Below are 288,358 nucleotides of genomic sequence, written 5' to 3'. Positions count from 1 at the left end.
AAACGCATGTGTAACAGTATATTGGATCCATGCATTAGGTCTTAAAGCGGCTGCAGCCTAATAAACATGCTGCAGTCTGTCATTAACGATAAGTTTGAGGTTGCTTTCACATTCACGTGAATCTTGCCAAAGTTTTAGTGCAACCAAACTGAGACTACCTCCTCCTTTCACATTATCAGTTTTCATGTGAACTGCGCCCTGTTTCACACTAAACATTTTAATCGAACCAAACCTGCCAAGTGTGAACACACCCTTAAGGCCGCGATATACTTCGAAAAACGAACTGATGTGATGTAATTTTGAACAAAATCAGGCCAAAACGAAGTTCGTTTTGTGTTCTTTTTGGAAGTTCGAAATGGCTTGCCTAAGCAAACTTTCAGGAAAAGTTTGCTCCAGCTGCAAAACACCTTCGTACTACCATTGGTCCTTGACAATAACGTAATAGGAGGTGTGTGCCGAGGCTCCGCCTTCATTCACGTGGAACCCTTCTCTCTGACTCATTTCATTACTCAAGTTCGTTGAGGTAAGATCTCCACGGGTGAAAACACGAACACACTGGATAGCCGCTTTATAGTACAAAATGAAATTGTGCTCTGATGAAATGAGGCACGGACACTGTTTTTCATGTTTGATACTGTAAAGCTGCATGTTTTTATGCAAACTATTGAATAAAGTGCTATATTAATAAATGTGACGTGACTGGAGTGCTAATTTGCAGAGCTTGTGCTAACATACTAATGTTGTTATGATCAGATGTTTTTCTTATGCTTTCTATAAAAAATGCTTGCAGTTTTCTCATTTTTGTTGTGCTTATTTTATTACCGAGAAGAAAGTGTACGGCACCTATTTACATATTCCGTCGCTCTCAGCAGTGTGGGCGGCCTCAGATGTTCGATTACAGTATATCACTGGTCACGCATTTCGAACTTCGTTTTACTCCTAAATGAAGAACGAAAAAGAACTTCCTTTGAAGTATATCGGGGCCTTAAGTGAGCGTAAATGCAGCAGCCTAATATTCCTGCTGCTGTCTGTATCATTATTGTTAATCACACAACTAAAAAAAAAGAGAAAATATCTCTCACTGCTCTTGACTGAATAACTTCAGTAGCTTTAATAAGAATCAGTGTATATTTAATTCAGTGAAGACTACACAGGCAGGGTTTTACTTTACATTAGCTCTTTTAATTTCTGTAGTTAGTCTATTTCTAACTTGAATATTACTGTTAGACCTACTATAACTGAAAAACTTAAAGAGCTTTTTTATTTTATTTGTATATTTGTTCTATTGTTATTGTCCTAGTGTTTGTAATTTGCTTCTTTATAAATACATAAATCAAATAACTATATTGTGATATATATTATTGTGAAATAAAATTAATAAAGATTATAGTCATATTGTCAACCCCTATTAACAGGTATCAGTCCACTGCCATACTGGCCAACAAAGCACAAAGCAAAAAAATACTGAGTACACCTTTAAAGATTAGCAGAATAAAGTTTGCTGTTTGATTATGTAATATTATCATGTAAATCAGAATAAACTAGCCAGGTAAGGAACATAAATACATACTTTGTCTTTGAAGTCAACGTCATTGAGCAAAATGGCTTTTTGGTACGTTGCAGTCCTGAGGTAATCCTGAAGCATGTTCTGCTGCTGGGACAGACAGCCATAAAACTGAGAGAAAACTGAAAATGTCTCACATTTCTTAGAGAAGTAAATCATGTATACTGATCACATACAAGGGAACTGAATAAAGGTCCAGGTTTGCATGGGGAAATTCTCCACTTTACCTGGAAGTACTGTACTGCAGATGAATCATCTGTTCTCTGCTGAAACACAGACTGATCTGTCCTGAGGTCAATCCATGAGCTCAGCATTCTGTGGAAGCCCTGAAACTCTGTGCAGAAGTCACTGTTTTTCACTATCATGTATGACAGTTAAACAATTCAAAACAGTAACGGACTACTGTAATTATTAACCCGATAAATTGGTCATCATATTTACTGGACCAATTTCGAAGACCTCTACATGATCAACACAATCACAACTTTGCTGAAAAGCCTGTTGCGCACAATCTACTACATGCCTTCTGTCAGATTGATTGTTTATACTCTTTCAGCAAGTAAAAGATTGTGGTCAGCTTGTGGTTCACGTGTCTTTTTGCCGTGAAATCTTAACTGAATTTTATAAAGTATACATCAGAATAACTTTTATATTGTTTGTGATATTTAAAGATGAACACATACTGGACTGAAGCAACTTTTACTTGATTGAACATTCATGAGGATCAAATATGATAATCAGGCTTTTGCAGAACGTTTATTTGTTCATCTGTCAATCATTACTGTATTGCATTGCATTATGTTTTAAAACTACAAAGCTTTGATAATCAGACTAAGCATTGAAATATCATCTTAATAAGAGACATATTTTTGGGAGATATAGAGTGACAACTGATATTTATATGCATTTTATGTGAGTAGTCTGTTATACTGTAATAAACACTGAGGTGTTTGGCTTTACAGGGTTAATCAAGGTTAATTTTAATTTATAAATATACTATTGTTCACTGTTAATTAATAATTTTTTTCATAATACATTCATGTTAATTTTGTTAGTTTAACTTGAAATGTTAAAAATATGTACTTATATCTAGAAACCAACATTAATCTAGATAGAATTATCATTCATAGTAAATATACCATATTACAGTATTTAAAGGTTTAAAGAGACTAAACTTTTAAACATTTGTTATGAAGTCTATATGTCATTATACAAATCTTTTTTGATTTTTGACTTTTGTGATTATTTTCTGTTTAACGCATTAAAAATATTTAAGGCAATTAACGCAGTTAATTTTTCCTGGCATCCTTACATTATATGATCAATCTGTCATTCATTCAAATGCTTTTAAACCATTCAAGCGCGATAAGACACAAAAGAGAACTCAATTCTGTACTGGCGCGTGTCTGTGAAGTGGCTCTCTGTGAACAAACACAGGAAAAGCACAGAAAGCCGCTTCTCAGATAGCATGCCAGTAGCAATTGGAGTTCTCTTTCGCACTTGAACAGATACAAACACACACAAAATTATGTCAAAATGCCCGTTATTGGTGAGTATCCACGTGAGCACATTCCTAAATGTGTTAAAAAGTCTTCAATGAATGTAAAAAGTAAGGAGAACTCGGATGTGTCAGATCTGCGTCATGCTCTTAAAGTGACAGCAGCCTAATAAACCTGCTAAACCTCATTAATGTTAATCAAAGAACAAAAGAAAAAGAAAAATCACTGCTCTATTAATCTATATTTAATATATAGTCTACTTTAAAGACTGTGCAGTGATATTTTACATTTGAGTACTTTATTGAGTTTTTCTACTTGAATATTACAGTTAGACCTACCTAAAAACAAATCTTAAAGGTGCACTAGAACTTTTTTTTAAAAGATGTAATATAAGTCTAAGGTGTCCCCTGAATGTGTCTGTGAAGTTTCAGCTCAAAATACCCCATAGATTTTTTAAATTAATTTTTTTAACTGCCTATTTTGGGGCATAATTACAAGCGAGCCGATTTCAGGTTGCGGTCCCTTTAAATCGCGCGCTCTCCGCCCCCTCCCGAGCTCTCGACTCTATCACTGCATAAACAAAGTTCACACAGCTAATATAACCCTCAAAATGGATCTTTACAAAATGTTCATCATGCATACTGAATGTATGCGTCGGATTGTGTGAGTATTGTATTTATTTGGGTGTTTACATTTGATATTGAATGAGTTTGAGGCTATGCTCTGTGGCTAACGGGCTAACATTACACACTGTTGGAGAGATTTATAAAGAATGAAGTTGTGTTTATGCATTATACAGACTGCAAGTGTTTAAAAATGAAAATAACGACGGCTCTTGTCTCCGTGAACTCAGTAAGAAACGATGGTGACTTTAACCACATTTAACAGTACATTAGCAACATGCTAACGAAACATTTAGAAAGACAGTTTACAAATATCACTAAAAATATCATGTTATCATGGATCATGTCAGTTATTATTGCTCCATCTGCCATTTTTCGCTGTTTTCCTTGCTTGCTTACCTAGTCAGATTATTCAGCAGTGCACATCCAGACGTTCTGCCCTTGTGTAATACTAACTGCCCTTGAGTTATGCCTCAATCATGGGCTGGCATATGCAAATATTGGGGGCGTACACCCCGACTGTTACGTAACAGTCGGTGTTATGTTGAGATTCGCCTGTTTTCCGGAGGTCTTTTAAACAAATGAGATTTATATAAGAAGGAGGAAACAATGGAGTTTGAGACTCACTGTATGTCTTTTCCTTGTACTGAACTCTTGTTATTTAACTACGCCAATATAAATTCAATTTTTAATTCTAGGGCACCTTTAAAGAACTGTGGGCCAATGAAAATTTTGGCAGGGCAAGTAAAAATTAAATAAAAAAATAAAAAAATTAGGCCTTGCTATACTAAAGGCACAGCTAACATTAATTATAGTGGGTTTATGTGAAGATTGTTGAACTTAAAATGATGACTTCCAATTATGCTGTAATGTTAAATGGTTAATTATCATTTCATTCCCAGAATATATTCCACAAATATATTCACAATCATACACATCCCCTTTATAAGTCTGTATATAAAGAGTGTGATGTTGAGAGTGTCTCCACAGGGTTTGCAATTTAGTGATATTTCTATCATGTTTGATTCAGTTACCAATGGATTTATCCAAAATCTCCATGAGCCGTTAAACACAGATGTACAACAGATGTGTTGGAAACCTTAATGCTTCTCAGAGGAAAAAGACCGAAAGATTCCATACTTTGATCTTGGATTAGTAATACTAGAAAAATATTGAAGAAATAAGACTGAAAAGCAATAAAGAATTATTAATGCAAATTTAATGACCTAAAACGTTTTTTTTTTCAGGTAACATTTGGCTTCTAAAGGGCGTTATTGTCGCATGAGATCAATACATTTCTGTCACTTTTGTCAGACCAACCAGGCAATATGTCAGTTTTGAGGTAAAGAGTGATGAAACGAATAGATAACTAACCTGATTGAGAGGTGAAGCGCATGAGGATACTGAAACAGCCCAGTGTGATGAGGAATGAGCGGCTGGCCACCCGACAACACTCCGTCTCCCTTGTGATCGAGAACTTAAAAACACAAACTCCAGCATCTAAAAGCATAACAATAAGCAGGGTATATGAATGCTGATTAAAAAACAACAACAATGAAAGTATTAGGATATCCAAAGTTAAATTATGTCATAATTTACGCCCATATGACTTCCGTGGAATACAAACGGAGATGTTGTAAAATGTTCATGCAGCTCTTTTATGTAAAATTAAAGTGGATGGTGATTTATATTGTGCATAAATCAGTTCCGTTCGGCATTATTCATGTCAAACCTGGTGTTGCAGCAAGAATTTCAATGAATAAAGACTAAAAATTTTTTCAAGCTTAAAGGTGATAGAGAGGATTTTTTCGTCGACTGAGAATCCAAAGACTGTTACTGAGTTTTTGAAATGAGCGCATGCGTAAGAACAGCCCCCCTCCTTCACAGGTCGTTTCAAAGGAACGCCTCCCAAAACTCGTGCACGAGTGTGGAATACGAGTGTTTACCACCGGCATTCGCTGTGTCGTGTATTTTGGATTCATTATGTCGGACTCACTGCAGGTAACTCATAATCTGCAGATGTTACTCCTGTCTCCTGACAAAAACATTGCATGCAGCGCCTGTGGAGTGTGGAAAGTTACTGGAGCGTGCAGCCGCGCTCATCTCTCACAAGGAATGTCACGGCAGTGATTGACAAGCTAGAGGGCCAATCGTTTACGCGATGATCGCCTGAGCCTGAGCCTGAGCCTGTGGTCACCAAATGCTTTCGATAAAGAAAAGAGCAGCATGAACATTTTGCTAAACATCTCCATTTGTGCTCTACAGAAGAAAGTAAGGCATATGGGTTCCAGGGCAGTGGTTCAGCTAGAAGCTGCCATCAGAAATGGCTGTATCCTGCTACGCGAGGTACATGGGATGCAGAGAAAAACAGCAGAATGGTGCTATCTGATTTTGTGCACCAGGAGGCAGAAAGTGCAGGCGGCCAGATCCAGTGTACCATGTCAAAGAAAACAGAGTCCAGTGCAGGCAATGTTCGAGCTGCTCATGCTGTGTGAACAGCGCTGCAGTAAATCCTAGCGATCTGTCAGTGCGGCAGGACCACACAATGAGACCCGGGGAAATGTGTGGCACACCTGAATAAAGAGTCTTCATTTGTCCTTCAGCCAATAAATAAGACACTTAAGAGCCAGTGGAGAGATTGTTTGGTATGACGTTATTTACAGTGTAAATGTGGTTCTTCACTTCCTTTACTCATCATATTTTTCAGACAGGAGCAGATACTGAAAAAGTGGCATAACTTGAACTTGATACTTGAACAAAATAAACAAAAATTGGGAAAAATACTAAAAAAAAAATTAAATGAAAAAAAAGCTTGGTGATGCATGAAAAATTACGAATGAGATCTCAAACTAGACTTTGAAAAATTCTCGTTCTTAAAGTGTAATTAAACAAATAATCACTGATTAACATTAATTACTTAGCCTACTAGGTTTATAGTAAGGCTGTTATTACTATAGGAAATACATGTAACGTGTAACAACGTCACAACGGCGTAATCTTATATGTCTCCTCAGCGTTTCAGATGCATCTGTTTAGATCACACTGATTACTAAGAAACCGAAATCTGCTATTAAAGTCCAAAGTATTTCTCATAAAATTCTTCCCAAACCATGTCCTGAACCATCCACATTAATATCTCTATACAAAAATGTAGGCTAAAGTAGTTGTTGCTTTTGTTTACCATTATTAATGGTGAGAGAGACGTCATCCAGCTGTCGGTGCACGTGAAGCGTGAGTTCCTGATGTTGATCCGGCAGATCTTGCTTCATGTCGGTCTCATTGAGAAAGATCACAGTTACAGAGAAACTGGTCTGTAACTGATTATCGTCCATGATTGAATCCAGGAATCATTGCAGGGCGGTGAAGCTCTCGTATCCTTCTCGCATACGCATTGTGACAGAGGTTGTGAACAAGTTCAGATGAGAGGAGGGTCTAATGGCCTTGACGTGAGAGGGCGGAGTTAAACTTAAAGATGAAAAATGACAGGCAGTGGAATGTAGGTTTCTGCCGACAAAAAAAAAAAGTCAAGTCATTTTTATTTCTACATTTTTTTCTAAAACACAAGCAACTCCACAAGCAACAGACACGTGAGTAAAATAAAACTATGTTCATGAGTAGCCTAATTCTGTTACAGAAGCGCAACTCTGATTTTCAGTTTCATTTTTATAAATCTGATTATTAATGTTGACATGAATATGGTGCATGGGAGTGAAAGAATAAATAAGAGTACGTTTTTTATTAGTATTATTTTACACCATTTCTAACATGTGTGTTCAATGCGTGTGTGTTGACTGAAATGATTTATTATACTTGTTTGTGCGTGTTTTGAATGACGTGTTCACGCATGTTTTGAATGCAGTTCGAGCTTCACCGCCACTCCTATTATTGCCACTAATGCTAGTGTCTTATATTGAAATAGAAATAAAGAAAAAGAACAGAAATAAGAGAGGGCTACAAATCGTATCGCACACATAACCAGCCCGGCTGGTGATCGCGATGAGTTTTGGAGAATGGTAATGATGGTAGATATCCGACTAGTGGTTGAGATTATTATTTAGCATTCAGCATAAAGAATGTGGTCTTATCCAGGATATTGGGGGCAAAAGGAGGCATTGCCCCCTCAGATCTGATTTGTGGATCCTCAGTTTCAATTTGTGCCCCCTCCACCCCCGAAACGCGATTGATTTTAACCCTTTGACAAGTACGATCTTTTTTACAGTCTATGATACGATCACACCCATATATAAGCACGCATAGCATACATATCTATGATTAGACCGGTGTGATTAGAAAGTTCAGTGCGTCAAATTCAAACTTGCTTTGGCTGGCGCTGAGCCAGAGACGGACGCGCTTAGTGCTGCTTCCTTAGTGTTTTCAACCACATCATGTTTATTTTAGGTTTCAGACATTTAAATAGACATTTAAATGAAGTACTATATAAAAAAGACATTTATAGCCGAGTTTGTTAGATACAAATTCCTATAATTCTTTCAATTAGCCTATAATTTGATGTTATTCATATATTATTGTGTAGGAAACTATAAAGTTTACCTATTCTTCTCCCAGTTCACCGGCCACTTACTTTTATATATTTCAGGAGAAATGGATGATATAAATCCGACAGATGCGATTCTCTATCTATCTGAGCCCACAGCGTGAGTTTTTATTTTATTTAATATATTATTATTATTATTATTATTATTATTATTATTATTTTAAAACGTATTAATTCTATGCCGACGTGTCATGCAGCAGTGACAGATGTTTTTTATTCAAAATATTCACAATTTTTTAATTATATCATGAACTATGATAGGCTATATTCCGATTGTAAAATATGTGGAAGTGAATGTGTTTTGCTGTTTAAACACCTTTATAATGATCATGTTATAATGATCATGAAACTTAGGCTGGGGCTCATTTTGATATATAGAGCCCTAGAACAGTGAATCTCAACCTTTTTTGAGTAATGGACCCCCGTCATATTTGGAACATCCTCAAGACCCAGAATAAAGTTGGCTCATTGGTATCATTAATGTCTTTGTGAGGAGTCATGCAATCAAGTATAATTTACTACTACATTAGTTGACTTGTCCTATATTTAGTCATATAGTCAGTTATATTATACAGATATTATCTTCTTCTTTTATGGGAACATGTCAAATGTCAAAATATACAAAAATTCTTATTCAGATATTTTATAAGGCCCTCCTGGCATTCTGTCAAAGACCACTAGGGGTCCATGGACCCCTGGTTGAGAAACACTGCCCTAGAATATATATAATACTGAGCTCCCTTCTTTTAAGTCTGCAACACAACACTCCCACCTAGTGGCCATTGTCTTAATGACATAACTAAACTCAGAGATGTGATGTTCAAGTATGTACATTAGACCCAAAAACTATTTAGACACGTAAACCACAATTAAAAGTGTTTGAGTGTCATTGCCAAGGGATCTAACGAAACCCTCATCCAGCCCTGTGTCACAGTGAAGCATCAAACACAAACACAAATACACACACACAGGGTTGTTTTGCCATAGGCGTTATGGTTTTATAGGCGTTATGGTTTTTATACCTTACAAATTGTACATTCCACACAACTGTAGCTTTGGACATGATTTGTAAGGAAAAAAACATAAAATATGCCCCAATGTACCATGTTAAAGGGGGACTCAGTAGTATTTCAAAAACACTGTTTGGAAGTTAGTCGGGCTGATACCAACAACTAATGTCTAACCAATCAGCATTAGAGGGCGTATGACAGTTGAGGAGAGAGAACGAGCAAGAGGGAGATTTGAAAATAAGAAAAAAAAACCTGCAGAATGAAAGATGGGACACAATACAAAAGAGCTCAAAAGAATATCACTGGAAAGAAAAGGTTTATGCCTGGGCAAAAAGCTTTAGGACCTGCGTTTATATATTAGAAAAGCTTTCAAGCGCTGGAGAGAGCTAAGAGGGAAGGCCTGAAAACAGATGTGGAGGCTGCTTTGATCCCGCTTCTCATGTGAGTAACACTGGGTTTGATTGTCTGGAGCTGCTTTGCTGTTTGCGACTAACAACGAACACTTTGTATTTACTCTTGTGCACTGTACGTTCTTTTTTGTGCTTTCTTGTCGTTCGTTCATCAACTGCGCTTTATTTTTCGTGAAGCATTTTGTTCCGCGTCAGCTGTGATAAACAGACATCCACTCTCCCATTGCGTGTGTAAGAGTAGCCAGATTGTGTGAGTTGAGCAGGTAAACCACTGCACACTGACGATTGCAAGGTGTTTAGCATTATTGATGGTGCACTCGCCTCACATGCCAGCAGCGATCGGGGGTTCGAGACCGACTCTGAGCAGGGTGGTTAGGATTGGAAAGTGAGTTTTGGATGATCAATGAAGAGAGGGGTGGGTTTGTTTGGGTTGATTTCAAATATCAACAATGTCCACAGCGTAGTTCAAATACTACTTACAGCACCTTTAATAAGAAGGAATTTCCCATATTAATTTCCACGGGTCTATTTTTAATTACGCATTGCATTGTGTTGTTTTAGGGTTAAATGAAATGTCTGAAAACTTCAGGGAAAAGCTACTGGTAATTTTTTGCCAGGACATTATCCCCTTTTCAACACATTTTTAATTACAGCGTAGATAGTGGAACTATCAGATTTTGTCTATCAGGAAATGATTGGATGGTTGTGATTTGCTATTGGTGGATCTCATGTGAGTGACAGGTCGCCCCACCCTCGCGCCAGTCACCAGAGAAAAGAAGAGATGTTGCTGCAAGAAGGAGGGGAAGTTATTTTGATTAAAGATTATACAAGAAACATGAATTAAAAACAATAATGATGTGCATGGATAAAGTTCATATAAAATAAAATCCATAAAAAATAAGAATTGTCCATTTTAATTTCATAGTGATTTTAAAAGCCCCTTGTGGGTCACCTTTAAAACAGTGCCATTTTTATGTTTTTATTCAACAAGTTTTAACTATTGTTTTTTCTTTTAAACCCATACCACCTATTTCATTGCAGATTGCACGTAACTTTAGTAACTTTAATATCTATTCTATTCTATTCTATTCTATTCTATTGTTCCTACAAATGCTTTGCGAATCGGTTCGTATGAATCATTCAAAAGAACCGGTTCAAACGAACGACTCTTTTGCGAATCGGACATGACTACTCGTTACATCTATGGCGCGCAATGTCTGTCTGAGAAATATCAGACCGAGTCCGTCGGGCCCAATACATGCTGTAAGGACTTAACACCGCATTTCGGTTCGGCAAAACCGCTTTTGGCAGAGCCAAACCCCTTCGCTAGCTCTCACATAGCCTACAACCGAATGCAAACGATGTCTGTCTTTGAGTCCTAATGAAATGAAGAGGACACGGGTTTTGTACGCGACAGAAGAGTGTGCTGTCTACAAGGTATGGTTTTTATATTCTCTGTTCACAATAAAGTCATTATTATATGACGTGCTATCTTCCATTTAATGGCGAATGGCTTTTTGACAGCCGCACAAGACAAATGTCGCGTGTTATTGTCGCCCAATGATCAGCACTGTGTTGTTTCAGACAATTGAGACTGTGTATTTCTGTTCGAAGTTAACATAGTCAACATGGTTTTGTCCTCCAAACCAATGTATCATTTTATTATTTTGAGTCGCAAGAAATAATGTTTTAACATAACAGTTTTCAAAAGATCTATTTTGTATGAGAAAGTCACTAAAATTTCTTACTATCCTGCAGCTTTATTTGTGAATGTGAAAGGGAAATGAACGGAGTCAGTCCTATTTCAGCACCAAGGCGCTGTCCACCGCACGAGCACTAAAACATCAATGACTGAACATTTACTGATAAATGAACCTACTGTGGCATTAACAATATGGTTTATAAAAGCGTTCAAATTTCAGCAACACTGGGCTATGCAAGTGAAATGACTGCATTTTTGTTTTGTCTCTATAGACTGAAACCTGTCGACACATCAGGCATTCTCGAAGAAATCTTGAGGCTGGTCAGTTGTTTGATTCCTGTCTTATTCACAATAAAGTGCAACCATAGGATTCTGGCAGTAAAAATCCCATCCCCTCACCATGACCTCTCTGTAGCATTTCATTTTTACAAATCTGGGTAATAATGTATTAGCTGAATTACCAGTGAACCTGCAAAAGAGCTCAGCAGTGACACTTAATTGCATATTAATTGCTGTAAATCGCAGCTCTCCCTGCTCTTATTCGTGCTAGGCTGCATGGATGGGCAGGGAGTTCTTGCCCAGAACAGAACCATACTGCCAATCCAAACTATATGCTAACTGTCAATCATCTTTAATGATAATGGTTCTGACAGAAATGCAATTAGTTGAACTTTAGAGTGTTTTTGACTGACTTAAGTGGAAATTAAGTACATGTATGCAATTTGAAATATGGTTCTGCTGAATGTACTGACAACCATTTATGGTAAACAAAAATATACTTTAATGTAATTTCTATTTAAATTCATATGTTATATTTAAATATATTTAAATATATTTGTAATAATTACACATTTGTAATGATGAAGTTGCAATTTAGTAAATTTAAAGTATATTTTAATGTATTAAAGTATAAGTATAATTAAAGTATAAGTTTAAATGTAATATCAAATACAGGTAAAATTATAACTAAGTACTTTACATGTGCTTTAGTATGTTAGTCAACACATCAAAATAAGTGCACTTTACAGCACCACAAAATCTTAAAATATAATGATTTAAAATGTTCTTTATTGTAAAGCTTTTAATTTGACATTATTACAAAGTGCACTTTTTAAAAGTCTACTCAAGTGTGTTAAGAAGCAGACTTGAAAGTGTACACTCTTTAAGTGCATTTAAGTGGAATTTTAATTCATTAATTTTTTTAAAACATTTTTTTTTTTTAGATCAAGTGCACATTCTGTGCAATTAAGTGCACTTTTCAAATAGCTATTAGTTTGCTTTGGAACTTTTTTTCAAGAATTTGCAGTTACAACTGTTTTAAAGGAGCCCTCGCATGAAAAATTTAATTTATCTTGGCATAGTTAAATAACAAGAGTTCAGTACATGGAAAAGACATACAGTGAGTCTCAAACTCCATTGTTTCCTCCTTCTTATATAAATCTCATTTGTTTAAAAGACCTCCGAAGAACAGGCGAATCTCAACATAACACCGACTGTTACGTAACAGTTGGGGTGTACGCCCCCAATATTTGCATATGCCAGCCCACGTTCCCAACATTATAAAAGGCATTAGACAAGGGCAGCCAGTATTAACGTCTGGATGTGCACAACCAAATCATCAGACTAGGTAAGCAAGCAAGATGGAGCAATAATAACTGACATGATCCATGATAACATGATATTTTTATTGATATTTGTAAACTGTCTTTCTAAATGTTTCATTAGCACGTTGTTAATGTACAGTTAAATGTGGTTAAAGTTACCATCGGTTATTACTGTATTCACGGAGACAAGAGAGCCGTCGCTATTTTCATTTTTAAACACTTGCAGTCTGTATAATTCATAAACACAACTTCATTCTTTATAAATCTCTCCAACAGTGTAGCATTACCCATTAGCCACGGAGCACTATCAAACTCATTCAAAATCAGAAGTAAACAATATAACAGTATACAATACTCACATAATCCGCCGCATGCATGACGAACACTTTGTAAAGATCCATTTTGAGGGTTATATTAGCTGTGTAAACTTTGTTAAGGCACTGTTTAAGGCAAGCGCGAGCTCTGTGGGCGGAGAGCATGGGATTTAAAGGGGCCGCAGCATAAAATCGGCGCGTTTATAATGATGCCCCAAAATAGGCAGTTAAAAAAATTAATACAAAAAAATCTATGGGGTATTTTGAGCTGAAACTTCACAGACACATTCAGGGGACACCTTAGACTTATATTACATCTTTTAAAAACATAATCTAGGGCACCTTTAAGGTGAAACACACTCAAAAAAATAACATAAAAAAATCATGGAAAGGATTTCCACATGATTAAGTTGCTTTATTTCAGCATTATGCAATTCTGTTATTCCAATTTAATGTACTTACGTTGGGTCAACTTAATTTATTAAGGTTGATTCAACTTATTTACTATGGTTGGGCACAGCTTAATTTAATAGTGTCAGCCCAACTAATTTGCAATGTTTTGGAAAATAAATAAAAAGCAATAAATAAATAAATAATAAATTGTTTTCATATACATTGATTTTTACAATTAATTCTTCTTGTTTAATTTTGTGATTTATATAACTTTTGTGACGTTCGGTGTTAGAAATCTAGATGTTATACTGGATTCATTCTAAATTGCCTTAACCAAAAACATTGTAAAGCCTAAATTGATCATAAGTCCACTGGTGGCAATGGTTTTACAATCAACATAGGCTTACAATGCTTTTGGGAAATGCAACCCAGAGCACTACCACAGTGATTACTTTCTTATTAAAGTAATTTGAAAGTTTGTTAGCAGGTCCTCAACCCAAGCACAAGTGCAACAATTCACCACAATGGTAACCCTAAAACTATTAATTAACAGAAACTTTTAAATACCAACATAATAGAACAGTAAACATTAAAAAGTCTTTCCATTTTCTCATCTTCCTAAATACTGCTTAAAATAACACTTTATTTCAACATTTACACTCCTAGTTCAGCCCCTTTGCAAAGCATGATGGGAAGTGAAAATCCTGTTTGATTGAGTCCTGGTTGGGTTTACTTGATTTAAACATGTTATTCCAATATGAAAACATCAAGTTAAGTCAAAGAGTAATCTTTTCAAGTCAAGTCAATTTAACATGAATCAATCACATTTAAACCAGAAACCTGATACAATGGTGTTGAATCAAAATAAATCATTTTTTTGAATGCAGTTACTCTCTACTTATATAAAAACTACATGTACTGACTATAGAGTTATGATTAGGGTTTGGTTTAGGGATATTTACTTGTAATTATGCATAATTTACTGTTATTACTATAGTAAGTACATGTAGTAGCATGTAACTGTGTCAGCTTAAAATAAAGTGTTACCAACTTTTCAAATCGCTGTGGAGAAAACTATGTCCAGATCGAATAAAGTCTGCTAAATAAATGGGGTGGTCACTTTTGCACTCTAGAATGTGATGAATTAGTTACCATATAAATGTAGGATATATTTAGAATGTGTTGTTTGTTTTACAGCAGGGTTGTTTTATTGACGTTCATAAGGAGACATGAGGAAGTGCAGTCCATGGATGTTTCTGCCCGTAATGTTTTCTCTCTTCACAGCTGCTGGCCTCTGGGTTGTGTGAGTAACCAAAACCTGCTTTGCCCTTATCCACTTATTTAAGCTGCTGTTAAGATAAAAATCATATTTCCTTCATGAACAGGTATTTCATTGCTGTGGAGGATGAGAAAATCACCCCACTCAGTTCAGAGTACAAGTAAGGGAAACTGACCTCTATTGGATGGCAAACATTTAATATGAATAATCATAATATTAATGCCTCCTTCAAACTGATCTTCTGTTCACAGGAGGTCAGAATCAAAATCTCCTCCATATATCAGGTAAATCTTTATGAATTTTATTATCAATATTTTGTATATATGTATTTTTTTGTTTAGAGGCCTGATAAAAGTTCTTATACCATTTAGCATTGCAGGCAATGCACCACCTGCCAGCTGCGTGTTTAGTCAAGTCATGAACATGGCGGCCTTTGTAGGTATGAATGGTGCTCAGATTCTATCAAAGGAGTTGCTTTGAAGTTGAAGATCAGTTGAAGATCTAACAACTAACATAATCATTATTTATTATGCACTGAAATTGCAGCCTAGTGCAACTGTTGCAGTGTCCAGCAGCATTATATTACAAAATGTGAACATCAGTTTAGGGGCTGTTTACATGACTCTGTTTTCAACTAAAAACGGAAAACTTTGAAATCTCAAAAAGTTTTGGCCATTCATTTACACGACAACGGCGTTTTGGGGGCCTGAAAATGCACATTTTTGAAAATGGGTTTTAAAGTGCGCATTTTTGAAAATTATAACTTTATCATTGTAAACTACAAAAATGTGAAGTTATGAAAACGGACACTTTACACGCATACCTGTTACATGTTCATAGGCGTGTAGTGTTTCTTTACAAAGTGACATCGACAACTACTGGCCTGGCATGAAAAATATAGCATTTTCAGAGTGAACGAGGATCATTTCGACAACATTGTCATCTGTATTCGCAAAGGAACAACTTTTCCGTTTTTAGTACATCGTTGTCATGTAAAAGTGCATGTGTGTGTGTGATACACAGCTGACGGTATTGTAGAATTGTCCCAAATGAATTCTGTCTCTTGGGCTCCAGGCTTCATTCTTGGAGTGCTGAGATACCTGCAGTTGAAACCGAGGGTGCATAAACCCTGGCTCAACATCGGCAGTCTGGTGGCTTTGTCTCTCGCCTGCTTCGGTATGACTTTAGTTGGGAATTTCCAGGTATGAATCATACTTTTTTTGCAAATATATCATCAAACCACTTCGACTGATTAACGAAAAATATTCTTTCATGTCAAAGTGAAACATTTCAATAAATTGATTAAAGAGTTAGTTCACCCAAAAATGAAAATGTCATTTATTACTCACCCTCATTTCGCTCTACACCTGTAAGGCCTTCATTCATCTTCGAAACACAAATTAAGATATTTTTGATTAAATTCGATGGCTCAGTGAGGCCTGCATTCACGGCAATGACATTTCCTCTCTCAGGATCCATAAAGGTACTAAAAACATATTTAAAACTGTTCATGCGAGTTCAGTAGTTCTACCTTAATATTATAAAGCAACAAGAATATTTTTGTGCACCAAAAAAACAAAATAACGACTTTTTAACAATATAATGATGGGCAGATTTCAAAACACTGCTTTGGAGCTTTACGAATCAAATCAGTGACTCTGAGTGCCAAAGTTACTTGATTTCAGCAGTTTAGCCATTTGATAGGAGATCCGATTCGATTCGTAAAGCTCCGAAGCAGTGTTTTGAAATTGGTCCATCACTATATTGTTGAAAAGTCGTTATTTAGGTTTTTTTGGTGCACAAAAAGTATTCTCGTCGCTTTATAATATTAAGGTAGAACTACTGAACTCGCATGAACTGTTTTAAATATGTTTTTAGTACCTTGATGGATCTTGAGAGAGGAAGTGTCATTGCTTTGAATGCAAGCCTCACTGAGCCATCGGATTTGATCAAAAATATCTTCATTTTTTGTTGCGAAGATGAATGAAGGACTTACAGGTGTAGAACGACATGAGTGTGAGTAAAAATTGACATTATTTTCATTTTTGAGTGAACAAACCCTTTAAAATGTATTAGTGTCATGTCACTTGTTTCTTGTTTGGACTTTTATGTATAGTTTGATTTAGTTTTCTGTTTCTGTTTTTTAGTCTTTCACAGTTCCTCTGATTAGTCCCTCATTATTCTCACCTGTGTCTTGTTAATCTGTCTCCCTGCCTGTGTTCGAAATGGCATACTATCATACTACTCTTACTATTTCTGCAGTGTCCAGTATGTATACTGTACATAGTATGCACATTTTCTGTATGCGTGGAATACCTGCATTACCTACTATATTTGCCAGCATCTGCTAAATACAACTCAGGAACATTGAAATTAGAATGGAAGCTGTGTTTGGAATGGCATACCACCATACGAGTCTTACTATATTGCAGTATGCAATGGGTATACTGTGAATAATATGTGAATGTTCTGTATGCATGGAGTTCCCGGAGTACCTATTTGCCGAAATCTAATGTATGCACCTGAGAACACAAAATGGGATACTGTTTCCCACAACACAACATGCTCCACGTGTGAACTGAGTGAACTGGAGGCGGAGAATAATTATAAATGTAGCCTAACACTTTTATAAGTAGCCTTCCCTACACATGTTACTGTAAAGTAAGTATCTATGTTTCCGCTATCGTTATGTTATCATAATTTGCGCTTTAATCTCTACAGCACATTTCTGATCAAGTCACCTTTATTTCTATAGCACTTTATGCAATACAGATTTCAAAGCAGCTTTACTGTGATAAACAGGAAAATAATGATTCAGTGATGCAAACAGAGTTCAGTGCTCAAATCTTTCTCCTTTTTGTGTTCTCATCCTGAGTTAACCAGAGACAAAAGTCTCCCAAAATAAACAATAGTAGTAGTTTATGATCTATGCACCAAATCCATAGTTCATTTGCAGCGTGTTGCGCTCATGGCCATATGTTTTAAGGAGCACAGATATTGACTTGGAATAGAGCGTCATAATGATACATTCCTGCAACGATTTCAAGTCTCATAATGATGACCAATCTGTTTCGGGAAAACATGCGCTCATAATAACATATATCTGCTTTATCTAAAACGTCAAATTATAATTTCGTTGCTGGCTGGGTTGATTCAGTCATATGAAATATTATCTTGACTATTAAAACCATATATTAGCATATCAATAACTTTTTATGCTGACAAAATATAGCCTATTTACCTTATATTTAGTGCATAATCTACCATAAATCTTAAGAGAATTATTTGTGATGTTTTGGAAAACCCAGCTCTAATGATTTTTTTTTACCCATGCATAATTGAAATATTCTACGCAGTAATAAGTGGAAAGTGTTCCTGTATGGAGCTATATTGTTACCTGAACCCTTAAAATGAGCTAACCTAATGTAGTCAATTGGATTCAAACATGATAATTATATTTTTTTAACTTGAATCAAATTAGTTAATTTACATGATAACACATTAAGCACATATTTAAGTTAACATTTTTTCAGTGTACATTTTTTTCGAGTAAAGTAAATTCTAATCAACTGATTTGATGTGAAAAACATGATTTAATTTCACCGAATCAACTTGACTTTACACTAATTTTTATGGGTTAGATCAAGACTGTTGGTGAAGGCTGTTGAAACTTAGGACTTTTTCTCTCAGGTTTGCACATAAAAAAGAATGGTTAGCACATGGTTTATTTGTGTTTGTCATGTGACAACAATGTAGCATACTACTCTGAAACATTATTTGTTACATATGGTATACTATTTCATATTCTTAAAAAAAATAGTAGGCAGTATGCAGTACGTTAGTGCCATTCCGAACACGGCCCCTGTGTATATAACGGTGCGTTCAAGTCACATTGAATAGATCGTATTTACGAGTTGAACAAACATGAACGGCACCACAAATCTTAATTATTAGTTGGAAACTCTGAATTTTCTCCAAGCCCTGAGCTTCTAATTGGGGGCATCAGTGAGAAAATATGGTGGATGCAATAGATGCAGCACCTGTATTTATAGTAAATGTGTTGAAATTAATAAAATAAAAAAGCTAGCAAAGTTGCATTTAAAAATGTGATAGTACTGTTACAGTTAGTACTGTTTACAGTATCTTCATAAATTGAAAAGAAAAAAAAAAACACTGCTTGTGTATTCTGTATTCTTCTTATTCTTCTTTTTTTGTAGAATTAGAGTTAAAAAAATCTTTTAATTTTATGTAGAAAAGGTACATTGCCATCTTGCTCCGACCAAAGTGACTTGAACGCTGATCTGATGTCTTAATTAGACTTAACAGTAAGTCCCAGTGTTTGCAGTGTTGGGTTGTCCAAAAAACAAAAAAAACAAAAAAAAAACAAGTGACATATTTTAGTTACTGTTTCCACTGTCCATAAGTATTTCTTTATAAGTATTCCAAGTATGATTTTACATCACTATTTTCACCTAAACACCTTTTATTACACTTTTCGATCTAGCTGTCCAATGATGAGGAACTACATAATATTGGCACCTCCATGACCTTTGGCCTAGGAACTCTTTTCTGCTGGGTCCAGTCTTTCATGACCCTAAAGGTCAACTTGCGGAATGAAGGCAAGCGAGCAGGAATCCCCCGCTTCCTGTTGTCTGGAGCTGTAACTTCCTGCATGCTGCTTTGTATCCTTTTTCCTTCCACTATAACCTTACTTCACTAAACAATATACTGCAGACTTTGCAGGATGAGCTGTAGTATGTTCAGCTTCATGTAAATGATACTTTATAGGGCTGGGTGATAATGCCAGAATATCTCCATTACTGATGATATTCAATATAATTGAAATCTTGAATATCTTGCTCTGAAATATCTTAAAATGACATTTCAAACAAGCAGCCACTGTTGTCAAATAGATTCAAAATGATGTGAGAAATTATAACATTAAAAATGTTGATACCAATTGAACAAGGGACAAATATACACAACCCTTGTGTAAAAGAAGTGCGCTTCATTGTATTGATTGAACACTTGTAGTGTACTTCAAATCTGAAAAGTATTGTACTTGCAGATAATGTAATATTAAATCAAATAAGACACAAAGAGTACAATTTCAGGACTTAGTACACTTTTAAAAAGTGCATTTTGTAATGTCAAATTAAGTTTTACTTTTTAAATCATTGTTTTAATAATCTGCCATCCAAGTTGCAATAAAAATGACATATTTTAGTTCATTCAGCAGAACACTTAAACATTTAACATGTATATTTCAAAGACAACAGAAGTAATTATTAAATGACATATAAAGATGCATTTAAGTCCTACTTAGGAGTCAAATAAAGCTAAAGATCCACTAAATGCATATAATATAAATTAAAACTAATATTTTATTGAATTGCAACTAACATGCACTCATAAAAAAAGAAGTGTACTTTTTCACAAGATCACTATACTGCAACAATATACAGTAATAAATCACAATATTTACCTTTATTTTAATGACAAATTTAATGTACATAAAAAGTCATGCAGGGACATCATTTAACATTTTTGAATGATGAAGCAAAAGAACGGCTGAATCAGACTTATCAAATCACTGAAAAAAAAAAAACAGCTTAAAGGCCTTTTAGTGTGCGACACTGTTTATTCTAAGCACAGGCTGCAATTTTATCTTCCGCCACTTTAAATGCTTGAGCTCTTTAAAGCAGAATGGATTCTGATTGGCTGTCAATCAGTTGGGGGAAAAAAAAGTTCTGATTCCAACAATATAGTTTCTCTGTGTCGTTATTGTTATAGTTGTGCTGTGAACTGAATTACAACGATTATTAAAACTTAGTTATGGTTATCATTATAGTTAGTTACCAAACTAGATATGAACAGGCCTTTAAACTTGTTTAGTTGGTCTCCTAGTCTAGCCATCCTGGTGTTTAGCTGGTATAGGTAATCAGCCATCTAGTCTAAAACCCCTCTAAAACTAAACAAACCAGCTAACCTCATAAGACCATTTTAAGTTATTGCAGTAGTCAACTTATATCGCCAGAAAAATGACTACGGCTATACATTGGATGAATTCCAAGCAGTGTTTTTGCACCCTTAAAAGGCACTTCAGGAAGTGGACGCCTTTTTATAGAGGCGTTCTAAATGAAAGTGAGCACCTGAATTCCTTCATGAAGGCTCTTTCCACAAGTTGTATGTACAGTGCACTTTACTAAGAAGGTACTGGGTAATATAAGGTAACTACTTGGGTTAAGGTTAGGTTTAGGGATAGGTTCAGTGTTAGTGTCTAGGTGTTACCCAATTATTGAAATTACTATAACAAGTACATAGTATGCATATGGGGAACAGGACTGTAAAATAAAGTTCTACCGCAATTCGGACATACTACATCCGATATGTTGTTACTGTAATGTGATTTACCAGCGTCAGTTGCATCGCTTCACTGCCATTCATAAATACCCTCCTGTGGCCTCAATTGATAGTAAAGTGTCCATCAAATGCACACTTGAGAATCTTGCCAGAAGTAGTAGGTCATCTGGGGAATTTTCGTCTATTTTTTGAATACTACGCATTCAGACATACTACTCTGTTGGTGTACTGTTTTTCACATACTTATATAGTAGGGATGTATTCGATTTTGGATACAGCGACAGTCCGAGAATGTGAACAGCTCCAAACAGAACGTCATGTGTTGTCAACTCGAGACTACGGTAACTACAACACGGGGTGAATGCAGCATAATTTTATTGTTTATGGTCATGTGACCTAGGGTGGCGAATCCTTGCGATTCATTTTAAAGCTAGATGGTGGGATAATTCGAGTTAACTTATAAATGGAATAATTCAAGTTGTTTTGTTTGTTATATTTTACACACATTTATTCCATATGAAATTTAAATAGGTTTCATAGGCAAGAAATGAGTTTAATAGTACATCCGTTAGGTAGTGTTGACTTGCAGTGTCCAAACAAGAGATGGCAAGTTTTAAAATTTATATATAAAGCATATTTTAAAAACTTCCTTATAAAATGTATATTTAATTATATTGACCGCAATAATAAGAAATTCCTGTTGTATGAACAGCTAATGGACGCCGTGCTGGATTAGAAGATAAAGAGGAAATCACATTGTCGTTCATCGTTCCCTTCAAGTGCGTTCAAAACGGCTACATTATGACACGAAAGTGTCCTGCTCCCTTCAAAGTCCTGTCCTTCAAAAGAGAGTACGGCATAGAGATGCTCACTTCTGATTGGAATTCACCCAGTATTTGATACATAACCCAGCCCTTCTTGCTTGTCCTCCTTCATAGATTTAATTGGTTTTCTATATATCAGCCTTGACCACAGATAACAGATTTTGCCCTGATGGCTCAGCGGCTACACATGCATGCCGCCCGGGCTCAGTGGGCGCTGGTTATGTTCTTCCTGATGTACCTGGGCACATTCGCCATCGAGTTTCGCCACTACCATTTTGAGATTGTTTGTAGCGACGACCAGGACCCTCCACTCAGCCTGTCTGAAAGCTTCTCTGAGGTCTCAGAGTACCAGTCTGACCAGCTATAGTCTCACTTCCACAGTATCCTTCCACCCTCATACTTCCAGTGCTCGGCAGTTATCAGTCATGCATGTAAACTGAATGTAATCTCTCTAGAAAGACCTTTGAATGAATGTTTTCTGAATAGTAGATAGGCTTTTCCAGAAGCAACAAGTTCATTAAATGCACAACGATTTAATGTGATGTGTTCCATGTTTATGCATCAGATGAGTGAAGTAACAAGGACACTTTCAAGGAAAAGATCTGAATACAGGAACAGTTTTTTGGCAAGATAATCCTTCAAAAACATCAATTAATAAGACTTTCTTGATACAGGTTATTCTGAAGACACTATGAAGTGAAAATTCTGTTATTATTTACTAACCCTTTTGTCGCTTCAAATCCGTATGCTGTTATTTATTCTGCGGAAGACAAAAGAACTTCTGAAGAATCTTCACACAGCATACGGGTTTGGAAAAAAATGAGTACATTTTTAGTTTAACATGAAGTAATTCCAAGTCAAATGGAATCATACATGTTTTGTATACATGTAACCGCATTTCATTTTGAGCCTGTCTTGCTAATTCTTATGCAGCATTTTATACCTAGTGTTAAATAATGTAAAACATCTCTGGCAATGGTCATAATTCTGTATTTTGTTACTAAAACAGACATCTGTTTTTGGGTGCTGGTGTATCTAAATGTTGCAAATGTGATTTGTTAGTTCTGTCCATTTAGAATAAAATTTTACAACATTAATATTGAGGTTTATATGACTGAGCTTGACAGGAGGTACAATCACACTAAACCTGTGTCCAGTTGGCAGGTTATAATATATTTTATCACTGCACGTGTGGGGATAAAGACATGAATATGTCATATGCTACACATTAACACTGCATATAAAACATTCAAAGAGAATGTAAGTGTATTATAATTCAAAGATGGGTTTCAGTGTAAAAAACAAGCACCTGGATTCTTGGAGTTTCAGTCCAGAAGAATCACAACACATAACCACTGGTTTTTCCACATGATCCGATGTCATAACCCCAGTTCTGCACTGTCAAATATTTCCACTGAGTTCTAACTGGTTGAAAGATGTGACGATTTTATAATGGTTCCTTTCCTCTTCGGTTAACTCCATGTTACCAGGTCTTACTACGACAGCCACGTTCACCCCAGCATCCTCTGCGGCCTTCGCCTCTGTAAAGGAGAAGTTAATGAAGCTGTATTAAATGTAGGATTCAGACTGGGCACAGTCAGCATCCCTGAAGCAATTATGGCAAGAATGAAAGGTTTTCTGAGCAAACTGTGAGCGCCCACCTCGCGTGACATCGGTTAAGAACATGATTTCCTCTGGTTGACATCCAATTCTCTCAGCGATGTTCTCATAGCTTTTACTTTCTACTTTGGCACCAATGTTGGTGTCAAAGTGACCATCAAACAGCTGAAAAAAAAAAAAAAAATCTAAAAGATCAAAACTTGCAAATCCACATCAACCCATATAAACTTGTAAGTCATTTTGTGTCCCACAGATATACTTTGTGTTTTTCCAGCACAACCTCTGTAAAAATTACAGATCAAATGATTGACATGTATCTTAGCAGTCATTTTTCTTTTTGGAATTTTCTGTGTGAACGCACTACTCGCACTATTTGTACTTAAAAAACATCATAGAATAGTGCATAAGTACATTAATTGGGACGCACCTAATATGAATTTAGACTTTTTTTTTTTTAAATAAAATAGACATTTTAGAAAAAACAAAACAAAACAAAAAACAAAAACTTAGAAATTAGAAATGTTGCCTTGGCAACTAACTGACTTAGTTTATGAATAGAACAGAAAAATAGAACATTTAAATAGCTTGAATGTAACTCTACACCCTTGCCTCATTTAGTATACGCAGATCAATGAATATGCAAATTATCCCCGCCTCCACTCTCTCACGCAGGTCAGAGATCCACTCTGTCAACTTACTAAGGTAAACGCAGCACAATGGCATCACTCTTTACAACATTGGACTCATAACAGAAAATGAATATACCTGGCTTCTCTCAAGACTCCCCTGCTAGTTCGCTGTTAATAATATACTAAAGCCTGCCGGCCGTTGACGTGATTGGTTAGAAGGCAGTTTGTGACGTCACAGACACCAGCAATTTCAAACTTTCAAACTGGGGGTTTGAGACTGTCTTTTTTTCACTGCAGTTTTAAGGAGAAAATACTCAGCAATGGTGTTGACATATGAATTTGCACAGACAAATAAACAACATTAAAAACTTGATTTTTTCACCACAGGGGGTCTTTAATTAAAAACAAACTAAAACTAACAAAAATTGTTTTCATTAATTGAAATAAAACTGAAAATAAATAAATAAATAAAATATATACATTTTAGATTAACTTTAAACTTTAAAATGCTTTAACTGAAATAAATAAGTTGAAGTACTAAAAATACATTAAGGCAAAATAAAATATTTTTAAAAAACAAATCATCGGGGATTCCTAACAAATAGGCCTTGCCGGAGACAATGGCGCTCTCTTTCTCTCTCTGTTCCCCCTGGCAGGATCGCTGGCTGCCTCACTCTGCTTCGCTGGAGTGATCCAGTTTTTCATTATAGTTTTATTTGTTTTTTTTTTTGTGGGGTGGTTTCATTGGTATTTTGAGTAGCCTATAATATTCTTAAATAGTCCTTTGATATTCTTTGTTGTTGTTTTTTTTGTCAGTAATGGGTAGTGGATTTGTTTTCAGTTCACTTTTTTTGGTATTTAGTCAGCACAGTGTGGGAAGCAGAGGCCTGGAGTTAGGTAAGATCTGCTCATGAGAACAGGTGTAGTCAGGTGTTTTCTCTTTCCTTTGCTGCCCTACCTGTTTACTGTTATTTATCTTTGTCTTTATTCGTTAATATATTTTTGTATACATCTTTCTGTGAATTTTGTATTGTTTGCTGGTTGTTTAAGTTGTTTTCAGTTGGTTTAAAGGGAATGTGTTTGATGTCTTAAATCACATTAAGTGTCTGTACTGATTTATATGTTCGACCCATATCCATTATTAAATTTTTATAAAATCAAACAAGCTATATAATTCGGGTATGGGCTGTAACAATCACATAAAAAGTCCAATGGGTTTTGTGATTCACATGACCCTCCTTAAAGGGATAGTTCACCCAAAAATGAAACTTATCCCATGATTTACTCACCCTCAAGCCATCCTAGGCGTGTATGACTTTCTTCTTTCAGACGAACACAATTGGAGATATATTTTAAACAAATCCTGGCTCTACTAAGCTTTACAATGGTAGTGAACGGGGGGCCTGTTTTGAAGCCCATTAAAAAAATCCATCCATCCATCATAAATATAATCCATACGGCTCCATGGGGTTAATAAAATCCTTCTGAAGTGAAGCAATGGGTTTTTGTAAGAAAAATATCCATATTTAAAACTTTATTAGAGCTGCAGTCCGCAACTTTTTTTGGTTAAAAATTATCCAAAATCAATTTTTGAGCAAGTACATAACCAGCCAGTGTTCAAAACTATCTCATTATCTTAGCTCGATTCACAACGGTAAGCTTGTAATGTTTTATATTAAGAGCAACATGGTGGTTTTCCGCGGGAAATTCGATGGAAGAGTGACCTCTGACTCGACGCATGACGCAATGACGAACGCAGAAGCTCAGAGGATAGCGCAAAACAAAACACCGGTCATGAATTGGAAGTCTAAATTAAAACGATAAATTTTAAAAGAGAAATGTCGGAGGATTTCGATAGAAGAGAAGTGGAGCTTCAGTTTGTTGCCCAGCCCTATTTGTTATTTTAGTTAATAAAGTTTGGATATTTTTCTGACAAAAACAAATTGCTTCGCTTCAGAGGGTGAGTAAATCATGGGATACTTTTCATTTTTGGGTGAACTATCCCTTTAACAGCCCACATCCAGACTGTAGAGACTATGAGCTAAGTTATGACATTCTGTGTTGATTCAAACATTCTTTAGTAAACTAAACCCACCTAAATAGTGCTTATCATTACATCTAACAGCTCAAGCTTACATCTAATAGATTGCCTTGGACAGAATAGCCAAAGAGCAGCTTCTGTGCCTCCACACTTCCTGAGGAGTAGATGTAGACCTTCAGTCCATGATGCCTCCACCTTCTGACAGCCGGAACCACGTCCTGATAAACCCTGCGACAAAACCACAACCAAACAAACAGCATAACTAGCTTATACTGTTGCTCGGGAGAACAGCAACTGTAATGAGATTACAACATGTAATAGGGATATAAACAACATAAACCACCAGGTCAGTAAGATTTTCTAATGTTTTGAAAGAAGTCTCTCCTGCTCACCAAGGCTGTGTTCATTTGATCAAAAATGCAGTAATATTGTGAAATATTAATAGCTATAATATAAATAGCTGTTTTCTATGGGAATATATTGTAAAAATGTAATTCATTCCTGTGATCAAAGCTGAATTTTCAGCATCATTTCTCCAGTCTTCAGTGTCACATGATCCTTCAGAAATCATTCTAATATGATAAAATATTTTTGATTATTATCAATGTTGAAAACAGTTGTGCTGCTGCTTTTTTTTTGTGGAAACCGTGATACTTTTTGTTTAGGATCATTTGATGAATAGAAAGTTCAAAAGAACAGCATTTATCTGAAATGGAAACCCTTTTTATAAATATCTTTACTGTTAAATTTGATCCATTTAATGTGATATTGCGGAATAAAAGGATTTGTAATTAAAAAAAAATCTTTCTGAAAGCAAACTTTCGAAAAGTTTTGACTTTACTGCATGTTGTCTGGAGGATAACATGGAGCATGCTGTGAAATAACATGTTTTTCAATTAAAAACAGAAAAAAAAAAGAGTTTTTAATCAATTTATCAGTTAAAGGTGGACTCAGGCTGACACCGACAACAAACGTCTAACTAGGGCTGCAACGATTAATCGCGATTAATCGTTTGCAAAATAAAAGTCTGTGTTTACGTAATATATGTGTGTGTTCTGTGTATAATAATTATTATGTATATATAAATACACACATTCATGTATATATTTAAGAAAAATGTTATATTTATATATAAAAAAAATTATGTTTATATGTAATATAAAATATATATAAATATATATATTTATAATAAATGCATATATTTCTAAACTTTATACCTGTATGTGTGTGTATTTATATATACATAATTATTATACACAGAACACACACACACATATATATATATATATATATATATATATATATATATATATATATATATATATATATATATATATATATATATATATATATATTACGTAAACACAGACTTTTATTTTGCAAAAGATTAATCGCGATTAATCGTTGCAGCCCTACATCTAACCAATCAGCATTAGAGGGCGTATGACGGTCGAGGAGAGAGAACGAGCAAGAGGGAGATTTGAAAATAATATGAAAAAAAACACTGCAGAACGAGAGATGGGACACAATACAAAAGAGCTCAAAAGAATATCACTGGAATGAAGGTTTAGGACTGGGCAAAACGCTTTAGGACCCAAGTTTATATTAGAAAAGCTTTCCAGCGCTGGAGAGAGCTAAGAGGGAAGGCCTGAAAACAGATGTGGAGGCTGCTTTGATCCCGCTTCACACGTGAGTAACACTGGGTTTGATTGTCTGGAGCTGCTGTGCTGTTTGCTATTAACAACGAACACTTTGTATTTACTCTTGTGTAGTGTACGTTCATTTTTGTGCTTTCTTGTCGTTCGTTCATCAACTGCGCTTTATTTTTCGTCAAGCATTTTGTTGCACATCAGCTGTGATAAACAGACATCCACTCTCGCATCGCGCGTGTAACAGTGGCCAGATAGTGAGAGTTGAGCAGTTAAACTACTGCATACTGACAAACGCTAGAGAATGAGGTGTTTAGCGTCACTTGCCTCACATGCCAGCAGCGATCGGGGGTTCGAGACTGACTCGGAGCAGGGTAGTTAGGATTAGAGTGTGAGTTTTGGAGGCGGAGCAATGAAGAGAGGGGTGGGTTTGTTTGGGTTGATTTCGAATATGAACAATGTCCAACAGTATTTTTCAAAATCTACTTACCACATCTTTAACCAAAGAAATAATCAACAGATTAATCTACTATTAAAACAAGTATTAGTCACAGCTGTTATGAACGGCTCCAGAAGGGAAAAAAAAGATTTACAGACTCTGCTTATTTCATTAGTCATATGAGAACCTGAGAAATAATACTTGGTTATAAAATCACCATGTATAACAAATGAGATGAATGAGTGAGTGTGTGTAAAATGTTAAAAATGTATGCAGTGTTGTTATTGTGTATATGTATATCCAAGGCTGCAGCCACAACCTTATCTGACAGCCTATATTTAAAGCTTATTTATTAATAATAATAATAATAATAATAAATAAAAAAACATTTGATAATTTCTTATCAACCTCAGACACAAAGATGAGGTTACTTACTCGCCTTTGATTTTCCCAGTCATATAAGCAGCTCTCCACATGTGGCCCTGCAGCTGTTTGAGCGCAGTGCTTTTTCTGTCTGCATCCATCTGCCAGAGGACGTTTTCCACCACTTCACGGATGGCCTTCTCTTCATCTGTGTGGACGGTTTGGTCCACTGCATGCACTGGACCTGCTTTATTCTGCCTCAAGTCCTCTTCAGCCTGAAAACACAGATGTTTCAGTCAGGACAACTGCATCCAAGTAGAGCAGGTGTTTCAGTCTTTTGGATGCCACGGACCCCATATGTATGATCGTTCTCATGCCACAGAACCAAAATGCTCAAATTTAAAAGGCAGCTGTAAATTCATTTTATATGTAAAGACCAGGGCCCATATTCTTAAAGCTTCTAAGAATCCTCTCAGAAAGCTCCTAATTTAGCTTAAAAACTTCTACGCAGGAGTCTTAGCTTAAGAATGATTCAGGAACGTTTTATCTCACAATTCTGACATTTTCCCCTCACAACTGCAATATATAAACTCATAATTGTGGGAAAAAAGTCAGAATTGTGAGATAAAAAGTCGCAATTACCTTTTTAATTTTTTATTCAATAGTAGAAACAAGCATTCATGGTTAACTAAAAGTATTAAAACATTTCTGTCAATTGAAATAAAATAAAATATAAATATTAATGAAAATTAGAAATGTCGCCTTGGCAATAAACTGAAATAAGTTTAAGTTGAAGCACTAAAATTTTATTAACTGGAAATAAATTAAATAAAAATAAATTAAACCTAAATAGAAAACAAAAAACAAAAACGACAACAAATAAAATGACAAAAGCACATAATAATAACATGTCAAAATAAAAATATAAAATGAAAGCTAATTCTAAATATTAATAAATCTATATTTAAACTAAAATACCAAATTTGTTCCTTAAAAATTTATATTGTGTATTATATTAAAACGTTTTTTCTACTCACTTTAGTACTGTACTACAGTGTATTATTTATTTGTTTATTTAATCAAAATTAATTTATCTATTTGTTTATTTTAATCATTTTTATTATTTATTTTATTCATTTTTTTATTTAAATGTGTATGTTAATCCTTTTTTATTTATTTTAATCTTATTATTATTATTATTATTATTATTATTATACACTGTTTTTCTCTAAAGATTTCCAAGACTTCGCCATATTTTTGGACATGGACACTTAACATGAATCTTTCCAGAGAATACAATCTTGTACTACAATGTTACATGTCCAAAATCCATTGTATTACTATGGCAGCACAACCAAACATGAAAATAGCCTGGTGCTTTTGTGTAAGTGTCTGTTTTACAAGAGTTTCACTTTTAATATATCTTGAGAGTGACTAAAAAGGTAGATAAAGTAGATTAAAAAACAATTAAGAACAAAACATTGTTGCACACATTTTGTTTACTTCAAGGTTTATATTTAAATACAAATGAAAACGTATTCAAAATCGTTGACATAACCACCATTTGAGATAAAGCCCATAACGGGTGTTTTGAAAGGTGTTGACCTGTTTCTTGAGCAGATGCACATCTTGTTTGCACTCGTCCTCTTCCCAGTGTGCAGATAGATATTCCTCCAGATTCTCTCTGATGTAGGGAAATAAGATGTCCTACAGGCAAGAGATCACAGAATAAACCATCTCTCCTTGCACATAATGAACGTGATTTATATCTCAGACTCTGGGCTCTTACCTTGACAAACGTGATGGGCGTCGTGGTTCCTTCAATGTCCAGAAGAAAGACTCTAGTATTTTCTGGTATTGCAATCGCTGCCATTTTTATCAATGGCAAACGATATATATGTCTGTTAAAGTCCTGTGTTTTATTTGATTATATCAGATAAGAGGCTCGGATTTTGACAAATGAATCAATAATAGCATGCAGGCTAGCGGTGAGTAGCTAACACATGGAGCGGTTACAGGGTTGCCAAGTCCTCACAGAGAATCCTTCCCTCTATCATCACATAATTCATGCTACATTAGTACAGTTCATTTGCTATACATTTGCTTTTAAACATGCATACAAAGTTTGAACGATATATCATCATATGCAACAGCTCTACATTTATATTTAATATAGTGGAAATAGACAAGTCAATAGTAGGCTAATATTGAAAATAACAACAACAACAACAACAACAATATATTTAGAAACACATATTTCTTCTACACATCTGTTGTAGTGGTGGCTCAATAAAGGAAATATTTTATCCAGGAAAGTATTTATTTTGTAATTTAATAAGTAGCCTAAATAGCGTTTTGGCGTTTTATTTTTATTCCATCTGGCAACACTGCAGGCTGGGAAGGGCTGTTGAGTGAGGAAGTAGCCTAAATGTAAGGCTATAAATAATAAAATAATTTAACCTACTGCATAACATTCTTTAACTCATGTTCTTTATAGTCAAACACCGCTTTTGGATACATTTGTGTAAACTGTTTACAAAACACTGTAGCTTGGATAATAGTAGCCTAATGTTAAAGGCAGACACTGAAACAGTTTTAGCTTACAGCTGGTTATAATAGGAGAGACTAGATTGTTCATATAAACAATTAAATGAGATTAATCTCTTTTAGACAAAAAGACATAAAATATTTTATTCATTTTTAGATTTACAATTGTTATATTTACTCTTTTTTTTTCTAAAAGAGTGGTCAGAGTAATAAATAATTAAGGGATAATGTAGGCTACAGTCAGCCTACTGTCATTTTAAAGTCATTTTTAAAAGAACTGAAATGTTAAAATATATATTTTAAAATATAGTTTTACATGCAGCAACATTTTAGGCTTTTAATCATTTTAATTTAATGAAAGACATAATTATTTATTGATTGATTGATTGAATGATTTATAACAGACAGTAATAACGGATATTGATTTTTGCTGAATTTTGAGCGCTTGAAATTCATTATTTGTATTAATATAAATTTACATCTTATTGTGCTTCACCACAAAACACATGCTGAAATAAAACTTTAAACGTTAATAAAACAACGCCCTACATGTACATTTAAAATGAATTAAAAAAGCAAATTAATAAACATTTGCTGAATTAATTATTATTTATTTATTTTTTGGCGAACTAATTAAATGGAAGGCATCGCGCGCAGCAGGTGACAAACGATCACGGGGAACGCCTCCTTTTCAAAGCTGCATATGTGACCCGCAACAAATCTATCCAATGACACATTCATTGGAATTATTTAATAGAATGCAAATATTAATAAGGTACCTAGGCCATTATTATAAAAAGAACATTGTGGTTAGATCTCTTATTTATACATATCTGTAGAAATAAATAAAAATTATTTCAAAGTGCACTAAATATGTAATTATGTATTACAATATCTACTATTATATCTATAATATCTACTAAGTATGTTGTTTTATAAGGTTGTTTTCATAGATATTCCCCATAAATAAGGATTTGCAACTATTAACATAAGCCCCGCCCACTGCCCCCGCTTCCTCGAGCAGACGGATGGATTTCGTCACTGATCTCAGTCCGCCATTTTAATCAACGCGGCACTTTATTCGTGTTGGAGTCTTTGACCTTTTAAAACCGCTGTAATATATACTATTATATAGTTAGCGTCGGATCAAACTACACATACTCCAAAATGCAGGCCGAAGAACAAGGTGACTTCAGCACTGACGAGTTTCCAGAAGGCTCCAAAATAAACGCGAGTAAGAACCAGGAGGATGACGGGTGAGTCTCGGAGCGCGCGGCCTTCACCACACAACGAAGCGCCTCGCTGACTTTAAATAGTAATTCTCATGAAAATCACATGTTGCCATCCTTTATTTACATCTATGTCGTTTCAAACGCTTATATTGTTCATATGCATAATGTTTTTAGCTTAACATGCTCGAAACCTAGTTATTGTTATTAACCCGTCTCCATAGTATTAGCATATTGGCGTCTAACGGCTTTGTGATTAATTGGGTATTATTACAGTTATTCCGGGTTTAATGTTTTTTTGTTTTTTTTTTTCCATTTGACTGTGTTGCATTCCTGACATGCATCACCATCAAATGTACATAAAATATCAGCAGTTACATGTTAGTGCATCGTTTATTCGGTTGCTTGAAATGAATGTTGTTTGTTTTTGAGTAGGAAAATGTTCATCGGTGGGCTCAGTTGGGACACCAGCAAGAAAGACCTTACTGACTACCTGTCCAAGTTTGGAGAAGTCCTGGACTGCACCATCAAAACAGACCCCATGACCGGCCGCTCCAGGGGCTTTGGTTTCGTCCTCTTCAGAGATGCTGAGAGTGTTGATAAGGTAAATGTTCCCTGCCAGTCGTTAAATTTAGTGATAGCATTACTTTGACATCATGTTCATAGCCAGTTCTTCATGTGTTCAGGTGTTAGAGCTGAAGGAGCACAAGCTGGATGGCAAATTGATTGATCCCAAGAGAGCCAAAGCAATTAAAGGCAAGGAACCCCCCAAGAAGGTTTTTGTCGGAGGTCTAAGTCCAGACACAACTGAGGAACAGATCCGGGAATACTTTGGAGCTTATGGGGATGTGAGTAACTAAACTAAGATCTGAATTAACATCTAACTATGAACATGCATGTAATGGAATAAACATTTTTGGTCTTTTGACCGCCACACTGGTACATATAAACTAATCTGTTATTTTTCTGTCTAAAGATTGAAAGCATTGAGCTTCCCATGGACACTAAAACAAACGAGAGGCGGGGATTCTGCTTTGTGACATATGTTTTAGAGGATCCAGTTCAGAAACTGCTGGAGAACAGATACCATCAAATTGGATCAGGGAAGGTATGTATGAAATATCTTGCAGATGAACACCAGTACCTCATTCTGTATAAATAAAACAGGTCATAGTAAGCATGCAATCCACCTCAGTATTGTTTTTATACCTATTTATTTTATATTTGCACTACCATTCAAATGTTTGGGGTTAATATTTTTGAAAGTTTTATTCATCAAGGATACATTAAACTGATCAAAAGTGACAGTAAATAAGAGATTTCTAATGTTACAAAAGATTTCATATAAATGCTTTTCTTTTGAACTTTTCTCTTCATCAAAGAATTGTGAAAAAATGTGGCAGTTTCCACAAAGATATGAAGCAGCGCAACTGTTTTTAACATTGATGATCAGAAATGTTTCTTGAGCATCAAATCAGCATATTAGAATTATTTCTGAAGGATCATGTGACTGAAGAATGGAGTAATGATTCTGAAAATTCAGCTTTGATCACAGGAATAAATTTTGACAAAAATTATTATAAACTGCTGTAAATTTTCTCTGAAATGGTTATAAAGGATGTTTTAGCAGACTAAACATCTATTGTGTATTTATTTTTATATATATATATATATATATATATATATATATATATTTTATATATATATTATATATATATATATATATATATATATATATATATATTTTTTTTTTTTTTGTGTATAATATTTAATTTAATAGCAAAAACACAGTAAAAATATAGTTAAGAACAAGTTTTCCATTACTTCCAACGCAAACAATATTTAATCTTTCTTTTTTTGCAGTACATAGTAATAAATGGCTGTATATTTACCTTCATATTGCTAAACATTTTAATGTACCTTAGTGAATGTTATATGTATAATTGTTGAATCAGTGTTGTGAATTGGTTCTTTTAAATTATTAGTTCTAATTAATGAGAAATTATGAGAATTAAATTGACCAACTTTAATGTTGTTTTGCTGTCAGGGATGCTAATAAAATGCACATTTATAAAAAGCTGATTAATTTTATACTGTCAACTTGTATTTCTGTGAATAAATCAATACATCACCCAATTCAACATGGTAGTAATGCTCTTTACATTTGTTGTCAGTGTGAAGTCAAAGTTGCCCAGCCTAAAGAAGTGTACAGACAGCAGCAGAACAGGGCGGACCGGGGCTTTGGAGGAGGACGAGGAGGAGGACGAGGAGGCCGTGGAAGAGGTATGCCAATCTAGAGATGGCCGTCTCTTTGGCCAGCTGCTGCTTCTAGCGCTTCTTGACCTAAAGGGTTCTCTAACTCTTTCTGAACAGGACAGGGCCAAGGCTATAATCAAGGATACAACAGCTACTATGGCCAGAACTATGGAGGCTACGGCAACGGATACAACCAGGGCTATAATGGCTATTCTGGCTATGACTATTCAGGATACAACTATCCAAATTATGGCTATGGACAAGGCTATGATGATTACAATGGTAATTTTGCACACATTTAACCCTCAAGAGACCCACACATTGATATTTATGATGTACTTTTATTTATTTATTTATTTTTTCTCTCCCTTTAACCTGTCTTTAGGAAGCAATTAATTATAAAACCATTTAGTTTAGGCAATAGTTGGGTATAGTTTAACTCTGGGCTTTTAGGGCTGCAAAAGTGAAAGTTCTGAATACACAACACAATTCAGCGCACAAATGTATAAAATTTACAATTTGACCTTTTAAAAACCGTAAATATTATCAAAGCATGTTTTAAATATAATTAATTTTAATACCACTTAAGGCAAGACACACCCCAGATGAATAGGGATTTTTCTAAATTTAGATAACCATTATATCTATTATAAGTAATAGACATCACCATACCCAGGTTGATTGATTGGATTAAGAATTGCAAACTTTTTTTTGTATTACAAGTTTTCTGAAAAGTTATATTTAAACATGCAAATGAGGCATTATCCAATTAAATATGCACTAATTTGCATACATTTCCAGAACAGAAATCTGAAAGCTGGATTAAGCCAGGTCCAAAGTTTTTCATTTTGTTGACATATTAGAATTAAAGGTTTTTGCGGAGGGGATTTTGGATTTCTCTTTTTATCACTCCATAAATCTGAATACTGTCAACAGCCATAAAATAAGTTTTACCTTTTTTTTTTTTTTAGGAATAAAATATTGTAGAAAATTAGGTAAATAAAATAAAACAAACCCCTCAGTAAAAACCTTCAGAATATAGATAGGATAAAAACTGTAACATTTTGGTATGTAAGAACTGCTGAAGTTTTCTGGTTCAGTGCAGGAGGGAAAAAAATAATTTTGAGAGAACAGCCTTTAAAAGTATGTATTATAATTGTAACCTACATACACAAATAGATAAAGTGCAATAAAAGCAACACTTAAAAGTGTATTTTGGATGTTTTCTTTCCACTAGTTTGAAACACTTAATGAAAAGCCAAATAGCCCAAAATTTCAAATTGACAGATGCATGAAAAAAACTGTTTTTGCCTGTAGTGTCTCGCCTTAATTTTTTTTTTTTTTTACCTTTTTTACCTTTTTTTTTTTTTTTTTTTGTCAATAAAAAATATGAAACAGCTAATTTGGAATAGTTTTTGTACCATTCATTGAATAGACTCCCATGTGTAAGAACATTTGAAAATGGTGATCTCAAATATATGTACGTTCTGAATTCCAGGGCATGTAAGACTTTTCCCATCATTAGATAAATAGAACTTTAGGCCATGTTCAGAGTGCCAGCAAAAATCTTTTTTTTTTTTTTTTTTTTTTGTATATCCAGATTTTATTCAGATGGGTTTTTAAAAGTCTGGACAGCAAAAAATCAGATTAAAGCCACATATGGAGGTGGATTAAAATGCGATTCCAGTCAGATTTTTACAGATGCGTTTCAGTCTGGATGCTCTGGCTGCTCAAATCTTTTTTGCGTCACTCTTAATGCGACACACAATGATAACGTCAACTGGTGAGGAAGTATTCATACAGTGTTCAAATGGTATGTCCAAAGATTTCAGCATTTTCCCGTTCAACGGAGGAGTTCTGTACTGTGACTCAACAGGGCGCTAATTTAGAGAGCAAGATGATGCACGTCCATTTGTCCTGTATTTGTCCCCTACGTCATTACCAAAGCAACCCATGCAAATAGGTTGGTTATGTCTGGACACGCATCTTATTTGATTACTTGCAATTAATAGTGCGGACAGTCTGCCTGAAAACATTAATTTAAAAAAAAAAAAAAAAATCCAATTTGCCTGCAATCTGAACATAGCTTTAGATGTTCTTGGCATGTAATGGATTGTCAAATGGCCAGTGCCATTTTGTCTGGCTTTGGCAGTTTATGCACATTTTTGTCCCAACAAAACAGTTTTTGTGATTAATTTTGTGCGTCACCTGTTACGTGTAGCTTTTATGCCCATTAAGTGACAATTAGGTATTTAATTGCTTTCTTACAAATGTGTCTCTTGTCACTGTGTATATGTATTGAATTTTTGTAGGTCAACAGAGCAGTTATGGCAAGGCCTCACGAGAGAGCGGAAACCATCAGAACAGCTACCAGCCGTATTGATGAAGTGGCTAAACACATTCAGATAAATGGTAAGGTCACATCTTCGCCACGCTCTGGACCCGACCTCAATGTTAAAGATCAATAGACAATAACTAAGCCTAAGGCCTATGCATATCAATGCAATTGAGTTGAATACATGTCTATAGATCTTTAATTGCTAATGTTTGTGTAGCCATTTTGCCTTTTTAGCGTGCCAGAAAAACGTAAGTGTTTTTCTGTAGGTTTTCCTTTTCCTCCTCCTGCTTTTAACAGGTGATCATAAAGGAATAACATAGAGACTTGATAGCAATGCTAACAGGTAAAGAACAGCTAAGGGGTACAGAGTAAGGGCGCCTCTCCTTATTTTTCCTTTCTTTCCCTAATTCTGATTATTGTACCTTGTTTGTACCTGCCAGCGGGGACTTCATTGCAGGCCGTGTGTCACCTGACCACGACATTCTCTGGGCGTCGCACATAGCGGGCAGAGAGCACGGCATGCACAAGAAAGCGCTGTCCTGTGGTATGGTCTCTTCAAACTTCCTGTACCAGCGTAAAACAAACAAAAAGACAAAGGAGATTCCCCCATTTTCCTTAAGTTGTTGGTTTTCGTTAACAGTTAAAGTGTGTTTTTTCCAGGACTTTACTAATGTAACCTAAAAGTGATTCATAACTGCTTTGTTGTATTCTCTTTTTCAATTGTAGTGCTCTTGTATTTCAGTTGTGGAGCTTCAGTGATTTTTATTTATTTGTTTTCTTTGGTTTCTTCCTTAAAACGGTCACCTCCCTTGTAAATAATTGCATAAACTCTCTCATAATGCTTGCTTTTTCTTTAGAGGCCATAGAGAACTTCAAATGGGTACACCTCAAGGCTTTTTCTTAAACGTAGCTTTTAAAGATCATATGTAAAGTGGGTTTACGAAGCCATTAAAAGCTGACAAATCTGTATTAGACAGATGAAACCAACTCATGTATTGGCTAAATGCAAATGACATTGCGATTTTCAGGTTAAGACGTTTGGGCTCGCTCCTCGAATGGTCAACCAACCACTTGGAGCTGAAGCTTTTGCTGGCTTATGAGCTGTTTTGTCAAATATAAGACGTCGAACATATGATCTTTAATCTTTAATGATGATTTTCCTAGTTTAAAATCGACAGCTCAAGAAGTTAAACACTGAAACATGGACGTGCTGTTTTTGACACGTCCAAATCGGAGTCATTCATCTTGTGTATCTTCTCTTGTAGGTCGGCAGGCTGACTTCGACATTGCTCCTCGGAGGCAGCTTGTGGAATCCTGTCCTTAAACAACTATTAAAAATGTTATTCGGTCCTCTGGGGACAAATTCAGTGTCTGACCTTGTAAATAGCGAGACGTTTTGTTTCCAAGTTTGTCTTATTCTGTGCTTTGTTCAGACCGAACCTGTAGGTTTTGTGCTGTGTTCTTAAGTCTTGATTAGGAAAAGTGTCCTTTATTTTGTATTTTAGTTCTTTTCCTTAAGTTTTTTGGATAAAGGGATTAAAAAATGGGAAAAAATTTTGTTGTGCTGTTTTCATTTTCTGAGTTATACACTACCTCTGCATGCAGACTTTAACTGGAGTTGTAATACATATTTGCGTTATATTAAAAAAATATATGAACTTGTTTTCACGTTGTTGGGGATGTACAGACTAATTAAATGATATACATACATACAAGAGGTTTATAATATACGGGATCTATGATTTCTTAAAAAAAAAAAAAAAACCAAAAAAACCAATGTGCACAAGAGTGACGTCGCGGTTTTGAGGTGACGTCATTACGTTCAACTTCCGTTTCTCCGCCATTTTGTGAATGGACGCCGTTGCCATCGACATCCAGCAAAGAGGCTAAAATAAATGCGATTCTGAGACTATTCAACACGATTTACAGTCATTTCGGTTCGGTTATAACCTGAGACGTTTTCCTCAAGAAAACACGACGTAATAGCGCACATTTTTGCCAAGAATTGAACAAAGATGTCGGAGGAGCAGAATCTGGGCGAAGACTCGATGATGATGATGATGAAGATGGAGGATGATGATGGAGAGGGTTTAGGTGAAGAGCAGATGCCGGGCGCTGATGATGAGGGCGGACAGGGAGAGGCGGAGGGCTCCAAGATAGATGCCAGTAAAAACGAGGAGGATGAAGGGTGAGTCTCGGCTCCTGTAACACCATGGAGACGGCAATAAATAAACTCGAATTTAGACATCATTTCCTTATTCTAATAGATTAGTTCAGGAATTTTTGTGACTCTTTAGAGTCTATTCGACTTATTCTAACGGGTTTCTTTCAAACAAGTACAAATTAAGCTAATTTTCTGTGAATCAATACCTTAATTTTGCTTTATAGGCCAAAATTTAAGGTGCAAACTGTGTACCTGACGTGAATATTCATTTGTCAGAGTATAATTGTGAATATTCATTAGTCGTGTGCGCATATTCATGAGGATGCAGCTGTTTGTTATTTTTCCAAACACATTTGCCTTTCAAATTCAAGATTGTCAAATGTCAAAAGCGTCTTTTCAAACGAGAAACTCTAAATAAATGGAATTGGTGCTATGCGTTTAGTGTGTTGTGTAGTTTTATCATGTTACATTGTATATTATTATTCATAAATATACATGACTAGCTTCTTGGCAAAGTAAGACTTGAAACATAACGAAGTAGTAATTGTTTTTAACTAATATATGATTTCTGTAAATCACCTTAATATCCTCAGCCACTGCCTGTTCTCACGTCAGTTGCTTTGTTTTTAGGAAAATGTTCGTTGGAGGGTTGAGTTGGGACACAACTAAGAAAGACTTGAAGGACTACTTCACCAAATTTGGAGAGGTGGTCGACTGCACCTTGAAACTGGATCCTTTGACAGGCCGGTCTAGAGGATTTGGCTTTGTTCTGTTTAAAGAAGCTGAGAGTGTAGAAAAGGTATCTTTACAGATAGCATTTGTGTGTGTATTTATGTACTTTTTAGACTGATTAAATCATAATTTGATATCTGATCCTTGCCAAAGGTGATCACGCAAAAGGAGCACAAACTGAATGGAAAAGTGATTGACCCTAAGAAAGCAAAGGCCATGAAGTCCAAAGAGCCTGTGAAGAAGATATTTGTGGGAGGTCTTTCCCCAGATACTCCAGAAGAGAAGATCCGAGAGTACTTTGATGCCTATGGAGAGGTATGGAGAAAGTGTACATTTGATGGATGTTCATAATAAATATATATATTAGGATTTGCATTTCATCTTTATATTTTCCCTAGGTGGACTCCATTGAGCTGCCAATGGAGAATAAAACAAATAAAAGACGAGGGTTTTGTTTCATAACATTTAAAGAGGAGGAACCAGTAAAGAAAATTATGGAGAAGAAGTACCACAACATTGGTTTAAGTAAGGTAAAGTCTTAACAATCCTAATGCACATGATCTGGCCATTTGAAATTACGGTGTCTTAAATTATAAATGTTATATAGCTTCATTATTTCTAAGCAAAATGTCATTCAAATGTGTTTCCCTATAGTTTTTGTATTATAGAGCCCCACACATGATAGGAGGGGAAAACAGATATTGTGGCCATGAATTAAGAATTTGTTCCCACAACCAAGTTAATTTGTGGCCATGTTTTTTTTTTAAATTATTATTGTTCCCCCCCCCCCATTTTAATTAAAGGGGTCATCATATGGTGCTATTTTAAAAGTGCATTTTTTATTTATTTTACTAGAATAGGTTAACATGCTTTAATGTTCAAAAAACATTATTTTTCACATACTGTACATTATTGCAGCACCTCTGTTCCCAGTCTCTTTGAAACATGATGATTTCTACAAAGCCCTGTCTTCTAAAAAAAAAAAAAAACCCTGATTGCTCTGATTGGCCAGCTGACCCAGTACGTTGTGATTGGCAAAACACCTCAGGCGTGTGTTGGAAACGTAAAGGCCCATACCTTAATCGTGAGCTTTAGCTTCCAAGGCTTCTAAAGCAATTATAAACACAGTTTATAATGTCGTCGGTTTTACCATATCAGTTATAGCCGGCATTGTACTCTCTTTTCTTTTGCATTTGGGGTGAAATGCTTTTGACAACCTTTGTGAGACTTATTGTGAATATAATGGCTTTCTGTTAGTTATGTGGAATCTGTGAATGTGTGTGCAGTGTGAGGTCAAGGTGGCCATGTCAAAGGAGCAGTACCAGCAGCAGCAGCAGTGGGGCGGAAGAGGAGGATACTCCTCCAGGTCCAGAGGGAGAGGAGGTGCGGCATGATACTTACATTCTCTCTCAGTATCTAGCAGTCTATGTTGATCTCAAAAATAACCAAATAAGTAACATGCCACATATAACCCCTTGTTAAAGTTCAGAATGTAGAAGTTGGTTGGAATGGAATCGGAAATTGAATGGAAATTGGATGGATGTTAAATTTTTATGATAGGAAAAGGAATTTCCTGAATTTAAACTCAAAATGCCTTGAGAAACAACAAAATCTAATTAATTTGGACTAGCGATATGTTGGATTTCTCAAGTGATTACACTAAACTTAGTACAATAGAGTGCAACAGTCCTGTTCTGGAAGTAAAAACTCCATTCATTTTCTCCACAGGGAAATTGATTTTGAACAATAACTTATAAATCTTTAAAGATGGATCTGTTGTTAGCCACGAGGTTGCTTTTGCGGAAGCCATCCACATTATTAGTTTTAAAATAATTCTTTAACTGTGGATTTTGTGGTGGAAAAACTACATTACCCATGATGCTGTGCAGAAAATTCCACCAATCAGAGTCGAAACAAGCAAAACGCCCCAAACAATCTCATTAGCTCCTCCCACTCTCGCTCTCTCTCTCTCTCTATATATATATATTCTCCATCGTTTTTAATTTGATTATGCTGTTTGCAATGCTTCATGGGATTGTAGTTCTTTCCCTCAGTAAAGCCGTTAAGTACACAGTTTTGTACTGTAGTCTTTTGGTCCGATTTTCAAATACATTTTTGCTTCAAATTAAATTTGTAATGTTGTGATTCTCCTCATAGCTGATTGGATTGGTTCATGGCTTATAATACTTTAACAAAGACTTTTTTTAAATCCTTATGGGAGAAATGATAGTTCCAGCGCTGATGAAAAAGTGGGCGGGCACTAATGCACTCTATAACAAGATCACAGAATGTACACCTCTTTCAGATAAGCCTATAAAAATAACATCAAATCTTTTTTATAACATGAAGTGTTCTTTCAGTATGATCCATAAATAATTCATTAACTACAACGAAGAAAAGAGAAATGTGGCAACCTTATCAGTATTTCTGGAAATCAGTTTGTAACCATTTTGACCAAATTTCTTTCTATTTTAATTTTGCGTTCTTGTAAATCAAAATGTGAATTTTGTGTTCTGTATTATGTTTGATACCCTAAATCCCATCTATCCATATTATTATACAGTTGCAGTCGTCTGAGCCTTTATTAATTGTGACATACATTTGGTGTCCGCTACAGGTCCCAATCAGAATTGGAACCAGGGATACGGAAACTACTGGAATCAAGGTTATGGAAATTACGGGAACTATGGCTACAACAATCAAGGCTATGGTGGATACGGGGGCTATGATTACTCGGGTTACAACAACTACTACGGATATGGTGACTACAGCAGTATGTAATACTGTTTGTGAACGCACAGATGAAAAAACTAAGGATATATTGTATCGTGGATTGTCGGTACTCTACCCGGACTATGACAATTGTGCACTAAATTATCTGAGCAGAATGCACATGCTTGTATGATATATGCCTTACGCTTTGAGAGAAAACTCTAGAACATTGCTGCAGTTGCTTTTTGTCTTACAGGGAAGGCTTGCTTGCACAAAGCTATATTGTACATATGTATTATAATAACTATGGTGCTAAATATAGAAAGGGATGTCTTAGCTTCAAAACACATTTGTCAAAGTGCCTTTGAATCCATTGGATAGTAACTGAACATGTAAATCTGTAGGCCATGCAAAAAACGACCACTGGACAGTGGTCGTTTTTAGAAGAAAATAAACAGTTTTCAAACATTCACCCATTTACTCCACAAATTTTTGTCTCTCACCATATTTTCAGAATACAGTATTTTCAGTACAATTAACGTAAGTATCTCGCAAGTATCACAGAATTGGCTCTAAAACCAAAATGGCAATGTTTTTCTATGATGTGCCTTTCTCAGAGATCTTCTGGAGCGACCGTACACCACCAACACGTTTAACCGTAGACATTTGCGTTGTTTCTGTTTTGTGCTCCCAACTCTAGATCAGCAGAGTGGCTACGGCAAATCCCCGAGGCGAGGCGGCCATCAAAACAGTTACAAGCCGTATTAACGGTTAAACTCCACCAGAAACGTGCAGGTATGTTGTTGCGTTGCTCACGGTGATGCATCTTTAGTTTTCTAAATCATCACGATTTGATCTTTTTGTAATGTACATTGCTTAATTTTTGTTTTTCTTTAAAGTTTCACAGCACCCTGAAGTGCTTTACAGTAGTGGTAACATAGAGACTTTTGGCAGTAATGTAACAGCTGGCTTTTGGCTGTTTCTTGCCATTTTGTAACTGTAAAAATTAACAGGTACAGTACTGCTAAATGGGTACCAGAAAATATGGAATTACAAGGAAAGAAAACCGAAGAATGTTGTCTCCTAACTCTGACATATACCTTGTTTGTACCTGCCAGCGGGGACTTCCTTGCAGGCCATGAGCTGACTTCCCGATTGTCTCAGGCCCGCTCAATGCGGACAGGGTACGAGAGGCGTACGCTCTCGAATGCTCCCATTTGGTATGGTCTTCCAACATCCTGTATACGAATTGTAAAAAAAAAAAAAAAAACAAAAAAAGCAACAGCAACTACAGCAACAAAAAAAAAAAAAAAAAAAAAAAAAAAAAACATAAAAAGGACACGTCAAGCTTTTATCTTGTCTTTTTGTTTTTGCTTTCCTCTTAAAACTTCTTGGGATTGGTTTTATGTAATGATATATTATAATTTAATGCCATTTTTTACAGGCACCATCAAGTAATGGTAAAATATGACGAGAGCCGGAATAAAATTAACTGTTCACTTTTTGAAGGAAACGGCTTTCTCTGGACTTTCCAGTGTTAATATGCACTTCTAATCTTACCTGTAATGCTTGCTTTTCTTTATTTGTAGCTCGTGTAGCTGTAATTTCCTGTAGTCCATGAGCTAAAAGCCGGTTTGTACTCGGACGCCGCTGCGCTGGAGAAGTGCTTTTTTATATTTGTATTGTGTGATTTTTCTACTGACAGCGGTGGAAAAAGCTTCACCTGTAAACAGTGTTAATTTCATCTAACAAATTCTCTTTTTTTAACCTTTTGAAATCGTGGAAAAGTCATATTGTTCATGAGAACTTATGCTTGTAATGCTTTCCTTTTGTGTTTTAATTGCCATCAATTCAAGGTTTTGCATTAAATGTTATGAGCTCTATTGCACAAGTTGTTAATTTCACAACTATTATTCTATTTCAAAGTCACGTCTTGTCTCCTTATTGAAATTATTAAAGAATTGGGATTCCTTTACATTTTATGAGTTTGTGTCTTTCTGAAGCATAATTAAGATTTTCTTCTTTGTTTTTCAGATGGAAGGGCGAATTGAACGTTCCCCAAGAGGAGAAAACGAGAGGGCGAGACATGTTAAATATGGAGTCGATCAACACGTTACTACACTTTGGTCGCCAGATCAAATCTGAAATTGCTTTCATGGACACGCATAAAAGTTTCAAGTGTTATTTCATCCTGAATTTTTGTTTTTGCGTTTTAATTTGTTCTAGAGCTTGTGAAGTTTTATTATCGTATTCCCTGCTGTGTAGCTCTTATACATTTCTGTTTTGAGTACAAGGAACCATAAAGAGCCCAAATCATTTAGAAACTATTTGTATACAGGTCTATTAATTTATTGCTTACAAGTGCATACAGAGTGTAGGCCATTTAATATTCATTTCATATTGCAGTATTTTGCTACAGAGTCATGTAAACCATTGAAAAATACTATGAAATAAATTGTATGAAACTTAAGCCTGTTATTTCTTCAGAGATTAAAGTTATAGTTCACCCAAAAATGAAGATTGTCGTCATTTACTTGCCTTCGTGTCATTTCACACCCATATGGCTTTGTGTTTTTTCCTTCAGTGGAACACAAAAGGTGAATCCTTGCTGCTGTTTTCAATGTAATAAAAGTGAAAGGGGCTGGAGTCCAGCTCTGAAACAACAAAGAAGCGTCATAAAAGTAGTCCGTATGACTTGTGTGTTATTCCAAGACCTCTGAAGCGATATTAAAAATGACTTCAGGCACATGAGTAATGTAGACTATACTTTTATGGTGACCATTTTGTTGTTTAACAGCCCCCGTTCTCTTTCAGTATATTGAAAATGTAAATTTCTTTCATCATAATGTTTCCAGGAACCAAGTAATTTAACTTTTGCATCAAATATTTGTTATTATTAATATATATATATATATATTACAATAGAAGTACATGCCAATCAGTATTTCCTTTATAGAACACATTAGTTGTGTCCCAAATGACGCATTATGTACTTATGCACTATGTACTCAACCATATATTTTCTCATCTGAGTCTGATAGCCCCTCCCCCCTCCACAACATAATTAAAGCTGTGACAGTTGAGTGTATGAAGTGTCCAACACTTACTCTTCGGTTAGTTAAATGCATCATCTGGGTATTTAAAGTGCACTTATTCTATTTGGAATTTTCAGTGTGAACAACTAGCCTGGGTGCCAGCCCGAACCCCGCCCACAACATTTTTTGTTCATTCTGCCTAGAATATGAGTATGACGAAGTCAGGCTAGTGAACAACACACTAATCAGGCTATTTATACTACAAAACTGCATAGAATAGTGCATAAGTATGCGAATTGGGATGCACCTAATATGTATAGGGTCATATATCCTTTTGACAAAGACATTGACAGATACATTGTAGGAGTTTGAATTTAAACTTAAAGATGTCAAAAAACTAAACCCAGTCCAGAACATGTACTTTGTCTAGGTATATAATCAGTGTCATGAGTGTACAAAGTGGTTTCACAGTAGTTAAAGCATGCAGAGACATTCCAGGAATCATATGAGTCATTGTCATATAACATATTACAACATTTAAGCTATTCTGAAGACTTGAAGGTCTACTGGAGGTATGCAGTTTATTAAATCTTTTATTATTATTATTTTAATTAAATGTAATTGAAAAGTTTTTGATGTCTTTGGGATGAACATATCAAGCACAGAGGTTACTCTCAAAGTAAATAAATCCTAAAACATTTACAGTTACAATGGCTTATCCTGTATTTAGTCCCATAATATTATTATAATACCTTAAAAAAACAATGCATATCTATAGAATCCCAGACACATTCGTCCCAGATTTATATAAAATATCATATGAAATGTCATTATAACAAAAACAGCAATTTATCTATACATAAATCCAAGCAGTTACATAGTTACTTATCCAGGTTATAGTATTAATAAAAAAAAAGTAATTAATGTGTGTGCCTGTAGGAATACAAATTATTGAAATGCATCATTTTTTTTTTTTTTTTTTTTTTGCTATGAAACTGTTTGTATTTATGTGGGAATCACATTCGTAGCTAACAAAATGATCAACACGATGATGGCAAGCACTACCACACCAATTATAATCATCATCTTGGTGTTTCTCCACCACATCTTTCTGGCAACACGCGTGGACGTCTTTTGAAATGAGTCAGCCTAGGCAAGGACAGATGATTACAGAAACAATTATAATTTACAAAAGAAAGATATTTTGTGACTGGTTTGATCAACTGGCATCATGTTTAATTCACTTATGTTCTTTTGAGGTCTTATAAAAGATCACCATTACCAAGAAATGTTATATATTGTTATAAGTTTAGCCTTGATGGGTCTCAAAGGCTTTACCGTAGCTTGTAGATCATCTGTTTTGCCGATCAGGTCGTCTAACCTCTCTCCTCTCTCCAGAACTTTGTTGATGTTGTCTTTGAGAATCACTTTAACATCATTGACTTGATCCTGAACTTCACTGAGTTTGCTAGGTGCTGATGGTTCGGTGTTGTAGTCAGCCTACATTATTAAGAGAAAACATGAGAGTTAACAGCTGGGCCCAGCATAACAATACTCTCAAGTGTACGACAGGTTCAGAAATGAACCCAGGCTTGGGCCAAAACTGCCCCAGGTGTTCCACTCTTAAGCATAAAGGGTTCCGTCAGGCGCTTCATATGTAGAACCTTTCAGGGGTTCCCATGATTTTATTAATTGTGTTTTAATTTTTACTAAATTTTATGAATTAAACAGCTTGTAAACATACTTTATCACTAGAAAAAATTGAAATAATCGGTTAAACATGAAAGTATTATGCAGTCATTTAAGACATTTCTCCTTATATAGAATTTTTTTGGTGTTACAGTTTTTCTCAATCGCTTTGGCTCACTTCTCAAATTAGACTTTTTTTCTCTCAAAACAATAAGTTCAGATCTCTGAACAATTAGTTTCTTGTTCACATCAGATTTTAATTTCTAATTGATTTACAGTTTTTTTGTTTGTTTGTTTGTTTGTTCAATTGCTAACAAGCATTGTTCAATACTGAAGCCACATTTTCAAAACTCTTTACACAGTCAACACTACCAACATGAATCTTGGCCAAACAGTTAATCTCGCCTCCAAAACTCACTCAGTCCAACAAAACACTTCATATATGTCTCAAAATAAGTTTGTTCCACCGTAACACTGGCAATTATTCTCATTCACAAAGTTACATTGTAATCCCATATGTGTAATAGGCTATTGAAGTCACAGCTGAGCCTTTCTGTGTGGAGTTTGTATGTTCTCTCTGTGTTGGCATTGATTTTCTTTGGGTGCTCCAGTTTATCCCACAATCTAGAGACATACAGGACAAGTAAACTGGAGACTGTAAGTGGTGTGAATATGAATATGAATGTGTGTGTGTGTCGTCTCTGTGATGGACTGGCTATCTGTCCAGGGTGTTTTCCTGCCTACGAAAGGCTCCACAGCCCAACATAGGACAGGCGCTTTGGAAAATTTATAAAATAGATGGATGTACAGTACTGGGCTCTAGTCCTCCCTCTCTCTGCCACTCTTCTTTCCCCACTGATGTATCTTTCCTTGATCCATGTTTCCGAACAAAATCATTCAGAAGCCATTTTACTAAAAGATGACTGAAAAAATGACTACTGCAATAGAGACTAAAAATAGGACATTTTAAGCTGAAATTGCAATTAGTTATGTTTGGAATAAATATTATTTACAGTTTTTTTACAATCACTGGGACACATTTCTCAATACTTAGGCCACTTTTTCAAAACTCTTCACACAGTTCTCCTAACCAACTTTCATCTTGGCACAGGAGTTAATTTCACATTCAAAATGCACCAAAACACTTCATTCATGTCTCAAATCAACTCATACTTTCACTAGCAAAGGTTTCACCTGACAAACACACTTTGTCAGTCATAAAACACTGACCTAAAAAACACTAGCATCAGGTAGCATTATACAATGTTTTCTTTTGTAAAATTTCTTAACAAAACAAGAATAACACTCTCTATTGTTTATAATTCACTGCAGTTTATGTTACATGATGTTTACATAACAGTACAAACTTATTATTAAAGTTTTCCCCTTTGAATGGATGATAATGAAATTGAAAGACTTGGGCTTGTGTATGTTCATCTAACTGCTTTGATAGTAATTGATATCATTTACTGTAGAAATGTAGCATATTTCTGTCTTACTCAGTTTTGTATTATGTTATTGTTTTGAACTTAAGTTTAAGTTTTGAAAACAGTATGTAAGCATGTGCAAACTGGCCTGTAGGTAGACCGAGTTTTGCCGTTTGTTGTGTCTAAGTGAGAAAAGAATTAATGTAATTTGAAAGATGAAGTCATTGAATGTATTTTGTGCCAAAGCAATGATAAATGAGCCACAGTTTAGCCCACATAGATTTCTGTTGTGCTCACTGTGTGAAGAGTTTTGAAAAAGTGACTAGAGTATTGAGAAATGGGTCCTAGCGATTGTAAAAACACTGTAATTTCATTGTAAATATTCTGCTAAGATTTTATATTTCAATATAATTAGGGCCCGAGCACCGATGGTGTGATTGCTCAGTCAATTCTTCTTCTTCTCTGAAACGATTCACATTTTTGAGGGCCTAAACATGCTCAAAAACTCATGAAACTCAGCTTATGCGTTAGAAGTGGTGAAAATTTACGTCTGATATGGGTTTCAGAATTAGGTGTGGCAAAATGGCTCGAAAGCGCCACCTATAAAATTTCAAATAAGCCGCCTTCGCGTTATGTTTCTGTAACGAAGCGGGACTCATGGTAAGATCCATCTGCAAGCTTTTATTAGCAAAACTCATGGTCAAACAGGTATGGCAGAGAGCAGGCAGAATCGTAGTCGAGGAACAGGCAATGGGTCAGGGCTGGCAGATAACAATCGTAAATCCAAAAACAGAGCAAAAGGTCCAAAGGGTAGGCAGCGTAGTATCATATACAGGGAACAGACAGGATCAAAAACAGGCAGGCAAACAAGAATGAACGCTCAGAAATGTAACATAAGTTAACAAGACCTCGCAATGAAGTGTGGTGAATAAGAGTCTTATATAGTCCGGTTAATGTGCTGCAGCTGGGTGTGGTGATTAGTGTGAAGTGTGTGCAGGTGACTGGGAGGGAGGATTATGGGAATTGGAGTCCGGAATTGGGCTGGGAAAGTTACAGTTTCACATACAAGTATGAAATTCGGTACACACATGTAACAGCCCAATACCTACAAAATCTGGTGCAAAATCTGTAAACCCAACAGGAAGTGAGATATTTTGAATTTTCTCTGCAAAATTTTTGCAGTTTTTGCCATTTCCAGACGTTGTATTTTAACAAACTCCTAGAGATTTAATCAGATCAATGTCATATTTGGTCAGTCTAATCTAAAGGCTTTTGCGACGTTAAATTGCGAAGATCTAGAGTTTTCACTGAAGGGTGTGTTGTTGTAACTCGGGCATGCAGCGTCTGATCTGCTCCAAACTTCACGTTTTATTAGAGTCCTGGCCTGAAGACATCTACATTACAATATTTTGTTACAGTCATAGCGCCACCTGAGGGCAACAGGAAATGACATGTTTTACACTATGATTAACTCCTTGTATAGATTTAACCAGATCAACATCATATTTGGTCAGTCTAATCTTAAGGCCTTAGCCATGTTAACTTGCGAAGATCTAGAGTTTTCACTGAAGGGCGTGTCTGTGGCGGCCTGACAAAGTCTGATGTTTCACCATGAAAGAGGAAACTGTTGTAACTCAGGCATACAGTGTCAAATCTGCCCCAAACTTCACATGTTTGAGAAGAGTCCTGGCCTAAAGACATCTAATGCCAATATTCAGTTAGTCATAGCGCCACCTGATGGCGACAGGAAACGGCATGCTTGCACTGTAATTCACTCCCAGAAACACATTTGTATATGCCATGAAGTACCAAACATACTAGAAACACGTTAAATCATGCAACACTTGGCTAAGTGCTAATGTATGCGATTAACGCCATGAAACAGGAAGTTGTTGTAACTCAGGCATACAATGTTCGATCTGCTCCAAACCTCACATGTTTGATAATAGTCCTAGTCAGAAGACATCTACATGGCAATATTCAGTTACAGTCAAAGCGCCACCTGCTGGCAACAGGAACATGCATCAAAATGCCATATTTCTCCTCTGTTTATCCGCTTAAATGATTATTGCCCACTGTTCACAGTTTTCCTAAGGCCACCAGGTGGCGGTGAGCCCGGGTGTGAGGGCCCTTTCATCGCTGCTTGCAGCTTTACTAAAGAATTGCACAGAGTTTACCATCATTCCAATTTGAATGTGAATGTATGAATGACAAAAAAGTAAAAAAAAAAAAAATAAATAAATAAAAACCACGAAATTTGTATAAAAAATATTTCATGGTGAAAAAACATCTAAACATTTTGTCAAGTGTGGCTCACACGATGATAAAAACACTTTTTATTTTGGTGCCATTGGCCAATTTACTGACACACTAACTAGGTTTTGAAGCATGAATTAAATGTTTTGGGTGAGTTACTATGTTTTGCAGATATGTAATAGAATTCTGATGTTCCAGCAAACGGTTGTGACAACTGAGCTTACAGTTTAGAGAATGTTAAGAGACTGTTTCGACTGTGCCAAAGTGATTGAGGAAAACTGAGTCAAGGACCCTAGGGATCTATTTCGCCAAATAAGACGTATTCCTGGATCAACATCTTTTGTTGATCCTGAAACGAGATTCCTATCCAAAAACATTGTTCCTATCACTACACCTAACCCTAACCCTAACGTATCCCTAAATGATAAGTGAATAACACTGATGTAGAAACACCTAACCCTGGTTGTAAGCCTAAACTTGAGATAAACTGTAAACTTGTCCCTCAAATCTGATTGGTTGATTGGTTTGTTGTTCCAGGATCAGTAAGGTTGTTGGTCCAGGAACATGTTGTACTTGGTAAAATCAACTTGCAGTTGCAGAATTATTGGTTAAAATAATTAATTTATCATGAAATATGTAAAAACATCACTGTAAAAACAAAACAAACAAAGCAAACAACAACAACAATACTACAGTATTGTATAATTTAAAAATGTTGAAATATTACATCCAGGGATAATGTCACCCAATTGGTTCATGTTCCATGGTAATTTGAGTAAGTGGATCTTGTTATCCTGAAAATTATATGATCTAATCAGAACATTGTTTGCCCGTTTCCAGAAAACTGTACATTGAGAGCAAAGCAACAGTGAATCTGAGCAGTTGCATATTGATAGTGAGAGCATTGTAATGAACAGATAGTTATCTCAGATGTAATGTGTGAAATGTGAATTGCATTTTGAAATAGTAATACAGTAATGTAATGCTGTGTTATTCTGAACAGGTGATTTTAGTTCAGTGAACAAATTAACTTAGGCTCATGCAATTGGGAAAAATGTGCATTTTGATTGTCGGATGTGAGTTTTGTGTCTGGAGTTTTGAAAAATGTCAAGGTTGTATGTATATATTACGTTTTCATTAATATCGAAACCTTGCCATTTTTCAAAACTTTTCTGGTTAATATATATTAACCAGAAAAGCAAAGCAATTTGAATGTTGGTTTGACAAAGCCTTGTTTGAAAGAGAGACATATGATAGATAGATAGATAGATAGATAGATAGATAGATAGATAGATAGATAGATAGATAGATAGATAGATAGATAGATAGATAGATAGATAGATAGATAGATAGATAGATAGAGCTAGTAGTATAACAGTGCAAATCATTTAAAACAAAATGATTATTTTGATAAACATTAGTTAACATGGTACTGAAAGTAGTAATATTAATAAAAGTAATAGAAAGTAATATAATAATTTGAATTAGACAGAATATCATGATTGACTTTTCTGTTCCATCTAGGATTTCCTTCATGGACGCCACTGACTTCCTTACTGACAATTATATTCAGTCCAAAGATCGTCATATAATGATAATGTCGTCATATTCTGTCCACTATAAACACTTAAATATTCAATTTCATGGGTTAATCTTCTTTGAAGTCATACTTGTTTATATGTACTTAATATCCCGTGGAACACACACATCATCTCAACAGGTTGGTCAAACCCTTGAACAAATAACCATTTAAATAAACATTTAACTAACAAACAGCCAAGGCTTTTTAGTGTACTTACCATTCTGGTACTTTTGTGATACTTCCTCAAATGTCAACTGTAACTGCCGAGGGTTTTCAAAAGTTCAGACTAAGACTGCAAGCATAGCTTAAAGGGTATGACTTCTAGAGGAAACTTCTCATTCCCGTGAGCTACAACACAAGTACAAAAGAACAGGATGAAACATTACAGAACTCATTTGCAAACAGAGCTTCCCCTCCCAGACAGATTGCACATTAACCAGCAGCCCAAGCACGACACTTCCTCCTGACTCCTCCTCACACTGGCCCAGCCCACTATCTGCTGTGAGCCTCTGCTTATATACACTAGACTGCGCAAAGAGCAGCTCTTTCTGATCAGGTTTGTTTACAAAAGTAGTGCAGAGTTTGGTATGGCTGGTTTTGCTAAGCATGTGTTTTGGAAAGTAGGTATCAGACCTGCTGTTTGTTAGTTCTTTATAGATCTATCTGAGAATCTCATCTTTTTAAAACTTGATTATAAATTCAGAATTGCATCATTTTATGACTTTTCTGGAGAACATAATGAGCTGCATGAAAATATCGGTAGCACTTTAGTATAGGGGACATGTATTCACTATTAACTGCATCTTTTCCCTCAATAAACTCCTAATTTACTGCTTATTAATAGTTAGTTAGGTAGTAGTTAAGTTTAGGTATTGGGTAGGATTTAGAATGTAGAATATATGGTCATGGAGAATAAGGCATTAATATGTGCTTACTAATTACTAATAAACAGCCAATATTCTAGTTATATGCATGCTAATAAGCAACTAGTTAAAAGACCCTAAAATGAAGTGTTACCAAAATATCTTATGGTATACCTGTAGGTCATCATTATGTTTCTTAACCCTCTGGTGCTCTCAGTCACTTTTCACTGAAAAAAAAAAAGTTATGTTCAAGTTTTATTTATTTATTTATTTATTTATTTACAATATCTCATTACGAAGAAAATGAAACAGGACCCAAAATTGAGCCCTGTGGAACCCCATAAAAAATGCATGAAAGTGCATGAGACGATGAATAGCGGCCAGTCCCTACAGAAAAGGTTCAATCCTTTAAATATGAAGCAAATCAATTTAAAGCACAACCCTGGATCTTAATAAGCTCTAAAGGCTTTAAAAGAATGCCATGATCAAGAGTGTTGAACGCCACGCTAGATCGAGCAAAATTAGAACAGCACAATTACAAGAGTCGAAAGAAAGCAATAGATCATATAATACTTTGAGCAACGCAGACTCTGTGCAATGCCGTGATCTAAAGTCAGACTGATATTGATCAAAAATACCACTGTCCTGTAAAAATGAAGAAAGCTGGTTAAACACAACCTTCTCCAAAACATTTGATAAAAATGATAATTTAGAGATGGCATAATTATATTTAGGAGTGCTGGATTAAGATTTGGCTACACACACACACACACACACACACACACACACACACACACACACACACACACACAAAGGTGACATGATTGAAAAAGGTTAAATGGCCCTAAAAATTATTCACACTTGTACGTCTCATCAACGTCTTTTTCTATTTATTTCCCATCATAAAAATGAATGGGAAATAAATAGAAAAAAATCTGAAAATATTGAGAATGTTTTGAGGTACAATCTACAAATCAGCCATGAAGCAGAAAAAAGCATGCAGCAATGAAGGGATTAATTCAAAATAATTTTAATATATATATATATATATATATATATATATATATATATATATATATATATATATATATATTATTGAACAAAAATATATTACATTGATTTGACTGAAAAAGAAGAAGTTACATTTGAAGTGTTCGGCCAATTTGACTGGTAGGAACACCAGAGGGATTTATGTATTCCCTTAAATCCAATTATGCCTTAGAAAGTTTTTTATTTATGATTTGTTTTTGGTTACCATCACTGTGAGTACTTTTGGTTTTAACCCTCTGGTGCTGCTAAAAAAAGTCAGAATTTTTCATTTTATTTCAATGAAATGAGTGCACTATATTTTAGTTTAACAATGTTTTTTATTTAATATTTTTAGGGGGATTTTATGGTACTAAATTATATTTATGGAATAGTTATGATCCATTTAATTACCTGTTAATCACTTTTTGAGCATAGACCTAAAAATGAAATTTCCAACTTAAATTGTCATAAATCTTGAATGCTTTGGAGCACATACTTAAGTTTGGTTTCTTTTTTTAAAGAAAAGACACTTGGCAAATTATTGCTGAAGTTAAAAATAAATAAATAAATATATATATATATATATATATATATATATATATATATATATATATATATATATATATATATATATATATAATAATAAAAATAAATAAATAAAAACCACTAATATAAAAAAATTATTAAAAAAATAAAAACACTATTTTTAAATTTTATATGAAATATATATTTTTCAAAACATGTTTTATTCTAAAACTGTGAGAAAATCAAAAAACTAAAAGTTGTGTTCCAAATTTGAGCCTTATGTCTCAAAAAATGAGCTTTCAGTAAGATTTTGTTTGGGAAATTTGCTACCCATTCATTTCCAATGTGGTAATTTTTGACCACAAACAGTACAAGTGTGACAATTTTTTTCAGGACCATTCGAATCATGTCTATTTTTTTTTTCATGCCCACATAGCAAGTGTCAAAATGATGAAGTAAATATTTCTAAAAACAAACAAACAAACAAACAAACCCCCATAAAATTTGCAAAACTGACCAGACAGCACCAGAAGGTTAATGTATCATAAGCAGCTTCAGTTGTTTATAGATTTATAATCATTCCTTGGGACTTTAACCTTAGCAGATGACTTGACTTCACTGTTAAATATTAAACAAGTAATAATTTTGGTCAGCTGTGTTTTCTATCAAGAAGACCTTATGGATAACAGAAAGGAAAGACACTGTACAAATAAGTTGTCATAATAACAATATACACTAGGCCTACTGTTCAAAAGTTTGGGTCAGTGAGATTTTTAAATGTTTTTGAAAGGAATTTTAAGGCTGCATTCATTTATTTATTTGATTAAAATACAGTAAAAAACAATAATAATGTGAAATATTATTATAATTTAAAATAACTGTTTTCTATTGCAATATATTGTAAAATGTAATTTATTCCTGTGATCAATGCTGAATTTTCAGCATCATTACTCCAGTCTTCAGTGTCACATGATCCTTCAGAAATCATTCTAATATAATGAAACATTTCTGATTATTATCAATGTTGAAAATAGTTGTGCTGTTCATATTTGTGTGGAAACCATAATTTCTTATACACACTTATATATATATAGTAATGTGATTAAATAGGATGGCCTATATCTGATTGCTTTCATCTACATTTGCATTGTAGCATTACAGTAGCATTGTTTTGTTTTACAATTAGTGGCCAAACTTTAGGATTAGTTGGACAAATATTATAATTAATATTATATTAGTTGCAAATGCTGTTTTCAAACTTTCACGCACCGTGTTTTTTCAGGTGCCACGTAGACGCCTTTTTATGCGCGTATGGCTTATAGCAGTGGTTATACATTAAAGCGGCATATACTTGTGATATTTTTCCCTTCTACGAGAGTAAATCTCTCCCACTACCTCCACGGCGCGCGCTGAGGCTCACAAAGCCGAATCCTCCATTAAGATGCATTCTAATTTCAGGACGTTTTCGGTCTTATTTGAGACATTTATTGACTAAAAACTGAAATTACATCTTAAATCTCTTGATTCCAATGATTGGTACATAACATACAAATAGAAATATGCTTTAGAAATCTTTATAAAGTGATAAAATAACTCCATATTCTGTTAATCACAATCGACTGTGTTTGGTCTAATCTGGTCAGCGCTGAGAAAAGTAACAGGAAAAATGTGACAACAATGTTTCCTTGAAAAAAAAAAAAAACCACAGAATCGAAAACACACTATAAAGAGTTAAAACAGCACAGTTATTGATTTACAAACATTAACCCTCAATTAGAGATAATGTCAGGGCAGCTAACACCCATCCCATTTTCTGACTGCACTAACCGCTTGCGAGGTCTACAAGTGAATTTCAGGAGAGAGTCACTATTTGCCGCTTTAAGAACATCAGGCATCAAGTCAGCACGAAGTTCCCGCTGATAACTCGTCAAACCGTTTTTAATTCACTATCATTTAGGACGCTTTTTATAACTAGGACAACGGTTTATGGTCGTCTATATTTATATCCTTGGATGACAGGAGTCGCTTGTGATTGGTTGAAGTAAAAACTAACTCTAAAGCCACGCCCATTAAAGTTCTTCATACTTTAGACTGGCAGTAAAATTACACTAGACAGTTTTGTTGTAGTTGCAGTTATAAAGCTGTAGTTTTGTCCAGTCTGCATTCATCATGAATCCTTTTGGTAGTAAGAAATCAGGAAAAACTTTCCTTTTCACATCTGAGTCTGTAGGAGAAGGACATTCTGGTAAATATGAAACGTTTTCCTTCATGCACTTCATGTTGACATGTGCAGATATTACTGTTAGTGAACATTAAATTTATTATACTGTTGCATTACTTACATTATTGTGTTATATTAATGCAATGCAATGGTTTTAATGCGCTGTTTACATTTACTTTTGTGATAAACATCCTGAGTTTCGCTATACGCTACATGTCTGTACATGCCCCGTTAGTCATAAATAGATAGTCGTAATTTTGAAAATTATAATGATCATATGAATAAATAATTCGCACCGTCAAACAAAATCTTAATAATAATGTATCTGTTGCTGATAGATAAAATGTGTGACCAGATTAGTGATGCTGTTCTGGACGCTTACCTGACACAGGACCCGGACTCCAAAGTGGCCTGTGGTACGATTATCACATTCATGACATTTCAAATCATCATAAACTACATTATGTTGACTGGTTTTACAAACATGAATCTAAGAAATTTTAATGTTGTTGTTTTTTTGTTTTTTTTTACACACATATAGACATCCCCATTCCTTTTCATGGCATCTTTACATAAAAATCTTTTCCAATTTCTGGAACAGAGTGTGTGTCCAAGACTGGTATGATCCTCCTGTGTGGTGAAGTGACTTCAAAGGCTGTTGTGGATCTTCAGAAAGTGGTTAGAGACACTGTCAAGAATATCGGATATGACGACTCATCTAAGGGTATCTACACGTATATACATATTACAATTTCAAAACTCAGCATCCATGACTCCAATCTTTAAAATCGACATGAAGCAGAAGTTGCAATTTTTTCCTCTTATTGTGACATGTATATGAGTGAAATGGCTTTTGGAACAAGAAGGGCGGGGCTTGATTTTGTCCATGGGGAATTGATTGGATGGTTGCGGTTTGCTATTGGTGGATCTCATGTGAGTGACAGGTTGCCCCGCCCTCACGCCAGTAAACACATCATCAGAGAAGAGATGTCGCTGTCGCTTTATTTTGATTAAAGATTACAGGAGTATATGCATTTAAAAATAATATTTCTGTGGAAACTGTGATACATAATTTTTCTTAGGTTTCTTTAGGTTGTGCTCTTGCTCAATAAAAGTATCAATTTCTTTAAAATAAAATCTTGCTGACCTCAAAGTTTAGAATATACTTTATGTATATTCCATTATATCATCATATTTATTTAAGCGTTATTAGGATTGATTAATACGCAGAGCCCCTAAAGGGACATGGTGATGGAAAAAAGAATATGAGATGGGATGTTAAAATGTTTGTGTTCGCTCGCAAAGTACTCAAAAGTTTTCCAAAGTTCCTCGGGGGAATGAGTTTAGGCAAAAGCATTTGTCCTCTCATCTCATATTTTCCTCTCATCCCATCACCATCTCCCTTTAGGGGCTCCGTAGATTGAGTATTATGACAAATAATATGATTATCATGCTATCTCTCCAGGTTTTGACTATAAGACGTGCAATGTGCTGGTGTCACTGCAGCCTCAGTGTGCTGAAATCAGTGACTGTGTGTTTGAAGGCCGAGACATGGAGGACATCGGCGCTGGTGATCAGGTCAGCATATTCTGTTCAAAAATAGTATTTTGCTTTCATTTTACAAACATGTTTTGTAAATGTATAAACATGATAAAAGTATTGTGTGACTCTTGGCAGGGAAATAAATAGCATAATTAATGTTGTATGATTTCTCACCAGGGTTTAATGTTTGGCTATGCCACTGATGAAACAGAGGAGTGTATGCCACTCACCATCCTACTAGCTCACAAACTCAACTCCAAAATGAAGGAACTTTCAAAGACCGGAGTTTGTCCATGGATTCTTCCAGATTCAAAAACACAGGTGAAAGGTCTCTTTGAAATGATAGGGGTTTAAGGAAGTAAACCACTAATCACCCGCACATTGTTATCTCTGTAAACTAATAGTTGAAACGCAGCAGAAAATGTTGATGTTTTTAATTATTAACAAGTGCAGGTGACCGTGGAGTATCGTGACAATATGGGTGCCATGGAGCCTGTTCGTGTTCATACCTTGGTCATCTCAGTTCAGCACAGTCCTGACATCACGCTGGAAGATATTCGTCACAATCTGATGGAGAAAGTTGTAAAGACGGTCATCCCTGCTAAATATCTGGATGACAAGACAATTTATCACCTGCTGCCTAGTGGGAAGTTCCTTTTAGGTGGTCCACAAGTAAGCAAACACAGAAACTGTTTTTTAGTGATGTTTGCTAATGCAAGCATCAGTAATAAGGCCCGTGCACATCAAGGATGATAACTATAACAATAATTAAGTTTCAATAATCGTTCTAATTCTATGAGAACAGCAACGAAAACAAAATAGAGAAATGATATCGCTAGAATAACCGTAAAGGGTTAGTTCACCCAAAAATGTAATTTCTGTCATTAATTACTCACCCTCATGTCATTCCACACCCGTAAGACCTTCATTTATGTTCAGAACACAAATTAAGATATTTACAGGTGCCCTAGAACCAGTTTTTACAAGATGTAATATAAGTCTAAGGTGTCCCCTAAATGTGTCTGTGAAGTTTCAGCTCAAAATACCCCATAGATTTTTTTTATTCATTTTTTTAGCTGCCTATTTTGGGGCATCATTAACTATGCACCGATTCAGGCTGCGGCCCCTTTAAATTGCGCGCTCCCTGCCCCCCGAGTTCTCTATTATAATACAGTGCATTTACAAAGTTCACACAGCTAATATAACCTTCAAATGGATCTTTACAAGATGTTTATCATGCATACTGCATGCATACATCGGATCATGTGAGTATAGTATTTATTTGGATGTTTACATTTGATTCTGAATGAGTTTGAGGCTATATGCTCCGTGGCTTAAGCTAACATTACACACTGTTGGAGAGATTTATAAAGAATGAAGTTGTGTTTATGAATTATACGTTTATGCATTATATGTTTAAAAATGAAAATAGCGACGACTCTCTTGTCTCCGTGAATACAGTAATAAACGATAGTAACTTTAACCACATTTAACAGTACGTTAGCAACATGCTAACAAAACATTTAGAAAGACAATTTACAAATATCACTGAAAATAACATGATATCATGGATCATGTCAGTTATTATTGCTCCATCTGCCATTTTTCGCTATTGTTCTTGCTTGCTTACCTAGTCTGATGATTCAGCTGTGCACAGATCCAGACATTAATACTGGCTGCCCTTGTCTAATGCCTTGAACATGGGCTGGCATATGCAAATATTGGGGGCATACATATTAATGATCCCGACTGTTGTGTAACAGTCGGTGTTATGTTGAGATTCGCCTGTTCTTCTGAGGTCTTTTAAACAAATGAGATTTATATAAGAAGGAGGAAACAATGGAGTTTGAAACTCACTGTATGTCATTTCCATGTACTGAACTCTTGTTATTCAACTATGCCAAGGTAAATTAAATTTTTGATTCTAGGGCACCTTTAAGAAATGTCATTTCACATTTTGACGTCCAGAAAGGTAGTTAAAAACATGGTTAAAATAGTCAACGTGACTGCAGAGGTTCAACCTTAATGTTATGAAGCGACGAGATCACTTTTTGTGCGCAAAAACAAAACAAAAATAACGACTTTATTCAACAATTTGAACCGTTGTCATACGTAGTGAACTCAGTGCAGGGGTAGATTGTAACAAAGGCACACAATGTATTTGACATCAACTCATAAGGGCTGTAATATTCTTACAGAGGTTTGAATTTGTGCCTTTTGTAGTAAACAAATGTGGATACTCTGTATACAAGTTTGAGCACTCTAGGTCAAAAATAGCATTCAGTCAAAAGAGCATTCTAAAGTTCAGATTTTTAGTGCATTTAATATAAATTTAAACACATTTTTATTTATTTGCAATTAACAAGCATTAAGTGTCTGAAAACATTGCATTCAGTTTGCACTTAAAGGGTTAGTTCACCCAAAAATGAAAATTCTGTCATTAATTACTCACCCTCATGTCGTTCCACACCTGCAAGACCTTTGTTAATCTTCGAAACACTAATTAAGATATTTTTGATGAAATCGATGGCTCAGTGAGGCCTCTATTACCAGCGATTTAATTTACACTTTCAGTGCCCAGAAAGGTACTAAAAACATATTTAAAACAGTTCATGTGACTACAGTAGTTCAACATTAATATTATAAAGCGACAAGAATACATTTGTGCACCAAAATAACGACTTTTCAACAATATCAAGTGATGGGCGATTTCAAAACACTGCTTCGAAGCTTTACAAATCTTTTGTTTTGAATCAATGGTTCGGAGAACCAAAGTCACATGATTTCAGAAGTTTGGCAGTTTGACACACGATCCGAACCACTGATTCGAAACAATAGAGGCTGGCTATTGCTGGCAATAGAGGCCTCACTGAGCCATTGGATTTCATTAAAAATATCTTAATTTGTGTTCCGAAGATGAACGAAGGTATAAATTACATTATTTTCATTTTTGGGTGAACTAACCCTTTAAGTATCTTATCTTTGTAGTAAGTACTATTTTAAATGTATGCTAAAGTGTACTTCTTTTTCACAAGGGGTATCAGTGGTGTGAATGCTGCTGTTTTTTTAGGGAGATGCTGGTCTCACTGGCAGAAAGATCATTGTGGACACCTATGGTGGATGGGGTGGCCATGGCGGTGGAGCCTTCTCTGGTAAAGATTACTCCAAAGTAGATCGATCGGGTGCTTATGCTGCCCGGTGGGTGGCCAAGTCACTCGTCAAAGCCAAACTGTGTCGGAGAGTTCTGGTTCAGGTAAGACCTCTATCTGGTATCAGGTGTCAGTTTAGTAGGATTATGGATGTGTATATGTTATAAGTATTATATAAATTTAATAAATGTACAAAATTTGTGTCAAACCATAAAAAGACATCAAGCTGCAGTAACATTTTAAAAGTAGTCTTAGTTAGCGCAGTAAAAGGGTGGTTACATTAGCAAAAAAAGTGGCCTCACTGTATGAAGCACAACTCACATAGAAGTCACTAACAAACCAACCAGCATTTTGTTGGTCAGTGCAGTGAATTCACATGAAAAAACGTGATACATATGCAAAATTTGCATAGCTAAATGTACTGCCCTTATGAAAAATTATGGATTTTTTGACTGAAATGAAATTTTGCAAAGCAACAGTAAATGTGACCGCACCATAATACAGTGGGACCAGTGGCTCTATGCAAGACTGTATTAGTTAATATTGTATTTTTGTTATAGATCTCGTATGCTATTGGCATTAGTCACCCTTTGTCGGTGTCTGTCTTTCATTACGGCACATCAACGAGAGATGAGGACGAGCTTTTAGAGATCGTTAAGAAAAACTTTGACCTGAGGCCAGGGGTCATTGTCAAGTAAGTATACACATATAGTGTAGTATATAGTAGAGCAGAACATTGTATTGACTGAAAAATATCTTTTTATATTATACCTATGGTTGTAAATGTAGGTGGAAATGCAGGCTACATCTACATTAATCCTTATACATGTACATTTGAAAACTGTTTTTGTTTCAAAACACTCTCTGTCCACACTAGCATTTTCAGTAATTTTCCAAAAGTTTCCTGTCCACAATGAAACACCTGAAAACATTTAAATCATCATACTACACATGTATAAAGTATAATAAAAGCTCACTGAGATGAAACTGAGAGACCAGACATAATAAAGCTCTCAGACTATTCTTCTGGCACGATCATTTTATTAGCAAAATCTCTGTAATCCCGTTCATACTCAAAATCGCTATTCCATGTATGGTCTAAAACACATTTGCCCTTATGTTTTGCTGCAGTTTTCTGTCATCTTTGCAGGAATTTAATATGAAGATTGTACAAAGTAACATTTATTTTTAACCACACTATGAAAATGAATTGCAAGCAAACCATGCCAGTATAACCATATATACAATAAATGGACAAAAATTCAGGAACACGCCTCTTAATTATTGAATTGAGGTGTTTCAATCAGACCCATTGCCACAGGTGTATAAAATCAAGCACGTAACCATGCAGTCTGCATTCACAAACATTTGTGAAAAAAATGGGTCATTCTGAAAAGCTCAGTGAATTCAAGCATGGTATTATTTTATCCCTGCTAGATATTCCATGGTCAACCGTAAGTGGTAATATTGGAAAGTGGAAGCGTTTGTTGTTTAGGAACAGCAACAACTCAGCCATGAAGCGGAAGACCATGTTAAGTCACAGAACGGGGTCACTGAGTGCTGAGGTGCATGGTGCGTAAAAGTTGCCAACGCTCTGCTGATTCCATAGCTGAAGAGAAAACTTCCACTGGCATTAATTTCAGCACAAACACTGTGCAGCAGGAACTTTATGGAATAGGTTTCCATGGCCGAGCAGCTGCATGCATGCACGCCGGATGGAGTAGTGTAAAGCGTGCCACTACTGGACTCTGGAGCAGTGGAAACGTGTTCTGTGGAATGACAAATCACGCTTCACTGTTTGGCAGTCTGATGGGTGAGTCTATGTTTGGGCTCATAACCTGCCTGACTGCTTTGTGCCAGCTGTAAAGTTTGGTGAAGAATGACTATTTTTCAGAGGTTGGGCTAGGCCCCTTACTTCCAGTGAAGGAAAATCTTAGTACCAAGACAATGCTATGGTTCCAACTTTGTGGGAACAGTTTGGGGAAGGCTCTTTTCTATTCCACCATGACTGTACCCCAGTGCACAAAGCAAGGTCCATAAAGACATGGTTGGTTGAGATTGGTGTGAAAGAACTTGACTGGCCTGACCGCAATCCTATTGAACTCCTTTGGGATGAACTAGAGATTGTGAGCCAGGTCTTCTTGTCCAATCATCAGTGCCTGGCCTCACAAATGCTCTACTGGATGAATGGGGAAAAATTCCCACAGGAACACTCCAAAATCTTGCCAGAAGAGTGGAAGCTGTTAAAGGTGCCCTAGAATTAAAAATTGAATTTATCTTGGCATAGTTGAATAACAAGAGTTCAGTACATGGAAAAGACATACAGTGAGTCTCAAACTCCATTGTTTCCTCCTTCTTATGTAAATCTCATTTGTTTAAAAGACCTCCGAAGAACAGGCGGATCTCAACATAACACAGACTGTTACGTAACAGTCGGGATCATTAATATGTACGCTCCCAATATTTGCATATGCCAGCCCATGATTGAGGCATTAGACAAGGGCAGCCAGTATTAATGTCTGGGTCTGTGCACAGCAGAATCATCAGACCAGGTAAGCAAGCAAGAACAATAGCGAAAAATGGCAGATGGAGCGATAATAACTGACATGATCCATGATAACATGATATTTTTAGTGATATTTGTAAATTGTTTTTCTAAATGTTTTGTTAGCATGTTGCTAATGTACTGTTAAATGTGGTTAAAGTTACCATTGTTTATTACTGTATTCACGGAGACAAGAGAGTCATCGCTATTTTCATTTTTAAACACTTGCAGTCTGTATAATTCATAAACACAACTTCATTCTTTATAAATCTCTCCAATAGTGTGTAATGTTAGCTTTAGCCACGGAGCAAAACCTCAAACTCATTCAGAATCAAATGTAAACATCCAAATAAATACAATACTCACATAATCCGACGCATGCATGCAGTATGCATGACGAACACTTTGTAAAGATCCATTTTGAGGGTTATATTAGCTGTGTGAACTTTGTTTATGCTGTTTAAGCCAAGCGCGAGCTCCAGGGGCGGAGAGCGCGAGCATTTAAAGGGGCCGCAGCATGAATCTGCGCATTTCTAATTATGCCCCAAAATTGGCAGTTAAAAAAATTAATAAAAAAAAATCTATGGGGTATTTTGAGCTGAAACTTCACAGACACATTCAGGGGACACCTTAGACTTATATTACATCTTGTAAAAAAACGTTCGATGGCACCTTTAAAGCTTCAACTTCATATTAATTAATATGTATTCAGAATGTCATTACAGTCAGTGTTAGTTTAATGGTGAGGTATGCCAATACTTTTGTCCATATATTGTGGATCTATGGGTACAGTATGCATCACATGACTAAACATGAATCATTGTTTTCAAGTACCTCAGTTTTCACAGTCCACACTATAATGCAAAAACAGCATTTCCAAATGTATCCACTTTGGATAATGTCTTCAAAAAGCAGTTTTCACCGGTCAAAGACACTGTCTCAGTGTGAACACTAGGCCAAAATGTAGAGAAAAACATGTTTTCAAATGTATCCGGATTAGTGTAGACGTAGCCTCAGATTTATGGGAAAATGTGAATTCAGCAATAATTTCATTTTACAGGGAGCTTGATCTGAAGAAACCGATCTACCAGAAAACAGCCTGCTATGGACACTTTGGACGAGAGGAATTTCCTTGGGAAAAGCCGAAGAAACTCATCTTCTGATATTCTATGACACGAATTACAATTATTTCTACATTCCTTTCAGTTTTCAACGATTACGATAGTATTTGTGCTAATGCACCTTTCATATGCTTTACTGTGATCAATACTTTATAAATGGTTTAATTTATAGACATGTTTTCATATTCTAGTAAATTAGAATTGAGCATGTTTCATATGAATTAATAGAATTCAGTTAGTTAATGAATTATGTGGAAAATGTGATTTTTTTTTTTATATTACATCTTGTGGATCATATAATAACCATGATGACTGTGAAGGGGTAAAACCCCTTTTAATGGTACCTTATTAGAGTTATTACATAATTGTCCTTTTTTCATGTATATCAAGTCAATTGTCAATTAATAACACTTCCTTCATGTTTACCAGCACCAGTGTCTACTCATTTTAAAGAGCATTCAAAATATATTACCACTTATTTATTAGGTTTTACTTAAAATGTATTGTATATCTGTCCTGTACCCAAAAAAGAATTGCAATTATGTTGAAATAGACTTTTTTTTTTTTACAATTTATTCAACACTTAGCCAAACAAATACTATTTACAATATTGCAATTCATTGCATTTAATTCAGCACAATCACATCAGCTTTGAACCAACATATAAGTTATTATAGTTATGTTATTATGGTATATTATGGTTATTGTGGAAATGAAGAATGAATGATTGTTTCCTTGTCCAATATTAGAGACGTGCCTTGGTCTGTCGCATATGAAAATCACTGAAGAAAAGTGATTGGTTTCAGCAGGAGTAAATCAGGATCATGTCTTTTCCCTGGGTGAATCACAGTATGGCACATTTTCCAGCAGGAGACTTTTGCGGGGCCGCAACACTACAAAATATAAGCAACGATTTTTAGCCCAAGGAAATAATGATTTGAATGTCAAAATTAGGATGCATCTTACAAAACTCAAGATGTTTAGTCATATTTCAACCTCAAACTAAAATGTCATTCTTATTACTCCAATGTAAAAAAAGAGATTTATAATATAACATAAAATCAACTTGTTATGCATTTCTAAAATACATATACAATTTAAATGATAAAGTATACACGGGTAGTATTTGTTGTACTGTCTGAATTTATGTGGATTTAAAATCACTTCTTTAATACGGTAATGACTCAATAATCAGAAAAACTATTTTGGGAGGATTATTATGCTTAAATTTCATGGAAATACCATCATGCAAAAAATACTAATTGGATAAAAACATACAAAACTTTGTCTATATGTTTGTGTAAAATGTGACTTGAACATGTTTTTGAGATTCACCCATTATGTCACACAAATCACTTACAGATTTTATTTTCCTCCACATGCTCAACCTGTATCACACTTTCACGAAGGATGGTCTCAACTGATCGGGCCATTTTAAGCATCTGGAAAGAAAAAGCATATTAAATATAAAGCTTTGTGATTCTTGCCTCGATCTCTAAGCCTCAGGGTCAGAAGTGACAGTTTCATATCTTTAATATCTATCAATGAAATAAATTTAGTTTAGTTGTACTATATAAAATAATGTTTATTACTAAAAAAAAAGTTTAGTTCTAAAATATCTAATACAAACTATATAGACATGTTTAAAAAAAAAAAAAAAACCTAATAAAAATTACACAAAAAAAACCCTAAAACTTTAAAATGAAAATAGAAAAATAAGTAACAATAAGGTTTGTTAACATAAGTTCACGTTAATCTCAGCATTTACTATTACGTTTTTAAGATCAAATGTTGCATCTGTTAATATTAGTTAATGCTGTGTAAAATATTTTACTCACTGTTACCAAAACAACATTTAATTTAAAATGTTAACAAAAACAATAATAGTACATCAATGGTAGTACAATAACACTGGCTTTCAAGTGACTTGCCTCTTTAATATTTTCTTCTGAGGTTTCATTCTTGTTCTTTTTGAATTCTTCATTGATTTTTAACCTGGCAGCTTCATGTCCAGAGGGAAAAAAACGTGTATCAGACATTAACCAATTTTAATAATATACACTAAAAAGACAATTTCTAAATTATTATATATTTTTTTCAGAACGTAACGATTAAAAACAGTCAATTACAATTAAACAAAAAGCACCAAATTAAAATGCATATACATGAATATAAAACGTCAGTGGAGTACAATGCACAGTAGTATGTAGAGAATGTTTTTGGTAGCATATATCAGTTGTTAATATTGGTAAATGTGTTCAGTAAGCACTGAGTGAGACCTGTCAGAGCTCTGCCATCATCTTTAAAAACATCTCTTCTTGTCTTGTGCAGATCTTTGAACACCCGCAGCACCTTTAGAATAAGCATATAAAGAAATTGCAAAGATACAAAATTTATTAAATATAAAAATATGCCTATATAATAAATAAAGCCATCTATTTAATCGGTTTAATAACAGCAACTGCATTTGCTGAGTTTGTTAATAAACACAGCAGATACACAGTGTGTTAAATAAAAACAACTATAATAATCTAAGAAAATATCCATATTGTAAATTGTAAACATGTTGTTTCTCACCTTCAAGCGTGTCCCCATCATGCAAGAGTCTTGTTCTTCTGAAAATGTTTTTTCTATTACGGCGCACATCGCCGCCTGCTGTACTGGAGGACGCCTGCTGTACTCGCTGACTCTGCGAACACTGCACTTAGAATAGTTTACGCCCTGACTTATATTAATTTTTAGTAATAAAGATCAGAATTAAACTGAAAGAGTCTGTTAGATGGTTTGTGTTTTCAATTAACGTATATATATTTTTATATAAATTAAAGAAAATGCTTATTTGATCACTTTTCTCACAATATTGCTAAAAGGGTTGAGGTTATGTAAGCACCATGTGGTCATCTCCAGATATTTGCATTTAATTTATTTATTGGTAATATTGAACATTTAACTGTTTCTGCCTATTTTAATATTTTATATTTAATAAAACAAAATATTTTTGCTTTTTAACTATTCTATAACATTCTTTTTCTAAGGACTTCCATAGTAGGCTACTTATATCTATCAATTCAATTTTTGTACATTTTAATATAGATTTCTAAACAAATACTTTTACAATATTCTTACAACCCATTTTATAGTGTCTTAAAGTCGTAAAGATTTGCAACATAAAGAAGAACATAAACTTCAGCATCAGTCAAAATTAATATTTATTATAAGTTTTAAAACAAGCTGACATGTCCAGGTTTTCCATGAGTATAAGCAGTTCAACCACAGAAAAAAAATGTTTATTAAGAAATGTATTGAATTCCACAGGACAGAACAACAAAATAGTGCAAGACAGTCAAACACTAACGAACAAGAACTATCAAATAAGCACACAAACAAACAATACAAATATTGAGACGAATCTTCCACACGTGTCTTGATCTGAAATGTAAGAACAAAGAAGGAAATGTTACAGCAACAGGAAAACTTTCCTCAGAATCATGAACATGCTTTAGCTCGACCCTCATATGAGAGTAAATAATCTTTCCCCTGTGTTCAGGGTCAGATGGGTAGTGTTGTTTAATCATTGGGTCCGTTCAAATATAAAGGTTAATCTAAACAAAACTCAGTGGGCTAAACGTAATATTGAAATGTTCTCTACCTTTTACTCGTTGGTCTCACTGCCTGTCCAGCTCTCATCGTTCACAGCACATGGACTGAGAGGATCTTCTTCTGTATTAGTTTCAGCCAGAGCCTCAGTAGCGCATTACTGCCGCCCTCGGTGACACTGGGTTATTTTGTGAGGGAGGGTGCTTTCGAAGTCAGCAAACGGGGCGTTACTTCAAATCGTTTCAGTTTATTTGTTTGCTTGTTTGTTTGATATTTTATACCTAATTGTACCCTTATTCTGAATTTTATAATATTACCTAGGGTTGCAATTTTCAAAGCTGGAAACTTTCCATGGGAATCAACGGGAATATATGGGAATTAACGGGAATTCATGGGAATAAACAGGGAATTTGCAAAATTGCAGGTTAGCCTATAACAGGGTACTTAAATGTAGATGAAAAAAAAAAAACATCTTGCAGCATAATTTTGGTTAAAACAACCATATTTAACCATATTTTATTTCTTTGATGCAAATCTGTATTTTCAGCATCATTATTTCAGTCTTCAGTGTCACATGATCCTTCAGAAATCATTGTAATATGCTGATTTGATACTCAATTATCATTGTTGGAAACAGTTGTGCTGCCTAATATTTTTTCAGTATTCTTTGATGAATAAAAAGTTAAAGAACAGCATTTATTTAAAATAGAAATCCTTTGTAACAATATACGTTCAAACTTTTGGGGTCAATAATTATTTTTCTTTCTTTTTTTGAAAGAAATGAATACTTTTATTCAGCAAGGATGTGTGAAATTGATAAAAAGTGATATTAAAGTGATATTGTTAGAAAATATTTCTATTTTGAATAAATTCTGTTTATTTTAACTTTTTATTAATCAGTGAATCCTGAAAATAGTATTACAGGTTCCAAAAAAATATTAAGCAGCACAACTGTTTCCAACAATGATAATAACTGAGTATCAACTCAGCATATTATGATTTCTGAAGGATCATGTGACACTGAAATAAATAACACATAACACATATTTAACTGCTGCTATGAAAATATATTTATTTTACATATTTACTACATTAGAATTATTTAAATGCAAAAAATAAATAACTGTTATTTCAACAAAATGTTTATATTTGTTTTTATATGACACATTTTATATAAATATTATAAATTTATATAAATTTCCCAAAATTTCCAATTAATTCCCATAAATTCTCATAAATTGCCGTAACTTCCCATAAATTCCTGTTAAGTTTCCAAATTGGAATATTTCCAAAATTTCCCAGGTTAAGTTCCTGTGGAAAGTTTCCGGAAATTTACCGCAAACTTTCCGCCCCTTTGCAACCCTAATATTACCCCAGTACTTATTTATAAATACCCCCAGTATTTATTTTTAGTTGTTTTTCTCTTTCTCTTGTTATTGTTTTTGCATGTATAATTGTATTTTGTTCAAAATTTCCATTATAATGTTATAATAATAAAAAAAGAAACATTCCAAAATGATGATTTGGTTAACCAATGAGTTAACTGATCGTGGGTCAGTTTTATAATGGAGGCGAGGTACATTTTTAATAAATTTAATGAATTTGTGTGTAAATTCAAAAGAAGAATGATACTTTGCTTATTGGCATAGTTTGCCATGTTCTGCCTAATAACACACACAGCAAGCACTACACATTAAAATAAAACAACAAAAATTTGACAGAAACTTTGTATTTATTGGTATTTATTTATTTGTATATTACGTTTAATAGTTTACACTCTTCACGTAAAAAAAAAACTTGCAATTTGTTTGGTACATGTAAATTATGCATATCTGGGCTGAGTTTTTGTTGCATTTGTCGTTTTGACCAACAGGTGCCGCAGCCTGTCGTGTTTCGAGCGATTAGAAACAGTGAATTGTTTCGCTAAGCAATTGGTTCATTTACGTTAAATTAAAAGTCGTTTCTCCTGGAATACACAAACAATCCCATAAAACCTTGGATTCAAACGAATGAAAAAAAGAGAAATGTGTGCGTATCAAGAATTAATTTTTGAAGACTTTTAAGAGAAGAAACGATAACTTTTATTTTGAAAAGGGGTGACGCTTTCCGGAAGTGCACGTCTCTGTTGCGAGTCAGCTGACAAGTGTAGTTCCGCTTCTGCGCGTTGGCTGTCAGCTGACAGATGTTTGCTGCCTCGGTAAAATAAAAACACCTGCGCGATCAGAGATCAGCAGCAGCGCGATGAGTGCTGGTACCCCCCGATCACTGGCCTCGTCCGGGCAGAAGTCAATTCAGGATATCTGCCACCCTCTGTCCGCCGAGGAGTCCGCGCTTAGCCGCAGCCCAGATGTGCTCAACCCCAGCGGTGCTGGAGAGAAGGTGAGATCAGCGCTGTGTCGAAATACATCAGCTGTCTTGGGGCAACATTGGTACGTGCAGCATTTTGGGCAACATGAGCCTAGAACTGCTGTCTAACGTTAGGTAGGCAGCATTAGGTTTTGAGAGACGCTGCTCCATAATACATCAACACTAACGATGTCCATTTAAACTGTCATTTAAGCGTGTCATAATGTGTCTGAAAAAAATCAAGTAGTTTATCCAGCCACAAAGAGTAAACGGTGATATTTCAGCAATTTGCATCATGGAAATACCACGTTTTTCTTTAGTGGTTCCATGGTAATATCATACTTTCAGTGTAAAAAATGATTCTTAGAGTTGTAAATAAAACGATTATTACTGGAGTACTTTTTACCAGAAAATACTATTTCAGTTTATGTATTTCACGTTTAATTCAGTGTCTTACTTGCCATTTCTTTGTAATTGTTTTTGAAATTTACTAACTATTTCTGAGTGAAGATTATTTCAAAGTAAAAAAAAAAAAAATCAGTGTTTTTGAACATGCATTATGCTATTAATGTGTTTTGTATTATAGTGCTACTGTGGTATTTGAACATGCAACCATAACATGATTTTTGTTGTTGTTGTTGTTGTTGTTGTTGTTTTTGTGTTTATCATATTAATACCATGGTTTATTGGTTTTGTACCATGGTGGATATGTACTATGTATCTTGTAAATGCCATGACAAATGAATATGTTGATTATTCAGTATGGTACTGTGGATTGGTAATGATATACCATAATTAATATATACCATCACAATGTATACAAATCATAATAAAAAAAACAACAACAATAATCTGCTTGCTGTGAGAAACAGAAGCATATATTTTTCTGCTTTAAGGTGTTTTGTTTAAGAAGCCGAGAAGTTTGATTAATAAGTATAATGAAATTAAATTAAACTGATCTCCCAGTTTACAGTTGTTGTTTATAATGATGTGTGTTGCATGAAAATATAATATGCAGCAGAGGTTTCAGAATATGAAACATTTATTTTTGACCTGAAAACTGAGATCACTAAATTTCGAGTTACAGTGAAAGAAGGAATAAAGAATTTGTATATGAATATACATAACATTGCTATTAATAAATTATAATAGTAGTATTATAATGTGTGCAGTGGAAACTATAATCAGTCCGAGCTCTAGATGTGTATCATGTCTGTGTTCCTGTACAATAGAGCTGTGTAGAGCGAGGCACAGCCCACTGAGATGCTCTCTGACTCCATTGTTTATTGTGTTTTACACATGACACATGAAGAGCTCTTTTTGAGCTGATACATTTACTGTTGTCACATTTGCACTGTGGCTTCCCTGTTTTTAATTTGGTGCAAATGCTGGGAATTCTTGTTTAATTCATATTAATAACATTGTATATAATTTTAGCTTTTTATTTTTATCTGTACTTCATTATTATCATAGGTGGATGGAATAAGATTGGAAGCTTACATAAGCCATATTCAAATTCAGCACTAAAATATATTTTTTAAAAATCCCCAAATTTGGGGTGTCTTTGCAGATTACTGTTAATAAGCAGAAACTCACTTTTGTGTTTCTGACACTGTAAACATTTTGGGAAAACTCAATTTAGAAAAAAAAAAAAAAGACAAACAGTCAAAGTAACAAAACAAAGTAAACAAAATAACGTAACTTAATAAAGGTTATGACAAAATGTTAATAGCTGCGGTCTGTTAAAAAAAATGTTTAAATAATTAAAATTTCTGGATGAATTAGTAATGTTGAACGAATATCTTGAGTGAATGATTCAATGACTCACTCATAAAAACTTCATTTGTTTCATTACTGGATGAATCAGAATTTTTGAATGCATCTTTTGAATGAATGATTCAATGACACATTTTTTAAGTCACTTGTCGCCACCTACTGGTGTAATGGTGTAATTGATAATCTTTATTTGAAGCATTAATTTACTTTAGTAATTTACAGTAGGTGATTTACTCTATTTTGATTGCTTCCGTAGACATCAGTGTTTATATCCGAACTATAAACTTTCATCCCCAGTACTTTTGTGATAATTTGAATTATTGTATGACAAAAATAATGATCCTGTGATGTTGAAAAGACTGTTTGTGAAGCTGTTTCATTCCTATACATGACAACTGCTCTCTCTGGGTCAGAACGCAGAGCTGAATGTTTGCTGTGATCGTACTTGTCAAAGGTTTAATAGACACAGCCGAATCATTGTCATTTAGGAATAAGATTGCTTGGGTGTTTGAATTGGGTTTGCGATCTTTAAACGATTAATTGTGCAGCTCTAATGTAGATGGAATCTTAGGATACACAGTGCCAGGTAACATGTTGGGTAATGCATATTTTCCTGGTAAAAACATGTAAATAATTAACTCTCACTGTTTTGTGGTGATTGCCTTATCTTTTCCAGTTTCCTTGGAAACTTTTTGACATATTTTCAGTTTTATTCTGAAATAGCAATAATTGGGGGGGTGGGGGAATTCAAGTTTACAGAGTTTTAATGTCAGTTTTACATTGAATATCTATATATAATGTTGAACATATTGTATAATAATGCAATGGGGGAATATTTGTGGGTCCTTATAATGCCAAATGTCGTTGTGTTACCAGTAGGGCTGTCAAACGATTAATCACGATTAATCGCATACAAAATAAAAGTTTTAGTTTGCCTAATATATGTGGGTGTACTGTGTGTAATTATTATGTGTATATAGAAATACAAACACATCCATGTATATATTTGAGAAATATTTACAAGTATATGTATTTGTTTATATTTTTTATAATTATATATATATATATATATATATATATATATATATATAAAGTTTTTGTACATAAATAACATATTTCTCTTAAATATATACATTAATTTGTGTGTATTTATATATACATAATAATTATACACAGTACTCGCACATATATTATGCAAACTCAAACTTTTATTTTGTATGCGATTAATCGCGATTAATCGTTTGACAGCCCTAGTTACCAGTAAAAAGTGGCCTACATTATTTTAAATATATCTAGGCTATGACAGAGTGCAAACCTATTCATATTTCATGAATATTTTTATTCTGGTGTCAAAATTGTCCTGTACATTGGGTTACCAGCACCACATCCAAGCCTATTCATTTCCACCCCCAATGTAATCCTAAATTTACCATTTTAATCAACAGTTAACTTTTTATCCTTTTACCATATGTCTTGAAGTATCACAATAATATCGTATCATGAGTTCAGTGTCTTGATATGTATCGAATCGCGACATGAGGATATCTTTACATCCCCGTTAAACAATGATGTGCATGGATAAATAATATATAATAAATACTGCAATATTCCATTTAAAAAACAGGAATTGTCAATTTTGTTTTCATGGTGATTTTAAAGTAAATGCTGCTTGCTTTGATCCTTTTAAGTGTGGCTTAAGTGTCTGGACAGTTTTGGGGCCACTGTATGGCTCTGTGGTTTGCAGTCAGTGGTCATTCATCTAGTCAAGAATGAAATTGCCTGTTTGCACACTGTGTGACTCCAGACAAAGTTCATGAACTTTGTCAAATATACTAAGCCAGGAGTAGGCCTCAGTTCAGTTAAGACATTTAAGTAGCTTTTACAAATGTGACTTAGGAAAAAAAAAAAAAAAAAAAAAGAAAACACTACTCTGGTCTGCATCTTGAATATGTGCATCAAAACAAATGGCATTGACATATTTTAAGATGTCACTGTAAGTTGTTTTCAGTTAAAATGGCTCAATAATGCATTTTAGTCTGGGAAGACTAGTCTTAAGCTTTGTTTGTGAAACCGGGGGTAGGTTGTTAATTTCTGTAGATGGTTTAAAAGAACAAAGCAGAAGTACACTTTTAGTCTTGAGTGATGAATAGTTTTCTGGCATTAGGTCTAATATGACCACAGCTACCGGCCTTACTGTTCATTATGCATTTTGTAACACTTTCTCCAAATCTTTTTGAGTTTTGACAATTGCTGCTTTGTAGAATGTTTACTCATTCTAAAAGAAAACCGTTTTGGAATGTAGGGTTGTGTCAGAAAGATTCTGAGATCAAAAACAATGAATATGAATGGGTGTAAAGATGAGAGGGGTGTTGCAATTTTATTAATCTTGTATGTCATATGGGCTGTTAATTCATGGGAATATTTGTACTGAAGAGGCAGATTTGGGCTGTGCACTACCCCTCATTGTCAGTACAGCAAAAAGAAGGTCAGAGAACTTGTTTTAGAACTCAACAGTGGGCATGTGATCAGGAAAAAGCTGTCACAGTTTCCTAAATGCTGAATCTGAAAATAGGTTCGCTATATGTAATTCCAGCGTTTTGCTGCAGGTTTCCTGTTCCTTGTGTGAATTGTGTTTTTTTTTTTTTTTTTTTGCATTTAAACAAAAAGTCAAAGGAGAAATGCATACACTCTACAGTTCAAAGGTTTGGAGGTGGTAAGATTTACAAAAAAAAAGTTTAGGGATCAACTCTGTCTCTTACGCTTACCAAGACTGCACTTGTTTGATCAGAAATGCAGCAAAAACAGTAATAATGTGAAATATCATTACAATTTTAAAATAACTTTTTTTATAGAAATTATATCTATGTTTTGTGTGCTATGGTTGTGAGTGATTTATCATAATGTGACATGCAAAAGAGGCCAGACTTCATAAGACAGTACACAGGATGATATTCAATGTCAGAAGCTGCATTTCATTTCAAAGGCTGCATCCTTCTCGAGGTCGCATTTGTCCTCTGCTTACATCATTGAGGTGGTCTCATTTAAGAACAGTAACCGTTAGATTGCAAAGTAAGAAAGAAATTACAGTATTTTACACTTCACAAGGAATAAGTCAATTTTATTATGGTTACTTTTCCTTAATAAGACATCCTAGATGACGTATGCAGCCTACAAATGCAATCTCCGGAGGACGCAGCTACAAGCTTAAGCTGTACTTAAGCTGTCTGTATCATGTGACTGGAGAGTTGAATTACTGAAGGCTCCAGTGACATGTGTTTGAAATTGAATAATAGCTTACATGCTGAATACTATTGATTTTAAATATTTTTAACCATTATTCCAAGATGAACATATCTGACTGTACTGTAGTATTTGATAGTTTTGTTCAGGCAGTCTACTAGAACATGTTTTCAGTTTTAACAGGTTGATTTAATCAGTACTCAACATTTAAGCCTTACTATGTGCTTGTCCTTCGGACAGGTAAATCGGTCATTCACTTGTAGGGTTGGGTATCGTTTGAATTTTAGCGATTACGATTCTACCTATTGATTCTGATAATTATCAATTCCCAATTTCGATGTCAGTAAGGTAAAAACATTTAATCAAACAAATTTATTCTATGTCTTTTGGCAAAATGTTTTGTTGCAGCTGATTTCTGTGAACAAATACCAGGAGCCTAAAAAAAATCAGCAGTCTTTAAATATTTTCTTATGGTTTTAACAAAAATACCACAGCAAAAACAACTGAACTAACTAATATAAATTTCAAAATTAAAGACAAGTAAACAGTAATAAAATAGGAACAAATCAACAAATTAGCAATAGCACAAATAAATACAGCTGAACAAAGTTCAGGTACAGAAATTATAATCAAATGGAAAATAACACTGCATAGTTTCCTTTTTATAAATAAAATATAGATTAATACTTATTAAAGTTACAAAGGTTTTTCAGTCAAGATCAGTGAGTGATTTTTCTTTTTCTTTCGTTCTTGATTAACATTATTGACATAGACGACAGCAGGATTATTAGGCTACTGTCACTTTAAGACTGAATGCATGATCCTGTATACTGTTACACATGCGTTTTCTTTCTCAACTGTTTACGTTCAGAGAACTCAATTTAGTATTCGTGCACTATATGAGAGGCGGCTCTCTGCACTTTTGTGCGCAAAGAAAACTGTGTGGCGCAAGTGCAGAATTGAGTTCTCTTTTGTGTCTTCTTGCGCTTGAAAATGGTTTGAAATCACATTAAAATGTGTACACAGGAATCAATAAGCAGAATCAAAATTTTTATTCTATTACAAGTATACGATTCCGGAATTATAATCGATTTTCGATTCACTTGTACGAGTAAATAAATTACTTGTCTGGAAATAAGAAAGATGTGTCTGTTTGTGGTGTAAATGTAATTTATACTGAAGCAATATTTTCAGCACAGCTCTTGCTTGCATAAATCAGTGTATTTGTGATATCTGCCTCCTTAAATCATTTTCCAGGGCATTTCATCTTTCATGTTAAACTTTTACATTTTATCGAATGAAATCAGTAACAACAAAATACACTGCAGAGCAAATACAGAAACTGCATCTGAAGAGACATTTAGATCTGTTTGCCCATACTGTTTGATGCAGCTCACAAGTGGCATGAATGCATTTACATTTTTTTCTCGACATAGTAATAAACTCTTCCTGGCCTTATAACTACCTTTGTTTGAGGGCGAGCCAGCAGGTGGCATTATGTAAATGTGTTATTCATGTTTGATGTCACAAATGTGTGATGTAGCTTCAGTATGTTACAGAAATAATGGAAGGACTACAAACTAGGCGTTTGAGGCAGGTGTTTTCTGTTGGAGAGATTTACTCCCTCTGGTGTGGACTTTGTGCTTTGGAACTGTTCAGATTGTTTACATGCACAAACGGCTAAATTACACACTAATAGAAAGGTACAATGAAAAAGGTCCACTCCCCGTAATTTTAGCTTTAATTTTTTTTAAATCAAATTTTGACACTGGGTAAGAGGCTTTTTTTTTGTGTGTGTGTGTTAAATTAATATCCCTAAAAATGTGTTAAATAATTAAAAAATTTAAATGATTTAAATGTTAAATGATTTAAAATTTAAATTAGCCCAAATTTACTCACCCTCAAGCCATTCTAGGTGTATATGACTTTCTTATTTCTGATGAACACCATCAGAGTTATATTAATAAATATCCTGACGCATCTGAGCTTTATAATGGCAGTGAACAGGTCCAACGAGTATAAAGCTCAAGAAAGTGAATCCATCCAAAGCAAAACGTACTCCATGTGCGTAACTGTAGCTGCGATTGTGTTCATCTTAAAGAAGAAATTCAGATACACCTAGGATGGCTTGAGGGCGAGTAAAGCTTGGGGTCATTTTTATTTTAAAGTGAACTAATCCTTTAACTTTTGGTAGTACAATTAAATTATGAGTGAAATGTCAATGACATTAAAATTTAATCTGGGTATTCCATATATACAGAAACTTTGCATACTGTGCGCTCACACTGTATAAATACGATGTACTACAGAGAAATATTACATACTACACTAGTATGAGTAGTATCTTTGTATGATTTGCCTTAAAACTGTATTTACACAAAGTTTTAGGCTTAATGTGACTGTTACAGCACTGAATTATGCCAATCTAATTTTAGAGCTTCATGCACATGTCATGCTGCTTGTATTACTGTGATCTTAAATTACCCAAAAGCAACTAAAAATGCATTGTTTCTGCAATGCTACATACATATCATGGATAAAGTGACCATTCTGTTTCTGTTGTTTCGGAATATGAAATTATGAATAATAGTTAATGTGGTTCATGTTAAAAGAATATGGTATTTATATAACTGCAGATGTGGCCCTGAAGTGGTTAAGTTATCTACCATTTAATGGATTTACCAACAAAATCTGTTTGAATGAACATTGCTTTGTTTTAATTTGGAGTTTGTTTGTTTTTTTTTTTTTTTTTGTGTGTACATTCCTTCATGTTTAGATTTTTTTTTTTCCCATTAAGTCACTCTGTTTCTATCCCCACCCACAGGACCTGAGTCTGCCCAATGGGACTCCAGTAGATACATCAAGCCCCGCCTCCTCTTCATCTCTGCTGAACCGACTACAGCTCGATGATGATTTGGATGGAGAAACACGTGACCTGTTTGTGACTGTAGACGACCCCAAGAAACACGTGTCTACTATGGAGACATACATCACCTACAGAGTCTGCACAAAGGTCAGAAGGCAAAGTGCTTAGATAATCCGTTTCTTGACTTTATTAACAATGCACTTCTGTTATAATTTGTGCAATTATTTTAAGGTGTTATCCAAGACTTACAAATGCATGAAAGATAAGAAGCCTATTTAGACAGATTTCATTGGGTGATGTGGCTAAGTGGTTAATCTGAATTGTTGATCCCTAAACTTTCAGTTTGCTGCAGTTTGACTGTATCTGTAGATCACTGTGCATTAAAGTGGCTGCTGAAGTGACTAAATTGTTATTGGTATTTAGAGTAGTTCATTGTCACAAGCTCATCTTTCCTCTTTGCTTAGAAATTCTGTTGTTTAAAGGTGCCGTAGAACGTCTTTTTAAAAGATGTAATATAAGTCTAAGGTGTCCCCTGAATGTGTCTGTGAAGTTTCAGCTCAATATACCCCATAGATTTTTTTTTAATTAATTTTTTTTAACTGCCTATTTTGGGGCATCATTAAGTATGAGCCGATTTAGGCTGCGGCCCCTTTAAATGCTCACGCTCCCCGCCCATGGAGCTCGTGTTTGCCTTAAACAGCATAAACAAAGTTCACACAGCTAATATAACCCTCAAAATGGATCTTTACAAAGTGTTCGTCATGCAACATGTCTAATCGCGTAAGTATGGTATTTATTTGGATGTTTACATTTGATTCTGAATGAGTTTGATAGTGCTCCGTGGCTAAAGCTAACATTACATACTGTTGGAGAGATTTAAAAAGAATGAAAGTTGTTTATGAATTATACAGACTGCAAGTGTTTAAAAATGAAAATAACGACAGTTTTGTCTCCGTGAATACAGTAAGAAACGATGGTAACTTTAACCACATTTAACAGTACATTAGCAACATGTTAACAAAACATTTAGAAAAACAATTGACAAATATCACTAAAAATATCATGATATCATGGATCATGTCAGTTATTATTGCTCCATCTGCCATTTTTCACTATTGTTCTTGCTTTCTTACCTAGTCTGATGATTCAGCTGTGCACAGATCCAGACGTTAATACTGGCTGCCCTTGTCTAATGCCTTGAACATGGGCTGGCATATGCAAATATTGGGGGCGTACACACATGTTGAGATTCGCCTGTTCTTTGAAGGTCTTTTAAACAAATGAGATTTATATAAGAAGGAGGAAACAATGGAGTTTGAGACTCACTGTATGTCATTTCCATGTACTGAACTCTTGTTATTCAACTATGCCGAGGTAAATTCAAGTTTCAATTCGATGGCACCTTTAACTCTTGTGGCAGTTGTTTGCAGACTTGTTCTGCTTACACTGTGATCTGAAACATGCTCACTCTGGCAGTTTCTGGAGCTCATATAGACATATAGAGGTGCTAATGAAAAACCAGAGAGGCAAAACGCAATGACTTGCATCTCAGAGTCACTCCCTGTCAGCCCTTTGTAAAGTCATTGCTGGGTTTTTGTGGATTGTGACTGCTGTAACACCTCAGAGTAGAATGTCACATGTTGTCATCTCGAAATTACGGTTATTACGACATGTTGTGATTGTGAATGCAGCATTATTTATGTCAGTTAGTTGCCAAAGCAAGTTTTTTTTTAAGTTTAAGTTGTTCATCTAATATTTATATTTGTTATTTCAGCTTTATTTTAACAAAACCATTTTTAGTGGTTTTAGTTTTAATTAACAATAACAGCAGTGTCACTGACTGATAACCCTGTATAAGGCACAACATATTTGATCAAAAATACAGTAAAAACAGTAATATTATGACATTTTCTATGTGAATATAATTTTATGTGAATATATCCTTTTGTTATTCACCGGTTTTTGCTTCTGCGTGACCTACAGACCACCAGGACAGAGTTTGACCTGCCTGAGTACTCGGTAAGGCGACGCTATCAGGACTTTGACTGGCTGAGGAACAAATTAGAGGAAAGCCAACCCACCCACCTTATTCCAGTAGGTAGAGGAAGACCCTCCATGGCTCTGTTCACAAATCCAATTGTTTAATGCATTTGTGCATTAGTATAAGTAGTTATTTAATGAGGCATTTAATGTTTTCAGGGATTGTTTTTGACTAAAATCTGTTATTTCAGACCATGCGATTGACTACGTTTGTTGCTGTTTCTCCTTTCTGCTATCGTATAGCCCTTGCCTGAGAAATTTGTTATGAAGGGAGTGGTGGACCGTTTTTCAGAGGAGTTTGTGGAGACCAGAAGAAAGGCACTAGACAAGTTCCTCAAACGTGTTGCAGATCATCCGGTGCTCTCTTTCAATGAACATTTCAATGCATTTCTCTCAGCCAAGGTGAGTGCGTTAAAGTCGGCATGAAAAGAAAATTCACTCTATCAATTTTCTAAATGCGTGCTATTAATCGTATTGTGAACAATTTACCCTCGCATTCACTTTTTACTTTTCACGCCCACATCTCAACATCCAATGAGCAACTGATTCATAGAACTGAGCCCCGCCCAACATTTGTTTCTTTTCTTATAATCAGTTTCACTCAGATGCATATCATAATACAAAAGAATATATCTGTCGCTTCTTCAGTTAAATCGTGACTTTAATGTTTTTAAAAGTATTTAGTATACCTTCAAAACAAAAGTCCAAACTGACCTTATAAATTGAAGGAATAATTTGTAAATAAAATTTAGAAACATAACGCCTAAGTGTACAGGAATTGTAAATGTGTTGTGCTTCAGGTTTATATAATTTCCCACAGTGTCCTGTGCTGGTGGTGTGTTGGATTACTAATCCTGGAAATCTTTATTAGCTGTTTATGACCAGATCCAGATGTGTTGTTGAGAGCGGCCCAACAGCTTTTGCAATATGCTAATAGTATATTCCAAGATTGTAAGCTTGTTCCAGAAAGTCAGTGGGATTTAATTGGGCTTGGCAACATTTTTTTGGCCATGAGACTTGATGTACTGTGCTTAACTTTTCAGGACTTGAATAAGCGGCAAGGCCTGACTCTGCTGACTAAAATGGGGGAATCTGTGAAGTATGTGACGGGTGGTTATAAACTGAGAGGACGGCCGATAGAGTTTGCCGCCATGGGTGACTATCTGGATGTGTTCACACAGAAACTGGGCACCATTGACAGGATAGCACAGAGAATCATCAAAGAGCAATCAGGTAAAGATTGTCCCGCTCGGCCTTTTAAAAGAAATTCCATCCATCCTAAGGTAGCATCGCATATATTTATGTGCTTTAAACTCAATCAAATACGTTACTGTTCAAAAGTTTGGGGTCAGTCTTTTTTTCTTGAAAGAAATTAAAGGATTAGTCCACTTTTAAAAAAAAAAAATTCCTGATAATTTACTCACCCCCATGTCATTCAAGATGTTCTTGTCTTTCTTTCATCAGTCGAAAAGAAATTAAGTTTTTGATGAAAACATTCCAGGATTATTCTCCTTATAGTGGACTTCAATGGCCTCCAAACGGTTGAAGGTCAAAATTACAGTTTCAGCGGTAAGCGGAAGCACGTGCAAGGCGATATTTTGTGTTTATAAAGCATATAGAGTTGTATTTTTTTCGAAAATGACCGATCGTTTTGCTAGATAAGACCCTCATTCCTCGTCTGGTATCGTTTAAAGCCCTTTGAAGCTGTACTAAAACTATAATTTTGACCTTCAACCGTTTGGAGGCAATTGAAGTCCACTATAAGGAGAATAATCCTGGAATGTTTTCATCAAAAATCTTAATTTCTTTTCGACTGATGAAAGAAAGACATGAACATCTTGGATGACATGGGGGTGAGTAAATTATCAGGAAAATGTTATTTAAAAGTGGACCAATCCTTTAATGCTTTTATTCAGCAAGGATGCATGAAGTTCATAGAAATGACAGTTAATACACATAATGTTACAAAAGATGTATATTTCAAATTAATGCTGTTCTGAGCTTTCTATACAGAATCCTGGAAAATCTTATGAGTGACTCATAAGACTAAAATGAGATTTAAAAGTATTAAGCAGCACAACTGTTTTCAACATTGATAGTAGTAAGAAGGTATTAAACATAACTTTAATAATAAAATAAACATAAAGAACAAAACAAAAGTAAACTAAAGTAAAGCACAACATAAAGTCCAGGCCTGGTCCTCTCTTGTCCTTCACTGTTGCCACTCCTCCTTTTATCCTTCTGGAGCTCCTTTATAGGACTCGAGACCAGTGTGGTTCTCCTTAACACTCGTGCCACCAGCCTCGCTCCATTCCCATGGCTTTCGGCCCCTCCTTGCTTGCCACATACCTACGGATCTGTGCTCTACTCTGACTCCTCCACCCCCTGGTGGATAGTGATGGCTCCTCCAGCTTGGGGGACCTGGCAGCGAGTCCCCCGTTCCCTGTGAGTCCCCGTCATGGCAGACAGCAGCAGGCTTCGGCCTCAGGCAAATGGCGGCGACTCATCCGTCCCCTCGCAGATGGCAGCCACCCCTCCACAACCCAGGCAGACGGCAGCGAGTTTGTCCGTCTCCCTGGCAATTCACTCCAGCCCACTGCCTCGAGCGTCCATGGTGGCAGACTCTGCTCAGCCCTGCTCAACCCTTCTTCCTAGGATTTGGCATATCATATTATAAACACTCTGAATTACAAACAAAAATATTAGTGCCACTCGCGCTTCACAGCAACAGTCACTTTCTTCCGCCTTCAGCTTCACAGACAAGCTTCTTATGCGCTTGAATCCACCAGTGTCTCTCTCTGCTTTGGCCTGTCACCTGTCGGTTTTTATTCCCTCCACGCCAGTCATTGCAATAAGACAGGTGTTAGTCGTGCTGTACTTGACCTACTTATGAACCGCTCGTCTCCTGCCTCGCTCTCGTGTTGCCGGCTCCGCTGAACCACGCCCCCTCTCCACAGTGCTGTTTTTAATGCATATTGTGAATATTTTATTTGTGTATTGTTTTGCAACATGTTAGCTTCAAACTCTGTCTTTTGTAAATTACTATCAATGTAGGAGGTTTCAAATTAAACTTTTTCAAAGTTTCAGTTAGGATGCTACCTTAGAAGACAGTTGTCTTTGTGGGAAATAGACAGCAAGGAAGGTTTTGAAGCAGAGCCCATAAGTAGACTTTGGTAGTAAAAATAAATGTAGGTTAGGGTAAAAACGAGACCTTTACGATGAGCTTTTTCATTGTTTGTGCTCAGAATTCTTGATGGAGTTAAGGGAATATGGGCCTGTCTACTCGTCCTGGTCGTCGTTTGAGGAAGAGCTCCATGATCCTCTGGAGGGGGTGGCGGGGTGCGTGTCAAACTGCTCCAGTGCTCTGGATGAACTCACAGAGGACATGAGTGAAGACTTTCTCCCTGTGCTCAGAGAATACGTCCTATACATCGAATCCATGAAGGTGAGTGGCTCTCAGCTGGGCTTTTTAGTCATTTCTTCCCCCTTGTATGTGAATTATTTGATTTTACATTAAGGAGTGGCCAGTAGAGAAAATAATTAATGTCGTTTGCAGAATGCTTCACTTTCTTTCTAGTCTATGACTGTTTTTGCAAAGTTAATGTAATAGTTTGGAATTATTTCTGACAATATTTTCTTCCCCAAAAACTAAGACAAGGTTCAGTTATTATGTGTTAAACTTGGGGCCGGTTTCACAGACAGGGCTTAGGCTAAGCCAGGATTAGGCTTTATTTCAATTAGGGTATTTAAGTAGTTTTTATAAACATACAAAAAAACATTACTGGTGTGCATCTTGAGACAAAACAATGGCAATGACATATTTTAAAGGTGCAGTATGTAAGATTTCTGGTCGCTAGAGGCCTATTCAAAACAAAGGCGTAGCTTGATGATGCCTGGTTGTTTGAGCTCGTAATCTTGGGACGTGGTCTCCACCTCAACAGACAGTGCAAAAGAATAGTGATAGGGCTCGGGAAGAAATCATGTTCATGGATGCGATTATTAACGTTACTATAGTATGAAGCAGAGCAGGACCGAGTGTTGTGGGAGCTGAACGAGGCCGCTGGAGCGACTGAGCAACACACGCCTCACGAGCAGCGGAACTTTTATTATGCCATAGTCGCCGGCGCCGCTTCCGCTTTTCTGGTCATGACATGAGTATGAGGTAACGCAGCTCTGTTTATCATATAAGATACATTTGAGTGTGTTGAAAATGATGTTATAACGTTACTCTGTGCGTTCGCTCGGCGGCTTCTGTGAGACACTTGTTTGAGACACACTTCAGTAAGCTGATCGATTTTAGAAGATCATATTAAATGCTGGATGGCTTGTGTTGATAAATGGCATGAAATTAATTTTAAAACGTATTGTATGATGGAGAAAATTCTGTATTACTGTTACTAAAAATAAAGCTGCATCATTATGCTATGTTAGCTACTTCACAAAATAGTGTTTTTCTCTGAGGCATGGTAAAGCATGAATCAAAAATCAAGAAAATTAGATTTAAACAATAAGACTAAACGTGTTGAGATATATATAACAATAATTAGTTTTCTGTCTATAAATATATCAAAACAGTTGTTCCCTTGTCTATTAAAACGTGTATTATATTAAAGCGTCTTTGGTGTTTCCATGGTTTCTAAAAAATAAAACCGGAAACCGAGGCAGACCGAGGGTAACGCGGTTATGACACAGGCGACTCCTCACATGTCCCAGAGCCTTGGTTAAAATTGCAGTTTTCTCACGATTTACAAATAGTTGGAAACATTTGAGATATTGTAAGTACTCAAGTGAACAAAATGTATAACACTGGCCTAGTGGGTTTTGGTTTTAGATATTTTACTGCAAAAATATTACATATTGCACCTTTTAAGATATGTCAGTGCAAGTTGCTTTCTGTTAAAACGGCTCAAACCTGCATTTTAGTCTTGGACTAGCTTAAGCCTTGTCTGGGAAAACAGGGGTAGGAGTTTTAAATTGTTACAATACAAATTCAGATGATATATTACAAGTTTCTCATGATAATGTCATTTGGAAGTATAGACTGGTGTTAATTATATTAGAAATGGCTGTTTTGAGCTGAAACGCTGTACTGCTGTTTGCAGCATAGTTTCTTTCAACAACTGTTTTTTCTTCACTCTTTTCCCCAATTCTTTTTCCATTTCCTTTTCCCCCCTCAGAATATAACCAACCCACTGGCAAATAGCCTTTTCTTGTTTTAAACATAAAGCTATCAAATTTAGTCCGGTTTATCTTAAAGCAAGACAAACCGGTTGCCAATAAGGTAAGAAAAATAAGCCAGATATATTTTTAATAAATTGTTCAGTTTTAATTTGAGTATATGTACACTACGTTCAAAAGTTTGAGGTCAGTAAGAATTAAGAAATTAATACTTTTATTCAAGGATGCATTAAATTGATCAAAAGTGACAGTAAAGAATATAATGTTACAAAAGATTTCTATTTCAAATAAATGCTATTCTTTTGAACTTTCTATTCATCAGTGAATCCTAAAAAAATGTATCACAGTTTCCACGAAAATATGAAGCAGCACAACTGATTTTATCATTGATAATAATCAGAATTGTTTCTTGAGCATCAAATCAGCATATTAGAATAATTTCTGAAGGATCATGTGACACTGAAGACTGGAGAAATTATGCTGAAAATTCAGCTTTGATCACAGGAATAAATTACATTTTACAATATATTGCAAGAGAAAACAGTTATTTTAAATTATAATAATATTTCACAATATTACTGATTTTTTTCTGTATTTTTGATAAAATAAATGCAGCCTTGGTGAGCAGAAGAGACTTTTCAAAACCATTAAAAATCTAATTGACCTCAAACTTTTGAATGGTAGTGTATGTATATTGTTTTAATTAATGCTTAGATATTTTTACTAAAAAATAAAGCAAAAACATTTTTTTGCAGTTTTCTGCATCATTTTCAGGAAATATTATGAAACTCAACAGATAAAGACACTTCCTCTCCGTCTTAACTTGACACATCTACACAGTCAGCAAATGTAGCGAGACGAGTGATCACTATGCTGAGATAGGGCTTTATATTTCCTTCTTGAAAACTGCTCTACAATTATTGAGACTAGTTGCATAAATGCTGAAATAAAACACGATTAAGAATGCATATAAACCAAATATATTTCCAAGACTAAATAAGTTATATATTAAGGAATGATAATAATTTTATCCATAATTTCCTGCTTTCCTGCAGAATAGATGTTTTTTAGCATTTCCGTTCAACATGATCATATTTCTTCTCTCGCAAGTGTCACTGCTGGGACTTTTACAGAAAGGAATCCAGGAATTCTGGGAAGCAACAAGAAGCGTTTTAATGGCTTCCATATTTCTGTCATGGCTCTAGTGTACACTATATAGTGAGCACATTTAATAATCTAGTTTGAGGCAGTAAGCATCATGAATTAGTGCAGTTATAACCGGTCATATGCAGAAAAAGGGTAAACTGTAATTGCTGCCAAATGTTGGTAATTCACAAACCTCTTATCGTTTGTCAGAATGTGCTTAAGAAGAGAGACCAAGTCCAGGCTGAATACGAAACAAAGTTGGAGGCAGTCGTGTTCAGGGAGGACAAAAAGACACCGGTGAGTTGCTCAAGTGATTTGCAGGGCTTTCAGAGGCCGTGACACACCAAGTTGACGGTCAATGTTGGGCCAATTAGGTGGGAGTTCGCCTAATTTAAGCATATTGAATTGGTGTCGGGTCTGTTGATGAGAGAGATTGCTCTGATTGGATGTTCAGTTTAGCAAACAGGAATAAAAGTGAAAGTGAGCAAAGAAGTCAAGATACACAGACAATTTTTGAATAAAGTCTTTATTTTTGTTTTGTTTTTATGCTCAAAAAGTATTCTTGTCATTTCATAAAATTAAGGTTGAACCACTGTAGTCACGTCGACTGTTTTAACAATGTCTTTAGTACCTTTCTGGACCTTGAAAGTGGTGATTATATTGCTGTCTATGGACAAGACAGATACCTCTCGGATTTCTTTTAAAAATATCTTTATTTGTGTTCTTAAGATGAACGAAGGTCTTACGGGTGTAGAAAGACATGAGGGTGAGTAATAATGACAGAATTTTCATTTTTGGGTGAACTAACCCTTTAAATATCAGAGATTATTTAAAGAACCTACTTTTGCTAACTAGTCCTAGTGAAATCACTGCAGTACAATTCTCTGGACTCTCTAGGTGAATATTTATCAAAAAATTTTAAAATTTACCCTTTGGATAGCTATAACAGGTCTTTTAGAAAATGGGCATGGCCAAGTGTGCCCAAAAGCTTATCATTCCTAAATAAAAACTCACGAAATTTGGTGAGCACATGTGAAATGATTCTAAACAAGCATGCAAACATTTATGGAGATTGGACCGTAGGTGGCGTTATAACTGTTAAAAAGGTTTCAAAAACACTTTCTATGGTAAATTACCTGAAATTGCAGAAAATGGTTCTCTTCCATCTCTGATTTGACTGATCTGATTTGCAAGAGGCAAGATCGTGGCGTATCTTGATGCAGCGGCCCAGCGCTCCTCAAGTTTTGGCAGCTATTCTGTGATTGTATCGTTTTTGTGTGTTTTTGTTTGTACACTAGCAGCTGTATATGTACAGTACAGTAGAGCTAACTAGGTCTTTATCCCCCCGGAGATCCGGCACTCTCCCACGAGCGAAGAGCTCACCATCCCCCCACTGAAATGCCATAGACGGCGGAGGCACAAAAAACCGAAGAGGGGTTAAGAGAGGGGGACTACACGGGAGATCACACATCATCCACTCTCACCCTGAACATTGGCACACCACAGGGATGTGTCCTCAGCCCACTTCTCTACTTCCTCTTTAAGCATGACTGCTCCCCTATTCATCCTACCAACACCATCGTTCAATTTCCTGATGATACCACCATAGTAGGGCTGTTATCGGACAACAATGAGTCAGCCTCTCTGAGACAGAGAGGAAGTTCAGAATCTGATAGAATGGTGTTTTTTCAATGGACCTGGACTTCAATATTACAAAAAAACAAGGAAATGATTGTGGACTTCTAAGCGTACCTTAAAGGGGACCTATTATGCAATATTCAATTTTACATGGTTTGAACATAAATGTGTTGGCAGTATATGTACACAGCCATCGTATAATGATAAAAATCCACCCACTCCTTTTTTTTTAATCCTCATAAATCATAAGCAGTGTCTCAGAACAAGCCGTTCGCAGATTCTGTACAAAGTGATGTCACTTTTCTTGATGGACACTGCCATATTAGCATAGACCTTGCCCTGAGCGAGTTGTACACAGTCCACCATTGTCTTGACGCCGGATCAGATGTAGCGACAAGAATGTTTTGTAAGTGATTGAGGTGTATTGTTGTTGGATGTAAGAGCGAACATAGAGTAAAAATCTTTTTTTTTTAACTCCTGAAATCTGAGCCGCTGAAGACACAGATATAGATTATAAAAAAAACAAAGCAGATGTCTTGTTAGTATTTGGCAGAGCATTTGATATATGCAGGAGCTGTGAATGAAATAAGCACTATTCTGGATAGGGGGTGGGGAGCAGCAGCTCATTTGCATTTAAAGGTGCCATAGAACGTCTTTTTAAAAGATGTAATATAAGTCTAAGGTGTCCCCTGAATGTGTCTGTGAAGTTTCAGCTCAAAATACCCCATAGATTTTTTTTTTAATTAATTTTTTTAACTGCCTATTTTGGGGCATCATTAAATATGAGCCGATTTAGGCTGCAGCCCCTTTAAATGCTCACGCTCCCCGCCCACGGAGCTCGCGCTTGCTTTTAACAGCATAAACAAAGTTCACAAAGTTCTCAAAATGGATCTTTACAAAGTGTTCGTCATGCAGCATGTCTAATCGTGTAAGTATGGTATTTATTTGGATGTTTACATTTGATTCTGAATGAGTTTGATGGAGCTCCGTGGCTAAAGCTAACATTACATACTGTTGGAGAGATTTATAAAGAATGAAGTTGTGTTTGTGAATTATACAGACTGCAAGTGTTTAAAAATGAAAATAGCGACGGCTCTCTTGTCTCCGTGAATACAGTAATAAACGATGGTAACTTTAACCACATTTAACAGTACATTAGCAACATGCTAACGAAACATTTAGAAAGACAATTTACAAATATCACTAAAAATATCATGATATCATGGATCATGTCAGTTATTATTGCTCCATCTGCCATTTTTCGCTATTGTTCTTGTTTGCTTACCTAGTCTGTTGATTCACCTGTGCACAGATCCAGACGTTAATACTGGCTGCCCTTGTCTAATGCCTTGAACATATGGGCTGGCATATGCAAATATTGGGGGCGTACATATTAATGATCCCGACTGTTACGTAACAGTCTGTGTTATGTTGAGATTCGCCTGTTCGTCGGAGGTTTTTAAAAAAAAATGAGATTTAAATAAAAAGGAGGAAACAATGGTGTTTGAGAATCACTGTATGTCATTTCCATGTACTGAACTCTTGTTATTTAACTATGCCAAGATAAATTCAATTTTTAATTCTAGGGCACCTTTAAAGTCACATGCACGAAAACGGCATGTTTTAGTTAGCACTCAACATTGGGTACTTAGAACATTGTATAATAAATGAACTGTGAGGTATTTTAAGCTGAAACATCACAGAAACATTCTGGGGGGGACCTGAGACTTAAAGTTTGAAAAAAGGGGCATAATAGCTCCCCTTTAAAATGAATGACCCCTGTTAATTGCTGCTTGCAGCTATATTTAATATTCAAAGTGGTAAGCAAGCACTGCTTTGTTTACAGTTTGTATATCTTCAGTCCTAATTTCGGTTTCCCTCTTTGATTAACTAATATAGGCTATTGATATATGCAGATATAGACCGTTATTTCCTTACACGCTGGCGCAGAACTTACATGCTAGTTGACAGTCGCTTGTAGTCATTTTGGTTTGTTCAAGCACAGCTGTTTAGCCCAAACACAGACTGCTTTATTGCTGCTGGTTCTCTGACGTTGACTTTGTGTGTCACAGTCTCTGGAGCTGCGTTTATTAAGGCTGGGAAATATGACTGTGAAAGAAATGTCTTGACTGTTGAGAGTTAATTAGGTGTCCTGGACATCTCTGGCCTACAGGTGCCCACTGACGTGGAGAAGTGCCAGGATCGTGTGGAGTGCTTCAATGCCGACCTGAAGGCCGACTGGGACCGCTGGCAAAACAACAAGCGTCAGGACTTCAGACAGCTGCTGACTGGCATGGCTGACAAAAACATCCAGTACTATGAGAAGGTGAGAAACTTGTACTGTGATAAGTGGTGTTACGACCCAGGTTAGGGATCAACATAAAAAGCCGTTAAAAAAAAACATCCTAAACAAATCACAGTGGCCAGGGCAATAAAAGATCAAATGTACTGGCAGTAAAAGAAACAAAACAAAACAAAGGAACATATAAGTATACAAAACTCAAATCAGGACTGGTGAGCTAACTAATTTAAACTGCAACTCAGAGTTTAACTTTCCTCACTCCCGAGAAATTTAACAAACACAAAAGAATCTTGGTCATCTTACTTATCTATGCTTTCCCTCTGTTCTAATATATGTATAATACACTGTAACAAGGACACTTGATGAAAAAAATATGACCAACTAAGACAAAAGTTTTTACTTTTGATTAATGTGTATTGATAATTTGCGCACAGTAAGAGCAGAAATGTGTTTTAAGAAAGTAAATGGGTTCAGTTTGATTTCATGTTGATTTAAGTATATAAACTGTGTATAGAGCACTTAGACTGAAATTGCACAGCCGTTGTTGGAAGAGCTTGAACAGGAAGTCACATTTCAGTCCTGCTGTATGCCAAACACTGACACCGCACTACAAAATTCCAAACGCCACTGTCGAGAGAGAAGATCCCGGGAAATCCTGCAGGAATCAGAGGAGCTCACTTATTTCCTTGTTTAGCCTACTTAATGAATATTTACTAGGGATGCACCAAAAAAGCACCAAAAATGCACTCAAAAGAGAAAAATGGCCAAAAATATGAGCTGAAAATATTTGGCTCCCTGCCCCTCAGTGTTCAGCGCTTTCACTCTGGCTCTAGCCAATATCACTGCATGGTGTGACGCTCCACTCAGTATTCTGCTCTATGCACGTGTGGAGCTTAGTTGCTCACAGCCCATGCGAACGCTCCACTCATGTACTGCTCATGCTCATTGGAAAAGCGAAGTTTGCTCAAATAACATGTCGACATGAAATTTCTGTGTAGTAATATGCTACGCTACCTGCTCGAGGTTCACTGATCCGCTCCCCGCTACACTCTGCTCACGTGCTCTGATAATAATAGCTTTGACTATACATTACTTGTAGAATTGGTAAAAAATATATCTGATTCTGTTGCATAGAACTGAATAAAGAATAATATATTACATATTAATATATTTTCTGTAAAATTTTAGGTACTTTCAGTAAGTGTTATTTTATTTTATTGATTTTATTTTTTAAATTCAGTATCATTAAAATGATTGCATTTCATTAAAAAGTCTCATATTAATACAATTATACAGAAAAAAAAGCTAATTTAAAATAAGTATAAAAGAATAAGCTAAAAAAAATAAAATTTTAAAAAGCATTTTCAGTTTCGGTCCAGAATTTATTCCTGTGTATTTCTATATAATAATCTATAATATTTGGATATATTTGATACATCTAGGGGTTTTTCAGTATTTATTCAGTATCTCATAAACTGTCAAGACACCCCAAAATCAAAAGGAAAGAAACAAGAAATGCTATTTTTTGTTTAGAAATTGAAACCTATTTAAAAACTATCTTTAGTTTGCATTGACAATCAGTGTTACTATTGTTAACTAAAACAAAAATATATTGGAAAATCCTTTTGTTGAATGAAATAAAATAAAATTTAAATAGAATTTCAATCAGAAGTTTTCAGAATATTTTAAATTTAATTCGAAACATTGCAGTTGAAGTGATAAAATGACTAAAATTAGAAATAAATTAAATACTAAAATTAAAAAGCAAAATTAATTATAAAAAATCTCGTAACAAAATTACTAAAACTTAAACTAAAATTAAAATGAAAACTGAAAATATAAAAATAAAAGTTAATTCAAAATATTAATAGTATATAAATAATACTAAATACCCCATTTTCCTGTGGGGTTTTATAACAGGGTTTGTTAACACTTTACAATAAGGTTCATTAGTTAACATGAACTAATAATGAACTGCACTTCTACAGCATTTATTAATCTTTATTAATGTTCATTTCAACATTTACTAATACATTATTAAAATCAGGTTTTTGTTAACATTAGTTATTGCACTGTGAAGTAACATGAACAAACAATGAACTGCTGTATTTTTATTAATGTTAACAAAGATTAACAAATACAGTAACAAATGTATTGCTTATGTTTAGTTCATGATATTTAATATGTTAATGTTAACAAATTAACCTTACTGTAAAGTGTTTTTCAATTTATGAGTAAAATAAAGTCTGTGGGAAACATATTTGATGATACTTTGACGTTTTCTACAACGTAAATTGCACCAACTCACACTGTGTAATTTATGTTGTAGAACAAAATATCATCAAGTTATATTTCCCACAGGCTTTACATTACTTTACTCATAAATTGAAAAACCCTGTTGTAAAACCCCAAAGGAAAATCTGGAGGGAACCAGCGGCGAATTAGTCTTCCAGGTTCTGATGTCATCACTGCACCCCTGTTATAGTAATAAGAATATGGCGATATGTTTTTGGATGAAATTAATGAAAACAACTTTTTCATTCACGATTTTAGCAGTAAAGTGTGCTTAATTGTGATGAAAATAATGCAAAATCACCATGCAGTGTCTCTTCTTTTACTGAAGTGTCACTCCTGCAGCACGTTTCCATATTAAAAAGATTGTTTAGGGAATCTAAACCAGAAAACTGTATGTGTCTAGTCAAAACAAAGACGTTTGTGAAGAAACTGGCTTTGACCTTGACGTCCTGCTGTTGTTTCTGCCCCACAGTGCCTTGCAGCATGGGAGTCCCTTATTCCGTTGTTACAAGACAAACAGGAAGCAAGAGGTGAAACGAACTGAGCATGTATTTCAGCCGTTCTGTCGGCACCCTGGTGAGGGTGAGAGGTCATGATCCTGTGAAAAGGTTTCACGGGACAGCCGGGGACGGGACACTACTGGACTGGACGAGCTACCAGAATTCCATTTTGTAAAGTGTCTCTATTTGTGAAAGCCCACCCAACCAACACCCTCTCTCTCTCTCGGTCTCGTTTCCCCCTCTCTTTTTTGGTGGAAGGAGAATTTGTAGTTTCTCTTCTCAAGCTCAGGCTAGAACCGCAGAAGCACGGCTCTGGGAAACGTTAAACGATTGCGGCTCTGACAGGAGAATGACAAATGGAAGGAAATAACAGATTTGTAGTTTTTAGTGAAATGTTTGCCAGTAATCCTTTTGTAAACGCTTGTCTTTTGATGCTGTCCGGCCAAGGGAACAGAGACGTCAGTGTTTCAGTTTTTGTGTTCACGTTCATGAAGAGTCTGCGGAAGGTTTGCCAACATTCCTCTTGCCAAAGATGTGGAATTGTAGTTTAATTATCTCTCTTTTTTTTCTTTTTTTTTTTTTCTTCTTCTTCTTTCCAGAAGAATATTTGGACTTTGGCACCACAAAACACTTGCCTGAATTGGCAGTTCCCTCGTTACACTATAAATTTGAAGGATGTTTTTCCAGCCATACTTGACTTCATTAAATATTTATGATAACATGTGTGTCATAATGATTTGTACTTGTCTTAATGGTGCAGTATATGCAGTTGGCTTAGTCTGATGTGAGGTTTGAGACATTTCTAATGTAATGTGGGACATTTCTTCTGAAAGTGGGATAATTACAGAGAGTGGTTGATCTATAATAATATACACGTTCTGAAATGCGAAGCTTTTAGTAAACGCAGTATGGCAAATGTTTTTGGCATCTGTTACATCAAATGGCTAAATGCAGAACATCAATTGAGTTCTTTTTTTAATATGGTTATGCAGTGCAGAATAGTATTACACTACTGTTCAAATGTTTGGGGTCAGTACATTTTTTTTAATGTTTATTGAAGAAGTCTGAAAAGCTGCAGTTATTTGATCAAAAATGCAGTGAAAGCACAAAGCGGTAATATTGTTAAATATTATTAAATTTATACATATATGTGTGTGTATTTAAAGTAATTAATTTCCTCCTGCAACTTTTACTGAAAAAGATTCTCTCTAATGTACTGATTATATATACATACCTCCACAAATATTGGCACCCTTAATAAATATGAGCAAAGGCAGTTATGAAAATAAATCTGCATTTTTTTTATCCTTTTGATCTTTCATTCAAAAAATTCACAAAATTCTAACCTTTCATCGAAGTAAAACAATTGAAAATGGGGGGAAAAGCTCATTATGAAATCTGTCTCTAGTTCAAGTTGGCCACAATTTTTGCAACCTCCTTTTGCCAAGATAACAGCTCTAAATCTTCACCTATAATGCCTGATGAGTTTGGAGAACACCTGACAAGAGATCAGAGATCATTCCTTCATGCAGAATCTCTCCAGATCCTTCAGATTCCAGCTCCATGTTGGTGCTTCTTCTCTTCAGTTCACTCCACTCATTTTCTTTAGAGTTCAGGTCAGGAGGCTGAGATGGTCATGGCAGAAGCTTCATTTTGTGCTCAGTGACACATTTTTGTGTTGGTTTTAATGTTTGTTTTAGATCATTGTCCTGATGGAAGATCCTACCACAGCCCATTATTGGATTTCTAGCAGAAGTGGTCAGGTTTTGATTTTTTTTTAACTGTTGGTATTTGAGCGAATCCATGATACCATGTATCTGAACAAGATGTCCAGGACCTCCAGCTTTTTATCCATGTGTGCACCAAACCCATCTGGTGGGTTTGTTGCCAAAAAGCTCTTTTTTTTTTTTTTTAGTTTCATCTGACCATATAAGCCGGTCCTGTTTGAAGTTCCAGTCTTGTCTGACAACTGAATATGCTGGAGATTGTTTTTGGATGAGCGATGAGGACTTTTGGCAATGTAGGTGCTGTTTAGTAATTTTTTTTTAGGCTTTCTGACCCCAAGACTCAACTAATCTCTGCAATTCTCCCGCTGTGATCCTTGGAGACTCTTTGTCCACTCAAACTTTCCTCCTCACCGCGCATTAGGACGATTTAGACACACGTCCTCTTCCAGGCAGATTTGTAACATCTTTAGTTGACTTCTTAATTATTGCCCTGATCGTGGAAATGGGGATTTTCAATGCTTTAGCTATTTTCTTACCGCCACTTTCTATTTTGTGAAGCTCAACAATCTTTTTCTGCACATCAAAACTATATTATTTGGTTTTTCTCATTGTGATGAATGATTAAGGGAATTTAGCCTTTGTGTTTCCTCATGTTTATATGTGGAACAGGAAGTCATGTCCGGACAATTTCATGCTCCTAGTCACCCTGGTGTGCTAAAAAATGTAAATGTGAATGGGAAAATACTTTAGAGATATTTTACTCATAAGAATTTCTAGGGGTGCCAATAATTGTGGCCAACATGTATTTTTGAAAAATATTTATTTCATATTGTGAGTTTCCCCCCACTTTCAACTGTTTTACTTTGAAAGATCAAAAAAATAAACAATGCCGATTTATTTTCACAGCCGCCTTTGCTCATATTTACTAAGGGTGCCAATATTTGAAGAGGGCACTGTGTGTGTGTGTGTGTGTGTGTGTGTGTGTATATAATCAGTACATTAGAGAGAATCTTTTTCAGTAAAAGTTGCGGGAGGAAATTAATCACTTTATCATGAAAATTATGGAAAAAGTTGCTGCAAATGGTCCTGAAAATAGGTTTCTTTCTTTTTCTTTTTCTTTTTTGCATTTCCTTTGTCTTTAATGACTGGACATTTTGTGAAATTCACCACTTACCATAGAATTATTCATAAAAAAAAAAAAATAATAATAAAAAAATCGGTTTACTGTGTTATATATTAAAGTTCTCCTGTCCTGCTGTTCTGTCCTGTTTGTGAGGAGGTTTTCTTTAAAGGGTTAGTTCACCCAAAAAAAGAAAATAAATGCCTAAATTCAATTGGTTTATCATATAAAGTGATCGTCTCTTCAGAAAAATTTGACTAAATCGCTTTATTCATAAGGATTTTTTTTTTTTTTTTTGATCTCTTTATGAACTTCTGAAGCATCAAAGTGTGTGGACTGTCAGTGGAGGGATGGAAATTTTTTGGATTTTATTAAAAATATGGGTTTGGAATGACATGAGGGTGAGTAATTGACAGAATTTTAATTTTTGAGTGAACTAACAAGCAAACTTAATGAACAGAAAGTCAGGACTGCCCTGAACTTTGTCATTTCCCTTCTTTTTTTTTTTTTTTACTTTGTATTTATATATAATTTATTTATTTAGACATTTTGAAGTGAGTTCTCTATCAATGTTGCAATTAGTGATGTAGCAAAGACCAGTCAGAATCAGAACTGGCCCTCTAATGCCCTCTAGATGCAGCACACAGATTGGAAACGCACCACCTGCTGGTAGATGCAGTTACTGCAGCGGCTTTTCTTTTACCAGGTATCTTCTTGTTGCCTTTTTATTGAACATCTTTCACCGTCATGCTTTCAGGAAAAAAAAGAGCCTCCAGATAGAATACAGATTTTCTGTCTGGCAGAATAGGCTCTTTTCTAAATGTCTATGTTTTTTTTTGTGGTCTAGTTCATATTATTTCAGTTAAGACACACGGCCTGAAGCTTCACCCATGATCCAGTCAAACTTATACTTTTGTCTCTATTAATTTTGATTTGATTTTCAATTGAATACATTTTGTTATAAAGGCAGCTATATGACTTTTTGTTGCTTTAATGCATGTTGTACATTTTGATGTAAAATACTGTTAATACTGGAAATGATTAAATTCAGTTTACACAGGAACAGGTTAAACATAGAGTGATTATATGATGTTCAAATCACTGTCTGCAGAATCTGCAATAATTGTGGTCCATTAATCTGTCATGTTACATGCTTCATGGGTAAAAATTTATTTTTTGTCAAATATTAATCAACTGTAGCATGAATGTGTCATATGTTTACTTACGGATCAGTCCTGTTACCCTTTACCTCAAAGGATTTTAATATTGGACCATTGTGATAAAAAAATAATTAAACGAATATACTAATAAGACATATTTTTTCCTTTAATGTGTTTTTGTGCCTTTGCAGAACTGAACTGAAGTATGTGAACTTATGGACGCCCATTAAAGAATGATGGCTGATTCATAATTTACTTAAAATATTTCCCAGATTTATGTGTGTGTGTGTGTATACACACCATACATCATACACAGAAATACATAACAATTATTTATTGCAAAACTGTTCAATAAAAATCTAAAAAAGAAGTCAAATAGGCAATGAAGTACAGAAATGTTGGTAAGAATTTACAATAGGGTCCCATTAGTTAATTCAATAACTAACAATGAATGAGTCTTTCTCTTTCTTTCTTTCTTTCTTTCTTTCTTTCTTTCTTTCTTTCTTTCTTTCTTTCTTTCTTTCTTTCTTTCTTTCTTTCTTTCTTTCTTTCTTTCTTTCTTTCTTTCTTTCTTTCTTTCTTTCTTTCTTTCTTTCTTTCTTTCTTTCAACACAACTCATTGTTGACCCAAAGTGCTGTATAATACAACGAAAATCTAAGACAATAGAAAACAATACAGAAAAAAACCCCACACAAAACAATACAAATACCTGTTTGAAAGCTATTGATAATATGTTTTTATGCCTAAAACTTTGTAAAGAGGAAGCAGTTCTTAACTGAAATGTATGTTCGCTATGTTATTCCACTAGGACAAACAACAGTATGTGTATTTGTATTTATTAATCTTTGTTAATGTTGGTTAATAGAAATAAAGCTGTTCATTGTTAGTTCGTGTTAGATCAGGTCCATTAAATATTTACAGACAGAACTTTTGATTTTAGTAATATACTAGTAAATGTTAATTAAAATGAATAAACTTTAAATGTGAGTTCATGTTAAATAATGTAGGTAACTAATGTTAACAAATGGAAACTTAAGTGTTTCCGAAATATCCAAAAATTGTCAACATATAATAATCATGTGTTCTGTTCATTATGTTGTTTTATACGTAGACTAAAAAACATGGCAAATATGATGCTACACAGATTGCATTACCAGAAAGTATAACCACAGTGCAACAGGAATTAACATTATCTATTCCAGCAGATAATATTATCTATTACATTATCTATTCAAACTGACTTCTAGTCAACTGAATGATATAAAAGCAGATATTTTCTGTTGTAACATCAGTGTAAACCTACAAATCATTTATTGTGCAAAGATACATATTTTGATAACTGGTCCATTTCTGAGAGATACTTAGTGTCTTCTTTGATGGGGCTGAATGCTGTCAGTTCCCTTGAATGCTCTCATATCCATTTTGTCTTGCAGAGCGACATCCTACAATACTTTGCATAGAAAAAACAATAAAAATGTTTACTATTCTCTGAACTGTTCTCAGAATTCAATGATGAATGAAATATTATCAGAGGGTGACAAAAAAATCACAGCTTACCTAATGGGTATCATAGAAAGAACAGTGAAGATGCTTGATAGTATGAAGACAAACCCTGGGAAGGTGTCAAGTGTGACTTGATAGATCTTAGTGTAGATGGGTGTGGTGACCAAGCTTGCAAGTTTGAAGGACAACTGGAGCATGACAAAGGTAATGCCTGTGGGAGGAAAAGTAACTCTTCATGAAAATTACAAATGACGTTTCACTAAGTTGTGGAGATCCAAACCGAAGTTTGAGAGGAGCTTGTTCAGCTTGCCAACCCATCACCACCCCAACTATGCCTTTATTTTTAATCTCTTCTACATATCAGTTTCACAGGTTCTGTGCCAACAGGGGGTTGGCTGGTGCGGTCTGTGGTTATGATATATCAGAAGAGTAGGGGGCCAAGCACTGAACCCTGAGGCTCTCCGATATAGTTAGCTGATGAGATTTGAACAGTATGATGAGAACATAGTTAATCTTTAGCAACTAACTGTATTGTATCATTGAGAGTAACATTTTTTTCCCCCAAACCAGTGGTAAAAAGTATCAAACTCACCAAGTAACATGATTAAATGAGGCTTCGTTACATCGCACCGTTTCGAACCTTGGTTGCAAAACATTTTGCATTTGGTTTGTAAAAGGTGTCATTATACATGTTTAGGAGTTTTCATTGCATTTACACCATACCTTTTACCAGCAGGTGCCGCCAGCCTGTGGTGTTTCAAGTGCTTTGAGTGAATCATCATTATCCCATCAACTTACCGCTGAAGTGCCTGAGGTTTCGGTGCTTGGCCCCCTACTCTACTGATATATCAAACTCTAGCTCAACCTGTCAAAAACAGAACTCCTTGTCACCTCAGCCAGCCTATCAATTCACCTCAAACCATCAACTGTTTTTACAACTGGGATCAATGACAATAATTTGTAGAGCAGCGAGGATTAGTTCACTTTCAAATAATAATTACCCTAAGCTTTACTCACCCTCAAGCCAGGTGTATATGACTTTCTTCTTTCTGATGAACACAATCGGAGAAATATTAATAAATATCCTGATGCATCCAAGCTTTATAATGGCAGTGAGCAGGATCAACGAGTATGAGCTGAAGAAAGTGCCTCCATCCACATCTATCCATCATAAACATACTCCACACGGATCTGGGGGGTTAATAAAGGCCTTCTAAAGTGAAATGATGCGTTTGTGTAAAAAAATATATCCATATTTAACAAATTATGAAGTAAAATATCTTTTTTTTTTTTTCACAAACGCATCACTGAGGATCAGCTCATACTTGTTGATCCTCGTTCACTACCATTATACAGCTTGGATGTGTCAGGATATTTATTAATATATCTCAGATTGTGTTTATCAGAAAGAAGAAAGTTATATACACCTAGGATGGCTTGAGGGTGAGTAAAGCTTGGGGTAATTTTCATTTGAAATTGAACTAATCTTTTAAAGGTGCCCTAGAACCAGTTTTTACAAAATGTAATATAAGTCTAAGGTGTCCCCTGAATGTGTCTGTGAAGTTTCAGCTCAAAATACCCCATAGATTTTTTTTATTAATTTTTTTAACTGCCTATTTTGGGGCATCATTAACTATGCACTGATTCAGGCTGCGGCCCCTTTAAATCACACACTCCCTGCCCCCCAAGCTCTCGACTATAATACAGTGCATAAACAAAGTTCACACATCTAATATAACCCTCAAATTGATCTTTACAAGATGTTCGTCATGCATACTGCATGTATGCGTCGGATCATGTGAGTATAGTATTTATTTGGATGTTTACATTTGATTTTGAATGAGTTTGATAGTGCTCCGTGGCTAAAGCTAACATTAAACACTGTTGGAGAGATTTATAAAGAATGAAGTTGTGTTTATGAATTATACAGAATGCAAGTGTTTAAAAATGAAAATAGCGACCGCTCTCTTGTCTCCGTGAATACAGTAAGAAACGATGATAACTTTAACCACATTTAACAGTACATTAGCAACATGCTAACGAAACATTTATAAAGACAATTTACAAATATCACTAAAAATATCATGTAATCATGGATCATGTCAGTTATTATCGCTCCATCTGCCATTTTTCGCTATTGTTCTTACTTGCTTACCTAGTCTGATGATTCAGCTGTGCACAGATCCAGACGTTAATACTGCCTTGTCTAATGCTTTGAACATGGGCTGGCATATGCAAATATTGGGGTCGTACATATTAATGATCCCAACTGTTACGTAACAGTCTGTGTTATGTTGAGATTCGCCTGTTCTTCAGAGGTCTTTTAAACAAATGAGATGTACACAAGAAGGAGGAAACAATGGTGTTTGAGACTCACTGTATGTCTTTTCCATGTACCGAACACTTGTTATTTAACTATGCCAAGGTAAATTCAATTTTTGATTCTAGGGCACCTTTAATTGTTTGTGTTGTATCTATCATTCTTTTTTATGTAGACTTATATTAGAGTTTGTAATTGTTAATTAGTTGATTATTGGATGATAATTTGGATGTCATTATTCTCACCTGTGTATGATTATCATCTGTTCTCCATTTTGTAAGAAAATCATACCTTGACAAAGGCTACTTGTTTTGCCAAAATATATAAAATGTAGTAAAATGTGCTCAAGAGAGTGTGCAGTTATATCTTCTCTTCATCAATTACAATACTAACACCAACTGGGTCGGACAGAACATGGGGGGTTGGTAAACACTGAACCTCTCAACAGCCACCAGATAACAACCAGGTCAGAAATAATAATTTTAAGCTTGCCTCTAAAGCTACTTCTTGTTACTACATGAAAGAATTATAAATATTCTTGCGGCCTCCACCTGTGAATACGGTGACACATAGTTTCACTTCTGTTTTTTTTTTTTTTTTTGCTGTTTTCACTTCATTTTCTGAACACATACACCAGATAGGCTTCATAGCACAGCTACATGAAAAAAACTTTTGAAATGTGGGTCTATTGAAGTCTGAATTTACTTTTGAGGAAAGTTTAGTTTTCCATAAAGTCTGTCTTTGACAGCACCTTATGGAGACCACCCATTTAGGGTACTGACAGAATAAAGAACTGAGACCTACCATATGAGGTTCCCTTGACCTGTTTGGAGAGCAGTGAGCGAATGGTGGGCATTGGAATCAGAGCAAACAGAGTGACAGAGCGGGCTAAAGAAGACAAAAACAAAACCTCAGATCAGAGGAGAATACCAAGTCACAGTAATAAAGTTATTTATAGAGAATTCCTGGTTTTAGCAACTTTTTACAATTATTACATTTACATTTAAATGTGCGTTTGTGGTGTACTCTGACCATGTTAATGCCAGTTTGCTTTTATAGTACTCTACTTTACCTAATTGGACCCAGTTTATATTAGATATCTCTAACTATGTATTTGATGGTCCCTTTTGAACATTCTGTATAAGTAACTTTGCAACTGCATGCCTATTAACTCTCATTAGAGTATTAGTAGACTGTCTGCTTAATATCTTCTAACTCTTTATTGTGATGCTCCTCAACAGACATTCTACTGACTATAAGTAACTTTGCAACTACATGTCAACTTATTCTAACCCTAACCCAACCAGTCTACTAATACTCTACTTACACTCAAGTGAGAGTTAGTAGACATGTAGGTGCAACTTTACTTATAGTCAACAGAATGTGTTAAAGGGACCATCAAAATAAAGTGGAACAAAAAATTGATAGATAGATACTATACTTATTGTGTACACGTTGTTACATTGCACATACATTTAAAGTATTTACATGCAATTACATATGTTGACCATAACCCAACACTAAACCTTCACCTACCTGTATATCCTAACCTTGATAGCAGCAAATGTGAATATGGCAAAACAACACGTATGTAGACAATAGCTATATTGTACCAAATGCTTCATTTTATAGTTTAAGTGTAGTATAAAGATACCTAATATAAAGTGGCACAGCAACATTTACACAATATTATTAAGTCACACTCAAAAGACCTTTAGTAAATATAGTTAGAAATGTCCTGAAACTTTGATTCATGTAAAATCATATTTAAAATATTTATTAGCCTACTGATTACATTTTATGTTTTATAATGCTTATATATTTCACGTAAAGCCTTTATACTTTATACTCAGGCCAATTACATGCTTTATGGAGACCTGAGCATGTGCACTGTTACCAGATATTTTACCTTATATGACTCTTAATGATTGCTTGTTTGCTTTTATTGATGAAACCCAACACAACCTGTTGGATAGCCTAATAGGCGTAATTGTCATTTTTAATAATAGCTATTTGACTTTGATATTTGATATAAAAAAAAAAATATATATATATATATATATATATATATATATATATATATATATATATATATATATATATATATATATATTCCTGTGAAGCTCAAGTAGGCCTAGCATCATTCTCATTGTAGCTAAATAACTTTTTTGGATAATGACTATAATTTATAACTTACCCAAAAAGTACATTGGAGTTGTGGTCACAAATGCCATGAAATAAATCCCAACTGCAAAAGACACCATCCCGACCATGATCATGCTTTCATCTTTAACAGAACATCTTGTGAACATCTTTACACCCAAAAAACTGGTGATGAAGAGAACGAATCCAGCCGCGTTTCCATAACCCACCTCAGTTGCGCCCCAGTTCAGCGGGTCTTTGAGCACATAAGCGGCCAACATCTCCATCCCTCCCGCTACTGCTATATCGTACAAAATTCCACTGACGAAGAGCAAGGCGATGTTTATTTTATCACGGGCTTCCTGGTTTATGATCCCAAAACTTTCCCGTCGCTCCTGCCTTTCTCCAAGCGCTGAGGCATGATCGAACCGCAGGATAAATGCCGCATAGAGCAGGCAGATGAAATACAGTAGCACACTCAAACTAGATAAAATGCCTCCTTGTTTGAAACCTACAGTGTAGAGGTTAAATAAATGACCAGAAGCCAAACTGCCAACGAAACCGGCAATTCCATACACCAGCTCCGTCCTCATGATGCGCACGGACCGCTCTTCCTCACCTGAGCACACCGACACCAGCGCCATTACACCTGCCCAGTATGATGCGAACCCGCCACACAGTCCATGGATCACCGGGACTGCGTACAACACCTGGAGAGGCCATTCCAGTACAATATCCAACAAGAGCAAAGCTCTGGACAGAAAGTAACCAACCAAAGGAACAACTATTGGCACTTTCCTGTAACCTTTGTCTCCAACCTTTGCCAAGAGGATCGCAGGCACGATTGGCATAAACTTAAGCAACATATTGAAGGTCATGTTGAAGTTGGTTATAGCTTTCTGCTCGCTGTCCTGGTCGGTGGCGTTTGCGCATCGTTCTTTAACGACCATTTGGAGAGCGGTGTCAAAAAACGAGCTGGCCACTTGGGCACAGAAAACTAGAGGCGCGATGTATTTACGAAAGGACATCATGAAGTTCATGAAAATAATAGAAACAAAAACTTATTTGATCAGAGTCGATACACTGTAAGAGCTCAGTCTCTCTGGGAGAAGTTCATCGCGTCATTCTGCTATGGGGAAGTTGCACACTGAATACTTTCAGTGGTTAGTCACGTTTCAACCACACGCAAACACATTTACTTCTAAATAATGAGGATATAAAGATTTGTTTAACATAAAGTTACTTAGGCCTATATTTACTTCCTAAAAAAAGGAGATGCGTTTTATTCTAATGCAAATATGTTTCTTAAAAAATAATAACTGGCTATTGCATCCCCAAATGATGCAATATCTGCTTGGTTTGTGTGAACCAGTCAAACAAGATCTCACGTAGAGGAGTACTAGTTAGTGATCTCATTTCATGTCACGAGGAATTTTGTCTTAAAGAGATAGTCTCCCTAATAATAATAACAATAATAATAATCAATTGTCATAATCTACTCGCTCTCATGTTGTTTCTTTTTTAATGGAATTTAATACTATTGCAAGGCTATTATTTTGAATGTTGGTGCTGCTTTTTTTTTTTTTCACAAAGTGAAGCTTTAAGTTGGACAAAAGGCAATAAAATCTCTATAATAGTCCATGACACTTGTGTGTTAAAGTGCATGACTTCTGAAGTCATGTAGTTTTGTGTGAGGAACAAATTGAAATGTTTTATTTTAAAAACCCACCAGTAGCTATTGCTTTTTAGGTATATAGAGCAGATTTAAATTATGAAAATATCATGTGGTGTGATTGTTCAGCCATAACTGAAAATTCTGAATCACTCCCTTTGTGAAATAATGTTATCATAATTCCATATTTATTTATTTATTTATTTATTTTTACATTTGTTGAACAAATCTCCAATGCACTTTTATTGTAACTTCCATCATAAATAAATGTCATCTGATGATGATGATGATCATTTATGAAATATCTTAAAGGGTTAGTTCACCCAAAAATGAAAATTCTGTCATTAATTACTCACCCTCATGTCGTTCCACACCCGTAAGACCTTTGTTCCTCCTTGGAACACAAATTGAGATATTTTTGATAAAACTCAATGGCTCAGTGAGGCCTGCATCACCAGCAACAACACTCCCTTTTTCACTGCCCAGACAGCTATTAAAAACATATAACAGTTCATGTGACTACAGTGGTTTAACCTTAATATTATAAAGCGACAAGAATACTTTTTGTGCACCAAAAATAACAAAATACTTCATTCAACAATATCTAGTGATGGGCGATTTCAAAACGATGCTTCATGAATCTTCAAAGCTTTAAGAATAATTTGTTTTGAATCAGTGGTTCAGAGCGCCAAAATCACATGATTTCAGTAAACGAGGCTTTGTCATCATAAGGGTTTTGAAACTTCAATAGTTCACGTGACTTTGGCAGTTTGATACGTGCTCCGAATCACTGATTCGAAACCAATGATTTTGAATCTTCATGAAGCAGTGTTTTGAAATAACTAGATATTGTTGAATAAAGTCGCTATTTTGTCATTTTTGGCACACAAAAAGTATTCTCGTCACTTTATAATATTAAAGGTGCCCTAGATTCAAAATTTGAATTTACCTTGGCATAGTTGAATAACAAGAGTTCAGTACATGGAAAAGACATACATTGAGTTTCAAACTCCATTGCTTTCTCTTTCTTATGTAAATCTCATTTGTTTAAAATACTTCCGGAAAACACGCGGATCTCAACATAACACAGACTGTTATGTAACAGTCGGGGTGTACGCCCCAATATTTGCATATGCCAGCCCATGTTCCCAACATTATGAAAGGCATTAGACAAGGGCAGCCAGTAACTTCTGGATCTGCACAGGTGAATCAACAGACTAGGTAAGCAAGAACAACAGCGAAAAATGGCAGATGGAGCAATAATAACTGACATGATCCATGATAGCATGATATTTTTAGTGATATTTGTAAATTGTCTTTCTAAATGTTTCGTTAGCATGTTGCTAATGTACTGTTAAATGAGGTTAAAATTACCATCGTTTCTTACTGAATTCACGGAGACAAGAGCCGTCGCTATTTTCATTTTTTAAACACTTGCAGTCTGTATAATGCATAAACACAACTTCATTCTTTATAAATCTCTCCAACAGTGTAGCATTAGCCGTTAGCCACAGAGCATAGCCTCAAACTCATAGAGAATCAAATATAAACATCCAAATAAATACTATACTCACATAATTCGAAGCATGCATACAGCATGCATGACGAACATATTGTAAAGATCCATTTGAGGGTTATATTAGCTGTGTGAACTTTGTAAATGTGCTGTAATATAATCGAGAGCTCGTGTGGCAGGGAGCACGTGAATTAAAGGGGCGGCGCGCTGAAAAAATCAGTGCATAGTTAATGATGCCCCAAAATAGGCAGTTAAAAAAATTAATTTTAAAAAATCTATGGGGTATTTTGAGCTGAAACTTCACAGACACATTCAGGGGACACCTTAGACTTATATTACATCTTGTGAAAAAGCATTCTTGGGCACCTTTAAGGTTAAACCACTGTAGTCACATGAACTGTTTTAAATATGTTTTTAGTAGCTTTCTGGGCATTGAAAAAGGGAGTGTTGTTGCTGGCGATGCAGGCCTCACTGAGCCATCGGGTTTTATCAAAAATATCTTAATTTGTGTTCCGAAGATGAATAAAGGTCTTATGGGTATGGAATGACATGAGGGTGAGTAATAAATGACATAATTTTCATTTTTTGGGTGAACTAACCCTTTAAGGTGTAATTAACAAGAAAAGGCCATTCTGAGATGTTAATTTTGACAAGTGTTAATTAAGTACCAAGTGACATAATAAAGAAGCATGCAAAGAACCCTTGGGAGACATGTACAAGGTTATTACCACTCTTTTAAAGGATTAGTTCACTTTCAAATGTAAATTACCCCAAGCTTTATTCACCCTCAAGCCATCCTAGGTGTATATAACTTTCTTCTTTCTGAAAACACAATCAGAGATATATTAATAAATATCCTGATGCATCCGATCTTAATAATGGCAGTGAGCGATATGAGTATGAGCTGAAGAAAGTGCTTCTATTCACATCCATCCATCATAAACATACTCCACACAGCTCCGGGGGGTTCATAAAGGCCTTCTGAAGTGAAGCGATGCATTTGTGTAAAAAAAAAAAAATTTATATTTAACAAGTTATGAAGTAAAATATCTAGCTTCCATCAGACTGCCTTCCATTCAAATTACAGAAAAAACGGAACTGGCGTTGCGTCAGTTAAGCTTTTTATGTAAGTTGAATAGGGAAGGCGTAGGACAGGGGTAGGCAAGTTCGGTCCTAGAGAGCCGCTGTCCTGCAGAGTTTAGCTCCAACCCTGAAAAAAAACCTTCAGCTGCCTATAGCCTTAGTAATCCTGAAGAACTTGATTAGCTTGTTCAGGTGTGTTTGATTGAGGTTGGAGCTAAACTCAGCAGGACAGCGGCTCTCTAGGACCGAACTTGCCTACCCATGGCATAGGACGTAGTGTAAGCTTTTTAAACTGAGAGAGTTTACGCAAGTTTCTTCGTAAGTAGAATACAGAGACGGTCCTGCGGAAGATAGATATTATACTTCATAACTTGTTAAATATGGATTTGTTTTTTACACAAACACATCGCTTCACTTCTGAAGGCCTTTATTAACCCCCTGGAGCCATGTGGAGTACATGTTTATGATGGATGGACGTGGATGGAGGCTCTTTCTTCAGCTTCATACTCTTTGGTCCTGCTCACTGCCATTATAAAGCTTGGATGCATCAGGATATTTATTAAAATATCTCCGATTGTGTTCATCAGAAAGATGAAAGTCACATATGTTACATACTCACCCCCATGTCAGATGTTCATGTCTTTCTTTCTTCAGTCGAAAAGAAATGAAGGTTTTTGATGAAAACATTCCAGGATTATTCTCCTTATAGTGGACTTCAATGGCCTTCAGACAGTTGAAGGTCAAAATTACAGTTTCAGTGCAGCTTCAAAGGGCTTTAAACAATACCAGACGAGGAATAAGGGTCTTATCTAGCGAAACGATCGTTCATTTTCGAAAAAAATACAAATGTATATGCTTTATATAAACAAATGATGACCTTCCAAGTGTTTCCGCCAAAACTGTAAGTAGAATAGGGAAGGTGTAGGACATACAGCGTAAGCATATACATTTATATTTTTTTCGAAAATGAACAATTGTTGTGCTAGATAAGACCCTTATTCCTCGTCTGGTATCATTTAAAGCCCTTTGAAGCTGCACTGAAACTGTAATTTTGACCTTCAATCGTTTGGAGGCCATTGAAGTCCACTATAAGGAGAATAATCCTGGAATGTTTTCATCAAAAACCTTCATTTCTTTTCGACTGAAGAAAGAAAGACATGAACATCTTGGATGACATGGGGGTGAGTAAGTTATCAGGAAATTTTTATTTGAAAGTGAACTAATCCTTTAACAGAATAGTTTGAATGGTTACAGCTTAAACTTTTATGCTATTACTGTCTGGATTATGTTTTGTTCATTGATTTGGTTTGGTTCTGTTCTGTTTCCCTGCCGTGTATCCTGACCTAGTTTCCTAGTGAGTTCCAGTTTGTTGCTGATTTTGTTGACCTGTTGTTTAATTAGTATCCTCATTACTCCCTGTGTATTTAAGTCCTTAGTTTCCTTAGTTTCAGGTGCTCGTTTTATAGTTTATGTTCATTTGCAGTTGTGATTCTGACACTCCTGTGTGTTCTCCTTGCTTATTAAAAGACTCTTTATTTATCTTTGATTTGTGCGTGTTCATCTACACATGACAATTGTCACAGATTTCGATACATTTAGATGGAGTCAAGGAAAGAATAGGGATGATTTACACATTTTCTTTTTAATGAGAAAATAATTATATATGTGTGTAAGAGTGAGACTTACAATTACTATAAAACAATATAAGCAGAATATTAACATACAATAAGTGGTTAACATGTCAAAAGAGGGCTTTTGAAAGCATGATTGCATTATCACACCATATCAGTATTCCCTTGGTTTCTCCCACTCTTTAAACCTTTTCAGGAAGCATTTGCAAATGGATTTGTAATAATAACTAACTATTTAAACAATAAGAGCAAACATATTTTTGGTTATTTCAAAAGTAAAATTAAAAAACACTGTTTACTTGGTTCAAACTGTGGAAAAAAAGCAATACATTTTGTGATTTCATTGAAGGCAAGTTTTTTTTTTTTTTTTGAAAAGAACAAAGTTATTTTGTGAAACTGACAATGAAACTGAAAATTTCAATAGTATTTGTCATGCACACAGCAGCGACACTGGCAAACGCTTGACTAGAAGTCTAAAGTAGGCCTATATTTGTAGTTGAAAACTTTTGCGGTCACATTAGCAACATGAAAAATGGTGAAATTTCACAAGCTAAACAGTCCCTTGTCTATTGTCAATAGAGTGGCAATGCACAAAGCACTGCTCACACAGAAGTCACTTTCTGTTGGTCAATATGGTGAATTTGCATAATTTAAGTGAAAGTGAAAAACATCTGTGTGTGGAAATGTTTCGTCCACATGTGAATCTCCCCATATAACGGAAGCTTGTTTCACCACAGAATAATAATAATAAAAAAAAGATCATTGCAGTAATAATTTTTTCTCTCACAATTCTGACTTTTTTCTCCTAATTAGAAGTTTATATCTCACAATTCAAACATTTTTTTGTTTGTAGGCTCGCAATTCGGACTTCATAAATCACCATTGCGAGTTTATACCTCACAATTTTGAGAAAAAGACTGAACTGTGAGATATAAAGTCACAATTCTGAGAAATAAAGTCGCAATTGTTTACATCTTGAAACATTTTTCTCAGAATTGCGAGTTTGTAGGCTCGCAATTCGGACTTCATAAATCACCATTACGAGTTTATACCTTACAATTCTGAGAAAAAGACTGTACTGTGAGATATAAAGTCACAATTCTGAGAAATAAAGTCGCAATTGTTTACATCTTGTAATTCTGACATTTTTCTCAGAATTGTGATATAAATTCAGAGCTCAGAAAATAAGTCAGAACTGAGATATAGTCACAATTCTGAGAAAAAAGCTCACAGTTCCGACATTTTCTCACAATATAGTGATTGTAATTCTGAGAATAAAAAGTTGATAAAAACTTGCAACTCGTGACTTTTTTAATTATTCCGCAGCTAAAAAAAGTGACTTCTGTGTTTCATACATCACTACACTATTGACAATAAACAATTTTTTGTCAAAATTTTTCTAGTGTGATCGCAATGCTTTCCCCAGAAGTCCTCAAAGGCTGATGCTTTTTCTATAACGCCTTTACACATCAACAACTGCAACATTGCACATTTTCTAATAGTTCCTTTTTTTCTGGTATTCTACATTAAAAGCAATTTTGGCCACCATCCTATGCTGTAGGAGTCCTATTATATTACAGATTTGAACATTGGCTTGTTTCTTATAACTTAACTTCATGAGGTAAAACAACCATTTTTGTCAATTTCTCATACATCATAGTACAAAAGCATGCCATCTTTAGTGAACTAAAGCTGGCTTTACATTTAATGTGAATGCTGCACATTTCATGGTGCAAAACCTGTCAGCATCACAGTCAATACTTTAACTACTCTGTGCTAGAAATGTCGCCTACAGCACCTAAACAAACTAATGCAAACCTCTGAAAATGTATATAATATGGCATACTTGGCCCTCAAATACACACAACACAGTATATATGAATAAATGTGCAGTAATAGTACTAAACACCAGTAATTTTTCCAAAACTATTTTCCATTTATAGGAACACTGTATATATCTCACTGCTCAAATAAAAATATTTTCCCCTTATAAAACTCAAATTATTTGCTCACCAACAATAATCATCTCATATCAAAGAATCCAAGTAAAAATCCAACATCCTGCCAAAAACTGATGGTCGTTACACAATCTCACGTCAAGCATCAAAACAACTGGACACTTCAGAAAGTCAGTATCCAGAGATCAACAAACATCGGATTTCATCTATTAAATAAAGTTGATGCACCTTCTACAGAAACATGTATTGTTCTGAATAGGTGTAACTTTATAACATCCACACATTTTAATAATGCATAACTGTTATAGAGTTTTTCTAGTTTGTCTTTTTTTGCCTGCAATTTGAGAAACTATGCAATATATGCCATTCTAAATCAGAGACTACAAATACTTCATGTACTCATTAAAGGACAGCAGTCCATTAAATACTTTTTTCTTTGTAATATATATATTATATGTGGAGTATACAAAAACATCAAAGCCACATTGTTGAATGACGCTTGTGGGATTGTCTTCATTTGTGGCTTGACAAATGCATCAGGCCAAAGGCAAAAAGTAGAAGTCAAAGATTAAATATAGAAGAATATTTGTCCATGTTTTTGTCCTCTTTGTTTCCTTTACGCTGCGTGTTCATCACTGATGTCAGTGTCCTGTATAGATGCTTGTTCTTGCAACTAAAATCCTTTATATTGCCAAATATTTTAAAAAGAATAGGAAAAAAAAAGAATAAACCAAAAATTAAATCATTCCAACATTTCAGACATTAATGTGTACATTTGTATCAATCTTTTTTTTTTTTAAACTGAGTTAAATAATGGTATCTTGATTACAATTTCTTCTGGTAATGGCTTTAAAAGTGCCAAAAAGAGAAAAGTTTTAAATTATAATTAATTTAAACATCAACTAAGCAATTCAGTGAATTCTTGCGCATTTAAGCTATCTTTATCAACATATCATGTTCTTTCCTTCAGTTTTTTTTGTATTAAAGTGCCCCTATTATGCTATTTCGGATATTACCTTTAGTGTGAAATATACTGTAGCTGTTTGTGAATGTAAAAGGTCTGCAAAGTTTCAAAGGTCAAAGTACAGATAAATGGAGTTATTGTGTCCTTAAAGAAAGAACCGATTCTGAAGTGCCTGAAATGAGTCGTCAGTAAGTCCATTCTTACTTCCTGCTTTGTAACAAATCTGCATAATGCCAGCATATGGCCTTCATTGGCTGCCCACAAAAAACAAAACAAAAAAACATCTACTTTGACTCTCAAACACTGATGTTGTAGCTGAGACTGGAAGAGTTTGGTTTGTGTTGTCGACATGTCGAAAAAATGCTGTTTTCTGCGCTGCGAAAGAAAATCCATTTTGATGCGCTTCCAAAGGATGGGGACTCGTGCTTAAATTGATACGGTAAGTGCTGAGGAAGATCCAGAGCTGAAATTCAGATATGCTAATAGACATTTGGTTTCTGACACGCGGTAGACCAATCACAACAGACTGGGCCACCTGACCAATCAGAGCAGAGAAGACCAATCACAACAGAAGGGGCCATCTGACCAATCAGAGCAAAGTAAGCTCTCAGAAATGAGGGGTTAAGAGAGACCGAATCCTTTTCAGACATTGAGAGAAAAGACCTGATGCTGCAATGTATATTATGAGAAGATTTTGACCTTGGATGCATAGGAGCCCTGAACAAAACAAAATTAGGAATCTTTAAAATAGCACAATAGGGGCACTTTAAAGTCACTGCTTTTGCTGTTCTGCCCTACACATAACACAGCATAAACATTCCCCAAAAAACTAGCCGCCATTGAATGTTCTGCACCCTACATCTGATGATATAACTTCAAGCTAAAAACAGGTGCCTTCAACTGTAAAACAGCAATAACATCCTAAAATTTCACATGCATTTCCTGTCTTTTGTCAATAGAGAATGCACCTGCTGCCTATAAAAAGCCATGACCACCTCTGCAAGTTATTACTGCTTCTTCCTCTTCTGCTTTGATTTATTGTTGTAGCCTCACACAGTCTTTCAAGGTTATATATTTGTGCCCTACTTTCATTTGTCCTCCTCATTAAAGTTTCTCTCTGAACAATATGGCAAAATTAGGAGAATGATTTGAGTCTTCCTATCTCTATAGGCTGCAACTGAGATCATGTGAAAATGTTATTAACAGGAAACCAAATTGCAGTAATTTGTCCTTTCGGACACTGCAAGACACATTGTGTAAAGTCGAAATGTCAATAATCTAGCATGAAATCTGATTTATTCAATCTCCTTCAGCTAAAAATGAAATATCATCTGTCTTTTTTTCATTCTTTTTCCATGTCCTCAGCTGCACGGTAACATTTTTTTGTTTGTGAAGTATAAATGCGATGTGGTCTTCACACTAATCTTATTTGCTAAGTTGCAACATTAATGCCAAAAATCCCAAAGTCTCAAAAAAAGAAAAGTGATACTTGTCTTTGCACATTCCACTTTCTTAAAACATATCAGCACAAAAGAAAAATCAATATCTTGGTAGTGTAAATGTAAAGTGTTGTAGTATCTCTTGTCTTCAATGTCGAGAGAAGTTATGTCCCGTATGTTCTTCAGAAATGGACAGAACGAATCTTCAGAGAGGTGTGAATTCCCAATAAATACTTGTGTTTGTCCCGTTGCACATTTTCCCTCTGGTTTTCTCTCTTTCTCGTTCTTTTCTTTATAGAAAGAAAGTTTAGTTTACTCTTCCTCCTCTTCCTCCTCCTCTTCCTCCTCCTCCTCCTCTTCCTCAGCCTCTTCCTGGTTGGCGTAGATTCCTGCTTCCCACCGGAGGGCCATGTTACTTTTTCTGCGAGTGACACGCGTTGCCTCCAGAACCTGAAGATAAACAAAAATGGCTGTTATTCAAAGTTGTTTCAAATGTTATAAAACTCACCACAGTGATTTAGCTATTTATAGAAAACATGTTAAGAAGAAGTTTGAAGCACATTTCCCAGTAACGCTTTATTTTGATGGTCTTCTTTAGATGTTCTACTAACTATAAGTAACTTTGCAACTACATGTCAGCTAACTCTCATTAGAGTATTAGTAGACTGTCTGCTTAATATCTGCTAACACTTTATTGTGATGCTCCTCAACAGAATGACTATAGACCCCTTTGGAGCAGACGTCACAGTTACATCACTTGCAGCTGCGCGCGCATAGTGGTTGCAGAAAAATAGCGGTAACAATTGGAGGAAAATGTGCAAAATCCACAGAATAAGAGAAAAATGTTTTGTTGTGCCTCTGGATGTTGGAATCGGAATGCAAAAAAATATAGTCTTAATTTTTAAAGAAAACCATCGTTAAAATTCATTTCACAGACTGGACTGATGACCTGCAAGGATTAGTCTACTATTAAAGCAGGAGTAAGTCGACATAATATTCACATATGCAGTTCAGAGGACATACATACATAGCAGTTACAGCATGAAATAATATTTAAACCTATTACATTTTACATAGATAACTTTTAAACATAGCCTATAACATTTTTATTTCACAATTCTGACTTTTTTCTTGCATTTGCGTGTTTATTACTCCGAGTTCGACTTTATAACTCGCAATTGAGAGTTTATTTCACAATTCTGAGGGGAAAAAAGTCAGAATTGCAGGATAAACTTGTAATTCAGAAAAGACAGAATAACGATATCTCACAATTCTGTTTTTGCATTGTAAGAAATGTGAGATATAAACTCAGATTTGTGAGAAATAAAAGTCAGAATTTGTTAGATATAAACTCGAAATTAACTTTTTTTTATTCTTTTATTTTGTGGCTTCCATAGACTGCTACTGCTCAACTGTCATTTTCTGCAACCAGGTAGGCTCCGCCCACAAAAACGTCATCGCTGTTTGCAAACACCAAATTGGTCTATACGTAACTATACAAATACATGCCAACTCTAGCCCTAAATCGAACCATAACATAACAGTCTACTAATACTCTAAGGAGAGTTAGTTCACATGTAGTTGCAAAGTTAGTAGAATTTCTAAAGTGAACAACTGAAATAAAATTACCCATTTCCCTTGCAACCATAAACTGATGTTGACTTATAATGTTGTTTTATCACTCTGTCTCTCTTTATATTGAGTGTCTCACTACTTACATAGTAACTACTATGTAATAACATTTAAATTAATAATTTGATACAATGCACTTGTGTACAAACACTACCGCTCAAAAGTTTGGGATTGGTAAGATTTTTAATGTTTTTAAAAGAAGTTTCGTCTGCTCACTAAGGGTGCATTTACTTAATACAGTAAAAACAGTAATATTGTGAAATATTATTACAATTTAAAATTACTGTTTTCTATTTGAAAATATTTTAAAATGTAATTTATTCTTGTGTTGGCAAAGCTGAATTTTCAGCATCGTTAATCCAGTCTTCAGTGATACATAATCCTTCAGAAATCATCGTATTTGCTGCTCAAGAACATTTATTGTTTACAATTGTACAAATTATTTGTGTACAATATTTTTTTTCAGGATTCTTTGATGAATAGAAAGTTCAAAAGAACAGTGTTTATTTGAAATCTAATCTTTTGTAACATTATAAATGTCTTTACTGTCACTTTTGATTGATTTAATGCATCCTTGCTGAATAAAAGTATTAATTTCTTTAATTTCTTTTCAAAAAAATAAAAATAAAAATTCTTACTGACCCCAAACTTTTGAACGGTAGTGTAAAATGTTACAAAAGCTTTGTATTTCAGATAAATGCTGTTCTTTTGAACTTTCTATTCATCAAGGAATCCTGAAAAAAAAGTACACAACTGTTTTCAACATTGATAATAATAACAAATATTTCTTGAGGAACTAATCATCATATTAGAATGATTTCTGAAGGATCATGTGACACTGAAGACTGGAGTAATGATGCTGAAAATTCAGCTTTGCCAACACGAGAATAAATTACTTTGAAAAATATATTTAAATAGAAAACAGTTATTTTAAATTGTAATAATTTTTCACAATATTACTGTTTTTACTGTATTTTTAATTAAATAAATTAAGCCTTGGTGAGCAGACAAAACTTCTTTTAAAAACAATGAAAATCTTACCGATCCCAAACTTTTGAGTGGTAGTGTACATGATTTAACATTGTACCTGCATGTAATGACATCTATAATTACACTGTTGACCCTTTCCATACAACTTAACCCACCCTTAAACCTACCCATACCACCAAACCTGCCCGAACCTTACCCGTATCCCACCTCAATAGCAGCAATACAAGTGTTTTGCAATACAACATCAATGCAACAAGTACTTATTTTTCGATGTAAGAACATAGTAGTTACATAGTAGACACCCAATATAAAATGTAACTGTTTTATCTATAACTTGAATCATGATTTTTCTTAGAAAATCTGTGATTTGAGCTCTAAAATTTAAAGTTTGTTTTAGAAGGGCTGGGAGATTTTGATATACCATACTGTGTTAGATATGCAGGCTACATTATTTTCACTGAGCACAAAAAAGGAGTAATGTCAATATCAATTATTTTCTTTAAAGACATTTAGTTAAGAGCTTTAACAAAAAATATCAATCACAAATGTGCAAACATACACCAAATGGTCCATTTTAGACCCCACCTGTTCCAAACAGTTTCATGCTGGGTTTGGGTCTGACTGTCCAAAATAGCTTTAAATATAAACTCCACATCACACAATACAGGCTTAAGTGCAAACACATCATGAAAGCAGAAATAATAAAGCAGAAAAGAGAACAGTCATGCTGTTTCAAAAGAAATATTGTTTTAAAAACTGGTGCCAAGTGTTACACTCATTGTGTCTTATTCCAACAAACCTAAATGCCCAATCCGAAGTTCTCAAATAACTTGAATACTATATAAAATATAAAAATTCAAAGAGTTGAAATATTAGGACTCTGAATGGAGGTGGTAAAATGCTCAAATGAAGACTGGACATTGTAAGTTCATAGTTCACTGACACAAGTTTCATGTGAAAGGATAGTGGCACTGCACTTTGGATACTGATCATGTAGGTGCAAATACTTTGACTTGTTCAAAATGTGGATACATATGTAATGAATGACACAATGATAACACAACATACAGTGATTTCTTGGAAAGACACTATATATGTCAAAGTATTTGGCACTGCTACAGCTTCCCCCCATTAAAAACATGCAATAACACAAATGAAGGCACAATGAAGCAAGCATTGTACAAGTACCTCAGTTGTAACTGAGCGGACATACTGACAAGAGGGAAAGAGGAAGAATTAGTCAATGTGCAAACACTTGCTATTGTGTAGAGAACAGCTTGTGAAAGTAGATCAACTTCCATATGAATACTGGTCTGTTATTTTCATGTTTATATACTTTACTTTTTGTATACTATATACAGATCAAATTGGCTCAATACTGTGACAATTGTATGGAGCATAGACTATATTTATTTAAATTTATTGACCATTGTAGGTGTTTGTTTCCTGAGTTCAGTGCAATCACCACAATAGACATTATGTCTTGCTATATTTAAATTTGTGGTTAACCAATTTATTATACTTTTTTTTCAATGGTTCATTGTGAAACGTTTTATATTTGGTCCTCCCCAACCTCAAATATTTGGTTATACACTTCCCTGAACTAAAATAAGCATGAATTTGTGTTGTGTTTAAATGTGATGCCAAATGTAATTTGCAAGGCCTTGAGGAAATATCCAATTTATGAATATTTGGCTATTTTACTTGGCAAACTTACAAGTGCAACATAAAACTGCAATTATTGTCATGGATTTATTTCACAATCAGCACTGGAAAGTGCATTTAATCATCAGTGAACCATATTGTCACCACTACTGTGTTTCCAAAGCCATTGCTTTTACTTTGTCTGCATTATAATAATGGAATGTGATACTGCCAGTGCAGTGAAGTTGCAAAAGACCGGCACTTAGATGTTTGTTCTCCAAATAATAGCTTTTAGAAGAAATGTGTTGTTGATATCTGAGAAAGCAAAAGGGGAAAGACTGTGGTTGATGTGAAACAGTGAGTCCTTAATAGGCATTTGATGGTGGTTTGTCAAGTGGCACAAATAGAATTTCAGTTTCTAAATGAGCTGGAAAGTCCCTTTTCTTACTATCTTAGCATGAGATGAAAAAGAACTATGTTTGTGATGCAAGTCATGGCAATGGCATTTTAGCAGTAGGAATCACTAATTCCAATAAAGTGAAATTTAACGTTTTGATAGTAAATGGTATGCAGATGTATGTCTGAAAGTGATTTTGTGCAAGTGTAGACAAGAAGAATCCACAGACAATTCATTATACCATAAAATATCAATCTATCACTACACACATTTGAAGCTGACCATAAGAGACTTACACTGCTGTCCTCAGCTTTCTCTCTGCGCTTGACTTTGTGTGTCTCGTAGTCCTCCATCAAAGTCTGCATAAAGTTCTTGGATCGCTGTCCTCCTCCAGAGTCATCACTGCCCAGATCAGACAGTGGCGAGGGCAGAGCTCCATCTGAAGAGCACGGTGATGCTGGAGGAACTTGACGAACCTTCTCAATTTTACCTGCAGATAGATATATTTATATATATATATAATTATTTGGCTGACATATGTTCTTGACATGTTTCACGTGATTCAATTTAAACTCTCTTTTTTGTTGGTAGTAAAATTACATTCCAAGCACTTAATATTCAGCAATAATATTGATTTGACTGCATTAACACTACTGGATGAGAACTGAACTGGGCTGGACGATGACGTAACTGTTGTCTACAGAGCTGATTATTTTTAGATTATTATAGATTATTTGAACTCTTTCCATTTCCAATTGATGAACTGCACAGTTATTGAACAGAACTGAATCAATACTGAACTGACTTCAGCTGAACAATGACACTATTGTCTTTTTAGAGCTACTTTACAGCTGAATTGAAGTCTGTTTACATCCTTGATCATTACTTTCCTGTTTATCACTGTAAAGCTGCGTTGAAACAATCTGTATTGTATAACGCGCCACAGAAATAAAGGTCACTTGACTTGACGCTAATGTGAAAATGAACTTATTCTGGCCTATGTGCACAGACTGCAAAAGTCAAAGGAACTAATGACAAATATCTTAGAAGAAAAGGATAAAATAGTTCTGGAGTAGTTTGCATTGATTTGGAATTTTAGTATGTTTCAGTGAGATACTTTTTTCATCACTCATCAGTTTAGGGGACATAAAAGGGTCCAGAGTCCCAGACACATTCTTGATTATGACCCAAGTATGGATACTAGAGGCACAGAGATCTCAGTGTAGAAACCCACAATGCAGGTCCTCATTCCATTAAATCAAGGCAATCTGAGAGAAAACCATGTATTAATTAATGATCTATATAAAATCAAGGCAGAATGAAGAATATATTATGATATGTATTTACTCTCCAGTTTGTCACATATTTGAAACGTATATTTCTGATATTCTCAGAAACTGAAAGTGCTCTTATTTTCTTCTGCTGACATTGGCAACTCGAGTCTTTTTGCAAAGCTTTAGATGAAAATCTGTACCTTTTTACAGGAATCTATGGTTAAGTCTATATTTGTCCTCTACAGAACCACTGTCTTAAATGAGAAGTCAATCACTGAGACTGATCGCACAAGATGACTTCAAATACAATGGGATTTAGCATTATAGCTAAAAGCAAGCTAAAAGAAAAGACTCATGCATTCCCTATAACACCACCAGAGGGCAGACATAAACTTCTCCAGTGCAGGACATCAGCATGAATGAGACATGGACAATTGTCAAGAGGAACAGCACAAACTGACATTAAATACTGTGCTGATGATTATTACATCTAGCACCAATGGGACAATGTAGTTGAAACACTTTTCTTAAAAAACCTAAACCAAACATACGTAAACAGAACATTTCAAAAAGTATGTCCTACTATGTCCTACTAGTCTGCTATAATTTTCAACAAATCATCACAATTTTAAACTTTTGGTGGTTGTTAGAACTGAAAGCTTTAACATATATTTATGTTACCCAAATAGCATTATCTAGTCAATTATTTAGAGTCAGTCATCAAGCTGAAAAAAATCAGGCACTGTGCTGCAGTATCCTTAAAGCCCTCTTCAAAAAGCACAGCTTGCAAAAGTGACTCAGGCTGAACAGAGGGTGCAGACCCGCGGGACACAGCGTGCAAGGAATGTAAACTAAAGTAGCTCTATGAAGAGAACCTCTAGGATTCCAGTTATATGACTGACAATCACCAGGTAATTAACATCAAATCTCAAGTTACAGAGCCAGATATGTCAGAACCTTCAGTTTTATCTGATAGTTTGCATTAGTAGTTTTCTTGAAACCGGCGTAAACACAAAGACCAACAGAGGGAGATACAATGATTAATTAATTATGTTCTGGTGCAGTCTATGAAAAACAATACAAAGAGTAGCTTAAAAATTATTATGAATACTAATTTGTATCTTGTATGGCTTATTCTAAAGGGATATTAATTGTGGGATAAGTTAAGAAGTTATCTTACATTCCGCACATACAGTATTGTCCTATAGTACGTGTTCAATTGTTGCTGCCATGATTGCACACATTGGCTGGATATAATCATACCTGGTGCTGTCTTCCCAGTAAGGACCAGCTTGTTTGGCTGGTTGCTGGCCTTCAGGTTTTTTGTACGGGGCGGGTGCAATGTTTGCGCTTGCCGTTGTCTCTTCAACTCTTCCTCACGCTCCTGGGCTGCCCGAATCTCCTCTTCGATCATGGACAGGGTTCTTTGTTTGCGTGAGCGCAGTTTGAATGGCCCTGAGGTGACTTCCGTTTCCTGAGCACGAGTGACAGCTGCTGTGCTCCTGAGCTCTGCTGCCTCGGAGTACTTACTGAAATAGCTGAATTCTGGTTTCTCACTTGGTGGTGGAGAGGGACTGGGGGGTTTGTAAGTGTTCACTGGGATAACTGGGGCGGCTTGAACTACAGTTATTTGAGGAGCAACTGTTTTCCTCTCCTCCAGAGGGGATGGCACTTTGGGAGGTGGTGTGACAGCAGATATCTCCACTAGGGGTTGGGGTTGAATACTTTCCACATATCTCTCGGTGATAGGAGATGAATGTTGTGTGGCCTGAAGAGGCTCCCATTTGTCATTCTGCTGAGCAATGGCTTGCTCGATAGCATTTTGGACAAGAATACCAGCATGGTATTCCAGCTCTTCTTCCGTCAAGCCTTCTCCATGATAAGACCCACTCTGTTCGCTTGGAGATTTGATACCACTTTCATGTTTCCCATTGATTGGTGTAGTGGCCATTGGAGTTGAGGGAAAAGAGTACTCCCCAAGAGAGTTTTCCAAATAGGCACTCATGGTCTCATTTGATGCACCACTGTCACTTATGTTGTCCATACTGAAGTCATTGGAGAGCGTCTCAAGAACAGTGGTGTCCTGAGACCGTAGGGATAGGTCATCTAACCCGGAGTCAATTTCTTCCATATGATAGGAGCTGTTCAAAGAACGTTGACACAAATCAGAATCTTCTTCCTTCACAATGGTCATCACTGCCCGGGCACAAGTGAAATCATCATCTTTCAACTCGTTCTGAGCCAAACCATCTTTGGGTGGCATGTCAGATTCTCCAGAGCAGCAGTAAATCTTTTCAGCTTTGACTGTAGTAACTTCACTTCCATCATAGAATGTGACCCCTTCTTGATTGGCAACTGTGACAGAACCGCATGGTCTCTCTACATGCGTGACATCTGGAGTCCTGAAGAAAGGTTTGGCAGAGTAAAGCTGAGGTGCCACATTCCTCTTAGGGGCTGTGGGCTGCTTGCTATGTTCCATCTGCAGAAATTGCTTGCGTGCTGCAGAAAAGTCAATCTCTTCCATGACGACATCCTCCTTATTTCCCATTTCAGGTTGGATAAAAGAGATTGTCTGTCTGGGAGCAGCTTGCGGCATACGGCTGGTTTCTGGTCTCCTCTGCTTCCTCTCCTCATATCTTCGAAGAGACTCCAGCTGCTCTGGCTCCAGCTCCTCTTCCAGTGCCTTTTCCTGAGGTGGATTCCACCATTTTGCTGCAATTCCAGGATTTTTCTTGACTGCCTGACCCCGGATGAGTTCCAGCCTTTCCCTCTCTAGCTCTGCAATTTCCTCCGAGGGTCTGACTTTCTTCACCCGAACTTCTTTCTCAGTTGGGGTGTCAAATAGTTTTGATGGCTTCTTCTCTTCGTGGAATGGTCGGAGCTCAAAACGTGCCTCTTTCTTGATTGCTGTTCTAGGTGACTCGGGTGACCTTGTACAGTCATTTCCTATCATTGCTGCATGACCATTGGGTTTAGTGTTAAAGTTATCATCAACAAAAGTGGTCTGTTTTTTCCCTTCTAAAACAACTTCATGGTTGTGTAAGGACGATGTGTCACAAATATGCACAGATGGTCCAGTTCCATGAACACTAATTGAGTTCATCTCTGGGGAACTTGTCCCATTTGAAGTCATTTCTGCCCTGGGGTCACAACAGTTGTCCTCAAGGACCTGATCCAGGTACAGGATTTCCTTGGCAACTTCACTGTCCAGTCCTTCTCCCCCATGTCTCACTCTGTTCTGCCCACTGCTCACATAACTTTGCTGGGTCTCAGTCTGAACTTCATCCATACTGCTCTCACCAGTGGATATCACACTCACTGAATCGAAAAAACTTACAGTCTTCAGGCTTCTCTCTCTTTTCAGCTCACTGTCATCCTCTGAGAGTACAGGGGACTTCTAGGGAAATAAAGACAGAGGTCACATTAGTTCAAACATGCATTCATGCAATTCTTCATCACAATATACACTGCATTAGGGATGAGCATTAATACCTGAGTACTCAGGTACATGGCAGTGACAGTAATGGTCGCTCATGACATGACTTTTTTTCTAACTAACTTTTTGTGCACAACTGGGTTTGTCTTATAACAAAGTTCAGTTAGTTTGATTTTTTAAACTTGGGTGCACACATGTAAATCGCACTTGAGTCTGCATAAGAAAGTGCTCTGAGGTGCGGTTTCTGTGAACTCTTGCAGCTGATATAAGAGAAATTGCTGAAGTGAACAGCTCTTGATGACGTATAATTTGTGTCTTTGCATGCAAAAATGCAATGTTGAAAATAATGTAAGATGTGATGCAATGGCCAAATATGTGCGTAGATGGATCCCCAAAACCAAAAGTACTTGGTGTATACATCTGCAGAGTACTGTTCATAAAATGACCAGTTGTTTATCTGTATGCATTGTGTGCAACTTATCAGAAATTCCCAAAACTAAGGGAACCCCAATTATTGTTGGTTGCTAAACCACCAACTGTGTGAACATCAGAGACCAACATCTCAGAGGAAATATTGCATGTGACCATCATGCATAATATAGGTAGACTGTGATAAGATGTGGAAGATAATGGGTTTGTTGAACTCTGACCTGTGCTATCTGATCCTGAGTATTAATTATTTAAGTTCCCTTCTCTTAGTCTGCTCAGCAATGGTATAATGGAGTTGCACAAGTCTCAAGTGAGAGGAAAACATGGGACGTTCACCTTAGTATCCCCATTAACACACCCACATCAAATTATAGGAATTTATGCTTATCTTTTTGGAAAATCCCATTGACATGCAATGGAACATTAAGCACATATATTTTCTGTTTCAATTTCTTCTGTTTGCTTGAATGATTTACATCCATGCGTTTTGGCATTCATCCACATCAACATCTGATTTTCTGGGTATCAAACCCATGACCTTTCATAAGCTACAGGAATATCATAAGATAAGCAAGGTTGTATTGATTTATGCTCAACTCATGGTAAACAGACCAAACATAGTTTATTCACAGGCTAATTTGAAGAAAACACTAAAAGAAAAACATAAAAGGAAAGGTTTTGCATGCCCTAGTTTTCTTTATGCCCTCCATCTCTATGTCTAATGGGTGTAAGTGGATAATAGATCCTAGTTATTTACTAAAGGAAAAACACTGACGTCTAGACTATGTAGACACTCTTTATTTTCCAAGGAATAATTGCAGGGGTTTTTCTATTCCATGGATCTGGTACTGATACCTATAAGTGGTCTAGTAACCCTGTGGGAGAGGGTTGAGATGCGTTTGCAGAATGAAGCACTGTAAAGTCTCCTCAGGGGAAAATACCACTTATTACACTGAGATTTGCTTTCATTGCTACTCATTCACCAGATGGGACAGTCCTTTTTAAAAGAAACTCTGACAGAGCCTTTAGATCATTAAACATGATCTTAAGGCATTTTCAAAGTTTCAGGGTTATGTTCAGTATTGAGTTTTTTGAGGAATGACAAGCTTGCTAAAATATGTTCTACGTTTTTCTTTAATGTTATTAGTGTATATGAGTTTCTATTTTATGCTTCCAACTGCATGAAATTTTCAACCTTTGCTGATATTGGTTCCAAGTTTGGACACCACAGGATGCGTCAAACCAAAGCAAGTAAACAGTACTCAAGCAAACTTTAGCGAGCCTTTAACAACATACAAAACCACTGTATCAATACAAGATAATAAAAATGTGAAAGTGTTACTGCTTGTAAGACCTGTCTAAAGTGCAGTTTTACTGAACCAAACAGTTATAGTGCTGTATTCTCTGGTAAACAGAGGCCATTGCAGGAATTCTGTTTCTTTGCTGAGCATTTATGTTTTAGAGGTGAGTGCATGCCTGAGCAATTTCAGTTGTTTGCTGTTGTTTAAAAGTTGGTGTTCCTGAAAAGGCTAGTCAGAGACCTGTAAAAAAATGGTAATATAACCTGCCATAAATGGAAAAGCATAATAAACTAGTGGGAGTGCAGCATAGAGATGTTATTTTTTTACTGGACAGCCTAGAAAAGAGGAATTTGTTTTAAAATAGCTTTATTTCCAGCTCAAAGTCATGTGCTATTTCAGGTGATGGTGTGTTCATGGCCACATAAAGTAAATCTATTCCTGCTTTACTACTGGGTGGAACAAAATCTATATTACATCATTAGAACTGTGATTTTAATACACTTTTAACCAAAGTGTCTTTATGAGCAAAAAAATAACCACTTTTTTCTTAGTGTGAAGAAAAAAAAATATTTTTCCACTATAAAGAGCTTTTTGTGCAATGAAAAGATTCCATGGATGTTAAAGGTTCTTCTTGGAACCATCGACACCAATAAAGAACCTTTATTTTTAAGAGTGTATCAAATTTAAGGGTTATTAAATTGATTGAACATTCATATTTTTAATCATATTGCTGTAACCAGCATTTTATAAAAGCAATAAGCTATTAAAGGCAGTGTTTGTGTTCATTTCTTTATGTGTCAAATGAACATAAAATATAGTGTACAAACAAATATTACCAGATTGTTCTAAAGTATGTAAGAGGGCTTACTCTAAAAAAGCAGAACATTAACTGTTTAAGTAAATCTGCAGATTTAATTCACATCAAACAGTGTTAATAACTTCCTTCTTATCTCAAATTATTCCGGGTATGAGTAGCAGGCAGTGTCACATGTGTCTTTACTGTGGCACGAGTTCAATAAGACCCCTTTCTTCAGTCACACAGACCACACTTCCCTTCAGGGTGTTCACTAGCTTTCAGCCCAAACTCTCACTAAATCATGACATTAGGAAGTCATGTGAATTTCCCTCAAGCCACAAAAAACAGGCTAGGACAGATTTACAGACAGAGTGTCAATGTTTATGACTTTGAATTGAGCACTGCAAAACACTTAATCAACTCATCAGTTCTGAAACAAAGCCATGATAAAATATTGATCTAGTCTGCATGAGGCCACTCCTTCCCTCATGCGAAAATGAGTGATCTAGTGGCTGGAAATTGTTTGACATCACCATTGGAGAACTGTCAAATCTGACTGGAATGTGTTGTTGAAAGGTTTCATGAGATGCGCCCTTAGAGCTGCCACGTGTTTAACACAGTCTCATGTGTCCTGGTCTGCAATTCCCCACAGAGCGCGAACATCAAATCAAGCATTAAGCACAACACATGGTGTTTCCCTCTCTTACTCCCAACCAATCGCAAATGTGATCTCTTTAATAGCTCTATTAGTCCTCAGCAATGAGTTCTAATAGAGATCAAACACTCCTGCTTATTCAGTTAAGCTTAAGTCTCTTAAGTCTTCTCAAAAGAGATCTCAACAGTTTCTCAAATTGTGCTCAGATTTCTCAAGACTTTACTTTTAATATGAACTCAATCATTTCTCATTCAATTCTTCCAAGATAAAGTAAAAAAAAACAACAACAACATTGACCATGCACTTTTTTATCTTCAATAAAGAGTTTGACATGAATCACAACCTTTGATTCTCAACTTAAGTTTTTTAAAGTTGAAAAAAAGACAAAGACTTAATGTCTTAAATTAGGAAGTGAACTACTCATCTCATGAAGTGAAAAAGTAAGCATGAAAGTCCACCCCTAAACATAACCATCAGTGAAGCATACGCAGAGAGTATGAAAACACACAAATGAAATTTCATACAAATTAGCAAGCAATTGCAAAACACAAAATAGTTACAAACTGTCATGTGATTTCACAAAAAATAAGTTTCAGAGGGGCACAGAGGGGCTGATTTCTTAAAACTGAAACTGAAAACTGAACTTAAAACTTTTTTATGTGTTATGGCCTGAAATGCAAAATTTTGTAAACAGGTTTCAAAGTGCACATTTTTGAAAATTATACCGTTATCGTCTCCATGTAAACTGCAAAAATGCTAATCTGTGAAAGCAAGGACATCATAGGCATGCATATTATGTGTTCAGTCTATAGGCGTGTAGTGTTTCTTTTCAAAGGGACATCGCCAACTACCGGCCTGGCATGAATAATACAACATTTTTAGTCATTTTCGCGGATCCGTGTGAACGGGGATCATTTTGACAACGTTGTTGTCTGTACACAAAAACTCAAAGGAAAAACTTTTCAGTTTTTAGTACATAGTTGTCGTGGAAAGGTACCTAGAGTTTTTCACTTTCAAAACTAGACTCTAAGCTATGATATTCTCTGAACTCTTACTGTGTGAACATTTTTGTCTTTTTACATTTTTAAATCTGTTTTTAAAACTGAGCCTCTTGAACAATGAAAAAGCAGCCCTTTTAAGCAATACAAAAATCCTCTGGGTTCTTCATTTTTTTTTCTTTTCAATAACTATAAACCATTCTCAGCTATATCTCTGCAGTGGCTGTGCATTAAATCTGTATTCCCTAGAGTCTGTGGCCCTGAGCAGTCAGAAGTGAAGAGACATCAGTGTGTCCTCTGAGGAACAGACGCTCTCTACGGATGTTCCTCTAAACCCCCTCTAACATTCCCGGCATAGTTCAGCTGTCTTCCAGGCTCCGGCAGTCTAATAGAAGTGATGAAGGATACACAGCCCTGCCTCACGTAATTAAACTGTGTGTATGTATCTGCATGGTCTTGAATGTGTATATAAACCCACAAAAGGCCAAGATGGATGGAGATAAATGCCTTGTATATTTATACAACATGTAAGGTAATGTGTTCATGGGCATAGTGCCTCGCATTTGTCATCTTACTTTGAAAATGGTCCATTGGTGCCTCTATTTATGTTGCCTTCTGCATGTTGTTGCCCTCACAGCATCTGGAAGTGTTTAGGCAGACAGACACCATTTGAGCCCTACTTTCTCTTTCAGTAGAGTGGCCCCAAAAAGTATTGTTTAGAAATGTATGAATGTTTCTTATTTATTTCATTAAAATAAGTGGCATCTGTAAACAAACAGTGCTAGAGTTTTTCTCAGAAATATTTTATGAGCCATTTTTGCATTGACTTTTTCACTCAAGGTTCATCATATCAAATATGGTCATGTTCTACCAATGTCCGACAATCAGAAAGAGTTCATTTTGTCTTTCAAAACCTAAAAAAATCCTTACATACATAATAAAAGGACATTTCCAGCATGGTTTAACTGTTCAAAATATGTTTTCGGGTCTTCGATTAGGTCAAAGAACAGAAAAATTCCTCAATTTTAATGGTTAGGCAAGACGCCTGTGTCTAATATGACTTTCAGCAGCTCATACAGAGAGACCCATCAAACCACACTGCTGATGAAAGACTCCTGAAATAGGATTATTAACTCTATCATCACAGACAGAGAACCAAGAGTTCAAAACACGAATTAATCTCAATTATTTCTCGGCTGGATTCAATGGAAAGCAAACAGAGACTTCTGCATAATGCTTGTGGTTCTTTGAGTTTAAGAAGAGATCTAAACAATATCTCATCAAACTGTACTTAGATACCAAAGTCTGCAGTCAAATATCAGAAATCTCAATATGGACAAGAAAAAAATGCCAGGTCACACTTTATATTAGGTGGCCTTAACTAGTACTAACAATAAATACACACAAGACTATGTATTTACTGCATGTTGCTCTGGATATTTCCCACATTTACTGCTAGTGAGTTTGAGGTATGGTTGGGTTTAGGAGTAAAGGTAGGTTAGGGGTTTTGGGGTAATGGTTTGGGTTACAGTTAGGGGTGAAGTTAATAGTTTAAGTACAAATGTTAATTAAATGCAAGTACTTTACAATGTACTTACGATGTATCGACATCTACATATTTAATAAGTAAACTGTATCAGATGGTTAAGTTCATAGTAATTCCAAATCCCAAAATCAAATTTTATAACTCTATACTTAAACAGTATATCAACAATCATCATTTTTAATGGATTTTAGGAGAAACATCTCACACAAAGCTGATATATAAATGAAACAAAACCAAGACTTCAAATAAATCTCCTGAGCTATGATCGCATAACGTCTTAATAATTACCTTTCTCAGACTCAAAGGAAACATTAAATTAGGCCTCCTATATTTAGGCTCAAAAGTCCAAACCGAATTCCAAAGAGTGAGTTGCTTCCTACCTTTTTCATACTTTTCCAAATTTGTTAACAGACTTCTGCCACGAAATTAGAAATCCTTTATATGAAAAAGAAAAACCAGCAGATACTAGAAGTCCTGAGTGTCCTGTTGTCAAATCTGTAATGTAAGAAACAGTCCTCCTCCAACACCTCACAGTATAAGGCTTTGAGGAGACCCAGTGAAACTCGTCCCAGGACAACACAACGCGGGGCTTTTCCTGGCCACTTCTTTCAACCCCCCACCCCTCTTCCTCATGTGTGTGTGTGTGTGTGTGTGCGCAGCGTGCTTCACTCACCCCACACCACTCGTTTCCGTCCGTTCTCCTACAATGCCTCTCTCTCTTCTGTCTGTCCCGCAGAGTCAAGATTCTTACTCTAACTATTGGCTATGATGTCATGGGCAAAGGGGGTCTGGTTTAAAAGTGAGGGGTGTGGTCTCCTCCTGTACTCACACAAAGAAGCGCTCTGTCGGAGCCGCCCTCAGCCCTTCACCGACCTGGACCGAGGGAGTCTCCAAAATTCTCTAGTACGGCCGTCAGAGACACCTTACAAGGAAAGGCATAATGTGTCTGGGTGGGGAGCACTGTTCACTGCTGACTCAAAACACGCTGTCTGGATTCTCCTACGCATATTAGATACGTTTACACATTTACACAAGTTTCAGAAGCTGATACAAGTGAAATTTCACAACAGCACAGTGAAAATATGGGTAAAACTTTATAATAAGTATACAGTGACAAAGCAAAATCATTTGCAAACTACTTTATATTCAGTTTGTAAATTGTAGTTTCCATATTGCTAATACATTAATAAGCTATAATGAGTAACCAGTATATATTTTTAAATTCATTGTTAAACAACTTGTTAAAGTCACCATGAAATCAAAATAGACAATTCTTGTTTTTCATGGAATATTGCGGTGTTCATTATAAACGATTTATCCGTGCACATCATTATTTGTTTAATTCATGTGCCTCGTAATCATTAATCAAAATGGATGAAGCATGCGGGAATCAAACTGAGTTGTTAGTCTATACCACCATTTATGATATTATTGCTAACACTAACTCGAACAATTCACAGTAACCAACCCGTTTGAATAATTACAATGTGATTCGTGTTCATCTAATCAGTCGTGTCGTACTCTTTTCAGGAATTTGCTCACAAAAGCTAGCGTGTAATATTTCTATGTCTTATCAGGTCATGTAGTACACATTGTGGAATTGGGTAGATGATTAAATAGATGTCTAGTTATTGTTTTCATTGAAACCTCAAAATAGAAGTTAGTACAGTACGTCCCTGACGAAATCCTGGTGAGATTTCTCTGTAGTAAGACTATAATGTCCTTGTGGTAACAAGTGCCTTTTAAATGGGACAACAATAGAATTACAGATAAGAGCAAAAGAGATTCAGGCAAGATTGCTGTGAGAACTGAATGTCACTGAATGTGACTTTGTGCTAATAATAACACCACATGATCAGTTCTTTACTGAGATATACAAAGACTTCAGTATAACCTTCATGTCAACCTAAACAACACTTTCACAGATATATCAATGATAGATAGGCTGACTGAAACAGCTTTGTAAAAGAGTGTCTTTACTGCCATTTTGATAGCGTCAGATGTTTCTGAAATTCATCTCCTTCACGTATGCTCTAAAAACTGTAAAAATGTTGTTGGTGCCCAAATGGGTATATGAGTTGTGGGTTGTTAGAAACTTCTCCTTCTTCTTTGGAGTGTGAAGGCATCTGTAAGGAATGACTAGAATGCCAGTGTGTTTTAATGGAGGATGTTGACAGCAGTGGGCTGGGGTGTGTCATCCTCTGCTAGAGAGCTCCTTCCTCCCACAATCTGTGTGTCACTGTGCATCAAGAATAATAATAATGCAGTGAACTGTGTGCAGTGCTGGGGAGGCTATTGTGAGACTGTATTTTATTTTGTTTGTTAGGCTTCTGATAATGTATTGTGAGATTAGTTAATGTATCTTGATGTATTTTATCTAGTAAAACTACCATTTTACGTGCCTTACATGTGGAAGTCATAATAAGACATAAAAAGATGAAATTTTGACATAAAAGGCAGAAATTATGAAATTAAGTCACAAGGATTCCGACATAAAAGTCGAAATTGACAAAAGTAGAAATTTTGATATACTTAAATCATATTTATTATTGGAATTATGATATACTAGGTCATAATTATGACAAACAGTCAAAATTTACAAAAGTCAAAAAGTCGAAATTATGAGATACTAAATTATGAGATAACAGATAAAACAGATAACAGATAAAAGATAAAATTATGAGATAACAGATAAAACAGATAACAGATAAAAGATAAAATTATGAGATAACAGATAAAAAGTTTATTAAAGTTTATAATTATGATATACTAAGGCAGATTTATGAAATGAAAGTCAAATTGATATAAAACGTTGAAATTGTGACTACTAAATACTAACTAAATTGAAATAATGATATAAAACAATATTATGACATAAAAAGCTGAAATTGACAAAACTCGAGATTATGGCAAAAAGTCAAAATAATGGGTTACTAAGTCAAATTTATGAAATGGAAGTCGAAATTGACACAAAAAGTTTAAATTGTGACACGCTACATTGAAATTATGATATAAAACATAATTATGACATACAAAGTTGAAATTTCTTATGTTATGATTATGTATATTTATGTTAGAATTATGATTTACCAAATCATGATATAATGGGCTTCCGTATTATTAAGTTGCTATAAAATGTAGCTTTGAAGCTATATTTGATGGCAATATCTTTGTAATATCCAGATATCTTTGTAATTTGAGTTAATGTGCCTACTAAAACTTAACAACTAAAAGTCAAAAACCCTAATTAAAATATCAGAATAAAAGTATGTAATATACAATAAAAATAAGATACTGTAATTTGCTTTAACAATGTGATTAAATTAAGCAATGAAGTGTTTTGTCACACTATAATAGCTAATTGTTGAATATATCTTGTTACTGGAAAAACTAGAAGATTTTGAAAAATCTGAACTACTGTCACTCTACTATTCAATGAAATGCTTTTTATTACTTGCACTGACTATGTTTGACAAATAAACACAAAATGTAGTGCCAGTTAGCAAAGATGTCAACATGGAGACCATGTATTTCCAGGTGTGCATGTGGCTGCCAAGCAGCTGTCAGATAAATGGCAGCTCTCTTCAGATATAACACACATCCTTGTGTGTGGCTAATATAAATGACTACAATCATTCCAACCTCAAACACCCAAACAATTCAAACCCCACACATTCTAGGAAATATTATCTATTTATAGCTTGAATACTAAGCAAGATGTCATTTTAAATCATTCTCAAAAGTCTTACTCAAGACAGCCTACACAAAAGTAACAACAAACTGAGATTAACCTCACAGTTGCCACTTTTAGAGCCTGCAGAACCAGGATTGTCCATGAATGGAAGTGCGAATGACAAAAGCAAAAGCCAGCTTAAAGTAACTGCAACTTTACACTGTAGAGAGAATGAACAGAGAGAGAAATGCTTTGGCTTTTGAAGGAAGAATAGGGACCTGTAGAAATGGGACCAAATCAATCAATATATCCAGTCAGCAGAAATTGCGTTACGGCGAACGGGATCCACCTCAGCTCAAACTGCGTTCTTGGTTAAAATCGCGGTCCGGTCTGGGTGGGGTGTATGGGGGGGCTGGGTATATATATATATATATATATATATATATATATATATATATATATATATATATATATATATACAGCTATGGAAAAAATTAAGAGACCACTTAACATTGATTTCTGAACTTGGAGTGGTCTCTTAATTTTTTCCATAGCTGTATATATATATATATATAAAAACATAATAGGCAGAAAAAAGTAATTGCACAGAGAAAGCTTAAATGCTGTTTCCATGCACAGCATTTAAAGGGAGCCTATGAGCAAAAGTTCACTCAAAAGTAAAACAGAACACAAAAGTGAAATATATGAAGAAGGTTCTTATTTTGAATATGTTGCAATTACAATGAACAAAGATAAAGCTTTCAAGCAAAAGCAACATAAAATCTTAGTAAAAGTAGCCCATATGACTGGTGCACTGTATTTCAAGTTGCTAGATGAGAAACAGACTAAAATTCAAGTTATTATTCACTGAAGTTTTTTAAATTAGCCAACTAAAGATGGGGACACACCTAACAATTAGCTGAAACATTCTAAGACTGAACTGAACACACATACTGGTTGTTTACTTCGACTGGAGCCGATATATATACTCACACATGGAATTTGAACACCGACTGTAATTGCAGACTGAACGCAACTGGCTCTGACTGGACGCGTTTGAGCGCAATCAGTCATAAGTATCAATTTACATTCATAATCAGCCTTACAATCATTAAGTGTGTGCGCGGCTTAAGGCTAATTAAGATTGCAAGTTCCGTCGTTACTAACATAGTTCAATGATTTGGTGTATCCCGAAACTATTGTTCAAATGAACATTCGCAAACTACATTGTAAACTTGTGTGGTTGGAATGACAGCTCTCGAGCTGTGGTTAGAAGCATAGTTTTTTGTTTTTATGAAATGTGGACTTAATAAATCGTTATCTTGAGCAAAATAAGCAAGCTGACATTAAGTACAATGTATAGATTTTATTCTGAATATATACAAATGTCATTTACATATTTTAGTTAGATTTTAAGCACCGTTTTTGTACAATGCGCATGTGCGTACGTGCCCTGATACGTAAGAATGAGCCTATGACTGAATCTGAAAATAAAGCAAAATAACTGAGAAAAATGAGAATTAGTCCTCAGATGCAATGTCCGTAATTTATAGCAGAAAATCTAGCATTAATTAGATCGCAAACTGATTCATTTAAAGGGGTTAAATGACCACCTGCGTAACATCATTCACCAATGTAGTTGAACAACAGGTTTGCGACAGTACGGTTTCGGGAAACAGTTGTGACTAGCTAGTTGATTTGTTCAATGATGCATCGTACTATGGTAGTGAAGCAGGGGGTTACATCGTTGTACGGGAAATGCACCCCTGTTTACTAATGACATAAACTTCAACCTGTTTCTCACACAAAGCTATTCAGAAGACTTCAGAATTTCTCCTTTTGTGTTCCAAGCAACCATTTTATTTTTAAAGAGAGACACACTTCTAGAACTTGGAGCTCTAAGTCAGACCAGAGAGAGAGAGAGAGAGAGAGAGAGAGAGAAGCGGAAGCAGCTGAAGTTTCTGAACACTTTATGCTTCGGCAAATACTGCCTACTGTCCTCACTTCTAAAAGAATTAAAGTAGTGTTTGTGGAAGAATATGCCAACCTCTTTGAGAAAGGAAAAAATCTATCGGCTTTTAGTGGAAAACATCAGATGTCCTTGTAGACAGAGAACTGAAAGGACAACACGTTTAGAGACAAGGAGTTGAAGAGGAGAATAAACACAGGACATTGTGCTTAACACCCTGTCACCGCCCTGCCTAAAATATGACCTCTAATCTAAGGGAAGACATGTAGAAGAAGCTCAACAGGATATTGTCAGCCGGGCCCAAGGGTAAAATGAGAAACATCCACACCTTAAATGAAAACAAGGATGGTCTCGTCCGAGAAGCCCAATCAGAATCGTGAATGTGTTATCTACTATAAAAGGCTGAAACTCATTGTAGAACTCTTTCAATTAGCCTTAGTACTTACAACTACTAGAGCTGGTTGGAACACAGCTTGCTGTCCTGAAATTAACCTGGCTTAAGAGCCATTAAAAATGGCACCAACCTCAGTTAGTGAAAACTGAATTACAGTGGCTTAAAGGCTTATGTCCATTACTCAGGGGATATGAGTACACTGACACTTACACACCTCTCAGGCTTTTTGAGACATCATGGTATAAAGTTCAAAGGAGCATAATAGTGACAGGGCAGTAATACTAATTGCATTCTAAAATCTTCTGCAGCCTAGAAAACACCAAACATTGTTAAGCAAGTCAATCCATTCAATGGCTATGATAAAAACCCCAAGCAGCTACTTTTTTTACTTTTACATTTACACGCACCCTCATAAAATGATTTTAATGAGATTTAGGCAATATCACGGTCAAACGTTACCTCATGTAAATGCATTACTTATATTAAATTGAAGCTGTAAATCATAGTAAAATTTTATTTGCAAGCAGGCATGCAAACACTTTAATCGCATCTATTCCACTCTAACCAAAGAGTGCATGTGCATTTTTGGGCTGCTGAGTTTATGTTGACAACAATGCACAACATAAATATAATGCAGTATCCCGATAGTCAAAAATATTGGGTCCCACTTTATATTAAGTGGCCTTAACTACTATGTACTTACATTTAAATGAATCATTTGATACAATGCACTTATTGTGTACATACATGTTTTTACATTGTACTTATATTTTAAAACACCTGCATGTAATTACATCTGTAATTAATTTCTGTAATTACATTTATAATTACACTGTTGACCCATCCTTTACACCTTACCCCTACCCTTAAACCTACCCATACCACCAAAGCTTTCCCTAACCTTACCCGTATCCCACCTCAATAGCAGCAGAAGTGTTTTGCAATTCAATATGAACCCAATAAGTACATTGTACTTATTTTTTGATGTAAGTACATAGTAGTTAAGGCCACTTAATATAAAGTGGGACCAAATATTGAAATCAAGATGTTTTAGGCGTCACCGAGTGTCACTAAGTGCAAATAGCTGTAGATGCTATTTAAACTAAGTGAAAATAGCAATATATTCTATTTACACTAAGGGACAATAGCAGCATTTTCTTAGCGATATGCTATTTACACTAGGTACAAATAGCGATAGATTCTATTTACACCATTTAAAAATGTCAGTTCTTTGCAAAAAGAGTAAATAGTAATTAGATGCTATCTATACTTTATATTGGCAGATACTATTTGCACCTCAGTATTTTTGTACATTAACAAGATGCAATAATATCATAGAGTGTAAATGATTATATTTATTAAAATTATTAAATCGATGCTGCCTTATTGGGAGAAAAAAAAACCCTCCCTACACCTTCCCTGGCCTAACCCTACCCAATAAACACTTTTAATATTTTTAAACACTCGTTCATAGTTTATTTCCACTTTTTCATTTTTATTGAAAATAAATGCAAGCTCAGCAAAAGGTGGATTTGAACCTGCGTCGATCGTGTTAAAAAGCCAGGTTTGCAAGCCTTAGTCGCTACTGCTGCAATGTTGAAGACATAGAATTCCATACATCTTTTTAAAAACTTGAGTGGCCCAACCAGACGTTGGTGGGCCGAGCTAGTGTAAAAAGCATTTGCCAACAAGGGATGCTATTTGCACTTAGGCCCCGTGTCCACCAGAGCGTTTTTTCCAGCTGCTAGCGTACTTTTTCAATTGTTTTCAATGGGAGCGCCGCGTTTTTTAAACGCCAGGGGCGTAACGAGGCGCTGAGCGTCTTTTTAACGCTCAAGCGCTGCGAGCTCGGCGTTTTTTACTGGTCGCCTCGAGTTGAAGAATGCTCAGCTTTGAGTAAAACGCTGCGCTCATCACTGTCACTTTTTAGCCAGCCATCCAATCAGAGTGGAGGAGGGGCGGGACAAATAGAATTCCGTCCAACTGACATCAACAAACAGAAACAAAATGGATGAGAAATTAATATTGCTGCTCTCCGAAAATACATAGCAAAGTAATTTCATATTGTGTCAACATTTTAAGTCTGAAACAAATTACCTGCAAAATCAGTTTTAAGTAACAGTGCCGCAGATATTCCGTATCATAGCAACAAAGCGTCTCAACGGAAAAAACGCTGCGCTGCAGAAGACAGGCGTTTTAAACCGAGCGCCTAGCGTTTTCAGCAGGCTAAAAACGCTCTGGTGGACACATGGCCATAGTGTAAATAAACACTCCGAAAAAGGCATACCAAAGAACCAGCGAACAGATCTGTGTGCACTGGAAGAGCTTGACCAATAACACACCTACAGTATGTGAGACCACAATTGTTAGAGAATAATCGAAATAATGAAAATTACTTGTTTAATGTTTGCTATAGACATGTCGAGTCCTTACTCTGATTACTGGAAATAATCACATTACTGGTACACATGTAAATGTAGTCAGTGTTGTAAAGTTCATCAATTGAAGACAATAGTGTCATTATCCAGCTCAATTCATTTCAGTGTTGATGCAATTAAGTTCAATAACAGTGTCTATGTTGCAAAGTGTTACCAATATTCCTTTTAATACACAACTCATTAAAGCTAGTCTTAGAGTGAACTCTAACATGGCTTCTAGTGTGACCATCAAACTCTCGGTTAACCTGCTTTCCAAGCCCAGTGGGAGAAGAGAAATAGAGCACATCTTCTACTCTAAATTTAGCATCCAGGTTGCAGGCAGAGCTGTGCTGTGGTAAACCCTGCTTAGTGTTACAGTTAGGTTCTTCAGAAAAAGAAACAGCTAGGCTACATTTTTAACTTAAATATATGTCTAAATGTTTTTGTGATGCCAACTAAAATAAACTAGAGTGACACTAAATGAACATCATGTTTTGCAAGAATACATCAAAAAATTGTGGTAACACTTTATTTTGTTGGTTCACTTTAGACATTCTACTAACTATACAGTAAGTAACTTCACAACTACATGTCAACTAACTCTGTCAATAATAAGACATATACTTGCAAAGTCAGTATACTTAGTCAGTAGTTTGTCTGTTGGGGGAGCATCACAATAAAGTGTTAGCAGAAATTAAGTTTAATTAACTATTCGCAGACAGTCTACTTATACTCTAATGAGAGTTAGTTGACGTACTAGCAAAGTTACTTACAGTTAGTAGAATGTCTAATGTGGACTACGGAATAAAAAAGTGTCAGCAAAATTTGTTATTGGCATTGCTGTACAGTTGACAAAAAGATAAAGACAGAAATGCAAAAGTTATTTTTTTTCAAAGCTTCTGATTTAAAAGTAAAATAAATAGTGTTTCTGTTACTGTAATTTACAATATTTTCCTCTTTACATCTTATTTGATGTAAAGTCATTTGAAATGTTGCAAAGTTTTCTCATCACAGTTGCAATCATCTCAACAATAGCAGCAGACAACCCTCAGCTGATTCTTGCATCTCAAAAAAATCTTCAAAGAGCACAAAATCATGGAAGGACAGCTCAAAATCCATGTTAAGCTCTAAAATAATAATAATGTCTTACCTTTGGGATCTTTTCCAAAGTGAGGCAGAGAACCTGCCAAGGTGCCGTGTATTTTAACATTGTCAATGATGCCTTGATTCACTAGACTACACAATAAAACAGCAATCACTGCTCCAACATTCCTTCATTAGATGTTTACTCCTCCTTAGTTATGGCCCAAGACCTCCTTAAAGTTCATTTGGGAAAAAAAAATAAATAAAAACGGAAGCCACCGCACAGGGAGTAACATTCCATACTACTGCCGACTTCAGCAGCACACATCCAAGCAAAGTCATCCCGGAGGGCTTTTGATCTGAAAATGAGCTTAGCATCAGAACCAATTATATGGGTCTCCTGCCTGATAGGTGAGAGCAGTCAGTTTCTTTTATCCATTTGCTCATGAAGCTGTTGTATAAGTGCACTCGATAACTCTCTCAAAACAAAAGAACTTATGACGACAAAGAATAAAAGTACATTATGTGAGACAAGGTGCTCTTCTTTCAGCAATGTTGGATCAGAAGCAGATCTATTCCGCCAAGACCAAACATATCAACATTGTCATATCCATTGCCATGCCAAAAAGTTTTTGTAAGCATGATTCAAGAGGTGGTTTTCTAACAAATGAGCTCATTAACACATCGTGCATCATGGAAGATCAGGACACTCATGCCTCTGGCGTACTCGACTTGCAGCTGAGATAGTTCTGTATGCAGTGCACCAGTCTGCTTGTCCTTGCCAAATGCGACCCAGATTCACCCAGAGAAGCTGGCACAGTTTCTGTCTTTTTCCAGGAATCTAAATGCAAAGAGTCCTTTGAATTTCATCTATTTTTGGGCTTTCAACAGGGATGATTTCCCTTCAAGCAATCTACATTTTATATACAGTAAACACAGAATGGAAGACCATGTGACAGTGTGTTTGGATCAGAAAAAGTTCCCTGCCATTCACACTCTTGGGCTCATGTAAAAAAAGGAATATTGTGCAGTGCACTTTTCCAGTTATACCTCAAGCAATACTGAAACCAGCTGTCTTTTAACTGCTTTAAAAGGATGAAAAACTTCAACGGGAGGAAGCAGCTGATTTGTTTGTGCTTTCAGCACAATGTGAGAGGTCAAGCCAGACAGGAAAAACCCAAAACCATTCCAAGGACAAAACCTGAACAACTCAATCAAGGGCCAAAGGAAAAAGCGCCATATTCCTGCCATTACATTTCCACTTCCAAACTTTGGCTTAGAGATAGCCTTGAAGCTAATGAGAGCTCTCTGGCTTCTGTCAAAGAAGAGGATTTGGATAATGTTGTTCTCTACACAGATGTTTGCTGGCAAGGTTTTCCAGGTCATTTTTGCCTTCCTTTAAAGAATATTTTTCTAATGCTCATTGCTAAGTGAGCACAACATGGCAAAAACTCATATACTTTTAAAACATATACCACGATAAAGATTTAAAAGCACAAATTGGATTAGAATAGTTTTTAAAAAGACACTGAAATTACCATTATTAACAGGGTTTGCCATTTAATTTAAAGATTCAAATGGGTCAAATGTAGTTATTGCTAAAATGAGAGTGTCTCAGGATGAGGGCATCAATAAACTTATCAAAATAAGCAAGTCTTCATTTAAGCCGCGCACACACTTAACGATTGTAAGGCCGATTATGAATGTAAGTTGATACTTATGACTGATCGCGCTCAAGCGCGTCCAGTCAGAGCTGGTTGCGTTCAGTCTGCGATTACAATCGGTGTTCAAATTCCATGTGTAAGTATTTAAATCTGCTTCAGTCGCAGGAAACAATTGCTGTGTGTTGAGCACAGTCTTATAATGTTTTAGCTAGTCGTTAAATGTGTGCCCGGCTTTATAAAGATTTTCTCAGATGACTTAAGAGGTAATGTGCTCCATAAATTAATCTGTGAAACATTTACCTAATTAACCTAACCAGTTACCTACGGAAGAGGATTAGGGCAATAATAAAAAAATAAAACCATTTCGAGATTAAAGTTGTTAAATTTCGAGAAAAAAGTTGAGATAAAATGTTGAGAATAAAGTCATTAAATTACGAGAAAAAACTTGTTAAATTTCGAGAAAAAAGTCAAGATAAAATGTTGAGAATAAACTCGTTAAATTACGAGAAAAAAACGTGTTAAATTTCGAGAAAAAAGTCGAGATAAAATGTTGAGAATAAAGTCGTTAAATTACGAGAAAAAATTCGTTAAATTTTGAGAAAAAAATCGAGATAAAATGTTGAGAATAAACTCGTTAAATTACGAGAAAAAAACTTGTTAAATTTCGAGAAAAAAGTCGAGATAAAATGTTGAGAATAAAGTCATTAAATTACGAGAAAAAAGTTGTTAAATTACGAGAAAAAAGTCGTTAAATTACGAGAAAAAAGTTGAGATAAAATGTTGAGAATAAACTCATTAAATTATGAGTTTATTGTCAACATTTTATCTCGACTTTTTTCTTGAAATTTAACGAGTTTTTTCTCGTAATTTATTGACTTTATTCTCAACATTTTATCTCGACTTTTTTCTCGAAATGTAATGACATTTTTCTCGTAATTTAACAAGTTTATTCTCAACATTTTATCTCGACTTGAAATTTAACGCATTTTTTCTCATAATTTAACGACTTTAATCTCGAGATGGTTTCATTTTTTATTATTGCTTGGCCCTAATCCTCTTCCGTAGTTAACCTACCTACATAGAGAAAAATTTATCTATTTTGTATTATTTTACTTTATATTTTCCCCTGTCCAAATAAATTAAGCTCTTGATTTTTAAAGTGATACTGACTGAATATACATGCTGAATTTACAATAGAAAAAGGAGACTTAAGATACTGACTGAAAAGCCTGTATAAAATTATTTGTAGATCTTTTGTCAGTCTGGTATGCATACAAGGAAAAAGCAACCTTATCATTTCCCTGGTCTGGAAATAGCATGTTCTACATTTCTGTCATGACAACTCTCAGACAACTCTCACGGTCATGGATATGACAATGTTAATATGTTTGGTCTTGGCAGAATAGATCTGCTATGCTGCTGCTGTTGATTATTGCTGCTGCAGAGCAAGTGTAGGACTTGCTACTGGCAATACATATGCGGCATGCTGCTGTGAGCAAGTAAGACATGCTGCTGCTGTACAATATAGCATACATGAATTACCCGTAGCAGATCTATACAGGTGGACCTGGGGAATTCAGGTGGAGGGTTTCTGAAAGCGTGCTGCAACTGCTACAGAAATTGCTGACCAAGTATTTGAAAGTTGAGCAGTGAGATCATGTGATTACTAGTAGATTGAGTTAAGGACCTATCAGCCTGTGCCATTTAGAGGTTCATGACAGAACTTTGTATTTAAGTGCTAATATTTTATACAGTTCATATCTTCGGGCCACTAAAACTAAACTGAAACTGTCACATAATCAGTTTTTGCTGTGTTAATACAGCCTGTGCAGTCCAAGACTATACAAAAGTATGTTTAATCTAATCTGGCTAATTTATCTATAAGTGCAGTGGTTCAGCAATCACAAAGACAATGTAATGTTGTCTATGACTCACCTTGAACTGCCTATGTAGGCACTATTTTAACCTCTATGCTCCCTGCACCTCTCAGCTGTTTCAAATGTCTTTTAAATACCTTCTTTTGGGCAGAATCTATGGCAGTATTGAATGTGTCCTTTATATATAAGGCAACCCCAGAATGCATTGTCACAGGCTCAGTGAAAAAAAAAATCCATCCAAGATGGCAGACAAAATGAGACATTATAAAAAGAATTAACTCAATTCCGAAAGGTATTGACAAACACATTTTACTTTTTGTCCAATTTTAGTGTGTGTTATCAAAGACTTTAGATATACAAAGAGATATATAGCAAAATAAAACCTGCCTTCTAAATAAAAGTGCCGATCGCTGATTGGTAAAGTCATCTCGTCATTGCAGCTGACTTTAGAAGCTCCAGTTGCATTAGAAACAGTGTTTTGAGACATGCACTTATGACTGCATATGCACATTGGCTGGTCCAAGCCTGAATAATAAGCCTTTTTAAATATATTTGAGAATAAGAAACAACATTTATGGGACAGTTCATGCCAGATTTGGTTGCTGCTTTAAAATATGTCATTTATTTGTAAGTTTGGCAATCAGTTTTTGAGATTTCAAGATTCCCCCATTCAAGTTGATAAGACTTGGTCTTGGATGCCCGAAATGGTGTTAGCTTAGCAACATACTAACACCAATTCCATTGAAATCAGCTGTGAGGAGCATGAGGAATGCTATCTGACTAGTTGCTGCTTACGTATGTCGCTCACTAATGAGACATATGTAGACAGTATACAGCAGAGGCAGCTTACTAGGTATAAAGTACACCCTGGGATTTTAAGGTTAATTTTTCAATAGTTTAAAAACAGATTTGCATGTTCTGTTCTCAGATGTCAGTTAATTGTCATATGACATGCAGGTAAAACAAACCCTTTATAGTTACACTTTATTTTATAATAGCCCACTTTAAGGCCGGAACACACCAAGCCGATGCTGACGAACTAGTGGCGACGAAAGCAGACTGCGGGGTTGGCTCACATCGGCAGCGTCTATGTCCAAAGTTGGCCTGACACACCAAACCAACGCTAGACAGCCGAGTAGCACGTCCGTTCTGCGCCTGCGTGAGATGAAATGTCTTTCCGAACCAGCAGGTGGCAGTATCTGAACAGCCAATCAGAATGATCAGATGGCCCGACGGACCGACTAGCTCCGACGCCGATTCAATGTCGAATCGGCCGAAAAAAAGGCAACGAGGACCAACTTCAGCCGACGGTGCGGAACACACTGAGAAAACTTAGTCGGCCGACGAACAAAAACTGCCAGACGGCCGACCGTCGGCTTGGTGTGTTCCTGCCTTTAGACACTCTACTAACTCTAAGTAACTTGCAACTTCATGTCAACTAACTCTCATTAGAGTATTAGTAGAGTGTTAGTTTAAGGTTAGGGTTAATAGAATAAGTTGACATGTAGTTGCAAAGGACTATCAAAATGTTACAGACAATTTTTTTTTTTTTATTTTTTTATATTTATGTTAATCTTAGATTTTGATTAGTTAATTCATTATTAGCTTTTCATCAACTCACAAACCCCCTGCAATTTCCTCACAAACACCCATTTTGTGAAACCCTGCTGTAATACATACATTTATTCGGCAGTATCTGTAGTTGTTCAGGAATAACAAAGAGGAGCAGAAAAAAGGTTATACTAGTCTCATGTACTAAAACATCAGTTTCCTTAAACAGACTTTCTAAATAAAAATAAATAAATAAATAAATAAATAACATTAAATCAAGAGCATAAAAACAAGCTTCTCATAAGAACCAAAAGTCTGTGCCGGTCTACCTGTAGACATGTATAAAGTATTCCTGTAAATGAGCATTTAAAACAAAAAAATTACCTACCAAAAAGGCAGAAAATATCATCCAAAATGAAACCATGCCGGCAGTATTTCTTCTCGATCTGTTGATTTAACTGGGAAACACACTAAGATGGACTCTATGCTGGCAACAGTCATGGCAACATGGGTCTCGCTCGCTCTCTCTCTTTATAAACAGGCAGCTCAACAAAAGGCTGAATGCTGGGGAGACATGAAAAGAAAGACTCTGTGCATGAGATTCTAAAGATGCAATCTGGCTCAGAGTTATTTGCATCCGCTTATGGACATCACACACACTGGAATGAATCTTGATCCTGCAAGTTAACTTGTCTATATAAATCTTTCTACAAATGTTTTTGAGGCATTATAGATGCAATACAAACAGAAACCACACATATGCACTCAGGGATGCTGAAAACTACTTCACTGAGAAGACTGAGCAAAATGAGCACATGAGGAGGATGGCTTCATGTTATTGCACATAAAAAAATAAAATAAAAAAAGTAAATCAGGGTGAAAACCTGTTTGCAAACTGTTTTTCTTCCGAAATCTGATATATAGCCAAGTAAAAGCATATTATGAAAAATGTAGGACGGAACTTGATTGGATCATGAAAAAATGATGTTTCAGAGGCAGAACAAGTTATTACATTGTGATGCAAAATTATGAAGACAAAAAAGCTATGTTTCTATATGAGCAGATGCTTTTTTATTTTGGGATATCGCATTAAAAAAAACGCTGGATGGAAACGCCAAGATGCGCATAAATTCTAAAAATGTGCACAAAAAAACATGGGCTCATGATAAGATAATGTGTGCATAAACTACGATGGAAACACATTTACTGAATGAATCCCTCAGCACAACAAAAAAAACTCTTGTGACTTTGCCTCGGCAGAAGATGTGATTGGATAACTGGATCAACCAGAAAATCAGTTTTATTTTACACCATCTCAGATGTTGGTTTGGTGGTTCTGAAACGCCTGAGCCAAAGTCTGTCATCAAAATGGTTGGATATAATTCCCACCCAGAAGCGTCTCACATGATTGTTTTCCCAAACATTAGGCATCCGCCTCCAAACACAAGACAACATGACAGCATTTATTGTCTTTCATCTGCATGCTCTGAGACGCAAGTCATCTATGATGGAGGAAAAAAGAGCCACAGTTTCTTCCCCGATTGCATCAACTTCCATTTTTACAGATATTTTGCGCTAATTTCCAAGGAAGTGACGATTTTGTTCTCTTGGGATGGAAAGGCTGCTTAGTTAAATTAAGTTAAATTTGCAGCTTTGATTTAAAACGTAGCTACTGTCACACAGGGACTCAAATCATGAATCCCTTTTAAGAGTCCAAACAAACTGATTCACTAAAAAGAACAGACATTTCAATGCTACATACAGCATTCATTCTCACGATGCTTGTCATATAACATTGACACTGAGAGCAGAAGGTTTAATTTTCATGCTAACTATTGGAGATTAGCCTCGTTTCCCACAGTGCATTGCGCCCCTCCGCTCTTCCTCATCATACAGCACATGTCTGTTGCCATGGTTTTGATCTGAGCCCTAATAACAGCTGATGATGAGTTTCACTCTGATCTGGAAGGCAGGTGTGAATGAAAGCTTCCTGATGAGAGACACTGCGACTCTCCACCATGATTTCAATCAGAGCACACACTCATGTCTGTTAGCACAGGTGTATTCATTCAAACACATGCAATCAACAATCTGGTGTGACATTGGCTCTTTTCCAAACACTAGTGAGCTGCATTCTAATTCTAAGTTCCAAACTTGTAAATAACCACTGGAAGTTGGACATCTTCAACTTTTAGTACTTCTAAATCAGTTGCATCTGGAACACTGGATAAGACAGCAAATAAGTGAATGATTGGGCATCCCATAAATAATTGATTTGGAACTGATTTGTCCATCATTCAAATGCTACACTATAGATTCTAAGGGAGCATCACATGTATCCTTTAGAAAAAATCAGTAAAAAAAATCTAACCAAGATGTTGGACAAAGCAGGAGAAATGGTGGCTAATATTTCACTCAAAACTGAAAATTATTGCTAAAACAGTTTAATCAACTAAAATTGACAACATTACAATATATTTTTATGCACTAAATATATTTATGCTTGTTAGAGTATGGCATCATTTGTATGATATGAGCTGCTGCCTATGTCTTTGTTCCAAAATTCTCTTACAAGGTTTCTGTAACCATTAGGATGCTGCCTATCCTTGTGAAAAAGAAGTGAGCTTGTATTGCATTGGATGTGCACTTGTAGTGTACTTCAAATAAAAGTATATTTTTCAAAAAATGCTACTAGCAAACAATCTTAATGAATTAACAAACTTAAGTACACTTTTAAGTGTAATAATGTCAAATTAAATGTTTAAAGTACATTTTGAATCATTATGTTTAATGTTTTGTTGTGCTTTAAATAATTAACTTATTTTGATGTGTTGACTAACAATAATAATTATTTAAAGTTAATTTAAATGCGTAATTGCAAATATGTTTAAATACATGAGATGCAAGTGTCAGTAGAAATGACTGAAAGTTTAAAAATATACTAAAAGTATATTTCAGTCTAACATAAATACACACTTTTATCATATTTTTATCCATGTAAAGACAATAGAAATAATTCTGAATATATAAAGATGTCACATAAGGCACTCTAAAGTTCAACTAACTGTATTTATTATACATTTAAACTACTGTATATAATGCATTTATTTTATTGCAATTAATAGTAATGCATTATTGTACAGTGTCCTTGTTACACGTTACATGTAGTTACTGTAATAATAACTATAAACTATGCATAATTACATGCAACTAACCTTAAACCAAACCCTAATCCTAACCTAATCCTAATCCTATTGAAAGTACATGTAGTTTATATTAATATTACTCAGTACTTAAATGTATAATTAGAGTGAAACACTAGCACCTTAAAGTAGTTTAACCCAATTAAAATGCAATTAAATGTCTGAAAACATTACATTCAGTTCTCACTTAAAGGGTTAGTTCACCCAAAATTAAAATTCTGTCATTAATGACTCACCCTCATGTCGTTCCACACCCGTAAGACCTTCGTTCATCTTCGGAACACAAATTAAGATATTTTTGATAAATATCAGTGAGGCCTCCATTGCCAACAAGATAATTAACACTTTCAGATGCCCAGAAAGCTACTAAAGACATATTTAAAACAGTTCATGTGACTACAGTGGTTCAACCTTAATGTTATGAACTGACGAGAATACTTTTTGTGCACCAAAAAAAAGAAAAAAAAAAAAAAAGAAACAACATTCAACATTCAACAATATCTAGTGATGGGCGATTTCAAAACACTGCTTCATGAAGCTTCGAAGCTTTACGAATATTTTGTTTTGAATCAGTGGTTCAGAGTGTGAATCAAACTGCCAAAGTCACACCCCCCAGTGGTGAACTATTGAAATTTCAATTATGATGTAACGAAGCCTCATTTACTGAAATCACGTGACTTTGTCAGTTTGATACGTGCTCTGACAACTGATTCGAAACAAAACATTCGTAAAGCTTCGAAGCTTCATGAAGCAGTGTTTTGAAATCGCACATCACTAAATATTGTTGAATAAAGTGGTTATTTTGTATTTTTGGTGCACAAAAAGTATTCTCATCGCTTTATAACATTAAGATTGAACCACTAAATATGTCTTTAGTAGCTTTCTGGGAATCTGAAAGTGTTAATTATCTTGCTGGCAATGGAGGCCTCACTGATATTTATCAAAAATATCTTAATTTGTGTTCTGAAGATAAACGAAGGTTTTATGGGTGTGGAACGTCATGAGGGTGAGTCATTAATGACAGAAGGAGAGCAAGGGAGCTTACTAAGTTTCAAACCAGATATAATAATAATAAAAAAAAAAAAAAAACAATCCTATCATGACAAATTTCAGAATAGTTCAGCATGCTACTGAATACGTCAGTGTTGTGTATTTTGTCTGTGCAGAATAGATCTGCGCTACATGCTGCTGTGAGCACACAAGACATACTGCTGAAGCACAAATATTATACATGAAATTACCCATAGCAGATCTAGACAGGTGGAGCTGGGGGAGGTGGAGGGTTTCTGATAGGATGTTGCAAGACTTGTTTATAGCAAACACTGAACCAAAATATTTAAATGTGGATTAGCAAACTCACAGATGCAATCAGTAGAGACCAATCAGTTTGTGCCATTTTATGAATAATGTGATTGCAAGCAGACTGCATTAATAAGCTATCAGTCTGCGCCATCTAGAGTTTCATGACAGAACTATAAATATATACTGTTTAAACTGAAGACGGAAAATATTAGGACTTGTTAATGTGATGAAGTACATCTTTGGTTACACTGCTAGTAGTAAATGTTTATTTATTTTTTTAAATGAAGTCGTTATTGACACTAGTTTGTTAAATGTCATTTTCAAAAAAATTCAGAGAAAAGCTTTACCATCATTTGTTAGCAGACACCACTGTTTGATAGTTTAATTCATGCAATGCCATTCAAACATTTCTAAGTGTGACTGAAGAGTCCAAACACATTTTGGATCCTCTGTACATTCATGCTCAAAAGCAAACTGTATATCCATGAAATATTGACATTATGGAATCATCAGCAAATAATCCTAAATAAATGTGACCCTTACCTGTAATGCCACTGAAATCCCAGTGAGACGACCTTAGACATGACCTGGTTAAAACAGTCGCACATATAGATTAATCCCATTTGCATGATAGTCACCTTTGCCTATTGACTTCTGAACGTAACTCCTAGCTGTGACCCGGCTTTCATCGGCATCAGCGGCCAATGACCACATCACAAACTCAATTAGCTGCTGTCTGTCCCCAGGGCTGCCTTCAACAACACCGAGCCATGTTCAGCAGCGCTCTCTCATGTAAATGCATAGACTGCTTCAAAGGCGAAGCTGTGTGGAAATAAATAGTGTCACTGGTTCTTGTCAGAGCGTAACATGCGACAGACAGATAATCACCGCATCCCACAATCCTATTTCCAGCTCCTGATTACCCTGCTTTATTTAGACAGTGTGAATAAGCCCTGGGCCTCCATTGCCTCCATTGCCAATCCATTCTCTCACTGTCTCCATTTGGAATCGATATTCAATTTGGTCAGACACTATAAATATTTTGGCTTTTTAATTATTTTAATTTTTACTTTATTATAAGGTTCTCAAGAGGAATAATGAAACCAAAATCAAAAGTTGTATCTGTTAATATTAATTAATGGACCTAAGCTCAAATGAACTAACAATGAACAGTACTTTTATTAACTAACATTAACAAAGATGATTAAATGCTGTTTCAAATGTATGCTCATTGTTAGTTAATGTTAGTTAATGCTTCAGCTAACATTAACTAATGGGAATTTATTGTAAAGTGATACCAAATTTTCTAGTTGCTCTTTTCCATAAAACAAATGTGAAGGTCACAATGACAAAGTCTTTTAAAATGTGTCTATATCATTTGTGTTCTCAACCCACAAAAGAAAGAATTTTAGTTATTATTCACTGAAAATCTTCCCCTGCTGTATCTCTCACATACAATATGACGCTAGAAGGACATTTGCTCATGATGAGACACATGAAAACCAATGAAGTTTGATGTCACTGATGTTAAACTTGACATATCGTAACTAATGACTAATATAAAAATAGCTATTTGATTTGGGAGTTGCAGTCAAGTGCAAGTCTTGAGTGAGTGAGTAACTTTTATTTCAGGGTGTTCATCATAGGACTTCAGAAAATCTGGGCCCAATTGCAATAAACCCCTTACGAAAACCCTTAGTTATATTAGAAAGTGTATTTTAGTAACTGGCTGCTGGAATATGGTTCATAGACTGTATGGATTAGTTTGTATGAGACTTTATATTGCTTGGTATTACAGCTGGCTAGTTGGGAGGGGAAGTTTCAACACAAAAAGTGAAGTCAAAAGCTATTTTCAGGTACTCTGCATCATCATTTGGTTCTACTTTAAGCACTCCGACCACACCTACAACAATCCAGTATTTAGTTCCTCATTGTCTTGGAATTTCGTCACATGGTAGAGTTTTATACACAATGCTAAATTCCTCAATAATCAATAACAGTTCCACAAATCGACCAACAGGGCTACAGGGAATGTTCTGGGTGCAAAACAAGTTAAACCTGTGAATTCTTGGATATGCGTTTCCAGTGTAACTTCAGTGGGTGGATTTGTCTGTATGTACAGTACTTGTGTGGATAGTTTCATCCTTTACACGAATGTCCTTTACACAAATCATACAAAAGTTATTGTGTTTACCATATTTGACAGGTGTTAAAAGATTGGATATAACTTTACACAGGCAAGGTTAACAATCAATTTCATGTTAAGTCTCATGTTAACACATAATGCTGTTAAAATGTGAGGATTTTAACATTTGCACCACATACTTCCATTGTAAGGGTAATGCTGTAAAGTCAAATGAGATTGTGTCACAAATGCCACTGACAGAGTTTAACTTGTATTGAACATTCCTTCTCAGAATCAGGCCCACGCGGCATGGCTCGGGCATGAATATCATATGTTCCCTACACAATCGATAAAGATTGATTATTTTCCACCATTTCTGTATGCTGAAGGTGGCTACATTTAACAAATGATGTACTAAAGACCTTTAGTATTGTTTTTTATTTTGTACTTGTCCATGCTTGTTTTCTCACTTCTCAGTGAAATAAAGTCTTCAGATTGTGAAGATGAAAATCTACAAATATTATTTTAATTTCAGACATATATTTTATTTGTGAATCTTACAAAATACCACGTGCAGCTCACATTTCACCCCAAAAATGTTTGTTTTTCCCATAGTTTAATGTCCATAATTCATATTATTGTAATACAATTACAGTAATGATTTTATAAATTATTATAAATTAAAAGCAGACAACAAATACTATACCACAATTCAAATAATATTATGTTTTCCCCTATTATTTAAATAAGAAAGAGATTTTTTTTATTGTATTACGTTAATAAGAATCTATCAAGTAAAATGTGCTTGTCATGACAATATGGTCACAATGCAAAAAATCTTAATGGTGCTAAAATTGGCTTCTTTTAAAAAAGTTAAATAAATACATTTCATACTTTTTCCTAAAATGCACAGAACATGTGGGTAGCACCATTCATTTTTGCTACCCAACAAATTTTAAATGCTACAAACATGTTAAAGGTGCCATCGAATGGAAAATTGAATTTACCTTGGCATAGTTGAATAACAAGAGTTCAGTACATGGAAATGACATACAGTGAGTCTCAAACACCATTGATCCTCCTTCTTTTATAAATCTCATTTGTTTAAAAGACCTCCGAAGAACAGGCGAATCTCAACATAAAACCGACTGTTACGCAACAGTCGGGATCATTAATATGTATGACCCCAATATTTGCATATGCCAGCTCATGATTGAGGCATTAGACAAGGGCAGCCAGTATTAACGTCTGGGTCTGTGCACAGCTGAATCATCAGACTAGGTAAGCAAGCAAGAACAATAGCGAAAAATGGCAGATGGAGCGATAATAACTGACATGATCCATGATATCAAGATATTTTTAGTGATATTTGTAAATTGTCTTTCTAAATGTTTCGTTAGCATGTTGCTAATGTACTGTTAAATGTGGTTAAAGTCACCATCGTTTCTTACTGTATTCACGGAGACAAGAGCCATCGCTATTTTCATTTTTAAACACTTGCAGTCTGTATAATTCATAAACACAACTTCATTCTTTATAAATCTCTCCAACAGTGTGTAATGTTAGCTTTAGCCACGGAGCACAGCCTAAAACTCATTCAGAATCAAATGTAAACATCCAAATAAATACTATACTCACATGATCCGATGCATGCATGCAGCATGAATGACGAACACTTTGTAAAGATCCATTTGAGGGTTATATTAGCTGTGTGAACTTTTAAGGCAAGCGCGAGCTCCGGGGGCGGGGAGCGTGAGGAATTAAAGGGGCCGCAGCCTGAATCAGTGCATAGTTAATGATGCCCCAAAATAGGCAGTTAAATAAATTAATGTAAAAAAATCTATGGGCTATTTTGAGCTGAAACTTCACAGGCACATTCAGGGGACACCTTAGACTTATATTACATCTTGTAAAAAAACGTTCGATGGCACCTTTAAAGTGCGCCTCTTATGCTGTTTTAACCCCCTGCTTTTCTGAAAGCTATTCTGCTTTAATTGGTCAGATGACCCAGTCTGTTGTGATTGGTCTACTCTGCCTTGATTGGTCAGATGGCCCAGTCTGTTGTGATTGGTCTACTGCTTACAGCGTGTGTTGGAAACCAAATGCCCATTGGCATATCTGAATCTCAACTCTTGACTTGATGCGTATAGTATCAGTGACAATGTTGTTTGCAGGCAGCCAATGAAGACATAGGCTGGCATTATGCAAATTTGTTACAAACCTACTTACATTTGTGCCGGAAGTAAGACTGCAATTACTAACAACTTGTTTCAGGAAGTTAAGAATTGCTTCTTTTGTTTAGGAGACAATACCTCCATTTATCTGCACTTTGATCTTTGAAACTTTGCAGACCTTTTACATTCACAAACAGCTATATTACATGAAAGGTAATATCCGAAAAAGCATAATAGGGACACTTTAACATAAAATTTTCCTGGAATGACTGAATGATGGGCTGGAAGTATACTGTGATAAGAAGACAAGTAATTTATTTTGGTTTGAGGAAACAATCGCTGAGATAAAGATTAGAATTCTTATCACTGAGAGAGTGTTTACTCTAATAATAAGAGGGTGGATGCTTTTCTAGGACTGATATTGTGTTGTTGCTTAACTGCCAAAGACAATGAGCAACAAGAAGACAAGAACCAACCAAAAGGATCCCAAAACACTGACACACAGTGTGCAACCTTTTTTCCTGGAAATCAAGTCGCAAGTGAAAGAAACATAAAGCAGCAAACACAGCTGACCATCAGCTGGCTCAAGTCTACCTCTAGGGCTCTGGGTAAAAGCTACATAGACAATGTAATTCAGTTCCATAGACTTGAGTGGACAACAGGGCAACAAAGTGGAATATACCCCATGGGTTCAACTGTCCTGGTTTCTAACCACAGAGTAAATGATACCCCTCGGCTCACATCTACCCGACAATGCTTCCATTACACAGCAGGGAAATCGCCAAGCCGCTAACATGCTTTCTACTTCCCATTAAGATATAATGTCAGAACACAACACCGCTTCACCTGTTGATGATTATGTGCAGATAGCTGTATTCTTGTATCATTTACAAGCAACAGGATATGGATGGATAGTTTGTTGGATAATACTGTTGTGAATGGTAGTTGTGTAATCTAAGGCCAAAACCATGAGGGAGATGTCTTGGTTATGAAATATTTGAGTTCTGTTTTGAAAACTCTTTATATGTTCACAAAAGCAATATGATCTGGAATCACAGTTTGAAGAGATCCAAGGATAGACACTGTAACGTTTTTTAAAAGAAATGGTTTTATCTGGATTCTTTGCTCTTCTTCCTGGACGCAAATCATGCCACCCACCCAACTTTCATATTTTCATAATGTTATATAATTTCACGAGCATTGGTCCGGTGTCCAGTAATGGCTTTCCTTTTATCATTTGGATCCATATTTCAGGATATGGTTTTTTAGAGGTCATATTTGTCTAACCTCATTTCGAAGAGGTTAAGGGAATGTAAGGGAGCCTGTCTTTCCTCTTTTCCCATTCAGTAATTAGCAAGTGAGTTGACCTGTTGTGATTGTTGAAACTAAAGGCCACCACATTCAATCAATACGATTCTGGATTAGCTGTTATTAAGTGTCACTAGTTGATTGGTAGAAAGAACATACTCTTTTCACACTACTCTTGAACATTTTATTCCTAGTTTCAGAGGTTTGAAATGTTTAATACATGGCAGAACCATTCTTAACGCCGTCTGATGAAAATTACACAGAAAATTGTAAGACCTGGTATAACTTGGTATAATCTTATTACCTAGTTACTACACAATTTCCAGGAGTTATGGTGCAACATCATGATTTCATGAGAAAATGTATTTTGTAATTTCATATGATGTTTTTCATAGGAAAACCCATGATTTGTAATTCAAAACGTAAGCATAAACTGCCACCCCAAACCCTTAGTGAGTTGTGCGCATGTCATATGAAAACATTTGAATTTGTCACCAACTTTCCAAAACATAAAATATTTATGTATTTGTCATGAGACTGTTGGATTAGTTTTCAGAGGAAGAATTTACAATACTTGCTTTTAAAATTCGATTGTTTTATATTATGCTTATTTTCAGTGTCTGTGAAATGTTATAAAATCTGAGGTATATGGCACCACCTCCCAAACAGCCGACTTCATTCTAACCTTTTTTTTTTTTTGTTGCTTTTTCCTGTTTTTTCTTTTTATTTTCAACACTATTTAAATGCCTCTAGTCATATTACCTGCTTTGCTAGTATGTGTTGCCCTGGCAATTTCTGATTGTTTTTTTTTTTTTTTCACCCTGGTGTTTCTGGTTTTGACCTCATTGATTTACTTCTACATTTGGATTCTTGCCTGCACCCTCAACATTTGTATCTTGGATTGTTCTCTAAACGCATCTCTGCATCTTAAATATCTTTCAGCCCTGTTACAAATATTTGGTTCTTGATTACATTTGGACTACATTTGGAGAAATTCTAAAAACAAAGGCTTAAAATGTTTTGCTACTAAATTTGTGTCTTCTGTACAACCTTTCACAGTCACAGCTTCAGATGACACACCTACAGATCATCCACAGTCTACAGTTTGCAAACCACTCAAAACCAAATGCATGCAAATAGTGACCTGATCCAGCAAAATGAGTCACAGTGACCCAAATTTCAAAATTGAGATTTTGGTATCAATTAAAAGATGAGGTAATAAGCTTTAAAATGATATCCTAGTCAAAGTCATACCTTGAATGGTTTTAAAGATATACCCATTTGAATTATGGTTGTCTGCCCTCTTTTTCCAATTGAAAACCTGAGAAAATCGCTTTTAACGTTTTTTGCCATTTTTTTGTTGATATCTTCCAAAATCCATTGCATTTAAAGGGATAAACTATTTATTTTACAGCTTAATTTGACCAAAGACATTTTTATATATAGAAATGCTATTAAACCAGGCTGAAGCTCAAATTATTTTAAAGTATTTATTTGAATTAATATTTTATAAGGTACTTTTACAAAGATTTACTAAAATCAGAAAGATTGAACAGAGGTGCTACATTTTTGTTTGAGAGAGAGGGTGTGTGTAGGTTATCTCGTAAGCGAAATCTTCATCAAATGACAGAAAACATGGCTCTCCATCGTTGAGTTTACACCCTTTACAGCAAAAGGCACATATTTTGGCTAACTTGACATCTCGATCACCGCTAACTGATTCACAACTAGACATTGAGGAGATCTGCTAGCTTGTTTACACAGAGCGCAACGCTAGTCTGACAGGAGGATGGCTGGACCGATCGCGTGCCTGTCAGTCGAAATGGGGCTTCCCATTGATAAAAATCAGCGTTTATGTCAGTGTGTTTACATTTCTAAGCTTTTTGATTGGTTCTATACAACGTGTAACACCATATTTGGAGAGCAGATACGTTTCAGGGGATACTGGGAAATGCTCATAAGTGACGAGAGGAGTTCCATGTCAAATTTAATAGCCATTTAAATACCTTTACTCAATTATCTGGACTACGAAACTTTGGGAGATTATTTTTGAAAGTCTGTTCTTTGAAATTAGCTTAAAAAAAACAAAAAACGATTTTTTTCATTGTTTTTCCACATTATCGGCCCATATCTTAAAATAGAACGTTGCGACTTCCGACTCATTTCGCCAGAGCGGGACACATATATGGAAGCCTGTTTCCGCTATGAAATAAAAAATAAAAGGTAATTGCGACTTTTTATCTCACAATTCTGACTTTTTTTTTTTTTCGCAGAATTGCGAGATATAAACTCACAATTGCGAGTTATAAAGTCAGAATTGCGTGATATACAGTGAGAATTGCATGATCTAAAGTCAGAATCGTGAGTTATAAAGTCAGAATTGTGAGATATAAACTCACAATTGCGTGATACAAAGTCAGAATTGCAAGTTATAAAGTCAGAATTGCAAGTTATAAAGTCAGAATTGTGAGTTATAAAGTCAGAATTGCATGATATAAACTCGCAATTGCATGTTATAATGTCCAATTGTGAGGGGAAAAAAGACTGTCGTTTTTTCTGACTGACGAGTTTATATCTCACAGTTCTGACTTAATAACTTGGAAATGCATTTTATAAAGTCAGAACTGCGAGATATAAACACAATTCTGAGAATTGTGAGTTTATATAATGCAATTCTAACTTTATAAAACATAATTGTGAGTTTATATCATGCAATTCTGACTTTATAACTTGCAACTGCGAGTTTAAATGTCGCAATTCTGAGAAAAAAAGTCATAATTGCGAGTTTATATCTCACAATTCTAACTTTATAAGACACAATTGCAAGTTTATATCTCACAATTCTGACTTTTTTCTCAAATTACCTTATTTATTTGTTATTTAGTGGCGGAAACAAGCTTCCATATAAAAATGCCCTGGATTTGGTCGATGGAGTTTTTTTTTATTTCTTTTTCTTTTTTTTCTTTTTTTTTACTGAAATTATGATTATGAAGTCTGCTATTTTAATCTGTGTATTCTGCACAGCCTGTTGTAAATGGACCTGCTGCATCATTATCTGAATACCATTTTCATATGTATTACTACACTGAAAAAAACAAAATAACATTTACTTAATATTTCTTTTGCAAGTTTTTGCATGCATATTTTTAAAGTAAATTTCACATATGGAATTAACTAAGTTATGTAAAATTAACAAAGAAAATAAGTAACTTATAGGCCGGTTAAAGTTTGTTGAGTAGTTTCTACTTAGTTTACTTTGCAATACTGTTTCATGTACATTTTTTCTTAAACAATATAACTAAATTAAGCCATGCAGAACATCTAAGTAAATAATACAGCAGCTATTGTGTAGACACCATATCTACATAATAGAAGTAATGTGGTACCCACCCAAACACAGAGACCTCAATACTTTGTACACAATACATAATAATGGCAACTTTCGTTGGATCATTTTTGAGTATGAATGTGTCATACTGAGTAAAAAATGAGCAAAAGATCTCACAAAACAGCAACTTACTAAACCTAACAACAAAAGTAATGATAAAATACAGTAATGATAAATACAGCTGGAAAACAATGAAAAATGCAACCTTATTAAATATTCATGCCCCAATGCATGATGTGAACTAGGAATGCTTCGATCAGGATTTTTGCAGCTGATACCGATTACAGATTTTTTGTCATCATGATCGGCCGATGCCGATCCCGATCATTCCAGCTTTATATAAGTAATAATTAAGCTCTCTGTTGAATGTCAGTGGTTTTTCCCCAGATACAGTAAGTAATACCACAGACGTGATTTACAGTAATGCTTTAGATTGTTTTAATTGAGAATCAAATAACTAAGCACAACAAATATTGCTTTTACAATTAATATTTTAATAGGCCTTTAAAAACAGGGCTTATGCAAAACACTATCCATATTAGGATACTCTGGTTTATTATGGAGCCTATAAGACTTAAAGGGATAGTTCACCCAAAAATGAAATTTCTGTCATCATTTACTCACCTTCAAGTTGTTCCAAACCTCTATGAATTTCTTTCTTCTGCTGAAGAAAGAGGTTTGGAACAACTGTTTCCCGAAACTATACTAACATTACTATAGTTATTATAACACACGATAATTAATGCTTCACCTACATGTCAGCTAACTCTCATTAGAGTATTAGTTGAGTATTAGTAGACTGTTAGGGTTAGTAGAGTAAGTTGACATTTGGTTGCAAAGTTACTTATAGTCAGTAGAATGTCTGTTGGGGAGCATCACAATAAAGTGTTATCAGATATTAAAGCTGCAGTCCGCGATTTTTCCTCTTTGTCGCCATCTCTTGTTTGAAACCTGCAATTGCAGTCATATGCGGAACAATTATCTGTACGCGTGTTGTGTGTCGGCACAGCTCATCAGCGTGGATGAATCTAATGCTTGCTGTCAGTCACCGCACCAATGGATACTGTACTTCAGAATCATTCTACGTCTTGAAAGTATGACCAATATAAGAATTTTCACTGGAAAATATCATCTAAGTAAGTAACATTTCTGCCACTTTTGTTCTGACCAACTGAGGAAAAAAGCATTAGGCCTACAATAAATTGCGCTGACAATGATGATTAAATCTAACGTTATACTTTGCTCTCAAATTGTTAATGTTAACAACATCAGCATTGAGTGACTGTGTATTTAGTGTGTATTAGCGTTACCTGTAGATTTCAATTTCTGTAGCCACTCTGCAGTCCAAAGTCTTTTGCTTTTTGACTATGGGTGAATCTCCAGTTGTCACTGATGATTGTCATTTGGACCTTTCTGGATTACAATCCGCCATCAAAATGATAAGTTTAATTATTTCAGCTGCTGTGAGAAAAGGCTATAAATGATCCACTACCAGCAGCGTCCAACTAGCCTGGATGGGACTCCTTCCTTTCTGTTTACGGACGTGACGTAATGACGCACAGACTAACTGCTGCATGCTCAAATTTCCCGCGGAAATCCACCATGTTGCTCTTATTATAAAGCATTATTACAAGCTTACCATTGTGAATCGAACTAAGATAATGAGATAGTTTTGAACACTGGCTGGTTATGTACTTGCTTAAAAATTGATTTTGGATAATTTTTAACCAAAAAAAGTTATGGACTGCAGCTACTAATCTACTAATACTCTAGTGAGAGTTGATTGATAAGCAGGTACAGCATTGCTTATAATCAACAGAATGTCTAAAGGGGACCATCAAAATAAAGTGTAACAGATGTTTGATTCATCGCGGGTTCCCTCATACGTCATACTCCGGAGTTCCCTTGCGCCTTTTACACACGTGCACACTTCAAAAATGGAGCTGATTGTTGACACGCTAAAATATATAGATAAAAATGTAGATTTAAATAGAATAAAAGAATGTACTGAACATTAGCTTGCCTAAAAACATGATCTATTTAAGTCCACATGCCATTTAACAAGAAACAGAGCTGCAGTTTCAACCACGTAAGTTTGTGAAGCTGTTTGCGAATGTTCGTTGGAACTATGTTTTCGGGAAATGCCAAATTGATGAACAATGTTGGTAACAACAGAACTTGAGACTACAGTTGCTTTAAGGGAAACACATCCCTTCTTGGTAATCTCTGTCATTCGTTGATCTTTCTGGTTTTCCACACAGTAAATCTGAATCAATAGAGAACATCTGTGCTAGACTGTGGTGCACTGTAAGCTTTGCCCATGGATCACAGTGGCTCAGGAATGCTGAGTATATGAGATTTTGCATTCAACCTGATTTTTCTCTTTATATTCCATGCACAAAGTGAGCAGATTAACATGTTATTTTAAAATCCAGCTATTTCCCATGGGCCCTTTTTAGAACAAACTGATTAGATAACAGGCATGTTTTTCTGAGAATCCTTCAAATGACATTTCAGTGCCACTCTAATCAATAAACTCCCATCAGTGTGCATCTGCACCTCAAATGCATGCATCCATCAGACAATGATGAGCTCTACAATCTCTGCCATGCAAACTGATGCTAACTGAACTGCTGAAGTAAACAGGAAATATGCATTTTGCCAGTTGCTACAAAATTACAGTGCATTTGACAGGCACAATTTTGTTCTTTGAACAGATATGCATGATTAATTCTCTTGCAAATAATGTGCCTGTTTCACCTGTATTTTATTTACACAAGACATAGTGACTGATATAACAGGTGCAATCTTGCGTGCAATAAAAGAAGAGGTCACCTGCACTGTCTGGGACACATGCAGTGTAATGCTGCAAGGGATATCAGGACCACTGCAGCTGCCTCTTTCAGACCTCAATGCATTGATTCAAGCTACACTCTTATTAATCTTTATAGACAAAACACACATAAATGAACAACCAGTGTAGCAAATCATCAGCTGAATGCCAGGTATCATGTTATTATTCACATGTTTCTAATGATATAAAAAGGAAGGTTACCTCTCACCAGTGGACAGCATCAAGTGTGTATCAGTTCCTCAGCTGTAGACTGTAAGCTGAAACCGTCACTGTGCGAATATTGTGATACGGATGAGTCTGTACTGAAGTCAGTGCGATGTAAATGCGTCAGTGCATCACTCTCAGATGCACGCGCTGCTGCAGCAACTTTGACATTGAGCGCTTTAACGCACTGGGCGCTTCTACTGGCGTCCAGCTCGCGCGGAACGTTTAGATCTCTTTCTGCACGTCTCTCTCTCTCTCTCTCACGCGCGCGCGCACACAGTATACTGTCTCTCTCTCGCTCGCTCGCGTCTTTCTTTCTCTCGCGCTCAGCACGCGCCCGCTGAATAATGAATGACTAAAGCAGCACTGGAGCTGCATGGACGTTTCTCTCTCGTTCTAGTGCAATCAGGAACTAATCACAATGAGTCGAGCGCTTTGCTCGGGTTACAGCTCTCCTATTCAATCTGGCCCCCATCCTGCCTTTGTTTCCACTCTAGCAAACAAAAACGCAGGGGGTCAACAGTGAAATATTGAAAGCCGAGGGCATTTTTTTTGCACATTCTCTAGAACAATTAAGTTGTGCAACAATGTCCCGCTGAGGACTCATTAAAGGAAAAGTTACAAGACTTCAAAGAATCTGAAGAATGTCTTCATCACTCATGCCTGGATAATCAAATCATACCTCCTCAGCGATTTATCAAAGGTTTTCAAAAATCACTTTGTAATAACTTTAATCAATGCCGGTCAAGAACATGTCCAGGTCAGATTTGACCCCAGAAATAATAAAAAATAAAAGTATTAATTAAATAAATAAATAAACTCTTGGTAAATATTAATGAATAATGCATTACAGTAGTGAAAAATAATGAGAACAAACATTTAGAATAAAAAGTGATGCAAATTGCAAATCACAATGCAAACAATATTAATGTCTTACACATATGCTTGATTTCATGCAAAATAGCTTATAATTTATTATTTTCTTATGTTTCTTATGCTTGAGGTTAAATATGAACTAGGCATGTTTTCGTGAGATTCAGATATGATGTTTAACAACAATTCAAATAGAAATGATCATGAATTCATATTTGAACTACTTATCTGTAATTATTATTTTTTTAATAGTATCTTGAAAAGGTATATTATATTGTGGTGAGTTCAGTTACATTAATGTAATCTTAATTAAAATGCTAAAAGAAACACTGAAAGATGTACATCCTTAAAATTATATTACATTTTTAAGTTCATTTATTTTTATTACTACAGAGGTGATAAATATCAACCTAGATACAAGGGTCTTTGAGTAGTGTCCTGGACAAAGGGGGCTTTGAAATCAAAAACAATGTGAACCACTAGTCACTGTGAGTCACCTCACTAACCACTGATCTAGTGACAATCATTGTCATGCAGTTCATAAACTTTTTTCATACTTTCTCAGTTACTCCCACCAGAGAAGACTTTTATAATTCTCTTATAATATAATAACCCTAATAATTCTGGGGAAAAAATGCACCAATTTCATGTAGAGGCGCACAATGCTGCTATTCAACTAGGAAACAGATTGTGAAGCTTACCGGTACCTTCATAACTTCTCACTGATCATTTTAACAGCTCACTGAAGTTATAATTACAGCAGAATAATATACCAGCATCAGGAATTCTGTCCAGATGCAAACAAATCCATTCACATCCTACTAAGTAAGGTGTAATGCATTTGAACATTCTGATTATACTTATAATCCTGGCATTGGTTTATGAAGTTTGAAGTTACAATATAAACCACCTCAGACATACTGAAATACAGTGTATATATTACAGGTGGCCCTGTGAATGTGATCACCATTAGACTTACCAGAGGGTCTGAAGTTCGTGCAGTCGCTGCAGGATACAGTCCATTCTCTGCTGTCAGCAGCACTGATCGCGCCTTTTCACTGCCTGCAACAAAACATCACCCAATCATTTATGAAGCGCATTATTATAACTTACAACCATCCATCCATCCATCTTTCATTTGTCCTGTGCAGGTTTGCGGGGATTCTGGATTAAAAACAACCTCATCTATTTACTGTACTCCTATTACCTGGAGTCATGCCAAGATATCAACAAAAAAGAATCCAGTTGTACGTCACAATACTGTGGTCAACCCAGTAATATCTTGTTGAGTGAGTTATTATCAGTGTTGGGGACAGTTTTAAAATTAATGCATTACTCCCTAAAAAGAGTAACTAATTGCATTACTTAGTTACTTTTTATGAAAAGTAATGTGTTATGTTACTTTTTCTTACGTGGGCTGGGCTTGCTTTCTTGTCTTTTAATAATATTATAAAAAACAAAATCTCGGCACTTACTCACAATTTCTCTCAACATGGGGACAGGAGAGCTGTCAGTCCACAAATGAGACAGCAAAGTAACTTGCGTTACTCATTTAAAGAAGTAACTCAGATATTTTACTTAAAAGTAATGCATATCTTTACTAATTACTTGGAAAAAAGTAATCTGATTACATAACTCACATTACTTTCATTACCCCCAACACTGGTTATTTGTGTTCAATTAAAATAAATTGATGCTATAGTAACACTTCATTTTACAGTGTCCCTGTTACTACATGTAATTACTTAGTAATAACATTAAATTATGCATAATTACAAGGAACTAACCCTAATATTACTCAGTACTCATGTGTGTAATTACATTGTAACAATGGCACAAAGTGTAATCGATGCTATCATTTAGATCAGATGAAGTAATTATTGAGGAGGATGTAAGGTCACAGTGCATGTGTTTATGATAGCAGCCCACACACAGGCTTAGGGTCAAAGGTCAAGTTAATGTAGTGGGTTTGAAATGTTAAATATGCTGTCTCACCATATTCCTGCCACACACACACACACACACACACACACACACACACACACACACACACACACACACACACACACACACACACACACACACACCATGTATGTTAATTACATATTAAATACCTGACATTATAAAGTCGGTCATGAGTCAGTACTTGATTCTTAAAGGGACAGTTCGGCCCAAAATGAAAATTCTGTAATCATTTACTCACCCTAATGTTGTTCCAAATCCATAAGAATTCATCTTTGAAACCCAAATTAAGATATTTTTAATGAAACTTGAGAGATTTTTGTCCCTCCATTGAAAGTCCAGCTAGTTAAAACTTAGAAGGTCCAAAAGAGTCTTACAGGTGTTTGAATACATATGAATCAAGAGGTTTAATCCAAATCATGTGAAGAGATATGGTCACTTTATATGATGAACAGATTTAATGTAGGCTTTTATTTAGACTCACTAAGTCTTACCGGTTTGGAATGACATGAGGGTAAGTAAATGATGACAGAATTTTCATTTTTGGATGAACTATCCCTTTAATGCTATATGTGAGCATGTTTGTTGAAACAGACTCTCTACTAATGAAGGAGCTTTGATAAATAGCTGTGAATGTTGTTAGATAGATATAGTCAGCATCTTCTCTCAGTGTGTGTTCTAGTATATTCTCTCAAAGCCTGTTTGTAAATAGATCAGAGTGTTCAGTACAGTACAGTACAGGCAGATCTGTCCATAACAGATAATAAAAATGTTTATTATTATTTTCAGTACTGGCCATGATGACAATATCTAGCCCAATATTCTGTTCCTTTCTAAAGCATCAATGATTTTTTTTGTAACATTTGTGATAGTTGTGTATGAGCGCCTGTTTGTTTTGAACACTGAAGCTGTTTTATTAGAAAAAGTCCTCCAGGTCCTGTAAACTCCTTCACTTGCCTTTTACACTCCATACATGTTAGTTATTTCTATACAGTGGCTTGATATCAAGATCCAGCTTTGCTACTCACAGCTGAGGGACTCTTGATTATGTTTAAAAATATTAAATCTTACATATTTGCAAGGGGTATGTGAACTGCATTTTCAAAGGTTATATCTCATTTCAAGAAAACATATGCAAAAATGGTACCTTTAGGGGTAAAACAGCTTGTCAGTGGCCTTAAAAGGACAACTTTGTATCTTATTCACCCTTAAAAAGTGCAAGAGTAGTAATATGTACCTAAGGTGTTAAGGTACTACTATGAACTTTTTTCAGGTAAGGTATTACATATCTGCCCCACAGCGACAAGCTGCTGTACCCCTAAATATAATGATTACACAAAGAGTGTATCTTTATTGCTCTGTGTTCCATATTTTGCTAGTCTTTTTTTTTATTTTTTGAAGAAAAAGAAGATTCCTGTAAATAAGCCATTTGTCACTTGAATGTTTTATGTAAATGAGGAAATGATGATATGAGCCAAATATAGCTGTGCTGTTCATTCTTGGAAGGCTCTCTGATTAATAACATTAAGTTGTTATATTGGACATCTTTAATGATGTTCTCAAATCCTCCCGGGAAGTTTGTACCTGTGTGCTTTGAAATTGTTATTATGACAGGTTGTGCTTCAAGTGATTTGTTTTTGAATAAAAATGGATCTGTTGGGTGATTTGATATTTTTATACAGTATATATTAATATTTATCTGAGTTTCACTACCTGACAAACACAGGGAGCTTTGCACTAACGCAACATAATATAGCTATTTTTTTTCATTTATTTACACTGTATACAAAGTGGAAACCTGCAATTGTTAAATGCATATTTCTATCTTATGTAATATATTATAATATCTGAAGGGAAGGCTCAAAACTCCATTGCTTCCTCCTTCTTATGTAAATCTCATTTGTTTAAAAGACCTCTGAAAAACAGGCGAATCTCAACATAACACCGACTGTTACGTAACAGTCGGGATTATTAATATGTACGCCCCCAATATTTGCATATGCCAGCCCATGTTCAAGGCATTAGACAAGGCAGTATTAACGTCTGGATGTGCACAGCTGAATCATCAGACTAGGTAAGCAATCAAGAACAATAGCGAAAAATGGCAGATGGAGCGATAATAATTGACATGATCCATGATATCATGATATTTTTAGTGATATGGGGAGCGCGCGATTTAAAGGGGCCGCACGCTGAATCGGTGCATAGTTAATGATGCCCCAAAATAGGCAGTTAAAAAACTTAATTAAAAAAAATCTATGGTGTATTTTGAGCTGAAACTTCACAGACACATTCAGGGGACACCTTAGACTTATATTACATCTTGTAAAAACTGGTTATAGGGCACCTTTAACTAATGATTTTACTCAAGTAACTTACAGTTCATGGAGTTAACTGACTTAGTGAGCAGAAATAATGGATCATCCCAAGGTGTGAACCTAAAACTTTTCAGTTACCAGCCCAGACCTATAACAACTCAGTTATAACACCCCTATAGTATTCAATATATTATAGCAAACATGAGGCATAGGAGGGTATTAATGCACATTAGTGTCATAAATTTAGTGTATTCTAGACAGTGTTAGTATAATGTCTGCAGGTATACTGTCTGGCAACACTTTATTTCGGTAGTCCCCTTTAGACATTGTACTAACTATAAAGTAAGTAAACTATAAAGTAACCTACATGTGAACTAACTCTCATTAGATTATTAGTAGACTGTCTGCTTAATATCTGCTGACACTTTATCTTGATGCTCCTCAACAGACATTCTACTAAGTAATTTTGCAATTATGTCTATTATTCTACTAACCCAAAACTGTCTACTAATACTCTGAGAGTCGTTGCAGTTATTTATAGTTAGTAAAATTTCTAAAGTGGACTATCGAAAATCTAATGCATTTCTAAATGCTGATGTTTAGGGTTTATGAGGGAAGACTGTCAGTACTGTTATGTAATACAGTCCTTCAGAGTAGTGAGGCTGTCATCCAGTCAGGCTGACCATGTTGATTGTCTATATTGAGCCATTTTAAAGGTTATTAGCAGTGGCCAATTAACCATGTACAGTTGGTCAAATAAAACAAGTGTTTTGTTTCAGTTGTATCAGCTAAAAAATCTACAGTAACAGTTTTATCAATGGGTAATTCATTAAAGTAAAATGTTGTGTAAAATGTTTATTTCAGATTTTTTTTTCTATTTGCAGGCATTAAATTATATTATATAATGACATCATTGACCAACCTGCTCAGATACAATGCAACATGCTAAGCGAATAATTTTCACTGAAGATGGAGAAACAAACTAATGAAACTAATTGCTGATTTTAAACACATTTTATTTAATAGCTTACATATTATGCACATAATTAAGACTTCGGTTTGCCTTTTGGTGCTTATTAGAGTATTAAGTTAACTAAATGCGAATGTTAGAATCAAGTCAGTTTTCTACTAAATACATCCTTGAAACAAGAAAGATTTACCTGATAAGCTAGTGTATAATTATGATTTGTTTTTAAATGATATTATATTCACCATTGTGCAAAGATTTGGGGTCAGTATTCTTTCTTTCTTTCTTTCTTTCTTTCTTTTAAAGATTTTTTTATTCAGTAAGTGCACATTAAATTGATCAAAAGTGACAGTAAACAAAATTCATTGTATTACTGTTTCCACAAAAATATAAAGCAGCACAACTGTTTTTAACATTGAAAATGATCAGAAATGTTTCTTGAGCATCAAATCAGTGACACTGAAGACTGGAGTAATGATGCTGAAAATTCAGCTTTGATCACATTACATTTTACAATATAGTCACATAGAAAACGGTAATTCTGTTTCACAATATTACTGTTTTTATACTGTATTTTTGATTAAATAATGCAGCCTTGACGAGTATAAAAGTCTTCTTTCAAAAATATCAAAACATCTTATTAACTCCCAAAATTTTCAACAGTAGTGCATGTCCATATAGAATCTCCATAATATTATAAATTGCTTTTTTTTTTAGGAGGTAAATTAATTTCGTTATAAGGATGTTTAGATATTTTACTGGAAAACAAAGACACATGGCACTCTTCTGCTGTCCAGGAATTTCTAAGGCTACTGATATGATGACTCTTACAAACCTGTAGTGAATTCAGAACTCCTCAGTGGGTGTCAGCTTTAACTGTGAGCGAGGGAACAGATCTGGTGAGGGTTAAACTTGCTGTTCATGCAATCTGTGAAGCGGGGTAGATACATCAGCATATCTCATTCACATCTGGAGAGAGTAGCTCAAGACACAGACCCTACTGGAGTTAGTGCTGCCCAGAAACATGTGTGAGGGATGAGATTATGGATAGGGAAAGTGGTAGTAATGTCCCAATGATGGGAAATTAGTTAGAGAAAGAACCATAGCACAGACACAGGAGGGTAGGCACATTGGAAAAAATGCTGTTTATTGGACTAAGTATACCATACAAAGGATAAATAAATAAATTAAAGCCAATGTTACAGCATCAGTGCTGGCAGTCCATACTGGAGAGAGTGTGTGAGAGAGGAAAAGAATGATATGATACAGAAAAAGAATGTTATAATCATTAAAAAAGGTAAGCAAAGTGGAACAATTAAAAATTACACTTCAGGATTACAAAAATACAGCAGAATCTCAATTATGAAGCACAGCAGTAATTTCATGGCAGATCAGAGCTCAGATGGGAGTCCAAAACTGAATCGACTGTTTGGCAGTTTGAGGCTGAAAAATCCTGATAGACAACATTGACACTAGCCTTACTATTTTACTCAAACGTGAAATGCTCAACCAGTCTTAAAGACCCCATGTATTAAAAAAAAGTCAATTTTTGTAAGCTTCGAGACCATCTATATGCTAGTGTACTCCTAAAGGTAAAAACATTAACATTTACCAGATACATGCATTTAAAATGTGCTGAGCAAAAATATTGATGACTTATCTTGTTCACAGTGGTGTGTACAACAATAAAATAAAATCCAGTAAAATGAATGAGAGTTTCCTTCCACCTAAATAACACCTGCTCGTAGTATGTAGCAAATCACGGTTCTGCTCATGCAAGTTTAATATACCTGGAGAGGTATATAACTGTTACCATTCACCTCAATGGTAGTTACTCGGTTGACGCATGTTCGGAAGTACAGTATGCGACCTGCAGGCTCATGGGAATTTAGTTTTGTACATGTTTTTTTTTTTTTGAGCAAATCACCTGAGCTATAAATTTCCATTGGCTAATTACTCTACAGCTGCAGGAAAATACTACACACTCTTATGTCAGTTTATAAATATTTTAGAGATCAGGTTGGTGGTGCAGTTATAGCATCTACCAGCAGGGGCTAATTGTCAAAACTATCCAGTCAGACCCTGACCCCTTGGTTTTGGTGGGCTGTGATTAGCTAGTTAGCCATTAGCTAACTTCTGGCCTAACTTCCCGTTTCAATAGGAAAAACGTCAACTCATGAAAGGAAACTGTACTCATCAAACCATTTCATGGGGTCTTTAAGCCTAAAAAGGTGAACTGTGATTTGGTTTTGGCACTGATTACAGAATCATTTCATGTACAACCTTAATACACTGCAAGTTATCTAGCATTTCATAGTATAATGGTATAAAATATAACTTATTTTAGCAATTATTGATTTATCTACATTTTTATTGTAAAATCAATGAATCAAAGATTCACATAAGATCTTGAAGACAAAAAAAGCCCAATTCAGCACAAAAAAACAAAACAAAACAAACAAAAACCCTAACTTTTAAATGGCATGTTCTATACATGCATAATTATACCTACACTAAGTTTATCTAGATTTATCTTCAATTATCTTCGTATTTCAGGTACTTCATGATATGACTTATGTCTGGAAAAAGGGCAAAAGGACAGTGTTTTATTTCATATCTTTGTTCACTGTGAATATGAGCAGTGATATAGTAAGCTGGCTTTTCATTTCCCCATCTGAGTATCATTTTTACAAAAAACACGATGTGTTATGGCACTGAAACAAGTTCTTCTGTAATATGGCAAGACTTAGAAAAATGAATACAGAAAACAGCAAGGCAGCTGGTATTAGTGAAAGAAGAAGAATTTACTTAGAAATAACTAAGATATGTCCTTTATGACCACACTGAGAAGTCTTGGGATTTAACAGTATGGTATATAAGTGTGAATATGCAAACAATGTGCATATATTAAATACACTTTCAGGTTTCAACCACTATAGAAATAAATGTGGATTAAACACTCATTTTGAGTGTGATATATGTACATTCTTTATCTACAGGCATATTCTTTATCTACAGGCATATTATAAAACACAGAGATATGCAATATCTCTGTGATTTATGAATAAAAAGCAGTAGCTATTCATGTACAATAGTTCAGACCATAGTAATGTTTCTTATATATTTCTCTCACAAAGTACTTGACCTGTCATTTTACATCAAATATAAGTAATGCCTAGGTTGATGCATTCTTTGAATTTGAGTGTCAATTAATGTTTTTTAATTAAAGATTGATGTGCTGGTGATATATTTGTACAAATCATAGCGAATTTGTGGTTTTGCTCTTTCAGAAAAATAGCAAATGGATCTAAATATATTTAGCACCTTGTTTACTTTCATAGTGCATGTAATCTAGAGTCTGCATATGTCACACCAGAGCTTTTCATTTTCTGAGAGGTTTATTTGCACACATGGCAGTACTGAGCAGATCTGCTTGATATTGTTTTGTGTTCTGAGCAGCTGTTTGAACGATTCAGCTGATCTGATAGCAGTTGAATTTGAAACTTTTTTTTATAGTAAGTCTGTTTAATATTCAGTGCCTTTTTTGCAGCTGAAAACATAAAAACCTATCATATATGAGTATACAGAGGCACAGAAAGGCAAACGTCTTTCAATGAGATCAGTTTGCATAAGGAAGTAAGCATATGTACATTGTCTCTATTTTTGTTGGGAAAAATAAATCTGGATCTGTAACCAAAAATATGGTTGATAACCAACGCTTGTGGTATTTGTTAAGTAATTTGAAGGCTTTGTAAGGCTACTGGACAACATAATAATAGTCAAACATTCTCATGTTATACGGATCTACCTTTGTGTCTCCAAAATGTAGACATTACGGACAATATTTTTGTAAAATCAATGCTACACCATTGTATGACGTTCCATGAAATTATCCAATCTTATATTGGACTCCTTGTTGATGTTTTCTATTTAATTTCTGTACATTTACATACTATTGTTTTTGGCTTTTTCATCTATATTCCATCTCAAAGGATATATTACAATAAATAATAATAATAATAATAATAAACACTGGGGTAATAACTTTATAACGTTTTTCACATACACTCCTAAAAATTAAGGTTCCAAAAGGGTTTTTTTCCAGTGATGCCATAGAAGAACCATTTTTGGTTCCCCAAATAACCTTTCAGTGATCAGTTCTATAAAGAACCTTTCTATTTGTGTGTGTGAAGAACATTTAAAAATTTAAAGAACCCCTTTCACTATGAAGAATATTTTGTGTAATGGAAAGATTCAATGGATGTTAAAGGTTCTACATGGATCCATTAATGCCAATAAAGAACCTTTATTTTTTAAGAGTGTATGATATGCTATCAGCCAACCAGACAATCTGTGGAAAATAGGTCAGAAAGAATGAGAAGTGTACTTCTCTCACGTCACAGAGGTGGAGGTGCTGTTAGTAACAGGGTGAGATTTGTTTTTAAGGAAGGCAGAGCCTTGGTGAATGTGCTCCAGAAAAGAGAAGTTGCAGGAGAAAGGTCACATGACAGCACAGCACTGGCAGCGTTTTTTCTTTTCAATACCTGTGGTTGGCAGTTCCTTGGTCGAGCTTTCATCTTTGCCTTCTGAAGACAGTTCAGTGGTATCGGACAGAGGCCGGCCCGACACGAGGTCAGCGGCGTTGCCGTCGATGGTGGAGATATCAGTGACGGTCTTCTCCCGAAGAGATTTCTCATCGTCCTCATCAATAAGGACAATCTCGGCCTTGATGGTGCCATCAAAGCCAAGCAGCTTCTTGGATTCATCTTCGTCCTCTATGCTGTGGTAGCCCATGAAGATCATGGTTACTGGTTTGTCGGCTGAAGCCTTTGGAGTCTCTGTGACCTCACCTTCGTAGCCTTTGCTAGGGGTTTGCTTTTTGTCTTGCTTGGCCTCTTTGGTGTTCAACTGTCCTCCCATTGGCTGTGGCTCAGCTGGTGTGACAGTGACTCGGCCTCTGTCACTTCGTTGTTGGGTCTGGCCGACTTGCTGCATCAGTTCGTCCACCTGGCCGGGACTCCAGGGGTGCGTGCCATTCTCCAGTGTAGTAGATCCCCCAGAACGCACCTCATAGATCACTTTGCGGCCGTCGTCGTAGACTTTGACGCCCCTCTGGTGAGCTTCCTGTGGGCTGACTGCTGAGGCCGAGAGGATCTTGGTGGCACCCGTTTTCCGGTCCTTTTCGACATTGATCTCCATGGCGTATAATGCTTGGGGAAGAGTGCAGACGGTTGTGGGTTAATGTCTACTCAGTGTGGCTTATCATGCATTACTGAAATGTGGCATGCTTATTATTATTGGGCTTTTCAGTGATGTCACTATGTCCATGCAATACTCATACAGTCTCATAAATCGGCATTAAAATCAGAGCCAAAAAACAAATTCAACCTACCCTTTGCACTGTTATTACGCTGTTGCCAGTAACCGCTGTATGCTGATGTAAGCTTAGTGGATGATGCACTCTGGCATTTTTCTTGATTTTATGGAAGCGTATCTTTACTTTAATATTATATTTGACAAATTACAATCTTTGGAGTTATTTAAAAAGCTTCCATCGAAAATAAAACTTCTTGAAAAAAACAAAAACAAAAAAACAAACAAAGGTATTTGTAATGCAGCTAATTTGATTGATCTAAATCAGTGGTTCAAAACTGTTGGCTTGCAACCTAAAAATGGGCCGCAGGGAAGAAAAACTGTGCTAAATGCAAATAATAAAATACAACATAGCATGTAATTGTCTATAGTTAGGGCAGCTAAAAAATATGCTGTGAAAAAGAAGTGTGCATAACTGTACTGTAGTGCACTTGTAGTGTACTTCAAATCTAAGTATATTTAAAAAAAAAAACTGCACTTGCAGATAATATATTAACTAACTAACTAAAAAAAAAAAAAACACTAAAATATAAATTCATATATTTTAAATGTACTAAATTGCAAGTTCATCATTACAAATCTATTTTAATAACATGCCATACAATTTTCAGTAGAAATTACATTAAAGTAACACTTTACAATGTATAATTTGTTAACATTAGTTAGTATTAACTAACATGAACTAACAATGAGTTACAATATACAGTATTTGCTAACAATACATTTGTTACAGTATGTATTAATCTTTGTTAATGTTAATAAAAATCAAGCTGTTCATTGTTCATGTTCACTGTGCACTAACTACTGTTAACAAATACAACATTTTATTTTAATTATGTATTAGCAAATGTTGAAATTAACATTAACTAAGATTAATAAATGCTGTAGAAGTATTGTTTATTCTTAGTTCCTGTTAACTAAAGTAGTTAACTAATGTTAACAAATGAAACCTTATTGTAAAGTGTTACTATTTTAGTTTACCAAAATGCTTGTCAGTACATTCAGCAATAACTTTAATTATATTTCTAAGATAATAAAAGTAATTATGAAAATACAAATCAAGATGTAAGTCCTAGTTAAGTGAGGCAAAAATAGTACACTTAATTTCAGCTAATTGCATTTAATATAAATTTAAACTACAATATATTTTAATTTAATTGCAATTAGCATGCATTTAAGTGTCCAAAAACTTTTCGTACCCATTCATCTGCCACTTATACTGTTATACTGTATGGCTAGTACTAATTTGGTCCAGTGTTTTTGGGTAAATCACATTTCTGCTGTTGTTTATGCATTTACAAAATTGTATTTTTTCCTATCTTTGCTTTAACATTTAAACGATGACTAAATGTGGTACTTTCACAACTGGGTGTCCAATGTAAAATCTACATTGTGAAGATAAACCATTTGAGAACCACTGATCTAAACCTTTTATGTAAAGAAATGAACAAGTATGATCACTAAGATTAATCTCTGAAGAATTTCAGCTGATGCCTTGATTTTTTCCCAGGCTGTTCTGGAACAGAACATTTTACTGTACATTTCGATTCCATTCCACTCCACTCCAGCTGATGGAGTAAGACAAGAACTAGACTAGCATACTGCAATAAATGTTCACAGTGGTGGACCTTTTCACTCATCTCCATCACAGGCCTATTGTAAGCGGAGCTTTTCTGAAATGGTCATTAGCACATGCTCAACAAAAGCAGGTGCCACAGCTGTCTAAAAGACTTTCCTGTTTATTCAGTTTAAGCCTTTGATATGCGTTTGAAACTGGTGACCAGTCACCCTATTGTACATAGATTGTGAAATATGCCATCTCACCCTCTTGTTCTCATAAACGCGCCACGGTGAGTAACTGCGCCATCTGAAATCTACATTACCATACCCACTTTTGGCCTTGGCCCAAACCCGTGACCATCCCGGCCCCTCCCACATGCCCAACAAGCACCTACCAGATTTTCTTGGCAGTTGTTGATCCGCTGAAGCTGAGACAAGAGTTTGGGAGTTCAGTTCTGGGAGGTCCGGGATCTGGGAGTTGTAATTCACCGCATCTGTCCGGTGGAGAGCAGAAGAGACACTAAAACTAGATTCCAGTGTTCAAAAGCCCACCGGGTTCACTCCCTCCCCTTCCAATACCCCTTACTAAACTGAGTTTCCCTCTCTCTCTCGCCCTTTTTTTTTTTTTTTTTCTCCATGAAGCAGCTCATTGCTTAGACAGCAAAAGCAGTGCAAGTGAATTACAGCAAAACAATGGTGGCTCTGGGTTACAGGGATTCCCTGTGAATAGGTGGATCAAGGTAAACAAAGTGCAGAGTCATTGCCGTATGTGTGGAGTTCAATAGTCTAGCTGAGGCAAGAGGGAAATGGTCCAAGAGGCCAATGCTGGACCCCTCTGCCTGACAAAAGGATGTAAGAGAAGAGCATGTTTTGAGTGACTGTCTACCATTGCGCTGATACCTTGGAAGTAACATCCATGTTTTGCAGAGATGCCCATGAACTTGCCCTGAAATGTCTATGTTGTATTCAGACAGGAGAAAAAGACAAGTCTACAATACAGATGCAAATGACTTCCATACCTCCATCTTGATTCTGAAGACTCTGTAGAAAGAAAAAAGAATATATGACGTTGTTGTACTACTATAACATACTTTTGTTTTGTTACATTTCTTAAATAGCTGTGTTCCTCTAAATTGCTGCATTCCTGTTACATTATTTAGACTCTTAGAGCCAAAGTGTGTAATTGCTGCAAGACTATTGTCACCGAAGCGTATGGTAACACTTTATTTCGATAGTCCACTTAAGAGATTCTACTAACTATAAGTAACTTTGCAAACACATGCCAACCAGGTATTAAGTATTAGTAGACTGTTTGTTTAATATCCGCTGACACTTTATTTTGATGCTCCCCAACATACATTCTACTGACTATAAGTAACTTTGCAACTACATGTCAACCCTAAACCTAACTTAATAGTCTACTAATATTCTAATGATAGTTAGTTGACATGTAGTCGCAAAGTTACTTAAAGTTAGTTGAATGTGTAAAGGGGACTATCAAAATAAGGTATTGAAAAAATTATGACTGTTTTCAAACAAGTTTTCAGAATTATTCCTCATCTGCTAGAAGTGGCTACCAGGAACAAATAAGAGCTAATTTTGACGTTTCTGAACCAAATTCGTAATAACTGGTGTCAAGGTGATTTTTAGTGAATGTATGAAGATATGATGTGTTCAAGTTATGTGATAACCTCAGGATTTCCGAGTTTCCGGGTTGGGAGCATGTCAGAGAGAAATTATGGTAGATACTAATAGAGCGCTGCAGGGTTGATGTATTTTTGTAGGCTAAATTAGTCAAAATTATTTATCTGGTTCACCCTTTTTTTCTCGACAAAAACCCAATAGTATTTTTCCAATGGCTTTTAAATTATTGTAGAAAATAAGCTCTGTGACCAACAAAAGTTTATGATTTTCACACAAGTTTGAATAGTTAGAAAAGAGCACAAGTATAAACACAATGAGGCTGTAAAAGCAGACTAATAGAATAATTTTCCTGTTTGGTACATTTAATGACCCCAACAACCTCTGTAGTCCCAGGTAGCAGTAAAAACTTAAAAAAATCACAAGTGGGCTACTACTGATAAATTTTTAGTTATAGAATAAAACAGAAAATCAGAAGTGCAAAAATACTAATTCATTTCCAGGTTTTAGGAGCGTTCTATGGTTTCTTGTCAGTAGCATGCACTAAATAACACAGTATTGTACATTTACAATAGAACATGTAACCATTAATTTTACAGTGGTTTCACAAATTGATTAAAAACATAAAAAAGCAAAAACACACTTGATCTGTGTTCTTTGTTCGTTATTTTGTAGAAGTAGAGTTTAAAAATCTTGCTGTATTTTTTTTGTAGTTTATGAAGAGAAGACTGAATTAAATCTGACGCTGTAATTACGACTTTCCAACTCATAAATATAAACTTCCAGGAGAACTTGAACACATCATTAGTAACGTCTCGGTTACATATGTAACCCTCGTTCCCTTTCGGTTGGTCACGTTCAACGTCACGCCGAATCACGTTCGCGGCCGACGAATTGAGAATCTCACAAGAGAGACCAATCTACTTCGAGTGTAAACTAAGCGAGACAATGCACATTGGCATGTGATATTTGACTGCTATACCTTGCCACGTGGGCAGGTGCAACGCATATCAGTTTTTAGCTGAGGAGCTGAGCCAAAGACCCAGTGCCCCAGCGGTGGTACAGCAACTGTGGCTACAGGATGTGACGTCTCTGTTCCCTCCTACAGGGAATGTGAGTTACATACATAACCAAGACATTCCCTTTCAGGTGGTCACGTTCAACGTCACGTCGATGACTGACGAATTGGGAATCACTAACAAAGTGCCACAGGAGCTGCCCATTCCAGCACCCTGCTTAAGCCTGCTGATCTCTGCTTACCTTTGCCAGAAGATGGGACAGGGCTTACACAGAGAGGTGCTGTTCCTATCAGTGAGATTTGGATAACACAAGCATACCCTTTCCATAGAAAAAGGAATGCTGCAAAAGCCACATCCTACCATAGGAAGGTTCTAAGTGGAGTATACACATATGGACTAACCCTGTAGGGCCGACTGCATATGGAAGTCTCTGGGGTGGCTCTAACCCAGTTTGGAAGGAGACTACACCTGGCAGAGATGGCAAAGGGAACTCTGCCAAGGGAAAGACATGGACTTACCTTGGAAAATACAAATATGGGATCCCCTCAGGGTCACTACATATGGGCACCCAGCCTTACGCCGGTTTTCAAGAATGCATCGAGTGAAGGCCTGACGCTGGACGCTCCAACACATCTGGCTGCCGAAAGTGATGGAGGAACTCAACAGGGTTTGTTAAATCAGGGAACTCTCTGAAGCAATATAAGCACATAGTAAGGTGCAGCAATCCGACACTGAGCAGGGGCCTCTCAGTGCTTCTACCTGTTTGAGAGGAGAACACAGGAGGACAGACAAATATCTGTCAGCAAGGTGCCACACACCAGTGCCCAAGAGGATGCAACACTTCTAGTAGAGTGAGCTCGCAACCTGAGTGGGCAGGACACGCCTTGTGCTTGGTAAGCCAAGGCGATGACATCCACTATCCAGTGGGCCATCCTCTGCTTGGAGACAGCCTTTTCCTTCTGCTGGCCTCCGTATCAGACGAAGAGCTGCTCTGTCCTGAAGCTTTGAGTTTGGTCCACGTACCGTAGCAGAGCTTGGACAGGACAGAGCAAAGCTAGGGCTGGGTCTGCCTCCTCCAGGGACAGTGCTTGCAGGTTTACCACCTTGTCACTGAAGGTCCCTAACTGAAGTGGTAGGAACCCTGGGCACGTAGCTGGGCCAGGGTCTCAAGATTACACTGGAGTCAGCCGGCCCAAACTCTAGGCACAATTCGTCGACCCGAAAAGGCCTGCAGGTCCCCTACCCTCTTGATGGAGGCCAATGCAACCAGCAGCAAAGTCTTTATAGACAGAATCTTTAGATCTATTGACTGCAAAGGCTTGAATGGGACTTTCTGAAGTGCTCTAAGCACCAGAGAATTCAACCTTATAGTCCCCCTAAGGAACCTGACGACCAGGTCGTGCTTCCCTACCGACTTGCCTCCAATGGGGTCATTTAAATTTGAGCAGCAAATACTTTAAGGGTGGAGGGAGACAACCTTCTCTCCAACCCATGCTGTAGTAAGGAAATCATTGCTCTGATCGAGCACTTCCGGAGGCCTTCTCTGTGAGAAGAACACCACTCGACGAACAGGTTCCAACACCACTCGACGAACAGCTGATATGTGTTGCACCTGCTGCATATTTATACAAAGATGCAAATATCGCATGCCAATGTGCATTGGCTCATTTAGTTTACACTCAAAATAGATTGGTCTCTCTGGTGAGATTCCTGATTCGACTGAAAGGGAACCCTCAAGTCCAAGCAGAATAACCACAGTTGTAGTTCAACAGTTTAAACGTGTACTTGTCCTGTCTTCTATTAAAATAAATGATACTTGCTTTGATATTTTGCCTAATGCAAGGATATTCATGAAGTATCTATACAGTATTTGCGGCAACTCTGTGTGTTCTTCTGGGATGAGGGTCACTTGCCTTCTGTAGATCTTCAATAGATCTTTCTGTTTCCCGCAGCCGCTCTCTGAGAACCTGTTCTTTAGCTGAGATCTGTAATTCTTCATTCTCCAAAAGACAGATTTCTGATTCCAATCTATAAAAACACAATCAACCATAAAATTAATTTTTTTGGAATACAGTACATAAAATTACTGAAATTAATTATTCATAACATGCTAAACAAATTTTTCAGAAATGCTGAGACATTTATTTCTATGTGAATATATTGTAAAATAAAGTTTATTCCTGTGATCAAAGCTGAATTTTCAACATCATTACTCCAGTGTCACATGATCCTTCAGAAATCATTCTAATATGCTGATTTGATGCTCAAGAAACATTTCTGATTATTATTAATGTTGAAAACTACAGAGCCCCTAAAGGGACATGGTGGTAGAAAAAATATCAGATGGGAGGAAAAAATATATTTCAATGTTTTTGCATTCTCTCACAAAAGTTTTCCAGAGAAACTTTGCGTTCACTCAAAACTTTTGTTACTTGGGGGGGAATGCAAAAGTTTTTCAAGGGAACACAAAGTTTCTTTGGGGAACACAGACACACAGGGTTTGTTTTGCTATCAAGTGAGGACATTCCATAGGCGTAATGGTTTTTATATTGTACAAACTGTACATTCTATCCCCCTACCCCTAAACCTACCCATCACAGAAAACATTCAGCATTTTTAATAAAACATTGTTTAGTATGTTTTTAAAGCTATTTTAAATATGAGGACTCATGAAATGTCACTAAACTTTTGAATGTCTACTATATGGCTTCCGAATACTTCTAATATAGTGTAGGATTTTTTTTTTTTTTTTTTTTTTGCTTTTACATTTTTTTGAACTAATTTTGTTCTGTGGAAAAAGGCAGTCTAGACATTCTGCTAAAAGTGTCCTTTTGCACCTCATTGAAGAAACAGAATCAGGCATGTCAGTGCTCTTTACAGAAAACAGAAGCATAGAACCAAATTTCCTGTTTACTGTATCAGCACTTTGAACAGTTTTAAACTATACAGATGTGTTGCCCATTGAATGAAATCATTGCATGGAATGTACAGTCGTGTGCACACATTCTGGAAATGAATGAGACACATATCCCTTTAGTGTCAATTAACCCATGCATATTCCACTTTTCCCAGCGGACTCCATTCTCACTCATTGTGAATGCTGGCAGCCAATGAGGAAGCTGCCGGCGCAGGAACCCGCACTGCCTCCGCCCATGAGAATTTCCTGCTATTGTTTGGATCACTGAGGTTACGTGGTCTGCAATAACAAAAGAGAAGGAGCCTTCCCACGATTCCTGACAAAAATTCCATCTACAAAAAGACATGTGCTATCTATGTATACAAACATAATGGATGCCCATGAATGCATCAACATGTGGCACTGTCTGAACTTTTCGTTTGATTTTTACACACCTCAAGATCTAATTCAATTAAAAGGAAACCCATGTGGTTGTGTATCTTTTGTGGAAGTCGAAAAGAGATGTTAGGCAGAATGTCCCAGCTCCCCTGGACCCTAAAACACTATTTTTTTTTTTTTTTTTTTTAAATATACAGTATTAGCTTTAAGAGTAATATCAAATAACACACTACAGTTCAAATTATAATCAAGCACTTTACATGTGCTTTAGTATGTTAGTCAATACATCAATATTGAAATGTAATTTATAGTAAAATATTTTAACATTATTACAAGTGCACTTTTTTATATTCATGAATTTCATGAAAATGTACTCTCTTTAAGTACACTGAAGTGTCCTTGTGTTTCATTAATATAATTTTGCAAGTACAGTTTTTTTTAATATACCTTTAAGACTTAACCTACACTACAACTGCACATTCAACTCTTTCAGCGCACTTCTTTTATACAAGGGATGAGTAGGCTAGTGATTAGTGATCAGTGGAGAACAATTATCTGGAGGGACACAATGTTTCCTAATCTCTTTCACACACACACACACACACACACACACACACACACACACACACACACACACACACACACACACACACACACACACTGCTGTCTTTAAAGGTGCGGTAAACAAAAATATCCAAAAATTCAATTCAGTGTGGACATATATTTTGCTAAATCTCATATAGCTGGCAAGATACGTATAGCTAGATCATCAAGGCCATCTAGTGGTGGAATCATGTCAAAGCATCTTTCAAGACTAACTAATGTGTTCAGACAGGCTTATACTGTATTTTTTCAAGCATATATATCATTATCAGTAATCATACTTAACATTTAGTGAGTCATTTAGGCAGACTGGATTAGTTCAAATACTTTTTAATTTGACTGAATATTTCTTAGGGCAAATTTTTGAAATGTAATTTCTGTTGAGGCACATTGAAGTCTTTTATTTAAGCTATAAAAACATTGTAACATTATTGGCCAAGAAAAAAAATAAGTTCATAAGTTCATTAAACACATGGTTTAAGGTATGTGGTATGGGGTAAGTTGTCACAATAGGAACTTGCTGTCAGTGAAACTCATTTGAGAAGAATAACTTTGTTCCAAATTATCATAATATTATCCCATAATTTTTTTTAAACTTATTAATGGCTACTTAATAGCATTTATACACATTTAAATAGTAAAAAACTATGAAACACAAAACATATATATACATTTTTGTTTTGATTAATAGAAATTGATTACATTATAGCAAAGATAGTAATTAATCAATTGTAATTGTTACAAAACTTGCCCCAATCTGACATTAGTGAAAAATACCCTTACAAATGACAATTTTTTTTATTTTTATTAATTAATTAATTTATTTTTTCTTATTGATCTTAATTAACAAAAATGTCTCTTGTCTGTCAATATGGTTTTATTGTGTTCACTTGTTTGCCCAAAAGCTATTGATTTCTTTTGAAATATAAGTATAGAGAGCACAATAAAAACAGATTTAAAATGTGTTTGAATCACAGAAAAAAACATTGCTGCAATTGGAGTTGTTGTACATTTCTGGACGTATATATATATACACCTCGGTTTGAGATATATACATGAGCATGCGCTTTACAATCATGTCCAAAGCTCTCACAGAACAGACACTACTCGCACAAAAAAGAAACAAAAACTTTTATTTTGTAAATGTAGGAACACAAGAAACAGGAAATCTGTCACACAGTAGCATCAACATCCATAACTATGAATGGAGCGTTTCTCTGAGGTGTGATTGCATAGGCCCTTTCACTTGCTATATGTTTTCTTTAATAAATGCTAATGCAGAACTTCCAAGTGCAAATAACTAAAATAATCATGAAAAGCTTGATTTGAACCACATTATTATCTAGCGGATTTATCAGTTATTCAATATTTCAATGTTTTTTTTTTTCCAGTCAGTAGAGAACTGGATCAAAAGGATCCTTTTCATCACAGAAAGGTGCCACTCACAGTGTCACACTGTAAGCTACAATACAATGGGTGTTGACCATATGACTCATTTAAAAAGCAGACTTTTTGTTTCCCCTTTTTTCTTTTTTCAAAGCATAGTCAGAGGTCAAGAGTGCATCTTCTGCGGTGTCTGGATGAGCTCATACAGGCCTCACACCCACTTCCTGCATTATTTCTCATGCTTCCTGCATCTCTGCATCATCTTCTCCCTTGGCTCTGAATGACAAAAGCTATTTCCACTATTCTATAGTGATTCTTACTAGATTATTTTACCACATCACAGTAAAAATTATGTAATATAAATTATTTTATCAGCCTAAATTACGGTACATAAAGTACATAATACCATTATGCTTCAGTCACATTTACTTTTGTTTGAATTGTCGTGGAAAAATCCAGTCATTTCAGTTGGTCACGTGAATTTGCCATGTTGACCAACAGAAATCTGATTTGTTTGAAAGTGACTTCTTCATAAATCATTATCAGTGTTGGGGAATGTTACTTTTAAAAATAATGCATTACAATATAGCGTTACTCCCTAAAAAATTAATAACAATTAATTTAAAAAAATAAAAATAATAACAATTAAATAACAATTGTGCAATTGTGTTACTTTTTCTAACCTGGGCTTGTTTGTTTGTTTTTTAATAACATAAAATGATATGAATAAGCCTTAGGCTAAAGGAAATGCAAATCCACGCCTGTACAGTAGAGGGCGTTAAACACCCTTTTTGAAGTCGATATTTATGTGATTAAAGTCGACGTTGACTAGTCGCTGATGATGACGTCATTAATGAACAAATAAGCCTGAACAACTATATGGTAAATGCACAGAGCTGCCCACAAGGCTATTGCTCCTACATAATATCTTATTTTTATCATTTTTTTTCTCTTTGGGTCATTACATTTGTCGCAAATTTCTGCTTGTTCTAAATCATACACAGATAAAATAGCACAGTAAATATTACATTTATATGAATGCATTAGTGAGTGAGTGATTGCGTCTGTGAATTAATTTTACCTGGCAGTGTCTCTCTACTAGTAGTGAAGCTGTGGGTTTTAGTTACTAAGAAATATATGCTAGAACTTTTCAGTTTAAATAAGCTATTTTATTGATAAATCACAAAACAGTGTTGATAATACATTTCTGCGCTACAGAATATTTCTGTGTGCATATGATCTGCACGTATGCGTGTGCGTTACATCACAGCAGCGCATTAGTTTAGAACAGCGATTAAGCATTTAGTTGTCATTAACTGTAGGATACGGAGTGTAAATGTAGACTTTAAAGATTTCTTATCCTGTTACGCCCTCTATAGGCCATGATCAGCGACTAGTCGATGTTAAGCTTAAAGCGTCATGGCAGAGCATTAAAGTCAACTAGTCAACAAGCCTGTGCAACCCCTAATCCAGTCATCTAAACATGCTGGGAACTAGAAATCCACTGCCCAAGTTATCAAGACAATTTCATGACAAGTTCCTACAACTTAATTTATTGAAACAGTCAATTAACGCAGAAATTTGAGTTTAAATTACACACTATATTAAGTTAAAGGTGCAGTGTGTAAATTTTAGCGGCATCTAGTGGTGAGGTTGCGAACTGCAACCAATGGCGCTCACCCCTCCCTTTCGAAGAACATAGAGAAGCTACGGTGGCTGTCTGGCTGACACAAGACAAAAGATGTCGTCGTTGGAAACAGAAGAGAGTAACCAGTCAAGCAATGAGGTTACAACATAGTGACAATGCAAGCTGCCTCTAAAAACACCAACTAAGAAAAAGAACAACAACAACATAGTGACAAAACGTGCTCTGTAGAGCAGTTTGTCCGTTTAGGGCTACTGTAGAAACATGCTGGCGCAAAATGGCGACTTAACATGTAAGGTGACCTTATGTATATAGATAGAAATGGCTCATTCTAAGGTAATAAAAACATAATGGTTCATTAAATAATGTCTTTATACACCACTCAAAATATAGTTGTGTATATTATATTGCATTTCTGTCAATAGATCCTCCTAAATTTTACACATTGCACCTTTAATGTCATGATTACATCAACAGGGTTTAATTAAATCAATAAATTAAATTTTTTAACTTGCAACCATGAATTTATTTAAGTAATGGTAACAGGTTCCTGAATTACTGTTGATCATTATTTTCCTGTTTATTACTGTAAAAGCTGCTTTGAAACAACATGCATTTAATAAAGTGCTATATAAATAAAGGTGACTTGATTTGAATTGATATTGTAATAATTATAATAATAATAATAATAACAGGCTTAAATTTTGTGCTATGCAGAATATAATTTCTTCTGATTTTGGGCTGTAATGCGATTGGGGCCTGTTGTTTGTGAGATTCACCCATTTGCAATCATTCAAAAATCTCTGATAAGCATCTTTACTGTAACCTCATTGTGAAACTACAGCGATGTCCCTGTACTCAGACAGTGTCTGAGACAGTACCACCCCCCCCCCCACACACACACTCCTGTTCCCATGATAACACATAGACTGAATGTTTCCTGTCCAGTTTACCAGATGTCAAATCTAAAGGACTCTAAGGCAAATCTGTGGGACTTCTGCAGTGTTCACATTGTGTCTTTGTCATTACCATAATCATGAAACGACAACTCTAAAGAGATTCTTCTCTGAGGTGTTCACAGAAGCAGAAACCACTTGTTTCTAAGGCAACGCTCATTATGGCACAATGAATCCATGTGTGACTTTTTTGGTAACGACAGCAAAATACTGCATAGATTTACCTCAATATTCTCTTGCTAAATATTGAAGAAAAGGAAAGTACCCCAGGTAACACTGGCTAAAATAGCACTGATCTAAAACCAAAAACACAAACCAAAAAAAGTAATTGTTAATATTAATTGTTCTGGAGCAGGTGTTATTATAGTTAACTAAAAATAAAAACTATAATAGTATCTCAATGGTACAGTAACACTGTTCTTGAGCTGGCAGAAAAACTTTATGAAACATATTCCATGCTGGCTGACTCAGTCAAATCAGGGGAAGAATTTCAGTAGCTCATGATATGTTAAGAGGTCTTACTATAGTAATAGCAGATAGTCTTATCTGAAACCCTGATGTAATGTTTATTTTTATGTCTGTCTTTACTCCAGTGCAGGACGAGAGACCTTAGACTTTTCACTTTCACCATATTAGGAGCTCATATGACACAGTTGTATAAACAGTGCATGTGCAGATGTGTCGGGGAGGGAACTTTATGACTGAGTTAGTATCATGACAACGCCACGTTTTTTCCTGGAAAGCGTGGTAGTTAGAGCTTTACTTTAGACTCAGTGGCTGGGATGTCTTCTGTAATGATAAGTTTTTAAGAGAAGTCTGCCCTCACAAGAGATGCATTGCTGTTCAGCCGAGGCTATAGTTAAAGCCACCAGAGCTACAGCCAAAACCATTTACACTAATGTTCTCGTTGCATGCTGTTTTTCTTTTCTTTCTTTTTTCTTTTTTGAAACAGGCAGGCATAACCTCATGCTTTGCATGTTTATTGTGAAAGAGTGATGTACTGGTTAGGCTGATTAATTTGTTTAAGACAATATTTTCCTAATTCAAAATTATAGCCATCTGTCGATAATGCTGTTTCATCTGCTGACAGTCATTCCTTTACAAGTGTCTAAAAACATTCCCACTCACAATCCTTCTTCTTTAGACAGTTAACAGTTAACTGCATCTTTTGCATGCTGTCAATTACCATAGTAAATCAATACATTTACAATGGAATTTCAGATGGGTTTATGAAAATTGTGTTTTTTAAACTGAGGAGTTGTCTACATTGTCCTTCAATATGGGAATTGCTTAATTTTGATGTTAGGTTTGACAAAATTCCTTTGTGGAGCCAATACAAAAACGTTTGGCATGTTTATGTTAAAGCGGATATGAATAAACTACAGTATGTTGTATCAAAATGGTTATGTTCTGTAAAGCTGTCTAATCATCCTTTTAGAGATGAAACTGCTTTTCTTGTTGGGTGAATTGTCAGTAATTCCACTGACACTGGCTGACTAAGAACAACATCTGCTTTGACTGTAGTTGTAGCTGAGGTCTGGAAGAGGTAAAACCAATGCCATCGTAACTGTTTGTATCGCTGTTTATCAAGTGCTGAGGAAGATCCGGAGCCGAAATTCAGATATGGTAATGGCCGTTTGATTTCCAACATGCACTGTAAGGGATAAACCAATCACAACAGACTGGGCCAACTGACCAATGAGAGCAGAGTAGACCAATCAAAACAGACTGGGTCATCTGAGCAATTAGTGCAGAGTAGACCAATCACAACAGACTGGGCCATCTGACCAATTAGAGCAGTGCAGACCAATAACAACAGACTTGGTCATCTGACCAATCAGAGCAGAATAGACCAATCACAACAGACTGGGCCATCTGACCAATCAGAGCAGTGTAGGAAAGGAGGGTTTAGAGAAACCAAATCCTTTATTAAACCGTTTCAGACACTGTAAGAGCTGATGCTGCAATGCATATTGTGAGAAAAATAAAGTGTTTTTTTTTCCTGACCTTGGATGCTTGTAAACCTATTGTAGGAGACCTCAGTAACAAAATTAGGAAGCTTTAAAATAGCATAACAGAGGCACTATACAGTAAGTTCATTCTTTATCAACTCTGGGAAAAAAGTCTTGAGTACCCATTTATTTTGGAGAATCTCCTCTGCAGGGTACAGAAATAGCCACCAGCCTCTCCCTCAATCTCATACTTCTGCCACAGAGGCGGTTCTATTCCTTCATTCCTGCCACTGTCCTGACAGAGAGGTTTCTGTGCGAGTCCACCCTGCCCCTTCACCCACACCCACCAGACAGGAAATATCACCTGCCACCCACAACCAGCACAGCCACACAATCTTCTGAACAGTTGCCCCGTCCATTTGACTAAATTACCCTTCCAATGACAGATGGGAGCTCACAGCCCAAGGACGTTTGCTTTTTTAAATGACCATAAGTAGAGTTAATGCAACTTGTGCTGCTGTTCAGTGATGTAAAATGTCAGTGACTAGGACAGCAAACCTACAGGAGGCTTCTTCTGAAATCTTAAAATAATAATAACAATAATGTGTGTAGACTTTTTAAACTACATTTCTTAGTTTCCAAAATAATAAATACTGGTTATTAAACAGATATATTGTAACTCAGAAAGCACAGCAGAATGAGTTATGTTTGTGGATATCTGGTTTACTTGCTACTTTGTGCCTCAAAGTTTTGTGTCCAGCATAAAAAAGTATAATTGTTTCATAGTACAATGACCCTTTTAAGGCCAACAGCATTAACTTTCAAGATTCCACTCTTCTACTTTGCCTATGTCATAACTGATGCAAATTAATTTTAGATATGACACCACTGTGTTTAACTTGGGAAAAATTCAACATCCCATTCTAAGATGACATCCTGTGCAGAGAGGAAGCCCACCCCAGAGATTTAATAAAATCTAAACAATGGATTGGACGTTAACTTTCCATGGATGACATCAAGGAAGGGCAAATATGTAGTTAACTCGATGTAATTCAGAGCATCCACTCATTACCGTCAAATAGTGTAAGAACATCATCCACTTCAATCACAAACTAACTGATTATATAATCACTTTTGAGGACAAAAAGGTAGCACATAAGTTATGTAATATCAGTTTTTCAAAATCCAAACATCTTCCAAACACTCCCACACAACTCACTTGAAATATCTGAATAACAATTGATTCCATCAAAACCAGAAAACCAGTTAGCCCTCAAATACCATTTCAAACTCTTGAGATAGTCTCTTTCGGCTAGATTTACTCTTGCTAGTTTCATCAAACATTCAGAGGCCTTAAGACATTCAATTTCAGCCTTTTAACATATTATGAGAGAAATCAAAAGACCCTCCAGGCCTTCTTTCATAATAAAAAAACACATGCTAATACAGTAAACCTCAATTAAGTCAACTTACTTTCCAAGAGCACCAATTTTCACAGCAGTTATGTTGGAATATTCCAATGTTCTAACACTTATTGTTGGATAATTTACTGTTCCAGAGCCTTAGCCATGGGAACTTCTGTACCAAATGAATGGAAAAGAATGTGCATTTTATGAACAGTCATGGAAAGCTATTTTATTAGTATATGCTTATGTGCATCTGTTTCTTGTTTTTGCATATCTTCTTATTAGATTGTAAATCAAATTCCCAATGTTTTCCAGTTTTGTTTGTGATTAGATTCAAGCATGTCATATTGAATAACCTACACCACAGCCATAGTTAGTATCATGTGTAATAGTCCTTGCACAATTTAGGTGGTTTTCTAGCACGTCATGGAGTCATAACATCTTGTTTTGGAAGCAAAAACATTGTGTGATTGTCAAAATATTCTGCTGGAGAGCAATCAACAAAACATTGTGTTGGCAATGCATCCCATATGAGTAACCTTAAAATGGCATCTGCAGAGCTTCACATACATCTACCAGATGAGCTTAAAATGAGCAGCTTTGAAGTTCTCATAATTAAAAGCAAAGCTAAGCAGAAATACAGATTCCACTGAAGTCTGGAGGAAATGACTCCAGTGTTTGGGACAGTGGTTGCTTAATGGATGCAGTTGCAGGGAATAAACATATAATCGCAAGAAACATCACTTATTTTACTAAGATGAGATCCATGAAACGTGTTTCATAATTATGGAATTATTTTTTCATCAGAAAAGCATTATTATACCTGTGAATGGCATCTTCTAGTGTTTTGACGTGAAGTTCATCTTGCTCAACCTGTTTCCTACGACCTTCATCTTCCTCTTGTGGCACTGCTGGTGTCCCCTGCAGAAGCCATCTCTCCCTCATGGCTTTAGACTGTAAGACAGAAACATGTTCTATGGTCAGGTCATAAATCTAGATCAGTTGGAACTTTGAAGTTATAGTATATGTTCAAACAGGTGTTTGGGATTGACAAAAGTATTAGTAAGAGGTATGAGATATCGAGATATCGAGCTGTACATAGCACAGTTTGCAGGTGCAGATCCGATGACAATTGCCTTTTCTTTTCTCATGACAGCTATGAATGATGCCTGTAACCATAAGCTGCTTTTCCACCATCAGGTCAAACCACTCTCATTGCTTAACCGTCAGTGTTGGGGAAAGTTACTTTTAAAAGTAATATTGCGTTACTCTCTAAAAAAGTAACTGAGTTAGTTACTTTTTATGAAAAGTAATGTGTTTCATTACTTTTGCGTTACTTTTTCTCACCTGGGGTGGGCTTGCTTGTTTGTTTTTTAATAACAACAAAATAAGTTCTATTTTTGGCAAATGTTAAGGAATAAGCCTCAGGCTGGAGGAAATGTATATTTATGCCTGTACAGTAGAGGGCGCAGCTCAAACAAACCTTTCAGCTGTGCTGCCATTCTGGAATACAGAAGAATATTTCTCTTATTTCTAAATCTAATATTAAATAATGTTTGCTTATGAGTATAGTTGAATTGGATCACTGAAGGTCAGCAGCAAAGACATTAGTTAATAAAGTGAGATTAAATACATAAAGTGTATGTGTGTAATTTAATATTTTTAATTATTACAGGTTTGCGTAAAATTCTGAGATTTCATTTCACTGTTTTTATTCACTGAATCTGTTTTGTGCAAGTGAGATGAGTAAATGCATGTTCACATTTAGTCTAAAACTACAATAACCATCATGTTTACACAGCGTACACAACGCCTCTGCACTTACTCCCTATTTCGCTCAACATGTGGACAGGAAAGCTGTCAGTTGATAAATGTGAAAAAGTAACTTGAGTTACTTATTTGAAATAGTAACAAATATTTTGTTGTAAAATTAAAAAGTAATGTGTTACTTTACTAGATACTTGAAAAAAGTAATCTGATTACATAAATACAAAGTTCAGTCATGAAACTTTAACCGAGCGCTGATTGGTTCTTTCTATGCCGTGGCATCAGCCAATCAGAAGTAATTCCAAATCCACGCAACCATATATATCATACCCTAGCCTGAAATCGACAAGCTGCGCAATGTGAAGCGCTGTTATCCCTCCTCCTCCCCAGCGCCACCTGTAGAGATCTGCTACGGGGGTTCTACCATTCTTGCAGCAGCCTTTTCCTTGTTGTTTTATTTGACTAAGCTGAACAATTTGTATTTGCTCAGCAGCAGTAGCAGCAGCAACAGCAGCAGTGTAGCAGATCTCGTATGCCAAAATCAAGCCATGTATACTTCATACCCCATGCCAAAAAATGCTGGTTGAATTTAATCCACTCCGAGAGTTGTCATGATTGAACTCAAGTTACCTGTAATGCCTTACCCCCCAACACTGTTAACCATTCCATTCTGTGCCAATACTGACCAGCTAGTACGGATATGGTTTCATTTTCCACTGTGGGGCTGATAACTTAACAAGAGTTTAAAGACGGTATGAGATGTAAATAGCGACCGCGTTATTGAGGATGATCAGATATTTCTTTTAATTTTATTATTAACTTGCGTTAATTTAGCTCAAATAGTGCACTTGACCAGTTACAGAGAAACTGGCAGCCAGGCAACAGACAAGCAACCAATCCTGAGTGGTGACGTCACAACACGAATTTGATTTGTAATTGTGCCATGCTGAACCAAGCTCAAGTGGAAATATAATTGAACCGTTCGGTCCAACGGTAAAAAAGTGTCAGAGAAGGCAGAGTCTTCTTATTACATAATCACCATGGACCAATGGTAGTTCAAGGGTGTTTACCAGAAAGTTCACTTGAAATGAATTCCAAACGAACTTTGCTTTGGCCTAATTTTGTTCTAAATGTCGTCACATCAGTTTGTTCTTTCGATTTAGCTTGAAGTATATTGGGGCCTTAAACATCACCACACCAAATAGGTAAACTCATCTACTCACTAGTCCACTTTTACTACCTTTTTGTATTAATACTTGTGCTTTTGCAAGCTATTCTAACTCAAACTTTCCAACTTGAAGATTTTAAATAAAGACTGAAAGAGATGTCAGAAAGTGGTGACACTGAAGTTCTGAGAACATGGTGTAGTTCATTTATGGCCTAACTCAATAAAAAAAATCCTTTTGGGGTTTTGTTGAAGGAACCAGGGTGATGCTATCATCACTGCACTTTATAAATAAAGTGCATTTCAAAGATGGCAACATCCACTACACCAGAAGAATAATGTAATCTAATAAATGAAACCAAGTGAGGTACGAGTTCATCCATCAATTCATAATTAACCAGCATTTTTTAACTGTCCTGCTGAAAAAGAAATAGCCTGGTGGTTTGCTGGTCTCTAAGTCTGACAAAACTGGTGTGACAAAGGGGTTTGGATGGGCTTGGGAGACCTTCTGACCATCTTTGGTCTTTGTAGCTGAGTAGACTCCAAAATTTAACATAAAACTGGTGGAAGGATCTTTGTGGAAGACAGCAACCGGATCTTAAAACTTTGGGTGACACATGGCTTCTAGATCCATTTCTGTGAGCTCCCAAAACCTCACATGAAAAAAGAAAAAGAAAAAAACACTCACAAATTTGAGGTCACTACAGTTATAGAATGTCATTCTGTACCACACCGTAAACCATGTTTACTGTAGCACTCCAAACAGGACAGACATCAGTACTCTGCTTCTGGGTGAATGTAGCCTAAATGTACCAAGTGAATCTAAAAATGGATTTAAGGTTTATGCTTTAGTCAGCTCATTACTGTGTGGACTGTGGTTTACCAAAGAAAACCCTTTTTATGTGCATTGTTTGACATTTACGTTCAGAACATTCTTATGTAAACTTGAATACATTTAAAACCTGTCCAACATGAACAGCTGTTAAGGAAGTAACCAGCTGTGGTTGAACTGACTCTAGCTATGTGAGCTATGAGGTCTCTCAGGACCCCTTACGCCTAGTCATCACCTCCACGAAGGTCAACCACAGGAACTCAGGAACGCTCATGACTGTTTCACAAGCTGCTGACGGTATGCAGTCTTAGATTTCAAGACTATCCACATTTCAAGACTACCCACATGTTTGGATTCAAAGACTTAAGCACTTCTAAAATGGTGTTTAAAACACTGTGTTTAAACTCTCATTTTCAGATTTTCATAACTTGACAAAATTGCATTATATTCTTAAGGTTTGGTTGTGGAAAGCTGTAATACAATTTATTACATGGCTCTTTGGGATACTGGATTGTGATTGGTCAGTTGTAGAATTCTGCCTTCTAATATACACTGTTTTGGTCAAGATCTTTTATTGGCAATGCAAGAGTCAAGCACTCTGTAAAGTCTACTCCAACACATCCTAAAGACTTTCAATGAATTTAAGGTCTGGACTCAGAGGTGCCAATTCATGTGTGAAAACGATTATTCATGCAGTTTCAGGCAGTTCAGAATCGCTTCTATTTTTGGGAGACAATAATTTAATTTATCTGCACTTTGTTCTTTGAAATTTTCCAGACCTTTAACGTTCGCAAACAGCTATAATAAACATGAAAGATATATAATGAAAAAGCATAATAGGGGCATTTTAAAATAGGCTTCTGTAAAGCGTTACAAGTCATGAACCAAAAAGCGACAAGGTAAATCACATAAAAATTTTTGATTCAAAGAAACAAAGTATCTGGAAAAAATGGTACAAGACTGTCCTTAACTTAAGAACTACAATCCCATGAAACTTTGTGAATGACATAATTGAATTAAAAAAGATAAATATAAAACTACTGATTTAAAGACATTGATTTTATTTATATATGAGGTATGTCTTTAATTAATTACTCTATAATGAATGAGATTTTTACTTCTGAAAACCGACTGTTGCACTCTTTTTAAAAATAGTAAATAATTGTATAGGCCTATATCTATAATGAATATTTTAAGTATCTGCACAGCATACATTTTTTTGTCTTTATGTTTAGAATTTCACATAATATTTTATCCCTCTATGAGAAAATAAACTGAGATACAAATCTTTCTGATGGTTGTCACAAAATCTAACCATTAATCACAGGCATTGCAGCTGTACTTTCCTATGAGAACTTGCTTCAGAATCTGATTACACCCACTACTAAACAAACATCTCTCTTCCTGGATATGCTCCTCTTTCTCAGTTAAGTCTTCACTTTGAATTCAGCTCTTTGAAAAAACATTCACTGCCTTTTCATTACAATACACATTCACACTATAGCTGTGAAGATCACCCAGGATTTGCACATGTGATTATCTAGCTAATCGTTAGGGCTTGTCAGCTGTTGTGTGCTAAGTTCTTCATGAAACATATTCACAATACGCTATCACGGTTATCTTTTAGTCTCTCTGTGGTCTTTATAAATGTCTCGCAGTAGAGCGTTATCAAATCTTTTGCAGTCATTGAAAATAAGCATTTCTTTTCCCTCAAGTCCTTTTTTTCCCTCAAGTCCTTTTTTTTCCCTCAAGTCCTAGACAAAATCTCTTTCATGAATGACTTTAAACTGAGGTTGATTTGATTTTTTTTTTGTATAAACTAACTGCCATAAAATTCGTGTGATAACACCACAGAGCAATTCTCTGTAAATGAGGCAAACCTCTGGCTATCTGATAACACACTCAAGTGTTATAGGGTCAGACATGTTGGCCTGACTCAGACTCCAGCAGAGAGAAAAGATTATCATCAAGACAAAAATGCAAGGATTAGTTCTCTAAGATTTGGATGAAATGCAGAGATGTGCATAAATTCTTAAAATGTGCATAAAAAACACTTCAAACAAGCACATGAACCTTTTGATGTCAAATGGACCAAGTGGACAAATGATTTGTTTTGAAATGTACCTATAAGACAACTTTGGGAGACTGCAATGCATTGATATGTAAACATGTAGACAAACATATTGAACGCTGACATTTCATTAATTTGCTGTACTGGTGCAAGGTCAAACTTTCAGAGATGATATAAAGAGTTTTTACCTTGAAATGTTGAAGTTGTAGAACAAGTTCATCGAGTTGTCTTCTTTTGTCCTCTATCTCGGCTTGTCTTTTTCGTTTTTCCTGAAAATATAATAGAAATATTGTGTCAAACTACTGAGAGTAACGTAATTGAAAAGGTTTTAAATTGTAAATAATTCATTTTGTGTGACAATAAGACCAAATAAGTTTAGTTAATTAGTGCATGCAGTGAGTTTCAATTCATATTAATGCATTAACTGAAGCTTGTGTGACAAGTATTTTTGCATCACATCAAGATAATCCTATCTAAAATCATCTTCAGGGTTTATATCTGAAACATCTTTATTGTTTGAGCTTTGTTTGTGATATTTGCTCAGACAAGCATAACTATTAGCCTTTTAGCTCATAACTAAATACTTAAGCGGTTGTTTCAGTGTGAATGACAAATGACTAAAAACAGGAAGTCATCCATTTCCAATCGTGAGTTGCACAAAATAATTGTTTAGGTTGTTTAACATGACAAGCACTGTTCAGAAAATGTGAAAATTTGGTTTGTCCATGGTTATATATCATATAATCATATCACATCATAACCTAAACTCCATACATTTTTGACAGTCCCTCTCTGCAGGTGATCTAATTCTTATTCACTTTACACGACCATAGAGGAAAACCGAGCCACATATGTAGGTTATTCAGGTTCTTGAGCTTGTTCAAATATCTTGGCTCGCTTTGACACCATTTCACGAGCACATTCCAGAGCAGAGCACTGCTGCAGTAAGTATGCACTCTCCTGTGAGTGAGTCTCCACGGAGGGAAAACTGATATGTTATCCAGATGTGAACAAATGTGCCTCTAAAACTAGACCCTTACATATCCGTCAGTGAATGATGCCACTGGATTTTACATGAAAGCTAACTGGAAATGGCTTACATGGTTTTTTATGTCTTCTTTTAAAAGCTTAGTAGTATGCTAACTGAAACATAATCCCTGATTTTGACATGTTGAGAACGAGTAAATAAAGGGGAAAGACCTGATTATCTTCTACTCCAGAGTAATTTAATGGATTATTTGTAAGATTGCTAAAGTTTGCACTTATGTGACCTGCATTTACCTTTCTGCAAAATAACCCATATAATGGGTGATTTAATTTGCGGTGGTTATTCATCTGTTAATTTAGATAAATGTGGAAATATCATCCAGATCTCCAAAGACAGCGCACATATTTAATGAAGTTGCATTTCGTACAAATTTGTATGATGTGTTTGGTAAGAAAATGTACCACTAAACTGACTAAACCTAATGTGGTGTGAGTGGAAACGTTCAAATGAGATTTCACCACCAATTCACCAAAACATAATATAATTACAGACCACCATGAAACTGCGTTGAGAAATATACAATATCAACATATTCACGGCATCTAAAACATCAACCCTTTCATGTAAGTTTTCACTTAAAAAAAGCCCATGAATCATCTGATGACTAGTGTAAGGGTTCTTCCATAAAATTTTCAGGAGGCATTCAGAGAAGCTTCAGAATTTTCTTTTTATTGACTGCAACAGTCATGTATTGGTCAAACAGGTGCAGAAAGAAAGAGGGGAAAAGAAAAGAAAAGAAAGAAAGAAAACTATAATAAATGATCCATCGGTACACCGAGTTCTGGGCCTCAGATGTTTCTCCAGGGATCCCTCACCAGAACTAACTCTGCCACAGAAAATTCAACCCTTTTAACAAAACAGATTAAACCATTTTATAACTACAGGGGATCTCAATTCAAAAAAAAAAAAAAAAAAAAAAAAAAAAAAAAATATATATATATATATATATATATATATATATATATATATATATATATATAGTTGTCATATATATATATATATATATATATATATATATATATATATATATATATATAAACTCCATAAACATATGAAATTACATTCACCATAAAACAATGATGAAAATAAACAAACACAAAAATGAACTTTACAGAAACACGTTTAAATGAACAATCCAAACCCATATGGTACCAAAAAACTGCATTTCCCATAATTCCAAGCAAAGGATATAAAGGACATCAGGAAATGCCACACTCTTTTAATAACAGGCCTTTGTTCTATGCTGCAGTCACAGATCCAGGCGGAACCACGGGTAAGATACGCAGCTATTCAAACAATTAAATAAATAAATAAATAAAGAATGTTAAACCCATATCTTTGTCTAGTTGTTGTTTATTCAATCACTATCGTGCACTAGTAATGAAATGTCGTCCCGCTATTTGATCTTCAATGCGCGCATTAAGACAAAATGTACCTCTAACACAATATTTTGGGTAAATTGTTAAAGAAACAAAAATAAATGCATAGAAAATGTATAAACAAGCAGAAAAACAAAACAAAATCAAATTCTCATAAAGAAATAAAATAAGGCGAAAACTACAACAATTGAAATAGAGTAGCCTATTTATTAGGTAAGTGTGGCCTTAGCCATCACAGCTAGCTAGAATTGGAACTCCCAATGAGACATTTATTTATCAGTAAATGATGGAGAAACTTTATCAGAGAAAGACCGTTATCAACAAAAGAAATTCAGATGGAGCTGATAAAGGTCATTGGAATCCTGAGGCCTGGTTTCACAGACAGGGCTTATAATAAGCCAGGATTAGGCCTTAGTTCAAATAGGACATTTAAGTAGCTTTTATTAACATTCCTTAAAAGAAGAAAAACCATTACTGGTGTGAATTTTGAGACAAAACAATGGCACTGACATTTTAAGATTTGTCAGTGCAAGTAGCTTTCAGTTAAAACCGCTCAAACACTTAGGGCCCTTTTAGCAATGCACCAACAATGCGCCAAATTGCGGCAGGTGTACGATAGGGCCCTTAATTTGGGACTAGAATTAAGCCTTGTCTGTGAAACCGGGGGTAAGATTCATGTAAGAGAACAAATGTGCCTCTAGTAGGGGGAAGCCCCACCCATAACTGGTGATGGAAACTTAGCTCCTCCCCTGAGTGTGCTGTACACAGTCCGCCATGTTTATCTCCTTGCCAGAGCATTGAACAGCAGCATTTAAGTAAGAAATCTATTTTTATTAAAGCTACAAAAGTTATTCAATTAACCAAAATTAACCTTGTGTGTATTTGACAGTTTAAGTGCAATAAAATGTGTAATAGAAATCAGCTTAATACTCACAGGACGCGCCGTCTGACAGCCAGCTTTCTGTGCACAAGCTTCGGATGTGTGCACTCAGAAAACCATATATAAGAAGTTTAAACTATTATGGCTTTAAAACGCATGCAAATAAACTTTCATGATGACAAAGAACTGCAATGTCACGTTAGCATGGCCACGAAAGAGATGATAATCAAAACCAAACAGATGTTTTGTTCGTTTTTAGCAGAGTTGTACAGGCTCCGCCCTCTTCTGGAAAGTGTGGTGGGGAGCAGCAGCTTATTTGCATTTAAAGACACATGCATGAAAACAGCATGTTTTTCCTTACACTCAAAAATGGACATACAACATGGTATAATAGATGATCTGTGGGGTATTTTGAGCTGAAACTTTACAAACACATTCTGGGGACACTTGAGATTTATATTACATCTTGTAAAATGTGGCATAATAGGTCTCCTTTAAGTTATATGTAAGGAGAAACGTCTTAAATGATTGCATGATTCTTACATTTTTAACATTTTATTTATTTATTTTTCTTAGTCATAAAGCATGTTTACAGGCTGCTTAATTCATAAAATTTAAATACAATTAAAAATGAATAAAAAACTAAATCCATAAAATGACCCCATAATGGGAACCTCCAATGAAGTGCCTGACAGAAGGTTCTATATAGAACCTTTTCTTCTAAGAGTGAATGTATAAGGAGTTGATGAATACTAATATCATCCTGTTGAAATAACACATGAAAGGCACGCAGAAGAACACAGAAAAACACAAGAAAGAAACAGTAAGATTGTTTTGGCATCAGATGTTATGCCCCCTTGTGAACAGTCTTGCCAACTGGAAGTGCTCATGATGTGTCTGTTTAACTTCATTCATCCGGGCCAAAAAAGTCATCAGCTTAATCAGCCAAATATACAGTTTGTATGAATTGTCATTCTGGCACCTGTAATGCCAGATTCAGACTACACGATATCAGCTCAATTTTGTTAAAATGTATGTTATTAATGTAACATTCTGCCTTTAAATTCTTTGGTCAGTTCAAGAAAAATCTATACAGTTTTATATTATTTATTTGATAGAATTAAAAGAGCAGTTTCATGACTGTCGTTGTATTGGTTAACTGGTAATTAGTAATAGGGACTTTAAGAAACAGCTGTTGATGGTATGGCAACAGTGACCGGAAGTAAACTGTCAACTGCCGTAGCTAAAGAACGCAAAAATCGCTAAGCAATAACAAAGAGCATAATGGATCATTTAATCATTTGACATATAAAAAATAAAATTACATTTAAATAAAAGCAAGAGAATGGTTGCTTTTGGCATTAAATGACATACAGATATACATTGCCGTTGTATCAGCAGCTGCTACTTAAAGTCCCCAATAAGTAATGCAATACTTTTTAGATGGAGTAATTACTACAGAAGTCTAATTACACTGTTGAAGATGTATAAATGTAGATACAAAACAGTGACAATAAACCTCAAAACAGTTGGAAAAGGCCAAGCTAAATTCTTGTTGGTATTTTTTAAAATATATTTTGGGCACATGGCCCAAAATACTTCAAGAACAACTAAAATATATTTAAATGCATAAACATAAATATGTATTAAAATATTAGCAAAATATAATTTGGGCCCTTTACACTTTAAAATAAATCACAAAGTATATCAAAAATATATTTATGTGCTGTATGCACTTTGATGCATTTTTATTGTGGTTCTGTCCTTTATAAACGCAGATGATTCTTTAATGTGCATCACAACAACATAAACTCTGCATCTATGCAAGCGATTTCTCATGTGACTGCAGGGCTGTAATTACACCGGCAGTGCATTCGTCACTGGTTACATGACCTACAGACTGGCATGACACTCCACGCCCCTCTCATCTGGAGAGAATACTAAAGCTAGATCTATTTCACACCAAGAATGCTGACACATACCTAAGCTCAGAGTAACATACAGAAATAGGCCAGCAGCAAGAGACGTAATCTGTGGCCCAGTCATCTTGAAATATCACTCACGCAGGGGCTAATTTCCAGACAGACCGTAGCATCTGTCAAGAATTCAGTATGTAAGTTGAGTATGAAAACAGGTAATAAAAATGCTCAGTTGTGATGTTGAGCCTGTTGGGCTGGTGAGACCCAAACAATGAGGATTTGTTACCCAGCTCAAATGGAAAACATCTGCATAGCAGCACTGAAGCCACCCCCTCCATCTCGACTGACGGCATCAAGTCTCAAAGACCAAACACCCGAGGGCCTCTCTTGAGTTCATTAGCTTTTTCTTTTGCTAGAGACAAAATATAAGAGATTTTCAGAGACCTAAAGTTTAACAAAAACAACTGGAAATCAACTGAGGATATAACAATAGCTGAGTCCAAGTGCTCAGATATAGCTTGTTTGTAACAAACTAGATTTCAGTGATTGTGCATAGATAAGCATAAGTTGAAAGTCAAAAATATGATTGTGTAGATATTATAGTGAGGACTAGGTGGGCCTCACTATAATAAGGGCCAGTTTACACAACACTGTTTTCAACTAAAAACTGAAAACTTTTTTATACGTTTTGGTCGTTCATTTACATGACAACAGTGTTTTGGGGGCCTGAAAATGCAAAATTCTGAAAACAGGTTGCAAAGTGCACGTTTTCGAAAACGATAGATTTATTGTCTCTGTGTAAATTATAAAAGCGTGAATTTGTGAAAGTGGTGACATCATGCGCATGCGTATTATGTGTTCAGTCTATAGGTGTGTAGTGTTTCTTTACAAAGGGACATCGGCAGCTACTAGCCTGACATGAATAATACAGCATTTATAGTCATTTTTGCGGATCCGTGTGAATAGGGATCATTTTGACAACACTGTCGTCTGTAAGTTAAAAACACAAGAAAGGAAAACGTTTCTGTTTTTAGTACATTGCTGTTGTGTAAACGTACCTTTACTATAGGGGTAGGATTATGGTTTGGTTTAGGGTTATTTGAATATAATTATATATATTTAATTCAATTCAAATTTTTCAATATTCAATTGAATATATCAAATTATATATTCAATTGAATTGAATATATATTTACTATTATTACTTGAGTAAGTATATTTAACATTGTAAAATGTTTTTAAAAAGATGCTGTAAAATGTTTTATTTACAACTTTAAAAAATCTTTTTTTTTACATTGTATTTGTCCTATATGATATGTGATATTCCAAATGATTGCACTCTGAAACAGTGAGCCAAAGGTGTCACTAACTATATCAGTATGCAATAATATAGCTAAAAAATGAAGTTTAAAAAAAATAAACACAAAATCTCTTTATTTTTGTCGAAAAATAAATCCAAACATGAATCTTGACTATATTGTGATACTGACTGCTGAATAAATGCACTTATGCGACCTCTATATCACAATACAAAGTCATTTTTAGTGTTGTTTTAATAGAAACAAGGGTCACACTTTACATTAGGTGGCTTTAACTACTATGTACCAACATGAAATACCTACAAGACTATGGATTTACTGTGTCACTGTAAAAAAGTTGTTGATTTAACTTAAAAAAGTAAGTTTCCTGGTTGCCTTAAAATTTTGAGTTCAATGAAATTAAAAGTTTGAGTTAATACAATGAAAGTAATTGGTTTAATCAACAGAAACTCAAAATATTATGTTATCTGAACCACATTAATTATCTAAGTTGATTTGACAAAAGAAAAACTGTTGTGATAACAAATCATGTTGTTCTTTAGAATTTGCATATTTATTGCTAATGAGTTTATGGTTGTGTATGGTTGGGCTTAGGAGTATAGGGAGGGTTAGGGGTAAAGTTAATAGTTTAATATAAAGTGTGATTGGAAAAACATTTATTTTGAATTATTGGAATTAATATTTTTTTTCACTATTTTAGCTTTTTGAGAGAAACTTCTTGTTTTGCCAATTTTCTCGATATAGAGAGTGTTAATTTATGATATTCAGTACACTAAAATAAAGCGTATGAGGTGAAATTCTCTTGCTTTGTGCTTACATGATAGTGCAATAATTCTGATGTAAAAATTTCCGAAATGACAACTAGGCTTGCAAGTAAACCAATTACTGCTTTACTTGTAGTTGTTTCTGCATATTAATCTGTGAAAATGATTAATGATAATGCATTTTAAGGTAATGAATTTTGAAGATAACAGAATTTCAGGTAATGAATTTAGCTAGATGCTTCCACTTGAAATGAAACTGCAAAGAGTAAGGTACATGGTGGTCTGTGGTAAGACGTAATGCCATACAAGTAGGCCTACTTGCTCACTAAAGTATGCTAGATGGGATGTTGCTTTGAAGCCGATGAGTCACATGGCAAAACTTTCACTAAGGTCAAGAAACAGTCCATTTCCTCTATTTTATGTGACCGATGACCCAATCCGCCACAGTATGTGTCACTGTTGACTCCTACAACTGACGCCTCCAATGCAAGAAATGCGGACATTCCTGATTGAAATGCTCTATAACAAAGACAAACTAACTGTGTAAGCTTTATCTTTTGTGTTCTTTGTGTCACTTATCTGCCAAAAATGTCTTTACTAGTGATGGCTTTTTATCTAGAGTCAAGCACTTGTCCCAGAGGACAGACAAAAATAGATTGGACAAAGTTTTCCCAGAAAGCACTTTGGGAAAGGAAGTCTTCAAGAAGTTCTTTGTGCTCTTGGTTTGGCAGTTATTACGAAACTCATTTGAAGTGATGACACTTCAAAAAGAAATGCTGATATATTAATATAATTAAACAATAATATTTAGTTATATCACTTTTTTGTATTCACTTTGTAACAGTACATGTCTCTTTCAACCCATTTCATGGCAATTCGAAACTATTTTACATTTTGGTGAATTGGTACAATTGGTACAATCTCATTGGTACATTTTCATATGATCTGTTGGTGGACCTTCATGCTTACTCTTTATTTCTGAAAATCACATGTTTCTGAACTAATTACATTGTACAAATTCACACAAAATCACTGCCTTGTAAAATAGTGACTTTTTTTTTCTTGAGGCTAGATGAATCCTGTACGCTGTAGACTTGGTTGATGAAATTCTGTTAAAATCTGTAGAAACCTCTTTATTATAACTCTCTTTCTTCTGGCAATTTTCCAAAAACCTTCATTCTCTATGTTCTTATTTCCAGGTGAGAATCTGTGCCAAGATTTTTGCACTTTATATCAGCATCCAAATCAGTCAAAAGGCACTTTATGCAACATCTTGAAATTATGACCAGAATGATCTTAAGCTTCACATCTCAGAGTGATTAATCTGTGACTCAAATTCATCATTACCTCTGAAGGCAATCTTAAGGAGTAGATCCTGTAGTCTTAAAAAGTATAATATATCCTATTCATCTGCTAATAACATTCTTTAACTTTATGCTTTGCATTTCTTGCATGTCAGTTAAACCACATAAACCACAAGTGTCTTTGTTTAATCAACATGTATTCCAAAATTAAATAACATCAGCCAAACTCATGTAATGGATGCTTAAGGCAGTGGTTATTTCTAATTCACTGACATCAATGCGAAGGTCTGCAGTTCATTATTTAAATTAGACAGAAATGCATTTGTTTATTATCTGGAAGAGAATGACAAACCCAATCTGCATTAATAAAGCATTCTGAACACAACATTAACTGATATTAAAATAAACAATACTGAAGTTCAAAGTGTTATAAAAAACAATATTGATTTATAACCAATACTAAAATGAAAAAGGTAAAATCACTCAACAACATCATCAATTATACAGTTTAAATTTGCAGTCATATTAGCAAAAATTTTCCCAAAACTGTATGACTGAATTTTGCCCGTAAAAATGTGTTGAAGAATGGTAAATGTAACAAGTATGAGTGTTTGTAATCTAATGAAAACTGAATATGAGTAACATGATAACACTCCCCAAAAATCTTGCATGAAAAATGTTAAACTACTTAACTTTTGGCCGAATTTTCCACCATGTGTTTTATTAATACTTGATTGATTGTTAACAATTAATTCATCAGTCGTGTGCCCATATAATATTAGCGTAAGTGGTACACAGACTTTTCTTGCTGTCTGCTAGAGGGGATCAGAGATGATATTCTACTCGAGGTCCGATTGCCCCCCCACAACAGGCAAAACTGTACAAAAAAGAAGAGAAGGGGAGGAGGAGGGATGCCGAAAGAACTATTAACAGGAAGAGGTAAGATGCTGGTTTTAAACCTTGGTATTAATTGGAAGATTAGATGGGTGTACTGTAATAACTTCACTAATGTAACTATAATGTAATGTGTCTAAATTGGATAATGGAAATTTTAGAAGTGGTGGGGAGATCCTCAGTTCTGTCTTAGTATTGGAGTTCACTCTAGTATAGGAACTGATTCTTTTGTTTTTACGAATTTGTATCTTTTTAAACAGGACATTGTGATTGGCTCAGATCAGTGAGTTTGGCTGTACTCAACTTATGTCTGCCTCTTGTATCATAGTGAAATTTACATGTGTAACAGAAAATGACAGTTTTAAATTCAACTCTGTGGAAGTACTTCCAGCTTGTCGACAAAACAACAAATTTTTGTTGTGAATTGCGAAAAATACAATAAATACAAGTGTGTGACTTTCTCACTCACTCCCCCATGCTGCTGATAATTCGCTTGTGGCTTCAGGGGCACAACATTCACACCTCTCTCTCGCTTTCTCCCACCCTCTCTTAATTTCTAGTTTTTGTTTGGCAATGATGTAACTTTGAATAAGCAGCATATCTGAGATTTTGAAGGTAATGTTTTTAAATTAGGACAATATAAATTCCGACAGAAATAACAGCAAAAAATGTTTTTGATTTTGTAACAAGTTGAGAGTCTGACTTAAATTTAGAAAACTCAAAAGGTTAAGGCTCCAACAACTAGGTCAGAGGAACATATAAAAAATAAAATAAAAGGTTAAAATCCAAATTTCAGTTGCTATTTTACACATTTCTGGGACACCAAATATAAAGACAGCAATGTGAACAGGACTGAACAGAACAGATGGTTCTGAACAGTTAAAGTCGATGATTTCTGCTCTTGCAACAGGTCACACATAACAGTAAACATGACTGCATAAGTTACAGTAAACGTTGCAACATAACTCCTTCCTTTCCATGTTTCATAATAAGTTTATTCCTGAAAACTTCCTGTGAAATTGGGGGGAAAAACAACCTAAAACCATAATATGTATATCCTGTGTAGAAAGCTGCACTCATTGCAATCATTGCAGTGTGCATCATGCTGCAAGAACTAGATGAGGAACATATGCCGAGGACCTCTATCCAGGTGGCAAAGAACCAGGTGAAACCAGGTGACTCATTTCAGTAATGCAAACCACATACTGCAAATTATGTCTAAACTGAATTACGAATACAGTGTCCGCAAACATATATAAAGAGAAATATGGTACACTCTGTTATAGCTGCATAGCTATAAACACGATATGTGTTTTTGATATAGCAACATTGGCCGAAACAATGACATGTGTTTGGTCTCTTTCTCCATCGAAACAGGGGGTGTGTTCAGAAAAGCATTACTTTTGCAATTAGATTACAGAAATTACAAACATCACCTTTAAATTTAATATCACAGACGATGATTTCATGCCTTTAGTTTACTAATAATGGGAAACTGAATCACGGTAACTTCAGCCATTGCTAACTGGATCATGTGACAGCAGCAGGTGTTGACCTGCCATATTATTTTCCTGTTCTGGTCAAAGCAAAAATGTTCGACATTTGTGATTGAATGTAACTGGCATAACATGCATTCCAAGGTTTGAACCATACAGCTGCTAGCTGTTGTGAGAATAGTATAGTGTACTGGTTAAAGACTGTGGGGGCCACAAAAAGTTTGGAGTTTCAAATCACACATGGGATGATCTGGTCACCAATGTGCCTTTGATCGACATCCTTAAAGGGATAGTTCACCCAAAAATGAAAATTCTGTCAGTAATTACTCACCCTCATGTTGATACAACCATGTAAGTCTTTCTTTCATCTTCGGATCACAAATTAATATTTTTGTGATTAAATATGAGCGGTGGAATACTCCTCCATTGGCTTTAAGGGGGCCCAAACTTGTCCGTCCAGAAAGTCAGTGAAGAAAATGTTTAAATAGTCCATGCCACTACAGTGGCTCAACCGTACATTTCTCAAGCGACGAGAATACTTTTCGTGCGAAAAAAACAAACAAAAGAACGACTTTATTCAACTATTCATTTTCTCTCTTGTAGGCCTCTGACGTTAGTTCACGAGAGCTCCATGACGCATGCGCGAGAACTAAACTGACGACGGTCTTCTTCTACTACTACTTGTTACTGGCTGCTCACACCTAGTGTTCAAGATGAAGTGCTGGCATAGCCGGAAGCGCTAAACTTTGTTTACAAGCAGGTGAACGCGCGCGCTGTATGTAAGCTATTGAATTCGACATTGATCGTGCTATAAAGTGATAAAGTGCCAGCCGGTCCTTCTGGCCTCGGACGTCTCTTCCAGTTCACTTTAGGCAAATGAAAAAACACTTCTAAAACACTTCGACTTAGCAGGGGCGGAAAACCGGGATCCTCGGTTATACAGCGAAATACACTTGTCTGCGTTATCCAAACTTTCAAGCTGTGGCATGACAATGTCCCAATCGATGCAGCACATGCTCTCCTGTTCAGTTGGCATCGCCTGGCACTGATTACATTTACACCACCAGCTCTCCAATGCTCTCTGTCTTTCGGAAGCTTGAGACTGTGGTTGTGTTGCAGCGGCAGCCTCTTCCATCTCTTGCATTTCAATGTCTGTGTATTCAGGTTCGAATAAGTAAGGTTGGTTAAAAAAATTCAAGTCTTCATCTACGTCAAAATCTGCCGACATATTTACAAATAATGGTTTTTACATACAGCGCGCGCGTTCACCTGCTTGTAAACAAAGTTTAGCGCTTCCGGCTATACCAGCACTTCATCTTGAACACTAGGTGGCGGTAATACTCCTAAGGAGTGAGCAGCCAGTAACAAGTAGTAGTAGAAGAAGACCGTCGTCAGTTTAGTTCTCGCGCATGCGTCATGGAGCTCTCGTGAACTAACGTCAGAGGCCTACAAGAGAGAAAATGAATAGTTGAATAAAGTCGTTCTTTTGTTTGTTTTTTTCGCACGAAAAGTATTATCGTCACTTGAGAAATGTACGGTTGAGCCACTGTAGTGGCATGGACTATTTAAACATTTTCTTCACTGACTTTCTGGACGGACAAGTTTGGACCCCCTTAAAGCCAATGGAGGAGTATTCCACCGCTCATATTTAATCACAAAAATATTAATTTGTGATCCGAAGATGAAAGAAAGACTTACATGGTTGTATCAACATGAGGGTGAGTAATTACTGACAGAATTTTCATTTTTGGGTGAACTATCCCTTTAACCTCAGGTTGTTACTTTTAACTAGTGTTAAAGGTGCCCTAGATTCAAAAATTGAATTTACCTTGGCATAGTTGAATAACAAGAGTTCAGTACATGGAAAAGACATACAGTGAGTCTCAAACCCCATTGTTTCCTCCTTCTTATATAAATCTCATTTGTTTAAACGACCTCCGAAGAACAGGCGAATCTCAACATAACACCGACTGTTACGTAACAGTCGGGGTGTACGCCCCAATATTTGCATAATGCCAGCCCATGTTCCCAACATTATGAAAGGGATTACACAAGGGCAGCCAGTTAACGTCTGGAGCTGCACACAGCCGAATCATCAGACTAGGTAAGCAAGAACAACAGCGAAAAATGGCAGATGGAGCAATAATAACTGACATAATCCATGATAGCATGATATTTTTACTGATATTTGTAAATTGTCTTTCTAAATGTTTCGTTAGCATGTTGCTAATGTACTGTTAAATGAGGTTAAAGTTACCATAGTTTCTTACTGTATTCACGGAGACAAGACCCGTCGCTATTTTCATTTTTTAAACACTTGCAGTCTGTATAATGCATAAACACAACTTCATTCTTTATAAATCTCTCCAACAGTGTAGCATTAGCCGTTAGCCACGGAGGACAGCCTCAAATTCACTCAGAATAAAACTTTAACACCCAAATAAATACTTTACTCACATAATTCGAAGCATGCATACAGCATGCATGACGAACATGTTGTAAAGATCCATTTGAGGGTTATATTAGCTGTGTGAACTTTGTAAATGCGCTGTAATATAGTCGACAGCTCGTGTGGCAGGGAGCACGCGATTTAAGGGGGCGGCGCCGAGTGTAAATCAGTGCATAGTTAATGATGCCCCAAAATAGGCAGTTAAAAAAATTAATTAAAAAAAATCTATGGGGTATTTTGAGCTGAAACTTCACAGACACATTCAGGAGACACCTTAGACTTATATTACATCTTGTGAAAAAGCATTCTTGGGCACCTTTAATGTAAGTTGCTTTGAATAAAATCTTCCATTAAGTAACTACCATGGTTATTATCATTAACAAAAACTATTATGAAGATGAAAATGCAGTGAGGAACATAATAACAGAAATTTGCAAAAGAATGTCAACTAAACTGAAGCTGTAAATTGACAAAACTCAATTTTAAAGAGATTATTACTTCAGTTTTTATATTTTTCTATCATTTTTGGATGGTCTGATTTAATTAAAAATTGTGATGAACCAGAAGTAGCAACAGATCTTTTATTTTGTATTGTAGCATACATCTGAGTATAATGAAAAAGCAAAAATGTAGGTTAGGTCCTTTTTTTTTCTGTGCATCGGCTGTTGTTTGGACGTTGAGATGTGGGCGTGGCACTCAAAAGTGAAGACTATATTGACTAATTAAAATGAACTAATTAAACTAATTAAAACTAAACAGAAATTGAAAATCACAATTTAAACCAAAATAAAAGTGACCCTGTAAATGACCATTTAAGTATGCATTTTAAAACATTTTAGAATATTTAAGTGCTATTCATCTTTACTAAAATAAAACACATGATGTTTGTTTCCATCATGAAACATCTGAATTACCTGACACTGATATATGTACTAGTAAGCAGAAAGGCTTTTAGTTACAGCACAGTTAGTTCCCAATTCTTGTTTCAGAAATGCAGCTGAGGCCCCACACCCGAGAGCTCTGGGGATCCAAACCCACCTGAGGGCCACCCCACCTCCCTGAAATATGCGAACCCCAAGCCAAATCATTACAGACAGCTGCTGCTAAATTTAACCCGCTAGTAATGGCTGTTTGAATTATTACATAGCTAGAACTTTGACCAATGAAATAATGGCTCTATGGCCACTGAAATTGGCCAAGGACAGCCCACTTAGTCGTGAAGAGGCCATCTGACTGACATGTAAAGTGACAAGTCACAGTTTTGTTTTGTTCAAAGTCATGTTCAAGGGCGTGCAAATGTTGATACAATAACAGACTATCTATGCTTTCATGTTTTCTTGATAACCCTTTCTCAGTAAAGTTCTTCACCTGATTTTACATTATGAATGTGAGAGGACACACAATAAAATGGGATTACTTGGGAATCCCAAGGGTTGGCCAAGCTCACAAAATAATACTTTTCCCATATCTCATTGGTAAACATGCAAATGCAATCTCTTTTAAATTCAACTAAGTGCCTTAAACAAAACTCTTGATGTCTTAAAGTTTCTATGCCATGAACTTTTTTTTTTAAAATCCAGCATTTAGTTGCTCCTCTGAAGCGTTCATTGTTGCAGTGTCAGAACTTGTAAACACGTCTTATGTTTCCTGGCAGACAGTTAAAGTTTGCCGCACACTAGGCTCCCGGAAAACCCGTAGGAGTCAGCCAATTAGATTAAAGGTCTATTCACACCAAGAAAGATAAGTATAAAAATACTATAACGATAACTATATTAACACCCAAACAAATGCACAATATTGTTCTGTTTATTGTAAGCATGCGCTGCAGTTTTGTCGTCTTGAGCACTTTAAAGCAGGATGGCTTCTGATTGGCTGCCAATGTTTTCATTGTTCATCAACTGAAAAAAACAAAACAAAAAACCCCCAACAATTTTGTTTCTCTGTGCCATTATTGTTAAAGTTGTTGTGTGGACTGTGCTATTATTTTATATTTAGAATGATTTTTAGAACTATATCTTTATCATATATATATATATATATATATATATATATATATATATATATATATATATATATATATATATATATATATATATCGTTATATCAATATGTCATACGGCCCATAAAACTTTTGCCTCTGTGAAAGCGTTTCAGTTTTTTATGCTATATGCATCAGAATATCAGTGAACAGAGTGTGGGAGGTTCGCGTGTGTAATGTCTGAGTCGGAGACTAGTGCTACGCTAGCGAGATCACAGTGTAAATAAGGCCTATAGCAAAGGTCTAGACCTGAGCTTGACTAAATTAATCTGTGTAAACAAGTCACAACTGCTGAGAGAAGGCAGTTAAGTCAAGAGGGAAGTATGCTCGCATACAATCACCTCCGCCCAGTGTACCGCAATTAGCAACCCGCTAACCCATTTCTCATTTGAGCTAGCGACATTCCCTCACTTGTTGGACTGAAAAGAAAAGCCACAGATTTGGACCCAAGGCTGTCCTGTGCAGCAGCAGCCAGTGGTTTGAGGCAATGGACCAGAAACATAGCTAGCTAGCAAAGTTATTTACTTATTGTACAGTGAACTGTCTGTGCAAAACTACCAAAAATCAGTTCTTCTATATCTTAATGATATGTTTACTGAAAAGTAAAGTGGTATTCAAGGGGTTTGTCAGTCATGCAGTCAGTTTGTGGTAGCATTGTTGACGCAGGGGAGTCTATATTCATCACATGCAGAAACTGATATTTATAATGCACTCCCAGCAAAACAGCATGATGAAAAAATAGTGATAAAGCTATAAATGTGGAAGAATCTAGTATTTGATTTGAATACAACAACCTTTAACTTCCACTAAATTTCAGTAATCTACTTGAGATATAGCTTTTAGTTTAGCTCATTTCAAAAACACAACTGCTTGGCCAACATCAAGCAGCCCACAGGCTTTGCTGTTCTGGAGATCATGGGAAACCAAGTGAAGCCCAGATAAAAATATGTGGTTGGGGTAACACAGATGTTGGATGAATATTGAGAGAAACTAGAAACCCTAAATTGAAAATCCATGGGCAAAGTCCTGTGGTACTTTCCTTCTCGAGGGCAAGTCCAAATTAAAAGCTTTCTATGAGAGCAGCGTACATAAAGTACTGACCATTATAAGATCTTTGAACAGCAAACTACCGCAAGTTTCAGTTTCAACACCAGGCATCTGTTTTGATAAAAATGCATGTGCAACAGTTCACAGTTTAAAATTTCCATTGCTTTTAAGGAAGCACAATAATAAAATATAGAATGGTTGCAGCAAACATTTCAAATCTTCCTGGGTGAAATATTAAAATATGCTGTGTTGTCGGTAAAATATGGTGCTAATTTGTGGTGTTTGCTAAAACAATCATCTCATTATAGGGTTAGGGATTTGTACAATCCCCATATCCAGGGGTGTTCAATCCTGTATTTGGAGGATCCAGCCAAGTTTAGCACCAGCCACAATTAAACTCACCCGAATCAGCTAATCAAGGATCAGCTAATCAGGATTGGTATTAAAGGTCTTTGGGATCACTACTGTTGCATCAAAAATCACATACTGTAGGTACTACATTTATAATAATAATAATAATAATAATAATTTGTTACAATTATATAACGCTTTTCTTGGCACTCAAAGAGCTACATATGGAAGGAGGGAATCTCCTCAATCACTGCCAATGTGCAGCATTGAACACCCACCAGAACGACCACCACACACCAGCTTATTGGTGGAGAGGAGACAAGAGTGATAAAGACAATCATTACATTCATTACATATGGGGATGATTAGGAGGTCATGATGATGGATAGAGGCCAATGGGCAAGTTTGGCCAGGATGCCAGGATTACACCCCTACTCTTTCTGAAGGACATCCTGGGATTTTTTATGACCACAGAGAGTCAGGACCTTGGTTTAACTTCTCATCCAAAGGATGGTGCTTTTTTTTGTTTGTTTTGACAGTATAGTGTCCTCATCACTATATTGGGGCATTGGGACCTACACAGGCCACGGGGAGAGCACCCCCTGCTGGCCTCACTAACACCTCTTCCAGCTTCAACCGAGTTTTCAAGGCGGTCTCCCATCCAGGTACTGACCAGGCTCAAACCTTTTTAGCTTCAGTTGGCAACCAGGCAAGAGCTGCAGAGTGATAGTTACTCTTTGATGAAGAACTTTGTGACCATTCAAAATTATGCAGCCCCAGGCCTTTTCAGTGCTGCACTCATTGTGTTCTGTCTTCTGGTTTGTATTTACACAGCATGAGGGTACACAGCTGCTCGTTTTAAAAACTACTGACATTTTTTATGGCATCCGCTTCAAAAATTACAATGCTCATGATAAGTTTTGTTAAACTCTAGGAAAGTATTTGGATGTTACGTAGAAACTTCCAGACTGGTGCTGGGGAATAAACTCTTAAGAGTTAAACACAATAAACTGTTTTGACACCTAATCCTGACTATTACACTTAAGTGCATAATCAATGCATAACTATAGAGGTTTATTTTTTTATTATTATTTCTATTATTATCTATTTTTTTTTAAAGGTGCTCTAAGTGATGTCATGCGTTTTTAGGCCAAAACATTTTTTGTCACATACAGCAAACATCTCCTCACTATCCACTAGCTGCCTGTCCCCTGAACACACTGTAAAAAAAACGCGGTCTCTGTAGTCGCCACAAGCTCCGAAAACGGCAATAAAAACAAACTGGTGCAGCCTGGACCACAAAACATAATAAACATGCTCCAGCCAATAACCGACAAGAATGATTTTAAATGTGCGTTCATGACTGTTTCAGGAAGCACGGAGGGGAGGGGGAGGAGGAGAGAGGGTCTAGCTAGCCTCTGTTTTGTTTGACAACACTTTGAATGTCAACAGGAAGATACTTCACCCAGGATCACTTAGAGCACCTTTAAGTAATTGGATGATTGTCTTCATGGTGGACAAAAAATTTCAATTGAAATTCATGGGTTTAATTGAAGAAGCGGCTCAACACAAACATTATCGAGACTGGCACATACGATCTTTCAACATGAGCCAGTACACAACAACCTTGCTACCACAGAGAACATCCTGAAAACGACCACTATCAGCCATCCTGAAGAACCTATAGAAACATGCTAAACACCCTCAGAATACCTTAGAAATCTCATAACAATGTCTTGGCAATCACCTACTGCATTCTAGCACTGTGGTGTGACTTCCGTACTGGCAACCACCACTCGTTATATCTTGTTACATCTAATACAAATCTCTCTAAATGTGAATAAACTGCTCAAAACACAATGAGCCAAAGCTGATTTTAACCATTTGACTTTAATTTGTTAAGTTATTGAGCAACCATACAACATTAATAGTACTGTGTGGGACTATAAGGGCTTTCCATTGAGCTACCGTCAAAACAGACAGTGCAATAAAGTTTCACCACCTTATTAATGTCACTTTTTTCCCTAGTATTAAAAAAGGGGAAACCCACACAATGTTTCAGCCTGTTCTGGTCAAATATGAGTGAGAAAGTGTAATTTTTCTATATATGAAATGCTTTGTCTGACTGACTGTTTGGGAATAGATTACAAAAAGGCAATTACTTGGTGTAACATGATGCACAACATACCTGTATCAACTTAATAGTAAAATGTTACAAAAACAATTGCAAACACTTGGCACACCAAATACCAGGTTTGTAAGTACCAGAAGCAGTCTCTGCCATGTGTCCTTAGGCGTTTGAATGCATTTGCAGTTGCAGGCCTGTGGCCGATATCATAATAATGCTGCAAGAGTGATTCACAACATCATTACTACTATGTAAATTGACTTAATACCAAAAACAGATGTCAAGAAATGTATGTGTATATTATGTTCACGACTATCAGATGCGATAAAAGCACTGAATTCTTGCTAAAATGCAGGAAAATTGTCACGTAATTGCTTTAATTTGAGCTATTCGATAGTAACTGCCATTCTGGCCAACAAACTCTCAATGCCAAAGTATTTAAGTAGACTCTATTTAGATTATCTCCATTTGTATCGAGAACCCTCAATGCTTGAGATGCTGCCAGACACGGTATAACTTTAATTATTTATATTTCCACTTTCTGAGCGGAGCACCATTACCACAGGCCCTCTATCTCAACACTTCACCTTCCATTTAGCAAACATCATCCGAAAGGCATTAGCCTGCAACAGTTCTAGCTGCCAAGAATCAATTTTCATTGTTAGACTTGACAGACTTTTAATCAGTGGTGTTTCTTAAGGCAAACATCATTAATAAAGGTTAGTGATTTGAAAGAGAGTTGAACTATTACTTTTCCAAGCCATCAGATTAATGATTTTTGCCATACTGATTATAAAAACAGACAAATTGCCTATAGAGTTACATTGAAGGCATATCTAGAGATCATATCAACCACCTTGAACACCCTAGCTACCAATCAGAATGACCTAGCATTGTTGCAGTGAGTTTTACATGCACCGATCAAATTTTCTTCATTAAAAAAAAAAAAAAGAAAAAAAAAGTGTTTCTCATTAACTGAATTGGATAACTGTATATTAGGACAGTTCCTAGTGTATACTAACATGATGGTCGTACAGACTATTTTTGTAATGTGTATTCTATGGAATCACAAAGATGTAAGCAATGCAGCCAAAATAGTTTTCCATCTGTTGCTCACTTCTGGTCTATGCAGAAGGGTTGACCTGGTGCCAAATTTAGTCTCTATTTTAGCCACATTTCAAATTCTTGCCCTCTGGTTCATATACAGTAATTTGTCAATAGTAAATCTTCTCGTAACGAGAACACACTTTTGACAAACATACATTAGCAATGGCAAAGTAACAAAACCATCAGTTAACAAAACCAACCACTACAAGCGTTTATAACATGCATTCGTTTGGGGCTGATTTCAAACAAACTAGTACTCTAGTACTGAAATGCTTTTCTAACATAGAGGTGCACAGTTATGGGCACCAACAATGTATGTTAGTATTAAAGAAAAAAAAAAAAAAAATTGGAGAGACTGTAAGAACAAAGCAACACAGAACTTACCGCCAGGGCTTGGAGCCTTTCCTTATGAAGTTCAGCTTCAGCCATCCTGGAAAAACAAAGGCAGAATTCACAGTAACCGTGAGATTGGTAATCCCAAGTGTGTTTGTGTGCGTGGGGCGGTAGGTGAGCAAGATAACAGACAGAGACACATACACACACACACACACACACACTCTGCCCTGGTCCTCTGAAGTAAGCCAGCCAGTGAAAGACACAGTGTACTGAGGGCAAGATCTTCTCATTCACTGGCCATGTGTCTGCCAGACTGTCTCTCTCTCTTTCTCACTCTCTCTCCCCTCCTACATCCCTCCCTCTCCGTCACTGGCCGGGTTATAGACAGATGACAGAGTCTTGAACCCGCCCCCTGTGTTTAGAAGAGAGTTACAGGCGAGCAGGCAGAGAGATGTCACTAAGGGTAGGACAAAACTGTCACACCTAACTGTGACTACTATGTGTGTGTGTGTGTGTGCGCACGTTTTTGTGATTTATGAGGACACAAATTTGTATGATGACATGGGTATCACACTGGTATTACGACGTAAACATGAAATATGAGGACATTTCATGAGTCCTCATATATAAAAAAGCTTTAAAAACATACTAAACAATGTTTTATTAAAAATGTAAAAATGCTGAATGTTTTCTGTGATGGGTAGGTTTAGGGGTAGGGGTAATGTAGGGGTATAGAATGTTCAGTTTGTACAGTATAAAAACCATTACACCTAAGGAATGTCCTCACTTTGATAGCAAAACAAACCTGTGTGTGTGTGTGTGTGTGAGAGAGAGAGAGAGAGAGAGAGAGAGAGAGAGAGTGTGTGTGTGTGTGTGTGTGTGCCTGATGGGATGGAAAACAAAGGTGTGCCGTACACTAGGGATATGAGAGGCTGCAAGCTTAGAGGAAATATACTCCATGTTTGCAAATCAAAATCATACATCTGCCAAATCTTTGCTATTGTTTAAAAACATCTGATGAGTTAAAGGAATAGCTCACTCACAAAAGAAAATGTCTATCTATCTATCTATCTATCTGTATGTCAAATTATTCATATTTCATATAACATATAACATCGCTCTTCAGAACATGACAACATACGAGCATAAAAACATCTGCAGAAGTTGCTGACTCTAATCATGTCTACCGTCTCTGCAAAAGTCTGTGCTACATCTTTAGTTCTAATTTATTTCTCCAGTGAAGCCAAAGGGAGCAGTAGGGAATGGGAACATGGGGGTCCAACTGCTTTCCCTCATCCAACCTCACATTCAGCTCCGGTGGAAGGATACAAAAACTCCTTATATGGAGAAAAGGCTGAGCTATCTGGGTCTGGAGTGTTCTGCAAGAGGAAAACTCATGGGAATTGTAAAAATTCTCAGTGAATGAAATTATAACAAAATGTAATGACCCTTCAGTGTGTGTATAGTACAAGTACTGCTGCTATATGTAAGACAAATAAGCTGTTATAAATAACTGTTTCCTGAGCTGAAGTAAATATATGCAAAGATACAAGCTGTACTGCTACAATCATTGATGTAGACAAACACATGTCTTATCATGCATTTAATGTTGATAATCTCAGATGCTATGTGATTTTTGTGCTACAATATGCTCCAAATGTTATCAGTGCAATGCAACACAGAAAGACTTTGCAAGCCGGTATCTGTGTATAAAGAATAATGTTGAGTTTTGTTATCTGTCAGGCAGTAAATAATACTTAGGTGAATTTCAACATGATGTCTCAGTCATTCATACGGAATCAAAACCTACAGCAGCAGTGAACATCAGTAGATGGAGGAAATTCCTGGAAGTTCACGTAACTACTGGAAATAGGCTTAAAGCCACAAAACACACAGTGCTCACAGACGGCAGACTTCAGACGCTGTGCGACTCAACCAGCTCTACAGAGGTTCAGGATAAATCATTCAACAGAGGTTTGTGAAACTGAATTCTGTTTACTGTAGCACTTTGTGTTACTAATCAGCACTTAATTCTTTTAAACTATGCATGTGAATGCTAATTTAATTTAGACTTTAGTTCCAAAATGCTTAATGTTGTTCTCTCTTTAACCTAAGAAGTTACTTACTCCTGCACCTGGACATTTCATTGTTGACCATGATACATTAGAAAACATTTTAGAGAGATTTAATAGCAATCTCAAAAGTACTATATATTCTTCAGAGCATCCCCCCCCCCCCAAGCTTTACTTTTCCATTTCCAACCAACGGCTGCAGCGTCATCAGTCGGCGTAACAGACAAAAGCAACATTGTTTCTCTGGCACAGTGACTTCATCCCATGAGCCAGTGAGGCACAGTAATACCTTCCAGATGTGCGGCAGTCCAAAAGCTGGGAATCGAAGACCAAGTAAATGCGAAGCAAAATGACTTTCAAATTACTTTTAAAGTGGAACACACTATTAGTCAGCTGCCTCGCTTTAGCACTTGCTGACAACAAAAGCAATATTTAAACAGATAGATAGACAGACAGACAGACAGACAGACAGACAGACAGATAGACAGATAGACAGATAGATAGATAGATAGATAGATAGATAGATAGATAGATAGATAGATTTTTGTGGACCAAATCTTGCTTTTATAAATAAAATGCTTTTAATATTTATTTTCATATTGCACATTTTTCATTTTTCATTTTAATTTTTGTATTGAAAGTATGGAAAATACTGGTAAAATGTACCTACAATCACATTTAAAAATAAACACTTTATGGCATACCATAAAATAACCTGTAGTTTTCATTTCCATAGATTTCACAATGACTGATTTATCACCTTTTTTATATATAGTGACAGATGTTGGCATGGTGTTTGATCCGCATTACCTATCTGTTCCAGGTGATATGAATGTTTTTTTTTTCCTTAAGCTGATCACATAGTGCTGAAAAGACTAATCCATTACGCCGCACAATACTTAGTGTGCAGAGCTGGCGCAGAGCGAGCATTTTCAATTAATTCCTATGGAAGTTGAGCTTCACACTATTATTGACATGTAAAAGTCTAGACCCTGAATATAAAATGAGCCCATTTTGACCCCCATTCAAATGTATTTCCAAGAAGAAAAAAGTCTTATATTCGGAAAACAAAACAGTATTTAGTCCTTCATGTGTCTTAATTTCAGGAAGAAGGCAGAAATGACATTTCTGGTACTTTCTGGTTTTGTAGAACAGTGAACCGATCTTGGTAACAATTTACATTAACTTTTCCCTTTGTTAAAGGTATATTAATGAATAATAGCTCATTTACAAATGCACAATAAATGCAAAATAGTGGCCATTTTAACTTATGCAAGAAATTACTACAGAATATTTGAATCAGTTTGTGATAAGCAATTACCCCACACTGACAGGGTATGAAGAAATGTACAAACCTGATTCCAAAAAAGTTGGGACACTGTACAAATTGTGAATAAAAAAGAAATGCAATAATTTACAAATCTCATAAACTTACATTTTATTCACAATAGAATATAGATGTAAATGTTGAAAGTGAGACATTTTGAAATGTCATGCCAAATATTGGCTCATTTTGAATTTCATGAGAGCTACACATTACAAAAAATTTGGGACAGGTAGCAATAAGAGGCCGGAAAAGTTAAATGTACATAACAGCTGGAGGACCAATTTGCAACTTATTAGATCAATTGGGAACATGACTGGGTATAAAAAGAGCCTCTCAGAGTGGCAGTGTCTCTCAGAAGTCAAGATGGGCAGAGGATCACCAATTCCCCCAATGCTGCGGCAAAAAATAGTGGAGCAATATCAGAAAGGACTTTCTCAGAGAAAAACTGCAAAGAGTTTGAAGTTATCATCTACAGTGCATAATATCATCCAAAGAATCAGAGAATCTGGAACGTGCGTAAGGGTCAAGGCCGGAAAACCATACTGGATGCCCGTGATCTTCGGGCCCTTAGATGACACTGCATCACATACAGGAATGCTACTGTAATGGAAATCACAACATGGGCTCAGGAATACTTGTCGGTGAACACAATCCACCGTGCCATTCGCCGTTGCTGGCTAAAACTCTATAGGTCAAAAAAGAAGCCATATATAAACATGATCCAGAAGTGCAGGCATTTTCTCTGGGCCAAGGCTCATTTAAAATGGACTGTGGCAAAGTGGAAAACTGTTCTGTGGTCAGATGAATCAAAATTTGAAGTTCTTTTTGGAAAACTGGGACACCATGTCATCCAGACTAAAGAGGACAAGGACAACCCAAGTTGTTATCAGCGCTCAGTTCAGAAGCCTGCATCTCTGATGGTATGGGGTTGCATGAGTGCGTGTGGCATGGGCAGCTTACGCATCTGGAAAGGCACCATCAATGCTGAAAGGTATATCCAAGTTCTAGAACAACATATGCTCCCATCCAGACGTTGTCTCTTTCAAGGAAGACCTTGCATTTTCCAACATGACAATGCCAGACCACATACTGCATCAATTACAACATCATGGCTGCGTAGAAGAAGGATCCGGGTACTGAAATGGCCAGCCTGCAGTCCAGATCTTTCACCCATAGAAAACATTTGGCGCATCATAAAGAGAAAGATGCGACAAAGAAGACCTAAGACAGTTGAGCAACTAGAAGCCTGTTTTAGACAACAATGGGACAACATTCCTATTCCTAAACTTGAGCAACTTGTCTCCTCAGTCCACAGATGTCTGCAGACTGTTATAAAAAGAAGAGGGGATGCCACACAGTGGTAAACATGGCCTTGTCCCAACTTTTTTGAGATGTGTTGATGCCATGAAATTTAAAATCAACTTATTTTTCCTTTAAAATGATACATTTTCTCAGTTTAAACATTTGATATGTCATCTATGTTGTATTCTGAATAAAATATTGAAATTTGAAACTTCCACATCATTGCATTCTGTTTTTATTCACAATTTGTACAGTGTCCCAACTTTTTTGGAATCGGGTTTGTATATGAGACCCTTATATTCAAAAATTATAGGCACCTGAGCTGTAGTACTAGTAGTTTTTCCACATGCCTTCTAGTGGCACTCAAACATACTCAAGTAAGACTCTTAGAGAGCTTACTAACAGCACTTCATTAGTGCTGTGATCGCATTGGCATTTGGCACAAACTACCTTCTTGAGCCACAAGCAAGTGGCAAATTGGTAACTGTCTCTCAAGAGCACAAATGTAAGACAGATGCCCAAATGCCAGTGTCTCAACTGATCTGTCTTTAGCAAAAAGGCCTTAGTTCTATATTTGGTTGAGCTAAAATATGAACTTCCCCTAAAAATTGAGCATACAATCTGCTTTGTTGTCTGAAATGATAAATTAGCTAATTGTACAGTGTGGCTGACAATGGTTATTTAAAAATTTTGCATTTTGTGACTACCAAAGAGTTAACGACTTTCAAAGATGCGAATATAAGACTTAAATGCCAGTCTGTACCTCATACAAAATTATAAGTGGACTAGCTAGCAATCATATAACTAGCTAACTCTACAAGACTTGGAATACAGCATGTTTCACACTGACGATGAGATCAAGTTCACTTTTGTTGTATGGAAAAGAGCAGCCTGGACATTCTGCTTATGGGTTTGGAGTGACATGCAGGTGAGTTTATTCATTTACAGATATATTATTACATTATGTAAACCTAATTAACTTTGACAATGTTGATCCATTTTTATCAATAGTTATATTACTTTTTAAATGTACAATCGTTTATTGTACTTGTAAAATGTGTGCAATTTATCTGCCTTATATTGGTTTATGGTTTAAATTTTCAATGTCACACAAGTTGTATGTCAAGACTGCAGTAGTCACTGATTTAGGGGTGAATATGATTATCATTTGTTAACAGTGATTGAAAACACAGTAATCATCCACAGTAATCACACATGATTCATGACTTGTTTAGTTAGTGGTTCAGTATGTAAATTATTTTGAGTCAACTGTAAATCAAGCCACAGCTTTTTCATGCGTATTCCAAAAAAAAAAAAGTAAAAAAAAAGTCAAACAAAGTTTTTGGAATGCCAAGTTGTGAGGCCCCAAATGTTTATGTTTTAAATATTTTAAGGAAATAGTTTTTCATTTAATTTAAGTAACGATCAAGAGATGCTGTTTTCCAAGAGGATGGTTTGCAAATAGTTTAGCTTTGTTGGAATGGTGTTAATGGGAAACAGTAGTTTATCCAAAACTTTAGCAAGAAAGAGTTACCCAATAAAAAACTGGTTTGTCTCCTACAATGATAACAGTGGCCTGCTGTTTTCTGTGTTTATGGCTGCAGTTGTTCTGGAGACTGTCACAGCTCTTGGTCTGGCTTCTTCTGAACACTTTAAATTGTGTGCTGCCAGTTGGAATTATAATACTTAACTCTTAGTGAATTAACATTTTTAACTTCATAATTTCATTGCATAGCAGATATTTTACCATTCCTTGATTTTTGGAGGTCTCGATTTATATTTTTCTAGTCTGCTGCTTTAGACTTGTGGTGCCAGCAACCAGTCAGTGTTGTCATACTGTCATTTTCCTGTACCTCCCAAAGAGATCTCTAATCAGTTGAAACGCTATCCATTAGCATTTGGACTCACCTCAATAGAACACTGTGTACAAAGGCAGTACACGTTTTCAGTGGTTGTCAATGGAGAGAGATGCTTTTTTGCCTGCAGAGTGTGTATGTCATTTATGGTTCAGGTGACTGGTTACAAAAAATTATTTCCAAATTGAGCATCTAGGTGGTATAATTGTATTATTTTCATTTCAAACAATACATGTATTGTTTTATCATTTAAAACCTATTAAAATTCTTCTAAACTACTGTGAACCTCTTGAAAAGTGTGTTTTGCAATTTTCCTTTAAAATAAATGCCACTTAAAGGTGCAGTAAGTGATTTCTGAGTAACACCGTTGACATCTGAAATCAACCCAAACATACACACCCCTCCCTTCATTGCTCCGCCCCGAAAATGCACAAACACCCAAATCAAGAGTGGATGTCTCTTTATCATAGCTGAAGCGAAGCACTTCATAAACAATAAAGCGAAGATGTTGAATGAACGACATGGAAGAACATGAACATACAGTACACAATAGTATATACAAGCAAGAGTTTGTTATTACTCTGTAGCTAACATTACAGCAACAACATAAATTGGTTCGTGAAACATAGCAAAACCAATGAGCAGAAACACAACCTCTGCATCCGTTTTCTAATTTTAACGTGGGTCCTAAAACTCTTGCCTGATCATAATAACCCATCTTTTTCCAGTGATATTCCTCTGCCATTTTCTCTTTTGTAATGTCATTCTGCCATCTCTCTTTCTACAGTCCTTCTTCAATTCTCTCTCTTGCTCAATCTCTCTCCTCCCACATCATGAGTGTTTATGCCTCTAATGCTGATTGGCTAAGAGGGTTTTGCTGTTCATTCCGATCCACTTTCAACAGTGTTTCTCAGAAATCACTTACTTTAAGGTTTAATCTAATGTAATGACATTTATTGGGCTGCTATATCAGGTAATGTAATTTGAACAACAACTGGAACACAACTGCTATACAGTAAGTCACATATATCATTATAAATAAGATTGATATGCTGTTTAGCTCAGGATTTGGCCGTGGTGTTTATCCTACAGGGCCGCCTGTTGCTGTGCTGTGACTGCTGCTAATTTTGCATGAGTCTGGAATGCGACAGCTGCAGTCACACAAGTGCTCAGTACAAACTCAAAGGCATTCTTTGGTGTGATGGCTCCAGGCCTTCTTTATTATCAAGATAGCACTCTCAAACGAGACTGCAATACTGTCACACAGGCACGGCAAGATAAATTGCTAATTTTAGTATGGTTTGTGAGGCAAATCTATGTAAATTTAGGCAGATTAAAGTGAATGACAGTTGTAAACTCACCCTTAACCTGGTTTTAGCTGTCCTGTTACATTGCAGTTGTGTTGGCACTGATCTGGTGTAATCAATAAGCAATTACTTACTAAATGTCCCTTACAATTTGAATCTCATTTGTAAGTAATTGCTTATTGCTAATATACAGTCAGCTGGTCATTATCGCATTTATGCTTTTCCACATCATTATGGCATTTTAGCTTTTCCACATCTTTCCAAAAGAGGGAAAAATATAGAGATTGATTACAGCAGTCAGAAGAGAGATTGATGTCAAATTTGAAGTCATTCCCTCAGCCGGGAATGTATCTTTTAACAGTTTAATTATGCAACTCTCAAATCTCATGTTTTGCTTCCTTATAGAGTACTAAGAGCATCTGCACCCTGAATGCCATACATTGCATAAAGCCAGCCATTCAGGGATATGTTTCCTGTACAACAACATAACTCGCAGTTTAACTACAACAGATGTACTATATTCTGAAAAATTAACTTGCTAGTGATGACTGTTCCCCTAAACTGTATTAACTTTGTCACACATCCGTAGTTTGATCTACATTGGTACAACAATATACAGTAGAACTGTCATTGATGATGTAATAACATCTGCTAATTTATCGGTTCAAGATGAAATTATTGTGGGATTATTGCTGTAAATAATTAACATGTCGTCTGAGGACTACTTGTTCTCTGTTGTTTGCAATATTTGCAGATGTTTGATTAAATCATGGGTTTCCTCTTATACACTCTTATACTCTTAAAGGATTAGTCCACTTTCAAGTAAAAATTTCCTGATAATTTACTCACCCCCATGTTATCCAAGATGTTCATGTCTTTCTTTCTTCAGTCAAAAAGAAATTAAGGTTTTTGATGAAAACATTCCAGGATTATTCTCCTTATAATGGACTTCAATGGTCTCCAAATGGTTGAAGGTTAAAATTACAGTTTCAGTGCAGCTTCAAAGGGCTTTAAATGATACCAGATGAGGAATAAGGGTCTTATCTAACGAAACGATCGGTCATTTTCTAAAAAAATACAAATGTGTATGCTTTATAAACACAAACAATCACCTTGCAAGTGCTTCCGCTTTCCGTATTCTTACGCTGCTTGTCCTAAAAAAAGGGTAGGACATAAAGCTTACGCTGTATGTACTATCCTTCCCTATTCTACTTACGGAAAAAACGGAACTGGCACCGTGTAAGTAGAATAGGGAAGGCGTGGACATACAGCGTAAGCTTTTTGAAGAATACAGACAGCAGAATGGTGGAAGCACTTGCAAGGCGATCATATGTGTTTATAAAGCATTTACAGTTGTATTTTTTTAAAGAAAATGATCGATCGTAGATAAGACCCTTATTCCTCGTCTGGTATCGTTTAAAGACCTTTGAAGCTGCACTAAAACAAATTTTGACCTTCAACCGTTTGGAGACCATTGTCCACTATAAGGAGAATAATCCTGGAATGCTTTCATCAAAAACCTTCATTTCTTTTTGACAGAAGAAAGAAAGACATGGACATCTTGGATGACATGGGGGTGAGTAAATTATCAGGAAATTTTCATTCAGAAGTGAACTAATCCTTTAAGGCCCATTCACACCAAGGATGATAACTATAATGATAACTATAAAGATATAGTTCTAAAAATCGTTCACAGCAGAGTCCACACCACAACTATAACAATAACGGCACAGAAAAAAAATATCGTTGGAATCACTTTCAGGATGGTATTTTCCAGCTGATGAATGATAAAAACATTGACAGCCAACTGGAATCCATCCTGCTTTAAGAGCTAAAGCTGCAGTTCCAACCACACAACTGTTTGCCAATGTTCATTGAAGCAATTGTTTTGGGAAACACAGAATCACTAAACTATTTTGCTAATTACAAAACTTACAACCATTTGGCTAACGATGCTTTTGGGAAACGCACCACTGGTTGGAGCTTGCAATTTCTACCTCATAACTTTAAGAATATTCCATGTTGTCCTAATTATTTCACAAGTCTGACATTAATTGCCAATCCAGTTCCTACTGAATAAGTGCCAACGACCCAAAACATAAGATCAACATTATCTTAATTTGATCTCATCATACTGTGTTCATTCATTCTTATAATTTCATTGCCAATGACACTGTGACAAAATACATGCATTTCCGCTATGTTCTAACACACACACACACACACATAGTTAGAGGAATCCATGACTGCAGACAGCAGCTGCAGCATCATCATCCTCCTGCTGCCCTGGCTGCCGTTGCTATGGCAACCTGTCCATGATGTCCAACCCTACAGAGGGAGGGCAAGGAAAAATGGAAGCACTCACTCATATGCCGGGGCTTTCCTCCGGAGAGGTGTGCCCATCATGGCTGCGTCTTCTCCCTCTTCCTCTTTCTTTCCTCGTCTTCTTTCTGCTGCTGTTACCAGCATCACCTTGGGAATGATGGATCTTCTCCACCTTTTCCTGAGATTTCAGATGGATGCTGGATGCTTGTAGCTTGCTTCCACTCTGTCTAGCCTGCAGGATGAGAAAGAGAGAGAGAGAAAGAGGGAGAGGGAGATAGAGACAGGAGGGAGGGTCACATTTGTTTAACGTCTGATTTTATTGGTAGAGAATGTGCTTCTCTTTGAACTTTCATTTGAGAATGTAATATTACAGCAATTCTGATTAGCAATATGTCATCAAATCTACAGTATAGTACTAAGCCATTTAACAGATATATCACACTGAAAGTAACCTTCGAATTATGTACAGCTGAGTCTGATGTGCTACAGTAAAAAGACATGCTCATATTAAACAGATTATTAATACAGATTATTAATCTGTTCACGTTTAACCAAAAAACTTCCATTCTGCAGCTTTAAAGATCAATTACATGTAATTAGTGTATGAGTTGGCAAATTGGTATGAATTTGTATGATTTGATTAGTATGAAAATGTATGATTTGTTGGTAAAACGTCACCAGGTTCCCCCCTGAACCCTCAGTGAGGTGTGAGCAGATCATATAAACTTATCAGCAATTCAAACTGCAATGAGATTGTGCTAAACATCTTCCTGTCCATTTTTAATTAACACCAAGGGATTTTGAGTTTGAAGACGTTACATTTTTTATTTATTTTTCACATAGCCTAATATTATTGCTATTTTAAATGTATTTGATTATCTGTCAGGATAGCTTGTGGAAATTGTGCTTTAATTTAATAAATTCAGGGACACTGTAAAGACATGAAATGTGTCTGAAATATCCTTTTGTGTGTGTGTGTGTTTTTTTTTTTTTTTTTTTTTTCACAGTAGGTAATCAAGGCTGACTAAAACTGCAAAAATTTACAAAATTTTTTTTAAAAGTCAATACTTCTTCTAAAACGTATTTTTTCTTACACTAATTCATTAGTGCCTTTATATTATGTTTATATTTTAGACCGATGTTTTTTGCGCTAAATTGTGTAGGCCTAATGTCACTTTTCTGTGCGTGAGTATGTGACACCGATCGATTTTTTTTTTTTTTTTTTTTTTTTCAGAATTGCGAAGTTTATATCTCGCATTATAAAGTCAGAATTGTGAGTTATAGTCAGAATTGTCGGTATTTCCCCCCCTCAGAATTGGACTTTATAACTCGCCATTCCTAGAAGTCAGAGATGTAAACTCGCAATTGTGAGATAAAAAGTAGAATGACTTTTTTAAATTATTATTATTATTAGGCCTATTTATTTAGTGGCGGAAATAAGCTTCCATACTTATCTCTATCCCCCGTCGAAAAAGAAGTTAAAATTTGCAGTATGGGAATACTCTGGATATAGAAAAAACGAAAGCGTGGTTGTCCTCGAGTTGAAGATATCCAGTTTGCACTTAATGTGGACGCAAAGTGCCTGTAAAGGGAGGAAAGAAACACATCGAACATGTTGGCTAATATTCGAGAACACCATCCCTCCGTGTAGATAAAGGTAGGCATATGTCCCGTTTATAATTTAAGTCCGTGTGATTTTTGTGATGCAGAGGGAATCCCGGAATCCAGTCATGAAAATGGAAATCACAGTATAACGCAGATGTGACGTAAAGCGCGCGAATTGATAGATGGATGAATAAATCGAACTTAGAGCTGTACAATAAATAAAATCGCGTCATGGTCTGAATATTAAAGTGCAAAAAGACTGCTAGGCTATATGTAAGCAATAAGGTATGAGCAGAGGTGTAAAGTACTTGAGTATGTAATTAGTTACTGTACTTAAGTATCTTTTTGGCTACTTTGCAGTTGTAGCCTACAGAGTATGATATTGGCAAATTTTACTCTACTTGACTACATTTTTGAGCAAGTAAGTGTAGGCTACTGTTTACTCCACTACATTTGTGATGAGTAATACTATTACAAATTACATTTTTCATGGCAGCTTACTTTTTCTGCAGCAGTTTGTTTCTGATATAAGCGATATCGCCATGTAAACCCACATGGAAAAAACCTATATAAACATATATGTTTCAATATAGGTTTGATATAGGTTTTACATATATGTGACATATATAAAATTGGCCGTTTTCCTATATTATATGTACATATATGTACACATATATGTACACATATATATATATATATATATAATATAACATATATGTACATATATGTACACATAATATAGGAAAACGGCCAATTTTATATATGTCACATATATTAAAAACCTATATCAAACCTATATTGAAACATATATGTTTATATAGGTTTTTTCCATGTGGGACCAATTTCACGTGTTCGTGTAGCGGTGTGTTTTCTGCGTTGTGTCGTAATCAAAGACAGACTGCGAAAAATCTTGCCATCAGGTCCTCACTTTATTCTGTATAACACAAATGGCAATATATGAGGACTTGTGCAGCATACAAACAGCATGCGGCAGCAACGCACAACGCTGAGAAAGAGAGATATTAAAAGTAACTTAAGTAAAGAAAAATAATCAACGAAACATCTGAATGTACATCACAGAGGGGTTTTGGATTACAATCATACAAATATATCATGTGAATTCAGCTGTTACATGAAACATGGCCTTAATTGAATCACCGCAAAAACTTTGTGCGACCTACCGCTGTGATGTCTCATGCAGACTGGGAAGCAGCAAAGTGCATCCACTGTTGCCAACTATTTTCAAAAGAAAGTAGCTAAAGCCTGCCCAAAAAGTCGCTAAATGTCGCTAGATGACGTCACGCATAAATTAGCATATTCGTGACGTCATCAACTCGGTTGCATTCTGCCTGCCTAATGTGTTTCCTCTCCTAATCCATGCTCACATACTGTATTTTAATACAATATAATATAATATAATATAGCCGAATGTCAAATAAAGCTGTTCTTATATATATATATATATATATATATATATATATATATATATATATATATATATATATATATATATATACACATTTTTATTTTTTGTCCGGCAACAAAACGCGTGTGATATAATGACATTTTTATACATTTGTAAATTAAATGAATTCAGAGAGTTCGGAAACTGGATGAACTAAAGCTCTGTGATAGTGAGTAATATAATAAGCACACGAGAAAAATGGAAATCAAAACCACCAAACTAAATTCTTTAAATAAAAACCAAAGGAGAATCAGAAATAGTATTTGGTCCGTGGCAACACTGTGTGCTCGTGTGTACTCGCTCATTCACGTCTGTCAGATGCCGTGCACTCAACGGTGCTGCTGCTTCTCTCAGCCACTCAATGAACAGAGTAGACGCTAAGAGAGGTGTGATGGCAGCGGGAAAGCAAGACCTCGCGCTCACAGGACAGTGCTGGTGACATTTGAAAAGTTACTGAGGTTTGTCCAAAAAGTCGCTAGATTTGTCGCTAGGCGCTTTTTTGAAAAATTGTCGCCAAAGGGGTCTGAAAAGTCGCTAAATCTAGCGACAAAGTCGCTAAGTTGGCAACACTGAGTGCATCAACACCCCAAGTCAGCATGGCGGCAGGAAACCCCAAATATGGTCATGGCAAGTGGAATCACAAAATAATTGTCTAAATACATAACTGCTACATTCGCACATACATAAGTTCTTGCATAATTTTTTTCGTTAATTCTTAGTTTTTGCCTTGATAATAGAAAATATGAGCTAGGCATCATGTATGACAGTCAAAAATGAGATATGAGCTACAAAATGACCAGATCCTGCCATTAGCTATATAGAAGACATATCTTGTATGTATAGGGCATATATATGGATATGAAGAAGCAATACAGGAGACCTATATTTCCTGTATATGCACATATATGCACCTCAATTTTGCCTATATGTGGCATATATACACATATATGCAGTATATATACGCATATATGCAGCATATATATAGCATATATGCAGTATATATGCGCATATATGCAGTATATATGCAGCATATATATTATCATATATGTGCATATATGCAGCATATATGTACATATACACTGCATATAGGTTTCATATATGCGCATATATCCACATATAGGTTCTTTCCATGTGGGAATGCATTGAAGGTTCTATATCTTGTGCATTTATCCTTTACTCTCCCAAAACTTGTCAACAAGGCTACTTTATGTGAATGTGAGTGCATTAGCAGCAGGCAATTGCTGATCGCAGGTGTTTGATTTATTAGATGAGGAATTGACTGCAGCTGGTGATGAGGCTCAAACCAGCACATACAGTAGACTTTTCCCTTTTTTGTTTAAGTTGTTTTGACCATAATAATGTACTAAATCTAACTCGTATAAATATTACAGTAGTATAGAAAAATACTATACAGGTAAAATCGAACTCCGAGCCTCCTGTACCCATTCTGTGACGACAAACAACTTCACTGTGCAAAGGATCATGGGGGCCCGAAGTGTCCATCAGTTGTACCCTTCGAAATCCTTCATTTCGAAGGGCCCTTTGAAGTGGCCAGTTTTGAGCACTTCGGTTTGGAATGACCCATCAATATGGCGGCCATGATTGTTTTCACTCCGAAGTGCCCTTCGGAGGGCGATATATGCCTTTTGGAAGGCACCGTTTGACTATTTAATTTTACTAAACATTGTTTTATTTATCCGCTATATTGACAAGACCGTTTTGAAGGATGGTTTACTTATGGCCACTTGAGCTTAACTGAGACTTGAAAGTTTGTAGACCTTTAAAAGGTTGTGTTGACCTTGATTTATTGCAATATTGAGGTGTTCAGTTTTATTTTGATTTTAGAAAATAAACTTGATTTCTCATCTTACAAATCATTTGTTTCTTATTTTCACTGGCAGTCTCTCAGGACTAGTGCATCTCTGAGCCTACATTCAGCATGACTAAAATACTTAAGTACTATTAAAATCAGATACTTTAAGACTTTTACTCAAGTCGAATTGGAATTGGTGACTTGTAACTTGTAGTGGAGTCATTTTCGATGCAAGGTATCAGTACTTTTACCCAAGGATGGTTTTTAGGTACTCTTTACACCTCTGGCTATAGTACTGTATCGTGAATAAGTCACGGCTGAAGGGCGTTGTTAGGCATGACGTGAAGCGGACCTTATTGCTTTTATAAAACGGTTACCACACAATACAAATACAAACCCGATTCCAAAAAAGTTGGGACAATGTACAAATTGTGAATAAAAACAGAATGCAATGATATGGAAGTTTCAAATTTCAATATTTTATTCAGAATACAACATAGATGACATATCAAATGTTTAACCTGAGAAAATGTATAATTTTAAGGGAAAAATAAGTTGATTTTAAATTTCATGGCATCAACACATCTCAAAAAAGTTGGGACAAGGCCATGTTTACCACTGTGTGGCATCCCCTCTTCTTTTTATAACAATCTCAAACGTCTGGGGACTGAGGAGACAAGTTGCTCAAGTTTAGGAATGTTGTCCCATTGTTGTCTAATACAGGCTTGTAGTTGCTCAACTGTCTTAGGTTTTCTTTGTTGCATCGTCCTCTTTATGATGTGCCAAATGTTTTCTATGGGTGAAATATCTGGACTGCAGGCTGGCCATTTCAGTACCCAGGATCCTTCTTCTACGCAGCCGTGATGTTGTAATTGATGCAGTATGTGGTCTGGCATGGTCATGTTGGAAAGAGACGACGTCTGGATGGGAGTATATGTTGTTCTAGAACTTGGATATACCTTTCAGCATTGATGGTGCCTTTCCGGATGTGTAAGCTGCCCATGCCACATGCACTCATGCAACCCCATACCATCAGAGATGCAGGCTTCTGAACTGAGCGCTGATAACAACTTGGGTTGTCCTTATCCTCTTTAGCCTGGATGACATGGCGTCCCAGTTTTCCAAAAAGAACTTCAAATTTTGATTTGACTGACCACAGAACAGTTTTCCACTTTGCCACAGTCCATTTTAAATGAGCCTTGGCCCAGAGAAAACGCCTGCACTTCTGGATCATGTTTAGATATGGCTTCTTTTTTAACCTATAGAGATTTAGCCGGCAACAGCGAATGGCACGGTGGATTGTGTTCACTGACAATGTTTTCTGGAAGTATTCCTGAGCCCATGTTGTGATTTCAACTACAGTAGCATTCCTGTATGTGATGCAGTGCCGTCTAAGGGCCCGAAGATCACGGGCATCCAGTATGGTTTTCCGGCCTTGACCCTTACGCACAGAGATTGTTCCAGATTCTCTGAATCTTTGGATGATATTATGCACTGTAGATGATGATAACTTCAAACTCTTTGCAATTTTTCTCTGAGAAACTCCTTTCTGATATTGCTCCACTATTTTTCGCTGCAGCATTGGGGGAATTGGTGATCCTCTGCCCATCTTGACTTCTGAGAGACACTGCCACTCTGAGAGGCTCTTTTTATACCCAATCATGTTGCCAGTTGACCTAATAAGTTGCAAATTGGTCATCCAGCTGTCCCTTATATGTACATTTAACTTTTCTGGCCTCTTATTGCTACCTGTCCCAACTTTTTTGTAATATGTAGCTCTCATGAAATCCAAAATGAGCCAATATTTGGCATGCCATTTCAAAATGCCATGACATTTCATATTTGATATGTTATCTATATTCTATTGTGAATAAAATATAATTTTATGAGATTTATAAATTATTGCATTCTTTTTTATTCACAATTTGTACAGTGTCCCAACTTTTTTGGAATCGGGTTTGTATTAAAGCCAAAAATATGTAGCAATGCAACTTTCATTAAGTAAATTTTCACTAAAAGCCTTCCTCCCTGATCACGAACAGCAACAGAAGTTACATTAAATTATAAAATTGCAGCAAAGACTGTCTTTATAAGTGTGTCAATTAGTAGCGAAAACTTTTACATTGAAAAGACTGAATTGCTGTGAACACAGAACAAGACGCAACTGAAAAATACTTTGACTAGCGCTGTCAGTCACGGGAAAACCCTTTAACGGTTAAAAGGACAAGATAATACATCGGACATTTAAACAGATTTTTTTTTACGAACATAGGACTGACATGAAGGAAAATGCTAAATCTGAATGCAGGTAATAAACTTGCTCACTCAATCTCTTTCTCACAATACTCTTCTACATAATACAGTAAGCTTCAATGAACAATGTAAATTGAGAACAAACAGTTTACGTTGCTAAGAGTTTTTGCTAAGGGTGTTGTGTAATGATAGAACCATTGAGAACCATTGTTAATAAAAAAAACACAGCTACTGACCAATCAGAATCAAGGACAGGAACTAACCGTTTTATAAACATATATAATCTGCTTGTTTTGTGTGTCTCTGTGTGAATGAGCTGTGTTGTTTCATCTACATGCTCATGGTGTTTTCAGCATATGCCGTCTAACAATATGAGAATGTAAACACATGAACAAATCCAGAGCTGCTCTGAGAAAATGCTTAATGAGCATTTTATCATTTGATTTTAGAAAAAAAAAAAAAACACTGTCAAATACACTCTGAAACTTCAAAATAAAAGTTTCAGTTTACCGTGAAGAAATTATGACAGAAAATATATTACTGTTGTACAATAGAATGTATTTCTCAACAACAACAACAACAACAACAACAACAACAACATTTATTTAAACATAAGGAATATAATTTGTCCATGTTTTAATTTAGTAAATCTCTGTGGTGCTGTCACGCATTAGTTGTAGCAGAGATGAAAGAGGATCTAAGTGCAGCAGTCTTAATTCAGAATCAAAATCAAATATTCACATACCACACAAGAACAGGAACAGACCAACCAACTTAACATGACATGAAAAACTGAAAGACACACAAGGCTTAAAGGAATAGTTCACCCAAAAATGAAAATTATTCCATGATTTACTCACCCTCAAGCCATCCTAGGTGTATATGACTAAGACGATCACAATCGGAGATATATTTAAAAATATCCTTAGTCCTCCAAGGTTTATAATGGTTGTGAATAGCTACCCAGATTTTGAAGACAAAAAAAAGTGTATCCATCTATAAAAAAATTAATCCATACGACTCCAGGGGGTTAATAAAGGCCTTCTGAAGTGAATCAATGCATTTGTGTAAGACAAATATCCTTATTTAAAACTTTAAAAAGCAAAATGAGCTTCTGGTGCGACAGCCATACACATTCGACATATGTCCAAAAAGTGTTAACTTCTGTGATGTAGTACACAATATACTCACATATAAATCTGATTGTGTTTATCTGAAAGAAGATAGTCATGTACACCCAGGATGGCTTGAGGGTGAGTATAATAATAGAATGGAATAATATTCATTTTTGGGTGAACTATCCCTTTAAATAGACAGCAAACAGAGGAACTAATGAGACTAATTAATGAGATGCACCTGAACTGAAACTCAAATCAATCTGTAACTATGGTGACAGGCAGGGATCGGAAGGAAGACAGAACCAGTAAACACAATGACAGCAAAACGCTAGACCAGAAAATCAAACGTGACAGGAGCAGCACTTTGCCAAAAAATAAAAGGATAAAAGTTTTCATTTGATTAAACATTAAAACATTAATTAAATTGTTAGTTTTATGCATTCATTTGATTACCGCCGTTTTTGATCATATATTTGTATTAAATCATAAAAAGAAAAAATAATTTTCTGAATAAAATACATTTAGGACTCTAATCCAATAATTGATTGTTTAATACCATATAGTGTAAAACCATAATATTTTCTGTGATGGTTATCATACCATGAAAATCTCATACCATTACAACCCTAATAGCTACAGCAATGTCTTCAGCTAGTCAGCATAAGATCCTTTCCACCTGGTTATATCTCCTAAGCCTAGTAGTGAATGTGTTATGAGCAGTAGCATAACCACATTCATCCACACAGTCATGCAGTGCCGAAGCACAACCAAACCAATGTTCTTCTGCAAAATGCATGCTGTTTTGTTTTTTAACCGCTAGAGGGTCAAAAGTTACACAGTGTACCTTTATAATGTCATTTTTATTTATTTATTTATTTTGTAAATAGTTTTAAACTTTTTTCTTTAAATATGTTTACATTTTCACTGTATTTTTACTGAATTATACTGGCAACCCTCTTCTTTTTTCTGTAAAAACAACGTTTTTTTTCTTCTTCTTTTTTTTACAGTGTAATAGTATCTCAGTGATGCTAAAATAACACTGTTCCTTGCCACCTGTTCTCATTAATTAGAGGCACAAAAGAGTTTGACCAGATGTCTGGTTTGAGAACTGTTGGCAGTAAGGAATAAGTGTAGGTTTCGGTATAGGAACTGTAAGCATACTTTGTCTAAAAATCACTTTGGCTAGGAAGCATTTACAAAGACCAAAGAACTTGTTTAGCATGTCAATTTAGTGTCATTTTAATTGGAATAAAGCCATAACTTTCAAATATTCCCTCAGACAGTGATTGAGATAGGCTGCTCTTAAAAGACAAGACCAAGGTCACATTCTTCAGCTGATGTGTTAAGACTTTCTGCATGCTTGAGTGTCACACACTTGGATGTTTGTGATTATGTGAAGTTAGTACCTTGAGTTATCAAACTATCTGGAATGCTTGTAGTAGACTTTAGTTGTCTTTGTGCCTTATTTGGCTGCCTTATTTACTAACTATACTTTTAGTGCATTTTGCTTACAAAACTATATATTTAAAAGGGTTAAAGACTCTATGCTGCTTAAATTCTTAGCGGTAATCTGTATGAGAATAATCTTTATACTCTGTGAAAATTAAAATATCAGGCCTTAAAGGATTAGTTCACTTTCAAATAAAATTTTCCTGATAATTTACTCACCCCCATGTCATCCAAGATGTTCATGTCTTTCTTTCTTCAGTCGAAAAGAAATTAAGGTTTTTGATGAAAACATTCCAGGATTATTCTCCTTATAGTGGACTTCAATGGCCTCCAAACGGTTGAAGGTCAAAATTACAGTTTCAGTGCAGCTTCAAAGGGCTTTAAATGATACCAGACGAGGAATAAGGGTCTTATCTAGCAAAACGATTGGTCATTTTCGAAAAAAAATGTAAATGTATACGCTTTATATAAACAAATGATCGCCTTCCAAGTACTTTTGCCAAAACCGCACTTTCGTATTCTTCAAAACGCTTATGCTGTATGTCCTACGCCTTCACTATTCTACTAATGGAAAAAAATGGAACTGGCGCTGCGTTCGTTCCGTCATTTTTATTCATTTTATGTAACTCTAGCAGTTATAAATAAACTGCATGCGTCTTGTGGAAGAACATTGTTTTGGTTTTCTCGTCTCTGCTCCTCAGTGCAGATGAATGTAGTTTGAAGCACTGGTGTACACATGGATACAGGACATCATACCAGAGCGGATAGTCAAATAGACTAAATGTTTTTTGTTTTGACAACCAGTGATTGCCCCAAGGTTTGCAGTTTTAAAGGGGTGGTTGATTACGATTTTACTTTTTTAACTTTAGTTATTGGGTAATATTGCTGTTAGAGCAGAAACAACATCAACAGTTACGACACTCAAAGTTCAATGCAAAGAGAGATATTTTCTTTGAAAGAATTTGCTGTTTAAGGACTACAACAAATGGCTGGTAGGGACTACACTGAGCTTCTTCCCGGATTAGTGACATCACTATCCCTAAAATTTACATAAATTCTGCCCCCGAGAACATGCAACAAAGGTGAAGCCATGTTAGGCTGCTTTAGAGAAGAGGAAGAGTTGTTGTAGTAGAGTGTTGTTACCATGCCAACATTTTACACCAAACAAGGCTCCAAACGTGGGTCAATTCAACACTGGATTTGCACAAAAGATTAACATGACGGCACATGCTAGTCGATGAGTTGAATCAACTCCACAGCAACTACATAAATTTATCCACTAACAATTCAGAAACGTCCAGTTACATTCTAAAAGTTGTAACTTTTTCCTGAGTCTCTCCATCAGTGTCCAATTCGGGGTTGTAAGGCTGAACACTGTTACTGACAATCGTCATTTTGGCCATGTGAGATTCTCCAGCTTTGTTGTTGTTGAGCAACCAAAGTGCAAGCTGTTAAAGCTCCGCCCTCTTTTGGAAAGGGGGCCAGGAGCAGCAGCTCATTTTCATTTACACACACAAAAATGGTGTGTTTTTACTCACATCCAAATAGGGGCAAATTTGACAAGCTATAATAAATTATCTGTGAGCTGAAACTTCACAGACACATTCTGGGGACACCAGAGACTTACATTACATCTTGTAAAAGGGGCATTATAGGTCCCCTGTAAATGATCTATGGTTAGATTTTCTTGTTCAGTGTGACAACAAACTTTCAGCTTCACACTAATATATGTCATTATAGGTATTATTATAGGTATATAAACGTTGGGTAAAGACTTGGTTTGGAAGATAGATTTTTCTTTGCACTCTCTCATTATTAACTAATATAAGTAACCCAATTCCAAAAAAGTTGGGACACTGTACAAATTGTGAATAAAAAAGGAATGCAATAATTTACAAATCTCATAAACTTATATTTTATTCACAATAGAATATAGATAACATATCAAATGTTGAAAGTGAGACATTTTGAAATGTCATGCCAAATATTGGCTCATTTTGGATTTTATGAGAGCTACACATTTCAAAAAAGTTGGGACAGGTAGCAATAAGAGGCCAGAAAAGTTAAATGTACATATAAGGAACAGCTGGAGGACCAATTTGCAACATATTAGGTCATTTGGCAACATGATTGGGTATAAAAAGAGCCTCTCAGAGTGGCAGTGTCTCTCAGAAGTCAAGATGGGCAGAGGATCACCAATTCCCCCAATGCTGCAGCAAAGAATAGTGGAGCAATATCTGAAAGGAGTTTCTCCGAGAAAAATTTCAAAGAGTTTGAAGTTATCATCATCTACAGTGCATAATATCATCCAAAGATTCAGAGAATGTGGAACAATCTCTGTGCGTAAGGGTCAAGGCCGGAAAACCATGCTGGATGCCTGTGATCTTCGGGCCCTTAGATGGCACTGCATTACATACAGGAATGCTACTGTAATGGAAATCACAACATGGGCTCAGGAATACTTCCAGAAAACATTGTCGTGACCACAATCCACCGTGCCATTCGCCGTTGCCGGCTAAAACTCTATAGGTCAAAAAAGAAGCCATATATAAACATGATCCAGAATTGCAGGCGTTTTCTCTGGGCCAAGGCTCATTTAAAATGGACTGTGGCAAAGTGGAAAACTGTTCTGTGGTCAGGCGAATCAAAATTTGAAGTTCTTTTTGGAAAACTGGGACGCCATGTCATCCGGACTAAAGAGGACAAGGACAACCCAAGTTGTTATCAGAGCACAGTTCAGAAGTCTGCATCTCTGATGGTATGGGGTTGCATGAGTACGTGTGGCATGGGCAGCTTACACATCTGGAAAGGCACCATCAATGCTGAAAGGTATATCCAAGTTCTAGAACAACATATGCTCCCATCCAGACGTTGTCTCTTTCAAGGAAGACCTTGCATTTTCCAACATGACAATGCCAGACCACATACTGCATCAATTACAACATCATGGCTGCATAGAAGAAGGATCTGGGTACTGAAATGGCCAGCCTGCAGTCCAGATCTTTCACCCATAGAAAACATTTGGCGCATTATAAAGAGGAAGATGCGACAAAGAAGACCTAAGACATTTGAGCAACTAGAAGCCTGTATTAGACAAGAATGGGACAACATTCCTATTCCTAAAATTGAGCAACTTGTCTCCTCAGTCTCCAGATGTTTGCAGACTGTTATAAAAAGAAGAGGGGATTCCACACAGTGGTCAACATGGCCTTGTCCCAACTTTTTTGAGATGTGTTGATGCCATGAAATTTAAAATCAACTTATTTTTCCATTAAAATTATCCATTTTCTCAGTTTAAACATTTGATATGTCATCTGTGTTGTATTCTGAATAAAATATTGAAATTTGAAACTTACACATCATTGCATTCTGTTTTTATTCACAATTTGTACAGTGTCCCAACTTTTTTGGAATCGGGTTTGTATAATTAGGAGTATTAGTTTTAACAAATTTCCCATCTAATATATTTCTACTTCTCTAGACCAGGGATTTTCAATCTTTTAGATGCCATGCACATATATGACCATCCTGGTGCGAGGCACCCTCCATCCAAAACTTTAAAAGGAAACTATATATTTTTTATGAATAAAAAGTCCAAGTTTATAATGTGAAACATTGATATTATAAAATGGAGTAAAGTAATGATCAATCTAGTTTAGTTTTTTTTTTCTTTTCTGGATTTTAGTTAGTATATCTTTGTTTCCTATTTTTCTCTTTTGTATCCATGGTGATTCATTGTGTGATTGATTTGCCCTACCTGTCTCTTGTTTCCTCCCTTAGTTAACCAGTGTGTTTATAGCCCTCGGTTTGTGTTCTCATTTGTCCATACTCGTCTGTGTATAGTGGCTATGTTTCTCCCGCACGTTATCTTCATCTCTTGAGTGTTTGTTATTTTGATTTATTGTTTAAAGTTGACTGCTGCATTTAGATCCTGCCTCAACCTTCCTTTGCTACAACCCAGCTGTGACAAGTAAAATATTATTAAGCTTTTCCACAGACCCCCTAGCACTCCCTAATGCATCCTGTTTGAAAACCCAAGCTCTACAAGACAAACTAAAGAGATAGATCACCCCAAAATGAAATTTACTCACTCTCATAATGTTCTGAACCTTTATACATGTCTTTATTCTGTAAATTAAATTTGGAAAAATGTCTCTGTTTTTTTTTTTTTTCTTCTTTTTGGCCATTTAATGAAAGTCAGTGGGGTCCAAAGTTGTTTTGGACTACATTGTCTTGGACAAAAAAAAGCTGAAACATTCTTCAAAGTATCTTATTTTATGTTCCACAGAAGAAATACTTACATATAGGTTTGAAACATCATGAGAATGAGTAAATTATATAACATTTCAAGGTACGGTTGAATATAATTTTATGAAAGACTGTGGCAGTAATATAACAAGCTACCTTTGAACCATGAAACAAGATTATGTTCCAAGCTTTGATTAGATCTGTGTCCAATTCATTCTTCAAAGAAAGCACCACAAGCAAATGAAGGATAACCAAAGTGAGATGAACAAAGCTGGTGCTAATACTAATATACTCACTTATTTCAGGTCTGCAGTAAGCCACTATCCCTGAGAGTTGTAGTGTTACATGACCCTCTGCATTCCTAGGATGGCTGACAGTTGAAAGTGTCCGTCTCAGTTGTTTGCCCAGCGAGGAGGCGCAGCAGTGGTCCTGAGGCCCATTTCAGCTTACTAGCAGGAGTGTGTGCATTTTGCCGTTAATTTGGTAGCATTTGTTTTTTTACAGACCTTGAGACCTTTCAGCTAGACAAGTTCCTCATGTTCACAACACATCACAGTACAAAAACACTCAGACAAAAGTTGCATAGATTCCAAAACAGCATTAAAAAAAAACTGTAAATGGGGGCGTGAGGGACAAGGCCATTTATGTAAGCGACAGAGCCACAGATATCACACGCTGATACAATGTTAGCTTTGTTGACTGCTCTTTCTGGAATTTTTCCGCAGTAGCTGCAGTGAAGGGGCCTTTCAGCAGTCACCGTTTGCACTGTCACCTCATCAGTAATATATTTAAGGTCATCAGCAATAGAGGACAGAAAGCTAGTTCACATCCTGTTTAATGTCTTTTTGATAACTACATTGTTACACCACCATTCAAAAGTTTAGGGTTGGTAAGAATGTTTTTGTAACACTTCGGGGAACACATATTCACTATTAACTACAACTTTTGCCTCAATAAGCTATTAATATTACTGCTTATTAATAGTTAGTAAGGTAGTTTTTTGCAGCATTTAAGGGTTGCAGAATAAGGTCATGCAGAATAAAGCATTAATATGTGTTTTAAAAGTACTAATAAACAGCCAATATCATTAGTAATATGCAAGCTAATAGGCAACTAATTAAAAGTGATAATAGAAGCCTAAAATAAAGTGTTACTTTTTTTTTTTTTGAATGAATTTAATAATTTATTCAGCAAGGATGCATTAAAATGGTCAAACGTGACAGTAAAGGTATTTATAATGTTGAAAAAGATTTCTATTTCAAATAAATGCTTTTCTTTTAAACTTTATATTCTTCAAAGAATCATGTATCATGATTTTCACAAAAATCTGAAGCAGCACAACTGTTTTCAACATTGATAATAATCAGAAATGTTTCTTGAGCAGCAAATCAGCATATTATAATTATTTCTGAAGGATCATGTGACACTGAAGACTGAAGTAATGATGCTGAAAATTCAGCTTTGATCACAGGAATAAATTTTACAATATATCACCGGAATATGTACAATATATTCACATAGAAAAGTTATTTGAAATTGCATTATTTCACAATATTGCTGCTGTACTGTATTTTTGATCAAATAAAAGCAGCCTTGGTGAGCAGAAGAGACTTCTTTCAGAAACATTTAAAAATCTTACTGACCCCAAACTTTTGAAAAGTAGTGAAAATACTTTTTAAACTAGTATTTAGAAATAGGTTCTAGGTGACACACAGCCAATTAGCCACCGATTAGATACTTAAACTCAACATACAAGTAGTATAATATAGCCACAAATAGTGATTGACGGGGTCCAAGCTCAAATGGCCCGTGTAAACGATATAGTTATACAATGACCATGTCTCTTTTCAAATATGAGTCTTTTAATGTCTCTTTATGGATGTATCATTCTATGTACAATATTACAATAGACAAATAATATCGTCTCTTCATTTTAATTGGACATCAATACATCCAATCATATCTGGAAAAACAGAAATATGTTTTCAGTATCATTAGGATATGTAAAAATAAAGGTAATTTGGAGATCACAGATTTCTTTGCAAACTGATTAGACTTACATTATATTAGACACCATAACTATACATTTTATGCCTAGTCAATCTATTTTTTATTTTTTTAATGATACTTGAGCATGTTATAAGACTACTCCACTTTTGTGGGTGGTAATTGTCAATTAATCAGTTATTGTATAGTCAATGAACTATCTAGATGATTTAGGTAATCCTCTGGTGTCTCCAGTTAGTGCTTTGACATGTATAAATGTTGTTGACTAATGTTTAATTTTTAGAGACTAAAGATAGTCCATGATGGACTGAAACGTTTGCTTTGTTTTTTTTGTTTTCTTTCTTTTTTTTATACAGTCACATTTTTATTAGTGCACTATGGATTTTTTTTTTTTTGTCACTTTCAATGTGAATCTTCAGTAAAATAATTTTCAATGAACGTTGAACGTTGAACTTTGAATTTGTTTGGTTTGCAGATTCCTTTTTCTGTTTATTTATTTATTTATAGTCTATTTATTAAACCATTTACAAGGATTTAAAAGTAAGAGACCTAATATGATTTGTTATCCTGTGCTATTAACATTGGAATTACAGCCTTCTTCTCTAATCCCCAGTATATAAATGGATATTTTAAAAATTGCTGTTAGTGCCCCGAGCATCAGAAATTCATGAAATTCTGCATGTTTACATAGAATGTCCTGTTGACTATGTGTGTCAAGTTTTAAGTTTGAACACTGCATTCAACAAAAATAGATCAATTTGTGCAAATGGGCATGGCCCGATTCATAAATTAACTATCTTTGACAAATCAAAAGTCGTTTGATAACTTTTTGTCATGAGGGTCTGGGGATGATGCATACCAAGTTTTGTGTGAATTGGATGAACGGATAGACAAGTTTGAAGAAGTAGTAGTATTTTTTTATTTATTTAACAAATTAGAATGGTGGATTAAGTTTGTAGATAATCATAACAATGAGACTTAATCTTGAATGAACCTAAAGCAAGGATTCAGATGAAACAAGAATTTTGGTTCTTATTATAGCGCCACCTAGTGTCCAATGGATGTGGTTCTGTGTGCCTGAGTAGTGGGTGTGATTTCTGATCATCCCACTAAGTTTGGTACATGTATGTCTTACGATGACTTAAGATCTCTGACACCCAGATAGTTTTAATGCATAAGAAAACAAAAATACAATAGGGTTCCAGCACCTTCGGTGCCTAATTAAAGATTATATTAAAAAGATATTAGATTAAAATTACAGTATTACATAACACATAAAAATCTACTATACAATGTTGGCTTTTAAATCCTTATTTAAATGACTAATCTTGTACTAAATATGCTTAAACCCTGTTGGTTTAAGGAATTGTTAACTGGACCTATTTTGTGTGTAATTTACAGCACCTCTTAAAACCCCTCAATAAAACCTATGTTAAGTTGTAATTGCTTTGGGTAATAAATCAATAGTTCTTACTGTTAAAAGCTTAGAATGTTTTAAATCTGTCACAGTAGGCAATTGCAAATCGACTTCATTCCACAGTGTAGTTTAATGACCAACGAGTAGCGTTTAAACTCTTAAGAACATCAGACAGCTAATAATATATGCTGGACTTGTGCCAAAAACAAACACTGTTTACACAAGTAGCCTAGCCTTAATAGAAGAGTGTAAAATTAAAGTGCTATATTACTTACAAAGCTGCAGATAAAGAAAGCAATTGTTCAGTTATAAAATTTTAAACACATTCATACTGCTCACTAATTCATGGGACTTTAATATTAAGGCCTAGTGGGTAAATCTCACAAAATTCATAGTTCTCCACGGTTTTTATTTATTTATTTATTTATTTTGACATTGACATACCCGTATTTCAAATTCTCATTACAGCAATACATCTAGACGTTATTCTCAGTGGTGATTCTCATTACTTTAATACAGTATTTTTGAAACGTTATTACAGTAAAAAAAAAAAAGTAATTTACAAAGTCAGAACATCAAATGAAACAATTTACATAATTTTTTATATAACATTTTATTTATTAATAATTCATCAATTGTTTTTACAAGTTGTGGTAAAACAATGTCAAAATGACAACATCTTTATGTCCCAAAATAGCTTAATTTTCTTTAAGCAAAATGTAATTTAGCATTTTACCTTCTTCTAACCTTATATTTGGGATTTAGTTATACCCTATATTTGAGGTATAGTAGCTACTTGTCTTATCCCTCTATAGAGAAATCAAAACGCGTGTCTACAGTAATATCATTCCTGTTTTACTTGTAATCTCAATAATACAACAGCAGAGGGCAGCATTTCTATACAAATAACAGGCATTGAACTGCAAACTGGTGATAGTGGCTTGTCACATAGTTACTGCTTGATGCAAATTAACTTGAAATGATCTAAACCCTGCTAAATATATTACAATCACTATGAGTGTCACAACTAGTTGTAATTGCAGTTGCTTACATTCATGCCAAAGCTCAGCATTATGAGAAAGAAAATCATGTGAAATGCTTCACATTAAAAAAACAAAGTAAGATATTCAGTTTAATGAGATATATGTTTGTGCATCACAGGAGGTTTACAGTCTAAAACAGACAGAATGTGTGTGATCTCGAAACGTGTGATGCATCTCTCTGGGCCAACTGTCGCATTTGTTTCTTTCCAGATTCACACAGTCACGCAGCTGATCCTTACAGTCCAGCAGGCCAGATCAGTAAGTCATTCTGAGCGCATGCATGCAGAAATCACAACACAAAAAAACAGGAGCTGCGTGCAATCAATTTCTCATGCTGAATCATTTTCTTCATCCTCGCATTATATTGTTTTTATTATGTTTGTGCACGTAAACAGAGCAATCTTTTCACCGTGGAACGAATGCCACCTTTAATGCCCTTCATCTCAATTTTTTATTGCTGTTATTGTGATTAAATATAAAGGAATAGCTGAATAATTCATAGCATTTAATGTTCTGACCTTTTGAGTCAGCAAATGTTCATTATCACAGTTCATTGTGTTCAAAACAAGATGCTAGGTGGTCATACTTTCTTCAAAATATCGTTGTGGCCCAATTTGCATAAATAGTATTACTGCATCCAATGTCATAGGATGCTGAAAAAAGTATGTGGGATCTACAAAGTGGGCAAGCTTTTTTCCTCTTATATAGTTTCTTAGGAAAGACCCCTTATCCTACTTTAAGCAACAATGACAGTTTGGCCACTGAAAGAAAAAAAGGTATATCGCATGTTTTGGTAGGCTAACATTAGTTACTACAAATCTACAAATCACATTAGAGATCTGGTATTGAGATGCAAACTGATACATGTGTGTCATGTATTCATCAAACCCACTCTGACTGCGGGTTCAAAGAGGCATTTGTCAGTCACCATGTTTTAATAATTCAGCCAGTGTGATGTAAGAGTTTGTTCACCAAAAGCTGTGTTACTTATTATAATTTAGTTAAGCAGGCAGTTTTGATCTGAGCCTGTCTGAACTGTTTGGAGGTTTTTCATCAGTAGTGGCGAGAAAACAGCAGTTCCCCCCACGGTAGTAATTGCGATCGGGTTCCAGTGCCCCCCGCGGTAGGGAGAACGCATGGGCCCCACCCAATTGCATGCTTTGCGTGGTGGGTTAACTTAACTACTGCAGTTAAGAAAGCAGCCGATTATAGTGATGTGGATATGTTTGCACCAGCTCTGCAATTCAGTGCTCCAGTCTTGTTACATGGTTATGAATGTAACCATATTTTCCTGAGAATAGGGAACGAGACGCTGTGTATAGAGCAGTCGGCCGATATATCGGGCCGATATTTGTCATTTTTTAATATATCGGCATCAGCCGATATCCGTGTTTACTAGCACCGATTTAAAGACAGGCACATCCGCGGACAGCCCCGTGTTATTGATGCGGTGGAATGTGCTGCTGCCGCATGTGAAGGGCCCCAAGCCACAATTTTTGGAAGATTCAACAACAGTCCTGGGAGATAAACGTAAGGTTTAAATTCTGATATTTCAAAGTCCTATGGCCATATATTTACTGTATATTACTAGTAAACTATGAAGTGTTGCTTCACTTAGTGAAAGAAAAAATTAATAGCATAGAACTGTTGGGAACTGGCATAATGCTACAGCTGGTTGAAGGTTGGCTTACTTGCAGTTAACTTTAAGGACTGTAGTCGAAAACTATCAGCAGCTTGCTTGCTAACATATTAGCCCCAACGTTATAAGTTCTGTTTTATTTTTCCTGTATTGTAGTCGGGGTATTTCACTCTGTGCGTGGGGTCGAGAAGGTGGCAGCGCTATGTTACTCCACCCCGCTCACAGACAGCACCGTGCTCGGAGACACTGAGCTGTCCTGGAGCAGCCCAGAACAGTGTATGACATTTGTTCGGAAGCATGGTTTGATGCAGACAATAGCCGGGTTTCCATCCAACTTATTTGATTTAATGAAAATTCAGCTCAAGAATATGCGCATCTGTGTGTGTTTCCATCAACTGTGTAATGCGAATAAAAATGGACATCAGCCTAATAAAGTGATGTGTTCCGACCAATGACTATATATATATATACGTCACACAGTTATTATCCTCATTAAACCTGTCTAACGTTAACTGTCAAGAATGTCAGAAATCACTAAGGGTTAAGCACTGTCTTTGCATACAAGGTTGTGCAACATGACAAAGTTTTTTTTAATTTTTGTTTTTTGTTTTTTGTGATTACAAGATTATGTTAATTTGGTTTGTAACTTTTAAGCAATCTGTTAACAACAAAAACAACACATTAGTGAATGGTTTTGGTTCTTTTACACTTTTTTTTTCAATTAGAGTGTAATTGTTTTAATGTGTATCGAATATTGGAATTATAGACTGAATTGAAGATGAAGGCACTACTAAAATGCTAATCATGAATGTTTCTTCTGTTTAGTAATTGCTGTCTGATGGCTGAACAAAAATCGAATCCAGTATGGCAGCATTTCACAGTATAACAATCTAGTGTACTGCCTAGCTGATCTCTGAGTACAGCATGACGACTCTCTCTGGCGAGAGGCGGGCTAACAACGTCCTATGCTCAGAACAGCTTACCAAGGAGGGTTTTCAAAGCCTAACTACTCAAAATCGCTGTCTGGGCAGAGTCTCTAGGGAGTGGAAGCCTCAGAAGATTGACTTCTATAAAGACAGTATTGTAAAGGCAGTAGCCAAGGAGGCTCACAGAGAGCCTGACAACCTAGCATACTGCCTAGCTGAGCTCTGAGGATGGAGACCTCAGCATAACTCTCTAAAGAGAGAGGCGGCTTAAAACGTCCAACTCTCAGGACAGCTTATCAAGGAGGCTTACAGAAAACCTAACAACTTGATACTGCTGGGGAAGGGGAAAACCTCAAGATATCGGCCCTAAAAATCGGCCAAAAAATTCGGCAGCACATATTGGCCATCGGTTGACCCTGACCTCTAAACGTCGGCATCGGTTATAGAAAAACCAATATTGGTCGATCTCTAGCTGTGTCCCCTAGGGTTCACCATGGGGAATGCCTCTGGCATGACTGGTGTCTGTCTCGTTTTTTTTTTTCTTACCAGTGTGAAAGAGACTTTGGACATAAATATAAAAGCTATACATCATTCTGTCCGAGGAGAGGGCCCGAGCTTGGTATTTGGCCCGAACCCCATATTTCTGATTAGGAAAGTAACTAGGTGAGTGTGAGGAGACGGGGTGGTGGAGGGATGCTGAAAACTGTCGAGAAACATACGTAAGTCGACTGCATATACATATATAGATATATGTATATAGGTCTCCACTCATGCTGATTGGGTAGACATGTTGATTGCTGATTGGGTAGACATGTTGACTGCTCGTTAGAGTAATGTGATGATTAGTTAGATCATTTGAATGTGTTCCTCCTGAACTTTGTTAATAAAACATCATGTGGTGAGGAATAATGCTGGAAGAATTTACCTCAGAGGAAGAGTGCAACTGGTTTCAGCTCCATTTTGAGGATCAAGCTGAGGATTATGAATGGTAAATTCTGTATTCTTAAATCCTTTATTCTATTTGCGATGTAGACCATTGTCCGTGAATATTAAACTGCAAAAAGACCATTTAAATATGAATCCTGCACGTTCTGTGTGTCTCCGAGTGAATGAATGGTGCAGATGTGCGGTTTCGTTTACTACACATAACTTACATGAGTATACATGCCATATTGGCTTTTCTCCTAACTATATTGCTATACTGAGATGAGTGAAATCGACTGAAATATGTAATAAATACTGAAATAAAATGTGTTAGCAATGTATTAAATTGCAAATTAACATTTATTAACAAATTAACAACAAAGAGCTAAGCTCTAACAATTTAGCAAACCTTAGATGAGCTCTAGGAGTGAAGGCCTCACTATGATGACTTGAGAGGAGATCTAGTAACTCCCTATGCTCCGGATATCTTGCAAGGAGGCTCACAGAGAGCCTGCCACTCGCAACTGCTATCCTAGTGGAGCTCTAAAGAGGCCTGACAATGCTCGCAGTTGCCAAGGTGGCTCACAGAGAGCATAACAACTCAGCAAACATTAGCCGAGCTCTAGGAGCGAAGGCCTCAGTATGACGACTCTCCAAATCGAGAGGAGACCTAACAATGCCCCACACTCAGGATATCTTGCAAGGAGGCTCAGGAAGGAGAGCCTACAGCTCAGAGCTACTGCCCAAATATGGCTCCAAGAACTGAGGCCTCAATATACTGACTCTCCAAAACGAGAGGAGGCCTAACAACATTCTATATCCAGGGCAGCTCCAAGGAGGCTCAAAGAGAGCCTACAACTTGGAATATAAAAGGGCGAAGCTTCAGGGGAGCTGAGGCCTAATGAACAATACTTCTACCAGAAAGACTCGGGAAGCAAAGAAACGTTTGAATACAATTAACACAATAGTGGGTGGGAACAGAACTTATATGCTCAGGTGACGTGTAATGATTGGTTAGATAATGAGCAAAGACGTGCATTAGAGTCTTTGGGTAGAACTTCCGCTAAACGCTCCCATTTCTTAAAAAAAGAGAAGGCTTATGTAGTTCCTTATAGAAACAGAGGCTTTTGTATGCTGGAGAACAACTTTTATTAGCTATCATGGAGAGCTTGAATCACTCTAATCAGTATCACATGTACATAAACTTGCCTCGCCACAAGGGGGCACTCCAACACAGGAAAAGACCATATATGAACTTAGCTTCCTTAACTCCCTGAGGTCTGAAAACGCGCCGGCGCGTTTTGCAGGATTTTTTTCACATTGCAGCAAAACAGACTTAAAATACTCCGTCATTTCTTGTCATAGAGACATAAGTAATATATCAATTGAAACTATAGAATGTCTTCTTTTATTTGTGTACACTCAGAGTAAAAACACAATGTTGTGCTTTTTGTAAAATAAAGAAAACTAACATGATGCGTGATCTCTCCTTTCCCTCTGAACGAAGTCCAATCTGATAGTTCTCAGAAAATGAACTGTAACTTATGAATACTAATGACAAAAAAAATGACACTTACGTCTAAAGAAACATTGAAATGTCAGGTTTTAAATTGTGCAAGTCAAATCGAAAACAAACATTCTGTGTTTATGTAATCTGTATGAAAAGAGAGCCATGTCAGAAGTCTGTGATTCAGCTCATTATCCGCTAATGTGGCCACGCCCACGGAGCCAGTGCTATTCAGGCGCAAATTCAGAGGCAATACATGCATTCATCGTCTCAATCGTGTATTTATTGTCTTGAAAAGTGTTTATTTGGATGTTAAAGCAATGGTTAGCGATCTCTAGAAGACATGCCGTTAGTTCCTAGTTCCTTTTCTTCTTTATATGAATTTGTGACCTAAAGGTGTACAGAGAGCGCCCTCCGACTGCAAGTATGAATTAAAAACACCATTCCTGAAATGTCCTCTTCTTCTTTAGAATAATTTGTGGACTAAATGTGCACAGAGAGCGCCCTCCGGCTGCAAGTATGAATTGAAAAAACAGTATCCAGCACTCATAGTGATGACAATAATATTACTTCTCAGTATAGAAATTTGACATAAATGTATAAGAATCCATCAATATTTCTCCAAATGTGCATGCTTTTAAGCTAAAAGCCTATATGAAATGCCATAGAGGTAACATAATTGTTCAGACACTTTGCATCACAGAAATACATTTTATTTTAAAGAATATAATAGAATACCATTATTTTAAATTGTAATAATATTTCACAGTATTGCTGTTTATGATGAGCTGAGACATTATTACAGAGGTTTTTTTTCACAGCCTACCTGACTGAAAGGCCTTATTAATATGCAAGTCATTTCAGGTCATTATTATGTGATTCTTTTGTCTTCTCAGGTGTAAATGGCCCATTATTCATGCAGATTAACGCCTCCACGCATACTGTGTTTCTTGACAAAAAGTGTCTTACAAAAACTAAATCAATATATTGTTTTATATGAAGGAGTAGGCAGCATAATTTTTTACATAATTCTGAAGCAAAAACTCTAGTCTACAACCTCAAATACCCAAAAGTCTTGTGAACACAGATTTAATATACTTTTTTTGGCTTTATTTCAGTGACTTAAGTTTTTTGTTTTTTCAATAACCACGCATAAACATTATTCCTTCAAAAATACAAACATGTACATACATGTTCCTCACATATTATTGTAGCCTAGTTTGTGCTGAATACAGTGTAATGACACTTTTGTCATTTATATGTTTATGAACCACTGAAAAAAAGTACAAATGTCAGGGCATGTCAAAACTTCTCCAGGCCCCAAATCAGCCTCAGACTCCAGAGGGTTAAATTCACCCCAAGTATATCTTAAAGCTGCAGTCCGCGATTTTTGGCCTTCTAGCGGTTAATAAACAGATCTGCACGCGTCTTGCGGAGGAACATTGTAGCTGGAGCTATTTTTCTCCGTGTATGTCTATGGCGAGTCACGCAGTTACTGTGATACTCTGCGGCGGATCCTACCAATCCGGTCTGAAAAAGTCAGAATGTAAACACTTATTATAAGTCTACCATAATGATCCAGGATAAGTCAAAAACACGGTTTGGAAAATGGATTCATGTTGTATATTCTCATTATATAATTTTTGTAAATTTTTAACAGAAAAAAAGTTGCGGACTGCAGCTTTAACTAACTGGATGGCACAATACCAGTTATCTACAGCCTAGCAATGCTATATCAAAAGAGCAGCCAAGGAGGCTCAAGAGAACCTAGCAACTCAGCTTTGTAGCCCCGTCAAGCTCCCATCAAGGAGGCATGCGGTGTGCCTAACAACTCGATGCTGTCTCATGTGGAGTTCTGAGGAGCAGTTTCTATACAAGCAGTAGCCAAGGAGGCTCACAGGGACAGGGCTTGAGATGGTGCAGCCGCCCCATGGCGCTTCCTAAAGGCAGTAGCCAAGGAGGCTCAAAAGCCACTCCGTGGTGGAGCTCTGCAGACGGAGACCTCAACATGACAACTCTCTAAAGCAAAAGGAGGCCTAGCAACGTTCTAAGCAAAAACGTCACCTATAACAAGAGGACATAACATGCTCCATAGAAAGCAGTAACTAAGGAGGATCACTGAGAGCCTACTACCTAGTAAATTATCTGGCGTCAGACAATGTATTCAATGAGCCCAAACTCAGCAGTACTGCCTGGCAAACTCGGAACATAGGCCTGAATATGGTTATCAACATGCTATGCTCAGAACAGCTTACCAAGGAGGCTTCGCAAAGCCTAACTTGATCTGCTACTCAGGTGGAGCTCTAGGGAGCGAAGGCCTGAAAGAGTGACTCTATAACAAGAGGAGGCCTCAAAACGCTTTGCTACTGTAAAGACAGCAGTCAAGGAGGCTCACAGAGAGCCTAACAATCTAGTGTACTGTCTAGCTGATCTCTGAGGACAGCATGACGACTCTCTCTGGCGAGAGGCGGCCTAACAACGTCCTATGCTCAGAACAGCTTACCAAGGAGGGTTTTCAAAGCCTAACTACTCAAAATTGCTGTCTGGGCAGAGCTCTAGGGAGCGGAAACCTCAGAAGATTGACTTCTATAACGACAGTATTGTAAAGGCAGTAGCCAAGGAGGCTCACAGAGAGCCTGACAACCTAGCATACTGCCTAGCTGAGCTCTGAGGATGGAGACCTCAGCATAACTCTCTAAAGAGAGAGGCGGCTTAAAACGTCCAACTCTCAGGACAGCTTATCAAGGAGGCTTACAGAAAGCCTAACAACTTGATACTGCTATACAGGCAGTATCGAGTCGTTCACAGAAGCATTCAGTTATGTCCAGACAATTTTTTTTTCCATAAAGTCTGTCTCATGCTGCCAAACCAGATCAAGTCTGTCACTGGCACAGGCATAACTTTCCAAAACTCCTAACAACAATTACTACACTATTCTATCTCTAATTCCTAGTATTAGAAGCATACATAATCACAATAATGATATTTTAGCCAACAAGAGGAGCCAAAAAAGGAAACTTCCTGTTCGACTTGTCACCGTAATGGCAGCCGTGGGACCCGAACCGCAGAGTGCAGGCACTCAACTCTCATCCCTCAAGTCTAGGTGGAACAATTACTGTGACCGCATCATGAAAAGTGCACATTTAACCCTCTCGAGTGTCAAGCGCACTAGTTCACATGTCAGATTGTATCACTATGAAAAGAATCATACGAGAACAGACATGAATGCATCGCTATGCCTTCTATCACTCTGAAAAGAATCTTATGAGAACAGACATGAATGGATCGCTATAAATGCCTTAAAGTCTCTCGGGAACCAAACGTGCTTGTGCAAACACTAACTACTATCCTTCAGGAGAGAACAGAAATGAAAGTATCTCCTTACCTGTTTCTTGTAGTCAGTCTTGTGAATGCATCATACCTAGCACATCCAGCTTCTTCGAAGAGAACACAGCATTCCAACCCAAATGCGCGTCCCACATCCCTCGAGAATAGAGACAGAGGGTGTTACTTGTAATATGTATGTGTATTTATTTAATTATTGGCCTGCCCTCTAGGGGCAGGAAAGGCGATTACTTTTGTTTTGTGTTTAGCAGATTCCTTACAGCTGTGGACCATTATTGTGTGCTTAAAGGAAGCCAAGTTGCCACATTTCAGCGGCGGAACTTGAGCGGCCATCCAGACATGGAGTTGCGCTCTCTATTGTGTTTTACTCTTTATTTTCCTGTCTAATTTCTCTCACCCATTGTTTAAATTATGTTATTTCAATAAATTCCCCTATTTGACCGAGCCTTTGTGTTATCCCTGTTTTGTGTTATGGCAGTTGCTGTTGCTCTTCATTGAGAAAGCGAGAGGAGACCTATGCAATGTGGTCATTCAGCTCTCTCAGGAGCTAAACATGCATGCTCCTTGTACAAACAGACAGTCTCCTGAAGACAAGTAAGAAGATGACATATTCAGACACCAGTCATGCTGGAGGCATTCCCCATAGCGACCCCTTGGTGACACAGCGGCTTGTTCCCTTTCGAAAGGGTGCGAAACTGTGCTAGTGTCGCATTCAATTAAAATTACTCTTCAGTTTCTACAATAGAAATTGTTCATGTTTTTACTCATGGCTGACCTCAACGTACCGAAGAGAAGAAGTGTTTTATAGAATTGTTTAATCGCCATGGACCAATGGTAGTTCGAAGGTGTTTACCAGCCAGAAAGAACTTTTGTGGAAAGTTCACTTTGGCAAGCTGTTTCAAACTCCGGAAACAAACTTTTGGTCTGATTTTGGCCTGATTTTGTTCGAAAGGATGTCACAACAGTTTGTTCTTCGATTTTGCTTGAAGTAGGGGTAGGGTTGGGGTGTGGCTGGAACTTTAAGCTCCACCCATAAGGTCCAAAGAAAGGGAGCTGGATACCTTTTTTTCCCCTTACCCACATAGGCTGGAGCTATATCCCTTTCACTTTTGCAAAGGCCAGAAATTTTCCTCAGAGCCCTCCCCTAGTTTCTTTAATAATAATGTTTTTTTTTCTTCATAAAATGTAAGATTTTGTAAAGTTGTGTTATCATTTTGCTTTTATAACACTTGTGTTGCAATTACAGCATTTTCTTCAGTCGTTTCTAAGATCAAATTCAAATCTGAATGTTAGAGAAACTCTGACATGAAATGTGACTGGGAGAGACTAACTTCAGGGGCTGAAATAGTAGCCTAGATTATGGTTAAATGGTATCATGGTTTATTCTTACTGAATCATGTCTAGTCAAAAAATCCTCAAAGAATAAGCTTGTTTACATGCATTCCAATACACTAATAACTCACAAAAATCAGCTTATTGAAATAACCCGTTGTCCCAGTTTACATGCAAACCAATAACTCAGCAAAGCAAGTAAACCACGTTAACAAAACTTTGTTAATAAATCAGCTTATTTCCCAGTAGTCACGTCAAAAGGTTTATGCTTAAGCCGTCCATGACTACTTCAATAAAGGAAAATGGGTTAATGTGTTTACATGGCCACATGCATTGTAGATCAAATAATAATCAAAGAACAATTAAAAAAGATTAACAGCATTCCAAATTGGTGTGGTTGGAGCTGCAGCTCTCAACCTGTGTTTAGAATAGTAGTTTTGTGTTAGTATGACTTGGACTTTAATAGATTATACTCTTGAGCAAAATAACAAAGCTAATATGCAGTACAATCTATGTACTTAATTCCATATTTATGACACAGCAACACTGGCCCAGCCGAGTTTGGGGTGAGGCTTATTAACTGATCTGATTGGCTGACCAGTGGCTGAAGGGGGAAGTGTTTGGGAAACATTTGAAAATTAATTTACATTTACCTTTTTACATTTCTTCATTATTTGCTGCGTCATCACTTTTGCAAATCCATTAGCTGATGCTACTGGTCCACTTCATTAAGATTAGCTCTACAGTATGATGGATATTCTATTAGCTGTCCTTAAGGACTTTTTTGAGAAATTAGAGATTTTTTCCTGTTCAGTCAGATGGTTTGGAAAAAGAAGTCTCTACAACATGACTGGTGCTTGATTGAAAAAATAACTTCATTATCACGTAATACGGGAGATTGTGTATTGATTTCCTATAATATGAAGACATTTGTCACAAACTGTAAAACAGATGTGTAAAAAGCAAGAATCATGGCCTTTCTGTTGCTTAAGATAATGTGATCATTTTATCATATTCCTTATTTAAGGTAATCTCATTTGCAGCGTAACCTCCTCAAACTATGTCACCAAGTTTCCAATGGGATCTAATTGTTTACGACAGAGAGCAATACATTCCATCACACAGACTGTGGGCTGATATTTGGAGGAGAGATTCCGTTTTGACCCTGTTTGTTAATTGCTTTGTTGAGGGATGAAACAGCTGTGTTGCATGTGAACTGGAGAACAAGGCCAGGCCCCTGGAGACAGGAATGTCAGCCCGCTAGGTTCCGTTGCTATGGTGACAAAGATGGGAAAATGCACTGGAGGAATTGCCATTAAATAAAGAAGGGTGTGTGTGTTTGCGCATTACTTCATGCTGCAAATACTCCAATAGCACGCTACCATACCACTATTTCTGCAGGCTATAGTATGTATACTGTGCACAGTGTGTGATTTTTGAATGCATGGAATAGCCAGATGACCTTCTACATTTTCCAAAATATGAAGTACACAATAGAGCACACTGCATGGAATACTGTATCCCACAATGCAATGGATTTGACCTTAACTTGCATTTCTAGTGTGACAAATAAACCAGAAGTAATAGCCTATCAGCCAGATAGCTGTAATATCTCTTTCTTGTCTCATTTTGTGAGCAGACAGTCAAATATTGACATTTTTGCTCAAATTTGGATTAAATGTGAAATTGAGGTCATGAGACATTCTACTATTTGAAATGTTTGAGAGCTCTATGTTTCACATACCATTTAAAAATACACTACCATTCAACAGTCTAGGTCTGTAGGTCAGTAAGAGTTATTTATTTATTGTTCAGAGAGATGCTTTTACAGACAGACACAAATAGACAAGATTTTAAAATGACATCATTACACATCAGACACAGGCACATACACACAGCCCTAAGCACCAGTGTAAGAGTCTTTGAGGGTCTATAAGTGTTTTGCGAGCCTTTATTTTAATGAATGTGACTGGATAATTATTAAACTGACTTAATTGCTTTGAACTTTGAACCTTCAAGTCCACTGTGAATTATGCAAGATGCTTGTATCACATTAATATAAAATTTCAATGAGCCTTAGTCAGGGTGACATATTAGATTTGACACAAATGAAAATGAGGCTGAGGGGTACAGCCTATGACGTCATTAAAGACGCGACCTGGAAGAATAAAAGGAGTGCCTAGAGAAGCAGTCAGTATCTCATCGTCTTCAGGGACTGTTTTTGTCTGATTTGTCTGGTGGTTCTGGTCCCGCCCGTGCTGAGGCAGAGCGGCGGCTGAAATCATTGGGCTCTCAGGTGGAGCTCGCTGAGGAATTTGAGAGAGGTGTAAATCTCTCTCAACCCTCAGTGGCTGACGAGGGTGAGCTACTGGATGATGTCCTCTCGATGACATCATCAGATCCAGCAGCGAGTGCTCTTCTGGCATCAAGCCCAAGAGAGCAGGAGATGGCTATTGAAGAGGAAGCAGGTGAGCCTGCTGAGACTTCAAAGCCTCCCTGCCCTGCGTATGTGGAGCTGCTTGAGAGCATGTTAAGAAAAGGGCCGCACGCGGACGGCTTGACGAGTGGTTCACAGCAGCCCCCGCGAGCCTTCCATACGTTCCTGATCTTCATGTTGAGATCGAAAAGGCATGGAAGAACCCATTCTCGGCTCATATTCACTGGCATCAGCGGGTTAATTTTGCTGATGTTGTGGGATTGAGCCAGCATGGGTATGTGTCAATGCCCCCTATTGACGTGATGTTTGCGAACTCGTCACAGGGCAGGCTCCGACAAAAGCTCCAGTCCTGCCTTCCAAGCTACTTAAAGTGACTTCTCACTTGAATGGCAGGGCATACGTGGCAGCGGGTCAGGCTGGTGCGGCCCTACACACTATGCCGGTGTTACAGGCCTACCAGGCTGATTTGCTGAAGGATCTGGATCAGGGGCAGGTTCTGTCCCCTGAGGCGGTAGAAGAGCTGTGCCGCACCATGGATCTGGCTCTCCGGGCAGCAATGGTGGCCAAGGAGAGACACCTGTGGCTGAACCTGGCTGACATCGGGGAAAAAGAAAAGGGCTTTCTTCTCGATGCACCGGTTTCGCCCTCTGAACTTTTCGGCACCTCCTTCGAGGCGGTGGTGGGAAAGTTCAGAGAGGCTAAGGCGCGCTCAGCAGCGTTTAAGACCTGCATACTGATCAGATCTGATACTGGGCCCAGACCAGGGGTAGGCAAGTTCGGTCCTATAGAGCCACTGTCCTGCAGAGTTTAGCTCCAACCCTGAAAAAAAACCTTCAGCTGCCTATAGCCTTAGTAATCCTGAAGAGCTTGATTAGCTTGTTCAGGTGTGTTTGATTAAGGTTGGAGCTAAACTCAGCAGGACAGCGGCTCTCTAGGACCGAACTTGCCTACCCCTGGCCCAGACAGACAGGAGGTCCTGGCCCGTCCCGATTCGGAGGTAGGCTGTGAAAAAAACCTTCTGTGATGTCTCAAGCTCATCATGATATATGAAACACAGAAAAATATTATTACAATATAAAGTAATGGTTTTATATTATACTTTAAAATATAATGTATTTCTGTGATGCAAAGAGTCTGAATATAGGCTTTTAGTTTAAAAGCATGCACATTTGGAGAAATATTGGATTCTCATATGCTTATGTCAATTTTCTATACAGAGAAGTTATATTTATTTAATATTCATTGTCATTACTATGAGCGCTGGTGTTTTCAATTCATCCTTGAAGTCGGAGGGCGCTCTCTGTGCATTTTTAGTCCACAAATTCATCTAAAAGAAGAAGAGGCTATTCCATGAATGGAGTTTCCAATTCATACTGCAGCCGGAGGGCGCTAAAGAAACAAAAACTCATCTAAAATTCATATATAGAAGAAAAGAAAACAGGAACTAACTGCATGTTTTCTAGAGCTCCCTAACCATGACTTTTACATCCAGATAAACACTTTTCAAGACAATAAATACACGATTGAGACGATGAATGCATGTATTGCCTCTGAATTTGCGTCTGAATAGCGCTGGCTCCGTGGGCGTGGCCGCATTAGCAGATAATGAGCTGAATCACGGACTTCTGACATGGCTCTCTTTTCATACAGATTACATAAACACAGAAGGTTTGTTTTCGATTTGACTTAAATGATTTAAAACCTGACATCTTAACGTTTTTTAGACATAAGTTTAACTTTTCTGTGATGAGTATTCACTAAGTTACAGTTCATTTTCTGAGAACTATCAGATTGGACTTCGTTCAGAGGGAGAGGAGAAATCACGCATCATGTTAGTTTTCTTTATTTTACAAAAAAGTAAACATTGTGTTTTTACTCTAAGTGTATACAAATAAAAGAAGATATTCTATAGTTTCAATTGATATATTACTTATGTCTCTATGACAAAAAATGACGGAGTATTTTAAGTCTGTTTTGCTGCAATGTGAAAAAAACCCTGCAAAACACGCCGGCGCGTTTTCAGACCTCAGAGTGTTAAGTTCTATTTTTTGCCCTACACAGTGTGAGCTGTAACTCTATTGCTGCCACAGGTTAGCACCTGTTTCTGTAGTAGTAGGCTTGGTTCTGGCCTCCTTCAGAGCATGGTGACTAAGCTCGTACTCCCCTTGCTTTAAGAGTAAAACATGTTTTTACTGAGCACATGGCCTGTTGGAATGCATAGCTCAGGTTGAGTTTGTTTAGGGAACCTCTCTATGCTGTTTGGTTCTTATGTAACTCCCTTTAGAGTTTGAACACTGCCACAAGAGCTGATTGTGTTATTTGGAGTTGAAGGCTTTGGTCTGAGCCTCCTTCTGAGCACAATAGCTTGTTGTATCACAAGTTTGTTGGTAGATGTTTGGTCAGAGTTTTTACTCACTTAGAACTAGCACTGCCACAGGTTTATGCCATGTTTAATTGAAGTAGTAGGCCAGTTCGGACCTCCTTCAGAGCATGGCAGCATACATTCTTTGTACTCCCCTTACTGTAAGGGTTAAGAGTGTTTTTACTGAGTACATTGCCTGTTGGAATGTGTAGATTTAAGCTCAGGTTGAGTTAAGCTAGGTAACCTCACTTGATAGTTTGGTTCTCAGATTAGGCTCCCTTAGAGTTTAGACACAAATGCCACTAGCTGATGCCACGTGTCTTTCTGGAGTCGCAGGCCCCGTTTGGGCCTCCTTCAAGAACATGATGGTGCAGTTTTGTAATGGTACACTGAGTACACTGCTTGTCAGATTGTGTTAGGTATACTGTTATGTGGGCACTCTACAGTCTTATCTGCTGGTTTAACTCGGTTTCATTCTGAACGAGTTCCATGTTTGTGGGTTCTTGCTTATCAGCAAGCAAGCTGTTCTAGGTGTGTGGTCTTCACAGGCCACCCTTCAAGCTTTTCCCGTCCACATCTGGGTGTTCTTTAAGCAGACTGACCATGTAGCTTCACATGTTGGCCTTTAGCAAGGCTGCTGTGATGTATTTCTACACCATGTAGAATTTGCGTCATGTTGCAGGCCCCTTCTGGGCCTCCATGATTTTGTGCCTACAGTACGGTTTATCTGTTAGGTTGAGCTCTGTACTCCCCTCGTTTGAGAGTTGTCCTGCATAGTTCTTAGCTACCTAAGCTGGTCAGTGGTTGAAGGCCTCTATGAGGCCTCCCTATTGAGGATCAGCCCCCAGGCTGGTAAATGTACTCCCGTTGTTGGGTTCCTTTAGAGTGCACAGCCTCCTCAGTGCAAGTAATCAAGTGCTGAGTAGATCCTAGGATTGAGCAGAGTGTTACTCCCCTCATTGGTAAGGGTAAAAAGCGCTAAGCTGAGTCCTGCTCTCCAGGATGCCCGTCTCTACGCTCTGGTCTGAGTTGGTTACTGCCTCTTTGCAGTCACTCTTACTGGATATCTTCTCTGAAGAATGTGATTTGAGACTGAATTGATCAGACAGGTTGTTGACCAAGACTAGGTTGCTTTATTGAGACCAGGTCGGTTTCCTTGGTGGCATTCATGGTTGACTTTTTTTCCCCTGACAAGTGACTGGCTAGAGTTCCTTCGGGCCCCCTGACTACATTCCCTTAGAGGGACCTTCTTTGTACAAGGAAGTTTGGTACCAGAAGCCTTTGAGCGGCCTTGGTAGGCCTTCTGTGGAAGGCCTCTTTGAGGCTTATAGCTTGGGCTGTTGGCCATAGGGAATGCTATCACTGACAGCCTATGTATGAGACGTAGGGGGAGTGGTTCTGACATTTCAGTTGAAGCTGCTAGTTCTGACATTTGTCTAGCCATTTTTGGCATGCACTCCCCTCATGCATGGCAGTGTGGGTATATCGTTCCCCATATGCATTTCAAATGCAGTGTGGAGTTCTCTTTCGAAAGGGAACGTCTCACATTACACATGTAACCATGGTTCCCTGAGAACAGGGAACGAGACACTGCGTTACCTGCCATGCTCTGGGCTGCCTGCTGAACAGTCCCTTCAGACAATAAGGTACTGACTGCTTTTCTAGGCGCTCCTTTTATACTTCCGGGTCACGTCTTTAATGACGTCGTAGGCTGACCCCGGCCAATAGGATTGGTGAGATTTGATAATTGCTCTCAGACACCGGTTCACGTGATGACGTTCCCCATATGCATTTCAAACGCAGTGTCTCATTCCCTCTTGTCAGGGAACCATGGTTACATACGTAACCTGAGATGATTTCTAAATATCTTACCAGTGCTGTAAAAAAAAAAAAAGAAGAAAGAAAGATAATAATTTTAATGGTAAAAGACTGAAAAAATGCTACAGTAAAAACGTGTTAAATAGTTAATGGTAAGTTCCCTTACTATATGTTTTGTATGAGGCACCCAGAATGCATTGCAGCATGAAGCATGTCACCATTGTCGAGATTAATTAATAACATTTTTTTCATATAAAGCTCAGTCATTAGATCAGAAAACAAGAACAAAGCCTAATGAACAAAGCCTCTACATGATGACAATTATATTCCTATCACCAAACAGCTGACAACAGCTAAACACATTGTCTCTTGTTTTTCTTGCCATAGCAAACAGCAAGAGCAGCCAGAGAAACGCTAACACTAAAACAGGCAAGAGTCAAACTGCCTAACTGAAGTCAGCACTGACCTTGATCACGGTGTCATCAAACCAAACTTATTTTCAACAAATCATCAACATCTAAACCTGTGGGAATTCTCAATAACAACTTTTGTAGATATATGTCAGAAATAAAGTCAATCTGGTTAGTAATAATTGAAGCTGGTAATGCTGTTTGTGGAGATATTTAATCAGATCTTGAGAGATTTAATGTCTTTTAAATTCAGTTGATTTCATCGAAGGCTGTGGCTGAAGTTGTAGTTCTTGTTGTTCCTCTGTCCTTCAGTGATTCTGCTCGTTATGACCTAATTATCTCATTAACTCCAGCATGTTTCTGTGTTACATTTAACAGCCTGTAGTGTGCACATTGAGCAGTGTTCATTTCATCTGGGCTAACCCATGTGGGGCCTCCATGGAAACTGTGGACAAAAATGTCTGGGCCCCAGTTAGGTAGCCCAGGTGACACCCATCTGGGCCCTACCATGCTGTGTTGGCTGGGACAGTTCAATGTTCTAATAAGGCTTATTTTGAAACGTTCTTCCTTTCAAGCAATGTGACAAGCATTGAAGACTTATTTTGTGTACCAGCTGCTTTTATTGAAGTAAAGTGCTGTATGGGGATGCCACCTCTGACAGCTCTGCCAGTGTTGGGTGGTTCAGGGTGATGGGGTCACGTTCCACTGTGGAATGTTGAAATCCTGCCCACACAAGCTCCTTTCTGAGTGCAGATGCGATACCCACTTTCTTGCTACAATGACATATAATGTGTGTCTCTATCAAGGTCTGACTGAGGACAGACCAACTGACATCCAAAAATTGATGGTTATAAGCCACCTGCAGATAAAATGTTTGTCAGTGTCTTGCTGGGAAGAAATGTAAATGTCTGAATGTCAGTTTAGAAATGACAGTAGAAATTACTTGACACAACTGACATATCAATGGAAATATATTCAGTGTCATTTTAAAAATGATTTTATTTATTTATTTATTTTGGCAAATCACTACTTTAAAAAGTCAATCAAACTCATTTAATGGATTTTTGTTGTTGTTGTTGTTGTTGTTGTTATTGTTAGCTACAAATTTGATTGGAGAGGAAAAACCATACAATTATAGTCTTGTTTTTTATTGTTGTTGTAAGTTAATATCCTATCATTGGGTAACAGTTGACTTTTTTTAAAGCTGAAAGCAAAATATGTTGACTGCTTCCCCCACTTTCACATGTCCCAAGACACAATGAGATAATTAGCATTGATTTTTGTGCTACACTTGATCAATGTGATTCACTTCCCAAATGATCCACTGAGATTCTATTTCGTGTTTCTACCCGTTTCCTTTACAGCTCTTCCTCTACGTAACAAATCATTTTCACATATTGTGTACTTAGAGCAGCTCATCAAAGACATGAGGCTTCTGCTGCTGAAGTTTCCTAGGCTTTGGCCTTCAGCTGTTTGAATGCCCTGGTTGTCTTTCCTTGAGGAGGAATTCACCTCCCCCTTCCTTTTTCTCACAGCTCAGAATAGATCTCTTGTCTATTAAGTACACATCTTCAATCACATGCTGTCTTGAATATTCATGTTGTTTTTATGTTGTGACCTTGGGATTTAGAGGTATGGATAAAAATGTAAAGTGTTTGTATAGATTTAAGTGGCAATGTGAGATGGAAATTACAAATATGTGACCTGATCCAGCAAAATGAGTCACAGTAACCCAAATTTCAAAATTGAGATTTGGTATCAATGGAAAGATGAGACAATAAGCTTTACAATTATATCCTAGTCAAAGTCATACCTTGAATGGTTTTAAAGATATACCCATTTGAATTATGGTCGTCTGCCCTCTTTTTCCAATTGAAAACCTGAGAATATCGCTTTTAAAGTTTTTTGCCCGTTTTTTTGTTGATATCTTTCAAAATCCATTGCATTTAAATGGATAAACTATTTATTTTACAGCTTAATTTGACCAAAGACATTTATATATATATAAATGCTATTAAACCAGGCTGAAGCTCAAATTATTTTAAAGTATTTATTTGAATTAATATTTATAAGGCACTTTTACAAAGATTTACTAAAATCAGAAAGATTGAACAGAGGTGCTACATTTTTGCTTGAGAGAGAGGGTGTGTGTGTGTGTGAGAGAGAGAGAGAGAGAGAGAGAGAGAGAAAGTGAGAGAGGCAGAGAGACAAGCAAAGAGAGAACAAATAATGCTAGCCTATGCAATCATATCTTTGTGTAGGCTAGTTGACAATAACAGTGTAACAAATTCATAACGGAGATACCAGCGCGCGCTAGTCTGACAGGAGGATGGCTGGACCAATCGCGTGCCTGTCAGTCGAAACGGGGCTTCCCATTGATAAAAATCAGCGTTTATGTCAGTGTGTTTACATTTCTAAGCTTTTTGATTGGTTCTATACAACGTGTAACACCATATTTGGAGAGCAGAGATAGTGACGTTTCAGGGGATACCGGGAAATGCTCATAACGTCACCCATTTAAAGTAAATGAGAAGCGTTAAAGTGGAACTCAGTAAGATTTCCGAAGCTCCCCCTACAGTTTCCTCCAGTGAATCACACTGTCGTAAATACTCCAAACGCAGCTCTGGACTACAACGACTACAACGCTCACCAGCGCAGTAGTTTTGCAAATATAGTACAAGAAAGAGGAGGTGGGTGATTTGCAAATACAGTACACTCGATGGAGGTGGGTAATTTTCGAAATTGTCTTATAAAGTCAAAATATATACATTGTTTTTGAATTATTGTAAAGCATTTTGTCACTCTCGCGTGAACGTGAACATGAGGCGAGATTGTTTCGGGATTTGTTCCACCATGGTCCATCATCCCTTGGGCTCCACCAGGCTCCCTCATCCTTGCGGATCTGCCTTAGTCACTCATTGTACTGGTTCTGCCAAGGGCTTCCAGGTCTCTAGCTGTGCCTCTGCCCTCCACCCCTTCAGCTCCATTGCTTCCTCCGGTGTTGCCCCTGTTGTCCGGTGTTGTTCTGTTTCCCTTTGCTCACGTTTCTCCTCTCTGTTTAGTTTCGGTTTCCTTGGTTACTGATAATGTCTTTGTTTGTTTCTATAATTACCTATTAGTTTCACCAGTATCTTTCACCAGTATATTTCAGTTGTTCTTTGTCAGTTCTTGTTTATGTAAATGTGGTTTGTGTTCTCGTGTCTTCGGAGATCTCCTGAAGGTTTTGCTTATTAATAAAGATTTTTGGAACTCCTTCATCTCCGTTGTGTGTGCTTGCACCCACATGTAACAACTTTTACAGAAGGGTTTTCAAAACCCCTAAACCTTGTTGTATTATGAACATGAATTATGTATGTTTATTGAGGAGCTGTTATAAAAAAAATATATATAAAAATAAATAAAAACAAACAAGCAACAACATACAGTAGAAATGCTTTAGATTGTGTTTTTCATGTGCAAAACAACGCACATTTTTTCATAAATGTAAAAGTAGTTGTTTACTGATGTCTCACGACTTCATATTAGTCATATGCATGTATGACTAAATGATTTGTCAGTATTAGATCACTGGGTTGATATCACCCTATCATATACTCAAATAGCTGTTTTATATTCTGCAGTCCATTAAAATGAGGCACTGAAAATGTAAACCTGTCTATATCTCTGAATAGTCAGGATCTCATCTAATCAATATGACTGGCTTTACAACAATAATGTGCACAAGGCAAGTGCACTCAAGAGTGATGCTGTACGTGTAGAGGTCAACTTCACAATTATTTATTGGGTCCTCTTTTTTCTGAAGGCCTTGATGTCTTTCTTGAAAATGCCTTCATTTCACAGACATCAAGAAAAGCTTTTATGTTGTATAACAGATGCCTCTCCTTGCCTTGGGTCATATTGAAAACACCGGATAAATAATATTGTCCAAATGTCCTTGATTTTTACATTTGTGTGACAACCCTAAATTTTGTGGTCCTAAACACCAATGTTGTTTATTGTTTAAAAGTTAAACAAAAATGTCCTTAGAATTAAATACCTGGTCTCATTCACTAATAATTGAATGGATTATTCATATACAACTTCTCATGAAAAACGTTTGTTTTTTTGTTACTCTCAACTAACATATGACAAGATTTAACAACCCAAGAATATATGATTTTGCATATGTGGCTTTTTGTAAAACTTCCAAAACTTTTTCTATACATAAATTTCACTGTACATTCTAAAAAAAAAATATGCTGGGTTAAAAACAACCCAATTTGGGTTGAAAATGGACAAACCCAGCGTCTGTTTGTCCAACCTGCTGGGCAGTTTTATTTAACTCAACTATTGTTTAAAAATCACTGTATTGCTTGCTTAAAATGAACCCAAAATTTGTTGGAAATGAACATTTATTAATATGTTTAATAAATGAACATTTATTAATATGTTTAATAAATGAACATTTATTAATATGTTTAATAAATGAACATTTATTAATACGTTTAATAAATGAACATTTATTAATACGTTTAATCAATAAACAATTAAACAATAAACATTTATTAAATTGCTTATTAATAAATGTTCACCTTTTGATTATTATTGTCGCCTCTAGTAATTATGTGTCTGATTTTTAAATTTCCAACTTATTTTGGGTTATTTTTAAGCCAGCCATACAGTAATTTTTATACAGTAGTTTATTGTTTAACAAATAATTGGCAAACATTTAACCCAACTGCTAGGTCTGTTCATTTTCAATCCAACTTGGATTGTTTTTAACCCAGCATTTTTTTTTTTTTTTTTAGAGTGTAGCTTATATCTGAAATGAACACTAGCAGCAGTAAAACACAACTTGTATTTCTTTTCACAAAAATTATGATTACAGTGGCAGATAGATTATCAATGAATAAAAAAACTCCCTTGCACAATTATGAGCTCAAAACATTTTTACCATAGTGCATGATTGTAAACAATAGCCTACATTTTGATGTTTGCATCATATAACCAGCTCCATATGTTTGGCTTTTCTGACATCGTAAACTTGCTCAGTAGCTCACCTGGCACAGCAATGCACTTGAGATGCACTCAGGTACAAGTCCCATGAAACACGAGTCACAATAAATAATATCAAAGAATTGTGGAAAGAAGTTAAAATAGCATGTTTGCTTCAGCACATTTCAAATTTGAAATCTGTTTAGGGTCGGGTTAAGTGTAGATGGTACGTTATTTTCAAATGCGAAAGAGCATTAACCTTTTAGTGCCAGTCAACGGGCATTTCATTGAACTGCAGCTATACATACAACAACTAATGTAATAAAATGTTTCCAGATTCATGTTCATCTGTTTCAGACAAAATTTACATGCTTTTAGTGTCACTCACTAGATATTTCACTTTGAAAGTGTCGCGAAAGTGCAAAAACCAATGTAATATTATTTTGCAGAAATGTCGCAGACAAGTTTTTCCAATAGTCCTGGCTTGATTTGTCATAAATTTAGGCTACATTTTAGTATGAAAGTTATTGTTGGATCATGATTTGTTTGTGAAAATGTTCATATGCAGATTTCATGCACAAATTTGTGCACGGTTAGTGAATGAGATCTATTGAAATTACTGAGCAGTCATAAGAATATGCAGTTTGGTTAACAATCTCTTAAATTTGAAATGATTATAAGGTTAGATGCATTTTATTAAATTTAATAAAAATTTCCCTGCCGAGTGAGACAGACCTGCGACTTACCAGATGAGAATCACTGTCTTAAAAAGAGCCTGATTTAACAAGATCCCTGATGTTCACATGCACCTTTTCAGTTTGTATTTAATATGGTGCTAAGCCAGAACACAGAATGTTTAGTAGCACTAAATTGACAACATTGTCTTATTATGGTTTGCTTATGTTCTCACTGCATTTTCTATCATCCTATGCATCAACAGCATGAACCCAGTAGAGTTTAAAAGCAGTGATTCTTCATGGTGCTAGAAAGCAATCCTGTGCTTGAATAACCATACAGTGGTTCTGACCTCCTGGCCCTCTCATTCACATGACATTCATTTGAAGGACAGATGATAAGACATGAATTACCTGGCTGCTCTCCACAGCTGAGACCTTATTGAGTGTGGGGGGTTGGAGGTGCCATATATTCTAGAATCGGCGAGAGGTGCCAGTTCTTTGCTGAAGGCATGCGCAAGCCTGTGGAATAATAACCCTAAATGAGGATGACATGTTCAATTCGGGGACAAAAGATTATTATAAATCAGTATTACTTTGTGGTTTACCTCAACTATCAAATGATGATGTCAACTAGGAGACTGCAATTTTTTGTTTTATATAATTCTTAGTGCGTTTTGTCTAGAGGAGTGAAGAGAAAAGCAATAAATTATAAACCCTTAAATGAATAAATAATGACAGGACATAAAAGGATGTGAGCCTTGCAATAAAGACCAGATGAAATCTTAGTGGTGTCGTAAATAATTTGTAATTTGGTTGACTGGCTTGCTTTCTTTCAGTTACTGCACATACTGTAAAGTGGTGGTGTTTTATTATTTTTATTATTATTATTATTATTATTATTGTAACACTTTACAATAAGGTCTCATTTGTTAACATTAGTTAATGTATTAACTAACATGAACTAACAATTGCTCCAGCGGCCTCGTTCAGCTCCCATAACACTCGGTCCTGCTCTGCTTCATACTACAGTAACATTAATAATCGCATCCATGAACATGATTTCTTCTCGAGTCCCGTCCCGATTCTTTTGCACCGACTGTGAAGTGAAGACCACATGTCCCAAGATTCCACGCTCAAACTTGGCATCATCAAGCTACGCCTTTGTTTTGAATAGGCCTCTAGCAACCTCTAGCGGACAGAAAATCTTATATATTGCACCTCACAATAATTATAAAATAGTTATTGTAATGTTGTTTAAAAATTATATAGAGGATAGCATGTCACACTACATGACATCAACTTATTTCATAAAACTACCCTAATATTAAAGCAACAATAGGCCATGCATTACACTGATACATATATTTGAAAAAGCAGCAATAGCAATGATAAAACACACTTAAAAAAAAGGGTCCAATGAGAATTTTTAGTTTAATTTTGACATTTTGCTCTCTTGCCCTGCCTTTTCCATCATGTTTTCATATAATATAATGATATGAGTGATTGTATAATAACCATGACAAAAATTATTAGGATATTGCAGTGTCCTCAAACACATCAAGCAAAACATATGAAAGCTATTAATCACACTGACTTGAGCATTATGAATACAAAGTCATTAGCTCACTCATCCCATAAGGGTGAAAAGTTCATCCCATTAAAAAAAAACAAAAAACAAAAAAACATCTGAATAGCAAAATCATATTCATAATGTAGGTTTATGTTACCATAGCTTGCACATGAATAACAGCGCTATCTGTTAGCATTCTCATTCATCTCAATGACAGCTGTTACATACAGACCTGGGTATGCAACGGGGAAGCTGCCATCTGTGCTTCATGGGCACTTCGTTTTTAAGAACTAATCATCTGAGCCATAATACCAACACAATCTCATTCGTATGTTTTTGTACAATCTGTTTACACCCCAGTGAAGATTGTTTAGGGGAGTTTGAAATAGGCCCCCCCCCCCCAAAAAAAAAAACTAAATAAATAAATAAAATAAAAAAAATTGTACGTTTTGTACGAAATTGATTTTTTCAAGGCTCCAAGTGAGCTCAAAGTCATTCCATCACCTAGTAGTTCTCTAAGATTCTGTAGTAACACAATAAGGCACAAGGATCTTGTGGACATATTTTCAGCCATAACACTGTATTTCAATGCCACACTTCCTCCATGATCTCCCAAATCTCCAACTCTCTAATGCTTAAAATGAACAATAAATTTCACAGATCTTTTTAACTTGACAATGCTGAGGACCGATTTGTCACTGTTGATCTCAAGACGCATACTTCCACGTATCCATCCTTCCACAGGGAAGTTCCTGAGGTTCGCATTCGGGGGCAAAGCGAAGGGGACCAAGGGGTTTTTTCCCAGAGGGAAAACCCACTCCACATGATCAAGGTCTCTGCACCTTGATAGTATGCAGGAAGCCTTGGTTCTTGTCCCAAGGTCCCTTGTTAGTAGCCCATTGTCATTGCTTCATGTTCAGGACAGATGCTTCCTTTACGGGCTGGGTAGTGGTTATGGAATGCCGCTCAACTCAGGGTCTGTGGAGGAGTCATCATCTCTCGAGGCACATAAATTGCCTGGAAATGATGGCCATCTTCACAGTGTTGAAGCATTTTCTCCCAGACCTGAGATGCCATCATGTGCTTGTTTGCACAGACAACACATCAGTGGTCTCTTATATAAAGCATCAGGGGATCTGTGTCCGTGCAAACTGGCACACCAGATCCTCCTGTGATCCCAAGGAAAATAGCCCTCCCTGAGAGCAGTATACATTCCAGGGTACCAAAAAGCATATATGGGTGTTTTTTTCAGCCAAGCAGAAGTGGATCTGTTCGCATCTCAAGATACGACACACTGTCCTCTTTGGTTCTCCCTCACACACCCAGCTCCCTTTCCCTCGATTGCTCTGCTCTCAGGAGTTCACCAGGACGGAATAAGTCTACTACCAGTAGCGTCATACTGGCTGAACCAACTATGGTTATCAGACCTGGTACTCCTCCTCAATGTTTCTCCCTTGGAGATTCCGGTCAGGAGGGCCCTTCTGTCTCAAGTGGGAGGTGTGACCCTTCACCCCTGCCCAGAGATATAGATTCTGTGGGTTTGGCCTCTAAGGGGGCCAACTTATAGACTTTGGTCTCTCAACCGAGGTTGTGGGGACCATACTTCACTCCAGAGCTCCCTCCACAAGGAAACGGTATGCATTGAAGGGTTTCAATTCATGGTGCGGATCTCGACTGTGGGACCCAGTTAACTGCCCTATTGGTACACTGCTGGAGTTACTGCAGGTTTTTTTTTCTGCAGGGTTATCCCCTTCCACACTGAAGGTGTACATGGTGGCCTTAGCTGCCTACCATGTACCTTTGGGTGGTGTATTCCTGGGGAGAAACCTGTTGGCCACATTTCCTCTTTGGTGCTTTTTGGTCAGGACAGGAGTATGGTGGCTTAGAAAGCCTTATTACATAAGAAGTTATCCCTACAGAATGTGGTATGCAGCAGGCTGATCCTCTCTGCTTCCATTTGTAAGGTTTTACAACCTGGACCTGGGTGCTGCTCCAGGTTCACAGGTGCTCATGTCTTATCTGTGCTCTCAGTATTCACATGGACAGGCACTTGCCGTAAGCATGCCGTTTGGGCATTATCGTTCCCAAAGTGTCATAGATGCAGCATGAGTTCCCTCAAAAGGGAATGTCTCAGGTTATGACTGTAACCATAGTTCCCTGAGAAGGGAACGAGATGCTGCATTGCTCTGCCCAACTTTCTTCATCCCTGTGATCGACTTGCGCACTTAACGATCCATTAGTGAATTGGACCGATCCGATTGCATCTGTTCTTGAGTCAACATCTCACTGATTCAAATGATCTAGTCAGAGCGAGACTCCAGTTATTCACTGAATTCACAGAATTCACAAGCATTGAGCCAAGGTGGGGCTGATGGGTCAGAGGTCGAGGTGGAGTCTGGGTCTTGGAGGCTTGATGTGGAGCTGAGGGATCCATGAGCCAAGGCAGAGCTGATGACTTGGAAGCCCCAGGCAGATCAGTGGAGCAGAGCAGAACCACAGAAGGAGCTGAGGAGCTGAAGGGAGACAGCAGAGATGAAGCAAATTAACTGGATGGCTTTGACAGTGGAGGAGGGAGAGGGAGGCTGGGTGAGACCATCCATGACAAAGTAGACTTGGAACTAGGCATTGAAGACTTGATGCTGTGCTTAAACAGTGACAACTTGGAGTTGGGCATAACCAGCGATGACTTGAATGAATTGGACTACTTGGAACTGGATGGCACCAGCGGTGACTGAAGCACAGCAAAAACCTACTCATTCAGCTCAAACAACAATATATTGTCAGCAACCCATTGCACTAACCTCAGTGCCGTGAGCATGGGTGGGGCTTCAATCCATCCCAATGAACTCCACCAATATTCCATTGATGATGGACACTGTTGCCGGCTCACACACCTTGAAAGATTTGGCTCCAGCTCCGGGATGAAAACTAAACCAGAGTGATTGGCAGAGGCCGTTTTCATGCTGTGACTTCGCTCATTAAGCCTGGTGTGATAGAAAACACAGTGAGGTAGTGAGTGAGCCTTGAAATGGTACAGCACAATCTCAAGCAAAAGCTTGTACCCTAATGTTGGTGTTTTGAATGGAGAATAAAAAAAGTCAGAGTACCTGGAGTTTGATAGTACAATCATACCGTGAAGGGAACTGGTGGAGCAAAGTCCTAATAACTGTCAAACATCTACATCAGGGGCTTTCGCACCGTATAGTTATAGGAACTTGCCACAGGGCAGTCCCCCAAGAACTAAATGTTCTCCTAGGACCATTTTCCTGGTTGCATTTGCACCACCAGTTGGAACTTCGAAGTGACATAAGCCATCACTTACACCCTGCCACTCTGGTTGTCCTGCGGAAATTTAATTTTGACAGCATGGTGGACTTTTATTTTGCCGGCTCTGAAAACGATTTAGCCAGAGCCTAAGCACACAGCACTCCCATTCTCTGTCTTCATTAGTTTACGATCTGCTTAACAGACATATCTTATGTTATTAGATAGAACTGTTAAACAAAGAAAGTAAATGGTATACAAAAAAGTATTATAGCGTTTGCCGTGTGGTTGATGCCCAATGTCGCTTGCCAAGCAGAAATACATAATCATGTTTCACTTGGTCTCTTCAAAGTCGCTTTGGATTTACATAGCTTTTTTAAAAATGATGGGTGCCAGTTTTTCGCATGTGTTCGGCCAATCAACTTACACTTAATTCACTGGAAGTTCTTATTGTGCTGGGCTAGACCCTACGCTGAAGTAAGAGCTAATTTAGTGTACCCAAAAGCAATCCTAGAACTAAAATCTTTCCCAGTTCCTGTGGTGCGAAAACGCCAAAAAGCGGGTACTTCCATTAGTTCTGGTAACTATGAAAAGGTTAATCTGGTGCGAAAGCCCCTTATATCTCCAATCTAAAGGAAGCCACAATTCATATTAGAATGCCCTTGCTCTAGATCTCATATTCATTTCACAGAAGAAAATAATAATACAATTACACACATTTTCACCACTACCATGTACTCATTGTCTTTTGACTTGGCTGAATATGAGTTCAATACTGTATATTGAGAGAAAAAACATTTATATATTTAGAATATTTGTGAATTCAACAGTTATTGCTATGACAAAATCATTTAAGCATGGACAGTCAACCCTTACATTGTGCTAAATGTAATTACACCACAAATCCATCAGTGAAAGCCCTTGTTGATTATAACGGCAGAGAAACATGACTCATCAGCAGCTGGCTAATGTGTCATATATCATGACTGGTCTTTCACAGGGAATGTCTGCCTCATTGTAATTATAGTGTGCACGGAAGCACACAGCACCCAAGGAAAGGTCGGAGAAAATGGCACAAGAGACACATAACCAAATGAGAGCTGACAGGGAAGATTGTTTATGTGAAAGGGATGTATGTCAGGAAATAATAAGAAGAGAGGGTAAAGTTACCTTGAGAGTTTTGTGGAAACACAAGGACAGTGATGACTTTGATGTGAAAAGTGGCTATACAGTCTAGTTTCAGTTTTGTTTTCCATGGACTTTTAGTTTGTTTCCTGTTTTTCCTTTGTTTGTTTTTTTATTTTTTGTTTTTTTGTTTCTGTGGTTACTCATTGTTTGGTTGATTTGCCCCACCTGTTTTTTGTTTCCTCCCTTAGTTAACCAATCTATTTATAGATCTCAGTTTGTTCTCAGTTGTCTGTTCTTGTCTTTGGTTTATGGTTGTTTTTCTCCCATGTTTTTACAGTCTTCTGTTATCCTGAGTGTTTATTTTGATTTATTGTTACATAAAGTATATGGCCGTGTTAAGATCCAGCTTCAACTCATTCTTTGCTGCAACCACATGCTGACAATAACAGAATGATTTTTAATATTTAAAGATGTTTGTGTGCTGCTGTGCATCCCTGTGTGTAACAAGCAGAGTGTATGCGCATTGTGCACCAGTCTATAGGCACATATTACTAACACGCCTTTTAAATTACCAAAAAACAAACAAACAAACAAAACTTTAGACCAGGTTTTTGTTGGTCAATGGTGTTGTCATTTTCAGTTGCCTCAAAATAGCAATGCGCCAACAATACACCTGAACACACCTCGTTTTCAGACCAGCATGCCCTTGGGTGAACAGATGGACATGAGTGCATTTGCTATTTAAACAACATGGCGCTGGACGTGAAAATGATAACTGCGTCAGACTGAAACTAGCAAAGAACTCTTGCGTCGCGCTGAACACCATACAATTATAGTAATAGAGTACAGTGAAATTATGTTCTGTGGTAACTGACAGTACCATTCAAACGTTTGAGGTTGATTAAACTTTTTAAAAAAAAAATTTTGGAAAAAAAAAGTCTCTTATGATCACCATTGCTGCATCTATTTGATCAGAAATACAGTAAAAAGTAAAAAAAACAAAACAACAACAACAACAAAATAATATTGTGAAATATTACAATTTACAATAACTGTACTGTAATGTATTTAATTTTATTTTTATCAAATTTAATTTAATTTATTCTTGTGTTGGCAAAGCTGAATTTTCATCATTACTCCGGGCATCAGTGTCGCATGAGTCATCAGAAATCATCCTAAAATGCTCATTTGATGCTCAAGAATCATTTCTTATTATCAAAGTTGAAAACAGTTGTGCTGAATCATATTTTTGTGGAAACCATGGTACACTTTTTTTCAGGATTCTTTGATGAATAGAAAATTCAAAAGAACAACATTTATTTGAAATATATTTCTTTTGTAACAATGAAAGTCTTTACTATCACTTTTGTCACTCAAATTAAGGCATCCATGCTGGATAAAAGTATTAATTTCTTAAAAATACATAAAGTCTTACTGGCCACAATTTTTTGAACAGTAGTATACCACAAATGTTATCCATGGAGCTTATTTATATTTTAATATTTCTAATATTTTAGATTTCTAAGGTATACATTTATATTAAAAAATATTTTTATAATGACTTCCACAAATGATAATTAATTGGTCAGTAACTGAGTTTTGTAAGAGAGTTGCACTTCTCTCTCAGCATCTACTTGAAAATGCAACTATTATTTCATGACCAAATCACACAATTGCCATTTACAGTCTCTCACTTTAATGCCTCACAAGGTTTGATTATGATTACATGAGACAACTCAAACACCATTCAATTCCAGCAGCTCTTATTGCCAAATGGCCAGTGCACAAAAGCATTCTGAGCTCAGGTAATTGCTACACATTTTAGCTTTCGTAAAATGACCAGCAACCTCATAAATAAACCAATACCATAAATTATGCATTCAAATTATGCATTGTTCTATTGCTTAATGGCCCTGGAACATTGAAGTTGTGAAATGTTTGCCAGCTACCATTGATTTAACAAATCTCTCTTGGTAAGTGTGTTACAAAATGTGCTATTTTCAGATTTTTCTGAGACAATGTCTAATGCAGATATTCAAAGCATATGTTTATCATTAAACACTAGATGATGTCTATAAAATGTTCCTCATTTGTTTTCTATTGTCCATAGAAAGGACAAATGCATATTGACAAAAAGTCACACACACTTTAGAATATAGTTTTAAAAGAGTATTCATGTTAAAATTATACTTTAAAATAATGTACTTATTTATGAACTGAATGTGATGCGTTCAGAGACTTAATTTGAAGTTATGTACAAATAAATTAAAATTTATTACAGATTTAATTTACATTAAATGCAGTTAGCTGAACTGTAGAGTGCTTTAACATAGTTTAGTAGGACTTACATCTTTATAGGTAATTTCTTCTATTGTCTTTGAAATATGGTTAAAGGTGAATGTAGGCTACTGACAGGCTACTATGGTTTACTGGTGAATGTAGACTACTGACAAACACTTATGGCAAACTAAAATATACTTTAATGTAATTTCTATTGAAGTGTGTATGCCATGTTTTAAATATTTGTAATTACTCTTTTGCAATGATTAAGTTGCAATTTAGTACATTTAAAATATATTAACTTTGTAATATCAAATAACTGTCACATACGTTCTCCATCTGCCCATCTTCACCAGTCCAGTCATCTAGTCAGAAACTACATTTCCCAGCATCCCTCCTATCCCTCACCTGTACTCACTCGGCCATCACCTACATCTTTTCTCCAATCTGCACCAGGATAAGAGCACACACCTCACAGTCACTCTTTAGTTGTGTCCCAATTCAGAGGCTGCATCCTTTGAAGGCTGATTGTGTCACCACAGCTGAACGAAGGCTGTCCCAATTTGAAGTCTCTTTCAAATGCAGCCTCGGAATGCATCCTTCGTTTCCCATGCAATGAAGGATACAACAGATGGATCCTTAGCAGCGGTGACAGGATTTTGAGAGAAATGTATTAATTACACTTTTAAACAAAAGTACTGTGTTTCAACTTACTCAAATATCTAATGATACAAATGCCGTGGCTACGAAGGATGCAGCGTCTGAATTGGGACACAACTTTTGTCAGGTCTACAACGTGGTTTACAGACTCCTTACCCACTCAACTTTACTGTGTGCTTAAATGTGGTACTGCTGACAAGAGTGATGAGTGACAGGTGTGGGTGATGGCTGAATGAGTGCAGGTGAGAACCAGAAGGGATGTTGGGAAAAGTAGTGTGCAAAGGTGACTGGGCTAGTGACTGTATTTCTTGACATCATTAACATGATTTGAGGTATCATTCAATGCTTTGCATTGAATTTTCTAGACTTTTCTTGTTTTCTTATACTGTAGGCACAAACATAGATTAGTATTATCTTATAGATTGGCCAAGATGTCTCAAAACAGGAAATTAGCTCTTTTGATCTGGACAGATACACCAATGGCTCCTTGAGTAATTTTTTTATTTTTATTTAATTATTGCAGATGTTACTAAATTTCATCTGAAAGAGACAATGTTTGGATGGGAGTATATGTTGTTCTAGAACTTGGATATACCTTTCAGCACTGATGGTGCCTTTCCAGATGTGTAATCTGCCCATGCCACACGCACTCATGCAACCCCATACCATCAGAGATGCAGGCTTCTGAACTGAGCGCTGATAACAATTTGGCCTATCCTTGTCCTCTTTAGTCCGGATGACATGGCGTCCCAGTTTTCCAAAAAGAACTTCAAATTTTGATTCATCTGACCACAGAACAGTTTTCCACTTTGCTACAGTCCATTTTAAATGAGCCTTGGCCCAGAGAAAATGCCTGCACTTCTGGATCATGTTTAGATATGGCTTCTTTTTTGACCTGAAGAGTTTTAGCCGGCAATGGCGAATGGCACGGTGGATTGTGTTCACCGACAATGTTTTCTGGAAGTATTTCTGAGCCCATGTTGTGATTTCAATTACAGTAGCATTCCTGTATGTGATGCAGTGCCGTCTAAGGGCCTGAAGATCACGGGCATCCAGTATGGTTTTCCGGCCTTGACCCTTACGCACAGAGATTGTTCCAGATTCTCTGAATCTTTGGATGATATTATGCACTGTAGAGGATGATAACTATCCCATTAAATAATGAATATTACATCTAAAATAAACAGGGAAATAAAAAATAAAACTAGCCAAATTATATAAACAATTACCAAAACACATTCTCCATGGTTTCACAAACAAGGCTTAAGCTTGTCCTAGACTAAAATGAATGTTTGAGCTGTTTTAACTGAAAGCAGCTTGTACTGACATATCTTAAAATATGTCAGTGCCATTGTTTTGGCTCAGGATGAACACCAGTAATGTTTTTTTTCTATTGTATGTTTATAAAAGCTATTTAAATATCCTAATTGAACTAAGGTCTAATTCTGGGTTAGGCTAAGCCCTGTCTGTGAAACTGGGCCAATATGTGTAGTAATCACGTTTAACTCATCTTTAACTAAATTTATTTTTCACATTTAACTTAAATTGTCCAAAAGTAGAACACTGTCTGATGTTGGTTTATATAATATTCCAGTTATTAACAGCTCTTATAGAAAAAGCTGGGACAAAAAACAAAATCAGTAGGTCTAAAATGTGCTTCACAACCACCTCTTGAAGAAGCTCTTTTTTGTCTTGGGTTTTCAGCACACAAAGAAACAAAAGTATTTTAGGGGTGGTGGTGTAAGATTATTAACAATCTTGTACATTAAACAACAAATGTGAAATATAACAAAAATTGACACATAAATCACAGTGTCATCTGCGTACATTTGAATACATACATCAAGGCAGGTAAAAACTAAAGTAGGGGCCCCAGGGTAGACCCCTGAGGAACCCCTGTGGAACAATCTCTAGATGATCTCTGATCTCATGATGCTGGCTGGCACAAACTGGAGGGCACAGCCTGGCATGGAGTTTGTCACTTATCAGGTCTCCACAGTGCCCAGAAGTGCTTTTCTTTCCGCTGAATGACCAGGCTTGTTTGCATTGATAGATTCAGGTTAAGCCCCTGAAGCGAATGCTGCATTGTCTGGCATCATTGTAAGGCGCTATAATATGCCTATTTTAAGAGCAGCTCTCCTCTGATTTCTGTTAAACTGTGACCAGAACAGATGCCAATGACACATTGTTCGCTAGAGTTCAAGTGTGTTCACAGTTCACAAATTTAATGCACGATTGTATATTAAATGTGTGAAATACAGGGTGATTCATGTGCTTTGTAGAGAAATAGTTAATAAAGTAGCATTTCTTGTTCTAACAATGACAATAAAAACTAACAAAGTAGTCCAGGCTGCAAATAATAAACATTCAGATAGAACAGTTTGATAAAGGCAAATATTTAAGGAAAAAAGGGAAAAAAAAACTCAAGGTCATTCTATATGAATACAGCATATTACAACATATATGTTGTAATATATTGGATAATGTATTAAACTTGTGATTTTTAGTGACAAATCATAATGGTTAGTTTCTTTTTTCTTTCTACGGAGCCCCGCACATGACGTGGGGGGAAAAAAATTGTATTGTGGCCATGAATTAATAATTTTTTCCCATTACTTACTAATCCGTCAACACGTTTACTAATTGGTTCACTCATTTTAAGTAAATTGTGCGCACAATAATAATTTGTTCCCTTGTTTTTGTTAAATCAAAATGAGGGAAGTAATTAGTCGAATGTGGCCACAATTTACTAAAATGAGGGAATGAATAAGTCGACCGGCCATGATTTAACAATCTTAATTCGTGGTTATGATACATTTTTGTCCGCATGTCATGTATGGGGCATAAAAATAAAAAAAAGATGATTTTTAAATATTCAACTATATGTTGTCACATTGAGCTTTTGTTGGTTTCATGTGTTTAGTTTTCTTTTCATTTGTTGTCATGGTTTTCTAGGTTGCCCTCTTTTGGTTACTATAGTTACTGGTTTGGTTTCCCTTGTAACTGATTATGTTCACCTGTGTATTGTTTGGTTCTCCATTTTCGCCTGTTTATTTATATCCTCAGGGGCAATTTTGTCAACTACTGGCCTGGTAGCATAATATAGTGTTTTAATTGTTTTCACAGATCTGTGTAGCCGGTATCGTTTTGACAATGTTGTAGTCTGTAAGCGAAAAAAAAAAGAAAATTTACACTTAGCCTAAGTTTGGCTTAGATCTTTGCCCGTTCTCATCACGTGTTTTGATTTATCTTAATAAATACTGAGTACTGATTTGGATCCTCTCTTGCCTTCATCTGACTCAGTTGTGACAATTGGTTTGATGTTAGCATATTTTTTTGCCAGTGTATTTTTTTTCTGTTTTAAACCAAATTTGTTGATAAACTAAACTCTCGTGGTGAGCAGAGAGGTATAATACCATATTATGCAGACTGCATGTGCACACACACACACACACACACACACACACACACACACACACACACACACACACACAGAAACACAATATCTGGTGACAAACATCTCTAGAGGCAAAGGAGTAGAGGGTAATATTACAAATTCCATTATTCATATGCTGTGGAGGCAAAATTCCATTATTCATTACCTTCTTTGATGCCCTTGACCAGGACTTTTATATATCTACAAATATATATCTACGTTTTGAACATGTATAGGCATCCAATATACATTTTTCACAATCAAAAGTGATTTTCAGCGTATTCTTCACCTTTTATGTTGTGCTAAAATTGTAAACCCTTTTGAATAAAAAGTGTGCTTAATTATATTGAATGTGCACTTGTAGTATACTTCAAGTCTAGAAGTATATTTAAAAAAACCCTGTACTTTCAGATAATATACTATTAATGATATAAAAGGCCACTTAAGTGTACTTAAGGTGAGACACTTTCATCTACTGTGTCTTAACACACTTTTAAAAGTGTCAAATTTCACATTTTTAAAGTGTCAAGTGTCAAAGTTTTACTTTTAAGTACATTTTTAATCATTGTTTTAATAATCTTGTCATGCTTTAAAAAAGTATGCTTATTTTGATGTGTTGACTGACATACTCAAGCACTTGTAAGGTACAATTTTTAACTGTATTGTGTTATTTGATTATATTTAAAGTTAATATATTTTAAACTTACTGAATTGCAACTTCATCATTAAATGTGTAATTACAAATATATTTAAATACATGACATACAAGTTTCAACTGAATTTACATTAAAGTATATTTTAGTTTACCATAAATGCTTTACCAAAAAAGTAGGTGGGTCAAAAACACTCAAAAGTTCAGCTTACTGCATTTAATAAATTTAAACTATAATGCCTTTTCTTTTAATAGTAATGACATGCAATTGAGAGAAAGCATTACATTCAGTTTGCACTTAAGTATTCTTTTAAGGTATATTATTATCCATAATAAGTACTCTTTTTAAAAGTATGTTAAAGTGTACTTCTTTTTCACAAGGGCAGTTCAATATCCAATACCATAGCAACAATTTTCCACCCTCAGGCAATACAGATGGTTCACTGGTAGCTTGACTAAGCTACGGAAGACAGTATCAACCTAAAAAGTAATTACAACAGCTGTTCTAATGCTCATATTGAATACATTCATTAACTGTCTTGTTCTGTTGCATGTTTTGAACACTGAGTCTTGTCTGAAATTGCGAGCAGCTCTAGATTTCTCTTTATTCACTTGTTATGAGGCTTTGTGAATGTAGTTCATTCATGCTGATGAGTCACAGGGCTGTTTATTCAGATCTCTGTCAAAAGCGTGTCTTTTCTCTTTTGAATTTGCCCATAATGAAGATTAATAGTGCAGCTCTCTTGCATTTCAGTGGTGATTTTAATCAGATAAATTGGTGCGGGCTGCAGGCAGGAGTATGAGCGCTCTCTGCAGTCATTGTTCATGGCTGGAAAGGTTCATCAGGTTCTGGGAAAGTGTCCTGAGGCCCAGCGCTCTACTGCTCACTCTCTGTGTTTTGCTGCCTCTGTTCTTTTCCACTCTTTCTCCAAACCTTTCTCTCTCTCTAGCTCACACTGTTCCTCTCAGTGTTCACATTAGAGGCAGATACAGCATAATGATGAATCGGCTGAGTTTCTTCACTTTCATTAACCCAAACATTCATTTTTTTTTCAGTTTAAAAAAAAATTGCAGATGAGAAATGTATAGAAATTTTATATATATGTATAATTGTATAGAAATATATTGAGTTGGAGACTTGAGTTGTTTCATTTTTTATTTATTTATTTATTTATTTATTTATTTTTCATTTCAAAAATTCTGTCATTATTTTCTCACTTTCATGTCAATCCATATCAAACTTTCTTCATTCCATGGAGCTAAAAGGGTTTATGAAGAATATCCTGACCAGATTTTTCAGTATAATTAAAGCAAATGAGGATCAATGCTGTCAAACTCCAAAATGACAAAAAACACCATTGAAGTACACTACCATTCAAAGGTTTGGGGTCAGTACGATTTTTTTTTTATGTTTTTGAATGATCAGAAGTATCTTCTGCTCATCAAGCCTTCATTTATTTGATTAAAAATACAGTGAAAACAGTAATACTGTGTGTGACGAGCAGGACAGGTGAGAGCCGTGAGGGAACGGCGCGAGGCCGGTGGCACAAGAGTTAATGAGCTTCACCTGGGAGGCGCACCGGCCTTGAGTCCCTCACGGAGGAGCTCCGGAAGCATAAAAGGAGGAGTGACGACAGCGAAGGACGAGAGAGGACCAGGCCTGGACTTTATTTTATGTTTTATTATGTGTGTGTGGCCGGCAGACGTCCGCGAGGGTCTGCCGGCATTACTTTCATTTTGTATTTGTTTATTTTGGAATTAAAGTTATGTTGAATGTTCGCTGGTTCCCGCCTCCTCCTTCCCGTATCTACGAACTGCGTTACACTGTGAAATAGTATTACAATTTAAAATAACTGTTTTCTATTATACTGTAAAATGTAATTTATTCCTGCAATCAAAGCTGAATTTTCAGCAACATTACTCCAGTCTTCAGTGTCACATGATGCTTCAGAAATGATTATCAGATATTATCAAAGATATTATCAGTGTTGAAAACAGTTGTACTGCTTCATATTTTTGTGGAAACCTTGATACTTTTTTCAGGAATATTTAATACAATATTTAATACAAAGTTCAAAAGAACAGCATTTATTTGAAATATAAATCTTTTGTAACATAATAAATGTCTTTACCATCACTTTTGGTCAATTTAATGTGCCCTTGCGGGAGAAAAAAAAAAATCAGCAACACTTTACAGCAAGGTTAGTTAGTTAACATTAGACCGTGCGCATGTTTTAGTATATCGAGGGAAGGAAATAATAAATCGTGCGCATGATTTAGCCTACTGTTTTTTTTTCTGCATGTCATGTCCGGGACTCCGTAATTAGTTAACTACTTTAGTTATCATTAATTAAGAATGAATACTTCTACAGCTATTAATCTAAATTAATGTTAATTTCAACAGTTACTAATACATTATTAAAATCAAAAGTTGTTGTTAACATTAGTTAATTCACTGTCAATCAACATAAATATGAACAACTATTTTGATCAACTAACATTAACAATGATTAATAAATATCTTAACAAATGTAATGCTCATTGTTAGTTCATGTTAGTTAATATGTTTACTAATGTTAACTAATAAAACCTTATCATAAAGTGTTACCAAACTTTCTTTAATAAAAGAAAAAATCTTTCTGACCCAATATTTTTGAATGGTAGTATATCTAAAGTGATTATTTTCATGACACTTTTTTGCTGATATGTTGTTTTGAAGCTTGAAACTTCATTAGAAAGAAAATTTTGGAATGACAAATAGTACATTATTAGTCATAGTAAGTGTTGCTGACTTCTGCCGTTTTGCTGATTTCAAGCACATGCCCTCTCTCCAAATCCCTGCAATCAAATGACAATGTCAGCAAAGCTAAACACACAAATGGAGCTTTTCCACTGAGTGGTATAGCTCGGCTCGACTCGCTTCGCTTTTCCACTGCGTGGTACGACTCAGCTCGGCTCGCTTTGTTCAGTTTGCTTTTCCACTGCAGTTTAGTACTGCTTCAAAGTGGGTAGATTAGACTGATCATTATAGTTGTGGTGCCTCATACTGCCAGGATCAGCTCCTTGGCTACCAACAAGAGGAACATCTTCACCTCAACTATTGACCACGATACAGCCATTTCTTTTGTCAAGTTGCGAGCGACGATCGTTTAAAGCAAGTCATTTAAAATGTAGTGCAAACAAATGATACTGCGATGGCTGTTGCTGACTATTTAAATCTAGTGGTTTTGGTGTCTCCTGTTGCAAATCCAATGACACTGGTAGTGACGATTCTCTCAGACCAATCAGTGGTCTGCAGTGTTTACACGTCACATTTTAGTATCGGTACGTCCCATGCAGTGGAAAAGCACCAAAAAGTAAGCCATAACGAGCCGTACCATGCAGTGAAAAGATGCCACAGTGCTAAAATGACTGAGAGACAGGGAGTATTTCTCATTGGCTAAAAACACACAGGCTCCCCCTGACACTGTGTAACAGCCCTGGTCTCTGTAAACACAAAAACAGACAATAGCTATGTTTCCATCCAAAGTTGCAAACTTAACTTGTGTGCAAATTTGGAATATCACATAAAACATTTGTAAATAAAGCACTGTTTCCATCAAGTGAGTCAAAGAGAACAAAATCATCACTTCCTGATAAACTATATCATAATTTTCATCTATAATAAATTACTTGTGCCTCAGAGCAAGCAGACGAAACACAGTAAATGCTGTCATGTTATCTTGCATTCAGATGCATGGTGTTTGTGAACGCAACCATGTGAGGCACTTCTGGGAAGGAATAGCTTGTTTGCAATCATGAGATTCTAATGACGTGTGAAGATTCAGGTGGAGGGCAGGAAGTGAAAATTAGAATGGACGAGAAGAAGGAAAGTCTGTACTGTGCTGGTTTAGAAAGGTAAACAAAAAATCACAACATATGTTGGACGTGATCCTTATATTATGAAGAGAAGCAATTTTTCTATTGAATTGAAAGTAGATATAGAGGATGTGAAGCTGCCATCATGCCGTGTTCAGTTCTAGTCTGGTTTGTTTATATCATGCTGCCTTTCTTCTAGTGAGTTTAGGGCATTATTTTGATTTTCTGTTGTGATTTTGAAAAATTTTGCCATTGTAGGTCATTCATGCTGAATTGAGAATTACAGTAGGAACTTATATCATCATTCAGGGAAAAAAACTGGACTGTGTAATGCAATTTTCACCTTTTCTACATGTAAATACACTAAAGCAGTGGTTCCCAACCACATTCCTGGAGGCCCACCAACACTGCACATTTTGCATGTCTCCTTTGTCTGACACACCCATTTTAGATCTTTGAGTCACTACTAATGTGCTGATAACCTTAATCAGGTGTGTTTGATTGAGGAGACATAGAAAATGTGCAGTCTTGGTGTGCCTCCAGGAATTCGATTCTCTTCCATTTACACCCTTTCAACAAAGAAATTGATTTCTTTCAGACTTCTGTCAGATTGTTAAACACATTTTTTTTTTCTACCATATGATGGCTGAAGCAGCAGTGCATGCCCAGTGTGTGAAACTGTTCCCTTTCAAAAGCTACTCTCATTGCTGCGCTTGATTTTATGCACTATGGAGAAAACATATTGTCATGTCCCTGGGCTGATCTGTCCGTTTTTCCCCTGTCTGTCGTGTGTTTGTTGTTGTTGTCTGGAGCATGTGTTCGCTGTCATTGTGGTGTCTTATCCCGCCTCCTTGTTATTCCAGTCATTACCTTGTTATTGTTTCACTTTTTCCACCTGTTCGGCATCAATTAAGTCTTAGTCTCCTATTTAATCCCCTCTCCTGTGCTGTCTTGTGCCTTTTACTTGCTCCTGTTTTATATGAACGAGTAGGCAGGATAATTTTTACATAATTTTGAAGCAAAAACTCTGGTCTACAACCTCCAGTACCCAGAAGTCTTGTGAACACAGATTTATTTTTATTTTTTTTTGGCCTTATTTCAGTGACTTAAGTTTTTTGTTTTTTCAATAACCACGCATAAACGTTATTCCTTCAAAAACACAAACATGTACATACATGTTCCTCACATATTATGGTAGCCTAGTTTGTGCTGAATACTGTGTAATGACACTTGTATCATTAATATGTTTATGAACAACTGAAAAAAGCACAAAAAAAAGCAGTTTATTGTAGAGGTGGATGCATCTGAGGTTGGAGTAGGCACGGTCCTTTCTCAGTGGTCCCCTAGACACGGGAAGGTACACCCCTGTGCCTACTTCTCTCACTGCCTGAGCCCAGCAGAACAGAATTATGACATAGGGAATCGGGAGCTGTTGTCGGTCAGTCTTGCTCTGGGTGAGTGGCGTCACTGGTTGGAGGGGTCAACGCAGCCCTTCTTGGTCTGGATTGATCAAAAAAACTTGTAATATATGTGTTCGGCCAAGAGGTTGAGCTCACGCCAGGCCCGATGGGCACTCTTCTTCAGCCGCTTCAACTTTACTCTCTCATATTGCCCGGGTCCAAGAACATCAAGCCCGATGCCCTCTCTCTTCTTTTTGGGGCCCCTGTGGGGGGTGCACCGGCCAATACCATTGTTCCGAGGGAGATGATGGTAGGGTCCCTTTCCTGGGATTTCGAGAAGCGAGTGGAGGAGGTCATACAAGAGAGAGAAATGCCAAGGGAGTGTCCGGAGGGCAGGCTATTTGTGCCGGCTGGGTTGCGCCCTGAGGTCCTCTGGTGGGAGCATCCGTCCAAGTTGGTCTGTCATCCAGGAGTTCGGAGATCGCTGTCCGCCATCCGCCAGCGATTCTGGTGGCCATCCATGGCCCAGGATGTCAGGCAGTTTGTGTTGGCCTGCTCGGTTTGCGTCCGGAACAAGAGTTTTAACTCCCTCGGGTCGGCGGTCACGCCGGTGATACCACCTCGGTTTTTTTCTTACCAGTGTGAAAGAGACTCAAAATACTCCATCAATGTTGCACATACAATTAAGAGTTATACACCATTTTAATCTGTGGAATATCTTCTTTTATTTGTGTACACTCAAAGTAAAAACAAAATGTTGTGCTTTTTTAAAAATAAAGAAAACTAACATGATGCGTTATCTGTCGTCTGCCTCTGAACAAACTCCAATCTGATAGTTCTCAGAAAATGAACTGTAACTTAGTGAATACTAATCACAAAAAAATTAGACTTACGTCTAAAGAAACGTTGAAATGTCAGGTTTTAAATCGTGTAAGTCATGAAAAGAGATCTGTATTAAAAGAGGCACAAGTCAGACGCCCGTGATTCAGCTCATTATCCGCTAATGTGGCCACGCCCACGGAGCGAGCGCTATTCAGACACAAATTCTGAGGCAATACATGTATACATCGTCTCAATCGTGTATTTATTGTCTTGAAAAGTGTTTATCTGTATGTTAAAGCCATGGTTAGGGACCTCTGGAAGCCTTTGTTAGTTCCTGGAATGTCCTGTTCTTCTTTAGATTAATTTGTGGACTAAAGGTGTACAGAGCGCCCTCCGGCTGCAAGTATGAATTGAAAACACAGTATCCAGCGCTCATAGTGATGACAATAAATATTGAATAAATATTACTCCTCTGTATAGAAAATTGACATAAACATGAGAATCCATCAATATTTCTCCAAATGTGCATGCTTTTAACACTCTGGGGTCGGCGGTCACGCTGCCGTGATCACCGCATGTTTTTTCTAACCAGTGTGAAAGAGACTCAAAATACTCTGTCAATGTTGCACATACAATTAATGTTACAACAGAGATGGCTCGGAGGCAGATGTAAAAGCAAATACAATGTTTTATTGATATCAGCAGAGATAACGGTGAGTATATGGCAATGACAGAAGCTTGGTATGTTGATAGAAGAATTGATACTGTCCTTTTGTTGATTGTAGGAAGAATATGGAGGAGCACGCTGGAGACTGAAGACTGGAAACACTCACACACAGTTGGAGAAGCACACGAGGAAGACTGGAGACACTGGAGACGTTGGAGACAGGTAAGTAGCAGATTGGAGTCCTTGAGGTAAGTACACATGGAGATGTGGTACGAACGAGACCGGACAGTGACTGTGTGTGAGTGTGGGGTTTTTATAGTGGAGGTGATTGCTGAGTTGATGACAGGTGGCGACGATTAGTACTCTGGTGATTGTGTGCGTGGGTATTGGAGGGAGGTGGAACCTGACGTGTCTGTGACAGTACCCCCCTCCCACGGCCCGCTCCTGAGGGCCGAGGACCCCGACGTCGTGGTGGTCGTCCTCTTGGGCGTGGGGCAGGTCTGTCAGGGTGGCTGGCGTGGAATGCTTGTAGAAGATTGGGATCGAGGATATCATTTCTAGGGACCCATGAGCGCTCCTCGGGGCCATAGTCTTCCCAGTCGACGAGGTATTCAAGTAGACCACCACGACGCCAGGAGTCCAGTATCTCGCGAACCTCGTACGCAGCACCGTCGTCCAGGATGAGTGGAAGGGGGGGCTCGGCAGCTGCCACGTCAGGTTCTGTGGAGGGAGAAACAGAAGGGTGGTGAGGTTTTAATAGGGAGACATGAAAGGTTGGGTGAATCTTGTATTGAGGTGGAAGTTGCAAATGATACGTGACTGGATTGATCTGCCTGGTGATGGTGAATGGGCCAATGAAGCGAGGACTCAGCTTCTTGCAGGGCAGACGCAGCCTGATGTCCCTGGTTGACAGCCAGACCTTCTGCCCCGGTTGGTAGGATGGAGCATTGGAGCGTCATCCTGCGTCTGCACAGGGCTCTCTGCAGTTGGTGGTGAGCCGAATCCCATACCCTCTCGCTCTCCCAGAACCAGTAGTCAACTAGCGGAGAGAATTCTGGGCGTACTCGGCCCAACCCAGATACTGGTTCCAGGAGTTCTGGTGGCCATGACAGAAGGTACGCAGGAAGCGGCCAATCTCCTGGATCTTCCGTTCCGTCTGCCCGTTCGTCTGAGGATGGTAGCCGGATGACAGACTGACGGTCACACCCAGGAGCGACAAGAAGGCCTTCCAAACACGGGAGATGAATTGGGGCCCTCGGTCTGATACAATGTCTTCGGGGATACCATAATATCGAAAGATGTGGTTGAACATGAGTTCTGCTGTAGTTAAAGCGGTAGGTAGACCCTTCAGGGGAATGAGACAGCAGGCCTTGGAGAATCGGTCTACTACCACGAGGACACAGGTGTGACCATCCGATGCGGGGAGATCCGTGATAAAGTCTACCCCCAGGTGTGACCATGGTCGCTCAGGAACGGGCAGCGGAGTGAGCTTGCCGGCTGGCAGATGACGAGGGCTCTTGGAGATGGCGCACTCCCTGCAGACCTGCACGTACCTTCTGACATCCCTGGCCATGTTGGGCCACCAGAAGCGCTCCCTAAGCAACGAGAGGGTCTCATTGACCCCCGGGTGACCAGTGCCAAGTGATGAGTGTGCAGAGTGTACAAGTGGATTGCGACGTGTCCGGGTGACGTACTGAAGGCCCTGGGGACAACCCGGCGGAGTGTAGGAGGAGGCATTGGAGGAGGGTAGAGTTTCTTCTGACCACTGGATGGGGTTCACGAAGATGGACTTTGGAAGGATTGTTTTCAGAAGATTCATTCTTTTCCTCAGGAGCGTGGAGACCGGATAAGGCATCAGCTTTAATGTTCTTAGAACCGGGGCGATAGGAGATAGTGAAATCAAATCTGGAGAAGAACATGGCCCAGCGGGCTTGACGAGGGTTGAGTCTTTTGGCAGCTTTAAGGTATTCCAAGTTTTTATGGTCGGTGAGTACTTGAAAGGGATGATTGGCTCTCTCCAACCAATGCCTCCATTCCTCCAGAGCAAGCTTGACGGCCAGGAGCTCACGGTCACCGATGTCGTAATTGACCTCAGCCGGGTTGAGTTTCCGGGAGAAGGCGGCGCATGGATGGAGTCTACTTGGATTCCCCTGCTGCTGTGAGAGTACCGCTCCCACTCCTGTGGTGGAAGCGTCCACCTCGACGACAAAGGGCAGGTCGGGGTCCAGGTGGACGAGGAGGGGAGCGGTGGTGAAGGCTTTCTTAAGGGCTTCGAAGGCGTTGGTGGCATCTTCGGACCAGGACAGAGACTTGGGCTAGTGACGGAGGAGGTTGGTTAGTGGATGAACGATGGAACTGTAGTTTTTGATGAAGCGACGGTAGAAATTGGCGAAACCCAGGAAGCGTTGGAGTTCTTTGATGGTAATGGGAGCAGGCCAGGACATGATGGCTTCTACCTTCCCCTCGTCCATCCGGATGCCACTGTGATCAATGAAGTATCCCAGGAAGTGGACTGAGGGTTGGTGAAAGGAGCACTTTTCTGCCTTGAGGAATAGATGGTATTGCCGTAAGCGTTGGAGGACCTCCGCAACGTGGTGGCGATGTTCGGCCAGGCTCCGGGAGTATATCAAGATGTCATCTATGTACACTAGTACAAACTTGTGGAGGAACTCCCGGAGCACCTCATAAATGAAATCCTGGAATACGGAGGGGGCGTTGATAAGTCCATAGGGCATGACCAAGTATTCATAATGGCCGGTGGGCGTGACAAAGGCAGTCTTCCACTCGCCCCCCTCGCGTATCCGGATGAGGTTGTACGCGCTGTGGAGGTCCAGCTTAGTGAGCACAGTGGCACCACGGAGATGTTCCAGGGCCGCTGGGACGAGGGGAAGTGGATACCGAAACTTTACTGTTATCTTGTTTAAGGATCGATAGTCTATGCAGGGCCGCAAGCCTCCGTCCTTTTTTGCCACGAAGAAGAAACTTGAGGCAGCAGGGGAAGTAGACGGGCGTATATATCCTTGGTTAAGGGCCTCTTCGATGTATTCTTCCATGGCCTTCTCCTCCGGCACTAACAGGGGGTAAATCATTCCCCTAGGCACTGGCTCACCCGGTAACAGATCTATG

General features: G+C 36.4%; 11 protein-coding genes and 1 long non-coding RNA gene across 40 annotated transcripts in view; 5 read left to right on the top strand and 7 right to left on the bottom strand.

The window, feature by feature from the left end:
• The window catches only part of carm1l (coactivator-associated arginine methyltransferase 1, like), a 26,960-nt gene extending 19,809 nt beyond the window's left edge, over nucleotides 1-7,151 (bottom strand). Inside the window, exons 1-4 of one of the 5 annotated variants that reach the window (XM_048170831.1) lie at nucleotides 6,868-7,151; nucleotides 5,061-5,186; nucleotides 1,792-1,898; nucleotides 1,571-1,654 (exon numbers count right to left, since the gene is read on the bottom strand). In XM_048170831.1, coding sequence (XP_048026788.1) covers nucleotides 1,571-1,654; nucleotides 1,792-1,898; nucleotides 5,061-5,186; nucleotides 6,868-7,018 — 468 coding nt within the window. In that variant the 5' untranslated portion in view covers nucleotides 7,019-7,151. Of the gene's footprint in view, nucleotides 1-1,570; nucleotides 1,676-1,791; nucleotides 1,899-5,060; nucleotides 5,187-6,867 lie in introns of all 5 variants that reach the window. The other 4 variants (XM_048170806.1, XM_048170813.1, XM_048170797.1 and 1 more) reach the window with 4 other exon arrangements.
• tmem150c (transmembrane protein 150C) lies at nucleotides 7,140-23,237 on the top strand. 7 transcript variants are annotated; one of them, XM_048170987.1, is made up of 10 exons: nucleotides 7,140-7,273; nucleotides 8,284-8,341; nucleotides 11,636-11,684; nucleotides 14,875-14,977; nucleotides 15,060-15,113; nucleotides 15,205-15,237; nucleotides 15,325-15,392; nucleotides 16,028-16,155; nucleotides 19,458-19,635; nucleotides 22,299-23,237. In XM_048170987.1, exons 4-10 carry the CDS (start codon nucleotides 14,904-14,906, stop codon nucleotides 22,505-22,507), a joined length of 744 nt encoding a protein of 247 aa, XP_048026944.1. In that variant the 5' UTR covers nucleotides 7,140-7,273; nucleotides 8,284-8,341; nucleotides 11,636-11,684; nucleotides 14,875-14,903; the 3' UTR covers nucleotides 22,508-23,237. The 7 variants fall into 7 exon arrangements, with proteins under 7 accessions (XP_048026944.1, XP_048026920.1, XP_048026962.1 ...); XM_048170963.1 differs by having other exon boundaries at nucleotides 14,872-14,977; XM_048170996.1 differs by lacking the exon at nucleotides 8,284-8,341 and having other exon boundaries at nucleotides 7,159-7,273.
• enoph1 (enolase-phosphatase 1) lies at nucleotides 22,673-37,944 on the bottom strand. Of its 2 annotated transcripts, none has more exons than XM_048170939.1 (6): nucleotides 37,674-37,944; nucleotides 30,487-30,588; nucleotides 28,954-29,156; nucleotides 26,526-26,658; nucleotides 23,802-23,925; nucleotides 22,673-23,681 (listed from the first exon to the last, which is right to left on the bottom strand). In XM_048170939.1, exons 1-6 carry the CDS (start codon nucleotides 37,770-37,772, stop codon nucleotides 23,542-23,544), a joined length of 801 nt encoding a protein of 266 aa, XP_048026896.1. In that variant the 5' UTR covers nucleotides 37,773-37,944; the 3' UTR covers nucleotides 22,673-23,541. The 2 variants fall into 2 exon arrangements, with proteins under 2 accessions (XP_048026896.1, XP_048026889.1); XM_048170932.1 differs by lacking the exon at nucleotides 37,674-37,944 and adding an exon at nucleotides 30,671-30,925.
• Nucleotides 32,429-38,915, top strand: hnrnpdl (heterogeneous nuclear ribonucleoprotein D-like). 3 transcript variants are annotated; one of them, XR_007181939.1, is made up of 9 exons: nucleotides 32,429-32,684; nucleotides 33,090-33,261; nucleotides 33,344-33,505; nucleotides 33,634-33,765; nucleotides 34,832-34,940; nucleotides 35,031-35,195; nucleotides 37,226-37,325; nucleotides 37,692-37,795; nucleotides 38,517-38,915. XR_007181939.1 is itself a non-coding variant. In XM_048170911.1 (8 exons), exons 1-7 carry the CDS (start codon nucleotides 32,596-32,598, stop codon nucleotides 37,294-37,296), a joined length of 900 nt encoding a protein of 299 aa, XP_048026868.1. In that variant the 5' UTR covers nucleotides 32,429-32,595; the 3' UTR covers nucleotides 37,297-37,325; nucleotides 38,517-38,915. The 3 variants fall into 3 exon arrangements, 2 of the variants coding, with proteins under 2 accessions (XP_048026868.1, XP_048026877.1); XM_048170911.1 differs by lacking the exon at nucleotides 37,692-37,795; XM_048170920.1 differs by lacking the exon at nucleotides 37,692-37,795 and having other exon boundaries at nucleotides 32,431-32,684; nucleotides 33,093-33,261.
• A 133-nt stretch (nucleotides 38,916-39,048) lies between these two features.
• hnrnpd (heterogeneous nuclear ribonucleoprotein D) lies at nucleotides 39,049-45,373 on the top strand. 7 transcript variants are annotated; one of them, XR_007181934.1, is made up of 9 exons: nucleotides 39,049-39,439; nucleotides 40,046-40,214; nucleotides 40,301-40,462; nucleotides 40,546-40,677; nucleotides 41,434-41,530; nucleotides 42,765-42,920; nucleotides 43,560-43,654; nucleotides 43,978-44,079; nucleotides 44,894-45,373. XR_007181934.1 is itself a non-coding variant. In XM_048170889.1 (8 exons), the coding sequence occupies exons 1-7, from the start codon at nucleotides 39,267-39,269 to the stop codon at nucleotides 43,625-43,627; spliced, it is 945 nt and encodes a 314-aa protein (XP_048026846.1). In that variant the 5' UTR covers nucleotides 39,049-39,266; the 3' UTR covers nucleotides 43,628-43,654; nucleotides 44,894-45,373. The 7 variants fall into 7 exon arrangements, 5 of the variants coding, with proteins under 5 accessions (XP_048026846.1, XP_048026854.1, XP_048026822.1 ...); XR_007181933.1 differs by having other exon boundaries at nucleotides 43,560-44,079; XM_048170889.1 differs by lacking the exon at nucleotides 43,978-44,079 and having other exon boundaries at nucleotides 42,765-42,908.
• Nucleotides 45,187-57,230, bottom strand: si:ch73-234b20.5 (uncharacterized protein LOC449923 homolog). 3 transcript variants are annotated; one of them, XM_048171035.1, is made up of 5 exons: nucleotides 57,093-57,230; nucleotides 53,886-53,938; nucleotides 53,066-53,196; nucleotides 47,233-47,394; nucleotides 45,187-47,043 (listed from the first exon to the last, which is right to left on the bottom strand). In XM_048171035.1, exons 3-5 carry the CDS (start codon nucleotides 53,066-53,068, stop codon nucleotides 46,900-46,902), a joined length of 309 nt encoding a protein of 102 aa, XP_048026992.1. In that variant the 5' UTR covers nucleotides 53,069-53,196; nucleotides 53,886-53,938; nucleotides 57,093-57,230; the 3' UTR covers nucleotides 45,187-46,899. The 3 variants fall into 3 exon arrangements, with proteins under 3 accessions (XP_048026992.1, XP_048027003.1, XP_048026984.1); XM_048171046.1 differs by lacking the exon at nucleotides 53,886-53,938 and having other exon boundaries at nucleotides 57,093-57,222; XM_048171027.1 differs by lacking the exons at nucleotides 53,886-53,938; nucleotides 57,093-57,230 and having other exon boundaries at nucleotides 53,066-53,302.
• Nucleotides 57,231-57,325: 95 nt separating this feature from the next.
• On the top strand, nucleotides 57,326-66,274 carry mat2al (methionine adenosyltransferase II, alpha-like). 3 transcript variants are annotated; one of them, XM_048170843.1, is made up of 9 exons: nucleotides 57,326-57,510; nucleotides 57,825-57,902; nucleotides 58,088-58,210; nucleotides 58,952-59,064; nucleotides 59,206-59,349; nucleotides 59,482-59,700; nucleotides 62,099-62,281; nucleotides 62,738-62,871; nucleotides 65,783-66,274. In XM_048170843.1, exons 1-9 carry the CDS (start codon nucleotides 57,435-57,437, stop codon nucleotides 65,883-65,885), a joined length of 1,173 nt encoding a protein of 390 aa, XP_048026800.1. In that variant the 5' UTR covers nucleotides 57,326-57,434; the 3' UTR covers nucleotides 65,886-66,274. The 3 variants fall into 3 exon arrangements, with proteins under 3 accessions (XP_048026800.1, XP_048026807.1, XP_048026811.1); XM_048170854.1 differs by having other exon boundaries at nucleotides 57,463-57,510; nucleotides 58,028-58,210; XM_048170850.1 differs by lacking the exon at nucleotides 65,783-66,274 and having other exon boundaries at nucleotides 62,738-62,875.
• A 179-nt stretch (nucleotides 66,275-66,453) lies between these two features.
• On the bottom strand, nucleotides 66,454-68,556 carry lyrm7 (LYR motif containing 7). Its single transcript, XM_048171016.1, has 5 exons — nucleotides 68,421-68,556; nucleotides 68,123-68,195; nucleotides 67,775-67,845; nucleotides 67,204-67,285; nucleotides 66,454-66,736 (listed from the first exon to the last, which is right to left on the bottom strand). The coding sequence occupies exons 1-5, from the start codon at nucleotides 68,487-68,489 to the stop codon at nucleotides 66,666-66,668; spliced, it is 366 nt and encodes a 121-aa protein (XP_048026973.1). The 5' UTR covers nucleotides 68,490-68,556; the 3' UTR covers nucleotides 66,454-66,665.
• A 3,007-nt stretch (nucleotides 68,557-71,563) lies between these two features.
• snx30 (sorting nexin family member 30) lies at nucleotides 71,564-95,486 on the top strand. Its single transcript, XM_048170786.1, has 9 exons — nucleotides 71,564-71,819; nucleotides 79,627-79,815; nucleotides 81,652-81,762; nucleotides 81,952-82,110; nucleotides 82,752-82,941; nucleotides 84,954-85,153; nucleotides 88,243-88,329; nucleotides 91,844-91,996; nucleotides 94,740-95,486. The coding sequence occupies exons 1-9, from the start codon at nucleotides 71,682-71,684 to the stop codon at nucleotides 94,809-94,811; spliced, it is 1,299 nt and encodes a 432-aa protein (XP_048026743.1). The 5' UTR covers nucleotides 71,564-71,681; the 3' UTR covers nucleotides 94,812-95,486.
• A 3,607-nt stretch (nucleotides 95,487-99,093) lies between these two features.
• LOC125255480 (thymic stromal cotransporter homolog) lies at nucleotides 99,094-106,076 on the bottom strand. Its single transcript, XM_048170774.1, has 4 exons — nucleotides 104,796-106,076; nucleotides 103,403-103,486; nucleotides 100,333-100,489; nucleotides 99,094-100,225 (listed from the first exon to the last, which is right to left on the bottom strand). Exons 1-4 carry the CDS (start codon nucleotides 105,778-105,780, stop codon nucleotides 100,168-100,170), a joined length of 1,284 nt encoding a protein of 427 aa, XP_048026731.1. The 5' UTR covers nucleotides 105,781-106,076; the 3' UTR covers nucleotides 99,094-100,167.
• A 5,567-nt stretch (nucleotides 106,077-111,643) lies between these two features.
• LOC125255442 (A-kinase anchor protein 2) lies at nucleotides 111,644-239,187 on the bottom strand. Of its 6 annotated transcripts, XM_048170719.1 has the most exons (14): nucleotides 238,974-239,187; nucleotides 224,767-224,958; nucleotides 214,586-214,631; nucleotides 194,267-194,347; nucleotides 189,067-189,197; nucleotides 178,914-179,028; nucleotides 175,360-175,381; nucleotides 174,736-174,834; nucleotides 171,952-172,617; nucleotides 163,140-163,222; nucleotides 122,204-124,337; nucleotides 119,963-120,156; nucleotides 118,814-118,837; nucleotides 111,644-115,453 (listed from the first exon to the last, which is right to left on the bottom strand). In XM_048170719.1, the coding sequence occupies exons 2-14, from the start codon at nucleotides 224,868-224,870 to the stop codon at nucleotides 115,316-115,318; spliced, it is 3,837 nt and encodes a 1,278-aa protein (XP_048026676.1). In that variant the 5' UTR covers nucleotides 224,871-224,958; nucleotides 238,974-239,187; the 3' UTR covers nucleotides 111,644-115,315. The 6 variants fall into 6 exon arrangements, with proteins under 6 accessions (XP_048026676.1, XP_048026709.1, XP_048026692.1 ...); XM_048170752.1 differs by lacking the exon at nucleotides 171,952-172,617; XM_048170735.1 differs by lacking the exon at nucleotides 118,814-118,837 and having other exon boundaries at nucleotides 238,974-239,176.
• On the bottom strand, nucleotides 144,458-152,411 carry LOC125255476. The gene is made up of 3 exons (XR_007181912.1): nucleotides 149,778-152,411; nucleotides 145,118-145,293; nucleotides 144,458-144,874 (listed from the first exon to the last, which is right to left on the bottom strand). It is a non-coding gene; the product is annotated as an uncharacterized LOC125255476 (long non-coding RNA).
• Nucleotides 239,188-288,358: the final 49,171 nt, after the last annotated feature.

The sequence above is a fragment of the Megalobrama amblycephala genome, linkage group LG2, assembly GCF_018812025.1.
Source record: "Megalobrama amblycephala isolate DHTTF-2021 linkage group LG2, ASM1881202v1, whole genome shotgun sequence".
Taxonomy (NCBI): domain Eukaryota; kingdom Metazoa; phylum Chordata; class Actinopteri; order Cypriniformes; family Xenocyprididae; genus Megalobrama; species Megalobrama amblycephala.
This window is presented reverse-complemented; position numbering and strand designations above follow the sequence as displayed.

Coding starts and splice junctions, on each gene's coding strand:
- tmem150c (XM_048170987.1), top strand. CDS start 14,904: ATGAGGAAGTGCAGTCCATGGATGTTTCTGCCCGTAATGTTTTCTCTC. Junction 15,238..15,324: donor AAATCTCCTCCATATATCAG/GTAAATCTTTAT, acceptor TATACCATTTAG/CATTGCAGGCAATGCACCAC. Junction 16,156..19,457: donor CTTTAGTTGGGAATTTCCAG/GTATGAATCATA, acceptor TTTTCGATCTAG/CTGTCCAATGATGAGGAACT.
- hnrnpdl (XM_048170911.1), top strand. CDS start 32,596: ATGCAGGCCGAAGAACAAGGTGACTTCAGCACTGACGAGTTTCCAGAA. Junction 33,506..33,633: donor ACTTTGGAGCTTATGGGGAT/GTGAGTAACTAA, acceptor TTCTGTCTAAAG/ATTGAAAGCATTGAGCTTCC. Junction 33,766..34,831: donor ATCAAATTGGATCAGGGAAG/GTATGTATGAAA, acceptor ATTTGTTGTCAG/TGTGAAGTCAAAGTTGCCCA.
- enoph1 (XM_048170939.1), bottom strand. CDS start 37,772: ATGCCGTGCTCTCTGCCCGCTATGTGCGACGCCCAGAGAATGTCGTGG. Junction 26,659..28,953: donor ACTGGGAAAATCAAAGGCGA/GTAAGTAACCTC, acceptor GTTTTGTCGCAG/GGTTTATCAGGACGTGGTTC. Junction 23,682..23,801: donor CTTAACCGATGTCACGCGAG/GTGGGCGCTCAC, acceptor TCTCCTTTACAG/AGGCGAAGGCCGCAGAGGAT.
- hnrnpd (XM_048170865.1), top strand. CDS start 39,267: ATGTCGGAGGAGCAGAATCTGGGCGAAGACTCGATGATGATGATGATG. Junction 40,215..40,300: donor AAGCTGAGAGTGTAGAAAAG/GTATCTTTACAG, acceptor TCCTTGCCAAAG/GTGATCACGCAAAAGGAGCA. Junction 41,531..42,764: donor CAGGTCCAGAGGGAGAGGAG/GTGCGGCATGAT, acceptor TGTCCGCTACAG/GTCCCAATCAGAATTGGAAC.
- si:ch73-234b20.5 (XM_048171035.1), bottom strand. Junction 47,044..47,232: donor CAGATGATCTACAAGCTACG/GTAAAGCCTTTG, acceptor GTCCTTGCCTAG/GCTGACTCATTTCAAAAGAC.
- mat2al (XM_048170843.1), top strand. CDS start 57,435: ATGAATCCTTTTGGTAGTAAGAAATCAGGAAAAACTTTCCTTTTCACA. Junction 59,065..59,205: donor ACATCGGCGCTGGTGATCAG/GTCAGCATATTC, acceptor ATTTCTCACCAG/GGTTTAATGTTTGGCTATGC. Junction 62,872..65,782: donor AGGCCAGGGGTCATTGTCAA/GTAAGTATACAC, acceptor TTCATTTTACAG/GGAGCTTGATCTGAAGAAAC.
- lyrm7 (XM_048171016.1), bottom strand. CDS start 68,489: ATGTGCGCCGTAATAGAAAAAACATTTTCAGAAGAACAAGACTCTTGC. Junction 67,286..67,774: donor CAGAAGAAAATATTAAAGAG/GCAAGTCACTTG, acceptor TTTTCTTTCCAG/ATGCTTAAAATGGCCCGATC. Junction 66,737..67,203: donor TGTGGAGGAAAATAAAATCT/GTAAGTGATTTG, acceptor TATATTTTGTAG/TGTTGCGGCCCCGCAAAAGT.
- snx30 (XM_048170786.1), top strand. CDS start 71,682: ATGAGTGCTGGTACCCCCCGATCACTGGCCTCGTCCGGGCAGAAGTCA. Junction 79,816..81,651: donor CCTACAGAGTCTGCACAAAG/GTCAGAAGGCAA, acceptor CGTGACCTACAG/ACCACCAGGACAGAGTTTGA. Junction 88,330..91,843: donor GGGAGGACAAAAAGACACCG/GTGAGTTGCTCA, acceptor TCTGGCCTACAG/GTGCCCACTGACGTGGAGAA.
- LOC125255480 (XM_048170774.1), bottom strand. CDS start 105,780: ATGAACTTCATGATGTCCTTTCGTAAATACATCGCGCCTCTAGTTTTC. Junction 103,487..104,795: donor AACTCCAATGTACTTTTTGG/GTAAGTTATAAA, acceptor TGTCTTCTTTAG/CCCGCTCTGTCACTCTGTTT. Junction 100,490..103,402: donor GGTCAAGGGAACCTCATATG/GTAGGTCTCAGT, acceptor TTCCTCCCACAG/GCATTACCTTTGTCATGCTC.
- LOC125255442 (XM_048170719.1), bottom strand. CDS start 224,870: ATGCTGGTAACAGCAGCAGAAAGAAGACGAGGAAAGAAAGAGGAAGAG. Junction 189,198..194,266: donor TACAACTTCAACATTTCAAG/GTAAAAACTCTT, acceptor TCTGTCTTACAG/TCTAAAGCCATGAGGGAGAG. Junction 179,029..189,066: donor CTAGAAGATGCCATTCACAG/GTATAATAATGC, acceptor GTGTTTTTATAG/ATTGGAATCAGAAATCTGTC.